The 237,500-nt window shown below is 42.9% G+C and overlaps 11 protein-coding genes and 2 pseudogenes across 14 annotated transcripts in view; 5 read left to right on the top strand and 8 right to left on the bottom strand.

Annotated features, from left to right (window-relative positions):
• Nucleotides 1-2,340, top strand: part of ngfrb (nerve growth factor receptor b) — a 37,715-nt gene extending 35,375 nt beyond the window's left edge. The window contains exon 6 of the mRNA XM_083635501.1: nt 1,578-2,340. Within this exon, the coding sequence (XP_083491627.1) occupies nt 1,578-1,924 (347 nt within the window). The 3' untranslated portion in view covers nt 1,925-2,340. The remainder of the gene's footprint in view (nt 1-1,577) is intronic.
• A 34,866-nt stretch (nt 2,341-37,206) lies between these two features.
• LOC310775700 (alpha-tectorin-like) lies at nt 37,207-79,577 on the bottom strand (the record flags this gene model as incomplete). Its single annotated transcript, XM_083635845.1, has 39 exons — nt 79,537-79,577; nt 78,477-78,877; nt 77,453-78,026; nt 76,772-77,355; nt 76,002-76,563; nt 75,265-75,863; nt 74,925-75,082; nt 74,397-74,797; nt 74,049-74,245; nt 73,491-73,889; nt 70,766-71,049; nt 70,053-70,330; nt 69,804-69,923; nt 69,493-69,677; nt 69,192-69,352; nt 68,355-68,606; nt 67,953-68,112; nt 66,319-66,421; nt 52,299-52,370; nt 52,122-52,145; nt 50,215-50,330; nt 49,420-49,704; nt 49,185-49,280; nt 48,834-48,999; nt 47,004-47,404; nt 45,979-46,552; nt 45,298-45,881; nt 44,516-45,077; nt 43,742-44,340; nt 43,402-43,559; nt 42,874-43,274; nt 42,535-42,731; nt 41,977-42,375; nt 41,584-41,867; nt 40,880-41,157; nt 40,631-40,750; nt 40,190-40,374; nt 39,738-39,898; nt 37,207-37,462 (listed from the first exon to the last, which is right to left on the bottom strand). Exons 1-39 carry the CDS (start codon nt 79,544-79,546, stop codon nt 37,207-37,209), a joined length of 11,346 nt encoding a protein of 3,781 aa, XP_083491971.1. The 5' UTR covers nt 79,547-79,577.
• An 11,331-nt stretch (nt 79,578-90,908) lies between these two features.
• LOC310775699 (neurexophilin-1 pseudogene) lies at nt 90,909-92,397 on the top strand (annotated as a pseudogene). The gene is made up of 2 exons: nt 90,909-90,962; nt 91,660-92,397. The product of its transcript is annotated as a neurexophilin-1 pseudogene (transcript).
• Nucleotides 92,398-96,390: 3,993 nt separating this feature from the next.
• On the bottom strand, nt 96,391-123,645 carry LOC310775355 (speckle-type POZ protein). Its single transcript, XM_083635503.1, has 10 exons — nt 123,566-123,645; nt 106,516-106,714; nt 106,105-106,226; nt 104,038-104,189; nt 101,999-102,126; nt 101,318-101,495; nt 101,088-101,143; nt 100,265-100,387; nt 99,243-99,385; nt 96,391-98,245 (listed from the first exon to the last, which is right to left on the bottom strand). The coding sequence occupies exons 2-10, from the start codon at nt 106,591-106,593 to the stop codon at nt 98,101-98,103; spliced, it is 1,125 nt and encodes a 374-aa protein (XP_083491629.1). The 5' UTR covers nt 106,594-106,714; nt 123,566-123,645; the 3' UTR covers nt 96,391-98,100.
• A 2,372-nt stretch (nt 123,646-126,017) lies between these two features.
• Nucleotides 126,018-127,063, top strand: LOC310775698 (SET domain-containing protein 9 pseudogene; annotated as a pseudogene). The gene is made up of 3 exons: nt 126,018-126,061; nt 126,179-126,297; nt 126,717-127,063. The product of its transcript is annotated as an SET domain-containing protein 9 pseudogene (transcript).
• A 3,849-nt stretch (nt 127,064-130,912) lies between these two features.
• On the bottom strand, nt 130,913-132,969 carry ndufa4b (NDUFA4 mitochondrial complex associated b; the record flags this gene model as incomplete). The annotated part of the gene is made up of 4 exons (XM_083634977.1): nt 130,913-130,969; nt 131,188-131,248; nt 131,381-131,469; nt 132,928-132,969. The coding sequence occupies 4 exons, from the start codon at nt 132,967-132,969 to the stop codon at nt 130,913-130,915; spliced, it is 249 nt and encodes an 82-aa protein (XP_083491103.1).
• A 752-nt stretch (nt 132,970-133,721) lies between these two features.
• On the bottom strand, nt 133,722-146,731 carry LOC310775554 (protein FAM117A-like). 2 transcript variants are annotated; one of them, XM_083635724.1, is made up of 8 exons: nt 146,072-146,731; nt 145,534-145,679; nt 144,465-144,560; nt 143,512-143,628; nt 141,717-141,845; nt 141,331-141,532; nt 138,353-138,524; nt 133,722-136,125 (listed from the first exon to the last, which is right to left on the bottom strand). In XM_083635724.1, exons 1-8 carry the CDS (start codon nt 146,193-146,195, stop codon nt 135,891-135,893), a joined length of 1,221 nt encoding a protein of 406 aa, XP_083491850.1. In that variant the 5' UTR covers nt 146,196-146,731; the 3' UTR covers nt 133,722-135,890. The 2 variants fall into 2 exon arrangements, with proteins under 2 accessions (XP_083491850.1, XP_083491851.1); XM_083635725.1 differs by having other exon boundaries at nt 145,534-145,676.
• Nucleotides 146,732-151,750: 5,019 nt separating this feature from the next.
• On the bottom strand, nt 151,751-163,916 carry rundc3ab (RUN domain containing 3Ab; the record flags this gene model as incomplete). The annotated part of the gene is made up of 11 exons (XM_083634677.1): nt 151,751-151,893; nt 151,998-152,098; nt 152,861-152,980; nt 153,081-153,238; nt 153,330-153,495; nt 154,673-154,753; nt 155,771-155,860; nt 155,980-156,065; nt 157,383-157,510; nt 158,777-158,892; nt 163,810-163,916. 11 exons carry the CDS (start codon nt 163,914-163,916, stop codon nt 151,751-151,753), a joined length of 1,296 nt encoding a protein of 431 aa, XP_083490803.1.
• A 4,957-nt stretch (nt 163,917-168,873) lies between these two features.
• pth3r (parathyroid hormone 3 receptor) lies at nt 168,874-186,175 on the bottom strand (the record flags this gene model as incomplete). The annotated part of the gene is made up of 13 exons (XM_083635844.1): nt 168,874-169,377; nt 169,483-169,524; nt 170,653-170,794; nt 172,132-172,226; nt 172,341-172,407; nt 172,520-172,580; nt 173,666-173,819; nt 174,636-174,789; nt 176,646-176,740; nt 177,615-177,739; nt 179,706-179,816; nt 180,600-180,705; nt 186,113-186,175. The coding sequence occupies 13 exons, from the start codon at nt 186,173-186,175 to the stop codon at nt 168,874-168,876; spliced, it is 1,719 nt and encodes a 572-aa protein (XP_083491970.1).
• A 1,936-nt stretch (nt 186,176-188,111) lies between these two features.
• taco1 (translational activator of mitochondrially encoded cytochrome c oxidase I) lies at nt 188,112-195,551 on the top strand. Its single transcript, XM_083634650.1, has 6 exons — nt 188,112-188,175; nt 188,723-189,002; nt 189,103-189,209; nt 189,861-189,994; nt 191,274-191,436; nt 194,692-195,551. The coding sequence occupies exons 2-6, from the start codon at nt 188,726-188,728 to the stop codon at nt 194,899-194,901; spliced, it is 891 nt and encodes a 296-aa protein (XP_083490776.1). The 5' UTR covers nt 188,112-188,175; nt 188,723-188,725; the 3' UTR covers nt 194,902-195,551.
• A 1,106-nt stretch (nt 195,552-196,657) lies between these two features.
• kcnh6b (potassium voltage-gated channel, subfamily H (eag-related), member 6b) lies at nt 196,658-207,914 on the top strand (the record flags this gene model as incomplete). The annotated part of the gene is made up of 11 exons (XM_083635581.1): nt 196,658-196,801; nt 199,158-199,583; nt 199,922-200,315; nt 200,479-200,678; nt 200,851-201,103; nt 201,226-201,419; nt 202,277-202,385; nt 204,257-204,526; nt 204,926-205,100; nt 206,356-206,554; nt 207,526-207,914. The coding sequence occupies 11 exons, from the start codon at nt 196,658-196,660 to the stop codon at nt 207,808-207,810; spliced, it is 2,649 nt and encodes an 882-aa protein (XP_083491707.1). The 3' UTR covers nt 207,811-207,914.
• Nucleotides 207,915-208,095: 181 nt separating this feature from the next.
• On the bottom strand, nt 208,096-215,678 carry LOC310775444 (DDB1- and CUL4-associated factor 7-like). The gene is made up of 7 exons (XM_083635593.1): nt 215,262-215,678; nt 214,475-214,633; nt 212,944-213,055; nt 212,711-212,829; nt 211,329-211,538; nt 210,317-210,434; nt 208,096-209,466 (listed from the first exon to the last, which is right to left on the bottom strand). The coding sequence occupies exons 1-7, from the start codon at nt 215,397-215,399 to the stop codon at nt 209,294-209,296; spliced, it is 1,029 nt and encodes a 342-aa protein (XP_083491719.1). The 5' UTR covers nt 215,400-215,678; the 3' UTR covers nt 208,096-209,293.
• Nucleotides 215,679-227,547: 11,869 nt separating this feature from the next.
• Nucleotides 227,548-237,500, bottom strand: part of erbb2 (erb-b2 receptor tyrosine kinase 2) — a 33,739-nt gene continuing 23,786 nt past the window's right edge. Inside the window, exons 19-27 of the mRNA XM_083635577.1 lie at nt 236,763-236,861; nt 236,211-236,396; nt 235,716-235,871; nt 235,449-235,524; nt 232,571-232,717; nt 231,553-231,650; nt 231,043-231,249; nt 230,308-230,665; nt 227,548-229,620 (exon numbers count right to left, since the gene is read on the bottom strand). Of these exons, the coding sequence (XP_083491703.1) occupies nt 229,313-229,620; nt 230,308-230,665; nt 231,043-231,249; nt 231,553-231,650; nt 232,571-232,717; nt 235,449-235,524; nt 235,716-235,871; nt 236,211-236,396; nt 236,763-236,861 (1,635 nt within the window). The 3' untranslated portion in view covers nt 227,548-229,312. The remainder of the gene's footprint in view (nt 229,621-230,307; nt 230,666-231,042; nt 231,250-231,552; nt 231,651-232,570; nt 232,718-235,448; nt 235,525-235,715; nt 235,872-236,210; nt 236,397-236,762; nt 236,862-237,500) is intronic.

The raw sequence follows: 237,500 nt of genomic DNA, 5'->3' as shown, positions 1-237,500 counted from the left end.
AACGGAAGCCACTCCCTCAATGCCAAGAAATACAGTGTTGTGCACCAGGTCGGTATATCATCATACCTGTGTAGACTTAAACAGTTATTCAGGCGAGTCATCGTCACGCCACAAGACAATGGAAAGGCTCAGCAGTTGCTCAAAAGTTTAAATAATTAATTAAATAATTTAGATTTCAGAGTTTAGATTTTAAACTGGGTCTAAACCCAGGTCTGAGGCTACCACAAACAGGTGTGATGGATAGCTAACCTGATTTTGTGGTTGCTGTGTGCACATTAGCAGCACCCTGAACAGTCCCACCATGTCGGATGAAAGGAAAGAATTTCCCCCTCGGGAATGAGCCGTCTGGTGGCTTCGTCAACTCCACTTTGCATACGACCTCTCGCGCCTACTGTAGCAAATCAACAAGCACGGCTAACAACTCTGACAGCGCTACAACGCTGTGTTCTCCGCCAGCGCTCGCTCCTGGCGGTTTGGAGGCCTGCCCTGACAAACCAGTTTGGGAGAATTTAGGACTTGCAAAACAAACTGATGAGAGGGGTCCTAGGTCTCGGTCCACGAGAACACACAGGGAGGAACCAGTTCTGTGGAGTCCAGATTGACACAACTAAAACTCTGTCAAGTTCACAAAACTGTAAATGGTGCAGCCCCAAATGATGTATCAAACTTCTTCCCACAGGTCAGAGAGGCCCACAGGCACAACAGCAGGTCTAGTGTAGCAAATCTGACGCTGGTAATGAACAGCAGTCAGATGGGTAAAAGTTATTTTAGATACTCAGGTGCCCAGGATTGAAATAAGGTTCCCAACAGTGTTAAACAGACTACAATGCAGTCACGTGTAAGGCAAAGCTGAAACGCTGGCTTTTAGATAATGTACCTTTGTAAAGACAGTCATGTGGCCAAGGTTGTATGTAGCCCATTTAATGGACCCGTTTTTAGATTGAACAATTGTTGTTGTTGTTGTGAATATTTTCTGTATTGTTTTCTTTTGTACATTTAGATGCCACTAATACTGTACTCCACACACACGCACACCCACAGGCACACACACACCTCCATGACATCTCACTACAACATGGACCACAATGGAAATAAGTCCTGTCACTTTTTGTGTGTTATCCTTGATGTTCTTTTAATCGTGCATGTACTTTGGTGTTGCAACCATGGAATTGTCCTTTTAAATTGAATTTTCAATAAACTATACTAAAAAAAGAAACTATGAGGATGGATTAGTTGTCAAAAAGAACATAAATGCCTCATACAGTATTCAATATACCGGTAGATTGAACTAAAGAGGTAATCTGTGAGATTTTTTTTTGTTTGTTTTGCCATTGGCGTCTTTTTTTCTTCAATTTACTTTTGATTCTGTTGAGTTTCTGTGAGCAGCGCTCTCTTCTTCGTCTATTTGGCCATGGCGCTGCTCATGCTAACCTAATCCTTTAATTGAATGAAGTCAAAAACAAATAGAAATATTCCTAGATTAAATTGAGAAGCTGGCATTTTCTCAAGCTGAATGATTTAGATTTAAAATTATTTAGATGAGATGAACATTTGTTTTAACCCCCCCCCCCCCGCAGTCATCACCATGGATGAAGAGCCATGTCTGCTCCTCCCTCTCCACACCAGAGAGGAGGTGGAGAAGCTGCTGTACCGGGGCTGTGAAGGAGACGACCCGGCCCACATGGAGACGGACAGCGACTGGTGCAACCTGGCGGGCCTGCTGGGGTACGAGGAGGAGCGGATCGCCACCTTTCGGCAGGAGGACCACCCCGTGTGTGCGCTGCTGTCCGACTGGGCGAGGCAGGACTGCGCCAGCATGGACGCGCTGTGCACGGCGCTGCGCAAGATCAACCGAGACGACATCGCCCACAGCCTGGTGCTCAGCCTCGGCACCGCCAGGCCCACCGCCACATCTGTCGTGTGATTTAGGCTTTAACCATGAGGGGCTGCTGCTAGACCCTTCAGTTTAACATTCTTCTTCAATGAACTTACTCCAGATCATTCATGTTAGAAGCGCTCGATTCATTAAGCTATTCCCTCATGAAGCCAGCAGTTCCACTGATGATCAAATACACCGAGTCCAATTGAAACATTTGGGATAATACTAGGACATGTCAGAAATGAGACAACGCCGACTATCAGCTCATCTAATCAGATCAATGCCAAAATACTTATCTCAAGGTTGTAACTATCAGGATGTGATCATAATCATCGGTTTCCATATTTCAAAATTCACGGCATGACCAACTCCACCCCTTCAGGCCTAAAATGGCCGTGTAATCATTCGATTGTGAGCCTGGATATCCACCTGTCTCCAACATACCCCCCCCCCTCACACACACACACACACACACACACACACACACACACACACACACACACACACACACCACTCTCTGATTCAAACAGTATGGACCCTGAAATAGCAATGGAATTAAAAAGAAGAAGATTGGTAGTGTGTTCTAATAACTGAATTTACAGTGGATCCCTGGCTCTTCTATTCCTTGTTTACACATTGTTTCTTTGCTTCACCATTCCTCAAGTCTCAAAACGTACGTTGCTCTTACTTACAGTATATCATTCATAAACCAGTGTTGTATCTCCACATTTTACTTTTCAGATCTATGCTACCAAAGAAAAGTCAACCTCTCAAGACAATACCTGAGGAGAGGCATTACATGCCATATGATTGTAAGACCTTTTTGAATATACGTTGACAATGCCTTGTGATGTGAGCTTACTCTAAACCTGGACCCGGATCTTTACAAACATGACTGCCTGAGCAAGGATGTTTGAACGTTCGCCTTCAGCTGAATTTGAACTTAAATCCAGCTGTTTGCCATTATGTGAAACAATTCCTTGTAGTACATTTAAGACTTTAAGCTCGACGAGTGAGAGGTTCAGTATTTTGCTCAACGACAATGTGACCACTTGGCTATTGATGAACACAAATTAGCTGTTAGCTGTAGCGTTTAGCCTCAAGTCCAGCGGTTCAACATTGTCTGAAATGATTCTTACAAACTTTTCCTTTTTCCCGAAAAGTGCTATATAAGAACTGCTGGCTGGACTTTGCCAGCTAGGTGGGCTGTGGGGCAAGTCACCGACTGAGGCAACATGACTCCAACCTATGTGCTCAGCCCCATCTGCATAACACAGGAGCTCCCACACAGGCCCTTTACACTGACCCAGATAGCAAAGGACGTGGAATTCAAAACTCACCCACTAACAAACAACGTACCTGTACATAGGCAGACATAGGCAGTGCACGCGTGTGTGTGTACACACACACACACACACACACACACACACACACACACACACACACACACACACACACACACACACACACACACACACACACACAGGTATGTAACCATGCATGTATGTACTGTACACAGGTAAACACTCTCTTGTTCATACTATGGAGAAATTTGACTCAAGGAATATCCTGCCATACTGTATATCGAGCACTCTCATGAGGGACCATATACTGTTTAATCTCATGGTTAATAGCCAATGTAAAGGTAGCCGTGTGTCTTTCAGAAATGTTGGTATCTATGTCAAACATCATATGATTTGTGATGTGTGTTATGGATGGTGAAATGCTACCTTAATAGTAAATGAAACAGCATGTAGAAACTAGCAACTCATACTCGACCAGTGCACAAATACCATGTCAAAATGCACACAGACATACAGTTCAAAAGAATGGTTGGGATGCAGAACAAAACTCCAGGGTTTTCTGTCTTTTTTTGCTTGATTTCTCAGGGTATCTTGAGTGACTGTGTGTTACTGCAGAACTTTGCATCGCGCCCTCTTCATTCATTGAAGCGCGTCGTTGTCTCCGAGAGCACGTTTTTATGCTTGCGACTGACAATCCGTCAAACAGGGGAATGAGAGAGGGAAGCAGGTCAGGGAAAACGTAAAGCGTGTCTAGTTTCCTCATTGTTTGTAACAATGACCTGTGAATAAGACCTGTGAATAAATGACCTGTGAATAAAAGGCAAGTCGTTGGAAAGACATAAGTCAAGGGATGAATTCAGACCAAGGGAAAGAGGAAAAGAGTACATCTGAAATTGAAAGGTTTGGCTTACTCATAATGTTAAAGTGATACTTAAAACTCATTTAAGAAGGTTACTCATCATGTTAAAGTGATACTTAAAACTCGTTGAAGCAAATGCATGCATTCCCCTATTATTCATTGCTGAACGTGCTTTGTTACATTGTCTTGTGTTGCACATTTGGGTTAAATTGTCAAAGCATGCTTGTTCGACATTATTATTATGATAGCATTATTACATTGTGCCATCTAAAGAAAAGGACCACATTTCTCCCCTAGCACTCATCATTATCATTCACGTTTTCATTTGATTTATTTTTTTTACCCGTTCTCTCTCTTTTTTTTACAATGTCTGCTTTATGGGAAAACAAATTGAAGGAGCATTTTTTATTATTATGTTGAACTAACTTACAGTGCATCACCAAGTCTATCTGGTGCTGCTGTACATTGTTATTAACCACTAGGCTGCTGTGATTTGTGCAGTAGTGTTACTATGAATGAAGGTATTCTCACGCTACTCTGTAAGGATTGTTATATTTTTATTTCCTCATAACAATTGTAAACGGTATTATTCTTTGTCTCTTTTTTGTCAAGTTAGATTGTAGCACTTAGTGTAAGTATGTAAGTATAATGTATCTATTCTGCATCACAAGTGCCTGGAAATTACTTCAGGTGTCCACTGATGATGTTTATTTGGTTTTATTTGAATTTTTGCTGTTTTTTAAAGTATGTCTTCTGTAGTTATTTTTCTATTATTTGTTAATATTTTGTAATTTTATAGTTGTGATTTTAGTTGGGCTTACTGTACAAAATCTATGTGAATGAGACTGTCTTACAATATAAATGCTGCCCCGGGTTAAAAAGGTTACGAGGGTAAACGGAAGGGGGGGGGTGCCTTGCTGAGGTACTTGGTGCAATTAACAAATTATTCACAATAGTCTCCGGTGTATTGATATATGTGGGCCATTTAGAAGGTGGGACATAGAGGGGACGCTAACTGAAATCACCTTTAAGTCGACTCCTAATTGGGAAGGCTCTCATCTAGGGCTGCAACTAACGATTATTTTCATTATCGATTAATCTGTCGATTATTTTCTTGATTAATCGATTAGTTGTTTGGTATGTTGATCAATGTATCCAAAAGCCCAAGATGACGTCCTCAAATCTCTTGTTTTGTCCACAAGTTACCAAAGATATTCAGTTTAGGAGTAAAGAAACCAGAAAATATTCACATTTAAGAAGCTGGAATGAGAGATTTTTGACTTTTTTTTTTCCCTTAAAGAATTACTCAGAACAATTAATCGATTATCAAAATAGTTGTTGATTAATTTTCTGTCGATCGACTAATCGATGAATCGTTGCAGCTCTACTCTCATCTTTATCCAGTCTTGAACTGAAGGAGATCAACGTCGCAGGGTCAAGACTTGGAAGTGACATCCAAGGGGCTTGAATAAGTAGAACATTGCACCAGCAAGATGTTATATAATCACTAACCTGTGATTGTGAGGGGAAGCTGTTGGGGTTGGACCTGATGAACTACTGTGACTAACTACAAACAGAAACAATCTAAATGTACAAATTTGCATCTCCTGTGGATTTGACACATCAGGCTTCATCTGCATTTTGCTTCTTGATACTAAGATATGTTGGTTTAATGGATACAGTATGGTTCAATATTAGCCATCACCATATAATGACCTAACCCGACGCTGCCAGATGGATGGTTTTGTACACCTGATCTGATCTCAAGATCTCGCAAGAATCCAGTTGGCTTGCAAGGTCAATAAGGACCTTTCCTCAACCAGAACATATTATTATATTATATATATATATATATATTATTATATGTTACCTGGGCCAAAGTGAAACTATCGCTCTCTCCACCTGTTAAGCCCTTTTGTTTATTGTAATGTTGACAAAGCTATGCTCAGATTTAGACAAAACTGTGACTGAAAACAGAGGTTTTTCCTTGGACAGTATTTGCTTTGTGTGATAGAGATGAGCTATTTAGTAAAGCTGACAAGACATTGACTAACTTGTAGAGTAAACTCAATTGAAGGTGACTTAAATGTCCTGACATTGCACTTGAAAGTAACCAAGTACAGTAATAATACGAGGAGAATGGGGGTCTGAGGGAAAGGATGGAAAACATTGTGTATATCATAAGCCCTGGTAATGTAGCTCATAGTGACAAGACTGAACTGTACAGAGCTGAGATACTGAATGTTCCTTGTATTTACTAATACATATACTGTATTATACTTAATGTGAATTTGCAAAATTCCTACATCAGATAAGCAGCAAAATCAATAAGATGAATAAAGCTCTTCAATCCACTTATCCTCTGTATGGTATGTATTGATCACACCCATACTGATGTACAGACAGAGATGCACTTAAAGTGATGTTAAAGTTTAGTACCAAGTGTAGCTTCCTCAAGTTTGATCACCACCGATTCACTATTCACTGCCATTGTACAGTAAAAAGGTGAAGTCAGAGACTTTTATATATATTTATATGTGTTTTAGCACAGAGGTTTTCAAAGTGGGAGGCGGGCCTCCCCAGGGGGGCTCCAAGCAGTTTCAGGGGAGGTGAATCCTATAATAAGAATGAGAAGAGTGTGTGTGTGTGTGTGTGTGTGTGTGTGTGTGTGTGTGTGTGTGTGTGTGTGTTGTGGTGTGTGTGTGTGTGTGTGTGTGTGTGTGTGTGTGTGTGTGTGTGTCTGTGTGTCTGTGTGTCTGTGTGAGTGTGAGTGAGAGTGTGTGTGTGAGTGAGTGAGCAGAATTTTTTCCGGCCACAGCTATGCCGTGTTACGTGGGATCGGGCTGAAACTTGTGGAAGTGAAAACAACAATGACATTAGTTGTCAAAAGATCACATAAACAGCCTAAATGGGTGTGATTTGGTTAAAGAGATAGTTCAGAGATACAGTAGTTTTGGGGGAATTTGACTTTTCCCAGAGTCAGAAACAAATAAATGTCTTCAGACAGACCTTCCTTATGTATTTGGTGTAGTCTGAAGTATGTCAAACAGCAATATCAGCCTATCTTGGCATAATTGTTGTGTCTATGGGATCAAATAACATAATCATGATCCCATAGACATCCAGGAATTGAGCGAGGGGGGCACATTTTTCCAAGCTTTGTCTGGGGGAGGCCCACAGTCTCAGACTTTGAAAACCCCTGTTTTAGCAGAATCTGCTTTGTCAAAGTACTTTGTTCTGTCTATTTTTACAATTATTTGGTCAACATATTTTCCTCATTCCATTGGCATACATGTTTTGCTGTAGTTGAAAGGTTTAATAAACATAATGAAATTGGTTCATTCAGGAGTAGTTCATGTGATTTGGTCATAGTTTATAGAATGTGATTTTGAGACCTCATACAATCTAATCGCCTCTACCAGAGAACAGAGAATCACTGATTTTTAGATCATAGCCAGCAAGCTACACAACTCAAGGAACTGCCAAAGTTCATGGCTTGTTTGAAAACTTGCACACACAGTAAACGATGCACACAAACACTCAACCTAACACACACACACACACACACACACAGACACACACACACACACACACACACACACACACACAGAGACACACACACACACACACACACTCACTCACTCACTCACTCACTCACTCACTCACTCAATCACTCACTCACTCACTCACTCACTCACTGTGTTTTGATCTTGAAACAGCCATGGGGTTCTTACATTATAGCCATTTTGTCCATGAAGAAGGTCTGGGCATTTTCCTGCAAAGCTAATGAAGTCCTTCTGACATGCAACCCAAGCCAAATGAGACAGACTGATGACTGGAGGCTGCACAGGGTGGAGTGGCAGACCGAAGGGGGGCTGTAAGGGGGCAAAGTGATGCACTAGTTGGGTAGTTCCCCCTGGCTGCATGGATTATGGCATTGCATATGGCCAGTAAGGGCAACACAGTACTATCATAACAGAGACAAACGAGCTGTCAACACAACTAGACCTATGCTGCCGAGTGATATGGCTAAGTAATGATGCGTGAAACGACACATGCTAGCAGCTTGGCTCCCACCGGTTCCACATTCATATGGTGCTTTGGGCTGAAGTGAGTTGTAATACAATTAGGTGTGAACGTATTCAGTTGTGGCCTATTATCCCTTATGGTAGGGGTGTCAAACACATGGCCCGGGGGCCCTGAACCAGCTCGCCAGAGGGTCCAATCTGGCCCACAGAATCACTTTACAAAGTGTGAAAATTGCACTGAGAAGTCCTTCAATCCAATTTGATGCACTTGTGAAGGCTAATAGGTACACCATTTCAGTAGCCAGTTAAATATTATTAAGTAGCCTATTACTTTTTTCTCTCTTTTTTTCCCTTCTACATTCCCACTATCATTCTTGATCCGGGCGTTGGCAAAGTGCTTGACCTGCATACTTCCAAGCCTCACCTGTTCTCAGCTTATTCTAATCAGAAGTGGCATCAACCGGCCTCCCAGCTCTGAGTCGGTCCTAAAACCTATCCGGTTCGGAGTTGCCCACGGTTCAAATGGAAAACACATTCTGCACACTAACTGCTCCACTAACCTCCAGTGCGTCGTTAGGGAGGGATGTTTGATGTGTGAAGGGAACCATGTGTACAGGAGTGACATGGGGTGGTGAAAGAGGATAGGGTATAAGGTTCGCTGAGACCATTTGTTTTTTTTTGGCTTGGAGTTGAAGAGACTCTTGTCTTCACTGAGCCACTGTGGTCGTAAACTCGGTTTAAGTGTTTTGTTAACAGCGAGTTCACACCGTCTCCAACACTGAAACAAAACCTACCAAACTGTCCAAATGGATCTGCTATGTTTAGAGATATTCAATGACGATTAAAGTCAACTGTGACCAGGTTTTACGGCACGCTACGCTCAATTTACTGACTCAGCTCCACTCAGTGTGGTCTCAGAATAACATGTTTATTTACTCTACAAATCACCGCTCGGGTAAAGTGAGAGAGTGGAAACAGTGGACTCCCGCGGGAATATCCAGAAATGTGAGGTTATGCCATGAAAAGACCTTTCCATGGGTCCAGTACCAAATAAATCTCTGTCCGTCCTTCAGACCTCAGATGAGTTAACATAATGACCCCAAGGCTGAGGCTCATTCACTCTAAAGGCCTTGTTTCTGCAGGTTGGTGTTTAATTAGTTGCCATGCAGGTAATTCAACCTCCCATTCAGCACTTACAACAGCAGATCTTAGCTGATATACAATTCAAAGCTGTGCAGTTTTTCTGCTGATCCAGGAATAGTATCACAGCATTCTGATTTCTAAATTTATCATTTATGCATCACACTTGTCCAATAACCAGATTTAAAAATGTGTTAGGACATTTCATATACTTTTGAGTTTGCTGTTGACTGCCTATGCACAGTAGCTTTTCAAAGGTAGGCTATGTTGACACATTTTTAAACATTTCAAACCATCAAAATTAAAATTTTACCCCCCCCCCCCTTTATGATAATGTCACTCTATCTACTTTGTCCACTATATAATAACACAACTTTTAGTGTTCCTTTGGCTACAGCATAATAATGTCAAAACAGATACTTCCAAGCTCAAAGCAGGTCAATTTCTTAAGATAGATCAAATAGATACAAGTCTGTTATTTTGCTGTTAAAATTATGATAGATATAATTTATCACATCTAGAATTTGTACAAATTGTGTCAAAATATTTTGTGTGTGTCACTTGGCTCATAAATTCCCAATTTAACAGCCTGTAAAGTTTGACCTAGGGCTGAAACTAATGATTATTTTCATGATCGATTCATCTGTTGATTATTTTCTGGACTAATTGATTAGTCATTTGGTCTATAAAATGGTGGAAAATGTCAACCACTTTTTCCCCAAAGCCCAAGATGACATCCTCAAATGTTCCCTTTTGTCCTGACCAACAGCCCCCAAACCCAAAGATAATCCGGTTACATAGAAGTCTAAAGAAACCAGAAAATATTCACATTTAAGAAGCTGGAACAAGATAAATGTATTATTAAAAAAAAAGTGTAACAATTAATCGATTGTAAAAGTTGGCAATTAATTTTCTGTTGATCGACTAATCGTTGCAGCTATAATTTGACCAATTAGATCTTGTAGAACCACATGTACTGCACACTTCGACTCAAATCCAGTCCCAGACAGTATTGCCTTGACAAGAGAACAGCCTGAATATTTGACTGGATCCTCTAACCTCCGTGCCTCCTGCATGTCATACCATGCAAGTCAGCACAGTGTTCTTTAAAACGGCCATCATTTAGACGAGGTGAACGGTCCAAAGCGTCTTCGTATTTTACGACCATGGGGAAGAACATCTCTCTGTGGATCATCTTGATGTATGACAGCGTGGAGCAGGTCCACAGATCATTCCAGATGAGCGCACACGTGTTCTCTTTGGTCACGGTGGATTGTAATAGGAGATCAAACAGCAGGGGTTGCCTTTGAAAGTAGCAAAATGGTGTTTAAAGGCAAGACAGTAGGATAGTGACTGATCTCCTCTGAAGTCAAAGGCCAGTGTCTGACAAGCTAATTGTATGATGGAGCAGATTTGTGTGTTCTTCAAACACAGGCATGAATTTGTAGGTCAGTTTGAATTTGCAAGTCAGGTTGCATACAGTACATCAGATGATGTAACTAACTACCGTAATTAGGCTTCACTGTGAAAATGCAATGTGCCTATAATACTGCAGATGAGTTCAGATACACCTCATCTCTCATTTCCAACTGCTCATCCACGATAAAAAAAACAAAAAAAAAACACGATTTCAGACGGAACCCCGTCTTTATTGTCACACGAACACTACAACACATGCATGCGGCCACAACACACACTCATGCTGACTGACGGTGGCCGGTGAAATAGTCCTCTGCATTTGATCCATCCAGGCTTGTCCTTTCCTCCAGGGGGCAGGCCAGGAGCAGTGGTCGCTTTTTCTTTCCAGTGCCCGGGGACAATCATTGGACCATCATTGGACCAACTTCAGATGTTGTCGTCACTGGTCGGATGATGATCTTCTGCATGTTTTTAGTGGGGGGTTATGTACGGAGGAACCCCCGGCCCCTGGGGGGTACGGGGAGAGCATGCAAACTCCACACAGAAAGGCCCTTTCGACAAGATAGCCCACCTGGGCAGTAGGCACTGAAGATATGGGGGGGTCACAACTCCAGCGCCCACAGCATCCCAGGCGAGAATCGAACTCAGGACCTTCTAGCTGTGAGGCGACAGCTCTACCGACTGCGCCACCGTACCCCGTCCGGCTACATTCACACACTTAGCATCAGGGAAAACTTAAACTGGACTCTCTTCCCTGAGGGATGTGATAATCGGTGTCTGCAGAGGTAAACGCAGCTGAGACAGTCGACCACATGTCATCTGAGAAAGCATACACTCTCCTATTTACCGGTAACTCGCGGATGGAGTACAGGTCGCTGCTTCTTCAGCCAAGGTTCAAATATACTTTGGAAAATAAAGCTACAATATGGAGTCTCTCTCTCCTGGCCATCCAGTAACAAATATGTCACCTTGTTTTTACCTGTATAGCCTACTACTTTTGGGATATTATTTATTGATCTAAAATGCATTAGTGAGATGCATCATGCATGCATCATCCAAATCTGATCAGTGGTGTCTGAGTTATAAATAAACTATAAATTAGCCCTATGCTTTCAACAAGCATCAGCATGTTTAGACCAATCATGGTTCTCAAAGGTTTTCCATGTCAAGGACCCCTAAACTGACACAAACAGACCCCAATTTGATGTGATTTTTGTCCCAGGATCCCCCGTCTGAGAGCTTTTGGGATGGCCCCTCCATCTCCTGGCCCTATGTTGCAGGAACCTGAGACCGGTTGCACAAAGCACCTTTAAGTTAAGATTTTCCATGAGTCCGAGTTGGTGTCCATAAAATAAAATCGGTTGCACAAAACACCCTTAAATCTTGTGCTTACATTTTCCTTAAAATGTTTAACTTTGAGGAGAAGATTTATGGGTGTTTTGTGCATCCAATTTTATTTTATGGACACCTAAAATCTAAGGTACATCTTAACTTAACTTAAGGTGCTTTGTGCAACCGGCCCCTGGTGTTGGGGCTGTTAGGCTGATTGGGTGCACCTGGCCCTCCCTCCTCACCGATGCACCTTTTGTTCTCTTCATTTGTTTAATATAGTTGGTGTTGTCTACTTATTTTCCATTAGTTTTAGTTAATAGATTATTGTTTTGAACTTTTACTTTGTTTGTGTATGACTCCCCTCATGTGTTACTTCCATGAGCTGGGTTGTACTGTAACATATGAGGGGAGTCAACACCAAAGGAAAAGTTAAATCAAGAATTTATTAACTAAAACTAAGGGAAAATAAAACCTACACAACACAAGTGAACAGAACAAACTGAGGAGGAAGAGGGAGATAGCCAATGGTCTGAAGGTCTTCTTAAGCCCAATTAGTAGCACCGGGCCCAGGTGTACCCAATCAGCCTAATGACCCCAACACAGCTCCTGACAGGGCCAGGAGAGTGGGAGGGTGGTCACACTTTTCAATGTTTTATTACAGAAAGTGTATGAAACCCAGGACCAAAATAGCCATACAGTGTGTTATATGATTGGAATTCTAGTGAAAATAAATTATTACCCTTCTCCTCAAGGACCCCACTTTGAGAACCACTGGTTTAAGCTACGTTGCTGCCTGCAGTAAAAGGAAAAGTTGTGGAATACTAAATCGCTTAAACTCATGTTTACTTGAGGCAGTCAGTGATCCCACAAGGTTTGAATGCAAAATCCAGCTTGTTTGTGAAAGCATTGCCCAAGGAGGAGGAGCCCAGTCAATATCTGAAATAAGTCTGCTGTGTTTACACTTGACTACTCAGAGGGGAGCGCCTAACCCATCGCCTTTACAAGCTGTCCATCGAAACAAAAATGAAGTGATGCGGTTTCCCACTCTGTTCTATTATTCTGCTCTTTCTTCTTCCTCTCTCCCACCTGCCTGTGTTTGCTGCAAGAGAGAGTGAGGCCCGGGCAGCAAAGCACGCAATTAAGTGCAGGGTGATGAAATTATATCTCTGGCCTGGGCAAATGGAAGGATAAAGGGGCGGGGGGGGGGGGGCAAAGTGGGAAGGAGGGAGAGTCCATTCTGTTTCCCTGTGGGGCCGGCCGGGGGAAATTCTATTAGGCCTCATAATAGGGCCATTTTTCACCTCCTTCCACATCGGTCTGTATCCTCCCTCCTCCTGTCCTTCCCTCTCCCTCCCTCTCTCTCTCTCTCTCTCTCCTCTTTAAAGAGGCTACAGTATCACTCGATGCCTGCCGCTCCTCTCACTTACTTCCCCTGGAAAAACCATGTTGTTCCTCTGCAATGTATCGTCCTATGTTTCACTCTCCCTCTGGCTTGGTTGTTCTTGTAGCACTCTCTCATATTGTGTCAAAATGAGTGTGGAAGGCGTGATTCAGTACTGATCATCTCATGTTTGCTTCTAAACAAAGAGAGCAGGAGGAGCAACACAATTCGCCAAATAAAATCGGGCGTCCATACAGGCACAATTGGCCGTGTCTGTGGGTGGGAAGCCGGATTAAGGGTATGTGTCCTAGTGCCTCCTCTGGTCAGTCAGGGCACCTGTTGGGGGGGGGGGGGGGGGGGGGGGGCTTGAATGTATCAGAGGAAGCATGTGCTAGCAGCCGCGCTGGAACTATTATTAAGTAGGGGGTGCTGTAAGGAATACAATCGAAGAAGATTTTACGTTTTTTGGACTTTCATCCATATTTAGAAGAATATTTAATTTTAAATTAACATTAGGATTATACTGTTGTGATGTCATTATTCAGTATCCTATCCTTTTCTCACTCACTTTCATGTAAGCACCTGCTCTCCCTTTAGTCGTTTTACAGTACAACAGACAGCAACACAGGCATAAACACTGAACTTATTATTATTATTATGGAAAACCAGATTATGATGAAAATCAAACACTTTTGAAGAGAGAGCGTATGAAATAAGATTAGAGCTGGGAAGCACAAACTGTTTTTTAATGTATTTTGTTGGTGGTATAAACACAAGACAGCCAAATCCAACAATTTCGAAAATCCCATCTCTTGCCACCAGGGGGTGCTGCAGCAGCCTCAGCACCCACCTTCCCGCTCCCTTGTGTGCTAGTCTACATTACAACTCTCCCCAGATCAGCAGATGGAGCAACAACAACTAGGACACAAGCAGACTGCAATTTGGGCAATTTGGGGTGAAAACGGCAAGGGAAATCCAAATAAAAACGTTGTTTTAATGGCATGACTTTTGGATGAATCAAATGGAAGCAGCGGTGGAGGCATTCCTTATAGGCCACATCTTTGTTGAGCGAAGAGTAATAAAATGTCTGCGGCCTGAAAGCAGGTGATTAAAGCTTAATGAAGGGAGCACGCTCCAGAGAGACGCGGCTCAATGCTAATCGAGCGTTAATGTGCAGGAGAGAGAACGTTTTCCCTCTCTCAGAAAGCCATCAACTGTGCGAGGCGTTCCACACTACGGCTTTGCGGGCAAATTTGTCAGCTGGTTCGGAGGAAATGCCATTAAAACTGTGACGGATTTAACTGCGAGTTCTACGCAAGGGCGGCACATGTTTGCTGTTTCTATTTAGGTGCAGCTAGGGCACCAACACATTCAGCTTATGAAAATAGATAATAATCCAACAGCTTCAGCCAGTAAGAAGCTGGTATCAGTAAACACATCATGTCTTGTCACGTTTACACTGGGATACATGAAAAGTCGCACACAGGAAACCTGTTCTGTGGGAGAAAATCCACGTTTTTGTCATTGCAACAACACGAGCTCATTCACAGAGTCAACTGGAGGCGTTCAAACGGATACTTTGCACATCCGTCTTGCCTTTGACTGTTTTGTTGGAGCATCCTGACAAGTGAGTTACTGGATCAACACAGTTTTCATGTCATAGCAGTGCAAGATCGACAGTAACAGCTGTACCAAGAGACAGCCAAGATACACCCGAGTCTGAGCTGCAGCTGGAGACACACACACACACACACACATACACACACACACACACACACACACACCCACACACACACACACACACACACACACACACTGCTTGACTGACATTGACGCTGATAATCTTAAGCCGACTGTATGTCTCACAAGCTTGTCCAAGCAGAGTGGCTGGCTTTGAAAGCGTGTAACCATTTTAAACTTGAAAGGCTTCATTTTTTTTAAACATTGTTGAAGTTCCGGGGAGGAAAATGTCAATCAAAAATCACGGCCCGAAAAGTGTGACAGGCCATTTTTCACTGTAACACTGCCGCAAAAACAAAAACAAAAAGCTAACGAAAATAACTAAGTACAAAGACAATAAGTACATAGTCAAGGAATTCTCGCCAAAGGGGGTTAATTTGCAGGACAGGACAATTTGCATGTAGGCTATAGAGCAGTGGTGCCCAATTTGGGGCCTGCGGGCCAAGTTTTTTTTTTTTTTTTTTTTTTTTTTTGGAGGCCAGGCCACCAGGCAGTTGCCCGACGTGCCCGATTATGCAGTCTGCGCCTGAATGGAGATGTCGGGACTCTTCTATCTACGATTAACGTTAATTTTGTGCAGCTGGTATTCTCTCTCCCCGACTATCACACGGGTGTGAGGCATTGCTATCTGAGGATTGATTGCTCCTGATTGGTTGGCTGAATCACCTGGTTGGGGGGTGAGCTCTGATATTTGATCCCTCCCCAGTCACTGGCTTTACACCAGCTCAGCAAGATGGACAGATCATCATCACGGCAGTGGCACACTGACAAAAGAAAGTTTAGGACGGAGTGGCAACTGATTTTCAAAGTACGTTGAGGATTTTTCAAGTTGTGAATTAAGTCAAATTTCTCTCTTGATTACAAAGGTGGAAAATACAACTGTTTTTAACTGGGTGTTTACTGATTAAATGTTTAAGCTCCCCACAAATGCAGATGTTTTTTTTAATATATATAACCAATTGCAAATTATTACAATTACCAAACAGATAAAAAGTAGATTATTATATTGAAATGTTATTTTAGATTTAGAATGTAAATTTTCTATAAAACACAATACATTTTAATGTAATTCCACAACGTTTATTTTTGGCCCTCGGCCCTCCACCCAGATTGAGTTTTGGCCCTTCATGGGAAATAATTTGGGCACCCCTGCTATAGAGGCTATAAGGTGCTGTCCATCACCACTGCTTCCAAAGAGCCATATGGACAGCAGAGAAGAATGAAACAACTCATTGAGAATAGTCTTGGGAGTCAGTGTTGAGTTCTAATGATGTCTTCATTTCTGGACCTTCTGGAAACTGGAACTTTGTCCCCTTATTGTACTCTGAGGAAATCTGATTTAGAAATAGCCAAGGACAAGTGCTGATGCTCTGTATCTCATATAATACACAGGCTTGAATTTCAGCCTCAGCCACCCATCTCTGTGGTGAAAGCAGGTATAGAGTGATGGTCATGATGTCACATTGATATGGCCTCTAAATAAAGGAGTGATGTCATGCTGCACTGAGGAGCTGGAGGAGGAAAGGGGGGCGGATTATTGTACTCAAAAAGACAATATGTCTCTCTAGGATAACATGGACCTTTCCCACATCCATCTCTAGACATCCAAGGAAGACAGAGAGCCTGTGGGGTTGGTATTTTCATCCCTGTGTTTTTCAAAGTTGACACCATGCTAAGGAATGGAAAGTTTTTCCAATTACATCCTTTGAATAGAGAGACAATTAGGATAACAGGGCTAAAAACGTCAAAACCTTGATGAAGTCCTTATTTGTGGGGGGGGGGGGGGGGGGGTTGGGCTTTTGGGTCTCGCTGAAGAGGCGGATGGCAGTTGGGAAGAAGCTGTCCCTGTGTCGAGAGGTTCTGGTACCGCCAGAGCTCAGGCTTCTACCAAGGAGGTGAGCCTCAAAGAGTTTATAACCTGGGTGGGAGGGCTCGGCCATGATTTCCCAGACTGCTTCAGTGCCCTGGCGGGGTGCAGGTCCTGAAGGGATGGCACCGGTTTGGGGGTGGGGCCTGGGGGAGGAGTTGGCCTGGTCGAGCATATTATGAGAGGTGTCACAGGGGATGGGGTCATAAAGCGGCAGAAGAACTCATTCAAGCGGCTGGCTAGATGAAGGTCATCTACTGGTGGTCCCCGAACCCCATGTTATACAGTACCACTGGTACTGAGTAACCTTGATCTGCACTTCAATACATTGTCATGTGGGTCCCTGCTTTTGATGCAGTTGGACCTGGGGTGTCCTTGGGGAGTCGCTGAACTTGCTGTACTTAAACGGCAGTTTCGGTGGCTCCTTGGGGACATCCCGGGACACTTGGGGACATCCCGGGACACTTTGTTGAATGTTGATGTTTTAAATACTGCTGAATGTTATTGCAGGTTCTGGGTGACACCCTTGCAAGCCACCCCCCCCCCATTATTTTTTATCTGTCTTGCAGTGTTGCTGTTTTTTGTCTAATATGGGTCTTTTATATATAAAACTGAAAATGGAGAATAACATTTAAATATAAATATCTCGCAACAATAATGCAACTACTGCATGGGTTCAAATTTCATAACCTGCTTTATTGTCAAACTCTCCTCTCTCCTGTGTTGTCTGTCAATATTCCCAATCTACTAGCTACTGTAACTGTAGAAGGCCTGAAACCAACCCAACATAGTGAGGAATCCAACCATTGTACGTATTTCTTTCCATTGTATTCTGGTATGTTCCATGGCTGGTGATGACAGACAGGGGCCCGATCGGTCAACATCAGTTCTAGTGCTGTCTTGAGGCGATATGTGTTGTGGCTTGTCTGTTCATGATGTATGCAAACTGCAGTGGGGATCTTGCCAATGGCGAGGAGGACCGTCTGTAAGTATTTGTAAGAATGCTTAAGCCAAGAGGTTGGGCACCCAAAACACCTCAATGAAGCTTGATAAGCTTGGCTAAGCGTGCACACACAGAGGCTCTCACACACACACCTAGTTCTTTGAATGGCTTAAAGAGAACGGTTTCATCATACATAAATACGGTGTAGTCTTTGAACGCCCCCGTGTATCCCAAGGGATATTTGGGCAGCCACTCTGCGTTTAAAAGGCTTTTCTCTCAATTTAATTCAGGGGGGCTCAGATTGCCCATGGCTCTGCCACTCAGCCCATAGCAGAGCTTTGTAGCCAAAATGCTGGTGGGGCCCATCTGGAGCACCTGTGGAAGGAAGGGCCATACAGCCTTCAGACTCACTCTGAAATATCCCTCGAGGAAGAAGACTGCCCTCAAGACTGTAGATACCTGTAGATCACAGACAACGTTATGGAAAAAAGAAAAAAGAAAAAAAGCATTTTCCAGGTAAACAATTGAACTGAGTCTGTGAACCTCGGGTTCAACTTACACATCAACGGCTAATATGGTCACATGGGCAAACTTCTGTAGTCTGCCTAGAGGCCATGAGCGTACACAGTAATATACTGTAGATAATCACTCCTATTCTGGCTGACTCAGGATTTACTTAGGGTAACAAATGTGGCAAAATATTCATATTCCAATCAAGCAATATATCGTGTGTATATATATATATATATTATATATATATAATATATATATATATACACACACACACACACACACACACACACACACACACACACACACACACACACACACACACACACACACACACATATATTTGTATTTATTTTTGAAAATTCTCTCTCTCTATATATATATATATATATATATATATATATATATATAATTTTCAAAAAGTACATAAACTGCACTGATGCAGACCACAAAAGAGAGAAAGAAAGAAAGAAAGAAAGAAAGAAAGAAAGAAAGAAAGAAAGAAAGAAAGAAAGAAAGAAAGAAAGAAAGAAAGAAATGTGATAAGATAGATAGATGCCTGAGTTCCCTGGATACTATCTCAGCTATCAGCTCCTCCTGATTACCGGTATTATGAATACTGTATCTACTGTACATACCTTGAAAGATAGAATTCTTTGATTATGCAGATAATAATTAGGACACTTGCATGTATGTAAACACCCTCAATGACTTGTTAGGGATACCATCCTATCTAAATCCTATCTTATGTAGCCATGCGAATGGAGGATTAAAGCAACAGAAACACCAGATACACTTGTTTACCCTGAGGGTATTTCTGCTGTTCAGTGCAGGGCATGACCTCCTGGCTGAATTTAACCAAGAGGGTCATCATGTCTGTCTGGCACACAAAAAAGGCAGGTACTCTGGCATTCTCCCTCGCTCCTCTCAATCCCATTCTCCTCTTCCCATCCCAGATTTCTACAGAGGCAGCAGCCAGTGTCAGGTTTAGCTACAGTATCAGCTGTCAGGGATTGGAGTCAGATCAAAGTGGGACGGTGAAAAGAGTGAGATCCACACCCCGACTCCTGACCGTACAAAGAAGCGAAGGAGCAAACCCCCCTCCCCTGGGAGTTGTAATGGGAGCGGCCGATTACCCCCGTGGACTGGAGCCATATGGGCCAGCCCAAGGGAGCCACAGTCAGTGGAGGCGAGGCTAGCATGTGGCCTTGGCTTGCTCAGCATGAGGAGAGGTGACAGGAGTGATACTATGGGTGTCAGAGACCACGTGGTATGTGACCTGCAGATTAGGAAGAGCCTTTTTTTATGTCATCTATCCCAGAAACCAGGACATGGGAAATACAAGCACTTGGTTTTACAGTGGCTTTTTTATGGAATTTTATTGATTAAAAAAAACATAACAAAGGAAGAAAAATAGAAAAAACCACAAACATCTACAAAAAAAACTATACATACACATACAAGCAGATTCTCTCAAAACATAATCCCCCTCCCCACAGGACCCACCCACCCACAAACCCACCAAGATATTAGCTCACAGAACTATACTATGCCCTTCAGCAAAAAGAGACAAACACAACCTAGCTATCATGGCGATCTCCATGGCCCCCACTACCCCAAGCATTTGGTTTTACAGTGGCTTGTGCTTTGCATTCTGAAAGGCTCTGATTCAACATTTAGTGGATATTCATGACAATATAAGCTTAATAATATGAGGCATTTGGTGGACACTTTTATCCAAAGTGCCTACAGTACCAAGAGAGTAATTGCTAAGTGTTGCTAATGTATGCTTTGGCAATGTAAGATGCACCTTATCATGCCAATAAAGCCCTTTTGAATTGAATTGAATTGAATGCATTATGAATAAGCTATGTATGGATTCACTGCGAACAGTTCCTCTAGTGATGTACTTTACTTCCCCCAATGAGCTGCAGGACTATATGAGTATAAGTAATGGAGACGTAGGATACAGTGTGTCAACGAGCTGCAGGATGATATGAGTATAAGTAATGGAAACGTAGGATACAGTGTGTCAACGAGCTGCAGGACTATGAGTATAAGTAATGGAGACGTAGGATACAGTGTGTCAATGAGCTGCAGGACTATGAGTATAAGTAATGGAGACATAGGATACAGTGTGTCAACAAGCTGCAGGACTATGAGTATAAGTAATGGAGACGTAGGATACAGTGTGTCAACAAGCTGCAGGACTATGAGTATAAGTAATGGAGATGTAGGATACAGTGTGTCAACGAGCTGCAGGACTATATGAGTATAAGTAATGGAGACGTAGGATACAGTGTGTCAATGAGCTGCAGGACTATATGAGTAAAAGTAATGGAGACGTAGAATACAGTGTGTCAACAAGCTGCAGGACTATATGAGTAAAAGCAATGGAGACGTAGGATACAGTGTGTCAACGAGCTGCAGGACTATATGAGTAAAAGCAATGGAGACGTAGGATACAGTGTGTCAACGAGCTGCAGGACTATGAGTAAAAGTAATGGAGACGTAGGATACAGTGTGTCAATGAGCTGCAGGACTATATGAGTAAAAGCAATGGAGACGTAGGATACAGTGTGTCAATGAGCTGCAGGACTATGAGTATAAGTAATGGAGACTTAGGATACAGTGTGTCAACAAGCTGCAGGACTATATGAGTAAAAGTAATGGAGACTAAATGCTAAGTAGCTACAGTGTGTCAACCAGCTGCAGGACTATATGAGTAAAAGTAATGGAGATGTAGGATACAATGTGTCAACGAGCTGCAGGACTATATGAGTATAAGTAGTAATGGAGACGTAGGATACAGTGTGTCAACAAGCTGCAGGACTATATGAGTATACTAATGGAGACGTAAGATACAGTGTGTCAATGAGCTGCAGGACTACATGAGTATACTGTAAGTAGTAATGGAGACGTAGGATACAGTGTGTCAACAAGCTGCAGGACTATGAGTATAAGTAATGGAGATGTAGGATACGGTGTGTCAACGAGCTGCAGGACTACATGAGTATAAGTAGTAATGGAGACGTAGGATACAGTGTGTCAACAAGCTGCAGGACTATATCAGTATAAGTAATGGAGACGTAAGATACAGTGTGTCAACGAGCTGCAGGACTATGAGTAAAAGTAATGGAGACGCAGTGGTGTATAAAGTACTCAAAATCCATACTTGAGTAAAAGTATAAATACTTTACCAGAAAATGACTTGGGTAAAAGTCAAAGTCAACCATTAAAATATTACTTGAGTAAGGGGGGTACGGTGGTGCAGTGGTAAGCACTGTCGCCTCACAGCTCGTAGGTCCTGGGTTCGATTCCCACCTGGGACGCTGTGAACGCTGAAGGAATGCGTGCCCGTCCGCATGTCCTCGAGTGCCCACCGCCCGGGTGGGGTCGTCAAAAGGGCCTTTCTGTGTGGAGTTTGCATGTTCTCCCCGTGCCTCCCGGGGGTTTCCTTCATATAGGAACCCCCTTCACCAAAAACATAGGACAAGCAAAATCCTGGTTGCTGATGTGGCGCCTGCTCGGAGGGAGGGGAACTCGTTGGAATAGCGTGATCCTCCCACGTGCTATGTCCTACCGGTGAAGCTTCCCCTGTCAGGTGAAAAGAAGCAGCTGGCTAACTGCCCATGTCTCGGAGGAAGCATGGAGCCAGTTTTCGGGCTCTCCCCAGATCGGCAGAGGGTGGAGCAGCAACCAGGATAAATAAATTCAAATTAGCACTAATGGGGGATAAAATGGGGGGGGGGGGATATAAAAAAAAAAAAAAAAAACTTGAGTAAAAGTCTTAGCTAATATTTGCTGTACTTAAAGGGGGACTTACCCCCCAGATATGTAACAAAACGGTGATTTGAAAAACCTATGGGAAAAACCAAGAAATTACGTATCCTCTTGTCTATACTATACTCTTTGGCTGTGCTCAGCTCAGGATTTTTTTCCGGAAATCGACGCCATTACAGTTTGCCCACCGCCTCGAAAATAATTTATATGAGAGCTGCAATATCTTTATAAATATCAACAACTAGCCAACGCTGGTGGCCTGTATGGAAACAGCGTTGCTCAAAATGGTTGAAAGTTATATAAATTTGGCCATTCAGTGGCAAACTAGAAATGTAATTATTTTTCTCCCATGTATGTGTGTGTGGCTTGTCGAACTTACGTTAGGAGAGACTAGTGACGCGAGGCTGGTTACCGCAGCACACCGCACAATAGGACAAACCCCCCGCTCTGGGGTAACACAATGCGAGATTTCTCCACGTCATTCCCTCGTCCAACTTGCCATATACCGCGCCATGAAATCCGTTTTTAATTTTCGTTTGGGGGCTTTTCGTGATTCTTGTTAAAAGTTACTGCACCTCTGATTTTTCCTCTCGGGCGCAGCGCAGGGCAGAGCTGCTGCAGAGCTCCCTCCTCCTCCTCCTCGGCTCAATCCATTCAGTCTGTCCAAACTTAATACCGATCTAATCTCAGATTGAGATGCAGGGAAATATATTATAGTAGCCGATGTGTTTAGAGCAGCTTTGTCACGTTGTCACGTCATAGTATATAGCGTTATATTTTACATGTGTGCTAAACTGCGATGAGATTTGTTTGCGGAAATGACGGCGGGGATGAAAGGCTCAGGGGAGGCTCACTTTGGTGCGGGGGCTCGGAGCTGAAGCTGCAAACACACAATAACCCCTCCCTCCCTCCAATAGGCTTGAGTTGTGAGGAGCCGGGAAAGGGTACAGGGGGAGTAGGGGAGTAACTATCTTGAAATCCCATAGTCTTTGGGGACAACGTGACGTCAGGTTGTACCAAATCTCCCATTCATTTGAGGGCAAAAAAAAGCAGTGTTCCACCCAGAGGGCACTTATGCCAGTTATGCTGCTGAAAAATTATACAAATGGTAGAATGGCAACAGTTTGGTCTCAAATGTGGAAATTTTGACCAGAATTCTTCACACACCACCCCCAAAGTCATATATATTAGTTAAAAGCTGAAAAAAGTGTTTTGGGGGTAAGTTACACTTTAAGTATCAAAAGTATTTTTTTAATATTAAATGTACTTAAAAGTATTGAAAGTAAAAGTACAAGTAAATCCTGTTTATAAGAAAGCAAGTGGTCCGGATTTTCAGAATTTTTAGCATTGTGAGTTTGCTTACATATTTACCTTCATTTGAACTGACTGCAGCTTTTGGCACAAGTGCATGTTAGGCTATCATGGCGATGAGATATCTCCATGTCAATGGGAAATATAGAATAATCATCATCATCATCATCATCATCATCATCATAATCACTATATCATGGACATCTCCTCTATATAGCTATATGCCTGGATATTGTCACGGCCAGATAAACAGTTAATCAATACAATCACTCTATAGAAATTGAAACTGATGTTACCTTTCTGAAACAGACAGTATTATTGGGCTGTCAAAACAGCGACTGTTACACCAGATAGTAACGGAAATACCATGATTTACTTTCAGAATAAAATGCTTCTCACCTTTGGAGAAACAAATAAAGCATTTAGGATTTTATTTTGAAATCCTTAAGCGGAAGACCTATACTTTTACGTTCTGGCTATGTGGACGCTTGACCAATTTGAAGCTTACCCCAAGAGATGCTTGGTTTCTTGTTTTATGCTGGCATGTTCCGTCATTTTGGTTCCATGGACACAATGTAAAGACAATTTAAAGTAATTAACCGTCGGATTTCAGCCTGTGGGAACTTGTAACATGGATGAAGACTTGGGAAGCACTGACGGTAAGCGATTGGCAAACGCAGCTTGCAACACAGAAGCACTGATTCGCTAGCCAGGCTACTGATTCGCCACAACACCATCTGTTTGTTTATTTTATAGTAACAGTAACGAAGATGCTTTTGGGAAATGTATCGGAGTAAAAGTATAGATTTTATTACAAAAATGTAGTGGAGTAAAAGTAAAAGTTGAAAGAAAAATAAATACTCAAGTAAAGTACAGATACTCAAAAAAGATACTTAAGTACAGTAACGAAGTATTTGTACTTCGTTACTTTACACCACTGTGGAGACGTATAGGATAGGGGAGAGTGGGGTGAGTTGTGCCAGCCCTTGTATCTAGAAAACCATAGAAGAAATTGGTCATGTGACCACACATTTTTGAAGAGGCATCCATTTTACTCACTCTGCAAAGAAGGGAGGCAGATGGCACAAGAGCTAAGCACATTAAGTTCAAAAAACTGTTTTTTGCCTCTCAAAGTAAATCCTTTATGATCAAGGTTTATTGATTGTTGTGTCTGAACAATTATAGACAAGCTTGAAAACATTTCACACATGTATTAGTGTTTTAGTAAGCTACAATATGAGGCTATACTGTTAGCATGATGTTAGCTCCAAACCAGCTATATGATACAAGTTTGTTAAAATGGTGGGGATGGGGTGATTTGTGTCAAAAGGCCTGGGTTAAGTTGTGCCAGTGCAGTTGCAGTTGATTTAGTGAAATTTTATTTAATTTTGTTCTTAAATGTTTAAATAGACCTTGTTGAAGAATATTGCAGTATTGGCATGTGTAGCCTGGCTCTGTGATAGTTGATTTTGTTGATTTTGAACATAATTTTTATTTCTGAAAATGTTAAATATGTAGGTCAACTGCTGCTACCGTTTAGCCTTGTTTAACCCTGTTATAGTACACTGGACTTTAGTGTTATCTTTATTTTGTCTTGCTTTGATATAGCATTACAGGATATGAGATGAAAATGTTCTGTTTTACTTAAGTAATCAATGGCACAATTTACCCCAACGTATTCTCTCCAAAGGCACAACTTACCCCGCACCGGGGGCAAGTTGTGCCAAGAGACCACTTTTTGAAGAATAGCCATATTTTTTTAACAGTTTATTTAAGATCCAAAGGGAGTGTTCCCAGTGGTGCACAACATCCTGAAATATATTTACATATTGTAGTTGGAGGCATTACTGTCATGCCCTCACTTTAAAGACACCTCAAGTAAAAAGTGGCACAACTCACCCCACTCTCCCCTACAGTGTGTCAATGAGCTGCAGGACTATATATGAGTATAATTAGTAATGGAGATGTAGGATACAGTGTGTCAACAAGCTGCAGGACTATATGAGTATACTGTAAGTAATGGAGACGTAAGATACAGTGTGTTAACGAGCTGCAGGACTATATGAGTATAAGTAATGGAGACTAAATGCTAAGTAGCATACAGTGTGTCAACGAGTTGCAGGACTATATGAGTAAAAGTAATGGAGACGTAGGATACAGTGTGTCAACGAGCTGCAGGACTATATGAGTATAAGTAATGGAGACTAAATGCTAAGTAGCATACAGTGTGTCAACGAGCTGCAGGACTATGAGTATAAGTAATGGAGATGTAGGATACAGTGTGTCAACAAGCTGCAGGACTATGAGTATAAGTAATGGAGACTAATGCTAAGTAGCTACAGTGTGTCAAGGATGCCAAATAGCCTTTGTATTCTTGAATTGCTATGCTTGCCATCACACTGTCTCTCCTGCGATTGGACCAATTTCTTCTTCACTCAACAGACCCACATTCACCCCTCACTTGCCAATCTGGGACTGCTCTTGTCTGCTCCGACACCCCCCCCCCCCCCCTCCCAGAAACCAAGAGCAAAATGAGTTAGGACCGATCCGCTGCCCAATTTATCTCAAATCCTCGACGATGCAGATCTCATTTCAGCCTCTTAGTACCGCAAACAGGAAGAAGCCAGTCGATAAACAGCTCATGGTCACTGTTGGAGGGAGCTAAGAAGGGAAGGGGGGTGGGGGTGGGGGGTATGGTGACACAGTGGATAAGGAAAGCAGTGAGGTTGTCATTATCCCTCCTCTAGTCCATCAGTCAGCCCATCAACCTCTGGCCTTCTAATTCCTGAGATAAACCTAATTGGGCTCTGTAGGCAAATTAGCTAAAAGCATCGAATTGAAAATGCCCTGAAAACTGTCTGTAATCTGGTCTGCCAAGGGACTCTACAATTAGACTATAGTTCATAAGTCTTTATATTTTCTCATTACACATGTAGACATTTTTGTGTACTGTAAGCAGTGTTGGGCAGGTTACTCAGGAAGTGTAATTAGGTACATATTACTGATTACTCCTTTAAAAAGTGATACAATTACTTTACTTATTAGTTTGCATCAAAAGTAATTTGTTACGTTACTATATTACTTTCGCTACACCCCCTTCCATAAAAGTGACATACAACCTGTTTAGCCAGCTCCTTTTAGAACTGAATCCACTTTACGGGAACAATAATTAACCTTACAGGAGGAGTCAACAATTAGCCAAACTGCAAAAAAACAATTTTTTGCCTACCTATAGGACAAAAACCTAATCATGTTCTGACAACGGAGTAGTCTCGTATAGCCAGATCTATCTATCTCCACACACTGCCAGCGCTGAGAAAGTACTGTAATGCAGTAACTTGAAGTTACTTGGATTAGTAACTGTAATATAAGTACTTTTTGGAAAATGTGATCCCTTACATTACTAGTTACTGGGGAAAGTTATACAATTACAGTAACTAAGTTACTGCCCAACACTGATTGTAAGTGTATGCAAAGTCATAATTCATAACAATAGCCTACTACATTATTGCATTAAAAGGGGAATCCTACAGAAATCTGCATAATATACGGTTTAAGTTGCACTGGTCTACAGTAGTCCAAGCAACATGTCAGGAACATAAAGCCAGAAACAATAGAACTGAGGACTGAATCTTCAATATAAAGATGTCACGTCTGGAGCCGCCCCATGGAGAATGATCTGGGAAAAGGGGTGTTTTCAAAGGGTCATGGTCAATATTATGTTCAGAACTGATCAATATTACAGTAGAGAAAAAACTCATTTGGGTTAGGGGGGGGGGGGGGGGGGGATCACAAAACCACAAATGTGTTTTTGTCCCAAACTAGACAAATCTGTTGCATGTTGAATAATGGTTTTAAGACTGTATTCATGACTTGGCTGAAGGACTAAGGACAGAGATATAAGCCTAAGGACCGGTGAATGTTGTCATGGACTGACCAACAGAACCAGATGGCAAGAGGAAGCCCTCTGGTAAACTTCTGATCTAATATTCCAAACGGCCTGATGGAGAAAGCATGACTACAGACAACATAAGTCACAAATAGCTATCATGCCTAGGAAAGATGACCTGATAAGCAACAAGATTAGACCTTCCAACCCCCCCCCCCCCCCCCCACACACACACACACACACTTTGAATGGGACATAAAATGACAAAGAAATTGCACCAGGACAATAACATTCTGGTGAGACGTCATGTCAGCGTTAAGTCGATGTCATTTCAGGACAGTGTGTGCAGTGTGCCACAGTAGCCTACATCCACGAAGAACACATCATGGAGTGCATGGGACATAATAGTCCACTTTACAAAGCTCTGTTTTTCACACAGTTTGCCGAGACAATTTCAAGACTTCTAGGATTGTGGCTGCAGTCCCCCTGACTGTCCAACCTTCTCAGGAGTATAGAATTCGCCAGGGAAATCCAATGAGTGAAGACAGTAACAGTAGATGGCCGGATATGTCTTTATCAAGAGAGGTCTTATAAAAACACAAGGCCTTGTGAACAAAGAGGAAAGACGTTCTATTCAGACGAGAGGGAATGGAGAAGTGTGTTAATCCACACTAAGCGCTAAGCGTAATTGGGCCCCATTGTCAAAACATAATTCACTTACCGTAATAAAGTTTTCTTTCAGAACAGAAATGGAATTCTCTTCAACACAACTAGTGGGGAGGCAGGTCTTTACAAAGGCTGTAGGCCGGTTTAACTGAACATCTGGATTCAAATCACTACTGATGTGGTTACACTTGATCAATCTTACCTCATACTCTGATGGTAACGAGTGTTTCTGACAGGGTGGTTTTTATTGTAAGCAGGATTTAGAAGTAATGTGTTAAGTGTTTTCCTGTTATGAGCAGTGTAATAATAAATAATAGTAATAATAATTCCCTTTTTACCTGGAGGTATATGAATTGTATTTGGCAACAGGGATTGAATATCTGCAACCGAACCTAATTAAGACTCATCTATGTGTATTTCTGTGTGTGTGAAAGAGAAGTAGGGAGAGAGAGAGAGAGAGAGAGAGTGAGAGAGAAAGAGAGTGAGAGAGAGAGAGAGAGAGAGGGAGAGTGGTGGGAGAAAGAACGAAAGAAAGAACGAACGAACGAAAGAAATAAAGAAAGAAAGAACGAACGAACATAATTTACTGTAATAACGGGTGGAACAAATTGAGTTGAGAATTGAAAAAAACCTTTTTCATATAAATGTTCCCATGGTAACAGATAGCAGAAGCTGGATATCTCCAAAAAATTGTAAAGTAGCAACGTTTGTGGACCAACGTTGCTATGTTACAATTTCGGCTCCGAAATTGTAAAATGGTAACGTACGTTTCTACAGGGGTGGGCGTGGTTTGGGCGTGGTTTACGGAGATTTTCTGTTTCTAACCCCTCCCCCTACCCTAACCCTAAGATCTCAGAACGTTACCACTTTACAATTTTCGAGCCGAAATTGTAACATGGCAACGTTGCTCCAAAACGTTGCTATTTTACAATTTTCTGTGAGACTGTGTTGCAACCCTGCAATTTCACAAAATAGGCTCAAGTTCAAATGCAATGATGTTGTGAGCTGTGCAGTGGTCAGTGTTGACATGCAGAGTGGTATGTGGGGAGTAGGAGAGGTCAAAGGGGTCAGATGGGACCATACTGACCCCTCCAACAAAGCACACTGGAGACCAGTGAGGGAATCCAGCAAAGCCAAACATCTTGTAAAAGTCAACACGCCTGCACTCTTATTTCCCAATCCCTGCACGCCATATCCTCATCATCTTTCGCTCTATTCTTCCTCATCCCTCCTTCATTACCTCCCTTCTGAGGCCGCACATAAACACAAATCAGAGTTGGAGAGTGAAATGTAGCGTACAGTCGACACTCCCCACCAGGAAATCCCACCTGGATCACATACTGTAGGATTGGAGATTTACCGTAAGAACAACAACAAATGGGAACTCTGAATAGAGTGATTTGAAACAACAGTAGTCTCAAATCTTATGCAGCACTTGAAGCCACTTATGCTATTGGATATTGGATAATGAAGCGTGGTAAATACTCAAAATGTTATGTATGGCACTCTTTGATGACAGCTGTTGAAATTTGAAGATGCAGTATGCTCTCGATATATCCTTGTATTGTGTTGGGAATACAGGCTCAAACTAAATGGTTTGTCAACAACTTAATTGAAGAACAAGCCACATGTTTCGGCTATTTTTGTCGCTGTTATATCATAAACACTCTCACATTTTACTGCAAATCTGGTGCATTTGTGCCAGTAATGCATCTCCCTTTACAGTTGTAAGGAAATCCCTGAAAAGTTTACAATTTCGTTTGTCCAGAAGTCAATAATGCATCTTATGTGTAGGCAGTTTCCACAGGAGCTCTCAGCATCAGGAAGAGCATCGTTAAATACTTGTGTGGCAGCGGTTTATATAGAAAGGTAGGCTATGTTTAGCCGCATGTGGATGTTGTTAGCTTTGAAAGATGTGGGTGGGGTCAGAGAGGAGGGGCGATATCTGTGTGGCCTCAGGAACTGCATTTAGTTAATTGAATTAGATACAGGAGAGATAGAGAGAAAGAAAGAGGGTGGATGGAAGGAGCTGAAGAGAAGATGTGAGAGTGATCGGCGCATTTTGACTGGACACATGATGCCTTTCATTTTGAGACAGACTCTTTTGATTATAAAATCTGCCAGCATCATCATCATCATCATTATGCACAGAACAAGGACCATTCTCCTCCCTTTGCCCTGTCAGATGTGCTTACGGGGGCGTTAACATGTGTAGGCCAACGCCTGTGAACACAAAATCCAATGAAAATGCAGAAACACAATGTATTTTGATGAACATCCTGATTCCTGAACTCCATATTTTGGTATTTCTTCAAACTATGTGTATATGTCTTGTATAAAAGTGACTATGAATGACTAAGTGAAGCCTTTCCCTTACAGAAAAAACACGAGGTTCACATGTGTCCACATGTTTCACCACATGTGGTGAACATGTGGACACATGTTAAATTTCACATGTGAAAACATGTGAAACACATGTGAAACCCATGGGAAGCATGTGGTTTTGGAACATTTTCACATGTGGAAAACATGTTATCACATGTTATAATTAAGAAATATCACACGAGAGGGAGTGCTGTTGTTGGCTAATATCGTCACTGCTATGATTCGGTCGTAGGAAGATAATCACAGCAGTGCCGATATTAGACAACAACAGCCACAACCTCGAATGTGATATTGCTTTTATACAACAGTTCTATTAAACAAAGTTGACATCCCAAAACCACACGCTTCCCATGGGCAAAGCACATGTTTCACATGTGTTCCACATGTTTTCAAATGTGAAATTTAACATGATCACATGCGATCACATGTGACTTTGCACATGTGAAGTTCATGTGGTTTTTCTGTAATGGTTGTGTATCCCTTTTTGTTGTAAATTGCATGTGCCACCGCATCTGGGATTTGGCTATGCGATGCTGAACTCCAGTGCCATGCACTCCAAATGACCAGTAACTGATTGCCATGTCACTTTAAATTAAGCTGATGTGACGCTGAAAAGGTCAGACATTATCAGCTGGCTGAGAGGTTTTCTCTCAGCAAAGGATGTCTGCCAAATAATACATATCAACGCTGGTGTGTGAACTATATCGTTTCTGCAGTGCATTGATTTCATGTGGAGTCTGCATTTCTGTGTCATGTTCACACGTTGACATTGTAAACCAGCAAACGCTACACAAGCCAAGGGTTAACCTTCCAATGGTGCATTGTTAAGCCAGCTACATGAGAAAGACAGACTTATCAAACAGTCACTGTTCCCTCCCACAGACAGAGTAAGTTGGGCTTGGGCTGCCATCATGGACATATGGATTTGGATCCAGTAGCAGCAGATTAACAAAGCACGAAACCCGCTGAATACAAAAGTAAATGAGATTTTATGTTGTTCTTTAACCAACAGACGTGCAACATGATCTGTAAATGAATCCCCTAATATCGTCCTGAATGTGTCCACAATGGACTGGACAGCCAGCGGATTGGGCCACACAGCGTTGGACATTTTTGTCCCTCTCTGAAGTCTTTGTACCCGAAACACCAATGACAAATTACATGTTGTGGGTGTGTGAAGCGTTGTTATGTCTGGGGTCTCACTCTGCACCGTTTGGGACACATTCAGCGACAATGATGAATTTCCACCTCCGACAAGAGGACAGAGGAGATATGGGTCTTGTCTGTCTCATCCCTGGCCCCAACAAAGGAGGTGCAGCACAAAAGGGAGAAACCTGACCTCTGTATCACTGACAGGCCCTTTCATGTCAAACTGCATTAATGTATGTGGCCTGTATGTGCTGTGATATTGTGGAGTTTTGCTTCCTTATGTCTATCTACGTAATTATAGCCAGTCTGAATTGTTACATGATTGTCATTTAGCATTATTAATTAATACACAGGACAAGATGTTACTATCCCTTGTGCTAAAATCCGGGGGGAAACACATTTAGAAGCCCAATCCAGAATAAAGCTATTTATTTATCAAGAATTTGTACATTGAAACATACAATTATACAATCATCACATGTAATGAGCCAGGGAGTCATCAGGAAATCTAGGTTAACATGAAAGAGAAAAGACAGGTCCAGGCTACAGTTTGATTGCAAACAAGTAATCAGATTCATACTTCATACATCAAATCACTTCATGTCTCACCTTCAGTGCCGGCACGGGCCAATCAGGCGCCCCATCCACACGTTTCATCAACTATTTCACGTTGGAGGGGCATCAATAATACGATGCCCATTTTGTATTGCACTACAATGACCAACAGCATCACTCTCTTTCTCTCTAACACACACACACACGCACGCACGCACGCACGCACGCACGCACGCGCGCGCGCGCACACACACACACACACACACACACACACACACACACACAAATGACCATGCAAAATAGAAAAATAAGATCATCTACTATAATGTATTTTGTTGCCAAATTGCCATTATGCTGTCAGTCTGTCACCGTTACGCAATGCCAGATGCCAAAAATGGTGTCCTCTCACCAGTACGCAGTGCCAAATGCACAATGTGCATTGTCACACATTGACAATTTCTAAATGATGCATCCTACTGTACATACAACAACCAAGAAAAACCGCACACTAAGTAAAGCACAGCCCACTGAGAGCAGCAAAAAGTGGCACACGACGCACCATTGTAGGCCTACCTGACGCACACACACACATTGCCCTTGATTGGTTAATACATTATGCTACATTCAAAACAATGGAGTAAATCCTCCCTGTGTCTCATGTCACTTAAATCCACTCATTTAGTGCAATAGTTGTTAACTGAAAGGCACTTAAAGTTATTCAAAGCTACTCGTCTTGAGCAGGTTGGCAGATAGACTCAACCTGTTGCTGTAACTCAGTAAAACAAGGCGAGTGCAATGTTCCTAAAGCATATGAGGTTTATTTCTTTTTTTAGATCACGATAAATGTATTTATGATGATGGACTTATTTGCTGGGCACAATTATGGCACCCTCCTCGGGATGTCGCCTATATGTTGCCTATAGGAAGCGTGATACTGCTTATGTAACAGACATTTAGAGATTCCTGGGTAATAATCACTGCAAATGACATAAGGATAAGGTTGATGAACATTATGCACAGCAATGGAGTAAAGGTGAGTTGACGACACAGTGTGCATTATGTTGTGCTGCCCCCTGCTGTTGTAAAGCAGAAAAACGTCCAATGTTCCTACATTAATATACAAACAGAACTTAAGGACAAGGTTTCACAGAGAGAAATACAGTTCAGGTGAATTTTCAACAGAGGGTAAAAACAACAATTAATTTTGTCAGCTATTTTTTTTTAACTTAGTAGTAGTTTTATTCCTGTGTCAGATATTGTTAGTTTTTATTACGTAGTCAACCTCATCCTGTTTTTATTTAGTCAAGTTTTAGTTGGCTCAAAGTCTGAGTATTTTAGTCTCATCTTAGTCAAAGAAAACCATAGCTATTGTTTCTTTAGAATTTTCAAACTCATTGGAAAGATCTATTAATCTGTTATTATGGAATGGCAATGGCATTAAGGTTTGAACGTGCAATACAGACACAGATTTAACTGTTTATCTTCTTCTTCTTCTCTTCTGATTGGATCTCTTCTCAATTCATCCCTCCCTAATATTTTAGTCTAGTTTTTATTTGTTGACGAAAACGTCAATAGATTTCCTCATAGTTTTTGTCATCACAAGTTCGTTTTCATTAAAGTCTAGTTTCCATGAGTGAAAATAGGTAGTCAATGAACATTTTTCATCATAGTTTTCATTGAGGAAATTAAGACTATTCAGTTCTACATTCAGTGATTTAGCAACATGCCCACTTATTAAGGTGCACAGACTGTGCTTTTGCATCTCTGCGTGGATGCGTGTGCTTCCTGGCTCTCCCTAGGTCAGAGTTGTGGCAGCCAGTAAACTGACCAGCAGGGGCAGCAGGGAGGCAAAGTGACACGCAGCTGCATTGGTCTGTCTCACAGGGTATCGAACCGGCATGTGTATGTCTGTAAGACAACAACTCAAGTCAAACTCCTGAGGCAAACAGAAGAAATATGGCATGTTTATATTCAACTGTGTACAGTGCTGCGGTCAATTCACTCTATATTCACTCAACTCAGAAAGTGGATTTATTACTATTCAATTATTGCTATTATTTTCTTTATATTTGATCGATAATACAGTGTCTTGCATGTTAAAATTTGTGAAAGAATTGCAGTTTTCATTTACATGATGACACATTAATTGAGTTGAAAAGTTAATTGATCCCTGTCTGTACGTCATCTGCAAGAACACAGAAGTTATGAGAGGTGACTAAAGATAAGAGCTGTACCTTGTCCATTCTGCATCATGATCAGCGGTCCAACGGAGATAGCTGCACTGTCATGGTAGGACACAGCCCTTTTAACTCTCCCGTGGTAACCGGGGTAGCAGTGCTGCAGGAAAACAACATTATGGGCATTCAGCTGATGCTCTTATCCACAGTGACTTACAGGAAGAGATCAGTCAGGGGCTCAAGAGCGTGACAGTGGAGTTGTTGATTGGCTGTTGCAGCGATCCAGCCTGTTGCTTTCGGAGTATGAGCAATATCTTCAATCACTAGTCACCAGAGATGGGAAAAGTACACACTTTTTTTTACTTAAGTAGAAGTACAGTTACTTGTGTAAAAAAGGAGGACCTCGCCGGACTACCCTTCTTGACCAGGGCGGATCGAGGAGAGGTCTTGTCAATCTGAAGTGGCACACCTCCTGCTTTGGCATCAGGATCGGACTGGGACTAAAAAACGGCCCTAGGCTTTCCTACCCAGACCAGCACACCTCAACCAGCCCGCGGCATGGATACTCCGCAATCCCCGCCCCATCGATGCACAAACACAAGAGCAAGTCAACATTCGGAGGGAGAAACATTCGGCGGCGACCAAAGGTCTCCACTGAAAAATGAAAGATTTTTGTTAATTATAATGTGCTGTTATGGTTATTAGCTTAGTCACTCACTTCTACTAGCTTCTACACTATTTCCACAGGAGTAATCCTGTGGGGATGGTGCATTCCCAAAGTGGGTCGCTGGGGTTCACTGTCTCAAATATATATATATTTCTTTCGGCCTGGTCAAGCGGCCCACCGGGATTTGTCCCGGTGCTCCCGATGGCGATGGCCAGGCTGAGAGGGTACATCGCCCTTCTTTACCCACCCCATTGTGTTCACAAATGGTGTCGAGATAATTGACTTCTAGGTCATCTTGCAGGGGCAAGATATCCCATTTGCGAGGTCCTCCTCATCTTTTATAAAACCAGAGTTATAGCCATAACCTTGAGTTTTGAAGCTCATAAAGGTAGAGTGACAAGCAGCTCAACTTTGTTATGCTTTGAGTCTCTCCCCTTCCCTCTGTCTCTCTCTATGATCATAAGATTGTTCAACCACGTTATTATTAGTATTACTGTAATTTGTTATTGTTGTGTCAGCTAGATTTAGCTAGACATATTCTCTGTGAAGCCCTCTGAGACATGCTTGTGAATGGGGATCCTAAATAACCAATAAACAATGTCTTACTTTGCAAAGACACTGAAATAAAGACAACTACATTAATATGTTTGGGGCATTCTTAATTCTTCTCTGGACAGAAGTAACTATGTACACTCAGGTTTCATAGTACGTACATCTCATCTCATCTTACATACACAAAAACACATCCTGCATAAACACCACAAACACACACACACACACACACACACACACACACACACACACACACACACACACACACACACACACACACAATGGTACGTACAGCAGTGCAGTTGTTGTGTCTGCGGAGACACAGGTGGACCTGGCAGTGCAGGTAGAGGGTGGTGAAGTTGGTGAAGGTGAACATCCTGAAGGAGAAACGGGAAACTGTGGAGACGCCATTCTGAACCAGTTCCACTGTACCATCAGCTTGGTTAGGACACCTGCAGGACAGTGAGGGAGGTGGCAGTTACAAAGATAGGTTAGCAGGTGGACTATCAAATGAAGTAAGAAGGTTAACTGATACAAGAGGAGATGAGCGTTAATTGCTAGGTGTGATGATCAGATCAATCAGAGCGTTTATAAGCTCTCATTGTTTAGTTAAACTGTCAATCATGCTGTGAGTTTACAGTTGCTCAGTCTTAAGGTGTTATGTTACCGTCACGTCATTCGGGAGGAGTCATTGCATAGCTGTCACTCTAACCATGTGTTGAATGCAATGTGAGTAATGTATTGGGCTACCAAATAGGTGGGCCGGCCTAATCGCCATTAAAGACAATGTTTTCACCAGCTCGCGAGAGTGCACAGAGCATAGTGAGAGCCATTTTGAGAGTGCCATTTTCAGCTGCGGGGAAAGGCAGTGTGGCCTCAGACACCCTTAACCAGAAATTGCATATTTTTGGAAGGAGTTTGGATACTAGTCTCCAGGGAAAAGGACTCTGCTGGTGAAAGCAGGAAGTTGCGACAGGTGGGCTTGTTGTGTCAAGAAATGTTGTTAAAGCTTAAAGCCAGGAAAGAGTGTGTGAACGCCGGGCTAACGACAACCCACTGATTGTTTGTTTATTAGTGTGTATCGCTTGTTCATCATGCTCCAGTCTTCATGGGGCTTTGGATGCTGAACGGAGATTCAGCAGTAACCCGGTGCGAGCTGTTCACCGCAAGCACAGAGCGTGCCGAGCGAGGACTGCACAGGGAGAGGACGGAGGTTAACCTCGCGTCACCAGGCTCTTCTCGGTAGACGGAGGTACCAGGAAGAGGGCCCACACACCCACACCGCAGTGACGGCATACAGACACAGCATCAAACATGTGAGGCTTGCCCTGTATAGATACAGTAAATGCTAACTTTAACTCATTCATTCACTCAAAATGTTCATGGCTGGATTAGCTGGTATGTTAAAGGAGCTGTAAGAGACTATAGATATCTTTCTATAGAAATCCTAGAAAAAACAAGATTGAAACAAGGGAGCAGAATAATTATGATAATAGGCTAAAAATACACCAAGCTAAACTCCACCGTGACACTAGTGAATATCCATATCAGAGTCCCTTGTAGAGGCAACAATACATCAGATCAACTATATATTTGGCCTTTTGCAGAGGAATCAGTAAATCAAATACAGGGAATCATTGTGCTTGAAATTGAAATTGCAAAAAACTCTTTTACTCTGTAATGATGAGATCCCAGCGGACGGGGTAGCTGGCTAAGTTGACAGGTGTGGCCCAACAGGATTCCACAACGGTGGAGATCTGCCGTCTGTCAACTCCCTCTGTCCGCACCTCCACATAGATCCTCTGGTCCACTTCCATTTGGATGTTCCTGGAATTGGCGAATGGGAAGCGGAAGCCGGAGTCCTGGTAGGGGATCATTCTCATCTGATAGACACCCCGGCCCGTTGGAAGCTTCTTGCTCACAATGCTACAGTACAGAAAAACATTAAACATTCAAATATCAACCATTATTTGCGAAGTGCCTTCTTCTTATTACATGTATGTTTTTGTATTTTGTCACCGAGCAGAATAGACATTGAGGAAGCCTTCTGTAGTTAAGAAAGGACAGCAGTCCTCTCTGAAAAGCATGCTTTAGGTGCTGTTGACACACTTTTTGGACTTGAGCTCCTAAAAATGTTGGTGAGTGACATTACCTAAATGCAACACAGACAGATTTTTACAATAATAAGCCATAGAGCACCACAGGAATGAGTCCAGAAGTAGCGCTTGGGTTCATCAGGGGAAAAGTGAATGGGGTTTTAGAATGGGGATTTCACTTAAAATTTGCATAAAATAAGGTCTGTGGTTAACAAAAGTTTATGGGAGTGCGAATTTGGGTTCAGCACGATAATCTGTGAATAACTTTTAAGACTTTTGGAACATAAATGTGTGTTTTTTTACATGATTTTTAGAAAACGCTTCAACAGTGATTAACGTTTGTGAAGATTATCCTGCTGAACCCAAATTTGCGCTCCCATAAACTTTTGTTAACCATAGACCTTATTTGCTGCATTTACATGTAAGTGAAATCCCCATTCTAAAACCCCATAGACCTTTCCCCCGACAAACCAACATGGCGGCGATTTCTGGTTAAGCCTACAAAAATACGTCTGCGGTACTCTATTGTGGTTGTATCTGTCCTTGCAAATATAGCTTCAGAGCTGATGATGCCACTCCCCCCCCACCCACGCTGACCATCACAGCGGACCAGGTGAAGAATCAGCTGAGGAGACTAAACACGAGAAAAGCAGCTGGCCCGGATGGCGTCAGCCCCATGGTGCTCAACGCCTGTGCCCCCCAGCTGTGTGATGTGCTACAGCTGATCTTCAACAAGAGCCTGAGTCTCCAAAAGGTCCCCGTGATGTGGAAAATGTCCTGTATCGTTCCTGTACCGAAAAAGCCAAGACCCAGTGGCTCCAACGACTACAGGCCGGTAGCTTTGACGTCCCATATCATGAAGACCCTGGAGAAACTCGTCCTGGAGCAGCTTAGGCCTATGGTCAAACCATCCCTTGACCCCCTCCAGTTCGCCTACCAGCCCCGGCTGGGAGTGGAGGACGCGGTCATCTACCTGACCAACCGCGCCTACGCCCACCTTGACAACCCTGCCAGCACTGTGAGAGTCATGTTCTTCGACTTCTCCAGTGCGTTCAACACCATCAGGCCGGCTCTACTGGGTGAGAAGCTGACGGCGATGCGAGTGGATGCCCCCCTGGTGGCCTGGATTGTGGACTACCTGTCTGGCAGACCACAGTATGTGCGCCTGCAGAACTGTGTGTCAGACAGAGGGGTCAGCAATACGGGTGCACCACAGGGGACGGTCTTCTCTCCCTTCTTCTTCACCATCTACACCACAGACTTCACCTACCAGACAGAGTCTTGCCACCTTCAGAAGTTCTCTGACGACTCTGCGATAGTGGGATGTATCAAAGATGGCGATGACGATGAGTATCGGGATGTGGCGGCCAATTTTGTCACATGGTGTGAGCAGAACCACCTGCAGCTCAACGTGTCAAAGACAAAGGAGCTGGTGGTGGACCTGAGGAGGGTCAAGGCTCCGGTGACCCCTGTTTCTATCCACGGGGTCAGTGTGGACATAGTGGAGGATTACAAGTACCTTGGAGTGTACATTGACAATAAACTAGACTGGGCTAAGAACTCTGATGCACTCTACAAGAAGGGGCAAAGCCGTCTCTACTTTCTGAGACGGCTGAGGTCCTTCAACGTCTGCCGGACCATGCTGAGGATGTTCTATGAGTCGGTAGTAGCTAGTGCCTTCCTCTATGCTATTGTGTGCTGGGGCAGCAGGCTGAAGGCAGCGGATGCCAACAGACTTAACAAATTGATCCGTAAGGCTAGGGACATTGTGGGGCTGGATCTGGGCTCTCTGACTACGGTGTCAGAGAAGAGAACGTTATCCAGGCTACGCTCCATCATGAGCAATGACGTACTCCACTATTTTGCTCCTATTGCATTTAATACTGGTTACTGTTTATACTGTTTATTCCATGCTATGTTGTGTTCTTTCTTCTTCTTCTTCTTCTTCTGCTTATTACTATCGCATTACTACTGTGTATTTTATTTTATGCTATCTGTGTTATGTGAACGAGCAACTGTAACTTGTCGCAATTTCCACCCGGGGATCATTAAAGTCTTTCTGATTCTGATTCTGATTCTGATTCTGAAACCACACTTTGATTCACCTCTCCACCGGGTTGATGCCCACATCCATAGACAGCGCCTGGTTCAGCAGATACTCGCAGCTGAAGCGTAGGTGGATGTTTCTCTGGCGGCTGATGAGCCCATCATGGGGGTCCACATCGCCCTGCACGGTGTTCTCATAAATGAAGTGGGTCCCGTTGCTCTTTGAGAAGAGAGGACAAAGTATAGGTAGGATATAAGCAGTCTATTATGGAACAATACGTACAGTAAATAGGTAAAACTCTGAGTATAAATGTTGTCGTATAAAATACCCAGACTGCACCTACATCACTACATCACCTTTTTGAGCCGCAAACCCCAAAAAACTTAAGAGAAAAATATTTCTTTCTTTCTTTCCGCCCCTTTTTTTGGGACCCCCTAAAATAACCTTGCGACCCCCTGGGGGGTCCCGACCCCCAGATTGAGAACCACTGCTCTAAACTATGGACCATACCCTGAGAACTGTCCCACACAGCTGGTCATCATTATCAAAGTTGAACACCAGTCGTCCGTCGTTGATAGTCCCGTTGCAGGTGTTGTCCCGCAGGTGGAGGGCGCTGGGATGGAAGCCGGCTTCAAACAGCTGGCAGCGGGACAGAGACATGCTGGCTGAACTACTGACACAGGAGGTGGATGAATCTGTGGGGGGAGATAGAAACAACAACAACAACAAAATTATATAACAATTAACTGAAAAAAGGACTGTGTAGGAAAGTTTAAACTTTCTGTCCCTAGAACAATACCATCACATTAATGCAATGAACAGCCTTCCTCTTTGCTCACACTCAAAATGTATACTAGTTAAAGTGATTATTATTATTTTATTATTATTTAAATGTATTAGTTAAATGTGGTAATTTAGTTAAAGCAGTGGTTCAGTAGGAGCTGTCCGCACCGTAGCTCTCATTGTTGGGCCGGTGGTGTGTCTCGTCACAGAAACAGCCGTGAACACCGTCCCTCTCCCCGCACCACTCATAATCTGTGCAGTCCAGCTGATCACAGGGGTCCGACTCCGCTGGAGACACAGTGAGGAGAGGGAGTGATTAAACGAGAATACAAGGAGAAATACCTAAACCCAGCAACTTTCTCATGACAATCACATTTTTATGATTTCTTATCTATTCATTAGTCCAGCCAGACATACCACAACGCAAAGTAGAGCGCCATGGGGGGATCTCCAGGCCCAAAATGGAGCAGGTTCTCTCATAGGCTGAGACAGCGGAGCACAACATCCCATTGGCGGGAGTGTAGAGGCAGAGATCGTAGATACAGGAAGTGAAGAACGGCTGGGGGTCAGAGTGCAGGTGGCAGGCGCTGAACGGCCCAGTAGTGTTGGTGATGACACTGCAGAGATCAGAGTATTCCTCTCTGAAGCGACAGTCGTCCACTCCGCCGCCGCTACGATCGTCTGTGGACCCACATCTGGAGAAGACGTGATATGAGGCTTACATTTAACATATCAACACACTGTAAGTGACATATTGCTGTTGTCATGTGAAAACTCATAATTTCACATTTTCACTTCACATTCATTATAATGATCATTTCTGTGGATTTAGAAACATGTACAACACTTGTGATGATGAAACCCTAACAAAAGTCATGGGGGAGTCTTGGGGGGGGGGGGGAAAGGAAGAAAAGCAAGATCGTTAAGCAGAAAAACTGTTTTGTTATGTAGGATACTGAAAATTTTGAAGATAAAGGTTTTTCAACTAACAGCGACAGAGATGCCATCTTGCGTAGAATATTGTGTATAATAATGTGTGTATATGGTGCCTTAAGTGTGGGTTAAAATCCAACATTGCCATCAAGTAGTCATGAAGCTGACAGTTAGCCACAGCAGCTCACCTGGGTCGGCTTGTGGATGACTTCCAGCCGTCCCCGAAGTCATTGTCATTTCGTGCCACGGTGCCATTGGGCAAGACTTTATCATCTGCAGGGTCCCCGTTGAAGTTACCACACATACCGCTGAGTGTGCCTCGATGGTCCTGACCCACTCTGACCAGCAAAGTGCTCGAGCCGTCAAACTGGACTACGATATCCCTGGTGTTTACCACTATGTACCTCCCTTGCCTTGCCACCTCAGCTAATGTTCCTGCAGTGGTGGGAAGAGAAACTGCGGTGCCGTTTACCTGGAAGGATGAAAGAGAGATAACTATAGTTATTGTTAGCTATACCCAGTGTAGACGTGACAGACAAGGAAACTTGTCCTTCTAAAAAGTAATTAAGAGTTACTTTTACCTTCACTCTCTTGTTGGGTCCAAGCCTGACAATGACGCTCTCTGCTTGATTCGCAAGGTATACATCCACTGCCGACACAAATGACACACGGTAGTTGTCGCCACGGTGATTGTTAGTGGCTACAACTCGAAACTGGGTTTGATCGGTGCTGCGGCCCACCCTCTCAGTGATGATGTAAGAGCACGTGCCCTGGAAGTGAGCCTGTGCACCATCAAAGGTGAAGTAGTGTGGGTCGCCCCACACAGTGCAGGTAGACCATGCGTCAAAGCAGCCCTGCTGGCCATTTCTGATCGTGCACCGCTGCGTGGAGGTGCAAGAAGTAGAAGAGCAGCGCAGGTCATTGGGGGCATAGCATTCACATCGATCTGAGCAATCTTGTGTCCAGAACGCTTCACCAGCCTGTAGCATCCGAGGAGAGAACAGAGAAGCACACCACTCTCTGTAATATTATTTGTAGAGTATTATCACAACAGAGAGAGAAGGTGCTCTTCAAGATGAATTGTTCTTAATGAAACTTCACATACTGCAACGATAAAATACGTAGCACTTTTGACTCACATCATAGTAGAATCCATCGTATTGGCACCCACAGCTTTCCACAGGGACACACCTTCCTCCACTCCTTAGGAAGCCCTCATCACAGAAACAACCCTCGGAGCACACCTGCTCACAGCTGGCATCGATGCTGCTGGCACAGGTGTGTCCACAGTCTGTGCCACACAGCTCGTAGTGGCTGTTCGCTGGACAGTCAAGCCCTTCAGTACAATAGGGTAAGAAAATTAGGTACGAAATTCTGACTCTCAGTGGATCACTTGTATCCATTACTTAAGCCTAGACAGTTCATATTCGTTTCTATTTCGTTTCAAGTGAAACTTTAGTTGACACCAGTTGACTCACTGCATGTGGTGAGCTGTCTCCATGGGTAGATCCGAGCATTAGCAGACTGACAGGCGCTGACATATGCCTGGATGGCCCTGCACAGAAGATCTTGCCCTCTGTTTCCAGAGACACACACATCAAACACGCAGTCGGAGAAGTACGGCGCCGGGTCCACCTGCTCATGGCAGAAGCTGAGGGGGCCCTCAGCTGCCTGAATCACCTGACATCGGGCCCTGGCGGGTGACTCATCGGCGCAGCGCGGGCAGGAGGAGCCACACCCATCGCTGCAGGTGTAGTTGCCTGCCACCTTCCAAGCTGTCCCGAACTGAGTGGGAGAGCTGACCATTCCTCCAGAGGGGGTGATGAAGTCATCATTTGGATTTCCATTGAAGTTCCCGCAAAGACCACATGTTTCTCCACTGTATTAATGGTAATGATGAAATAAAATCATTGTCTTGAGAAGAAAATCATTAAATGTACTATATGGAATGAATTTGAAATGATTGGTCTTTCAAGTGTCATGCAAAGCATTTAAATAGCAGGCACCTGTAATTTGAAGGTACAGAGATAGACACTGTGCTCCATCCATCGTAGCTGACACTCAGGCCGAAATCAGCATTGACAAATGTGCGGTGTCCACTTGCATAGATGGACACACGGCCTCCATTCAAGAGGATAGGTAAGTTTTTTGTTACACCATCCACCTAAAAGAGACATTACAAGAACCATAATTTATTTTGTATTTTTTCAATATTTAAGTAGCAGATTCATTTTATTAGTCATGAGAACTACAAACACTGCATACATGTTTGGCATTTAGACTCAATCGGAGTCTCACTTATGATCATCAGCATTTCAGCCATATATGTTGTAACTAACGACTCACTTGCACGGCACCGCGTCTCTCCCTGGACATATGCACTCGGTAGCCCCACACATCAACAAACACTTCAGCTGTGATAGAAACAGGAGAGTCTCTCCATGCCTCATTCTTGGCCTCCACTTGGAACTGATGTAGCGCATCAGTGGCATTACACAGGGTGGCCAGAACGTAGCGGCAGGTTCCCTGGAAGTCAAAGGCCTTGCCATCAAAGGATAGGTAGTGGGGGTCTCCGGAGGCAGAGCAGGTGCCACGGGGGCTGGGATGGCAGCCAAACTCACCCTCCACCACCCGGCAGGACTCCTGGGATGAACAGCTGCTGGGGGTGCAGCGGACTGCTCCGGTGATGCCGTTACAGCTACAGAAGCTCTGGCACTCCTCGCCGTCCCAGAACTGCTCGCCGCCTTGCCGATAGCGGCCTTCATGGTGACAACCGCAGCCGATGGGGGGCACACACTGGTTGCCATTGAGGACGAAACCATCATCACACTGGCACCCCTCCTGGCATGCAGTGACACAGGAGAAGGGGAAGGACAGGCTGGGGCAGGAGGAAGGGCAGGATGTTCCACATTGTTCATAGTGGCTGCTGGTGGGGCAGCTTTGCTCTGGAGAAAGAGAAAACAGTTTTTTATTATTTTATTATTATATTTTCTGACCCCGCCCCCCATTTTCTCCCCAGGATGTAGCACGTCTGAGGATAGAGAAAACATTGTTGTAAAAAGTAATATAATTAATCGATACCAAAGTCTCCCCTCACCAGAAGGGGGGAGACGTGCTTACCACAGTCAGTTGCATTTCTCCAGTCTCCTAAAGCAACGCCTCTCTGTTGGCACATCAGTGCATAATCTCGTAGGACCTCGCACAGCGCCATCGCTGGATCTCTGGAGCCCCTCAGGATCTGCACACACTCCTCCACCTGGTCCCACGGGTCCACCGTGTCCCCACATAGGGCAAACGGTCCATTCACCAATGCCATTTTGCCGCAGTACTGACTAGAATTGTAATTTGTTGTGTTGCGCTCATCCACCCTGGTTTCTCTCTCCACACAGTGTGCCGTGAGGGAGCCATCTCGCCAACTGTCTCCAAACACCTGAGAGCTGTTGACCAGGATGCCGTTGGGTGTGCGGAAGTCATCATATTGGTGACCATTGTAGTTACCACAGAGTCCGCCAAGTGAACCATTGTAGATGCCAGGTGCAGTGACACGCACAAAGTGAGGCCAGACTGTTTGAACAGTCACACCGAAGGAGGTGTGAATGATGATACTGTGAATGCTGCTGTGGAAGATGCGGATTCGGTTGGATGCTGAGCTGAACGGTAGTCTGATGAGCTGACCATCGACCTAGAGAATTGCAATTAAAATGGTCAGTGTAGGAAGTCATAGGTACTATTGTGTAAGCCGGGAATTCAAGATAGCTAATAATATTCATATACATTCACAGATTTTCCTCTTCAGTAATCATTTTGTCACATTTGTCATTGTCAGTTGTCACACTTTTCAAATGGTGGATACCGGTATCTAATTTAGAATCCAACACTTCAAATAAAATCTAGTCACTTACATGTACTCTGCTGCTACCTCCCATCTCAATGGACACCTGTGTTCCCTCTGCCTCAAACTTCAGCAACCGGGTAAAACCCTGCTGGCCTCTGGGTGCCTTTTCTGCCGTCACCATGAAGTGGGGGTGTTGGGACATTCCCATGACTCTGGCCAGGGTCAGTCGACACGCTCCAGGATACTGGTATGTCAGTCCATCAAACGTGCGATATGACCTTGGGCCCCTTATCCAGCATGTTGCATAGCTGCTCGGTCGGCACCCTCTTTCTCCATCCTCCACCCTGCAAGACTCTAGTGGATCACAACCGTGGGCACGGCAGGTCATGGAGCCATGGCTGCAGCTACAGCGCCTCCCACAGTCCCCGTCTAGTATCACTGTTTGCCCAGAGCGGTAGTAGCGGTCTTCAAAAGTGCAGCCACACTGGGCAAGAGGGACACAGACCCCGGCACTGAGGACAAAGCCTGCGTTGCAGATGCAGCTCTCCTGAGCAGGAATAGGGCAGTTTTGGGTAGAATTGCGATTGACACAGGTAGCAGGACATCCTGTGCCTTCAGACTCAAAGTGGCTGTTGGCCGGGCAGGAGATTTCTGAGCAAAGACAATAAAAATTACATATATATTATGGACATTTTACCCAAAGGATTAAATGAGAAAATATTGTATGACTGACATACTTAAGACTTACCACAGAACCCTTCTCTCCTCCAGCTGGGCAACTGTATACCATGCTGCTGACACTGACTGGCATACACATTTAGGGCCTGGCACAGAATAGGCTGGTACCCTCCTCCTACACAGAGATCATACACACAACTGTCCACATAGCTCTGGGGGGGAATCTGTTGGTGGCAGGCAGCAAAAGTTGAGTTGCTCTGGAGGATACCACAGTGAGCAGTGTTGCTGTAAAGAGCTGTCTGAGCTGTAGTGCAGGCAGCACAGCCCAGACCCCCACATCGGGTCCCACAACCGGGCTCATCGTCCCCAGGTGCCTGCCAGCTATTGGCAAAAACAACATCAGAGCTCACAACCTGGCCTTGGCGGGTCCGGAAATCATCTTCACGATGATTGTTGAAATTTCCACACAGGCCACATGTGGCATTCTGGTAATTGTGGGGCAAGCTGATCCTCACATAATGGTTGGCGTCGTAGGACACCACCAAGCCAAAGTCGGTGCTGATGATGACAGAGAAACCTGACTGGTAGACCTGGACGTTGCCATTACTGAGGGAGAATGGAGTGGCAGCAAAGCTTCCATTAACCTGCAAGCACACCAATTATCATTAACTCTACTGAATAATTATCATGAACTCTACTGAATAATTATCATTAACTCTACTGAATAATTATCATTAACTCTTATGAATAATTATCATTAACTCTACTGAATAATTATCATTAACTCTAGTCTATAAAAAATACTTATCAGTAACTCTAGTCTATAATTATCATTAACTCTAGTCTATAAAAAATACTTCTCAAATCTAGTCTATAATTATCATTAACTCTATCTACCGTAGTCTATAAAAAATACTTATTAACTCTAGTCTATAATTATCATTAACTCTAGTCTATAAAAAACACTTATCATTAACTCTAGTCTATAAAAAAATACTTATCATTAACTCTAGTCTATAAAAAATACTTATAATTAACTCTAGGCTATAAAAAAGTAGTAGTAAGAGTATAAAGTGTAAAATAAAAATCACTAACCTTTGCCTCAGCACGGTGTCCTTTGACCAGCTCTATCAGTTCGTTATACACATACACTTTGACCAGGCGAGTCCAAGCCACTCGGGTGCTGCCCCGGTGCTCGTTCTTGCCCTCCACTCGGTAGTAGGGCAGCCCGCGGCCACACTGCTGGGACAGGACGTAAGTGCAGGTGCCCTGGAAGTGAAATACACTTCCATCGAAGGTGTAGTAGTGTGGATCACCAGATATGGTGCAGGTGCGTCTCTGTACCGTCTGGCAGGAGAACTGAAAAGCACTACGACGGCAGATTTGGGAGAAGGAACAGGGTTGGCTGTAACAGTGCAGGCCTGCTGAGGTGCAGGTGCACTTCTGTGAGCAGCTGTTGTCCCTCCAGAATGAGTCGCCCAGCTGCACAGGAGAACCTTGAAAAGAATGATACGGCAGGTCAAAGGTCAAAACACACCATTACTGTTTATACCACTTAGTATTGTGAGGGAAATGTACTTTGCCACTGATGATGTCATCAGTGATGGTACTTAAAGTGGGCTCTGTCTGCGATTTTGGTCCGCGATCTCGAGCAATTGTGATGTCACTGATGATGTCACAATGCTGGTACTCGAGCAATTGTGATGTCATCAGTAAGTGATGTAATCAGTGATGCAAAGTTGAGCAATTGTGCGCTGTGCATGCCAATAGAGCAGGCGAGGCCATGCAGCAGCCGAGCTGCAGGTGAGGCCGTGCAGCGGCCGAGCTGCGTATGGGAGCTGCAGGGCCAGCTTGGCGAGCTGCAGGGCGGGCAAGGCCACGCAGCGGCCGAGCTAAGGAATCGAGCACGATGCCTAGTATTAATTATACTAACTGTGCTTTAGAATACAGCCCCCATACCCTGTAGTCGCCATGTAACCTAACAATTAAGTGCTGCTGCAGAATCATTCCATCTTCCCTGAAATGCCCAGATTTTTGCTCAGTTTTATGGTCATACTGTACCCTGAAATAACAGAATAGGTACCCAGTAGTTAAAAAAATAACTACAGTATAAATTATCTTTAAGTTCTTCCCAAACTACCAGATTATTGCTCATGCTCAGTAGGTCAAAGGTCATACATCCCCTGTAATAATAGGACAGGTAGTTAAAAAGTATTAGTAGTTACAGTGTAAATTCTTTGTAAGTTCCCGAATTGTTACCCCATCATTCCATAACTTCACATCTTGTCCCCATGTATTGGTACATACTGTACTGTTACACCATTAGTACAAGAACAAAGGTTTACACCATAACTCCGGAGTAATTACACTGTATGACGTTGCGGGCTGTAATCTAAAGCGTACTGAATTATTGGTCAATGTGACATATAGTAAGACATTGATAAACTGAACGCCTGATTGAACGTTTGTTGAATTGAAATGGCTTTAAAGAAATTAAAAAAAACTAGCAGAAATGCTACATTTTTCAACGGGGAAGGAGTGTTTGCGCTTGAGACCAGAGCCAACGACAAATTGTGCTTCAGCCAAACCGTATGATTGAGTAAAAATATAGCATACACATTTCAGGTAGTTTGCATTTGTGTGTGTAGGAAGAGGGGAGGGAGTTGGAGATGATTGGGGGGGGGGGGGTGGAATCGTGTCAATCATTTACACCTATGATTCACAGTATTATCATCAATCCCATCAGCTATGCACATGGTAGGTGTGTCCAAAGCATTGAATATGGTTCCCATCATGCACATCAATAGAAAGCAGCATATCCAGGTGACATTATCACAGATATGTATTACTGAAAAGCAAAATATACGATCTTGCATAAGGCAAACAATGCCAAAAGTGGTCCCCCACTTCGTCATGTGTTCTTACCATTGAAGGTGCAGCCTCTCGACCCAGAGTCCACCTGGAAGGCCCAGCGCCCGGGTACATTGACATTGCTGCTCAGGCGGAAATTTGAGTTGCTGCCTGATGCGCTGCTATCGAATGATCCAGGGATGGAGAAATGGTGGATGGAGTTGATTGTGTCATAGCCAGCCTGGAAATACACACAGTCATATAAACGCAATGGATTGATGATGTGAAATTTGTCTGTGATTTTATGCTGATGATATATTCACTGCCTAAAAAAACGCAACACGTTTTCAAGGGCTACACACTACACTGTGTTCATGTGTAGTGAGTGATGGCAACTAAAAGCAGAATAATTGTAATTGCTCTAACCTGAACATTGTGAGAGGTTGAGGCTATTGACCCATAGTTCATCAGCACAAATGAATACCGGCCACCAGAGATCAACACAGCTTGGGCAGTTGTTTCCTGGAAAAATGTGGTTAAATCAGATTTATTTACCGGTATTTCTCCACTGAATCTGTCACTAATGTCTGTACTCAGATCATTTGTCTGGTTTTAATTATGGCTATTAGTTAAGGATGGCTGTTGGATTAAGCTGACTTACTGTTCCTGAAGTGGGATAGTAAGCCACTTCATACCACGTCGCAACCATGACCCAGTTGGCAGCGAAATTCAGGTTTGGGAAGTAGTGATTGATGTCTCGTGTGGCCTGTTGCAGGACACTGCTGCCACTGCCGGTGTACTGGTTATACAAAACTTGACCATTATTTCTGTTGTCCAAGTCTGTCCAGAAGGGAGCGATGAGATCTCTGGAGCCATGTGCTGGGAACCGGTAAGGTGAGTACCTGCTCCATGCAGCATCAAAGGTCAAGTGTCCATTGTGATTGACCTGAAAACAAACGAGTAGATAAAACAGATCTTACTATCAAAGATTTACTAGTTATTGACAACAGTCTTTTACAGTGAGTTATCAGCTATTGCCAGATATTGGTTGCAATACTTTACAGGTATTGTCAGATTAGCACCCCCTGGGCACTAAAGCTTTTAAATAAATAAAACTTTGGGGGGCCCCTTCATGTTAAATATTTAAAAATATTTACTACAGTTAGCTGTAGTAAACATACGCACGTATGTTAAAGTAAATATAGGGTTAGGGTTAGGGTTATATATATAGGCTGCTGCTATTAAATTTGTAGTTAACAAAACCAGTTGTTGACAATTCTATCCTGCTGTTAAACACACAAGAATTCTTGACAGCCCACACAAAATATCAATGTTGTATTTTACACACGCACGCACACGCAAACACACACACACACACACACACACACACACACACACACACACACACACACACACACACACACACACACAAACAAACAAACAAAAAATTACACACGTAAATCTGATTATAGGTATGTCCAAAATAGGAAAAAGGCCGCTGCAGGGTTATGCGAGGAGAACTTCCATCATCTTGTCGACTGCTTTGTTGTCCAGATACCTGGTAGAGGGGACCTGTGAAGAACAAAAGTTCAGGTCATAACATACTGTACATAATCACACAAATACAAGTGTGTTAGTCCTAGTCCAGTTAGCCTTGGGCATTGTGCCAGTATCCTGCAAACCTGGTAAAGGTTGACTTTTCCGAATGAGAGAAAAACTGAAAAACTTGCATTGATTGATTGATTTTCAGAGGTCCACTTGCTTCTACATGGCAATACCAGTTAACAGTTACAAAAAAGATTAAAAACTTGAATGTATTTTCGTACACAAACAACATTGAAATAACAGATGCAACCTCCCGACACTGATGATAAATGTCAAGTTAAAATGATGACAAATTGTGCTTCAGGATGTTTGATTGACATCTTCCTCATAGCAAGAAACCACAGAGCCGTAGGAACTGAAAGCGTAACTTAAAAACTCCAAAGGTAACTTGCATAACGTTAAAATATTCCACAGTGTCTTGGCTTTGTATATAGAACATACTTTTACTATCTTCATATTATGCCAGCTCCAAAATAAAACATTCTCTGTAAATTATACTGTACTGCCCTCAAGGTTTAAAAATTGTGTGAATGCCTAAATTCAACATATTTCCATGTGTGATTATTAATGTATGTCCTAATAAAGATGGCCTTATTGTGAGATAAGGGTGTATCAGAAATACTCATCATATTAGTTATATTATAAGTTATATAGCTATAGCTTATTCCAACTAGTTCCGATAACCGTTGGAGCATGCAATCACTGTGTGTGTGTGTGTGTGTGTGTGTGTGCGTGTGTGTGTGTGTGTCTGTGTGTATGTGTGTGTCACTCAGTCACTCTCTCTCTCTCACACACACACACACACACACACACACACACACACACACACACACAGTGATTGCATGCTCCAGGTATCAGAGCTAGTGTGTTAGACAATAGCAGCTGGAAGGTATTGACTTTGGCATGATTGAAATTACCCAGTTACAGTGAGAAGAGAAGGCTTTTACAGTATCAAACAATGCTGACAAGCTGTTGGCAGAACCGATGAGGACGTCTGGGCACTGTTACCAAAGCCCTGAGCCTCAGCTGAATGCCTCAAATGGTTGTGGTTATATACAGTAGTATACAGTACCATTAACACAGATAGATGAAGGGTAGGGATGGCAGGGAAATATTGATTTGTCCTACATTGGTTACATTTTTTTCTCTGTTTTCAGTCATCTTTTTTTTAAGTCTAAGTCAAGGAGCAATATTATTGTGTTTGTCTGTAGATTGAAACAGGAAACACGGTGAATACTTTATTTGACTCTTCGTACTCTCTTTGTACAATAGGATTAACTTCGAAATACATTATTTTGAAGCAAGATTCCAATAATAATAATAATAATAGCAATACATTAATAAGGTAAAACAGATCAAATACATCAATTAATAATGGCTTGGCAGCCTCTTTACTGGCACCTGCAGCTAACAGTTTATATTATCTCATGTCAACTGAGAGAATACATCATTATACAGGAATGATATTAGGAATAGGTTCATTCAAATAATGGTGGCTATGGCTACTGTATTTGGCATGATTGTATGATTGGCATAGTCATAGAGTAGACAATATAACTTCAATAGGAAGAATGCACACCCAGTGAGCTGTAGACACAAGGCTTTTGCAAAAGAAAAAAAAGAAGAAAAAGAAATAAACACAATAAATGAAGAAAATTCTAATTGCACCCTCCTGTGTGTGTGACTTGAATTTTCTTCAGAATGATTAGAGTATGGCCAAATAATTTTTTTTTGTAGATGTCTCAGGCTGCAACTTACCCGCATGCTGAGAAGTCACAATTTCTGTAAATTAAATAAACAAACAAACAGATAAAAATACATACAGTATAACTGGATACAACTCTTCAGATTTGGCTCATACAATAGAAATGAATCATACCTGTAGCTCACATTTCCAAAACAATCAATAAACAGGATCATTTGTAATATACTTACTTATCATCCCCAGGAGCAGTAAGGACAATGTGATTTGATGAGTCGCCATTCTCCCAGGCTCACAATTCAAATCTGCTGACCAAACACAATCCATTGTATTGCTCAAATTACTGGTATATTTCAGTTCTCATGAATAAATATTAAATCTAGTAGATAATAACTATTGATACTGTAATCAATGAAATAGGCTACTATAATGTGGCATAATTATTTGAAAATAACGTTTCACCTCAAAAATACAATAATCACCTGTTCACTTCACTTGCACACTGTCTGTCTCCAGCTTATACCTGTGAGGCTGCGGCACTAGGACAGATTTATACTGTAAAAGCTGGCACAAGCCCACAAAACTGTTGTTTGACCAGTTACAGATATTCATTTAGGTTTCCCGTCAATGGACAAAATCAACTTTCTTTTTCGTAACCAGGGCACGCACCTTCAACATTCCGTTGTGCATCGGGAATAATGAAAACATGTATTGTGTTTTGCAGAAACAAAAGAGCAGATGGAATGCGTCCTCCTCACTGTAATGTGATACCGTCCTTGTCAAAGCATTAAATCCTTAAGTTGTTAGAATGGTCATTACAAAATGTGATTTTTCAACATTTTGCGGGATCACAAAATTATATTGGTGAGGTTTTTTTATGGATAATTTTATATTCATGTAGCAACTTTCTACTGCTCATCTGTAACAAACAGAAAATAAAGTAAATTTTCGTCAGTAAATTATTCTCCGAAATATTTTCCTCAAAATTCACAATTTGTTCAGTTGTTGCAGTGTCAGTGCAGCTGTGGGGCCTTCAGGGCACACCATGGAGAGAGGCTGCACTTTTTTGCATCAGATTTTTCAACATTCTTTTTTATATGCTGCCTGCTGGGCACATTGTACACTTAACTGTCTGAGCTGCCATCAGATTCAACTGAACACACTGATAATTTAGCTGTCAATGTAGTAAACTAGTAGAGAATGTGCTGTGTTGTCCAGTGTTCAGATTCAGATTCACTAGTATTGCCACAGTAGGTAATCAGATTACATACTGCACGAGGAATTTGACTTGGTGTCAGAATCAATACAGAAAGACAATCGCATAAAAATCAAAGGTACAGACCAATATGTTACAATTTACAATGTTACAATTTCACTTAGCAGACGCTTTTATCCAAAGCGACATACATCTGAACTTTATACAACACAAGCAATGATCTAGTCAGAAGACAACAACATGAGTAAGTGCCATGAGGCCAAGCTTGAGTCCGAATGGACCTAGGTGCCACCAGGCACCTATGTTCAAAGTGATGTCTGAAGTAGTCTGTAGTGTAATCTGTAGTTTCATATCAGTGGGGGGATATTTGGGGGTAGAGCCCTTATTCATATCAGTGGGGGGATATTTGGGGGTAGAGCTAGTCTGTAGTGTAATCTGTAGTTTCATATCAGTGGGGGGATATATATTTGGGGGTAGAGCTCTTATTCAAAGTGATGTCTGAAGTAGTCTGTAGTGTAATCTGTAGTTTCATATCAGTGGGGGGATATTTGGGGGTAGAGCTCTTATTCGTGGGGGATTTTGAGCCTTGTTGATGAGGCCGATGGCAGTTAAGAAGAAGCTGCTCTTGTGACGAGAGGTTTTGGTCTTGATAGACCTCTTGCTGAGATTGTATGTTGTGTACTGTATAATGTTGGTCTGGGAAACAAAATCTGCCTTGTGATAATGTGGTATTTTTATGGTCTCAAGCTTGAATTTATACCTACTGTATGATTGACCTCATTATATCCTTACTTGCTATCCTTTTTTTTCACCAAGGCACTCAGCTCAAGGGTTTGTCAAAGTGTGGAGAAATGCCGAGTCCATCTGTCATGGTGTGACTAATTGCAATCATTGCTATGCAGAATTGTCCCCGCCAAACAAGGAAAAGCCATGTAGGCTTTACAAGAACTTGTTAAGATCTTATAAAGGCTGCATGTAGTAATTATAATGACAACTTCCTTCTCACCAGTGTGGGTGTGGATCCTCCTGCCCATGCTGCACTGAGCGAGGAGCTCACATTACATGTTTGTGTACTGTATTTTGTAAAGCCAATTACAAGTGACTTCTATTTTTTGCAAGTAGGCCTACTGTACTTTGCTACATTTTAAATCACATCATTAAGTAGGCCTACTGTACTTTGCTACATTTTAAATCACATCATTAAGTAGGCCTACTGTACTTTGCTACATTTTAAATCACATCATTAAGTAGGCCTACTGTACTTTGCTACATTTTAAATCACATCATTAAGTAGGCCTACTGTACTTTGCTACATTTTAAATCACATCATTAAGTAGGCCTACTGTACTTTGCTACATTTTAAATCACATCATTAAGTAGGCCTACAGTACTTTGCTACATTTTAAATCACATCATTAAGTAGGCCTACAGTACTTTGCTACATTTTAAATCACATCATTAAGTAGGCCTACTGTACTTTGCTACATTTTAAATCACATCATTAAGTAGGCCTACTGTACTTTGCTACATTTTAAATCACATCATTAAGTAGGCCTACAGTACTTTGCTACATTTTAAATCACATCATTAAGTAGGCCTACTGTACTTTGCTACATTTTAAATCACATCATTAAGTAGGCCTACTGTACTTTGCTACATTTTAAATCACATCATTAAGTAGGCCTACAGTACTTTGCTACATTTTAAATCACATCATTAAGTAGGCCTACAGTACTTCGCTACATTTTAAATCACATCATTAAGTAGGCCTACTGTACTTTGCTACATTTTAAATCACATCATTAAGTAGGCCTACTGTACTTTGCTACATTTTAAATCACATCATTAAGTAGGCCTACTGTACTTTGCTACATTTTAAATCACATCATTAAGTAGGCCTACTGTAATTTGCTACATTTTAAATCACATCATTAAGTAGGCCTACAGTACTTTGCTACATTTTAAATGACATCATTAAGTAGGCCTACAGTACTTTGCTACATTTTAAATCACATCATTAAGTAGGCCTACAGTACTTTGCTACATTTTAAATCACATCATTAAGTAGGCCTACAGTACTTTGCTACATTTTAAATCACATCATTAAGTAGGCCTACTGTACTTTGCTACATTTTAAATCACATCATTAAGTAGGCCTACAGTACTTTGCTACATTTTAAATCACATCATTAAGTAGGCCTACAGTACTTTGCTACATTTTAAATCACATCATTAAGTAGGCCTACTGTACTTTGCTACATTTTAAATCACATCATTAAGTAGGCCTACTGTACTTTGCTACATTTTAAATCACATCATTAAGTAGGCCTACAGTACTTTGCTACATTTTAAATCACATCATTAAGTAGGCCTACAGTACTTCGCTACATTTTAAATCACATCATTAAGTAGGCCTACTGTACTTTGCTACATTTTAAATCACATCATTAAGTAGGCCTACAGTACTTCGCTACATTTTAAATCACATCATTAAGTAGGCCTACTGTACTTTGCTACATTTTAAATCACATCATTAAGTAGGCCTACAGTACTTCGCTACATTTTAAATCACATCATTAAGTAGGCCTACTGTACTTTCCTACATTTTAAATCACATCATTAAGTAGGCCTACTGTACTTTGCTACATTTTAAATCACATCATTAAGTAGGCCTACTGTACTTTGCTACATTTTAAATCACATCATTAAGTAGGCCTACTGTAATTTGCTACATTTTAAATCACATCATTAAGTAGGCCTACAGTACTTTGCTACATTTTAAATCACATCATTAAGTAGGCCTACAGTACTTTGCTACATTTTAAATCACATCATTAAGTAGGCCTACAGTACTTTGCTACATTTTAAATCACATCATTAAGTAGGCCTACAGTACTTTGCTACATTTTAAATCACATCATTAAGTAGGCCTACTGTACTTTGCTACATTTTAAATCACATCATTAAGTAGGCCTACAGTACTTTGCTACATTTTAAATCACATCATTAAGTAGGCCTACAGTACTTTGCTACATTTTAAATCACATCATTAAGTAGGCCTACTGTACTTTGCTACATTTTAAATCACATCATTAAGTAGGCCTACTGTACTTTGCTACATTTTAAATCACATCATTAAGTAGGCCTACAGTACTTTGCTACATTTTAAATCACATCATTAAGTAGGCCTACAGTACTTCGCTACATTTTAAATCACATCATTAAGTAGGCCTACTGTACTTTGCTACATTTTAAATCACATCATTAAGTAGGCCTACTGTACTTTGCTACATTTTAAATCACATCATTAAGTAGGCCTACTGTACTTTGCTACATTTTAAATCACATCATTAAGTAGGCCTACTGTAATTTGCTACATTTTAAATCACATCATTAAGTAGGCCTACAGTACTTTGCTACATTTTAAATCACATCATTAAGTAGGCCTACAGTACTTTGCTACATTTTAAATCACATCATTAAGTAGGCCTACAGTACAACTTTTGTGGCTCTCCGTAAAGCATCAGAAACTTGACAAGAGTAAAGAAAAATGTAAATACATTGCAAAGCCATTAATAGTGAATGGTCAGTCGCAGTTTGCCGTAAAACTGAAATGTTTAGTTTTGTATGAAACCACTCAATCAACTACGGTACATCTCTCGTCTCGCACAATATACATCACACCAACACCAACATGGCCTTGTGGGAGAAATGCCCCACTGTAAAATGATGCATATAAAGACATAATAGAGTTATTCACATATCATATCATATATCATAATTATATATATAATTAATATAATTATAATATATCATATCATATAATGTAATTTTGTCCAGCGATGTTCATATTTTACATTTCCGTGCATTCTAATTTAGAAATGTGCAAATTTGCGACTGGGCTGAATCAACAATCTGAGTTGTGTATAAACAATTGTGTCTAAAACGTAAAATAGGTTACTTGTAACCCAGAGGTTCCCAAAGTGGGACAAGAACTGTGTCATTGTTTTAAATGGTAGACATGTCGTGCTAAGAAATCGGACAAATAACTGATGGTTGGCATGACAGATCGTGATGGCCTGGTGGAATTCCCGGACAGTCACGCAAGACTGATCTCTTCAATCTGCTTTGTGCAAAGCACGAACTCCATTCAACCAAGTAATCATTTCAGGTCAGGTGGTTGTTTATCCTGTTGTAATGCTACAACTATTCATTACACAGTGAACGTATGCAGATATGCGCCTTAAATGGATATAGTTCTGATTGGAACCCTAGCCCTATTTTCTGATGATGTCGATTGGTAGATTCCTTTCTCAGCACACTCCATGCTGTTCCTCATACTAGCTCCAGATAGTTAGCCACAAACCAATACAAGGTCAATGGGGTCACGTTCCTGTCTGTGCAAGCTGACTGAGGCTCACTGGACATTTCAGATAAAGAATACTTTACTAACAACTAAATGCTACATGAATTTATCAGGAACTGTAGCATTAATAAGTGTTTATAAAACTATATAAACCTAGACAGTTGGAGTTTGCCGCTGTGTACAAGATGATCACTTCAACACGATTATGAGTTGCTATGAGCAAACACTGTTGTTGTTTACTGTACAAGCACACCTAACAACCTTCCTGGAGATGGTCGGTGGGGTGCGGATAAAGCTCCACCCATACTGTGGCACTTCAGTGCTCACAATGGCACATTGGCAAACATCGAGGGGTGTGACTGGGAGGATTGGCATCTAAACCACAGCAATGTGTTATTGTTGGACTTCTTTGCTAGGCAGATGTATGTGTATATATATATATATATATATATATATATATACGGTATATAGATATGTGTATGTGTGTGTGTGTGTGTGTGTGTGTGTGTGTGTGTGTAGGATGATATGGTTTTACCCTTTTAATAAACATGTCTGAATTTGTTCATAGCTCATTGACACCCAGCAGCACCCAGAGCAGCCTGCTTTGGCAGCCTACCTGTAGGCTTACTTATAGCAGACAGCAAGGTGCAGATGGACGACTTGCTGCCCTGCGTCAGTAGTCCATCTGCGCTCTGCTAATCTCCGTCCTTATCGCAAACCTGGCCTGAGCAATCTGAAAGGAAAACTGGGCCAGACAGAGACAGAGAGAAAGGATGCTGAAGAAAAATAAAAGGATCTTCCAACAGAAAAGGAGGGACCCCTCAACTCCCAACTCCCCACAAATAATGAAATTAAGTGAAGTGAATTCTAAATCATTGAAATGATTGATAGGTCTTAACAAAGTATGTAATATTTGTTAGTTGATATAGGAGGATGACATTATGTGACTAAGGAAGATGAATATTTATGTGGCACGTCTCCAGGTGTTTCTCAGCCTGCCCCGTTTCCTCTTTCCTTGTCGATTGTAGTCCAGGGCTCGTCTTGTGATGTTATTTGTGTCCTTCCTAAGGGTGTGACCCACCTATCCATTTACACTTTCTTATTTTGATTGTGGTAGCTATGTCTTCCTGGTTGGTATTCCTCCACAGTTCCTTGTTTGTGATTTCAACGGGCCGCCATAGCTTAGTTTAGGATGTAGTGCAGGCATTTGTTGACAAAAACCTGTATCTTTGTGGTGAGTGCCTTGGTGGTTTTCCATGTCTTGGATCCACAGAGCAGGATATCTATCTATCTATCTATCTATCTATCTATCTATCTATCTATCTATCTATCTATCTATCTATCTATCTATTCTGTGTGCACAAAGTAGAGATGTTTGGTTCATTTTCTTTCTGGAGAGATCCTTTATTGATTTGTTTAGGAAGAGGGTTTACTCTGAACAGATTTGAGAACTGAATTGAAGTGAGCAAACTGAATTTCTAATTTTTGTTGTTTATTGTTATTGAGGGGGGGGGGGGGGGGGGGGGAGTACAATCCACTACAGAATAAAATTACATTATCAATGTTTGTTTATTAACTGGCCCCTGGCCTCGTGTCATTTTGCAATATTAATCAAAGCAAGTTGACTATCCCTGCTCTATGTCCTTATCTGCTCCTCCATCCCTGCTGATGTTGCTCCCTAGGTAGGTGAAATGCTTTCAATATTAACGTCTTGAAAAACATGGGGGCATGGTCTGTCCTACATGTATGTCGGAATCTGTAGTTTTAAATTGACAATCGCATAGCCTACAAATTATATTCTTACAATATTTGTATTGTTACAAGTAGATCTAGTAATAGTAGTAGTTTATTGTTTATTTATTACGGATCCCCATTAGTCTGACTATTCAGACTATTCTTCCTGGGGTCCCTGCAACATACAGAAAATACAAAACAATATAATGCAGTATTACCCTGCACAAAAGTAGTAGTAGTAGTAGTAGTAGTAGTAGTAGTCCCTCACAGTAGTAATAGTGGTGGTGGTGGTATAAGTGGCAGTAGTATTGATATTTAGCCTTTTTAAGGATTGCAATCATTGGGAGCAATAATTTAAACACTGTAGATTATCTGTACATTAATTGTTTAATTTTGTGGAGTCTTTCCTGTATTTTACATGTAATCTAGTTAAAAGAATCCACATGCAGTACTTGACGTACTAATTATAGATGAAATGTTTCAATTGGCTGACTTTGTGCCCAAATAGTCTCTGATTAAGTCAAGGAATTCTGTAAATGTGAATTGATTGACATTGTTTCCTTGTCTCACTCACAACACCCTTCAGTGGAAATCTTCTGGAATGTCACTGAGCCAGTCAGGGATTATTTCCGTGCACACCACGTTTGTTGCAAAGCAGATATAATAACATTTCCTCATGTTTGTAATAAAAAGCCAGCCAAGTCTATTGTGTAGCCTATTGTTTGGATTTTGTTTGGGCACAACTAACCCCAGCTGGTTATTTGTCTTATCTACACATTCAAATTCTAGTGAGAAATGACCAATATATGACAAATATATAAATTAAGACCTAACTTTTCCAAATTATCATTTGAGAATGTAACACATGCATCATTAAAACATTCTCATCTCCTTATCAATCAACTGTAGCTGTTTATCCATATCAACTTATTTCTTCTTACCTCTTGACTAACTGTAATATACTAAAAGAGTCTTTTAAATGTATTAACCATTCGATTGCTATTTCACTTTCTCCACTTATAATGATGCAGCATCCGGCTTCTCGTTTCTTGCTCAGGTTTGATGGTCGTACTCACCCCAATTTTCTTTTCTACATATTATTAACCTTCTGAGGCTGCTGCAGACTCGCAAGAACAAGATCACGATAACATGAAAAATCCCTCTTACCATGCTGCCAGATGCATTTGACTCCAGTCCACCAGTGGTGCGGACCAATCAGCATCCGGGAAGGAGGAGGCAGTCCTAAGTGGTTGAAGTTAGCCTGTGATTAGCCTGTGAACGACAGATGGTTCATCCAATCACCTGCCAAGTATTTTTTGAAAGTGCCTGCCCCTTTTTCCAAGTTTCCAAGATCGACTTCCCAGATGGTTTGTTTCACAGAACCATCTGTTTAACCATCTGTTTAACCATCTGGTTAAACAGATATACTGTATTGGACTTCAGAAACAAAACCTTGACATTTGGCTTGAAACTTAAAGACATCTTCCTCGTGACACTTTTTTTTTGGCTCAGTGTCAGTGAAAACACTGATACTACTGATACTACTATACAGTACTACTAGTGTTACTCATCCAATTTGTCAAGATGAATTCTCCTTTTGCACATAGATCCTCGAGGTCTCTGCACAACATCACATCATGCTCCATGTCAACAGATGGCTTTCCATGAAGGCCACTCAACAGTCACATCTTTTGCCCCGGAAGTGAGTTTCCCATAAATTTTCTCCATAGACATTTTAAAGGAGTTTTAAAGGAGAATTCCTGTTTTTTACACCCCAGACCTTATTTTCAGCTTAAAATATGATGTTTTACTCACCCAAATAACTTTGGTTTCATTCTGATCCCCCTAGAAGATATTCAGATGCGAGTAGGGTCCTGGAACTGGCCAAAATGGGCGTAAATGGGGCATACGTCACACTGTAAATAACGTATTTTCTGTCACGTCGCGGTTCATTATGGTTGTTATATAATTATGAGAACATGAAACGCACCACCACCCCCCCCCCACTCTCCCAAACACAACACACACTAGCATATCCTCAAAAATAAACCTCTACAATCACACACACACATACACAATAATGCATATGTATTAAAGCACGTAATGAACATGTTTACATTGAATTATATTGTCTTCATAGGTATTACCAGAAAATTTGATGTGGATGATTGACATCTGTTTGTACAGAGGAGAAGGTTGTGATATTGTTGATCTGTGTGCAAAGGAAGGATTCACCTTGACAAAGTGAGTAAGTAAGTAGAACTGCCTGTCATCGCTGACACTTGACCAAAGAGATTAAGATGTGGATTTAGAGACTCAAGTGACACGAGGAGTGTGTTTACGATGTTGTTTCTGCAGTCAGTGCAATAACTACTCACATTTCTTTCCGCATTTGTCTTCATTCCAAAACTTATTGCGCAAGAAATTCCAGAGGCCCTTCAAGGCCCATGGTGGTGCAGTGGTAGCACTGTTGCCTCACAGCAAAAAGGTCCTGGGTTCGATTCCTGTCTGGGACGCTGTCGTGCTGAGGGTTTATCCCACCCCATGTCTTTGGTGTCTGGTGCCCAGATGGGATATCTGGTGAAATGGACCTTTCGGAGTTTGCGTGTCCTCACCGTGCTCACCTGGGGTTTCCTCCATATATGAACCCCCCCACTAAAATATGCAATGAGATCGCCACCTGACCTGACCAGTGACGACAGCAACAAAGTTGGTCCCCGTCGCTGCCCCCTGACTGCCCCTAGGAGGAAGGACATGCCATATCTGGGTTAAGCAAGCAGAGAGTTTCCCTATATAACAAGAAATTCCTGAGCATTACTGACACCGGTGGCCGTTGGGATAACTGCAGTCAGCAGCCTGCTATGTTAGCTAGATAGCAATTTGTCCACGTTAGCACGTTAACAATCAACACAACGCCGTTACATATACATACTGTATATAAATATATTTTTGGAATGAAACTTTTCAAGCGTTAGCAGCAGCGTACCAGATGGTGATGGAGGAGGTGAGGATGCACTCACCGATGGAGGTTTAGAATTGCCCCATCGTTGCCTTTGGCACTTTCTTCAGCTGCCGCAGGAAGCACATCCTCTGTTGTGCCTTCTGGGTGAGAGCTCTGATGTTCAGCTCCCATTTCAGGTCCCAGCTGATGATGGAACCCAGGAAGCGGAACGACACCACAGTGTTAACTGGGGAGTCACCCAGGGTGATGGGGAAGGGTGGGGCTGCATTGCTCCTGTAATCCACAACCATCTCCACTGACTTTTGAGCGTTGAGCTCCAGGTTGTTTTGACTGCACCAAGTCACCAGTAGGCCTAATAGCTATAGTAATACTAATATCTGAATGAGCTGTTCAGTATGAAAGACAAGACAGACAAAGACAGGGGCAGGTAGCACTGGTAACATGCTGGATGTGTGAAATGTAATTATCAGGGTAAATCATTAAAATCTAAGTAACGCTAAAGTAACCCAAATGTACTTTTACTTGAATACTTTTTCATGGACTAATAATTTACTTGTATTCGATTCATTTTCACTACAATACTTATACTTGAATAGGATTTGTCAGTGCTCTTTTCACCCTATGCAAATTACATGTTGTGGGTGTGTGAAGCGTTGTTATGTCTGGGGTCTCACTCCGTTTGGGACACATTCAGCGACAATGATGAATTTCCACCTCCGACAAGAGGACAGAGGAGATATGGGTCTTGTCTGTCTCATCCCTGGCCCCAATAAAGAGCTGCAGCACAAAAGGGAGAAACCTGACCTCTGTATCACTGACAGGCCCTTTCATGTCAAACTGCATTGGCTGGGTTTCCCAAAAGCTTCTTTGCGCTAAGAAGCTAATTTAACCCTTCTTAAGGCCCCCTTAAGAAGCAAACGCGTTTCCCAATTGCTTCTTTACGAAGGCATGCGTTTCCCAAAAGCTTCTTAGCGCTAAGAAGCTTCTTTGACCCTTCTTAAGGCTCCCGTAAGAAGCCAACGAAGCCAACGTGTTTCCCGATTGCTTCTTAGCCTAAAATTATCTTCCAATTATCTTCCGTTAAGAAGGCTGCGTTTCCCAAAAGCTTCTTAGCGCTAAGATGATCTTTCGTTAAGAAGGTTTTGTAAGAAGGGTCTGGGGCATTCTGAACACCTTCTTAATGACGAAACACTGGCAGATCCAGCCCCGTCAGGCAAAAGGAGATACTTGTGTCCACTGTTCCTCTTGTGTTTTCCCCTTTTTCCTTTCTTTCATGTACCCTTTAGTGTTTAAAATTAGGGAACACTTGAAAATCTCCCCTGTATGTATGGTTACTTGTGTTTTAAATGTTTTACCATAGGCTATATTCCTCTAATCAGAATGGATTCCTTTTATAATGTTGTGGATTTATATAGCACCTTTCACAGAACCCAAGGTCGCTTAAATTCTGTAGTGTTTCTCTGTTTTGTTGTATGCTGTGTATATAAAGCAATTTGAACTGCAGTCCATGTCTGAAATAAATAATGTTTAATAAAGTTTAACATGACCATGATTAGGTTATTCTACAACAGTGTTTCTCAACCACTGAGTCGTGGCCCACTGCTGGGCTCAGAGTGTCATCTAGTGAGCCGCTCCAGTTAAGATGCTTCTTAAGAGCCTTCTATTTTTTTTATTTTTCTCTTCTGTTAAGAAGGCGTTTGGGAAAACCTTCTTTGGAGCCTTCTTAACTCCTTAAGAAGCTTCTTAACTCTTAAGAAGCTTCTTTGTTGGGAAACTCAGCCATTAACGGTTTGGATTGTGGTTGTTGTTACATGTATGTGTCCTGTATGTGCTGTGATATTGTGGAGTTTTGCTTCCTTATGTATATCTACGTAATAAATATTTACAAATAGCCAGTCCAATTTTTTTGAGTAATTGCCATTTAGCAAGCTATTTATTTATCTAGAATTTGTACATTGAAAGATACAATTAATCATCGTATATAATCAGCCAGGAAATCTTTCATCAGGCAATCTAGGTTAACATAAAAAGACAGGTCCCGGCTACAGTTTGATTGAAAGCAATTAATAAGATTCATACTTCATACATCAAATCACTTAATTTATCATGTTCAGAGAGATTCACTGCAAATGACCTGAGGATAAGGTTGTAGGCCAACCCAGAAGTCATGCACTTCCTGGTTCCCTCGTCCCAAATTTTTGTTGGGGGATTTGGGTTAAATGCCTGAAATATGGTCTGTGGTTAATGAAAGGTTATGAAACTGTGTACTTTCTGTTGAGCAAGATAATCTTCACAAATAAGGGCCACTCTTGATTTTTGAACCTTTTTCTGAAAATCCAGATTTTTAAAAATCACAAAAAAGAAGAAGTGGTCCTCATTTATGACGTTTATCTTGCTGAACACAAAGTTCAGAGTTTCATAAACTCTTGTTAACCACAGGCCTTATTTCAGGCATTTAACCCCAATGCCCATACAAAAATCCCATTGACTTTGAGACAAGGGAACCGGAAGTGCGAACATCCGGGTCTTAGGCAGGTCTTAGGACTCATTCCTGCAGTACTCTATAGCAGTGGTTCTCAAACCCCTAAATTGACACAAATTAGACTACGGACCACCATTTGATAAGATTTTGTCCCAGGGTCCCCCTAGCCTACATTCTGCCATTGTGTTATGGATGGAATTATAGTGAAAATAAATTATTCCCCTTTTTGCTGGGGATCCCCCGGAACCCCCTCAAGGACCCCCATAGACCTGAACCAAAGAACTTTTAATGGAAAGAAATGGCAGCTCCATATTGCCCCATTGCAACATCAGCGCCCAGCAGCCTCCGCCATTTTTGATTTTTGGAAACGTGACAGCGCCAAAAGAACCTCGCAGTGGTCAGCTGCGGCAGCGCTGGCCCCTATAATCAGCCTCTCTAAACAGTAACTCAACGGGAGAACACTAAACTTCGGGGATTCACATCTTTTCCAGGCGTACTGCAAATCTTGATTGAAGTGGTGTAGTGCAGGGATGTAAAACAACAACCATATAGAGGCTATGCACACACACTGGAACACGCCCCCTCAATCGGGAATGAGTGTCAAAATGAGTGTCAAGTTCCTCCCTGAGCAGCAGGTGTCAGTTATCTGGATACAGCGTTCATGTAGTAACTACTAAATATTTTCAATGTATCTCTCTATGGCCGGCCGAGTTGTAATATATTGTCATGTCATGGTGTCTTTGGGTTATTTATAAACAAAATAAATTCTGCTTTTTTTCTATCGATTTTTTTGTACTGCTATTTTACTTCGAAGTCACCGGCGAGTGGCTTGTGTTTTCCCCCTAAAAGGGATGAGGCCTTGACGTTCTGCGAAGTACGCGGATGTGCTCGTCTGGTCTATATCCCACTTTGAGAACCATTGATCTATAGAGTAAAGGTGATTTGAAGACAAGTGTGCATTATGTTGTGCTGCCCCCTGCTGTTGTAAAGCAGAAATACTTAAAAAAAAATCCTTCATTAGGAAGTAGTACAAACAGAACTAAGACAAGGTTTCAACAAGGGAAAGACAGTGGTTCGACATGCCATGTATGCATCTACGGTATTCATTTATCTGTGTGCTTCCTGGATCTTCCTAGGTCAGAGTTGTGGCAGCCAGTAAACTGACCAGCAGGGGCAGCAGGGAGACAAAGTGGCCTGCAGCACCGCTCTGTCTCACTGGGTGTCGAATCAGCATGTCTATGTCTGTGTAAGAAAACAACTCAAGTCAAACTCCACTAGCAAGCAGACGAAATAAGCACTGCTGTGGTCACAAGTGGATTTCTTACTATAAAATTATTGCAATTAAAACATTCTTATATCAATAATACAGTATATTGCACTTTTTATTTACATGATGACACATTAATTGAGTTGAAAAGTTAATTGATCCCTGTCTGTACGTCATCTGCAAGAACACAGAAGTTATGAGAGGTGCCTAAAGATAAGAGCTGTACCTTGTCCATTCTGCATCATGATCAGCGGTCCAACGGAGATAGCTGCACTGTCATGGTAGGACACGGCCCTTTTAACTCTCCCGTGGTAACCGGGGTAGCAGTGCTGCAGGAAAACAACATTATGGGCATTATGCTCTTATCCACAGTGACTTACAGGAAGAGATCAGTCAGGGGCTCAAGAGCGTGACAGTGGAGTTGTTGATTGGCTGTTGCAGCGATCCAGCCTGTTGCTTTCTGAGTATGAGCAATATCTTCAATCACTAGTCACCAGTGTGTTATGGTAAACTTCAGGAGACGATGTGCCATGGGCACACTTTTTTTTTGGTGTGACCAAACTTATTGGCGAAATTCGGCACTGCACTGTCGGGTCCCCAGCAGCGCACCCGCCAATTTTTACATTTTCAATCGGACGAACAGTTCTCGAGATAAACCATTTTTTTCTGTTGCCAGCATGGATGCTTCCCTGGGCGTAGACGCACTAGAGCTGCTTTACGCTTTCCCCCCGCTGGCCTTAATTCCCCCCACTCTAGCCAGAGTGAGGGATCACGGGCAGACGCTCATTCCGATAACCCCGTTGTGGCCAGCAATGCACTGGCTAGCAGAGATTTATCGGATGCTGCGCACCCCACCCAGGTGCCTCCTGTGGGCTTTTGGCCCGCGAGTGGCTAAATCTCTCTGCGGTGGGCTTCCCACCTAGGGTGATTGCCACTATTCAGAACCAATGAGCTCCTTCCAGGAGCAGGAGGTAGAGCAGGTCGTCCACTAATCAGAAGGTTGGTGGTTCGATCCCCGGCTCCTCCAATCCGCATGTCGAAGTATCCTTGGGCAAGACACTGAACCCCAAATTGCTCCCGATGGCTGTGCCAGCACCCTGCGTGGCAGTTTGCCGCCTTCGGTGTGGGCCTTCTTCAGGGGAGTGTCTATTCAAGACATTTGTGTTACGGCGAGTTGGACCTCACCTCTCTCACATTTGTTCTGTTCTATAGACTGGATGTCTCAGCTTTGTGCTTGGTACCAGCGGCTTTGGGGTCACAGTAAGGAACTTCTCTATGGTTGGTGCGATAAGCTTGTCTGGCACTACCGGAGCTTCCATATCCCATAGTGAGTCACCTCAGGAATATTATGAAGACAGAACTTGAATGAATAATATGAGTGAGGTGACTCACCAGACAACCCTTCTTGCCAGGCGGAGGAGAGGAATGGCTTATCAAGATGGTCTTTCCCTCTGTACCCTCGCCTATATAAGGGGGCACTGCCCGTTAGTGAGACGGAGGGATTTGACTTCTCCAACCAATCAAAGATTGCCGTAGTGATATAGGGCTTCTGTAGGGGCATGCTGGATGCGCTCCCATGAGTCAACTCAGTCACATTATTCAGTGCGAGCAAAACTTAATCGAAAACTGAACTTCGGTGCAAGGCCAACGTAAACTTAGTAGAAAATAAGGAGAAAGGGCTGATAAAGGTGACTTGCTGAAACACGTGCGTTGTTTGTACTCTGACCCAGATAAACGACTAAAAGGTGCTGGCCTTTCTTCCTTTTTCATCTCATCTTACACACACAACATCCTGCAACATCATGTATACACACACACACACACACACACACACACACACACACACACAATGGTACGTACAGCGGTGCAGTTGTTGTGTCTGCGGAGACACAGGTGGACCTGGCAGTGCAGGTAGAGGGTGGTGAAGTTGGTGAAGGTGAACATCCTGAAGGAGAAACGGGAAACTGTGGAGACGCCATTTTGAACCAGTTCCACTGTACCATCAGCTTGGTTAGGACACCTACAGGACAGTGAGGGAGGTGGCAGTTAATAAGATAGGTTAGCAGGTGGACTACGAAGTGAAGTAAGAAGGTTAAATTATATCAGAGGAGACAAGTGTTTAGCTACAAATTGCTAGGTAATATTCATATTAATTCAAAGTCCCTTGTAGAGGCAACAATACATCAGATCAAATATATATTTGGTCTTTTGCAGAGGAATAATTGTGCTAACAGATAACCAAATTGCAAAAAACTCTTTTACTCTGTAATGATGAGATCCCAGCGGACGGGGTAGCTGGCTAAGTTGACAGGTGTGGCCCAACAGGATTCCACAACGGTGGAGATCTGCCGTCTGTCAACTCCCTCTGTCCGCACCTCCACATAGATCCTCTGGTCCACTTCCATTTGGATGTTCCTGGAATTGGCGAATGGGAAGCGGAAGCCGGAGTCCTGGTAGGGGATCATTCTCATCCGATAGACACCCCGGCCCGTTGGAAGCTTCTTGCTCACAATGCTACAGTACAGAAAAACATTAAACAGTGTGATTAGATCATCACAGGGCAGAATAGATATTGAAGGATCCTACATAAGGACTGCAGTTTCAGCACTTTTTGTCTTGAGCCCGGAATGTCAGTGCCTATTGAAAGGGGGCCATCATTATACTGTCTGATCTTTTAACTAGGCATCTCACATGCTATGCGCGCTCAATTCCTGCACAGCCCAACTTAGCATCACTGATGACATCACTGATGATGTCATAGACATTGTGACATTGTCAGTGATGTCACAATTGCCCGGGTATAACCAAAAACCACAATATCAGTGCCTATGACATCATCAGTGCCTATGACATCATCAGTGATGTCATAAGATGATTTTGCTTTTATGACATCACTATGACATCATCAGTGGGACAAAAATCGAAACAAACAGAGCACAGACAGAGATTGCCCACTTGCCCCTCTTATAGATAGATATGGCATTATGGTCATATCTATCCTTATACAAATACACCACACTTTGATTTAGCCTCCACTCGAATACTCAGGAAATCAATCAAATGAAATCAGCAGGGCAAACAGGATACTGTGTCTGTCACCTCTCCACCGGGTTGATGCCCACGTCCATAGACAGCGCCTGGTTCAGCAGATACTCGCAGCTGAAGCGTAGGTGGATGTTTCTCTGGCGGCTGATGAGCCCATCATGGGGGTCCACATCGCCCTGCACGGTGTTCTCATAAATGAAGTGTGTCCCGTTGCTCTTTGAGAAGAGAGGACAAAGTATAGGTAGGATATAAGTCGTCTATAGAAGAATAAGTAAATAGGTAAAACTGTAAGTTGTCCGTTTTATGTCTACAATACTCAGACTGCACCTACACCATTCTAAACTATGGACCATACCCTGAGAACTGTCCCACACAGCTGGTCATCATTATCAAAGTTGAACACCAGTCGTCCGTCGTCGATAGTCCCGTTGCAGGTGTCGTCCCGCAGGTGGAGGGCGCTGGGATGGAAGCCGCCTTCAAACAGCTGGCAGCGGGACAGAGACATGCTGGCTGAACTACTGACACAGGAGGTGGATGAATCTGTGGGGGGAGACGGAAACAATGTATACTAGTTAAAGTGATTATTATTATTTTATCATTATTTAAATGTATTAGTTAAATGTGGTAATTTCGTTAAAGCAGTGGTTCAGTAGGAGCTGTCCGCACCGTAGCTCTCATTGTTGGGCCGGTGGTGTGTCTCGTCACAGAAACAGCCGTGAACACCGTCCCTCTCCCCGCACCACTCATAATCTGTGCAGTCCAGCTCATCACAGGGGTCCGACTCCGCTGGAGAGACAATGAGGAGAGGGAGTGACTAAACGAGAATACAAGGAGAAATACCTAAACCCAGCAACTTTCTCATGACAATAACATTTTTATGATTTCTTATCTATTCATTAGTCCAGCCAGACATACCACAACGCAAAGTAGAGCGCCATGGGCGGATCTCCAGGCCCAAAATGGAGCAGGTTCTCTCATAGGCTGAGACAGCGGAGCACAACATCCCATTGGCGGGAGTGTAGAGGCAGAGATCGTAGATACAGGAAGTGAAGAATGGCTGGGGGTCAGAGTGCAGGTGGCAGGCGCTGAACGGCCCAGTAGTGTTGGTGATGACACTGCAGAGATCAGAGTATTCCTCTCTGAAGCGACAGTCGTCCACTCCGCCGCCGCTACGATCGTCTGTGGACCCACATCTGGAGAAGACGTGATATGAGGCTTACATTTAACATATCAACACACTGTAAGTGACATATTGCTGTTGTCATGTGAAAACTCATAATTTCACATTTTCACTTCACATTCATTATAATGATCATTTCTGTGGATTTAGAAACATCTACAACACTTGTGATGATGAAACCCAATCAAAAGTCATGGGGGAGTCTTGGGGGGGGGGGGAGAAAAGGAAGAAAAGCAAGATCGTTAAGCTGAAAAACTGTTTTGTTATGTAGGATACTGAAAAGTTGCCATTTTGAAGATAAAGGTTTTGCAACTGACAGCGACAGAGATGCCATCTTGCGTAGAATATTGTGTATAATAATGTGTCTATATGGTGCCTTAAGTGTGGGTTAAAATCCAACATTGCCATCAAGTAGTCATGAAGCTGACAGTTAGCCACAGCAGCTCACCTGGGTTGGCTTGTGGATGACTTCCAGCCGTCCCCGAAGTCATTGTCATTTCGTGCCACGGTGCCATTGGGCAAGACTTTATCATCTGCAGGGTCCCCGTTGAAGTTACCACACATACCGCTGAGTGCGCCTCGATGGTCCTGACCCACTCTGACCAGCAAAGTGCTCGAGCCGTCAAACTGGACTACGATATCCCTGGTGTTTACCACTATGTACCTCCCTTGCCTTGCCACCTCAGCTAATGTTCCTGCAGTGGTGGGAAGAGAAACTGCGGTGCCGTTGACCTGGAAGGATGAAAGAGAGGTCAAGGTCAAGGTCAAGGTTAACTTTATTATCCCATAGGGAAATTCAGGTGGTCAAAGGTGCAAACATAGAAACATATAGGAACATAAGAAACCTTAAATCACATGAAGGTGCAAAATAAAACATGTAAGAGCATAAAAACATTAGATCACGTGAGACCTAACACACACACACACACACACACACACACACACACACACACACACACACACTAGAGGTCGACCGATTAATCGGCCGGCCGATTAATTGGGGCCGATTATTGGCATTTTTAATTAATCGGCATCGGCCTGCAAAAAAAAAAAAAAAAAATTTTTTTTTTTTTTTTTTTTTGGCAGGCCAGGCCAGGCCAGGCCACCGGGCATTTGCCCGACGTGCCCGATTATGCAGTCCGCCACTAAATGTGAGTCTTCTCATGCACCCATGAGCCTACTGTAACGTTACGTTTCCTCAGTCACCACCATCTTCTGCAAACACACTTCTCCCATCAAATGACAGCAAATCTAAACAGTTACATTATTATTATTATTATTATTGTTAATGTATAGAACAGTGCATGAATGAGTTCTCTGACATACTGCTCTCTCGCTATAGCCTACCAGTCACTACTGAAATCTATACCGCATAACCCAATGTATTTTTCTATTTAATAAAAAGAATAATCAAAAACATGTTACTGTACTGGCTCAGATAACATCTTATATTAGATGTAGGACTACAGTATAATGTTATATTCGATTTTCAATGTGCATGAATGGATAATGGAAATCTAGGCTACTAGATTTCTTTAAAAAAAAATACCAACAGAAGAATATTGCACATTTTTTGGGGGCGCTACCCACACGTTTAGCTGTGTGTTTCTCATTCCACGAATGCACAATCCTTACAAGTTGTACCCCGTTGTAAAGGTGACTAATCAGGCTTTCCAACTATATAAAATACAATACCAATTGGTATTATTAAAGGGGAGAAATAATCGAGCAAAATAACGTTTCCAAACTTTTTTTGAGGAGTTTATTTTAATCGTATTTTATCGAATGAAAAAATAAATAATAATCAGCATTATATATCGGCCATCGGCCGCCCTGCTCTCTAAAGATCGGCATCGGCATCGGCCATTGAAAAAGCAATATCGGTCGACCTCTAACACACACACACACACACAAGATAAAACATGATAGGCTACAGTGCATACAAGTAGTTAGCATCGCCCTAACACATTAACACATTCAGTGCCACAGCGCTTCAGTAAAATTGTCTGGAGCCTGTGCCAGATTCACTTCCATTCAGTTGAAAACAGCTATAGAATTTTTTCTATTATGGCTATATTAACGGGGCTGGACTTTAATGAAAGATTGAACACTCCTGCTTCTTCCAAAGAAGAAATTTTGTTTCTAGACAGTTCCATTATGAAATTACAGCCTCTCAAAAAAGTGCACTTTCAATGGTTTTCTGTCGTTTTTTTTTACTTTCCAAGTTATAGGCCCTTTTATGAATACCTTTTGCACTCTAATTTCGACCACATTCACTGACTCTGGCTGGTGTTTTCTGATGTGGTGGCGTGTGGTGTGGTTTCTGTGAAGCCTGTGTGTCACACACACCTCTCCCCCCCCCCCCCCCTCCCTCCCCCCTCTCCCCTCTCCACCTCTGAGCTGCGGGCTCCTCCCACACGCACAGTTTGTTTTCTCGTTTTTGCCCCGGACAGATCCCAGCGCGCATCATTTCCTTGATGGGCAAACGCGACTGAACGAAAAGGCATGGCCGTTCGGCTTCGGATGCTGCCTTTCTAGGAAATCGTGTGGAGATAGATAGAAGCATAAGAGCTCAGTTGTGAGCGCGGATGCAGCCGAGCCCACTCTCCGCTGTAGGCAGAGCAATATATACGGCGCTGGCAGAAAGCATGCATCGGTTTCCACTTTCTCCGCTGTCTCCTGTACAAAGTAAAGGATCTGAGGTGGGTGGAGCAGCTCCTGTGACGATGTTTAAGGTGGCGCCGTGTGATCCCTTGAAGGGATTCATGCTCACTGGCTAGGTACGACCTTAAACAGCAGAATTATGGAATAATATGAATTATGATTTTAGGACGTCCACAGACGTCCTTGGCACTCCTCGTTACTTTTTTTTAGGACGTCCACAGACGTCCTTGGCACTGAATGTGTTAAAAGGAGAAAAAAACAATAAACAGGCTATTGGGTTTTGCATTTACTTTCCGTGCTGTCTTGTTCATTTAGCACTCTGATTGCAGATGGAATAAAGGACTTGCTGAACCGGGGGTTGTAATTTTCCTTTGCAGCATCCTTCCTTTGCCCCGGTGGCTGAGTTGGAACTCAGAGAGATAACTATAGTTATTGTTAGCTATTCCCAGTGTAGACGTGACAGACAAGGAAACTTGTCCTTCTAAAAAGTAATTAAGAGTTACTTTTACCTTCACTCTCTTGTTGGGTCCAAGCCTGACAATGACGCTCTCTGCTTGATTCGCGAGGTATACATCCACTGCCGACACAAATGACACACGGTAGTTGTCGCCACGGTGATTGTTAGTGGCTACAACTAGAAACTGGGTTTGATTGGTGCTGCGGCCCACCCTCTCAGTGATGATGTAAGAGCACGTGCCCTGGAAGTGAGCCTGTGCCCCATCAAAGGTGAAGTAGTGTGGGTCGCCCCACACAGTGCAGGTAGACCATGCGTCAAAGCAGCCCTGCTGGCCATTTCTGATCGTGCACCGCTGCGTGGAGGTGCAAGAAGTAGAAGAGCAGCGCAGGTCATTGGGGGCATAGCATTCACATCGATCTGAGCAATCTTGTGTCCAGAACGCTTCACCAGCCTGTAGCATCCGAGGAGAGAACAGAGAAGCACACCACTCTCTGTAATATTATTTGTAGAGTATTATTACAACAGAGAGAGAAGGTGCTCTTCAAGATGAATTGTTCTTAATGAAACTTTACATACTGCAACAATAAAATACGTAGCACTTTTGACTCACATCATAGTAGAACCCATCGTATTGGCACCCACAGCTTTCCACAGGGACACACCTTCCTCCACTCCTTAGGAAGCCCTCATCACAGAAACAACCCTCGGAGCACACCTGCTCACAGCTGGCATCGATGCTGCTGGCACAGGTGTGTCCACAGTCTGTACCACACAGCTCGTAGTGGCTGTTCGCTGGACAGTCAAGCCCTTCAGTACAATAGGGTAAGAAAATTAGGTACGAAATTCTGACTCTCAGTGGTTATACGTAATCACTTGTATCCATTACTTAAGCCTAGACAGTTCATATTCGTTTCTATTTTGTTTCAAGTGAAACATTAGTTGACACCAGTTGACTCACTGCATGTGGTGAGCTGTCTCCATGGGTAGATCCGAGCATTAGCAGACTGACAGGCGCTGACATATGCCTGGATGGCCCTGCACAGAAGATCTTGCCCTCTGTTTCCAGAGACACACACATCAAACACGCAGTCGGAGAAGTACGGCGCCGGGTCCACCTGCTCATGGCAGAAGCTGAGGGGGCCCTCAGCTGCCTGAATCACCTGACATCGGGCCCTTGCGGGTGACTCATCGGCGCAGCGCGGGCAGGAGGAGCCACACCCATCGCTGCAGGTGTAGTTGCCTGCCACCTTCCAAGCTGTCCCGAACTGAGTGGGAGAGCTGACCATTCCTCCAGAGGGGGTGATGAAGTCATCATTTGGATTTCCATTGAAGTTCCCGCAAAGACCACATGTTTCTCCACTGTATTAAGGATAATGATGAAATAAAATCAATGTCTTGAGAAGAAAATCATTAAATGTACTACATGTATATGGAATGAAATGATTGGTCTTTCAAGTGTCATGCAAAGCATTTAAATAGCAGGCACCTGTAATTTGAAGGTACAGAGATAGACACTGTGCTCCATCCATCGTAGCTGACACTCAGGCCGAAATCAGCATTGACAAATGTGCGGTGTCCACTTGCATAGATGGACACACGGCCTCCATTCAAGAGGATAGGTAAGTTTTTTGTTACACCATCCACCTAAAAGAGACATTACAAGAACCATAATTTATTTTGTATTTTTTCAATATTTAAGTAGCAGATTCATTTTATTAGTCATGAGAACTACAAACACTGCATACATGTTTGGCATTTAGACTCAATCGGAGTCTCACTTATGATCATCAGCATTTCAGCCATATATGTTGTAACTAATGACTCACTTGCACGGCACCGCGTCTCTCCCTGGACATATGCACTCGGTAGCCCCACACATCAACAAACACTTCAGCTGTGATAGAAACAGGAGAGTCTCTCCATGCCTCATTCTTGGCCTCCACTTGGAACTGATGTAGCGCATCAGTGGCATTACACAGGGTGGCCAGAACGTAGCGGCAGGTTCCCTGGAAGTCAAAGGCCTTGCCATCAAAGGATAGGTAGTGGGGGTCTCCGGAGGCAGAGCAGGTGCCACGGGGGCTGGGATGGCAGCCAAACTCACCCTCCACCACCCGGCAGGACTCCTGGGATGAACAGCTGCTGGGGGTGCAGCGGACTGCTCCGGTGATGCCGTTACAGCTACAGAAGCTCTGGCACTCCTCGCCGTCCCAGAACTGCTCGCCGCCTTGCCGATAGCGGCCTTCATGGTGACAACCGCAGCCGATGGGGGGCACACACTGGTTGCCATTGAGGACGAAACCATCATCACACTGGCACCCCTCCTGGCATGCAGTGACACAGGAGAAGGGGAAGGACAGGCTGGGGCAGGAGGAAGGGCAGGATGTTCCACATTGTTCATAGTGGCTGCTGGTGGGGCAGTTTTGCTCTGGAGAAAGAGAAAAGTTTTTTTATTATTATATTTTTATATTTTCTGACACGCTACTACTACGCTTTCTACTATAGAAAGTAATAAAATTAATCAATACCAAAGTCTCCCCTCACCAGAAGGGGGAAACGTGCTTACCACAGTCAGTTGCATTTCTCCAGTCTCCTAAAGCAACGCCTCTCTGTTGGCACATCAGTGCATAATCTCGTAGGACCTCGCACAGCGCCACCGCTGGATCTCTGGAGCCCCTCAGGATCTGCACACACTCCTCCACCTGGTCCCATGGGTCCACCGTGTCCCCACATAGGGCAAACGGTCCATTCACCAATGCCATTTTGCCGCAGTACTGACTAGAATTGTAATTTGTTGTGTTGCGCTCATCCACCCTGGTTTCTCTCTCCACACAATGTGCCGCAAGGGAGCCATCTCGCCAACTGTCTCCAAACACCTGAGAGCTGTTGACCAGGATGCCGTTGGGTGTGCGGAAGTCATCATATTGGTGACCATTGTAGTTACCACAGAGTCCGCCAAGTGAACCATTGTAGATGCCAGGTGCAGTGACACGCACAAAGTGAGGCCAGACTGTTTGAACAGTCACACCGAAGGAGGTGTGAATGATGATACTGTGAATGCTGCTGTGGAAGATGCGGATTCGGTTGGATGCTGAGCTGAACGGTAGTCCGATGAGCTGACCATCGACCTAGAGAGTTGCAATTAAAATGGTCAGTGTAGGAAGTCATAGGTACTATTGTGTAAGGAGGGAATTCAAGATAGCTAATAGTATTCATATACATTCACAGATTTTCCTCTTCAGTAATCATTTTGTCACATTTGTCGTTGTCAGTTGTCACACTTTTCTAATTTAGAATCCAACACTTCAAATAAAATCTACTAATCTAGTCACTTACATGTACTCTGCTGCTACCTCCCATCTCAATGGACACCTGTGTTCCCTCTGCCTCAAACCTCAGCAACCGGGTAAAACCCTGCTGGCCTCTGGGTGCCTTTTCTGCCGTCACCATGAAGTGGGGGTGTTGGGACATTCCCATGACTCTGGCCAGGGTCAGTCGACACGCTCCAGGATACTGGTATGTCAGTCCATCAAACGTGCGATATGACCTTGGGCCCCTTATCCAGCATGTTGCATAGCTGGTCGGTCGGCACCCTCTTTCTCCATCCTCCACCCTGCAAGATTCTAGTGGATCACAACCGTGGGCACGGCAGGTCATGGAGCCATGGCTGCAACTACAGCGCCTCCCACAGTCCCGGTCTAGTATCACTGTTTGCCCAGAGCGGTAGTAGCGGTCTTCAAAGGTGCAGCCACACTGGGCAAGAGGGACACAGACCCCGGCACTGAGGACAAAGCCTGCGTTGCAGATGCAGCTCTCCTGAGCAGGAATAGGGCAGTTTTGGGTAGAATTGCGATTGACACAGGTAGCAGGACATCCTGTGCCTTCAGACTCAAAGTGGCTGTTGGCCGGGCAGGAGATTTCTGAGCAAAGACAATAAAAATTACATATATATTATGGACATTTTACCCAAAGGATTAAATGAGAAAATATTGTATGACTGACATACTTAAGACTTACCACAGAACCCTTCTCTCCTCCAGCTGGGCAACTGTATACCATGCTGCTGACACTGACTGGCATACACATTTAGGGCCTGGCACAGAATAGGCTGGTACCCTCCTCCTACACAGAGATCATACACACAACTGTCCACATAGCTCTGGGGGGGAATCTGTTGGTGGCAGGCAGCAAAAGTTGAGTTGCTCTGGAGGATACCACAGTGAGCAGTGTTGCTGTAAAGAGCTGTCTGAGCTGTAGTGCAGGCAGCACAGCCCAGACCCCCACATCGGGTCCCACAATCGGGCTCATCGTCCCCAGGTGCCTGCCAGCTATTGGCAAAAACAACATCAGAGCTCACAACCTGGCCTTGGCGGGTCAGGAAATCATCTTCACGATGATTGTTGAAATTTCCACACAGGCCACATGTGGCATTCTGGTAATTGTGGGGCAAGCTGATCCTCACATAATGGCTGGCGTCGTAGGACACCACCAAGCCAAAGTCGGTGCTGATGATGACAGAGAAACCTGACTGGTAGACCTGGACGCTGCCATTATTGAGGGAGAATGGAGTGGCAGCAAAGCTTCCATTAACCTGCAAGCACACCAATTATCATTAACTCTACTGAATAATTATAATTAACTCTCCTGAATAATTATCATTAACTCTACTGAATAATTATCATTAACTCTACTGAATAATTATCAACTCTCCTGAATAATTATCATTAACTCTAGTCTATAAAAAATACTTATCATTAACTCTAGTCTATAAAAAATACTTATCATTAACTCTAGTCTATAAAAAATACTTATCATTAACTCTAGTCTATAATTATAATTAACTCTAGTCTATAAAAATACTTATCATTAACTCTAGTCTATAAAAAATACTTATCATTAACTCTAGTCTATAAAAAATACTTATCATTAACTCTAGTCTATAATTATAATTAACTCTAGTCTATAAAAATACTTATCATTAGCTCTAGTCTATAAAAAAAGTAGTAGTAAGAGTATAAAGTGTAAAATAAAAATCACTAACCTTTGCCTCAGCACGGTGTCCTTTGACCAGCTCTATCAGTTCGTTGTACACATACACTTTGACCAGGCGAGTCCAAGCCACTCGGGTGCTGCCCCGGTGCTCGTTCTTGCCCTCCACTCGGTAGTAGGGCAGCCCGCGGCCACACTGCTGGGACAGCACGTAAGTGCAGGTGCCCTGGAAGTGAAATACACTTCCATCGAAGGTGTAGTAGTGTGGATCACCAGAGATGGTGCAGGTGCGTCTCTGTACCGTCTGGCAGGAGAACTGAAAAGCACTACGACGGCAGATTTGGGAGAAGGAACAGGGTTGGCTGTAACAGCGCAGGCCTGCTGAGGTGCAGGTGCACTTCTGTGAGCAGCTGTTGTCCCTCCAGAATGAGTCGCCCAGCTGCACAGGAGAACCTTGAAAAGAACGATACGGCAGGTCAAAGGTCAAAACACACCATTACTGTTTATACCACTTAGTATTGTGAGGAAAATGTACTTTGCCAGGTCAGCACTAATAACAGTATGCATGCATCAGTACAATAGTGGACAACATGGAACACATTCAGTTATCACCGTAACAGAATGGCAACGCATGTACAATGTAGTCAGCAGGAGGCAGCCCATGAAACAACATTAATTAGTGTAGTTCAACTTTGAGGGGGACACACTGGAATCAAACTCTGAGCAGCAGATCACACTGATGTGTGAGGATCATTCTATTCCAACAAGTTCCCCTCCCTCCGAACAGGCGCCCTGAACGACCAGAGGAGGCACCACTTCAGCGACCAGGATATTGCATGTTTTTGGAGAGGGGTTCCTATATGAAGGAAACCCCCAGGGGGAACGGGGAGAACATGCAAACTCCACACAGAAAGGCCCTTTTGATGACCCCACCCGGGCCGTGGGCATTCGAGGACATGCAGACGGGCACGCACTCCTTCAGCACTCACAGGTGGGAATCGAACCCAGGACCTTCTAAATGTGAGGCGACAGCTACCACTACCACTACTACTACAGCTACCACTGCGCCACCGTGCCCCCCTCATTATGTGTTCATCATGTGTTCTTCTTACCATTGAACATGCAGCCTCTCGACCCAGAGTCCACCTGGAAGGCCCAGCGCCCGGGTACATTGACATTGCTGCTCAGGCGGAAAGTTGAGTTGCTGCCTGATGCGCTGCTATCGAATGATCCAGGGATGGAGAAATGGTCCGTGGAGTTGATTGTGTCATAGCCAGCCTGGAAATACACACGCATTATTTGTCTGGGTCACTTTATGCTGATGAAATATACTCACTGGCTAAAGAAACACAACACGTTTTCAATGGCTGTATAACAGGGTGAATGTAGCATAACATATAATTAAATTGTTTACTTTATTCGTGAACAATAAGTATCCTCACTGCAGTTCCAGTACTAAAACTAATCCTTAGTGCTTTGTGTCACAAACTGTCACAGACTTTCATTGGTTATTGTTCACAAATTGTTTGCAGGAATATTGAACACTTGACTTCACATAATATCATTTCACTAGCATCATATTTTATAGATTTGCATACATATTATGTAGGCAAATCTATAAAATATCACACTAGTGAAATATATGAATTTAACAATGTTGCATCTCTTTCAGCAATGAGTATACTACAGTCTGTATTGTGCATGGCATTGCTATTATGTGTTCATGTGTAGTAATAATCAATAGCAACTAAATTAGTCTAGATCAGCACATAAGTGATCAATATTTTGAATTGGTCTAACCTGAACATAGTGAGAGGTTGAAGCTATTGGGCCATAGTTCATCAGCACAAATGAATACCGGCCACCAGAGATCAACACAGCTTGAGCGGTTGTTTCCTGGAAAAAATGTGGTTAATTTAATAAAAATAAAACCATAACATTATATAAGGCTAAATTAATGTGAAATCAATGTTGGTCCCCAGTGGACTACTTTAGCAAGTTTTGTCTTTAAGCTTTTTGCGTGTCTTATTATCTGCTCTGGCTTTTCCAAATGTTTGTATATGTGTATGTGTATAAATGTTTGTATATGTGTATGTGTATAAATGTTTCTATATGTATATGTGTATGTGTATAAATGTTTGTATATGTGTATGTGTATAAATGTTTGTGTGTATGTGTATATCTATATATATATATATATATATATATATATATATATATCTATATATATGTGAAGAACCCTTCAGATGTATGTTGCTACACATTGTTGGCAATGAGGTCAAAAATGCATTTTGCAGCTATTGTGCAATTTTGAGTGATTTGGTTACTTTCATCTCTGTACAACAAAAGGGAAAGTATTTATTTTTATGGTTTTGTTGTGGAATGTTTTTCTCATGTTTTTCCTCTTAGACACGTAACAGATTAAAATACTTGATCTGACAGAGCTATATCTCAGTCATTCAAAAAGTGATATATAGGGGACAGTTTATAATTCCAGCGACAGCACCTAAGCCCTCCAAAAAGCCAAAAGCCCTGTACTCAGATTGTTCATTCTAAGGCTGGTTTTAATTATGGCTATTAGTTAATGATGGCTGTTGGATTAAGCTGACTTACTGTTCCTGAAGTGGGATAGTAAGCCACTTCATACCACGTCGCAACCATGACCCAGTTGGCAGCGAAATTCAGGTTTGGGAAGTAATGATTGATGTCTCGTGTGGCCTGTTGCAGGACACTGCTGCCACTGCCGGTGTACTGGTTATACAAAACTTGACCATTATTGCTGTTGTCCAAGTCTGTCCAGAAGGGAGCGATGAGATCTCTGGAGCCATGTGCTGGGAACCGGTAAGGTACGTACCTGCTCCATCCAGCATCAAAGGTCAAGTGTCCATTGTGGTTGACCTGAAAACAAACGAGTAGATAAAACAGATCTTACTACTGTATCAAAGATTGACAACAGACTTTTACAGTCAGATGTTGCTGGTTATTGGCTGCAATATTTTACAGTCAGTCAGATATGCTGATGTCAGATGTACTACAGTGACAATCAACATTCCTTATGTGAAAGTAAAATAATAACGTCCATTTTAGTAATACTGAAGCAAAAACTATAATTTTTACATTTGTAGGTACCAAAATGTTGTGAGTTCTGTCCTCGTTTATACAATTTCACAACACAATCCTAGTATTGGAAGTTATTTGCCAGCCAGTGGTTGAAAATGTCATACCACGGTTAAAAACACAAGAATGCTTGACAGTACACACAAATTATGAATGTTGTATTTGCAAATAATAATAATAATAATAATAATAATAATAATAATAATAATAATAATAATAATAATAATAATAATAATAATAATAATAATAATAATACACACGTAAATCTGATTATAGGTGTGTCCAAAATAGACAAAAGGCTGCTGCAGGGTTATGAGAGGAGAACTTCCATCATCTACTCCAATGCTTAGTTGTCCAGATACTGGGTAGAGGGGATCTAGGAAGAACAAAAGTGTAGGTCACAACATACATAATCACCCAACAAGTATGTTAGCCCAGTTAGGCTTTGGCAATGTGACAGTATCCTGCAAACCATGGACTCGGAGTAGAGCCGCTGCTCCTTTGCATAGAAAGGAGCCAGTTGAGGTGGTTCGGGCATCTGGTAAAAGGATGCCACCTGGTCGCCTCACTAGGGAGGTGTTCCAGGCCCGTCCAGCTGGGAGGAGACCATGGGGAAGACCGAGGGCTAGGTGGAGAGATTTTATCTCCACGCTGGCCTGGGAACGCCTCGGGAGCCCCCAGTCAAAGCTGGCTAATGTGGCCAGAGAAAGCGAAGTTTGGGGTCCCCTGCTGGAACTGCTACCTCCAGCAGCAGTTGAAGATGGATGGATGGATTTTCAGGATGCAAGAAAAAACTTCCATTGATTAATTGCTTCTCAGTGATTATCTTGCTCCCATATGGTAATGTCAGTTAACAGTTACAAAAAAACACACAAAAGAAAAACACACCCACGTGAGGTGAAGTAAAATGTAAATCCAGGTTACAGTGCCTGGCTGGCTCACTGTGCCCAGCCCCATGAGCCGTGGCTGGGACATGTCAATACCTACCTACCTGTATATTCCTGGAATGTGAGTTATGACGAGCCAATTACATGGCCTTTGCATCTATATTAACCAAAGATATTTAATTTTTTCGGGTCATTTTGCATGATTATTTGTGCAGATATTAACATTTCTGGTGGACTGAGAATTGCTTGTGCCTGATTTGACTTCTATGCTGTTTGATGTCCACCTGGTGTGGTGGTGGTGCATCGGGCACGTGAGGTGACTTCATGCTTGTACCCGCCCTCTCTCCATATGCATAGGCTACGCCTGAGAATCCTCTCATGCTACAAACTGACATCTCGTGCTAAAGCGGATGGGCACACATATCACTTAAGAAGCGGCTGCACCACTTAAAAACTGGGAATACATTTTCCATATACATACAACATTGAAATAACAGATGCAACTTCCTTAACTCTGTGTGTGTGTGTGTGTGTGTGTGTGTGTGTGTGTGTGTGTGTGTGTGTGTGTGTGTGTGTATGTATATTAGTAGGCCTACTCCCTCAGGACGCAGCCACATTACGAAGACGCGAATGGACAGCCACAGTGCGTGCATGTACAAAGTACAGATCTGTGTGTATGGGCACTGGAAATACTGGAAACTTTAGTTAGAAGTTATGTTATGTTATCTATCTTAGTTAAATTGTAAGTGGGTGGCGGTGTGTCTGTGGTGGCGGTGTGGTTCAGTCACGATTTTGATATCAGTGATGATGTCATCAGTGATGTCACTTGAGCAATTGTGATGTCATCAGTGATGTCATCAGTGATGTCACTTGAGCAATTGTGATGTCATCAGTGATGTCATCAGTGCAGATGTCATCAGTGATGTCACTTGAGCAATTGAGATGTCAGTGAAGTCATCAGTGATGTCACTCGAGCAATTGCTGTGATGTCATCAGCGATGTCACTCGAGCAATTGCTGTGATGTCATCAGTGATGTCACTTGAGCAACTGTGATGTACTGTATGTGGTATGAGCCGATGGCGCACAGTTGCACGATGGTGCCTACTAGGTGGGTCGGCGGTGTCTGTCAGTCACGATTTTGGGAGCCGGGTGGGCGGGCGATTTCCATAACTGCAGCCATGGCACATCATCTCCAGAGTCCCCACCCTAGGAATCTAGCGTGCGTAGCGCCCCCCTAGTTGCATCACGCAAATAAGGAGATCTGCCCGGATTATTTACATCTGCCCGGATTGCCTGTGTGAAAAAGGTACAGGTACCAATCCTGAACCTTTGACCTAATGTGGATTACATATCTGGACTCCATTGTTATGTGATGAAAATTGTTGTGTAAATATGGGATTTAGTACTTTTTCTACTTTATTCTATATATATTGTTAGTGTTGTTGATGCCCTTATGTATTTTAATTGCTACTTTACTGACAGTCTTAAAAGACCCATAGACCTACAATTGAGGCCAATTGAGGTCTTGTAAGTGAAGGAGGAGCTGGCTGTGAGCCACAAGGTGAAGGCTTTTGCCACTGATATGATGTCTGTAATGATTGATCACTGTGAAGCCAGATTCCTGTATATGTTTTCTATTTCCTCCTGTCAGCATATACTTGAAAAAGGTCTTGTACCGAAACGTTGTGTATTACATTTTCCATTTTTGAGCAAGTGAAGACAGTGTGCGGGTGTCCATTATTTTTCTAAGTGATTCTACTCCACCTACGCACCTGCCACAAGACTTCTCAGGTGTGCAAGAGACTTTGGTTAATAAGGAAATTAAGAAAATTGATATTGGATACTTGTCTCTTTTTTCCTCCAAAAGAAAAGTATTTGACTTGAATTTTCTTCATAATGATTAGAGTATGGCCCATAAATAAAAACCTCGCTTCAATAGGCTGCAACTTACCAACATGCTGAGAAGTCGCAATGCCTGTAAATTAAATAAACAATCAGATTGAGCAACATAGATGAGATATATATATATATATACACACACAAATACATTATAACTGGATCCAATATACTTTTTTAAATCAATTTTTTCTTCGGAATTTTCTCCAATTTCCCCCCAAATTATACTTGGTCGATTCCCGTGCTCCATACCCCACCGGCTTCCCACCCACAGACACGGCCAATTGTGTCTGTAGGAACGTCTGACCAAGCTGGAAGTACCGCTGGCGGGAATTGAACCCGGGTCCCGCGGTGGTAGGTAAGTGCTTTTACCTCTACCCAGACGCCCCAATTTGTAATACTTACTTATCAGCCCCAGGAGCAGTAAGGACAATGGGATCTGAAATTGACTCGCCATTCTCTCAGGCTCTCAATTCAAATCTGCTGAAGAAAAACACACAATTGCTCAAATTACTGAATTATATTTTAATTTGCATTAATAAGTATTCAATCTAGTAGGTAATAACATGCATAATTAATGAAATACTATCATAATGCGGCATAATTATTTGAAAATAACGTTTCACCTCAAAAATAAAAGTAATCACCTGTTCAATGGACGCTGTCCCTCTCCAGCTCAAACCTGTGAGGCTACAGCGGACTGTGCTTTATACTGTAAAAGCTGGCACAAGCCCACAAAACTGCATTGCCACAGAAGTATCCATTTACAGTAGGTTTCCCATCAACGGATCAAATCAAGTTGCTTCCTCGTAAACAATAAACCGAACATTGTACTTGTAATGTATTGTGTTCCGCAGAAATAAAAGAGCGGATGGAATATGTCCTCACCGTAATGTGATACCTTGAGAAAGCCTTAAGTTGTTGGGATGCTCATTACAAAACACTAGGCATCGATTCCTAGGCTGCCAGCTGCCCTGCAGCTTGCATACGCAGCTCGACCGATGTGCGGGCTCACTTGCTCCCTCGCCCACCCTGCAGCTTGCCCGCAGCACGGGCTCACCCGCTCTTATGACATACATCACTGATGACCACTGCGCGTCGCGGCTTCGCCTGCTCTATGACATCACTGATGACATCATCACGGATGACATCACTGATGACAATTAGGGCAATCACCTAATAAGAAAATCCGGCTCCGTCAATTGATGCTCGTCCTACTTAGGGGCCCTTTACGCGAGGACAGTTTCTGAAAGAAACGACACAATAGCGTTTCCTTCACACCTTTTCCATACTCCCATTATTTACATCACCTCAGATGACATCATCAGTCACTGATGACATCATCACTGATGGCATCATCACTGATGACATCATCACTGAACTATAGCCTCAGCCTTAGGCTGGGCAATCAGACTTAGAGCAATTCATCTGCCCTAATTAAAAAGCCCAGGTCCGTTTACACCCCCTGTAAGTTTCAGCCCGATCGCACATAAAACGGCATAGCTGTGGCCGGCACAAAAATGTAAACAGAGAACAGACATTGCCCACATTGCCAAATTTATATATAGATTATTTGTCAACATTTTGCGGGATCACAAAATTATTTTTGGTGGATATCATGCAGACTTTTACATACTGCATTAGAAAGGGTATTTCTAATAATCTGTGTGACAAACAGAAAATAAAGTAAATCATCACCAGTAAATGATTCTCCAAAATATTTACATCAAAATTAATGATGAATGTTTAACAATCAATTCATTCAGTTCTTTTTTTTTTTCTTTCTTTTTTCCTGATTCCCCTTCCCCCCCCCATTTTCTCCCCAATTGTACTTGGCCAATTTCCCCCTGCTGCCCTGGTCGCTGCTCCACCCCCTCTGCCGATCTGGGGAGAGCCGTAGACTAGCACCATGCTTCCTCCGACACATGCGCAGTTGCCAACCGCTTCTTTTTACCAGACAGTGGGGAGCTTCACCGGCAGGATGTAGTATGGGAGAATATTGAAAGGGAGAGAGAGAAAAAAAGCATTTCAGTAGCCTACAATACTTTATTTATTTGTTCATTATACAATTCTTAAAATGCCCTTTTCTATTTTGCATGGTAGGGTTGGAGCACGAGTTAAGAGGCTGCATCCTCCAAATAGCAGGAATACACTGCACTACAGCGTTTAACCATCATACATAAATCTTCCCTAGCCCCGCCCCTTCACTAAACTCACTAAACGTCCGTGAGTAAGTGTCCTGACTTTGCCATCTTTTAACCCCTGCTGGCCCAGCGCCGTGGGGAAAACATGGGGGCATCCAACCCCGCACCTATTCTACATCTATGTCGGAATCTGTAGTTTTAAATTCAAAATGGCAAGGAATCTTTACATATAGCCTACAAATCACAATTTTTTTTATTATTATTACAAGTAGACAAAGTGGTCAATGAAACAAAAAAGGCAAAAAACATGTCTTTACAATAGACATACAAATTAATCTACACGAGGTTTTACGAGAGTATTAGTAGCTACCTGTAATACTAGTTTAAAAAAATCCACATACAATAGCTGATGTACTATTATAGCATAAGTCTTTCAATTTGCTGACTTTGTGCACAAATAGCCTATGATTAAGTAAAGGAAATGTTCTATTAGGCGAATAGATTGACAGTCCTCATGAATTGTTTCCTCTTCTCACTCCCTCCAGTGGAAATGTTCTGGAATGCGACTGAACCAGTCGGAGATGATCTCCATGTACTCAAAGTTTGTTGCAAAGCAGATATAATAACATTTCCTCATGTTTGCAATACGATGCCAGCCAAGTCTATTGTGTAGCCTATTGTTACATTTGGAGGCTCATTATTTGTATTATCAACACATATGAATTCTGGTGAGAAATGACCAATATAAATTATATATAAATGAAGACTTTTCCATATGAGAATGTAACATGTGCTCTGGATTCTCTAAACATTCTAGTTTTGTTATCAATCAAATGTAACCATTTATTCTGAGCAACCCCTTCCTTCTTACCAACTGTACGATAATGAAAAGTCTTTCAAATGTATGAACCATTGATGTTTAACTTTCTCCACTCAGGTTTGAGGTCGTGTTGAGACTTTTCCCCACAATTCTTTATGTCAGGATGGTCAGGATCATCAGCACTTACTGAACTACAGTACATATGGCAGGGCTAATGTGACCTTTCAAAAAGTCATGGACTAGGCCCAGTAGGGTTCAAATGAACACAGTAATATACATTTGAAAACTGCTGGTTGTTCGAGTGTTAAAGTGAGATTATAACTTTTCCTGTGAGCTCACCTTGCAATGGCCCCAGAAACAGCAAACCTCCGACTGCGGCTGCTCCTGGAATGTGTAAATTCAAAGATGTTTAGAGGCGAGATGTGTCCTGTTTTAATCTCATCTGCACAAATTTAACACTGACACTGTCAGAGCAGGTGATACTATTAATTTAACACGGACATTGTCAGAGCAGGTGATAATATAAATTTAACACGGACACTGTCAGAGCAGGTGATAATATAAATTTAACACAGACACTGTCAGAGCAGGTGATACTATTAATTTAACACTGACACTGTCAGAGCAGGTGATAATATAAATGTAACACTGACACGGTCAGAGCAGGTGATAATATTAATTTAACACTGACACTGTCAGAGCAGGTGATAATATAAATTTAACACTGACACTGTCAGAGCAGGTGATAATATTAATTTAACACTGACACTGTCAGAGCAGGTGATAATATACATTTAACACTGACACTGTCAGAGCAGGTGATAATATTAATTTAACACTGACACTGTCAGAGCAGGTGATAATATAAATTTAACACTGACACTGTCAGAGCAGGTGATAATATAAATTTAACACGGACACTGTCAGAGCAGGTGATAATATTAATTTAACACTGACACTGTCAGAGCAGGTGATAATATTAATTTAACACGGACACTGTCAGAGCAGGTGATAATATAAATTTAACACGGACACTGTCAGAGCAGGTGATAATATTAATTTAACACTGACACTGTCAGAGCAGGTGATAATATAAATTTAACACTGGTGTCAGAGCAGGTGATAATATTAATTTAACACTGACACTGTCAGAGCAGGTGATAATATACATTTAACACTGACACTGTCAGAGCAGGTGATAATATTAATTTAACACTGACACTGTCAGAGCAGATGATAATATAAATTTAACACTGGTGTCAGAGCAGGTGATAATATAAATTTAACACTGACACTGTCAGAGCAGGTGATAATATAAATTTAACACTGACACTGTCAGAGCAGGTGATAATATAAATTTAACACTGACACTGTCAGAGCAGGTGATGATATAAATGTAACACTGACACTGTCAGAGCAGGTGATAATATTAATTTGACACTGTCAGAGCAGGTGATAATATAAATTTAACACTGACACTGTCAGAGCAGATGATAATATAAATTTAACACTGGTGTCAGAGCAGGTGATAATATTAATTTAACACTGACACTGTCAGAGCAGGTGATAATATAAATTTAACACTGACACTGTCAGAGCAGGTGATAATATAAATTTAACACTGACACTGTCAGAGCAGGTGATAATATAAATTTAACACTGACACTGTCAGAGCAGGTGATGATATAAATGTAACACTGACACTGTCAGAGCAGGTGATAATATTAATTTGACACTGTCAGAGCAGGTGAATTTAACACGGACACTTTGTTGCCCTGATATTCTTGCTCAACCTGCACTAAAATATCTGGTCACAGGATGGCAGTATAACTTTATCTTGGCAGTATAACTTTATCTTGGCAGTATAACTTTATCTTGGCTGAGCTTGACTCCTACACACTGAAAGAAACAAATCTGCTCTTAACAAAGTGTCAATTGAACTTTTTTGTCAATTACCACCCAATTATCATGCAAAAGGTGTGTCAAGGGCAGAGCAAGGACAAGCAGAGCTAGGCAGGGGTTATGGTGCAATGTCTACACCGTGTGTGTGTGTGTGTGTGTGTGTGTGTGTGTGTGTGTGTGTGTGTGTGTGTGTGTGTGTGTGTGTGTGTGTGTGTGTGTGTGTGTGTGTGTGTGTGTGTGAGAGAGAGTGAGAGTGTGTGAGAGAGAGTGTGTGTGTGCATTTTTGTTGCAAAGCAGATATAATAACATTTCCTCATGTTTGCAATACGATGCCAGCCAAGTCTATTGTGTAGCCTATTGTTACATTTGGAGGCTCATTATTTGTATTATCAACACATATGAATTCTGGTGAGAAATGACCAATATAAATTATATATAAATGAAGACTTTTCCATATGAGAATGTAACATGTGCTCTGGATTCTCTAAACATTCTAGCTTTGTTATCAATCAAATGTATCCATTTATTCTGAGCAACCCCTTCCTTCTTACCAACTGTACGATAATGAAAAGTCTTTCAAATGTATGAACCATTGATGTTTAACTTTCTCCACTCAGGTTTGAGGTCGTGTTGAGACTTTTCCCCCCAATTCTTTATGTCAGGATGGTCAGGATCATCAGCACTTACTGAACTACAGTACATATGGCAGGGCTAAATGTGACCTTTCAAAAAGTCATGGACTAGGCCCAGTAGGGTTCAAATGAACACAGTAATATACATTTGAAAACTGCTGGTTGTTCGAGTGTTAAAGTGAGATTATAACTTTTCCTGTGGGCTCACCTTGCAATGGCCCCAGAAACAGCAAACCTCCGACTGCGGCTGCTCCTGGAATGTGTAAATTCAAAGATGTTTAGAGGCGAGATGTGTCCTGTTTTAATCTCATCTGCACAAATTTAACACTGACACTGTCAGAGCAGGTGATACTATTAATTTAACACGGACACTGTCAGAGCAGGTGGGTGATACTATTAATTTAACACGGACACTGACAGAGCAGGTGATAATATAAATTTAACACTGACACTGTCAGAGCAGGTGATAATATTAATTTAACACTGACACTGTCAGAGCAGGTGAATTTAACACGGACACTTTGTTGCCCTGATATTCTTGCTCAACCTGCACTAACATATCTGGCCACAGGATGGCAGTATAACTTTATCTTGGCTGAGCTTGACCCTACACACTGAAAGAAACAAATCTGCTCTTAACAAAGTGTCAATTGAACTTTTTTGTCAATTACCACCCAATTATCATGCAAAAGGTCTGTCAAGGGCAGAGCAAGGACAAGCAGAGCTAGGCAGGGGTTATGGTGCAATGTCTACACCGTGTGTGTGTGAGAGAGAGAGAGAGAGAGAGAGAGAGAGAGAGAGAGAGAGAGAGAGAGAGAGAGAGAGAGAGAGAGAGAGACTGGGTGTTTAAAATCTGGAGCTCTGCGAAAGCTTCACAGTCTGTGGTGAGCAGCACACTAAAGCTTTTCTACTGATATACAAGCATCTGGAGTGTTTTTCTCAGCGCACTGCTTGACGAGGATGCTTCTTCTCAACATGGATTTGAAAACTGCAGAGTACAATTAACATGAACTTATAAAAGTGACTTTGCCTGCATGGACTAATAGGCGAGAGTGGATGGATCTTTTGGGAGGAATTTCTGCACGATGGATGCCAGACACAGCTTTGTTTGGATACTTGTGAAAGGAACCATTTGTTTGGTAAGTAAACTAACTAGAAGTATCAAATGTGCCTCAGATGCTCACATCAGAGATATGCACGTCAAATCAGTGTTTCCCCTACGATGGAGTTGTAGCAGGCAGCAGACAGGAGCGCGCTTACACACAAATATTTCGCTTGCAAAGCGTAACCTGCCTAGTCCTGTCCTTTTATTTGGCAATAGCGATCTAGTATTCCTATAATATTCCTATAGTGATCCTATAATATTGCTATAGTACCGTACTCTTACAATGTCCCCCCTGTCCCCTGTGCTTCCTACACCTGTGTGTTGTGCTGACATTATCAGATAAGGTTTCTTGTTTATATGCTTTATTCACAAGAGTGTGAATGACCTGGATATGTAGCATAAAATAAGGTTAGTTTCTAAAGTGAAAAAAATACAGTGTAATTAGGTGGCGGCGGCCATATTGCGGTAATTGTGCACACATACTATATAGGGGAAACACTGCAAGTGCAATATGAACAACAAGATTTAGAAAAGTGATAATGCCACTTTCTTTGTTATTGATGAGAAGTTTTTGGAAGCGACTTGATATGAAACAAATGTCTTTTACAGCAACATCATCCATATCTAAAGAGAATGCTTGGCCCTTTCTTCTCCAATTGATTGATTTATTCATGTACTTCCTTTTCTATCCCTCAATTTCCCATTTCTTTCCTCTCATTTCCTGTCTACAGTTGGTGCTTGGGCAAGACACGCCCAACAGCAACTTCACCTTTGGCAAGGCAGCATCGACTGAACTCAACGGAGATCAAGGACCTTCAACACTGAACGATCAGACACTCCAGACCAGGAGTCTGACTCAGCTTCCCCTCCAGTCCTCCCTCCCTCTGTCAAAGCAGGGATTTTGGGAAATGTTTGGAGTAAACTCCCAATTAGACTCTGACCCATCTTTAAAGATAAAGCTCCGACCCATCATGAAAGTTCACGGAACGTCCAAGTTTTCCAAGATGTTCGGCTGGGGGGACTTTTATTCAAACATCAAGACAGTCAAATTGAATTTGCTGATAATGGGCAAGATTGTGGATCACGGGAACGGCTCCCTCGGAGTCTACTTCCGCCACAACTCCACAGGTGTGGGCAACGTGTCGGTCAGCCTCGTCCCACCAATGAAAGAGGTGGAGTTCGACCTGGAACGGCAAAGCGTGGTCCACCCCAAAGAGTCAAAGACATTTAACTGTCGAGTGGACTATGAGAAAGTTGAGCGCAACAAGAAGGTGATGCTGTGTAACTACGACCCGTCAAAGACCTGCGCTCAGGAGCAGACCCAGAGCCACGTCACCTGGATGTGCTCCAAGCCCTTCCAGGTCATCTGCATCTACGTCTCTTTCTACAGCACAGACTACAGGCTGGTCCAGAAAGTCTGTCCGGACTACAGCTACCACAATCAAGGACCCTACCTGCCCTCAGGTTAACCACAGCTCAATCTGCCTCTGGGACAGATGGCTGACATTCCGGGGGTTTCCGCTGTATAGTGGATGTCCGCCGCGGTTTTTGTTTACTGTCCAATTGACGCGAGAATGAAGTTGGAGCTGATTGATTGTAGGTCCAGATGACTTTTCGGTTGATAATAATAATAATAAATAGCTGCATATGAGATGTCGGCGGAATGTAAACAATGACGGAAGGGGCGGGACGTTCGCTCTACAGCGGAAACCCCGGAATGTCGGCCGTCTGTCCTGTCTTAGTCGTCACACTGATAGACTCTGTGTTCCCAGATTGACCATAGCGCAACTTTACGACACAGGAGGATTATGTTTTAGGGCAAACAAAAAGAAAAATACAGGTGGAGCAACTATGAGAAAGTCACAAGGTTTCAAAGGATTTGAAAGCACTGATTATCTCAGAGAGAAAGGTTTTTCAAGTCTGACAACTATCCAATATTTTTTACAGTGTAATGTCTTGCGTGTTGTAGAGTACAGAAAAGCTTGTATTGGCATGATTTTATGCATAGTTCCAATAATCATTTCCCTAATCCATGACTGAAACTATATGAATACGGTACATTTGTAGGTTTGTTAAGGCCTACTATATATTGTCATCTTTTAATGGATTCTCTATATAACACTGCAGATATCCAACTACAGACAATAGTCAAAGGCCTGAGAACATACTGTAATTCATTTCACCATCCAGTGGTTCCCAAACTGGTGTACATGTACCCCTAGGGGTATGTGGAGGTACTACAGAGGGTACTTGAGAGAGAGAGGTGAAAATGGACAAATTTAAGAATCATGAAAATAAACGAAACGTTAAAATAAGTCTACTCAGGCACTAATTGCAACTCTTTCCCTCAATTTCTTATTTTGTAATGTTATATTCTTCAAAAGGTGGGTTATGATTCATTCATTGCATCATATGCAAAATGTTGTAGTCCGGTAAAGGGGGTACTTGGATTCAGAAATTAGGGGGTACTGTACTGAAGCCAGAAAAGTTTGAGAACCACTGCATGCCATTCTACCTTGTACTGAGTCAAGATTTAGGGATTCAAATTCAATTTAGCAGCATAGCATTAACAGTGTGATATAGTTATTATAATAAAGCTTCCTATCTATATTCTGTAAAACACTTTAGATTCAGTTTAGAAGGCGAAAGAGCGGGTGGGGGGGGGGGGGGGGGGTACAGAATGCTTTCAGGTTGCATTAGAATTCATAATAGAGTTCATCACAAAGTTGTGCTTTGTTCCAATGCCTACAATGGATTTTAGATGCATTTGTTTTCTGATGTCCTCGGGGCTGGGGTGGGTGCCATGGGGCTGGGGTGGGTACCATGTACTTGTGATGTTGTGTGTTTCAGTTTGCCTTGTACACTTCTTTGTCACATGTCCTCTCTCCTATATTTCCTCATCACTCTTCACTGTATGCTGCCTGATAAAGCAGAAATGCTATTTAAAAAAAGAAAATAAAACCCCATTAAAAGTTGAAGTACTCCTTCTTGTGCTCGTTTGCCCTCCTGAGAATGTGTAGTAGTAACAACAGCTCAGAGTGACCATGTATCAGCAGAGACCATCAAATCCCACAAAGAATTGAATGGGCCTCATTCACGAACTATAGTCTATGGTCAGACTTCCTTAGAGCACAGCTATGTTGCCACGGACATTTCGGCATTCATCTTTTTTCGCTTCATCTTCTTACCTTCACCTTGGCCTTTGGTATGATCAAAATACTTGGAAGCATGCATGAAGGCAGATTTTTTTTTTAATGCAAACCAAGAAGTTTCAGCCCCGATACTAACAACAAAAATGTTTGCTAATCAGATTAAAGTCAGAGGGTCAGACTTTGATCTGTCACTCTGACAACAAGCAGTGTGAAGATGTAGAAAGACTATCAGTGTTTGTAAATTCTGCCTTTCTTCTTGTTTGAATTCTTGTTAAGGCAGGGATCTACCTTGTAGGACTCATCAGTAGTAGTCTTCTTCTTCTCGATGATCCAGCTCATGAGCTTATCAGAGTCACTGAAGAACTGCTGCAGGTGGAAGGAGTCCTCCTAGGCGCCATGGTCAGACTGAGCGTGCTCATGCAGGGTGTCGGTGACGGTTGAGCGGCTGTAGGGATTCAAAAGAAAACAGAACACATAACATTTTAAGTTTACTTGGAAAGAAATGTATGAAAATCTCATGTTCTATGAAAGACGCACTAGAAGCTCTCCTCTTTCCAGCGCCATGTGGCCTATCAGAGCTGTGTAAAATAATATGGCATTTCCTTTACTTGTTCAGGTGTATGCATGAGATGTGGAGGTGTTACTGTGTGCGTGTGTGTGTGTGTGAGTTAGCTGTTTGCTCATGTCAACATGTTCAGTGTTGCTGTAAATTCATGCACTGCTCATACTGCTGCCTGTGAACCTCCCACAGCACCAGCAGAGCTCAAGTAAAAATAGGGAACATTAAACAAAAAAATCAGCAATGCAAAAAACTGTATATCCCCAAAATTCCTTAATCCTCAAAGGCCCCATAAACCCGTTTCACAGCAACCATTTTGAGGTGGTAAAGCAGGTATAACAACCAATACCATAAATGATAGTTACACTCCATTTGTAAGTGTTCCAGTGCCAGGGCCCTCATTAATGTGATTGGCTACACCTGCGTTAATGGTTCTTCAGTTAGAACCGCTTTTTTTTTTACAGTAGACTATCAAATTCCCATATTCTGCAGTAGAACACATTTCCATCACTTGCTGGCCTGCATCGGAGCATCAAAGCAAATATCTGCAAACATCTTTCTGTATTTATAATAAATCATAATACGTAACACTGCATAAATCTGTAACACCAACCTGAAACAACTAAATGCAGTTACTGTTGGCCACAGACAGCTATGGTCTTGGGTCTTCATCAGGTTGCTGCTGGAGACGCAGGGAGAGATGGTGAGTGACCCATTCCACTGAGGTTCAGTTAACCTGGTGCCGCCGCTATTTTACCTGTAGCTGATAGAGCTAGGTCATGTCCTGACCTGATGTTAGCACAGAGAAATTAAATAACATGCATGTACTCACTCCGCCACAGGTGTCAGGTGTGCTGGAAGGTTGAGTTCTTATGCCATTTTTTCTATCATGGAAGTAGGGCTACATCGTTAGTTACTTCCAGACAGGTAACTTACAGCAAGTTGATTCCTCAACGCTTCATACAGGCTGGGAAGCAAAACACTAATGAGGGTTTTCAAATTCCAAACATGGAAGTTTGAACCCCTCATTGTTTTGCTTGCACCTGTGTTTACCCTGCCTTTTTTTACACAAAATGGCCCCCGTGAGAAGGGTCTATTGTTACAAACCAGCAGGTACCAAATACAATAGCTCTTCCCAATCATCTAAAAGCTGGTCTATAGGACTGCCAAACCAGACATCAAAAGTTGTGTTTTGTTCTATTCTGTGACCTTTTATAAGCCTTCAGAGCAGTGTAGGAATTTAACCAGGAGCAAGGGCAAAAATGCCCCCAAGAAATATCAGAATGCCCCTAAAAACCATGATGCACGGGCAACAATTGTTCCCAATATTTTGATAATTTTATTTTCATTCAATTCATAATTGAATTCAGTTAATTTCCATCTCTAACACACACTCAGCACCTGCAAGCTGGTTGCCACTAGACAACGATAAAGAACACTCACACACAAACAGCGCTGTTGTTCACACTACGCTTTAGCAACTTTTTGCACCAATTACTATTTTTTAAAGTGCCCCCAATTTTGTAGATGCCCCCAGCTTTTAGACAGTGGGGGCAAAAGTTGCAGCCAAAATATATTTTTTTATTTCCTACACTGCTTCAGAGACACACTACATTAGGTTAAATGCAATGAATTGTGAAAGACCATGACAAACAGATCAAGCATTGTTTTTTCTCTTGAAGAAAGAATTTCATCTTTCTTATGTGCAGGTGCCATCTCAACACACTTTCACGAGGAATCTCTGTTGTAGATTTATGGGACAGTTCAAACAACATAAACCCAATATAAATACATAAAGCATACAAATATAATAACCACACAATTAAGTTTGCATTGCATTCAATACAAAATAGTTGTGGTTTATTCCTTTGGGAACAAAAAATGGCAACAACTAAGTGTCACTTCTCTTAACCAGCAATATCTACAGGAAAGAAACTGCAATGGCTCCTTCTATCAATGACCATTTTCCATGATAAGTTCAAATGCATCTGATGTAGTTTGCCTCGGTGTGCATTTTTTTTCACATTCTCTGTTCCGAACATTAAAACGTGTTCATTCAATCTCATTTCCTTCAGTCAGTCTTAAAGCCTGCAAAGAAAACATCGGTCCACTTTTCAATTTCACGGTTGAAAATGTTTTGTTTACACAGCTTCAAAAACATTGGTGTCTGTACAATTCCTATGAAAAAATAAAACAAAATAAGGATAGTTCTTTTGGGGGGGGGGGGGCAAATAAGAAATATGTCAAAAAAGAACATCAACATTATGCCTAATTGAATCATAATGTCCCTTTGTAACCACTGCCTGACATTGTATTCTTCATTTGTTGTCTCCTGGTTGGTTTCTCCATGGACACCTTGGGATTTCATTTCAAAACAGATACACACACACACAAAATACAATTCCCAGAAGAATGACATTCTATTGTGTGTTGCTCTTTTCTGTCCCCTCTCTACACTGTCTTTTTCCTATTTGTTAAAAAATACAAAGACGATGATGAAGCAAAGTATTAAATGGGAGTACATGTTTTGTTTTGTCACTTTCAGGTAAATCATCTTAAAGGGAACTTGTTCTTGGTGGTCCAAGTGGGTCTTTTGTCCATGAAGCTTGCTTCAGTATGTGCTTGCCTACAGTATTTCCGCTTCACTGCTGGTAGGGGTTGACAAGGGGTGACCTCCGACCTGTGACATTAGTGCAATGTTTCCCAACTTTCTTTGGGAAAACTATTTTCGACGTTTTTGTCCCATCTCTACTTTCTTTCTTTTTTCTAGCCCTTGTTTGTCGTTCTCTGGGGCTTCTAGTTTGTAACTAATAGGCCCACTTCTTTCTTTTGTCCCGCGTAGGCCCGTTTGTCCTTGGGGACTGCTCAGACTGTTCTGCCCTCAACAATAGGAACAGAGTGAAGGGAAGCCTTATGCTAAGCTAGCCTTATGCTAAGCTCGACAGTTAAGGACTTGGCTTTATTTAGCCACTCGGCTCTCATCCTCTAAGCCTCCCAATTTCCAAACGAGTGGCTCCAGTTGGGATGATGTGTCCAGTTCTTCCTCTCACACGGATTTCTACATCCCAGGCATGAACTAGCAGGACGTCTAAGGATTTAGGTCATGTCTTCACACACAGGAAGGCGCACAACGTCAGACCTCACTCAGCCAGAGCCGAGGAGAAAAGAGAGGGGGGGTGTCATGGTTTTTGTAAACGACAAACATCCACTTCGCGGGCCCATCTGTCCCCTCTCCTCCGTCTCCGTCCTTTCCTCCTCCTCCATTTTCTCTCCCATCTTTAGAAGAGACTAATTACAGCAGGTTTTGGATGGGACAGAGAGGAAGGGGGAGAACGGGGCGGGGGGGGGGAGGCTGTAGGTAGTTAAGTAAGTAACAGCTTGGGGGAGAGGTTGTCCCTGCATGTGCGAGGGGGGATAAATCTGTGTGTGTGTAAAGTGTGGAGATGCTTGCTGCGTGGCCATTAGGACTGTTTGAGGCGCTTGCGCGGGGGTCCCAGGAAGGGGCACTGGGCAGAGGCCAGGGAGCGGTACGCTTCGGCCACCAGGTGAGGATGGGACGCTACCATGGACTTCCATCCTGCCGTCTCCATTACCTCTGCAGCGTGGCTGGAGAGAGAGAGAGATGAGAGATGAGAAGGAGAGAGAAGTGAGAAAGTACAAATACGGTAGACTAGCAAAAAATGTGTCATATAAAAAAATGTGTTATATAAAAAAACAACATGCAGCAATAATGTATATTTGAGGGAGGCAAATCAAATAAACTCAAATAGTTAATAAATGATGTGTGGGCACTGGGCAGGGACACAGAGACACATGGTGAGAATAATTATCACCCACTCATCCATGTTAACACATGCGGTGACACCAGACCCTGCAAAGAGTCAGGCCGTCCTGATCCCTCTGAACGCCTTGACAGGATTTAATCATATCAGACAGGCCACTCTGCGAACAAGATGTCGGATTAAATGATGGAGTGCGATGGAGAGATGGCAAGAGACGGGGCAGAATGAGAGGCCAGAGTAAGGAAGCCAAGATAAAGAAGAATGGGGGAAAAGAAAGAAAAGCATCTAAGCAAAATGACAGGTGACCATAGATCCACTATCAGTGAGAGATGGTGAGCAAGGGACAAAGAGAGAAACGGCGCCAACGAAGAGCGAGTGAGAAAAAAAATCACTGCCATGTTGGTTCGTCAGGGGAAAAGTCTATTGGGTTTTAGAATGGGGATTTCACTTAAATGCATAAAATAAGTTCTGTGGTTAACAAAAGTTTATGGGAGCGCGGATTTGGGTTCGGAAGGACAATCTTCACGAACGTTAATCACCGTTATGCCTTTTGAAGAGTTTTCTAAAAATCACTTAAAAAAACACATTTACGTTCCAAAAGTCATAAAGGTTATTCACGTTTGTGAAGATTATCCTGCTAAACCCAAATTCACGCTCCCATAAACTTTTGTTCACCACAGATCATATTTTATGCATTTAAGTGAAATCCCCATTCTAAAACCACATTCACTTTTCGCCTGATGAACCCAAGCGCTACTTCCGGACTCATTCCTGTGACGCTCCATTCCTCTCTCTCTCTCTCTCTGTGTGTGTGAACTCACTAGTTGATGAAGTCGACGGCCTGCGTTTTGAGCTGGTCGGCGCTGTGCAGGTCGGCCAGGATGAGGATCTCAGCAGCATTCTCCACAGACAGACTGGTGCACAGGGCGTCCTCACACATAACCTTCAGTCTCTCCAGAGCATACTGAACCACAAGGGCGAAAGAGCGATATACTTCAGCAACCACTTTAAGCATTGTCGTTAAAATCCACATTTGAGAACTATATCATATGGGTAAACGTATATATTCTTGAACGGGAACACCACTGAATTTCAGCATTCACGTGATATTACCATGGTAAATGGTAAATGGCCTGCATTTATATAGCGCTTTTATCCAAAGCGCTTTACAATCAGTAGATAGTCTACATTCACCCATTCATACACCGATGGCGGCAGGCTGCCACGCAGGGTGCCTACACACCATCGGGAGCAAGGAGGGTTAAGTGTCTTGCCCATGGACACAGCGACAGCAGCTGGGAGGGAGCGGGGATCGAACCGCCAGCCCTTGCGTCATTGGCCGACCCGCTCTACCTCCTGAGCTAAAGCCGCCCACCATGTTCAGATCCTATTTGCAAATATTCACTATTGTCTCTCAAAGTTCAAAATGACAGTAAAATGTCAGCCTGGCTCCCATACTGTGATGTCACACTGATCTCACTGGTCCTCCATTACAACGAATGGGAGACTGATTGTGTGGACTTTGAGAAAGAAATCTTCCTCTCAAGTTTAGCATCCAAATGATCTTCATTTGATAGCAGAGCTATGAATTCTGAGCTTGTTTGTGTATTCACATGACAGGACATACTGCCTAGTGCTACAAATACAGCAGGCCACCCTCCAAAAACTGTGGGAAGAGGGTTGTGAGTGCCACTGTTCTTAGTTTTTGACAGCGAAAAATGAGCTATAATCAATTGATTTTGACTTTATATTAATTTCTCCATTTCATGGTGTTGTAACTGGCTGCCTGGCAGCATAGGTCAAAAAATATTGGTGGCGTAGCGCTTTTGTCATGTTATATTACTTTGTCAGCTGCTGCCAGCAAGTCGTCAGCCATCTTGTCCAGGTTGGGCGCTTTGTCTGTGTAAATGAAGCACATCATCTCTTTGAAGACCTCCGGCTCCACGTCGTTGATCTCCACGCGGTTCTGAGCGGGACAGACAGTTCAAAGCATTTCACCATGACAGACATTTTTTGCATCAATTCAAAAGTGGCAGCTATTTGTATTGATGATATGTTACAGATGGATATGTTTATTCACAGTGAATAAACAAAAGCAAAAGCAAACATGTTCCACTGTTTCTAATGCAAATCATGTGGGGTTATCAGCCACCACTAATAAGTAATTATTTAACTTGCCCACTACACAACCCCCTTTATTCTCCCTTTTGTTTTGCACAAACTAATGTTCCACTTTAAAACACACTTGAATCGCAGAGTGAACCGTTTCTCTCTTTCAAAAAGTTTGCACAGAAGAAAAGGGGGGGGGGGGGGGGGATCTAAAATGGCCATGGTCTTAAAAAACATTTAGGTAGCATCTCCTGCCATTTCATTTCTTATAGTCACAAGTGCACAGATGAAAAAAGCAATTCTCTGTTTCTGCAGCTTTGTCAGTGAAGGATGAATCCTGGCCTCCATGTGAGGCAGGGCCGTTTCATTCCAGGTGGGCCATCATTCAGTTTCAGCCAATAGTTTGGTGCTGGAGCCATTTGACAGCACACAATCCTTCACGCTCCTTTAAGACCCTCGAAAGAACAGTGAATCTTTGAGCAGCTGAACCAGTGAGGAGCAAAACACGTTGATTTCTAAGAGCATCAAAGAAAAAAGGATGGGAACCTTGGGCTCACCTTTTTGCTCTCTTCCATCTCGTGCTCAAACATGGCGCTGAATACGGGCGAACGAGCTGAAAGGAACAATACGGAAAGAGATTTGTGAGAGGCGAAAATGCCCTCGTGTGACAAATGGCGAGATGAAGTGAGAAACAGGAGGAGGGCGCCAAGCGTATAAATCATGAGGAACAAAGAGGGTAGTAACACAGAGAAGACGCAGGCCGGGTGTGTCTGCGTCTTGTCTGTACCTGCCAGGATGGCTTTGTGGGCCTGGAACTCCTGGCCAGCCACACACAGGGAGCAGTCGGTGAAGCGCGAGTTCTCCCACAGGCCACCCAGCTCGTCTGCTAGCCGGCAGTCCGGCACCTTCACCATGTTCATAGTGTTCTGGCCGGATATGTTGACTGAGTCCTGCACCACACTCACCTGGGCAAGAGAAAGGACATGTTGTACTGCAAAATGGTAGTATGTATTTTTATTTTTTTATTTAGTTATGTGTATATATATATATATATGTATTTATTTATGGGGTTTTTTTTGGGGGGGGAGACAATGATGGTCAGCTTTCAATACCTCTAAAATACAGTACCTACTATCCAAAGAAAAGAAAAAAAACGAATGTTTTATAAAACTGGGCATCGCTTTTTTCAAATGGTCTATAATTTTGAAGAAAGAAATATTTAACTAATTTCTATGGTGATGACAGTGGTTATCACAGTGCTCACCCAATTCCAAGAGGCCAGATGCACTTGTATTTCTTTAGCTTAGTGCTTATATTATATATATAATATATAAGCCATAAGGAATCATAATGATGAGAAAGGTTGGAAGCTGAACTTATCGATATAAAGCTTATGAAATGAAATGAAAAACAAAAAGACGTAAAGACAAAAAGGGCTTGGGCCTAAGCAGCAGTAGGCAGACTTTACCTCACAGAAGAGCGTGAGCTTGTCGTCAGGTAGAAGACCGTTGGCCTCGTCTAAGAGAAAGTCTCGGCGGATGAACTTCTTGAAACCCCAGTCCTTCCCCTGGACAAACCGATATGCTCTCTGGCTTTCTGCATACCAACAAGGACACGCACAAGTGTGAGCAACATGCCCCTAGGCAAGCCCAAGTAAAGGACATACCCCGTCCCCTAGGCAAGCCCAAGTAAATGACATACCCCGTCCCCTAGGCAAGCCCAAGTAAATGACATACCCCGTCCCCTAGGCCAGAGGTTCTCAAATGTTTTTCAGCCAAGGACCCCTTACAAGATAGAAAATATACCGGGGACCCCCTCATTCTGTTTTGTGATTTTGAGCTAAGCTTAATTGTTTCCACGGTAACGTGCTTGACTTTTAATTTGATAGGTTTGTTATTAGAATGTAATCCATGAACCATTTTGGATTTAAAGCATAAACTATTTTCGTTGAACTATGAAGATTTTGCAAAAAAAAAAAAAAAATTTTTTTATTACATTACATTACGTCATTTAGCAGACACTTTTGTTTTGTCAAAAGCGACTTACAATATCACAATTTGTCAACAGTACAGAAAACCACTATGCAACACAATCAATGACAGCCAAGATATTTTGAAAGACTAGCACCATGTAGGAAGTAGTTTGAGAAGGAATAAGTAACATGTAGCATTTTATTTTTTAATTTAAAAAAAAAAATTTTTTTTTTTTTTTTTTTACTTGCAAACTTTTCGCGGACCCCCTGGCAAAGTGCCACGGACCCCTGGGGGTCCGCGGACCCCCATTTGAGAACCACTGCCCTAGGCAAGCCCAAGTAAAGGACATACCCCGTGCCCTAGGCAAGCCCAAGTAAAGGACATACCCCGTCCCCTAGGCAAGCCCAAGTAAAGGACATACCCCGTCCCCTAGGCAAGCCCAAGTGAAGGACATACCCCGTCCCCTAGGCAAGCCCAAGTAAAGGACATACCCCGTCCCCTAGGCAAGCCCAAGTAAAGGACATACCCCGTCCCCTAGGCAAGCCCAAGTAAAGGACATACCCCGTCCCCTAGGCAAGCCCAAGTAAAGGACATACCCCGTCCCCTAGGCAAGCCCAAGTAAAGGACATACCCCGTCCCCTAGGCAAGCCCAAGTAAAGGACATACCCTGTCCCCTAGGCAAGCCCAAGTAAAGGACATACCCCGTCCCCTAGGCAAGCCCAAGTAAAGGACATACCCCGTCCCCTAGGCAAGCCCAAGTAAAGGACATACCCCGTCCCCTAGGGAAGCCCAATTAAAAGGACATACCCCTAGGCAAGTCCAAGTAAAAGACATACCCCGTCCCCTAGGCAAGCCCAAGTAAAGGACATACCCCGTCCCCTAGGCAAGCCCAAGTAAAGGACATACCCCGTCCCCTAGGCAAGCCCAATTAAAAGGACATACCCCTAGGCAAGCCCAAGTAAAAGACATACCCCGTCCCCTAGGCAAGCCCAAGTAAAGGACATACCCCGTCCCCTAGGCAAGCCCAAGTAAAGGACATACCCCATCCCCTAGGCAAGCCCAATTAAAAGGACATACCCCTAGGCAAGCCCAAGTAAAGGACATACCCCGTCCCCTAGGCAAGCCCAAGTAAAGGACATACCCCGTCCCCTAGGCAAGCCCAATTAAAAGGACATACCCCGTCCCCTAGGCAAGCCCAATTAAAAGGACATACCCCTAGGCAAGCCCAAGTAAAGGACATACCCCGTCCCCTAGGCAAGCCCAAGTAAAGGACATACCCCGTCCCCTAGGCAAGCCCAATTAAAAGGACATACCCCTAGGCAAGCCCAAGTAAAAGAGCATTGCAATGTAAGCAGTGAACTCATCAAAGGGATTTTGCAAAAGATTTCCAATCATTTCATCTTGAAAAACCAAATATCTCTCATTCAAATCTTCAATGACACTGATTCTTACTGTACCTCTGTAGCCAGGAGCTTGGCAAACATTAGCCACTTTGACACAACAACAAAAAGCTAGTGGTAGCCCGCTGACTCACCCATGGCTTTGGTCTCCTCTCCCTTGGCATTGAGGATAGAGAACTTGAACTTGGCGCGCACCTCAGCCTTGGGGCAGCTGACCAGCAGCAGGTACAGAGACAGGTAGTCTTTGCTCTCCTCATCCAGACCCTTGGGATTCACACGCAAACACCTGAGGTTGAGGGTGGGAGTGGGGGGGGGGGGAGGGAGTGGGGGGGGGGCAGCAGTTAGTTGGCAAAGTATATTTACTAATGAATAAAGATGCCAATCACTCTTAGACCAATTTCATATGACGTGAATCAATTCAAAACAAGGAAGACAATTGCATTCATTTTCTATTTGATGGTGCCTTATTTGGACTCTGGTTGGGATTGATAATACACACACACACACACACACACACACACACACACACACACACACACACACACACACACACACACACACACACACACACACACACACACAGTCACACACACCTGTATAAAATAAGTGAGATTTCTGACCAGTTAAGACATTTATTGTGTCAGATAATGCACTTTAATATTTGAAGCCTGAAAACATAAATGAACTTCTCAATGTTCCCTACATTTTACATTCTTTCAGCAATCACAGCTACAAATATAAAAAACATTCCATTCCACTGGGGTTACTATTCATTTGTTAATATTTTAAGAAAAAAAACAATACTTTTGACAACCCTACATTCCACGAAGACAAAAAAAAGAGACAAGGAAAAGTGCTAATTAGATATTATAATGTAAAGCTGCATCCAAATAGAATAAATGTGAAAGTGACAGTATAAATTAAACTGGGAAAGTGACTGTAAATTAACAGAAGACAAATGACAGAGAGAAAATACATAATATGGTTTGTTTGTGGTTGACACTGCCATAATATAAATGTGCCTCTCACTAACTGTGTGTGCAAAATAAGTGTGAAACCTCAAATGAGTTTAAAAGCCTGAATACTTCTAAGTCACCGTTTTGAGCTATCAAGTAATTCTGACAGTTATCCACACACACTCACAGCGGGGCCTAGTTGTGACACCGGTAGAAAGATAGATTCAAAAGAAGGGAACCAGCAGAAAGAAATCAACATCTATATTAGACCGTTGAATCGGGTTTCATCAGTCAAAAAATGGCATGGTCTCCCCAATAATACAGTAATCAACGTTTCCCCTGCAATTGTACAGGCTTGGTGGCCGCCAGTCCGGCTCAAATAAATACGGGCGGCCATCAAATTCAAATGCCTCGTCTCGAATATTTACCTATTCTATTGACCTCTCTCAGCCAGCTGTCTGGTAGGTTCCACATCCCGCGACAGTCTCACATCAGTTGAGAGTTCAGCTCCAGTGGATCAAGCCGCCAATGCCATGACAGTCCATGGCATGGTAAACACCGTAGGATGGCTGGATATTTATCTGATTCAGAGAATATGGGCGATGCATTTGAATTCGATGGCCTTCCATATTTATTTTAGCCGCACTAACGTCATACCAATTAGGGATGGGCGCGAGTACTCGGGTACTCGAGCACTCGTTCATAACGTCAGTACTCGAGTAACGTTTATGCTGTTCGGGTACTCGTTCATAATAGAAGGAGAGTACTCGAGTATTTAAATTGCTTAAAATGCCCATCCCTAATACCAATGTGACGGACAGCAAACAGAGCCAGGCTATAACACGCTGGCTGCAGCAAGGTAAATACTGTTCATTTTCTCATTATCTCTATGATATAATAAGGATATGAGCCGGTGGTGTGGCAGAAAATAAGCTATTTACAGGCTGTAAATACATGCTTTGCAGGTGCCCCTATGGCCTCTGTCGCAGGCCGCTCTAGCTTTATAGTGAATGGTTTTCAAAAAGTTATTTTCAGGGTGAGTTATAAAGCATAAATAAGAGCTAGAAATATGGTTGTCAAAAACTGAATTCTTTAAGTTCAGTAATAAGAATGTTGCAACAGTCATTCTTAAAATGTTTTTGTGGGATTCTCGACATTTATAAACACCCCACTTGTTGTACAGTAAGATTGCAAATACCACATACTGGAATATGCAGAGACAAAGCAGCTCTCTTGCCCACCCACCATTTTAGCTTGTCATTGGCCCCAGAGGAGAAGGTGGAGCTCTTGATGACTTCGCCCATCTCCTCACGACAGAAGCTGAAGTTGTTGATGGTCCACATGTAGGAGAACTTCACCACTTTGATCTGGTGGGTGAACACAAGTGGAAAAGAATATTTCATAAAAAGTAGGACTACCTGATTTATTCTTGATTCCAGACAAAATCAAGGTTTGGAAATGTCTGGTGTGCCGACACTACAAACCGCTTTGGCAGGTAACCAACTACTAGTTTGGATATACTATTCTACAAAAAACAATATATCTTACTTGCTGGGAAAACAGTGTATACCAGCCACTGTCATGTGAATGTAAGTTAGTTTCCTAGCCTGGGGACAACAAGTCATGATTACAAGTTCACACGTGTGGTCACTTTACCTGCGTGTAGCACCAGCTCTCGGCCACAGGCCCGCTGGACATTTCCGCCGGGGGAGGGGGACTCGGAACTCTTGACATAGCCAGCGTGACAGCAGGTGTGGGGGGCAATAGGCGAGGAGGATGCGTCACTTCCACACGTCAATGTTCACTCCCGGCGTCCACCTGCATCAGCAAACGCCAGATGGACGCAGTTTGCCCCCTAGAAACATAGACAATGTGAGCATGGCTAAGTGACCAGACTAGATATTTGAATTGTGTCTCCTTGAAGTTCCTTGAGAATAACACCAGTTTAGCCTAGCTCATTTTGCGCACTAACAGATGGGTAAGCAATGATACACCCTCATAGAGAACTAGGCTACTCTTAAAACAAAACACAGCTGATTGTGATTCAAGACACAGCCGCTGTATCTCTCATTAATCTAGTTAAGACTCAATATCATTTAATTCATCTTGCCTAACAGCGAGTGTGACAGAGTGGTACCCACGCTGCTAGTGTGACAGAGTGGTACTCACGCTGCCTGCTAGTGCAGCCTGCTGGGTTTGGGGGCGGGGCAGGAGATCGATGGCCTGTTCTAGGATCAATAGCTGCTGCAATGGCAATTAAGTCTGAGAATGAATTGTAAATAGTGGAGAGCAGTCCAATTAAGTCTGAGAATGAACTGTAAATAAACTAAGTGGAGAGCAGTCCAATTAAGTCTGAGAATGAACTGTAAATAAACTAAGTGGAGAGCAGTCCAATTAAGTCTGAGAATGAACTGTAAATAAACAAGGTGGAGAGCTGTCCCGTAGGACTGAACTGTAAATAAACAAGGTGGAGAGCTGTCCCGTAGGACTGAACTGTAAATAAACAAACAAGGTGGAGAGCTGTCCTGTAGGACTGAATTGTAAATAAACAATGTGGAGAGCTGTCCCGTAGGACTGAACTGTAAATAAACAAGGTGGAGAGCTGTCCTGTAGGACTGGAGTGTGAAGGTGAAGAGTTGTCCTGTAGGACTGGAGTGTAAATAAACAAGGTGAAGAGCTGTCCTGTAGGACTGGAGTGTAAATAAACAAGGTGAAGAGTTGTCCTGTAGGACTGGAGTGTAAATAAACAAGGTGGAGAGCTGTCCTGTAGGACTGAACTCTAAATAAACAAGGTGGAGAGCTGTCCTGTAGGACTGGAGTGTAAATAAACAAGGTGAAGAGTTGTCCTGTAGGACTGGAGTGTAAATAAACAAGGTGGAGAGCTGTCCCGTAGGACTGAACTGTAATTAAACAAGGTGGAGAGCGGTCCCGTAGGACTGAAGTGTAAATAAACAAGGTGGAGAGTTGTCCTGTAGGACTGGAGTGTAGATAAACAAGGTGGAGAGTTGTCCTGTAGGAATGGACTGGAGTGTAAATAAACAAGGTGGAGAGCTGTCCCGTAGGACTGGAGTGTAAATAAACAAGGTGGAGAGCTGTCCTGTAGGACTGGAGTGTAAATAAACAAGGTGGAGAGCTGTCCCGTAGGACTGGAGTGTAAATAAACAAGGTGGAGAGCTGTCCTGTAGGACTGGAGTGTAAATAAACAAGGTGGAGAGCTGTCCCGTAGGACTGGAGTGTAAATAAACAAGGTGGAGAGCTGTCCTGTAGGACTGGAGTGTAAATAAACAAGGTGGAGAGCTGTCCCGTAGGACTGGAGTGTAAATAAACAAGGGGGAGAGCTGTCCTGTAGGACTGGAGTGTAAATAAACAAGGTGGAGAGCTGTCCCGTAGGACTGGAGTGTAAATAAACAAGGTGGAGAGTTGTCCCGTAGGGCTGGAGTGTAAATAAACAAGGTGGAGAACTGTCCCCGACTGAACTGTAAGTAAACAAGGTGGAGAGCTGTCCCGTAGGGCTGGAGTGTAAATAAACAAGGTGGAGAGCTGTCCTGTAGGTCTGAACTCTAAATAAACAAGGTGGAGAGCTGTCCTGTAGGACTGGAGTGTAAATAAACAAGGTGGAGAGCTGTCCTGTAGGACTGGCGTGTAAATAAACAAGGTGGAGAGCTGTCCCGTAGGACTGGAGTGTAAATAAACAAGGTGGAGAGCTGTCCCGTAGGACTGGAGTGTAAATAAACAAGGTGGAGAGCTGTCCTGTAGGACTGGAGTGTAAATAAACAAGGTGGAGAGCTGTCCCGTAGGGCTGGAGTGTAAATAAACAAGGTGGAGAGCTGTCCCGTAGGACTGGAGTGTAAATAAACAAGGTGGAGAGCTGTCCTGTAGGACTGGAGTGTAAATAAACAAGGTGGAGAGCTGTCCCGTAGGACTGGAGTGTAAATAAACAAGGTGGAGAGCTGTCCTGTAGGACTGTGGTGGAGTTTGGAGCCAATGACCAATTCTGAGGCTCTTGAAACAATGTCAAGTCACATACAGGTCTGCCATGTACAGACTTGTGAAAGGCACGTGCTGCAAGCGCACACACACTCTTCATGGTGCGGAAATCGGGATGTTGTACTTAAAAAGTTGTACTTTTTTGTGGTGTGTGTGCGTGTGCGTGTGTGTGTGTGTGTGTGTGTGTGTGTGTGTGTGCGTGTGTGTGAAAAGTCTAATGTTGAGATCCAATCTGGGGGAAGGAGGAGGGGGGGGGTGGCTAGAAACTAAAGCCTAGATGAGTCTCCAAGACAAAGTTCAAATCTTGTCCAACAAAGTCTCTGCAGCCTAGTGGAGGAAAAGTAGGCCTAACTATCAAACTCATGTTATGTACGCCCCCCCCCCCCCTCCTTCTACCCCCATACACTCAAATATAATACTAGTCTGTCTCCTTCTACCCCCATAAACTCAAATGTAATACTAGTCTGTCTCCTTCTACCGCCATAAACTCAAATATAATACTAGTCTGTCTCCTTCTACCCCCATAAACTCAAATATAATACTAGTCTGTCTCCTTCTACCCCATAAACTCAAATATAATACTAGTCTGTCTCCTTCTACCCCCATACACTCAAATATAATACTAGTCTGTCTCCTTCTACCCTCCATACACTCAAATATAATACTAGTCTGTCTCCTTCTACCCCCATACACTCAAATATAATAGTCTGTCTCCTACCCCCATACACTCAAATATAATACTAGTCTGTCTCCTTCTACCCCCATACACTCAAATATAATACTAGTCTGTCTCCTTCTACCCTCCATACACTCAAATATAATAGTAGTCTGTCTCCTTCTACCCCCATAAACTCAAATATAATACTAGTCTGTCTCCTTCTACCCCCATACACTCAAATATAATAGTAGTCTCCTTCTACCCCCCATACACTCAAATATAATACTAGTCTGTCTCCTTCTACCCCCATACACTCAAATATAATACTAGTCTGTCTCCTTCTACCCCCATACACTCAAATATAATAGTAGGGCCTAAAAAAAATATAAGTTTGGTTCCTGTTGGTTGTCAGTTGAGGTGAGGGTCGGTAGGGAATTTATTTTATTTTATTTTTTTATTTTATTTTCAGTGGCAGCAAGGGATAGATAGGAAATATATAGATATATTTTTTTTCCTTAAAATTACAGCAGCGATGGATACTTTTTTAATAACATAGCCTACATGTACTGTACCACTGTGCTCTACACACGTTTTTATATGAACAAAATATTTAAGTCAATATGAATGCTTCAATGTTATTAAAACGTGCTGATTTTAAATGTTCTTTTTTCTACTCCTAAAAACCAGTTCTGGACCATTGGCATTGAAGACATCTCAAACAATATTTCATCTCATACCTTTAATGGCATTATTAGACTGCAAAAACCAGACATACACACTTCTATTCCCCCCCCCCCCCCCCCTCCCTCCCTGCCTCTTCCAACTCACGGCTTCCTCATAGCTACACACACACGCACACAAACACACACGTCACACACACACACATGCACGCATACGCACAGATGCACGCACACGCGCACACACACGCTCTGGTTTGTGCTCTCTGGAAGAGAAAAGCCCACTCCCCGGGTCCGCCGGCTCTCCAGAATGTCATTTTTTAGCTCCTCTTTTTTCGTCTGTGCAACCTTCGGCGGGGGCAAATGAGTACGTTGCTGTGCACGAAACAGTATCTCGAAGGCGGACGGAGCGGTACTTTGAGCTGTCGAGGGCTGAGGTTCTGCCGTGCACTTCAGTGCTAAATACCTGAATTGAAACGTAGCCATGAAGCCACTGACGAGCGAACCAAGCTGCTGAGTGGGGGTCGACACCACATCGCTGGAGATATCCGTCCATTTGTCAGCTCTGTCCACTTTGCCGGCTGCTGATACGAATATACAAGCGCACTGTTTAACTTCCTGAAGCACGTTTTCAAACGATTTTAACCCCAATCTCACAATTCTGGTTGGCACGCTGCTGCATGGGCAGAGAAGCGACACAAAGCACATGTCCGTCATGCTCCCTCCATGCCATTTTCGTTTTAAAGTATCCGTAGCGAAAAGCACCTTTGCGCAGTGGCAAACCCCGCCCCTTAGCGCCACCGTCAAATCAACAAGCTCATAAAATAAATTGGGTCGCACGTAAATTGACAGGGTCGGTCGGCAACCGGAACCAAACTTAATTTTTTTTTAGGCCTAGTCTGTCTCCTTCTACCCCCATAAACTCAAATATAATACTAGTCTGTCTCCTTCTACCCCCATAAACTCAAATATAATACTAGTCTGTCTCCTTCTACCCCCATACACTCAAATATAATACTAGTCTCCTTCTACCCCCCATACACTCAAATATAATACTAGTCTGTCTCCTTCTACCCTCCATACACTCAAATATAATACTAGTCTGTCTCCTTCTACCCCCATAAACTCAAATATAATACTAGTCTGTCTCCTTCTACCCCCATACACTCAAATATAATACTAGTCTGTCTCCTTCTACCCCCATACACTCAAATATAATACTAGTCCGTCTCCCTCTACCCCCATACACTCAAATATAATACTAGTCTGTCTCCTTCTACCCCCATACACTCAAATATAATAGTAGTCTCCTTCTACCCCCCATACACTCAAATATAATACTAGTCTGTCTCCTTCTACCCCCATACACTCAAATATAATACTAGTCTGTCTCCTTCTACCCCCATACACTCAAATATAATAGTAGGGCCTAAAAAAAATATAAGTTTGGTTCCTGTTGGTTGTCAGTTGAGGTGAGGGTCGGTAGGGAATTTATTTTATTTTATTTTTTTATTTTATTTTCAGTGGCAGCAAGGGATAGATAGGAAATATATAGATATATTTTTTTTCCTTAAAATTACAGCAGCGATGGATACTTTTTTAATAACATAGCCTACATGTACTGTACCACTGTGCTCTACACACGTTTTTATATGAACAAAATATTTAAGTCAATATGAATGCTTCAATGTTATTAAAACGTGCTGATTTTAAATGTTCTTTTTTCTACTCCTAAAAACCAGTTCTGGACCATTGGCATTGAAGACATCTCAAACAATATTTCATCTCATACCTTTAATGGCATTATTAGACTGCAAAAACCAGACATACACACTTCTATTCCCCCCCCCCCCCCCCTCCCTCCCTGCCTCTTCCAACTCACGGCTTCCTCATAGCTACACACACACGCACACAAACACACACGTCACACACACACACATGCACGCATACGCACAGATGCACGCACACGCGCACACACACGCTCTGGTTTGTGCTCTCTGGAAGAGAAAAGCCCACTCCCCGGGTCCGCCGGCTCTCCAGAATGTCATTTTTTAGCTCCTCTTTTTTCGTCTGTGCAACCTTCGGCGGGGGCAAATGAGTACGTTGCTGTGCACGAAACAGTATCTCGAAGGCGGACGGAGCGGTACTTTGAGCTGTCGAGGGCTGAGGTTCTGCCGTGCACTTCAGTGCTAAATACCTGAATTGAAACGTAGCCATGAAGCCACTGACGAGCGAACCAAGCTGCTGAGTGGGGGTCGACACCACATCGCTGGAGATATCCGTCCATTTGTCAGCTCTGTCCACTTTGCCGGCTGCTGATACGAATATACAAGCGCACTGTTTAACTTCCTGAAGCACGTTTTCAAACGATTTTAACCCCAATCTCACAATTCTGGTTGGCACGCTGCTGCATGGGCAGAGAAGCGACACAAAGCACATGTCCGTCATGCTCCCTCCATGCCATTTTCGTTTTAAAGTATCCGTAGCGAAAAGCACCTTTGCGCAGTGGCAAACCCCGCCCCTTAGCGCCACCGTCAAATCAACAAGCTCATAAAATAAATTGGGTCGCACGTAAATTGACAGGGTCGGTCGGCAACCGGAACCAAACTTAATTTTTTTTTAGGCCTAGTCTGTCTCCTTCTACCCCCATAAACTCAAATATAATACTAGTCTGTCTCCTTCTACCCCCATAAACTCAAATATAATACTAGTCTGTCTCCTTCTACCCCCATACACTCAAATATAATACTAGTCTCCTTCTACCCCCCATACACTCAAATATAATACTAGTCTGTCTCCTTCTACCCTCCATACACTCAAATATAATACTAGTCTGTCTCCTTCTACCCCCATAAACTCAAATATAATACTAGTCTGTCTCCTTCTACCCCCATACACTCAAATATAATACTAGTCTGTCTCCTTCTACCCCCATACACTCAAATATAATACTAGTCCGTCTCCCTCTACCCCCATACACTCAAATATAATACTAGTCTCCTTCTACCCTCAAATATAATACTAGTCTGTCTCCGTCTACCCCCATACACTCAAAAATAATACTAGTCTCCTTCTACCCCCTATACACTCAAATATAATACTAGTCTCCTTCTACCCCCCATACACTCAAATATAATACTAGTCTCCTTCTACCCCCCATACACTCAAATATAATACTGGTCTGTCTCCTTCTAACCCCCATACACTCAAATATATAGGGCTGGGTATTGGCAAGGATCTGACGATACGATACGTATCACGATACTTGGGTCAGGATACGATTGTATCACGATATATTGCGATGCAATACATATTGCGATATATTGCGATATTCTACAGAATTTACTCAAAATTAAATAATAGAGCTAAAGATACAACACACTGTGTACCCCCCAGGTAGTGTAATAATATGTACATCACTTTATACTGATAAGTTAGTGGACAAATTATGTCAAAACTGAGTGTTGAGTGTCTCCTTCTACCCCGCATACACTAAAATCTAATACTAGTCTGTCTCCTACCACCATAAACTCAAATATAATACTAGCCTGTCTCCTTCTACCCCCATAAACTCAAATGTAATACTAGTCTGTCTCCTTCTACCACCATAAACTCAAATATAATACTAGTCTGTCTCCTTCTAACCCCATAAACTCAAATGTAATACTAGTCTGTCTCCTTCTACCGCCATAAACTCAAATATAATACTAGTCTGTCTCCTTCTACCCCCATAAACTCAAATATAATACTAGTCTGTCTCCTTCTACCCCATAAACTCAAATATAATACTAGTCTGTCTCCTTCTACCCCCATACACTCAAATATAATACTAGTCTGTCTCCTTCTACCCCCATACACTCAAATATAATACTAGTCTGTCTCCTTCTACCCCCATAAACTCAAATATAATACTAGTCTGTCTCCTTCTACCCCACATAAACTCAAATATAATACTAGTCTGTCTCCTTCTACCCCCATACACTCAAATATAATACTAGTCTGTCTCCTTCTACCCCACATACACTCAATCTGTGGGCAATATTTTCCACCATTCAATATCTTTCCCCATTTCGACAATCTTTCCCCCATCGCTACACGTATCTTTCTCACACACGTGTGTGTGCGCACAAAGAGCCTTTATTTCTTCATCCATGAATTCAATTTAGGTCAAAAGGCAGGGCGATAAATTGTGATGGCGGTAAGATGAGCTTTCTGCTACTGGTGATTGTATTGCAGGCCAGGGGGTGGAGATACACTGACAGTAATGCTGCCCACAGACAAATTTTAAAAGACTGAAAACAGACAGCGTGTCACACCAAACAAACAGTTTTGTGAATTTGAATTGAAATACTGTCCAGACTGAATCTTCAAATCGTCTCAGCATCCATTTTATTACGTACTGCTCCCCGATTCCGTAAATGGCTTGCTCCTCCGGCTCCGGACAATCAGACCCCATTTTACACATGGTATTAAAATGCAATCTGTATTCGGATAACTTATCCGGATACAGATCACATTACCAGGTGTAAATGGGGTTTGTCTGAGTCACATAAAGCATAAGGATTAAGCAATAAGCATGCATAAATATTAACCAATGAAGCATGCATGCAGGGTCAGGAGGAGGCTCAGACAGGTACTGATCCATACTAGAATTGACAAGACACATCATTTGAGTGTCTTAGTGATTAGGGCTGGGTTAAAAAAAAAATCGATATATCGATATTGAATCGATATTCACGTGAAGGAACAAGTATTGATACATAAATCCCAGTATCGATCTTTTAAAATGCATTAAAAAAAAAATTTTTTTTTATAAACATAGGCTATAATATTATAGGCTGTGTGTGGTAATTAAAACATAGTTTCAAGTTGACGTTTATTTATGTTTGTAGTTTAAACAAAAAAAAATACTGTAGGCTACATGTGCATTGTGCATGCACCATGAGCCAGATGTACAGACCTCAAATCTGTTTGCACTATAATGTTTGTGAACTGGAAATGTTCATGAGGATTTATACTTTATGAAACATTGTTTACAACATGCTGCTGTTCAATGACTGTTGTATAGTGGAAATCTAAATTTGTTTGGCTTCTCACAGAAGACTGTAAAGAAAGAGACAGAAGACTGTAAAGAAAGATAAGATGTTGAATGACTATGTTGGTGATGTTTAAATAAAAAAGAATTACATGATGTAACTGCCTGCTTTATGGTCAATTCTTAATGTAAATATTAATATTTTTTAATAATGCACCAGGTTAGAGGGTTCCTTGTACAATTTACAGCATTAGTTCTTTGAGAATCTCTTCCATTATCAAAGCAAAACTGGTATTGTAACTAAAATATCGATATCGTATCGTATCGGAAATCGTATCGACTTGGGACCTTGTGTATCGGAATCGTATCGTATCGGGAAGTCAGTGGGGATACCCAGCCCTATTAGTGATGGTGTTGGTGGCAGACACGCTGGTTCCAGCATTTCAGTAATGGCTGCTCTCCTCAGTAAACTAGACCAGGGGTTCTCGTTTGGGGCCAGGGACCCCTTAGAGGAAAGAAAGGTTTCCAGGACCAGGACCCCCTCATAATCAGAACACTGATTAAGTATGTGTTGCCGTTGCGTACTACCATTTGTGTACTCTTACATGGCATGATCAAAAAAAACTATTCAACCTAAATACTTCAGACTAGGCATGAAATGATAACCGGTTTTAATGATAACCGTGATAAAATTCCTGACGATAACCGTACAGTTTCAGATTTTCATTATATCATTAAAACTGTGGTACCGTGATTACAGTGATTTGAACAACATGGTAAATACTGTCCATCATCAACCAAAGTTGGCAACCGTGACGTCTACCAGATGCAGACGCGCAGCCTTGGAGAAATGATTTCAGTGAGTGTATCAGTCCTTTTGGGGTCTGAGTTTTCAATCTAAATCTTGGTCAAATGATTTCTGTGAGTGTAATCAGTACTTTTTGAAAATGTTCTGCACATTTTAACAATACCGTGATAATACTGATAACCGTGATCATTTTGATCACTACTGGTACGATTATAGTCGTACTATATCACGATACTATAATCATGATATGTAATTTTCATATAATTTCATCTCACCTTCAGACCCATTTCATAGTGATAATAAACAGAAACACATTTCACTTGGAATAATTTTAACACCACTTTTAAACAAGAGGGCCATTTTATACAAATTGCATTTTGGGCTCAACTTGACAGCATTATAGCCTGATGACGTCATCTCTTCTTCTACAGAAAGATATACCGGTACCTTCGTTTCACCACTAGATGAAGGTCCGTGGTAAGTCTACATTGGGTGGGTGTAGTGTCCTCTAGAGAGAGAGTGGCGTCAGCGGAGGACCAAAATGCGAGACTCATTAGCCAATGAACAGCCAGGAATGGGTCTCGCGCTACTTTTGCATGCTAAAATAAAGCTGATAATGTACAATTTGATTAATTTCAAGGGATGAAAAACCCTTTCAAAGTACAACACTGTCTATTCTCCTGCAACTCGACAGTGCTGCTTTTTTTACTCAAGAGTTCCACTTTCTACTTCCTGGAAAAAAACTGGTCCATTGGAGTGAATGGAGATGTCGGAACTCTTCTATTATACGGCTCTGGGTGGGTGGTTACAACATTATGGCTATAATCAAAATCTCATGGCAGAATATGAACGGGTCTTCCAGAACCGTGACATCACGGAACCATCACGTGACTGTTGAGCTCTATATGTTGCACAATATGCACGGCGCCGCCACTAAAATAAATTCATAATGGAGGACCCTTGTGTAAACATTCTCATATTAGTTTCAGTTTGAGTTGAATAAAGCAATATTTTTCAAAATGCTTGTTTGTTTTTTCAATGGGCCATAGATTGTTTAATTAAAAGGGGGTGGTAGTCCAAGGGGTAAGCTAATACCGTGAAATACCAGTATACAACCATGCTATTGGTAGATACTAGGGATGTCACAATATATCGTCCCACAATATATCGCGATATCAAAACGTGACAATATGCATCGTTGAGATGAAATCTCATATCGCGAGAAAAAGAAGCTGAACATGTTGGCACTGATCTGCATCTGATTGCATGCTCGCTCTCCTTTTCATTGTTTTGTGTGAACAGACGAGGGATGTTACAGACACGGAGGATGAAATGGGTGGTGTAAGAGTTTTTTTTCTTTGTAATGTACAGGACAGTGAAAATGAATTTCCCTTCCGGGACAAATAAATTAAGTCTTAAGTCTTAAGTCTTAAATTACTGAAATTAGCGTGGAGGATGCCCCCTCAACTTACAAATCGATCGCAAAAAAATATTGTTAAAATATCGTATCGTATCGTTATCGTGAACCCAATATCGTGTATCGTATCGTGAACTGAGTGTATCGTGACACCCCTAGTAGATACCATATCGTACTGTGAAATTTCATATTGGATCCCGAATGCACAGTCCCCACATCAAACCAATAGAGCACCTTTGGGACGAGGTGGGACAGGATGTGCATAGCATTAATGTGCCGCTGAAAAATCTGTCCGAATTGTGCCACACTATTGTGTCAGCAGCTGAGCATGGATGATCCTGTCCCGTTTCAAGTGCAGATATTGATCTTAATCTGGCCTCATTTGACTATGAGAGAAAGATCTTGTGCAGTGGAAGTTATTCGCCACTTCACTTAAATTAAGGGAGTCTGGCAAACGCACAAAGCGATCAATATCAGGAGCTTGGTTGGGCCTAGTTCCAAAGGCTGTCTTCAGCTAATCCAATGAATGAAGAGCCAGCCGGTCGTCTGGATTCTTTAACAGTGGCAAGGCAACTGGCAAGATGGAGTGAGGTGATGAGGAAAAGGGAAGGGAGCCACAGGGGGAGAAAATGAAAAGTAAAGTGAAAGAGAAGCCAAATGGAAAAACAGATGGAGAATGAAAGATGAGCCTCTAGTCTGTGGAACAATTGAAAGAGATCGCAGCATAATTGCAACAAAGGGAGGAGAGATGGAGACGAAAGAAAATCAAAAAGAGTTATGAGCGAGAAGAAATCAAGATCAGATTCAAGGACAGGTGGTCAATAAGAGCAGAGGAGCTGAAGACATAGCAGCCATTAGTCCAAGGGGTAACACTATACAATTACTGCTTAGAAATGGTTGTTGGTTTTCTTTTTCAAAATTCACACACACAGGGATGGTGAAAATGATTTTTTTCCCCTGACCGACAGCAACCGACGCTCATTAACCAAAATAACAACATTTAGATTAAAATGTACTATTTATAGCCTAATGCATTCCCCTGGCTGGCGAAGTTGGCGCAATACTTATTCGCGTTTCCCCGTGCGGTGCAGAGCGTGTGTTTCTGCCTGTCTGCCTGCATGTGGAGGAGGAGCGGCAGGCGAGATGTCTCCCCTCGTCCGTAAAGTCCGTAGTCTGAAATAAACTAGCTGTCATGCCATTGTTTCCATGGGATAATCTTCATGAAACGTGAATCACTTTTATGACTTTTGAAACGTAAATGTGTTTTTTTAACGCTATTTTCAGAAAACGCTTCAAAAGTCATACAAGTGACTCACGTTTGTGAAGATTATCCTGCTGAACACAAATTACCACTCCCATAAACTTTTGTTAACCACAGACCTTATTTTATGCATTTAAGTGAAATCCCCATTCTAAAACCCCATTCACTTTTCCCCTGAAGATCCAACATGTCCGAGACTTCAGCCTTCCGCTGATATGTGATATGATAGCAGGAATCTTGACTGGAATTAAATGTTGTATGGGGTGGACGTAGACTAACTCCTGATTTGCCCATAAGGGCTTTTCACACTACACTTAGCCGGGGTTAAGTCAGTCTCTTAGCCTGGGGCTAGAGACCTGTTAGCCTGGGGCTAAGAGAGATGTTAGCCCAGGGCTAAGAAAGCTTTCACACTTGCACAATCCTGGCCCTGCACTCCAAAGTGGACTAAACCCTGACTTCAGCCCCGGCTAGCTGGCCCTGCTCTGGAGCAGGGTTAGCCGTGACTTTCCATCTAAACACAGGGCTAAAAGTTGCCAGTGTGAAACGGGGCTAAGTTAGCCTGGGGCTATCTAGCCCTACTCTTACCCCAGGGCTTAGATAGCAACGGGCTAAGAGCATGTAGTGTGAAAAGCCCTAAACTGAGCACTAAATTGACTCATTTGAGCCTAGCTTTCAGGGGCGTGACTGAGCAAGACAACACAATTAAAGCTGGAAACAACGAAGCCAGAAAAAGAGGAGTAGGCAAATATAATCTGAACTGTATGTAAAAAAAGAAAAATAAATCCTCAACATACATTATTAATTACACCTCTAAAACTAACCCACAGGCCTATCTCTATAATATGTCAGATAGTAGTTAATTATTTTTGGCAAGCACAATAAATTGGGGCTAAATTGCCATAAAAAAAAAGAAAAAATCAATCTTTGTTCTAAATTAAAGAGTGGAAGTACGGAGGCATTTCAGGGTGGCAATTTCCAGGGGGAATGAAAAAATTGCAACCCTTGTCGAAGTGTCAGTGAACACAATGTCTATCTCCAAGGCCTTGGTCTTTGAGGACTGCAGTAAGCCACGGACAAACCTTAAAACTATAATTGGTACAGGGACCGGGGATCGATTGCATGGCGTGCATTGGGCCTCTATGGGAGCGTTTTCATATTCTGCCCTTGCTCGTGGTGCTCCTCCTTTCCTGAAAGCTCAATCTCAGAGAGGTATGAACTATTGATTTTGGTACAGCGATCAGCTTGCCTCCCTCTCTCATCCCTGACTCTGAGCAGACCCACAATTCCATTGGAGGGGATTTGGCAGGGCAAACAAGCATTAGCACCCAGCCTTGACCTCTTGCCTGCAGTCCTACAGGATAGGGAGGATAAGAAAGGGAGGAGGTACTTCAATGCATATCTAATGTCTCCAGTCACCTTCTGCTTGATACCATTACCAACAGCCAGCTGCACTGAGATGTTACACTTGACATTTTGACCTCCAAGGAGTGACACTTCTGCTGGCTGAAACATACCGTCATTAAACTACCTTCAAAAAGGAGTTTTAGGCCGAAGTGAGGAGCAGTGAAACTTTACTGACTTACAATAACCTTTCAATTTTAATTTTTGATTATTTGCAGAATGTGTAGCTGTGTTTTTCTTTCTTCTTGAACAAAGACAGAAGCCCTCTCCAGAAAGACCATGGCAAAGGTCTCAACAAATGGAGTGGGATGGTGGACGCATTATGCTTATTGTTAACAGAGTTATGTAGGGATCCGTAGGGATGTACAGATATGAAAATTTTGGCCGATACCTAACGATAACCGATATTAACATTGCTGTTATGGCCAATAAACGATATTTACCATTGTCGATTAGCCTTTTAAACCAGCCGGTCACGTGAACTCACATTTAATTTCGTTCTTCGTTCCCGTCTGGCCTGAAGCCTTCACAATACTCTTTGCAGTGGGCGGAAGTTGGGCGGGTGTACTTGCCTTGACAGACAACTCCTTCAGCCAATCAGCGTTGGATCCAGTCAAACCCAAATCCACTCTGGAGAACGGCAAAAACATATTTTCCGCCAGAAACTCTGCTGTTGCATACTCCTGTACTTGTTTAATTGTTGTTATTGAGTCTATTTCTGCAATAACTGCACTTTAAGGCTTAAACTAGACGAACATTGACATTACTCCTCGAGGCGGACAGGCAAGGAGGTGGCCATTACTGTTTTGCTAGCGACGTTATGATTGGCCGGTTACGATGTCAACTACGAGGCGGGTTGCTGATTGGCTCGTCCGCTTTGCCGTTTCTGCAGACAGCCCTCCCAGAGTTGCAGAACCAAATGAAATGTGAGTTCACTTGACCGGCTGGTTTACCAGGCTAATTGTCGATATGATCTGTATAAAAACACATTTCTATCATAATCGAATGTGAGGGGGGGACTGACAGAATGACTTATACTAGCCGTCCACTCAGACGATGCCCCATTTTGCAGGAACAGCGCACCCTCAACTGTATTCGTGTGGATAATTTAAAAACACAGGTCGTTTGATATGTAGGCTACTTCAATAATAATCAGTTTCCAATATCCACAAACGCTAATTAAATACAGCCCTTAAAAACTTTCCAGAAACTCCACAACACAGCCAGTAGGTTCCATACTGACTACGACCAGAAAAACAACTGCTACCACCAACTTTTGTACCAGCTGTTTCATCCTTGTTGTTGTGGTTGTCATAAACTGTCAGCTGCCTATATACGGTGTTAAGTTGAACTGCTCACAACTCTAGAAATTTCCAACAGCCTGCAGTGAGATCTGATGAAACTTATCTTTGCAAGATAAGTTGGAAACAGCTGCTATCATAATATAGCATGAAAATGGAATCATATCATGATGTCCTAAATGATAGGCCTATATACCAATCAAACCACAAAACACAGACACAATCTGTCTGTTGTCCATTCGTTCAATATTCCAAAGTCCCAAAAGAGCAGTGAGGTTTGTTTTCTATTCATCTCGGGTATAATGTGCATTAAGCTTCTTTGAGTATAATGAAAAAGCGCTATACAAATTAAATGTCTTACAGCAGGGTCAGGTGTGTTTGATCTCACTATCAGCTTGCATGCAGTGAGCAAACAACATTGCAGTCACACAGATCTGGTGGCACAGTGATCAAATCCAGCGCACCTGGGAAGCAAAACATGTCATGAAATACTCAAGCTCCCAAGGTTTCTGTCGGCACTGGGACACTTCTCCTCTCCTAAATCCGGCACAGGCTGTGGAAAGACTACTTTTAAATGGTTGTTTCACGCAGGAATATCATTTTAACCCCCCCGCCTAAACTACTGGCTTCCGTAGGGAGATTATTATATCTTCGGATCTGCGATTGGACGTCGGAGACGGGAAGGAGAGCGTTTTGAACGCTCAACCCCCCCAAATTCAAATTCAAATTCACTAGTGTGACTAGTTCAGAGTGCATCGCAGAGGAAAGGAGAACAGCGGAACATATGGGGCTTTGTTTTAGCCAGTCATACAAATGTCTGTCCACAAACACAGTTAGAACTCGGCTGGAAAGTGAACTGCTATACTGTGAATTACCAAAATGATTCCATAAGAAAAGCCTAAACAATTTGAATTCCAGCTAATTGACTCAAGTAAATCAATTTAATCTTTCACATTTGTTGGATTTTAATGAACTCATAATGAATGCAAAAAAGATTTTAACATTCAAATAGTATGTCATATAACTCATATGACAAAGATGGAAATTTAAAAATCCTTAAACATGTCCAAGCTCAATTGTATTGTAATGGAGCATCATGTGATGGGTGAGCAGAACAGCTGGCAAAAAAGATGCTATTTAGAAATTGACATACAGATTCGAGTTCCCTGAGCAAGAAGACAAATCTCTTGTGCATTACATCTGAAACTGCACGGTGATGCAAGCAAGCAGTGCAGTGCTCAACAGCATATAAAAACAGCAACATAAACAAACTGTAGACAGACATGTGGCTACATGAGAGATAGGCTACACAGCACCTACTGCCAGACAGAAGTAATGGCCCTCTGCTGTGCAAGTAAACGTGCAACTGCGCCAGCCCAATACTGAGCGGATATGACAATGTCCACTTCCTTTGGCAGCCCGTGTTCCACCAAGGATTTCAAACTACTTGTTGTGATGTGGTCTACGCCTGATAAACTTATTTAGGAGAGTGTGGTTAAACCTTACGTTACACAGGAACATGTGATACAATGCATTAATCTAGTAATAACCTGAGCACTCCATGCAAACTCTTGTAAAACTAACGCAAACAACCATTTTTAGTGTAATATTTAGTATGATGAAGGCCCAACATAATGTTAACGTAAAGCTCACACCTATCTGCGGCTTACTGTTTGTACTGACACGTTTAAAACTTTAGTCTACTACTCACCATGTTAACTAACGTTAAGTTACTACGCTAACATTACTTAGCAGTTGGCGATATTGGGAACACAGACCTTACAGCTAATGCTAGTCGGTGTCGGTGACAGCGGCATCCATTTAGTTAGGGCCAGCTGAAAAGGTAACTCTTTCCCAACAACGATAGCGTTCGGTTAGTTGCCAAGGCCATCTCACGTTGGATTGCACTCGCCATTTGGCATGGTATAGCGTTAACCCAATTGCTAGACACCAGGGTTATGTTACATAAATGCCCCATAATAACTGGCGTTAGCAGCTAGCTAGCTAACGTTAGAGCTTTTCGTGAGGTGAGGCAAACAAAAAGGTCAGGGAACTGCATCAACAATTGCGACTTCATACACGATATAGCAACGATTATCGTATGAGTTTAACCCTTGATCCATACATCACATTGTTCTGTTATATTGATCGCCAAACTCACCTGTGTTCAATTATAATGTTAACGCTAGTTGTCCGAGATCTTCTGTTGTTGGTTGTGTTATTACTTAGCTCGAAGCAGGCTAGCTGGCTGGAGAACAGGCAAATCTCGAAAGCGTTGTCTTGTCAACAGCGCCCCCTTTTGTATCGGCGTGATACACACATTAAACCAAAACTCAATCGGTGTCTCATAACAGCAAATGATGAGTAAATAAATAACCAACTGTGTTATGTCTGTATGTCGTTAATATGGACGAACACATTTATCTTAATAGAATCAGCAGAGTGGGTGAGCTATTGCTGTTTTAATTACAGTGTGTCAAGATCAAAGCACATTGAGAAAGAGTGATTCGGGGGTTGTATTTAATTAAACTGTAGATTGAATTAATCTCTTCATTCATCAGTTCACCTTTAATGCCACTCCACTAGCTACTTGTTCAACCTCTAATGTTCACAACCTAATGTTACTTTTACTGATTGTATCTCCCACGTGGCCTCTAGCAGAGCAATGTGTTTTCATTAATATATAGCCTACAGTAGGCCTACTTCTAATAACGGTATTTGGACCGGGAAGTCACTCAGATCCTTCTCTGTACGGTTAGGACTTACTGTCGATGGTTAGGACTGCATGTATTGTGCAATTTCTGAGTAGAATGTTCTTGTACAGTACATTTTGAAGCTCTAGCCATGTTTTCAAGAGTTACATTATCTCACTATGAAAATTTGCACTGAATTGTCTGCTGACTTGACAATCTACTTTGTCTATGCTGGATGATAATAAGGCAAGAAGGTGAAATCCATATGCTTATAGGCAAGTGGTAGCAGTTAATCTTTAAAAACATTTGATTTATTATTGCATCTGTACATCCAATATTAAAAGTAAAAACAGTCAGGTAAAATGAATTGTATTTTTGTATACTGTACAGTGAACAATAAACTATTTTAAGATTAAATAAATCTTGCTCTCATCTACCTCTGTCCGTATGCTCTTTCCCCATAATACTCATTGTTATTCATGTAAATGTAGCCTACAGTAATACATGTACAGTCTTCTTATGCTGGAAAACAATTGGCTATGGCAGGGGTGTCAAACTAGTATGACATAGGGTGGGGTAGAGTCCACAGGTTTTCATTTCAACCAAAGTCTACATACATAGTTCCTCCTTTCTGGTTTGATCAGATGCTGTAAAATCACATGTAGTACAGTAATAATGTGGGTCAACCTCTCACTAATTGCAACATAACCAAACTCAACGGATTTTGTGTCCCAACTATGTTCCCAGGTAGGCTACTCTTGGAGTCTTGAGGAATCCTAGAGAAAGTTTTCAAAATTACTTAAATATGATCCAAAACAGACACTACAGGGGAATATGGGTAACATTACATCACTATGAAACGTCTCCAGTTGATTAGACAATTATTAAAATTGTCTGAAATTGTATGTTTAATTGTGGAAATTAGGCATAAATATGTGGTAATTTGCATACATTTCCAGAACAGAAATCTGAACAGGATAAAACCATGTAGGTTCAAAATTCTTGTTTCATTTTGTTGACATATTAGAGTCAAAGGTTGTAACTAGGGGGTTTGTTCATATATCATTCATAGCCTGATTTATATAGCCTAACATTATTTAAAAGAAAAAGTGACGAAATTGATTTTTGACAGTACCCAGATAGCAATGACACGTTGGCAATAGGTTGGCAATGGTTGGCAGCTGAAAACGTAGTTGGGCCAGAGTTGGGCCAACGTTGGCACGAGGTTGGCAAAGGTTGGCTCGATAAGCTGTATAAATGGTTGGGCATACATGGTTGGGCCGAGGCCAAGGGTGGCACGAGTTTGACAAAAGTTGACTCTGATGTTGTATAAATGCTTGGGCATACACGGTCGGGCCAACAGTGGCACTAGGGCGGACACATACATCCAATTAATTATTATAAAGTATCACATTACATCAGATATGTAAAATAATGTATTTTCTAGATTAGGGGACAATTTGCTTTGCAAAAGGACATATAGCCTATATACATATATATATATATATATATATATATATATATAGGCTATATATATATAAGCTATATAATATATATTGACTTGCAAATATCCAATAGCTTATGGATTTTTTCTTTGTTTGTCTTTCATCATAAGATAAGGAATTCAGATCAAATGTATCTACAACATGTATCTACAACATGCCAATTGGTTATGAGCAGTTGTGTCAATTGTGCTAAAACCTTGAGAAAACGAATATTTACAATTACCAATGAAAAAATAAAAGTTAGTATGTCATTATTACCTTAGCCCTTGGGGCGGTCTTAGCTCAAAGGGTAGAGCGGGCGGGTCACCTGCCAATCATCCTGGGAGAAAGAAGTCGGTGGCTCGATCCGCGGACCACGAAGCAACCCCCCATCCCAAGCGGAGGGAGCGCAGGCAGAGAGAGGAGCCCCCCCACCATGGGACAACCAAACCGAGACTCTAAAACGTTTGATTTTGGGAGGTAATAATACATAAATAAAATGTGCTTTTATTTTAATAGAACTAACCGGGCGTGACTACGGTGTAATACTGCTAGCTGTATGTAGGCTACTCTCTCCTATCAAACATCGCACTGGAGGTTCAGAACCACCCCCAAAAGACTTCAGAACAAATGGAAGTCCTACCGACACAGATTTGTGCCGTGGCTTGTACTGAACCTCGGTAAAAATGAGAGGACTCTCAGGCAAGTGACAGACTGTGAAGCACCATAACACCAAACATCACTTTATTAGGCTATTTGATGCCCATCTTTAAATATAAAGTCACATTTGTGCCATAAATGTTAACATACATTATGTAAAATCTATTTCTGTATCATCATATAAGCACCATGGTTAAAAACATAATCATAGCCATTGAAGTTGCAATGAAGCTATATATATTCACCATGCTAAGTTAAATTGTAATGAACAAATAGCTCAGTGGGTAAGGCACCTGTGCTTCCATGTCGGAGGTATCAGGCTCGAATCTTGGCTGATGATTTTTTTCAATCTCACATAAATAGTTAAATTTGGACATAACACATACGGTTTAAAGAAGTTTCAGAAAGTAATATTAACATAAAAAATAATTAAATTGCGTGCAGTGGACTGTTTACAGTACTATGTAAGTGTAAGCCAACCTGTTTCCAACGTTGTGGGAACTTGATGCCACCTGCCATAATGACGTGCCATTTGCAGGAACGGGAGTGTTTGTCACCAGGGGCTTTGTAGCTAAAGGAACTACAGTTGCCATGTATCCAGGCACGGTCTATCGGGTGTATGAGCCCAATTTCTTCCAGTCCATCAGAAACCCGTTTGTGTTTCGGTGCATTGACTGTGTCTTGATTGACGGCAATGATAAAGGCATCTCCAAAATAGTCTACAAGTCGTGCAGTGGAAGGGACCGCCTGGGTCCTTTCATGCTTAGAGACATCGCAGCAGGGGAGGAACTCTTCTCCAACTACTACACCATTGTGCACTAATTTGTTTTAGGTCAACTGCTGGAAAACACTACTACTATTATATTATTTGGTTTCAGAAACTAGGCTACTGGTGACATCTAATGGATATCTTTGGCCAAGCAGGCAACAGTAGCCTACAATTTATATAGCTTTTATGTGATTTGGCACTTCTCACAAACCAAGGTTCAAACAGTAAACACAGCCACCTAGACCTTCATTTCGCAAATCTGCCCACATGGATGGGATTCAAACCACTTATGTAGCCTACCAGTGGTGAATGATGGAACCACACAACAACAATAATAACAACAATAACTCCTCCTCCACCACAATGTCCCAAACTCTCATGCCTTCTGTTTTCTACAGAAACAGAGACTCTTTAAGAGGTACTGAGGATATCACTGAGGAAATCCAAGAACATAATCTTGGCGCATTGCAGGGGCACAAAACAAAATTATTGCACACGCCATTCTAGCGTTGCCTCAACATTGACAGGGGCAATTGCATCCCTTGTTTTTTTCTTCTTCTTTTGTAAGACTGAAGCCAACTTCATCAACTTAATGCACGATTGGTTTTTCTCCCACATTCCACAATCCTCTACAGAAAACAGTTTGGTCAGTGTCTACAAGAAAACAGTTTGAAAACAAGTCAAAAAGGGCCTTTCTGTGTGGACTGGAGTTTGCATGTTCTCCCTGTGCTCCCCTGTGGTTTCCACCAGATAGGAACCCAGATAGGGGAAAAAAAAGTTTGGTCGTTCTCAAGAGAAAAGAGTTTGGTCAGTCATTATGGTGCTGCAGCATTAAAACATCTGCTTTTATAGAAACCTAAACTTGCTGACAAGCTGTCAAATTGAGAAAAACTGTCAGGAGGAGGAACATTAACTACAGACTACAGAGGAAATTAACAACAGGCTCTTCTAAGTGTCAACACTCAACAGTAACATTCTTTCACTGCTCATCAGTCATCAGTCAGCCTTATTCTTAACAGGGTCCTAAATGACAGCCCTATATCGTCTGCCAGGCTTCCTCATAACTGTGTGACAATAACTATAACATAGTGGGTTGAGAATGCATAGCTTTGTAAGAGGGAAAATCAAATAGCATCCATCTGCATCACCACTTAACTGTCTCCAAAGAATGACAATCTAGATTGAAGAACAGAACATGTATTTACTTTATTCAAAGACTACTCTCATTATTTAAGAAGTTTGCACATCTTCCTTGTTGCAAGTTGTCAAAGAAAGTACCACAATGAATGAAGTAAGAAAGTTGAGGCATACGGTGTAATCTAAATAGTAATGACAAAAAGATGTTGCTGCTACCAACAGATTTTCATCAAGCTGTGATGAAACTGTATGATACTAGTGTGCTTCTCTTTCAGTAGGTGAATGTTTGTTTGAAATGATTTTGTCCAGAATTCCATGACTCTCTGTATTGTGGAGAAATGATAGTGAAATATGATCAAAATAGTCATTCGTGTTAAATTCGTCGGTTTGCTGGGGACCCCCTGGAGGACCCCACATTGAGAACCACACAGATCCACCATCTCTCTCATAAGTCACATTCTACTAACTAGAGCTTGACCGATATATCTGTCCACCGATATTATCGGCCGATAACCGATATTGCCAATATATATATTTTTAAGTTACAGACAGCATGTTCGTTATATTTGATCCTTTTTCTTAACTCAAGTTATATATATTTGTTCTACAGGTATTTGTGTTTTTGTATTTCTAGTTATTTATCATTATTAAATTCCCAGTGATGTTTACCGTTTCATTGCATTGATGTCAATTTGGACAATTAAGTTGATTGATAAGCTGTAAAATATCCTGCCTACATTACATATCTCAAGTCGTGTCAAGTCATATCTTTGTCAAGTGTATTTGAGGGATCATTGCAAAAGAAATTGTGTAATATAATGTGCATATACATGTATAATATAAGAATATCGGCCGATATATCGATATCGGAAATAATTTTACTCCCTAACATCAGTATTGGCATCGGCCTCAAAAATCCAGTATTGGTCGGGCTCTACATTCTACAGTTGGATGTTAACGAGGAATTTAATCATGTGAACTAGAAATGTAGGCTACCAACAATATAGCCTACTCCTGGTTTCAACTTCTTCCTAAAGACCTGCAATTGAATTTGCTATAGGCTATAGGTCTGCCTTTACTCCCATATCTCCTGCCACTGTTTCGTGTAGTCTTAGACTGAATTTCAATCATGGAAGACCAAATAAGGCATTGATAGAGCACCCCATGCTGTCATACCCCTCAGCCCAAATGACGTCACCATCTCCGACGTCACCTTCTCTATGACGTCACCTTTGCAGTGTGACGTCAGTTGCCCAAATGACGTCAGTTATGACATCATAAATGCCTCTCCTGGTACTATATAAAGCCCCCATCATCACCACAGCTTAAATCACACTTGTGCAGTCATCACTCACCTTGGGTCAGCATCACACATTCATCCAGCATCTCCAGAGCAAAAAGCTTCATCCCACCACCTCCCCAGATCACCACCAATGTCATGACTCCTGTTGGGAACAAATCCCCTTAGGGGGGATGTTCTATCTCATACAGCACTGACGCCCCTCTCTCATAAGCAAGAGGAGCGTCACATCATGGAGTCATACGCCATACTCAAACTGTCTATTCTGATTCAATGAAGTTTGTTAAAATTGTATTACGAGTCTCTCATGATTGAAATAAAGTAACCTGATGGCAGGTGATAGCAATTTCTAAATCACTTAATGTTTTATTTGATCAAGTTCATTAAACCAGTGGTTCTCAACCTTTTTACATCAAGTACCACCTCAGAAATTACCACCATAAGAAAATATGAGAGGGAGGGAGCCCCGCGTACCACCAGTGGTACCCATACCACATGTTGAGAACTACTGTGTTAACCCTTTAAATACTCCCAACCCCTATGTGAGCTCATGGCAATGAAACATCAATACAGTTGACTTATTTGAAGCAATGTAGTATGGAATATTTCAAATAATCTTCCCTGCATCTTTATGAAAAATATTTTACACTCGTCAAAGCTGCTGCACCAGAATCTGCACAGATCACCCGTTTCAGTAGTTGTACTTTACTGAATTGCCATCATTTCTACAGTACAGTAACCCTAGTTTTTTTTACTCACCCTAACATTTAATACAGGTACACCGGATTCACAACAAAGCCAACATGTGTTTGTGTCTTGCGATCCCCCAGTATGTTATGTATTATAATTAGTTTCCAAAATACTGTAAGAGAATATTTTAATATCTTGCTATGCACTTTTATCTTGTACTTTCAGAAAGTGCTCATATAAACTTGATATTCACACATCAGACTGTTTATTCCGCATGTGAGGACTGAACACGGAAAGACTATGCCCCTGATGAATGGAATAGGCTCCAGGACACTCTAAAATGTTAGAAATTGGTCTCTTAAGACTGCTCCTAGAGGGTATACCTTGCACGGGAAGTGCTCTTGTTTTACTTGATGTGCTTTTATCATCTGTTTTGACTGTTTGTCTGTATCTTGGCTGTTTGTAATTTTGTAACTTTTATAAAATGTTTTGCTGTAACAGGGCACCCTTGAAAATGAGAGCCTGCTCTCAATAAAAACATATTGCACCTACTAATCCCAAAGCTAAACCTGCCATCTTATAGTATCTATAGGGCATAGGCCATAAGGTTTTGTGGACGTGAGGTGGATGCAAACTCAAACAGTGCAGCAAAAAAAAAAATACAAGTAACAGTGAGAGGCATCATTGAAATAGTTTTAAATGGCAATGTTCATTAAATCATTTACAACACAGTGAAGGCAAAAAGTGCACAGGTATGGTAGGAGAGACACCCCGGCTAGAAATCAGGCCTGTCCTTCTTCATCTTGGAGTAGTCCATGTTGACTGTGAAGAGCTGGAAGATTCACACACACAGTCAATATGAGAGGGGAATAAGAACTTTGAGGCAAGATAACGTAGAAAAGATATAGTTTAGCTCTTTTAAGATAAACTAAACGCTGGTAAACGCTGATGTGGACATATATTTTCTTATTTATAATTATCAAGAATATCAAAACAATTGGAAATGAATGATCAACAAGCATTATGCAACGTGTGCAGAGATGTTCTTACTTTGTACTGGTGATCGGGTGCCAGTTTGTTCCAGGGCTCAGGGTTGTTGGTGCGATCCCATCTGTGGACAAGAACAGAAGAGATGAGCATTTGCCAGTGCCACCCACAACCCCTCCATGACAGACAGAGACTAGTTAGTTAGATCAGTCACTTGTCTATCTTTTGATACTTTGTCACATGGCATGCTACTTACGACACGTCAGGGTTTTTGAGGGCCAGCCGGGCCAAGTACACCGCGCTCATGGTTATCCCGCCACCAATGAAGAAGAAGAGGGGAATCAGCTGCAGGGCGAGAAACAAGACAACTGAACCATTGGGTAGAGGGATAGCAACGGTCAGATTATTTGTAGGCCTACAGTTTGTTCAAACTAACCAGTGACAAAATCACCAGGATGTGAAAATGACAGTCTCATAACATTAATGTTATAGCCTGTAGAGTAAATATCATATAACAATCATGGGTTAAAGGTAGCCTATGTCTTACACTCCTGGCTCGAAGTGGCTGGTTCCGTTAAAAGACAAGTACTTATGCAAGCCAATCAAAGTGAGAATGGTGCTTGACTTAGGAGTAGTCTATATGACTTTTCAATGTAGGCCTATACATTATAGGCTCTATGCCTCAGTCTTGAGATATATTTCCATAATAGCCTATGATGGGCAGTTAGCTTATTTGTTAAAATAGTATGCCAAGAGTAACATGCTTCATCTAAAAAGAGACCATACTGACATCCAGGGTGGTCTTAGAGGTTTGATCATGTTCATCCACCACAGCCACCGCCTGGTCTGTTCATAGGGACGCTGCCATAGCAAGCTTGTTCACCCCGTCGCCCTTGATAAGCAGTGCCCATGTCTATAGCATGACGTGGCCTTGAGTTACGCAGTATAGAGGCATACTATCACTGATACGTGCTGGAGTGACCTACAGTCATGGCTGGCTGTATTTTCCACTTATAGGCATGCACATGTGGTGCTTGTCCGCCCCGCCCACCCCCCCCCCCTTCTTGGTCACATTATCTCGCCCTTCATTTCAGCCACTAAAAAGACAATTGCAATATCGATTCCTTTATCACAGTCCTTACCTTAATTAAATCAGGTGACACACTAGCCAATAACTTTGAATGCTGTTCATCACGAAAAAGGGACAAAATCGAATAGGCTAATACAGTTTAAGGGTCAGAGCAATGTCAGAGCAAACCATAGTCTATTATTAAATATTATTCATATTAGGAGTCAAATTATGCAAGTGCGATAACGTCACTATACCGACTGAGCACTAAAACACAGTAAAGTCCATTATAGGAAGACTGTAGTCTGTCGTGTAGCCTATTTCTCGGGGCAGATGGATGCGCAAGCCTGTGCCAATTTCATCCGACACCTGTTCATCTGTGGCGGACTGAGCTAATGTTACTAACATTAGGGGACTATTTGAAATGTTTGCAGTCTACATTTGCATAATAAATATCGATGGCAAAATGAGATAGTCTACCCTCTAAATAGCAATTCCAGTGTAATTTATAGCCTATGTGAAGGCTGTCATTCACAACTGTCGATTCGACTAGTTGAGTAAATATCGGTCGTCCTTAACTAGAGCGCCTGCAATTATAACGCTACACGATATTAATTAATCAATTAAAGGACACTGACTTTTGCAAATGCGCGCTCCCACAGTGCCTGTAAAGGCACGTGTAAGGTCACAGGGTTGTTCACAGATCATCAAAGAGTAATGGTGTTCAAACTTACGGCTGGGTGGCTTTTCAGCTGCTTGGCGATGGTCGCTAGCATGGCAGATAATCCTCTCTCTGATAATCTGTTAAAAGTGAAAATCTGCGGACCACCGGGGGATTTTATGTTCCTGCACACCAAACACTACTCCTCTGTCTGCCAATCCCACAATGCAACGAGTCACGACAGCAGCTATGCCAATGCCTATAGTAGCCTATAGCACATACATTTCAAGCCATATGTCCTCCTCTATCAACTCCTTAAGTAAACTGACCAACACAAACACACACAGAAACATGAAATTGACATTTGACTAAAAGAGAAGATTGGAAAAACATTATTTCCAAATCTTGAATATATTAATTTTGAAATAAAATGTGGATGAAGTCAAGGGGTCTGAATACTTCTGCCTTTATATCGATAAATTCCTAATCGGTACATGTGAGTAGGGACGCAACAATGCACATTTTGTACACCATGCTTATCTGCTATAAACCTGTTTTGACCCCCCGCCCCCTCAAGTTCTATACTGGTTGAAATCAGTTTATGGATTACTACTTTACTCCTGCTATGACCCAATTTACCAAAATCAAATCAAAGCAATCCTCTGAATTACTAGCCTGGGTAAACCCAGCCTCCACGTGACCTCTATCTACAGTATGTGCTATCAGTCACAAGATAGCACATAGAGGTCACGTGGAGGCTGGGTTTACCCAGGCTACTGAATTACTAATACACCCTACTGTAAACATCTAGCAAGGCACAGCCTGAAGAGTTATGGAATCAAATACAACCAGAGACAGCATATTCTCAATAATATATTTATGTGGTCAAAACACAGAACCTGAGGATAACAGCTTTTTCCCAGCATCCGCACAGATTCAGAAAACAGACTCAAACCGAGGCTTGTTTGGAATAAGACAATGTTTTGATCTATAATCTCACCAAGGTACTAAAACTAGGGAGTGGGTTAGTCACACACAGTCTCTCACTCACACGGCTGTAGGAAATACAAAAACAAGACATTCTCCACATAAAATTCTCTCCTGAAGTGCATAAATATCCACCCGATACTATTTTCTTAGTACACCTGCCTCAACTCTACTGACAGAGCACAAAACTAAAAGTAACATCAGAACAGATTTTTTTTTTAGCTTATGTTGCAGATAATTGAAAAGATGTAGAAAATACACAGAACTACTCCTAAATTTACAATGAAGTACAAAAGTCAATATAAAAATAAGAAATGCGACTCAAAAGTAGCAGTTCAATTTGTGCAAACACGTCTACTAGAAATAAAACTATTTGAACATCATTTAGTCAGCTTGGTGGAGGAAAAAAGGAGACCTTCTGAGAAATACTAAACATTAAGGATGACAATTCTACACCACTAACTGGATAGGTAGGTAGTCAAGTCGGTCGTGAAACCTCAAATCTATAGACATTACAAACAAGCACACGTCTAATCTAACAATATTGAGTTTGCCCATTAACATTATGTACATAATCACCTTTTTTTGGCAAGTAAATAAGGAATACGTCACAACAAAGATATCAAATACTGTACAACCTTTACACAGGAATGCAGGAGCTGCAAGCTTAAGGTATTCTTGTTACCCAAGTCCAACAACTTTAAGATTCCCTTAAGTTTTCAAGAACCCAAAATTAGATTCATTGAGCATAACTTTCCACTCAGTAAAGACAAAAAGAAAGAAAGAAAAAACAAAAACGTACCAACTGATTTGTCATGCTTACTTCAACACCACAGAGGGCTCAAGGTTAGGCAAGGTAAACCCCATTGCATTTTTTGCGTTTCAAGAAATGTTAGAATTTGCTTTGTAGCCACTTAAAAATTCTGGAAACTATTTCAGTTGTTAAATATCTTTGAATAATAAAACAAGCACATTTGTCCAAGAGGGGTTTTGCCTCTTATTGGGGATAACAACACTCCCGACCCTCTGTACAGAAATGACAGGTCTGGACCGCGCTCTCCAGAGTTACTAAACCACACACACGGGTGAAGTGAGTCTGCCATGGTGTCTTTGAAAACACAAATATCTAAACAAAAACAGCTGTGCAGCAAGTGAGGGGGTCACTCATCCACAAATGAGCATCCCTGATAAATCATATAGCATACCGTAATTACACTCTGGTACAACAACAGTACAGTAGTCCTGTCATCACTCACACACACACACACACACACACACACACACACACACCTCTTCCACCATCATGTTTGGCCAACAATACTTCTTTGGATTAGAAAATAACAAAACATCTTTCATTGGGAAATGTTACGATGCCTGGAAAACCCAAACAAGTAGATTATAAAGCATGTCTTTTGGATTGCATATGAAGAGGACATTACGTCCGCTTCCAATACTACCTTCCCCTTTCTTTCTTTTTTACTTACTCACATAAGGTTTTTATCCATCTAAATGGAAGCAAAAATCATATCGTCATTTCCTAAAATAAAAGCAAGCTCAACAAGGAAATCCATCCAAGACCACTATAGAGCTTTTTAACTCCAACTGTAGGCAAGGCTATGGTCTGACTGCTGCTGCTGTACGTTTCAAATAAGGATATCAAACTAAATTATTAACAGTTCCAGAAACAGCAACAGCCAAAAAAAAAGAAACATGAACTGGAATGAGCATGTCTCCAAGGGGGAGAAAATGAATGAAAATGATTTAAATTTGAAAATGCCAACAGCGTATAAGCTGCGTGCCTGGTGTTATACTGGCACAGAATATAGGCTGCATGTCTGGTGTTATACTGACCCACTTTTTAAAGAAATATTAACCAATTGGGCTGTGACTAGTGACTTGTTTGGTTCGACAATTATTCCTCATTTTTTCGTATTGCTTTGTTCGAAATTTTTAATGCCTTTGATCAATCATATCAGGAGTAATGGAGCCATCTCCATGATGCATATTGTTTCCAAAGAAAAGGAGTCTGCCGCGCTCCCCCCAGAGCCTTCATATGGCAGAGGCGGCAGGAGAATCTGGAGGAGGCCGCAGGCTGCCGGAGGGGGCTGTGCCCACACCGCTCACTGGGGAGACAGCCAGGCTGCGGAACAACAGGTCCATGGAGGGCAGCAGGGGCTTGAGGAGGCTGACGGGGCAGAAGGCAGAGCCCCCATGGGGGGTAAAGTTTACCTTGTTGGGGTCTGGGCAGGAGGAGATCAAGGCTGGCTTGGTGTGGGGTGGAGCACTAAACCGAGAGGAGAGAGACACGAGGGAGGTTGTTAGAAATATAATGACTGAATTAGCCATTCCTTATTCTACCGCAGACTTCATGGTTACCGTAAATTCCGGACTATAAGCCGCGGCTTTTTTCCCGTTTTTTGGCCCCTGCGGCTTATATAACGGTGCGTCTTATCTATGGATTTTTTCAGAAAAAAAAAAAAAAATACAAATAAAATCTCTCTTTTTTAGCACTCTTTCTAACTATAAATCCACTTCTGTTTTAATTTCCTCTCTTGCCCTCTTTTCACCACACCGCGGACACTGTGTGCACTGTAAAAATAAACAACGGTGGTGTTGTGTTATGTTGTTTTGTTGAAATGTTACGGTAATACGGTAAATGGGAGCTTCCTCAAACAGCCATCTCTTTCCCGACAATCCCCTCTGTGCGTGACCACTTACATATGGTAATTACGGTAAGCAAACGGCCACTCGGCCATCAACTCCCTCCCCCGACTACCAGGAGAAAATCACAAACTTCGGCGAATTCACACAAAGGAAGATCAAGGAATATTCCATCGAACCGGAGCAGATCATAAATATGGATGAAGTGCCTTTGACGTTCGACCTGCCACTCACTCGGACTGTTAACAAGAAGCGCCCTGGAGGATTCTTTCACCAAAAAAAAGCTTTGCTCGTTCTCGACAGCATGAGAACGAGCAGTAGAAGCAACACTCTCACTTACCATGGGGAAGGTAGCAGAAATTCACACGACGCAGCTTTCAAGTTGAAAGCAGTCAATCTCGCATTAAAAGAGGGAAACAGAGCAGCCGCGCGTAACCTGGGCATCGATGAGTCAATGGTGAGGCGTTGGACGGTGCAGCAGGAGGAACTGTCTCAGCACGGAATATTATAGGAGTGTGAAAACATCCACAATCACCAACGGGTTCCAAAACGCTGGACTGCTGCGGGATGAAGAGGATGACGCCGCCACAGCTGGCGCTGAGGGCCGTCAGAGGCTTCAGAGGCTGTTCGATGCCGACAGTGATGAAGAGGAGTTCGTTGGTTTTGAGTGACAATGAAGGAGAGAGGAGAGTGGTTGACGAAGCCACCCTGAACCTGTTCGTTTCCGACACTGAAGATGAGGACTTTGGTGGTTTCAGTACGCAGGAAGAAGAGGAAGACGAGGATTAGTGACTTGACTTCTCTGGTTACAGGTTTGCTGCACATATAGCCTATTGTTGTGTGATTTTGTCTGGGGATTAGTGACCTGACTTTTGTTTTGTTTTGTTGAAATGTTAATAAATGGGAGCTTCCCCAAACAGCCATCGCTTTCCCGACATTCCTCTCTGTGCACGAACCCTTTCATATGGTAATTAAACATCAAAACACCCGCGGCTTATAGACCGGTGCGGCTTATAGAAGAAAAAAATAGTCAATTTTGGTCCCGCGGCTTATAGACCGGTGCGTCTTATAGTCCGGAATTTACGGTACTAATGTTTGTGGGGTTGAAGCGTCTCTCCACCAAGGTAGGTTACAGAATCGCAAGATCAAAAATGTAACAATGGTTTCATATCAAATGTGTTGGGCAAATTAATGAACCCTCATATGACATTCAATGAATGAAGTGAAACAGGAGGTGGGGCTCACAAGACTGAAACGGCAGTGAAATAGCATGGTGGAAAGTACGGGTGGAGGTCGGGGTGGTGAATGGGCCTATACACTTGCCTCCACTCCAACAAACCATGTTTCATTCGTGGGCTTCTGCCATGAGCAAAGTTCTCATTTTAAGCGGAAGATTTTCTCATTTATATACGACCAAAACATCACCCTAACTTTAACCAAAGAGTATTAGTTGCCTAACCTTAACCCAAAGTTGTTTCAGCACAGTTACATGTCATAATAATGTTGCTGGCCATGCGTAGTAGGTCTAGTATGAATCGAGGGTGTGTAACTTTTCATTGTATGAATATATTGGAAAAACAAACAGTACTAAATATCCACCACCAGAGGGCATCCATAGTACATTGGCTTACTCTGAATTTAAAAAGTATGTCCATTTTACTTCACTTTAGACCGCTCTCCTTATACCATGATGCTTCATTCCATATTTCCCCATGGAGAGCTGACTGGGCTACTTAGCAGTTACTAAATAGGCGTGCGTGTTGGAGAGCATAGATGAGGGTAAAGTCTGTTTTGTGGTGTGCATCAGTAAACCTGCAAGAAAGTAAAAAATAATAATTAGAAAAACCTACCTGGTTTCCTCCCACACACGGACCTTTTCACAGCCCTCGGGGGGCTCTCTCTGGAAGCAGCAACTTTTGTTGGGCCGTGGGGAAGAGGAGAGCAGCAGAGGGAGGGAGAGGTCAGCCTCACTATGGGAGGAGAATGGAGACAGCAGGCAGATCTCCGCACTCTCTATCAAACCTGAGAATGGAAAATATGAGAATGGGGGGGGGGGAACATTTAGCCCACATAACCAATGTTTCCACCTGCGTTTTCTTAAGATGAACAAAAGACATTAGCGATGCATTTACATTTGAGGTTTTTATTTTGTGTAAATTTTAAGCTTATGAGATTTGAAGAAATGTGCAGATACTATTTACTGAAACAGGAAATCAGCATAAAAGGGGGGAAAAACATCACTAAGTACTAATTTTTTTAGAGGCCAGGGATAGACGCTAATACTTTTAGGCACTGGCCCCACCAGCCACCAAGCCCCTAAATGTCTGCTGGCCAAAATGTAAACTTGTCTAAAAACAATACAGAAAAGGCAATTTAACGCAACTTAACACAGCTTCCTTAACTCATTCACCGCCAATGACGTCTTTGACGTGTTATCAGCAATGGCCTTCCCCGCCAAGGACGTGTTTGACGTGTTTTTGTTTTTATTGGTGCAGCGCCTGCAGCAAACACTTGCCCAGCCTGTCACACAGACACAGGTCCCTGCCTTCAAAGGGTAGCCGACAGCACGCGATCAAACACATACCGCAGCTGTTGTTTTGAAATCTAGCAAGAGGAAAAGCAGAGAACGGGTAACGCTTCCTTGTGCAGACAGGAGAAACGCAATTGAAACGCCCTCGGCACGAGCTGGAGTCGCCTTCCTCTGTGCCAGCCAGGAGAAAACGGGAGAAAGTAATCAAGAGATGTGTTTGATCATCGGAGGAATGAGGAAATGATCGATCAGTTTGCGAGGGCGGTGAGGACGTGTTGAATAGCCGAGGGGAAAACGGGAACGATCAAATAGCAGAGTTGATAGGGAGACGGGTGTACCAGAACAAATCAAAAATAAACAGCTAGGCAGCAGCGGGCAGAAGGCACTCACAGCAGCCCGCTGTCCTTCTCAAGAGCTCTTCAGTTATGAAATCGCTGGGCTGCGTGCCCTCCAGTGTTGCTCCTGGCCAATCCCAGCGCCACAGGGCGTGGTTATTGCTTATCCTATGTTGGGTTAGAAATCTAAAAGGGGGATCGTGTGTGTGTGTGTGTGTGTGTGTGTGTGTGTGTGTGTGTGTGTGTGTGTGTGTGTGTGTGTGTGTCTGTCTGTCTGTCTGTCTGTCTGTCTGTCTGTCTGTCTGTCTGTCGGTGTGTCTGTCTGTCTGTCTGTCTGTCTGTCTGTCTGCACACTCACACCGAGTAAACTGTATTGTTGAAAGCACTTCATGTGTGTATATATATATATATATATATATTTTTTTTTGTCATTTGTGTCCTAACGAATAATATTTACATGTCTGATGTCAATACAGTTCAAAATAAAAGAATTGAGAGTGAGTTATGCCTGAGATTGTGCCCTTTTACAAAAATGCTTTTTTCTCCCTTTTCTCTTCCCAGACAGGCTTTTTTGATGAACATGGGGTGTATAAAAAGGGTTATAAGTAGAGTACAGAACATGCTAAAAGCTAACTTTCTTTTTGGGGGTGAAAGTAGAGACTTAGATCTTCATTTCGAGGTATTGGACATCACTGTAGTCCTAGTACAGAATTTACTGTGGGTCTTGAAAGATGACCAAACATTATGGAAATACTTGGCCTGTGCCAAAAATGCCAGTCAGATATTGGCAGTGAATGAGTTAACAGTCACACTTCAACCATTAACAGAATGAAAACACAATTATTTACTGTAATAAGAGGGGTCACTGGTCTTGTGCCGAATATGCCGAATTGCATGAAATCCGGCACTGCACTCCAATCAGGTCCCCCTAAGCGCACTCCACAAGTTTGAAGTCGATCGGACAAACGGTTCTTGAAGATAAACTGCTTTTTGTGTTTGCTATGGTGGTGCTATTTTTTGCCAATTATTTTCTTCTTCTGACAGTTTCGCTAGCACATGCTTTCTCCGATACATGTGCAGCAGAGTTTCACCAGCAGGACGTAGCATATTCCCCCCAGTTCCCCTCCCCCGAACAGGCATCTGACCAACCAGAGGAGGCACTATTGCAGCGACCAGGACTCATACCCCACTGGCTTCCCACCCGCAGACAGAGAGAGAGTAAAGTACCGAAAAAAGGTACCATCGGGTACCGGTACCGAATTCCAGGTACAGATACCAATGTGAACGTAGTCTCGCTGGCCAGCCTTGCCTCCCTTCCGTGAGAGAAGTCTGGCTGCACAGAAACAGGCTGCTGGCATAAGCCCTCCCCTGCTCTACAGCTGCTCTCCCATTGGAAGCGGCGATTTCAGACGCTACCGGATTTCCGCTCAACGCTGTGATTGGCTCCGACGATGTCAATCAAGAGTGGCTTCTGCTCCCTCCTCTCTGTGTTCCGCTGTAAATAGTCCCCAGCCGCCGCAGTGAAAACAACAACGCTAACTAGCTGGCAAGCTAACGGCAGAAACTTACACGGTAGCTCGTTGCTACATGCTGAAAATGGCACGTTGGATTAATGGAAACTATTTTCCAAGGGCACTGCCGCTAAGCGCCGCCCATCGCAATTCCATAATGGTGACCAGCGCCGCCAGACTCCTCTCACGGAAAGGAGGGCAGGCTGGCCAGCGAGACTAATGTGAACGGTACCCAACGCAAACTGAATATAAATATGGATCTAGTGAGAGGTACTTCCTCTAGATTTGATTTAACTTTTGTCATGAAGAAACCAGGTTTGTATGTCTCCCTGGACATAAAGCCAAAAGTAAAAACACTGAATAGATGCAAGGCTTTGTCTAAAGTCCACCCCCCCCTCCCCCATCAACTCGTTAAATAAAGAGGCTGTGTTGAGTGATTCTGGAAAACTGACCTTGGTCCAAGTCCACAGGTAGGTCTTCAGACTCAGGGCGGGAGGTGGCGAGGCAGGTGGGAGAGGAGCAGGGCGAGCAGGAGGGGGACGAGGCTGAGGAGCAGGTGGGAGACAGGGGAGTGGTGGAGGGGGCGCTCTGGGAGCCGCTGCTGCAGCTCTGTGGAGGGACTGGAGCCCTGTGGCCATCTGGAACCTCAAGGAGCTGACAAGAGAGGAAACTGTTCACCCAGTGCAGACAATCATAAAGATACTACTATTTAAAAGTGACACTTTGGTTAAAAAAATGTATTATAGACGCCTGTAAAAGGAGTGCAAAAAGTTCATACCCACATGTTTTAAAAGCCAAGTCCTTAAAAACAATTTGTGCTGTGTTGAGTGACAGTTACCCTGTGCTGGTGGTACAGCGGCTGGCAGATGAACATGCCCTCCAGCTCCTGGTTGAGACCCTCCAAGCTGCAGCGCAGACGAGGGGCCAGTCGGGACAGGGGGGTGAGGCGGATGGAAACTGGCTGGGTCTGAGGACACATTAACAGGTTCAATGAATCATAGGCTGCCTTAAAGTTTCAACAAATAATTAGACATAAACCACATTCTGATGCCTTCCAATGTAGGTGTGAAATATTAAAGCAAAAGCAACTATTAAAGCCTGCACCAGAGATGGATGGCACTGTCATTCAGGAAGTTGCTAAACCATCTATCTATATATCTATAAAAGGGAGCTGGGGCTCTGTTTGTTTGTTTCTCTGTCTGTCCCACTGATGACATCAGTGATGTCATAAATTCATTCTCGCTCTCTCTCTCACACACACACACAGTCCCAGTGATGATGTCATCAGTGATGTCATAAATTGTGACATCACGATTCATCAGTGATGCACACATACATACGACACACACACACACACACACGAGACAGACTGGCACACACAGGCACAGGCACACACATGCACACACAAACACACACAAATCTCATTGTGTAAATATTTTGTGAAAGCACCAATAGTAATCCCTACAATATTGTCACAATATCGAGAGGTATTTGATCCAATTTTTTTTTTTGAATTTGTCCATATCACCCAGCCCTACTTTCAATTATCCATGTCTATTTACATCTATTTTCAAAAACTTTCAAGGGGCCTTGACTCTCCCCACCCCTCAAATGTACAAACTTTCAAGGATTTCAAGGAGCCGTGGGAACCCGAACAGTTTGTTATGATAGCACCCTTGGGTCTGGGAACAGCTTCAAGCCAGTGAAGGGTGGGTGCTAAACAGCTGTGGCCAGAAGCAGAAGTGCGACTTTGATCTAAAAATGGGAAGTGACATGATGTTCGCCTTCCTGTTGCCTCAGGGCCTCATTTGATTTGCTTCCTGTGATGGGCTGACTGCACTATTTGGTTATTGTTGATTGCAGTGAATTTACCATTTCACCTGTTGTTCATCTCTGCTGTTCAGCTGTCATGAAGTGGGCCAATAGTAGTGGTACAGTGATATCTCAGACATATTTGGTTGCATTTTGCATGATCATGGTGTTAAAATGCAGCATCACACGGCATAACAAGACAAGTGTCTAGGAGATTACTTGTATTGCCTTCCACAAATTTAATATCTACTCAAAAAGCTGTTATGTATAGAGCCACTGCATTATGGAACAAGCTGTCTGATAGTATGAGACACACCCAGTCTTTAAGTCTGTTCAAAAAACATCTTAAAAAGAGTCTATTGATTGAACATTGGTTCATGTGAATCTGGTGTCTGTGTTCGTTTTTTTTTTTTTATGTTTATCTGTAAACTGTTTTAATCAAAAGCAACCATAGTTGGGTTGTGGTTCTATTTTAAGAAAGCTTACATAGCATTACTAATACATTCTTTTCATGATTTAAGTTGTACAAACTGTATTTGAATAATTGTATCGATCAAATGTATGTCATTTTTTTTTTACTTTTATGTTGTGGACCCCAGGAAGAATAGCTGCTTCCATGTGTGGCAGCTAATGGGGATCTAAATAAACAATAAACAAACAATAAGGTTCAGTGCCTTGCATTAGTAAGAAACATTCAGCTGCAACTCATCAAGTTATTAGTCACAACACAGAAACAATCCATACGCATGCATGTATCAAAGTAATGGGTTAGATTGAAGGATTAGAGTGTATGCAGCACGTGGCGAGGAGAGGGCAGGTACCTGTGTAGTTCCTGGGCTATAGCTCCCTTGAGGATAGCTACGCTGGCTGTCTCTGTCGTGGCCCACTGAGGCACCAGGTTTGCTGCGCTGCTGCAGCTGCTGCTTCAGCTTGGCTATCTGTGATGAGCAGAGGTTCCCGTCAGTCAGCACAGGATGTGTGTGTCACGCTCAAACTGCAATGCGTCACTAACTTCACAATTTTTATTTTTTATTTTAAGTTGTGATGAATCGCAATGTGATGAAAGACGTGTATAACTGGGTTCGCGTACAGCTTTTTAAGAGTAAAATGCAAGTGCTTTTCAAGGACTTTCAGAGCGCTGAGAGCAGATGGTCGCCCTCATGACGCGGAGCTGAACGGAGAAAAAAACGCTCCTTTTGATTTCGGAGGCCATGCCAGTGAATCTCGCGCCGGTCCACGCCGCTGTCCACTCAGCGTCTTGCGTGAGATGCCAGGAGACAATAAATATGACGGGGTCAATTATTTTCAGGTATTAAAAGTTGTGTTTACATGAGTGACTGTGTAGTTGAAACACCAGATAATATGATAAAAACCAAACACTTTTCAAGGAGCATTATTCAAATTCAAGCATATTTCTAACTTGGAAAACATGGTTAAAATCAAGCATTTTCCAAACTTTCAAGACTTTGTACAAACCCTGGTATAAATAGACACAAGATAAAAGAACAGATGTGGTGTGGAATGAGGTTCTAGTGAAAGCTGTCAAAAAGGGATGTTTCTTCTGGGATGAGATCATTTTGGTCTGCTGCAATCTGTTGCTCAATGTTAAAAAAAAAAAAAAAAAGTACCGTACTCGACAGAGACAGATAGGCCTTCGTCAAGCCCTTGCCCTCCCTTTGATACCACACAAAAACCCTGGTCAGTTGAATCCAGTCCTGGTCAACCTGGTAGCTACAAACACACATGTTGAGCAATGTTGACAATGGTGATTCACCTCTCGTAGATGCTCGGCGCTGCCCCATGAGGCAGAACGTTTGTGTCCACTACCACTTCTCCTGCTGTGGCTCTCGTCTGCCCAGGAGTCTGGCGTCTGGAGAGGGAAAACAGCACAAAATGCTCAGCGGCCGCCGGCCATCAGCACTATATGAATTCAAATTGAGATCACATGTGGCTGACTAATAATCAGTGTACATTTGTGAAGCCTAACCCTGAAGCTGCATTATGACCATGCTGCAATTTAAGACTGGGGGCTCGATGAGGAACTAGGGACTAGGCCACAGATTACATCACACCGTCTGCACACATATTGGATATGCGAATAGTTGCACTCTGTGCTGAAAGGCTGCTCTGCAGCCACATCACAGTGTACACACACCCACAGACTGCTTCATTGCACTTGTAAAAAGAATGAAAGAGCAGGAGAGAAACAGAAAAACAGAGAGGGGGAGGATGTGGGCAACCAGAGAGCAGTGGCGACTGCCTGCACAGAGCAGAGAGGATGGGTGCAGCCAAAAAGGCCTCGTCAGCTGACTTCAGGGCCGGTTCGCATTGCTGTGGTTCACACTGTGTAACAGCTACCCACACACACCAGACACCCCCTCCCTCCCTCTCTCCAGCTCCCCTCAGGTTCTTTCTCTTCGAAACCTGCATACTAATCTGTTCTACCATAAGCCGCCCAAACATAACACTGCCTCACCATAGGCCTTTACCACAACAGCCACTTTGTGTCTAAAAGGCAGGGTAAACACAGGTGCAACCAAAACATTAATGGGGGATTCAAATTTCCAATCCATTTAGGTGTTCCAGTGCTGGGGCCCTCAAATTGGAAACCCCCATTAATGTTTTGGTTGCACCTGTGTTTACCCTGCCTTTTAGACACAAAATGGCTGCTGTGAAAAAGGTCCACTGCACAGACACAACAATTTAAAAATAAGTTAGGTTTAGCTATGCCTACTATGAACATATCAAAGCAATGCATTCCATTCTTTTTTTTCCTTTTTGACAAACAGCCTTGATTAAACTTGGCCAGCCTTAACCCGTAAAGACCAAGGGACATTCCTGACCTGGGTGGACTTGTCCTCCAGAGACAGGCTGTCCTGGCCCTCTGTTTCTTTAGGCCAGTGTCCCTGCAGGTAGGGCCCGATGATGGCGTCCAGAGACACTGTCCGCCTCATGCCAGGGCTCAACTGGTGTGGCTTGGTCTTCCCTGCTGTCAGTAGGAGACAACTTTTCATTTTACATGCGACAACAGATGGGCTTAAAAACGTCAGTTATGGCATCTAGAGTGACAGGCATTTGGTGATGCAGTTTGTCTCCAATGCAAATTTATTGGTTGAATTAAACATGTGCAGTATACTTTCCATATCTTTGCAGAATGATAAAAAGTAAGGGAAAATAAAGAAATGCGTGTTTTATCAAATGACTAGTCTGACTTTGCTGCTGACGTATGACAATGTTTTGCTCCCTTGTCTGGTTTGCAAGATTTTATTTATTCAACATTACCCAATTTGTGAACATCTCTGTCCTTATATAATGCATCCATAAAGTGACATACAGGATTATAAATGATAAATGAGTGCAGCTGTAGCCTAAACCTCGTACCTGACTTGCCATCTCTCCAGTTTGGTCTTGCTTTGCTGGCCAGCTGATAGGGAATGGTTGCCTTGAGAGGCTGCGGACCCAGTGTTGCTCCCCGGGTCTGTCCAACTCCACTTCGGCCCGACATCTTCCCAACAGCAGCCTGGGACAACTTAGCTCTGGACCAGCTGAAAATGGCAAGGGATATCTTACTAGCTTGATAGAAAACTGGGGGCGCTCTTTGGAAAGACTAGTGGTGGTTTGGCTACCAGCTGCAACTCGGAGTGTGGAGTCTTCTTTCACCAGTGATGACTATTGAAAACAGTCAGAAAATCCAGTTTTTAGTCATATATTACCATCTCCAAGTAAATATATCCCTATCAACTCCTATCTAACGGAGCAAGGAAACGTTACTGATAGCTTGCGAGCCCGTTTCGACCCGGTGACCATTCTTCTCTTTCTTTTTCCCCTGGCTTGTGCGAGTTAGCAGCCTAGCAAGCAAAGTTTCTTTGTGAGGATATTGAGATATTTCACCCTGTTGTCGAACAAGGAAGCAGCTCCAGCCTCACAAACTCAATTAACTTCAAAGCCTACGTCTTCTGAGCAAACCTGGAAGCACATTTCATTGTAGTTATTCGCGGAGCGGAGCGAATTTTGGTGGCCCAGAAGAAAGTTGCGAGGTGGTCACAGTTTTTTTTTGCTCCCTGCGCTCTTGATTTACGCAAACTCCAAACACTTCCACCGTCCACGCTGGTGTGGATTTAATTATAATACGGGGAGGGTCCAGTTTTGATTCTCAGTTTGGATTGGTTAGTGGAATCGATCACGTCGATCCCATTGGACAATTCATCATCAATCCGCCCCTAATTCATATGTCATATTAATTTGGACATACGTTTTTGTGATCAGCTTTTGAAATAACTCAATTATCTATCTATCTATCTATCTATCTATCTATCTATCTATCTATCTATCTATCTATCTATCTATCTATCTATCTATCTATCTATCTATCAATTTGGCAATGTGGGCAATGTTTCTCTGTTCTGTTTAAATTTTTTGTCCCACTAATGATGTCATCAGTAATGTCATAAATCACTGATTATGTCATAAGTGATGTCATCAGTGATGTCACTTGAGCAATTGTGCATTGTGACATCACTGATGTCATAAGACTGATGGATGTAAACTTAAGGGGCACACACACACCCGTGCACATGTAAACTTAAGGGCAATAACATTTTGTGAGTAACACACACACAGTCGCAGCAGGCGAGGCCACGCAGCAGCCGGGCTGTGGGCAAGCTGCGTATGCGAGCTGCAGGGCCAGCTCGTGTGCAGGACGGGCGAACCTAGGAATCGAACGCGTAGTGTGCAAGATGCCTAGTGATGAATAATTGCGACTTTCAAGTTTCAACAATGGCAATAGATGGAAGAGCCCCGACACCGCCCAAACCTGTATACACCAACAACTGAGCCCCTAAGCTCCACTAGGCCCATTTCACAGCAAAGGTTTGGTGTAATCAGTAACATTAACGAGGGCCTGCCCCTGGCACTGGAACACCTAAATGGAATGGAACTATCTAATGGTATTGGTTACACCTGCTTTTACTTCCTGCTTACCACCTTAAAACGAGTGCTGTGAAATGGGTCCATAGACCTCAAAACATACTCACAGCAACCGTTTCGAGGTGCAGGAAGTCAAGCAAGTGTAACCAATACCATTAATGATGGTTCCATACCATTGAGGTGTTCCAGTGCCAGGGCCCTCTTAATGTTATATTCAAGATTCAAGATTATTTTATTTGTCCCGAAGGAAATTTGTCTTGGACATACAGGCTGCCACATAATACATAATATTATACATAATTTTACCCCTTTGAGTCTACTTTAATAGCATATCTGTTACCCGTGTATTTGAATACTTTATTGAATACTTTATTTCATTCATTCCTCATCACAATTATTCATGTACTCATTCATATAGGCTCTTTCATCATGCTATCTTGGTGGGTATTGAATCATCCCCGCTGGGTGTGTGTGTGCACTGTTTGGGTGGACTGTCTGTGCAGTCTATCTCCACAGCAGGCTGATTTTGGGTGGACTGTCTGTGCAGTCTATCTCCACAGCAGGCTGATTTTGGGTGGTGCGTGTGCATGTGCGAGACAGTATGCATTGTGGGAGATAAATGTCCTGACGCTGTGTAAAAGGGAGTGCCAGTGATGGGACAGGACAAGTGGGGAGAGATAACGCTGCTGCAGGCTAGAATTAACTTTTAGCCTGCAGCCTAGCCTAGATCCAAGAACAGCACGGCTCATTTCCACCACATATAACAGCACAGTACAGCTCTACTCGATCTGGTCTTACTCGGCTTTACTTGATATAGACTCTGTTTCCATAGCAAATTTACTCGCCTCCGCCCACACCTGGTCGTCATAGCGACCGCATATCTGCCCTCCACCCATAGCCGAAGTAGGCTATAACTATAACGTTAAAATTAAATCCATACAAGGAACTGATTATGAAATACTGGTGCCTCTAAATGACCTACAGTGTACATGGGCAAATGTGACAATCGGCTAGGACAGTGATCCTCACTATTTCTTCGATGAGAGCAGGACAAAGTCAATAGGAGAGCCACTTTTACCGCAAAACACCAAAAGCCACCCCAACCAAGCACATCTGCCTACCATTTTTTTGTTTTATTGTTTTCCACACACACACACACACACACACACACACACACACACACACACACACACACACACACACACACACACACACACATACACACATATATATATATACCAGTTTCCCCTAGAAAATCTTTCAGGCCTGGAGGGATTTCGAAACGTACCCCGACCGCAACGGTGGGGGCCGTCGCTGGCGACGCTGAAGTTTTAGCTAACCTGTTCACATCTATGTTCGCAATGGCATCCCAAGTATCATCATACTATTATGGGATGCGATGTGAACAGTTGTATTATGGGATGTGCGTTTCCCAGGCAACGACACACGTTGACACGTTTTGGAACAGCGCTGCACGCTGGCACAATACTCCTAAAAGCAAAATGCTTATTGTTTTGAGTGATTTGGCACCTTCTATTATTATTGTCAACACCAGTATTGTTGTATTGTAATAATATGCCATAAAGGTTTATTGAAATTTTGGGGAGAGCAGGAAAAAAAAAAAAAAAAAAATGTTTTTTTTTGCAATTTCTTAGAGCCGCCAACTAAAGCTTCGAGAGCCGCCAGCGTCTCGCGAGCCGCGCAATGAGGAACTAGGGGCTAGGAGAATGCATATCACTTTGTTGTTACTCAAACTCACATGCATGCATTGCGCAGGGGACGGGAGAGGGGCTACGGGGAGAACCCCAGCTGCAACTCACCAGGCAAGACCGCGGCTTCGCTAAACCCCCGCCTGCGGCCTAGCGGACTTTTTCTCTCTCAAAACAATTGAAAACCACCGTCATGTTAAAGCTGAGCAAGGAGATCGATTTTATTTCACCAGAGCCGAAGGCAGCAACACAAAATAAATAACCTGGAAATAACAGAAGAGAAGGTAAGCCCCACTAAACTTGGTATCCAGCATTGACAGTAGATGCCTACAGTAAACATGATTCTGCCTGACCAATCAGTCGTCTGCAGTGTTTTCACGTCACCGTATGGTACCGGGTCCACAGCCCTAGACCCTCAACAGAGCAGGGACCAAAAGCAGCACGACTCATAACCCGACACAACCCGGGCTGTCCACGTTTTTGATCGGTGGAATGAGACAAAAAAGCGTGACGAGCTGTGCGGGGCCGTGCTGATACCAGCGGTGAAAAAAAGGGCCTAAGGGTCCCACTCCCACCGTCCCCCTCACCCAGTGGATGTCAAACTGCCCATGAAAGAGCACTTACATGGGATCTCGGCCTACGCTAAGATAAAGCATACACGTGTTGGGCACGCCAAAATGAGTGAATGTGCATTTTCACGAAAGGATAATTAATGCACTGAACCGTGTCCAGCTTGCTCATCTATCTAGTGCAAAATTACCCCCCAACAATTGATGTCACTGGCACAAAACAACACAAAGACAAAAGCCGGATAACTAAACACACCTTTTCCGGACCCATCAGTGTCCATTCATTTACAGCCAGGGAGCTAATTGGACAGTATGTCCATCTGGAATGTGTCTCATTTCCATCGTCCACCAAACAGCCTTCAGCTGCTGTTTGTCTAGCTCTGTGTGTTTGTCGCCGTTAATGAACGGATGATCCTGACCTTTGACCCCACATAGGCTTTGCACTGTGCACCCAGAGACGATGTGATGGTTCACAAAGTTCAGCCACAGAAGACAAAGGGCACAGCTCGTCATGGGGGTCAGAGCTCAGAGGTCATGTGTTGGGTTTCATGAACCTACAGTAAATGCATTCACTTGCATGTATGTCTATTATTTAATAATTTGAGGGAAACCAAGTTAGTTTTCAAACAGTGTCAAGCCCACATGACTTGCAGAAAAAGCACATCATTGGATGACAGAATGCGGGTAATTATTAAAAGACATAAAGATAACAATATGTGCGTGACACAGCAAAATGCAACACATAATAACCAAGGCACTCATGCATTGTACTATTTCAAAAAAGGCAGTTTTATTGCGGTTTTAAATAACACACTCTATTCCAACTCCCAACACTGCACGATATTGCAATGTACATGAAGATAAATTAAATTGGTAAGTATATGAAATAAATGATAGTATAAAAAAACATATCACAGAAAAATGAAGAAGACCCAATGACACACACACACACACACACACACACACACACACACACGTTGCACATTCACTATTTCTCTTTTGCACAAACTATTCAGTCAAGCCAGGGTTGAAGAACAACAAGCCATTGAAAACATTCATTCTGCATAGTCACAATGCACTTTTGCATTTGTATGCAATTAGAGTTGTATGTTTTTTGTATGTTCGCTACTGTGGCTACTTTTATGCCACATCCTATAAAGGATGATTGAATAAGGCCTAAACTTTCACTCATCCTAATATCATAAAGCTGTTTAATCTTCAATAATCTTCATCATAAAACCCTCTGGTGAAATGCATTACGAACATCTCTTTTGCATCGCTTTTAACCAGTCCTTTTATAATTATGTAACATGGCAAAACATTGTTTCTGTATTACTAGGTTATACTCATCCGTCCTGCACTGCCAGTAGTATAGCCTACAGTGGACACAAAGAGCACTGACAGACTGATAAGACACAGACAAATGGACAGACGTGTACATACAGAACAATCCTATAATGAGGTTCCATGTATGGGACAGGTACAGACTCGTGACTGTAATCACACAGGATCGAGGAAGGAGAGGTCGAACTTCAGCTTGTTTGCAGTCCAAGAGGTTTAAGACATTGAAAGACAGTGAAACTGAAGGAGGCCGACCGACGGGCAGTACAGCAGCTATTCCTGTAGCTTTGCTGGACAGTCCCACATATGGAGGCTAATCCTTCACAAAGTCTATGCGGAATGGTGTTTTGTAAGTGGAGAGAGTGCTGGGCTCGGAGCTAAAGTGTAAAGGGACTCGTATAATAGTTTCCACCAAACGGAGCGTTTATCCTCCTACCGAAAGCAGTCTGTTTTTGTTTTCTTGCTGAATTGTCTCAGTGTCTGTTTAGTGGTTGGCAGTGGCCCTTTGGCGCCCCCTAGCTGGGAGAGGGGGCAGGGCTGTTCTCTATGCTGATGTTGACCAGGCACTCGTTGGACTTGAGGCTGGCCAGAGATTTGCAGCTCGGAAGGGAAGCCAAGGATCCACACAGGCCCATCATGGAAGGGGTGTAGTCCTTATCTGGACAGGAGGGATACATAAGGATCAGTGTGTGTGTGTATGTGTGCATGCGCGAGAGAGAGAGAGAGAGAGAGAGAGAGAGAGAGCCTGTCTGACAAGGTCACCTGTGCACCATGCTCCTCCATTCTGCCTCCCTTCGATCTGCTGGGAGTCTGAATCCAAGCTGACCTCCACTGACAGCAGCTCTGTACTGGGGAAGCTCCTCCTACAGGCCAACAAAGGTATTACAACTACGGACAAGTGACAACTCCTTTCTTTTATTTTTGTTTGGTTGGAAGGCAAACAAACAATAATCGATTTGGCTATATTATTTTTGCCATACTACTGTAGACATGAAAAGATGTGTGGCGGCCTGGAGAATCCTTCACATGTCGCTACATTGTTGGTAATGAGTCAAAAAAGGTCAAAAACAAGTTTTGCAGGTATTTTGAGATTTTGAGTGAGTTCTGAGTTGGTTACTTTCATCTCCATAGTACATCATGGTGAATAATTATTTTCATAAAACAAAATGGGAAGTATTTTTTATTTTTGATGGTTTTGGTGGAATGCCACTGTTCCACAACATACAATGTTGTGGAATGTTTAAAGCCATTTTTCTTAGGTTTCACTTTTAGACACATCTTAGATTAAAATACTCATAACTTTTGATCTGAGAGAGCTATCTCAGTCTTTCAAAAAGTTATATATAGGAGAGAGTTATGAAAATGATTTGAAAATGTTATTGAAAATGTCATATTTTCACCATGTGAAGGGTTTTTGCAGGCCAACACACATAAGCATTGGTATACAGTATATAGTCACGTACACATGTATAAATGCTGGTATGTATGTGTGATTGTTATGTATGGTACCTGTATGTAGGACTAGGTATGTACTGCATGTATGTTGAATAAGAAAGAAAGTAACCATAAAACAAAACAACAGTTAAATGAATTCTATTGCATGTAAGCTCAGAAAGCTAGTTGACCTGCGGAACAGCTTGACCTCCTCTTTGTTGTTGTAAGGCTGCAGCATGGTCCATTGGTTGACCAGGGGGATTGAAAGGTTTTTGGCCAGGTGGTTGGAGTCACATGGAATCAAGCTTGTCCTGAAAAACGTACGGATACAGGATGAGGCTACATTTCCATTTCTTTGATGGTCGCCCAAAAACCTTCCATTTACTGTGAATGCCTGTCTATGGGACTCACAGTTGCTCCTGCAGCTCCAGGACGATGGCCTCCAGCTCCCTCTTCTCCTGCTGGCTCTGGCTCCGCAGCTCGTCCAGCCGCGCCATCAGACTCTTGTTCTCCGTCTCCGTGTTCTTCAGCTGGGACTCGCGCAGACGCACAAGCTCCTCCAGGTAACCCTGCCAACGCACGTCAACACACTGGGTTCAAGGAAATACCCGCCCTTGGGTGCTTTTACACCGTTACGTATCGTTGATCTGTGATGTGCACCTTCTGAGCGTAGACGATCTTGAACCTCTGCTCCATCTTGCGACACTTTGTGCTCCAGCTCTCCTCGTCTGTGACCAGCGGGACGTAGGGATGCTCAGGCACGCTGTCATCACTGGTGTTGCTGTCGATACTCTGTCTGTCTTCATCGTCACTCAGGTAGTCATAGCTACAATGGAAGCGGGTAGTTGGCATTTTAAAAAGTTGAATCTACAGCCATCAGATTGGCAATTCCAAATTGGATTTTGAGTCAGATATTTTTGAATATTAATAACACCTTTTATCTAGAAATATGTTTGGAGATAGCAACAGAATCAAGCCACACCCATCCATGCGAGCAATGCAGTAAAATGGAGGATGAAAACTGAAGATGCTTTATGTGCATCTGTAATAGACCCTTTTCATGGGGGCCATTTTGTGTCGAAAAGGCAGTATAAACACAGGTGCAAGCAAAACACTAATGAGGGTTTCCAAATTCCAATCATGGAAGATGGAAACCCTCATTAGTGTTTTGCTTGCACCTGTGTTTACCCTGCCTTTTCGACACAAAATGGCCCCCGTGAGAAGGGTCTATACTGCAGTGCCCCTAAATGTGATTTATTGGAAGACGTGCAAACACCAACGTCCATTCCCATTTAGAGCAGAGCAAGACAGAAATGCTGCCCTTGTCCTGTGTGGCATGAGAATAAACCATTATGGTGAGTGTAATGGCTTGTTTTTTATGATTGATTTGTAAAGTAAATATAGCCGACTGTCCATCTTAAAAGAATGGCTTTACCGATTATCAACCCACTTTGTATCATTATAATCTCTGTAATATAAGCACATGGGCAGTGTTTACCTTCTCTTTTATGTTTTCCTCTGAGAAAAATGCTCCCTTTGTCTCCGCCCCGACAGCTGCAAGTCATTAAGACTCGTTAAGGCTCTATGGATTCTGCATACTTAAAAAATTAAAATTAAAATAAGAGCCACCCTCGGAGCAGATTCCGCGTCTCGAGCAGAACTTTCGCAGACACGTTTTGTGACGCGTTTTACGTCACAAGGCGCATTTTGCCAGAGGAGGAAATGGGAGCTCTCCGTGTGGAAAAGGTAAACACTGCCCATCTGCTTATATTAACGACAGTATAATGATCCAAAGTGGGTTGATAATCGGTAAAGGCCATCCTTTAATTAAAATCCGATCCCAAGAACTGCATAACATGTCAAAAACAAGTCTGTTTTAACCATGTATTGTTCAGTAAAAGTAATGGGTCAAATTGTCACTTGGTATTAACCCAACACTTGAGGTTAGGTGAAGGGAATCTATAGCATCAGTGAAGAGGTGGTTCTGTTGTCAGTGATTATACCTCTGTGTGAATTTCAAGTATGGTGTGTAGTCGATCACCGCAGTAGATTTACCATCCAAGGCCTCTCCTTTCAGACAGAAACTGGGGAAGAGAAACCACAGTGAAATGTGACAAGCAGCTATAGCGCTCCACAGTGACTGCCCCGTTTGTATTTTGTTTTTGCTCCCAGTGAAATGTTTTATGGTCACTCACGATTCAGTAGCTGGCTGGTTGGCTTAGTTCTAGGCTTAAGACTAAGATAAGGATTTTTCAAAACATGGAACGGGAGCTGTGAAAAAGCGGGCCGTCACTGTTGAGCTCTATAGAGACCCATCCGAAATGATAATGATCAGGTTGACATTTTTTGGAAAAAAAATCACGTTTGCTTTCTGTTGAATAATATCTAGGAGAATCCAGGGCATCAAGTCACTAAACCCAAAAGTACACCTACTATAATTTGTTACGCAAATTTCCAAACGCACTTATATTGATTTTCTGGGGACAAGTGAAGCAATCACATGATGACTGAGAATGTATTGCTATTAGTTAACGTGATTATTAGACAAAGATCAAAAAACTATCTTGCATAAACACCACAGCTTAGAAGGAACATTGGTCCTGAATGATCCCCTGGTGTGTGTGTGTGTGTGTGTGTGTGTGTGTGTGTGTGTGTGTGTGTGTGTGTGTGTGTGTGTGTGTGTGTGTGTGTGTGTGTGTGTGTGTGTGTGTGTGTGTGTGTGTGTGTGTGTGTGTGTGTGTGTGTGTGTGTGGGTGTGTGTGCAGACACATGCGTGTGTGCGTGCATGCGTGTGTTTAATTATTTTCCAAATGGATTTCTGGCATTGTTTATCTTGATCCTTCCTCCACATTACGATAAGAACTACAAGTTCATGACTATAAGATCAAATTCAGAGTCTCAAGCTAAGGTGCTGTATGGGGAGTGCCACACCTTGCCAATGCCATAACCCATTTCTTGAGCACTACCCTCTAGAAAATAGTTAATATCTTCTACTGAAATAACAGGAGTAGGCCCTGGCTTGTTTATGTATTTACAACAGAAAAGTCATATTCAGATTGATGAGACTTATTCACTGTAAGAAGGTTACATTTACTCCTTACCTAAAGTCTATGGCTCCGAGACCTATGAGCATCCCGGTTAGGACTGTGGCTTCCTCTCTTAGGATGATGGCTCCTTCCCCATAGAACCTCCTAAGCACAGAGAGAGGAACAGCCATAGTGTAAAATCATGCTTCTGGTACGGTCAGGATTGGGTCATATTAGCGTCACTGAATGGTTGTGCCACAGTAATGTGTGGTGGTCCTTCTGACCTGGTGGTTCTGCTGTCCCTCAGGGCGGTGGCTATATATTCAGAGAGCCTCTTCTCCATCAGGGCGACTCTCACCCAGGCGCGGCCCTGTAGTTGTCATCCACAGTTGAGAGTTATTAAATAATCCCAAATCTGAATGAAATAAAAAATGTCTCCTTCAGGCATCTACATTCTAGTTTTACTATCGGGAATGTGGCAATAGGCTAATCTCCCAAAATGTTGGTGTATTCCTTTGAACAACATTTCACCAACATAGTTTTCCACATATAATTCCCTGCTCACAGTCACAGCTGGCTGGGTCATATTACAGTGATGCTGCATGGGTTTCTGTGTAGTTTAGCCTACTGTATATGTACAAAAATGCGATATGTAAAACTGTATATTATAGGATTCTTAAGGCGCCCTCTAGAAAAGCATTCTACAACCTAAGGCCCGTTTAAAGCCGGGCCGAAAACCTCAGCCGCTGTGTGGTCTCTCCTGCAGCTCGGCTGCTGCGTGGCCTATTGGCATGCACAACGCACAATTCATACCTGCCAACACTCCCGATTTAGGTGGGAGTGTCACGACTTTTAACCCATTCTCCCGCTGTGCTCCCGCTTGGTAATTTCTCCCGCTAATCTCCCGATTTGTAGGATATGTGTCGTGGTACCTGGCAACCCAACCCAGCCAGAGGCAGTGACGAGTGACACACGGTGCGTCACTGCGCTGAGTGCGCTCACTCGAGCAGCTCTTCTTGGTGAGGCACTCTGCCATACTGTATGTACAGTCAAAGGGCTCCGCTCGCTTTGCCACTGGAAATGGATGAAACAGGTCCAAGAAGAAGGGATACACTACCAAATTTCAGTCCACTTGGTGCGAGACCATCCCGTTTCTAACCGCTACCCACATTAGCAAATACCATGCGTTTTACAAGCTATGCCGGGCCGACTTTGGTGGGGAAATGACGTTAGCAAACAAACATGCTAACGTTAAACATGCCAAACACAAACAAGTTGTGGAAGCACAGAGGGGGACTGCTAACATCACGTTGCTCATGAGAGGTGTGTCGGAGGCTGAGCAAGTCAGCAAGGCAAATGGCCATGCTATAGTCGCCAAGAACATTTCTTTTTCATTTTTTGTGATGTAAATTTTAGATCACAAACTTTCACACACAAAACTTTTGATCACATCTTGTATGTTTGTTTAATCATTACTGTGAGCTATGAATTTAAGAGTAATTTAAACGTGATTTACTTTACATCCTTGTAGATTTATTCTATTCATTTGGGGTGTAGGTTTATTCGGGGGGGACGTTGAGGGTAGGCCATTCGGCGATACCCCAGAAAATCTCCCTCTTTTTCACAGCCCAATGTTTGCAGGTATGACAATATATACCTAGCATTAGTATGATTATGCAGGACTTGCCTTGGCCCGCGAGGTGCTGATGTTCTCCATGCTCTCGATGCTGCTGATGCAGCTGTTTGGGACTTTAGCACACGCCAGGCGGATGAAGTCCCAGTAGCTGCGCTGGCCATCGAACCAGCTGCCAGAGCCTAGAGAGGGAATGCAATATGAATTGTTGCCATTATACAATACAGTATATATATATATATATATATATATATATATATATATATATATATATATATATATATATAATGTATATACGTTGAAATCTGGAGGGAGCAACTGAAATAGTTACAGCAACATTAGCAACCCCTCATTGTAATAAAGACACTACAAATATGAATGCAACAAAGTTATGACAGTGGTTTGACTTTTTATGTACATTCAGTGAATATCAGCTGATTGTTTGAATTTAAATGCCATTTAATGTTATTCTGTAATGAGAAATGGATGAATATTGCACACTTATTATTATTATTATTATTATATTATGCCACATGTTTTTCTGATTGGTAATATGGTGGATTTTGTAAACATCCGTTGTTAATAACTCCCCAGTAAACACTGTGGAGTCCTTTTGCTTCCTAGGGTCCATCATCAGCTGGGACCTGAAATGGGAGCTGAACATCAGAGCTCTCACCAAGAAGACACAGCAGAGGATGTATTGCCTGAAGCAGCTGAAGAAATTCAAAGTGCCAAAGGCATAACAATGGGGCACTTCTACACCTCCATCGTTGAGTCCATCCTCACTAGCCTAGGTAAACCCAGCCCCCACGTGACCTGCTCTCTCAGTTCCCAGTCACTAGCATAGTGACTGAGAACAGGTCTGAGAGCAGGTCACGTGGGGGATGGGTTTACCCAGGCTACATCCTCACCTCCTCCATCCCTGTCTGGTATGCTGCTGCTGCTGCCCTCAAGGACATCTGCAGACTGCATCGCATCCACTGTGCTGAAAAGGTGATGGGATGCAGCCTGCCATCTCTTCAGGTAATCATGGAGGACCCCTCCCACCCAGCCCATAAACTTTTTGAGGCACTCCCCCTTGGCAGGGGACTGAGGTCTGTTAGAACCAGAACCTCACCTCACAAGGACAGCTTCATCCCAACTGCCATCTGCCTCTTCAACAAGGCCCGAAAGCCCCCATGAAGAAGGACTTCATACCCCCCGTGCCCCCAGAGCACAGCCGGATTGTTAACAGGCCGGGGTCTCCCCAATGACATGATCCCCCCCCGGCTCCCCCATCATACATCACTTTAAAGGACTGCACACTAAAAAAAATGGTGACACGCTGCATATGTGCACTAATTCAAAGACCTCATAATGTGATTACTTACTGTGGCTATTAAAGTGAATGTGAATCTGCAGTCTATCCCAGACAAACCTGTTTTGTAGTTTCAAAGTAGGTTCATTACCTTTAAAGCGGTGGCTGAGGATGTGTTCAAGGATGGCTGCGAAATTGATGAACTCCTCAGACGAATCATCAATAGGCTCGGCAGTGTACTTCTCTAACAGTGTCTTCACTGAAAACCTAGGGAGGATGTGTGTGTGTGTGTGTGTGTGTGTGTGTGTGAGAGAGAGAGAGAGAGAGAGAGAGAGAGAGAGAGAGAGAGAGAGAGAGAGAGTTTAATTATAATTAAGTATAGATTCACATCAAGGTAATAATAATCGATCACATGGGTAACGCAAATTGTTTCATGTATACGGTTTCAATTCCACAACATAAACATTCTAAATTGCCCCCAGCTTACTTCCTTTTGCAGTGTTTGCTGCTAGCTTAGTACAATAACATAGGACACAGGACATAAGCTAGGTTTCAAATGGTTCTCTAGCAACACAATTGCGTGAAAACCGTCTATAGGAAGAGCAGATACCACAGAGGCTGTTATGTCAATACATCTCTGTTATGATACAACTTGGGGCAGGAGATCATACTGTAGTCATGTCAGTCTGAGACGACTCCCTAATATTTAGAATATGGTCTTTTCCTGCTTATTTTCGGTATTTAGTTTTGCTGTATAGTGAAATGCTTGCAGATGCAGCATGGCAGGTGTAGCGCTAGGACTTTCCACATCTGGGGTAAAGGCTGTTACACACCAAGAGCGACACAAATAAACAGCACGAAATTGACCCACCTGTCAATCACAGCAACAGATATGTACATGTCGGAAGTGAATTTCGAAAGTAAGAATTTAAACTGGAAACAACATAGTGTTTACTAAGCCAACAAGATTTCAACCAACTTTAAGACTTTTAGTGAAAGGAAAGTGAGTAACAAATGAAGACTCTCTCCAGACTCATATATTACGTTGAATCGATGCGCTCCGCATACTACATCAATGAGTTTGTGCCACTCTACAGCCACAGCTGGTATTTGAGGGCGGGTCTAGGGGGGGTTGAAATTGAATGAGCGACAGGTTGTAGCACCAATGAGAGAGTGGTTCGAAAAATGGGCTGCGCCTCCCGTGCCATCGCTGATTGCAAAGTCGTTACTGATTGGCGAATGGTGAATCTGCCACTCGCCAATCACTGGCCAAGATTCCGTGACCAGTTTGGTGAGAGGAGTGTCCCAGACCCAGAGAGAGATCTGCATTCTGCAGCATGCAGTAACGTAGTGTATCAGCGTAAAAACTCACACGGGTCTGGCCGCTGCCATTGAGACTAATGAAGACTATACAATGGATCACCCCAAGTGGATCAGAATCAGAACACAAGTGTATCATATCTGTTTATCCCATTTGTTTCTTTGTGGATGTAGGCCTTTGGTCCACACTCCACACCCAGATTATCCTGTCAGTGATGCTTCCATTTGTGGTTTCTTCTATCTCTCTACACTCGCACCTGACATCATCCTTTTACCGAGAGCAAGTCATTTATGGAGAGCTTTCAGGAAGCTCTAACAGCTTCCTGCACGGCTTGACTTTATGACTCTGGTCTGATGGAATAGATGTAGTCAGCATGCCTGCTCATGCTGCAGTTCACTGTGGTCTACAAAGTACATTTTGACATACATAGAGAAGCATCTTGAGTCAAGTAGCCAGCCCAGTACACACAGTTTACGGCTGAACTACTGTCAGTGGGGGAAGTATTTGGCCTACTTCTATGAAATGGGGTTCTTCAGGTTTCTATCTTACACATAAATGAGCATCGTACACATCTTACATATAAGTGAGCAAACCTGGGGCGTCCCAGTGGCTCACCTGGTAGAGGCGCGTACCACTAAGGCTTAGCCCTTCACACACGGCCGGCCCGGGTTTGAATCCGACCCGTGGTCCTTTGCCGCATGTCATCCCCTCTCTCTCCCCACCGTTCCCATCCTTTGTCCTATCCAATAAAGGCAAAAATTCCCAAAAAATAATCTTAAAAGAAGAAAAAAGAGCAAGCCTACTGTACGTATACAGTATCTCTGTATGTGTTTCCATTTACTCTGACACCATCGGTCTGACAGCATTCATATTTGGCACGGATACCAGCAGGCCTCCCGAGCAGACGGTGACAGGGTTGGATTTTTTTATTTGGTAATTAGGGCTGACTAAATGGCAAAAAAAAGGCTAATTAGTGGCCAAAAAGAGTGAAGACAGGTTCAGCATCATGGAGGGCGCCATTCTTTAGCTGCTGATGGAGCACCTGAGTGGAGTTAGAATCAGCCAGGGAAGTGGACTATAAGAGCCCTATGGGGAGAGAGAGGAGATACTACTTACTGCATGCCGACTCTGTGAGCGAGGCCTGACCAATTAATGATTGTGTGCTCCAACGGGTAGCCTATCGGAAATAGTTACAAATGAAATAAATGTTTGATCCAAAGATGAAGGTGAGACAGAAGAACGGACAGTGAGCCATTGACAAAATGGCTCACTGTTGCACCACCAACATCATGCCTCCTGAAGAATTCCCTATGGGGGATTTTCTATCCTATTCATCACTGACGCCCTCCTCTCATCATCATCTCATCATCGTCATTATATGATGGAGTCATACGCCAAAATGTATTTGTTTGTTGTATCATTAAAGCTTGTTAAACCTTTCTACTACTAGTCTCTCATTATTTAAATGTACGTAATTAACTTATATGTTGTTATGACCCCTATACCTATGCCACTGATTCTCTAATGCAGTGATTCACAGACAACGGTTTTTACATAACCCTGAGGAGTAGGCTTGGGCCGATTTTTGGAAATATCGCGATATTCAGGAAATATCGCTATTTTGAAATTATAATTTCAGAGCCTGTAGCGGGCTCAGTTTTAAAGCCAGAGTGACGTTTTTGGTATCATGACATAAGAAGAGCTAAGGCATTGATTGGTAATGCTAGCCATGTCATGCTAGCTTGTCAGGAAGGTCAAATAACGCTCCAAAGTTAGGCTAAATTTTCGCAAGGGAAAAAACATTTTCAATTTTCAAAGGTGTGTGTGTTGTGTCCCTGTTTTCCAGAAAGTCTTTGATTAGAGTCTAATGAAAGACTTTCACAAAATCAGCTATTATAGATTCTTCAGAAAAAGTCGCTTATGAAAAACAAATGAAGATTCTAGTAATTCATTACTAGTGTAATATATACCTGCATACCTACTGGTTCAATATCAGCTGAGGTGACCTGGGATGATGGGCTGCCATAAGATTTAAACCCAACATACCACATCATCATAGACCCTTGTGCTGTGTGGTAACTAAAATTGGTAGCTTCAGTCCAGGCAACATTATCATTCGGAAGCTGGAGTGAGAGTAGGGGGACAGAATGTAGGGAAACAGTGGATGGATAAATCCAAAAGGAGGCGGTAATGCAACATAAAGGATGCCAACTGCCATAAAACACCACAGAAGAAGAAGAAGAAGACGAACATTCATTCCCTTGAGGTGATTACTCCTAAATACTCTCAGAGGCTACATAAATAATTAAGGAGGTCCATTCACTGCGAGAACACCTGCCAAACCCATTTTGTCCAGCAGGGACACAGAGAGATAGTGTGGGGTGAAAGTGCCCATATGGACCAACTGACCGCTATTGGATGTGATTGGACATGACCTAGTGATGATGGAAAAGAACAGGCACGTACACCGTCTGATATGTGGATTATTTTTAGGATAACATGGGGAGAAATCTTTTCAAATCAAAATGTTCATTGTGCCAAGTAGCTTGAGTCACCGTTTTAGAGGCCAAATACAGTATAAGCTGCCAGTCCTAGATGTTGCTATTCATATGCATCTGAACACGTTTACACCCCCCCACACACACCCACCCGCACCCGCACCCGCACCCGCACCCGCACACGCACACACACACACACACACACACCCACATACACACACACACACACCCACACACACACACACACACACACACACACACACACACACACACACACACACACACACACACACACACACACACACACACACACACACAGTGTCTAAGACAATGCTTATCCTAACACTAGTTTGGTCACAAAGCCAGAGAGGCAAGTGATTTCACTCTCCATTGTTCTGAGGCCAACAATGTCTCCTTCAGCCAGCCTGACTCTGGCCAGATACGGGACAATAATTGGCTGACTATCCTCCAAAGCAAATACAGCACAACCCCCCCGTGTTTTCACCGGACAAACACAGTGGAGCCGGGGCATGACACAGACAGGCTTGTCAGTGTCTGAGCAGAGGTGTGAGCTTGTTCACCTGCCCCATTGCTTTCGTGTGAATGAAGTGTGTGTGTGTGTGTGTGTAATCATCAAAAAGTAACTTGTGTTGTGACAGCTTTTCTGCCAGTTTCCATGACCTACCTTGGAGTTATGCTAGTTATGCTGCCTTAGAATTAGAGAGAGAGAGAGAGAGAGAGAGTGTGTGTGTGTGTGTGTGTGTGTGTGTGTGTGTGTGTGTGTGTGTGTGTGTGTGTGTGTGTGTGTGTGTGTGTGTGTGTGTGTGTGTGTGTGTGTGTGTGTGTGTGTGTTAAGCTCTGTCAAAAGGGCATGTATGGGCAAAGCACTCCCATAGACAGGTGACAGTTTCCAGAAAACAACCCTACAATCCCACACAGTACATTCAAGCCTTGATGTAGAGACTGAGCCTCCCTCTTCGGTCCTGACTCCCCGGGGTGCCAGCTAGTCCTTTGCCCCTGGAAGGTTGTCGTCATCATAGCAACCATGCCATGCCATCATCAGGGAGAAGATACATTTCAATATGACACCGCTCAACTCACAACAGACAGAGAGGCTGGTCCTGATGATGCGCGAGGGGGGGGGGTCCTAATTGATGTGAAGGGCCGGTTTAATGAACACACATAGCCTACTGGCTTCGTGTCCTTAAAGGCCCGTTGTCCTGATGGTTGATACGGTTAATTAAAATTACTTATTATAAGGATGACGTCATCACGGATGCTGGATCCCATGGCCACAACATAAATAAAACCAAAGGATATTGCATTATTGTTGTCTTCGGGAATGAAAGTGACACGCTAGCCTACCTGCAGACCGTGATGAGGTTTTTGCGCTCCACAGCCACGTTCCGAACGCAGGCTTTTTTCGAGACATCTCCCATGGCCATCGCTGCCTGCAAACAGCCCGCTTCCATCCAGGAGAGGACTGTGACGGTCCTGCCTGGAATCAAAGGACCCCTCCCTGTGCTGTCAGCCGACCTTCCTCATTCACTTCTGGATGCTGTAGGAGAGATGCTGCCAGAGCTACACACACATTCTTCCTCCAGCTTCAGATTGTTTTATTGGTGTGTTGGTTACACGGGACACAGGCGGCACCATAGGGCATAATACAGTAAGGCTGCTATGTTATTTCCGATTTCCCCCCTCCTGATGTGCCTTATCTCCTCCTCCGTTTGCTCTTCCGCTTTCCTCACCCTCCACTCCTCTATGCTCCACTCCCCTCCCTCTCCCCGCCCGCCTCCCCCTGACCTCATGATTGCACACACTGACGCACACACCATGCGCACACATCACGCAGGCTGAGCGTGACGAATCAACACCACAACATCATACAGTAAATTACTGTCAGATAGCATGCCCAAATGACTTAACCAGAGTCTATCCAGATTGCTTAAAGTGTGATTGTGGGTCAGAACCACAGTCACACTTTTTGTGAGTTTATATAGCATTTATGTTATAGGGTATTCGGCTATAGTAGCCTATCTATATAGTGAGTGTCTGTGGTAGGCTACTAAACTGTGACTTTAGTGACCTACTGTACTGGGGGGGGGGGGGGGGTATTGCTATAGGAGCCTATAGGATTTTGTGTTGTACCCTATAATTTCTTTGCCAATAATAGATTATAGCCTATTATATTGCATGCATAATGGTATGGATATAGCTTGATATGTTGCTGTGATATTTGTAGGCTATAGTAGCCTATAGCCTATCATTCTAAAAATATTTCATTACTATAAGGGTGGTGATATCATCACCAACATAAACACAATCATCGTCATCATCATGATTGCTCATTTCCTTCTTTTGTCATTTCCGATCAGGATCCTCCTCCCTCCCTCCCTCGTCCTCCTCCTGCTGCCATATACAGTAGCTGTACTGTATGTTATGAGTCCTCCTGAAGCGGCACATATGGCTGCCTGCCACACAGACCCAAACCTCCTCTCCACTAAGCTGACAGCTGTTTGCCACCATACACTGGGGGAGGTTTGTGCTTTTTTTCTGACCAGGGAGGGAACAATCACTCATGCATCTATATCAGCTGCAGTCTGCTCCTGCTTGGATACCATCAGAGCTGTGAGCCTGTGACAGCGCCTCATCTCAAATTAGAAATAGTGTGTGCATTCATTCTGAGGAGTGCATGGGGACAACATGCTACATCTAATTCAGCATTACACACAACTGTGTTTTCTGTTTAGCATGTCACAGAGATAAAAAAAAAAAATAGCCTACTCAAAGATGATTATTCCAAAAATCATGGTGCATTTCATCACAGGCTATTCATATTTTTGTTGTTGTAATCATTGTTGGGCAAGTTACTTTCAAAAATTTGTAATATACTCTCATTTGAAAGTAATGTTACTTTACAATATTACTGTCTGTGTAGAGTAACTTGTTACTTATCAATACTTTTGCCTTACTTTCACCACCAAAATAACCGCAGAATGACACTGCTGTCCCATCCGAAAAATAATTTCAACCATCCTCAAGTCAGTGTAAACCATCTAAGATTCTAAGTGTTATGCTTTTCCTTTTAATGTCATCTATAGTGGATAAAACACACAATTTCATTTGGAAATTATTCTCTTTATTTAAATATGTGCTGGGGGGAAAAAGCATTCGTTTTAATTATTAAGCTGCTTATACCGCATAGGAAGTTAAACAGGGCATATAGGCCTAATTCCCTCTAATATAATTTTTTTTGTCACCAAAAACGAGTTACATTTTACAAGATTACATTTGAACACATCGTGATAACGTTATAATTTACCTTCGCCAAATACAAATTTTTACTAAGTAGATGAATGCATCATAACGCAATGCAACCTGCAAAACAAGGAGCTGACAGCAGCTCAGTTTGAAGTTCTAACGTGCATTTCTTGATAAGGTAACTGGTATAATTTTACTGAAATCCTATATTACTGCGTTACTGCTAAAAGTGATACCTGTATGTTTCTTTTGTAATGCGTTACCCCAACACTGTTTGGCTCTGCATAAATCTTCATTTTGTCACACACACACACACACACACACACACACACACACACATGCACGCACACACACACACACACACACACACACACACACACACACACACACACACACACACACACACACACACACACACATACATTACATACAAGCATACATAGTATGTATGTATGTATGTATGTATGTATGTATGTATGTATGTATGTAGTACATACATACATACAGTACACACATATTTATATATCTGCATCTTTATATATCTCTCTTCATATTCTCCACCTCTCCCCTCAGCTATGAGTTTATGGTCTGAAATTTAAGAACACCACACACTCCACTGACCACTGTTGTAGTTCCCTTTCATTTGACTGTTAATGTGCAAACATCAGTGCAGAGCATGTGCAGAGCCTGCTGGACATCACTTTCAGTTGCAGTGTTTTGGTTTTTACAGCAGGGGGCAGAGCAGCATCTAGTTTCACACCATTATGGTCCCTAGCAAAAATGGTAATAATTTATTTTCACTAGAATTCCAAACATAAGTAACACAACAATGAGATAATGTATGACTATTTTGATCATGGGTTTCATACACTTTCTGTAATAAAACATCTAAAAGTGTGACAACCCTCCCACTCTCCCTGGCCCTGACTTGCAGGAGCCTGGTGTTGGGGTCATTAGGCTGATTGGGTGCACCTGGGTCCGATGCACTCATTGGTTTTAACCTTGTAGTTACTTTCATCTTGCATTGGTATCCTTAACATATTAAAAAATGTCAATGACATGTCAATGTATTAATGTATAGTATTATTAACTTCAGCCCTCACCATAAATACCAAATATTCATAATTATAACCCTTTAAATGTGATTAGACCATTATTTATTTATATATATATAAAACGTATATATATATATATATATATATATATATATATATATCCCATAAGCAAAATCGCATTTATTGATTTATTGGGGGAGGGGGGTATCAGAGCCTGTCTTTTCTATCATTATTATATTCCCTGGGCACTCTTGTTTTGGACATTAGTGTTGACTGCTGCTTATAAGGTTGTGACACATAAAATTAAGCTCATAATGTTACATCCATTGCGCCTGCTGTCAGTTGGTTGCAAATAACCAACAATAGGCTATTATTTACAGAGAGATCTGACCTGTCAATTCACTTCACTTCAAATCACTTTATTTGAACTCGCAGGGCCATTTTCAGACATGAAACCATACATTAAATTATTTTCATAATGAATTATCATCCACTACATAGACAGTATAAACACAGTAACCTTGTCAGAAAATGCCCCCCCCCCACCCAAAATCGAACCCATGGACACCAAAATAGTCCTAAAAAGTTGACAGGAACAGTGTCAAATAGGAGTGTTTGGTGTCAGTGTTGATGTTGTGGATGGGGAGAAGAGACTGGCGTCCTGTGAGTCAGGTTTGTCACTCAGACTCGAGGCCTGCAGACAGCTCAGGTGCTGAAGGGGTTGTGTGACATTCCGGATGCTGTTGCGAGGGCATTTGGGGCAGAGGTTGCGAGGAGAACGGGCGTGGGGTTTGGCCCGATGGGGGCAAAAGGTCTGTACATCACCCCTCTGGGTCCTGTCAGACAAGATACATGGTAAACAGTGCTGTGTGCAGACAACAGCGGACAACTACAAAGGTGCAGAGAGAGTGTCTAACTGTCTAGACATTGATAGCCTGCTAACTGTTAAGGTGAAAATAATCACATTTGGGCTGATAGCTTGGGAGGAGAAAGACTGAATATCATTTCCCCCACCAGCATCTTAGGGAAATGTGAGGCTGAAATGTGGAAGTCAATATTTGCCAGCAGACCTGTATTGACAGGACGAAAGAGAGAGAATGTGCATGTGTGTGTGCGTGCATGCGTTGCCTGCGTGTGTGTGTGTGTGTGTGTGTGTGTGTATGTGTGTGCGCGTGTGTGTGTGTGTGTGTGTGTGTGTGTGTGTGTGTGTGCTCGCGCGCACATGCGTGTGTGTATGTGCGTGTGTGTGTATCTGGGTGGGGGGGGGGGTGAGGAAATGTATTAGGAATCAAATTACTGTGAAAGTGTAAGCAACTGTGTGACTGCAACTGCATGTGTGTGCTGTACATGACAGAAACATACATGTACTGTATGCAGAAACACTACTGGCTGCTATCGTTCAGCACAGGCACAGGCACAGGCGCACACACACACACACACACACACACACGCGTGCGCGCACACACATGCATACACACACACATACATATACACACACACACACACACACACACACACACACACACACACAGTCTTAGTTCAGTGTGGACTGGAGTCAACGCCTCCCTCTTTGATTGGCCAACCCCCTCCAGTCCGTCTGGCCTGGAAAATACAAGACAGAAAAGAAGTGCAGAGGAAGCAGAATCACAGGGGAGTCTCACTTCCCGTCCTACATTTTGGCTATTTTGAGTGAGCTGCAACACATTTCCTCAAACAGGTGAAGCTTTTTTAAGATGATTTGATGACCGATTTTGCTTTCATAATATGAAGCATACATAATAAGTGTAATGCAATTTCAGTGAAACAGAGTATGTCAAAACGTGGATTGCAGACATAAACATTCAGACAATACATCAGATTCAAAGGCAAACCATCACCAATTTGCTATTTTGTGAATGAGAGCATGCGGACTACACTGTAAAGCATAAAGCATTGTGGTCCACGTCATTTTGCATAATACACTGTTTTGCATATCATATTACTCATTGTTAATTTGTCTGTTATGTCCCATCCATAATGCCATCCATAACAAATATTTAAGGTGAAATATAAGTATGATGGGTGAAACAGCTTGCTTCTGGCATCTGATCACATACTGTGTCAAAAATATTCACAAGATGGTCTCCAGCTCTTTGAGAGACAAGGAGCTGTCTGGATCTTCTGCTTGTGGGGTTTGGGTTGGGGACCCCGACCCTCCGTGACTCCTGATCCCTTCATGGCTTCCCTTGTTAGCCCTGGAGTGCCTGGCAAACACTGCCGTCGCAGAGCCCGCTCCGCCCGGCCTCCTCACAGCCAGCTCCTGCTGACGACCGGAGGTCTCATTGTCACTGGGCACATATCCAGGCAGGCTGGTGAGGGGGTGGAGGGAGGTGAGGCGCGGCTGCCTGCCCCCTGGGCCCCCACCAGCGGCGGCGCCTGAGCCCGTCACCCCCCCGCTGAGGGAGAGAGCCCTGGGATTGGCCGCAGAGAGGCTAACGCTGTGGGTGGTGGTGTGTGACATCATGCCGCCATAGTAACAGCTGCCCCCGCCGCCGCTGCTGGTCATCCTGGCTTTCTGTTTGAGGTCCAGGGCCAAGCTCCGCCTCAGCCACGCCTTCTTTAACTCTGCCTGCACCTGAGGACGTGGAACAAGAGAAAAGCAGTTTGACAATTTTAGGCGACTAGGAAAAACTCAATTAATCTGATGTTATTTTTTCAGTTGGAAATGTAGGTGAATTACCTCTCCATTGCAGAAACAGTAAATGAATGCCACAACAAAGCCCTGGAAAAAATAAAACACCCAGAATTAGCGAAAAAGAAGCACAGCCACATCAGCTCCTGACCAGTGCACCCATCATGTCATCTCACATCTGGAAAGGTCGTGCATCCTCTTCCCCTGATAACGGATCATGAGTGGAAGGGGTTGGATCATAAAAGAGATCAAAGACCACTTCCATTTTCACCACTATTCAACCTAGAAACAGACTCTGTAAATAGCAATAAAACACCAACTCACACAGCCTGTCTTTGCATAAGCTCTAGGCACCACAGACTCTGAGTGAGGCTGAGATGGGACACATTGGAATTTGTCTGGAATCCGGACAAATCGTGGATATAGACTCATGAAACCTTCACACTGTGGTGGACTCTAATGCACATGTGTCATTACCTCCGCCAACGAAGGTGGCCAGGAGGTTATTATGTCTGCAAGACATTTCAAAAAGTTAGGGACGGATTTGAACGCCCCATGTAAAGATGCAGAAATTGAATAATGCAAACAACTAATATATGAAACATCATAATCACACATAAAACTCAAAGGCACTCGGTAGAGTCAGAGTAGGCTACATGACCAAAATACATAACCAAACATGGCGAGAAGTCACTCCTTCAGATGAGACCTATTGATGCTGTGTTATCTGTAGCCCCCTTCTTAATTCTCATTGAAGATACAGCAACTCTAAATGATATTGATATCAGACACCATTAATGCCTATCACCACTACACCACTGAATTAAATGCTGGGATGAGTAAAGAAACATCTGTAATCTAAATCATTTTAAATATTATAATATTCTAAATAAAATACTAAAATGAGAGGATTTCTGGGAATATTTTTTTAAGTGAAAGTGAGAAAATCATATTTTAATAATGGCAGGCGAAAATTGTGTTTGTTTGTATTCAAACATAAACGTTGTAATTTTTCACTTTTTCTGATCTCTATCTCAAACGTGGAAAAGCCATCTCAAAGTAATCGCATTACATTACAGAGTTTGGGTAATCTCTTGGAGTAGGTTACTGAATGCAAGGTGACTAGTAACTCAACTGCAACAGATACATTCTTAGAATAACCTCCCCATAGTCATGCATACCACCCAGCTTGTGAATTTGTGCATGTTCCTCTCTGACCTGGGACGAGTTGAAGAACATCTCATAGTGCATCTGCACCTGCCACAGCAGACCGGTCACCTCGGTGTAGGGCAGAGCCATGAACACCATGTAGTGCACTCCAAACAGCGGCATGAGGACCAAGGTGGACTTGAGGAGCTTCCTGCCGATAACGGACAGAACGGGACATACAGTTATCTATGGATTATGTATGAACCAATGTTTGTCAAGTCACTTTGTAGAGTGGTCAAAGTAGATTGAGAGAGGCAGTGTTTAAGTCACTTTGTAGAGTGGTCAAAGTAGATTGAGAGAGGCAGTGTTTAAGTCACTTTGTAGAGTGGTCAAAGTAGATTGAGAGAGGCAGTGTTTAAGTCACTTTGTAGAGTGGTCAAAGTAGATTGAGAGAGGCAGTGTTTAAGTCACTTTGTAGAGTGGTCAAAGTAGATTGAGAGAGGCAGTGTTTAAGTCACTTTGTAGAGTGGTCAAAGTAGATTGAGAGAGGCAGTGTTTACGTCACGTTGTAGAGTGGTCAAAGTAGATTGAGAGAGGCAGTGGTGAAAGTTATAATAGGACATCACTTTATTTGGCTGCATTTGAAAAGCAAGACTTACAGTAATACTGCAGAGCCCTTCCTCACTGGCTAAATGTCAAGAAAAGGATGTTTGTTGGCTGACATTTCAACAAACTGAGGAAGACTCAGTAACATAATATAACTATGTTACTGTGTGTATAACATGTATAACTACTGTGTAACAACTACTGTGTCAACTTAAAAGTCTCATATTCTACACCAGGGATGAGCAACTTTGATGATAGAGGGTTGCAAAAAGAAAATCCTCGCTACCAGAGGGCCAGATTGTGACCGTGCATTTCCACCAGTAGTTACCTACTGTAACCAGGCCCATCAGTCCCAATTATAGCTACTAATTTGATGAAAATGATGAAATATTACAGGTAATCAAAGGTTATTATACCGACATTTATATTTTTGGTCTCAATTGCTAGTACTGGTGGTCCCATTTAGAATAAAACATACGATAAAGCAGGCTATGCTTTGGGGCGTGATTGACAAGACTCCAGTCCAGTGATCGCGCAGGAGAGCAGGAGACCTCTGTTGGAAATCCCTGGTCTTGTGCAAGCTGCTTCTGGCTCAATAAATAAATAAATAAATAAATAAATAAATAAATAAATAAATAAATAAATATGGTGACGGTCGAGTCGAGCGGAACGGGATCGCGCTACTACCTGCGGTGGAAATGGGCCAAAAATGCCAAACTTGAGGCTTAAAAATGGGAGTCCACAAACCAATTGGTGACGTCCAGTGTTTAGTTACTGTAACTGAACTATTCTTTGCAGTAACTAGTAATCTAACAAATTACTTACTTTACAATACGCAGTATACCCCTAGAGTCTGACTCTGCACATAAATGTCAATATTAAAGTCATGGATGTAGGTCGTCATTTTCACAGATTAGATATTTGTCTTGCAGCTTATGTCACCTGTACTGCTGCCGAGGGTCCAGTTTACCAGTGTTGGTTTCCCACAATTTAGAAGCCAGCACTCGTATTATGTTAAGGAAGAGGAAGAAATTCACCTGCAGTGGCAAATATACAAGGACAATGGCAAGAAAGAAGAACATTAAGGTCTCACATATTCTTTTATGACACTTAAATGTGAAATTCTTCTAACACCACTGGCATGTCCTTACAACTATGGCTGCCAGAATGGGAACTTGATAGATCCACTTAAGGTTTCCTGCACTGATGTCCCAACATCTGAGAACAGAGAAGAGAGGAGCAGCTCTTGTGAGAATGTGTACACGTTGCCTAGTGCAAATGCTTACTCACTATCTTTCAAGACATAAATGCAATAGCCTGTATGACTCACTGTGTGTCTGCCAGTGATGCTCGGGCACTGACCCAAATGGACACAAATACGGCCGGTACACCTAAGACAGAAAAAGAGAGAGAGAGAGAAATACTTGATTTTTTTTAATTTTTTTAATAAGTTTGATTTTATGCTTTGGCAACATGTGCATGTTACATTTTCTTTTCTTTCCAAAACAACACATTTAGTGTGTCATAGAATAGATTTTAAAATACTGTTATTAGTCTATAAATCACTTAATGGCCTAGGCCCAAAATACATAGCTGAATTGCTCCCACGCTACGAACCGTCTAGACCTCTTAGGTCAGCAGGGTCCAGCTTATTAACTGTCCCTAGGATCAAATCAAATCATGGGAAGGCCGCATTTACCCACTATGCTTCTGCTAGCTGGAACAAATTGCCTGAAGACCTCAGATCTGCCCCAACTTTACTTACTTTTAAAAATAGACTAAAGACTTTTATGTTTACCATCGCTTTTAACTGCTGACAGCTGTTTCTCAATCACTATTATACAATTGGTTTTAAAACATAGATGATTGCAATTACTGCTAAAAGCTGCAGGTCTGGGGGATGGTTCCGTAATACGGATATACTCACAAGAGGGTGAGGTGATGCGTCAGGAGGGACGCACGTGTAAGGGGAGCTTAAAAGAGGACACCGTACCCAGACCTGAGTTTTATGTGTGTGTAGCCATGTTTCTTATATAGTATGTCAGGGGACTAAATATAGATAAATTGATTTATTCTATTATGCAAACCCAATGAGTCCTCTATAAGTTTTTAGCTCTTTTTGCAACTGCTGCACCTGTTGCTTAATGCACTTTTTATAATCTTTTTTTTAAGTTTTGGTGTGATGCTTTTAAATGTCCATTTTATTCTCTTCTTTTATTCTTTTATTTTCCTGTCAACCATTTTATGTGAAGCACTTTGAATTGCCTCTGTGTATGAAATGTGCTATACAAAAAAACTTGACTTGACTTGACCTTTAGGCAGAATAGGAACAAGTGCTTAGATGTAGGTACACTTTTTAAGTGGCAGAAGGTGGATCTGAATCACCAGATGACATCCTGTCTCAAACTCTGCTGTACACTTTTTTAATTCACAATGACGATGTGACATCACAGGAGCCGGGCCCAGCGGCGCTCACCCCAGCCGATGATGGTGAGCGCCCACAGGTAGTTCTTGTCGGAGAGGAAGGCCATGAAGATGAGGCTGTGCAGGTAAAGCCCCTCCACCAGGATCCAGTAGTGATTGGTAGCCAGGAAGTACAGGAAGAGCGTGACAGCCACTTTACAGCCAGCCTGATTACACAGAGCAGGAGGGAATGCAACCAGTGATGCAGTTGGAAAACAAAAGGTGGATAAAGCATGACACAAAATCAATTATATTTTCTGAAATTTTGATTTATTTGTTTTGCTTTCCCTTCAAAGACCATATCCTCATGTAACCTGCATTGTGTTGACAGCACTGGCATCTTAAGGGGGGCTTGTCCAGGGGGGGAGTGGGATTTGATCCACCGACTTGCAGCTTCCAAAGCGCATGCTCTAACCACTATGCCAAGCGAGCTAAGCTGGTTAACGGGCCTTTCTACTGGGGAGTGAGTTGAACCAACTGGCCCGCTACCACTCGAGACTCACGAGGACTCACAGTCATTGGGTTCCACTCACATGATTTACATCTGCAGTACAGACGAGGATGTGCACCCTAAATGTCACATCATAAAGTCTTGTGTCAGCCCAAACAGCTGGGTAAACTCCATTCTGAAAATAAAGAGGTGGATAAACTGAATTTAGATGGGTTTATCCTCCACTGCATGACTGCATTCAACCAAATCCACTATGCTTGTATATATATTTATTTTCTTTTTGCCAATTCAGTTAATTTTGATCTGTAATTACAGAGCAAAATGAGAGGCTTTTCTTTTCTTATGTAGGCCTATGTAAGAGGAGGAGCTTGTATTGCATCTTCACCACCATAACTGTAGACTCTTTTATGACTGTCCTATCCCTCTATCTAAAGCTCAAACACAGAAGACAGCCATATCCGTACAAAAAGAAAGAAAGAAAGAAAGAAAGAAAGAAAGAAAGAAAGAAAGAAAGAAAGAAAGGCCACTGTACCATATGGGGCCTCTGTCCTATAAGGTCGGGCTCGGCCTTGTTGTCGTCGGATATGGAGTAGAGCACAGCGTCCTTCACAAAGATACTGACCGCCCGACACATGAAGGAGGCGAAGAGGTGAATGTGGATGTAATTGCGTGTGCAGTGGAGACGTCTGCAGGTGTGTGTGTGTGTGTGTGTGTGTGTGTGTGTGTGTGTGTGTGTGTGTGTGTGTGTGTGTGTGTGTGTGTGTGTGTGTGTGCACGTGTGTGTGTGTGTGTGTGTGTGTGTGCGCGCGCGTGTGTGTGTGTGTGAGAGAGAGAGAGAGCGAAAGAGGGATGGAGAAAGAAGTTTAAAAAATGGCATTTAAAAGATAAAGGATGCATCATTATTGTACTATCCAGTGTCTGTGTGTGTGTGTGTGTGTGTGTGTGTGTGTGTGTGTGTGTGTGTGTGTGTATGTGTGTGTGTGCGCGCGCGCGCGTGCGTATGCGTGCGCCTGTGTGTGTGTGTGTGTGTGTGTGTGTGCATGTGCGTGTGCATGCGTGCGCCTGTGTGTGTGTGTGTGTGTGTGTGTGTGTGTGTGTGTGTGTGTGTGTGTGTGTGTGTGTGTGTGTGTGTGTGTGTGTGTGTGTGTGTGTGCATAGTCTATTGGCATAACAAAGATTGATGATAAGGGAACTAGGCCAACACTTTCCAAAACAGATGGATGACCCATACTGACCCATATAATGATGACAGTCTAATGATGACTATTTAGATCCAAGTGATGTTAAAGCATGTTCATCCTCAATCAAGCTTTGACAGCTCATAGAGCACCGCAGGAATGAGTCCGGAAGTAGCGCTTGGGTTCGTCAGAGGAAAAGTGAATGGGGTTTTAGAATGGGGATTTCACTTAAATGCATAAAATAAGGTCTGTGGTTAACAAAGGTTTATGGGAGTGCGAATTTGGGTTCAGCAGGATAATCTTCACAAAGGTGAATCACTTTTATGACTTTTGGAACGTAAATGCGTTTTTGTTTTTACGTGATTTTTAGAAAACGCTTCAAAAGGCATAAAAGTTATTTACGTTCGTGAAGATTATCCTGCTGAACCCAAATTCGTGCTCCCATAAGCTTTTGTTAACCACACACCTTTATTTGATGCATTTAAGTGAAATCCCCATTCTAAAACCCCATAGACTTTCCCCCTGACGAACCAACATGGTGGCGGTTTCTGGTTAAGCCTACAAAAATACGTCATCCCTGCGGTACTCTATTGTTCATTCCAAAAAGCTCCATATGCTGAGGAACCAAAATGCCTTCACATACAAGCTAAACCAGATGCCTTCAGCATTCCCTTTCAGTCAGGGACCAATAGTTTGCACCTTTTGGAAGGGGGAGGTCTATTAATTTTGATAATTCATCTAGGAGACATTGATATGGGATGTGTAGAAAAGGCTCCGTAATGCCCCACCGTCAGGCCTGTTTGTGGGCCAATTGACGCCCACGATCCAAAGGGGCCCACGACCCAATGATGATGTCACGGCCGATGATGTCAGAGTTCACCTTGTGAGGTCATCGGTGATGTCAGATTTTCCCCCGTGAGGTCATCGGTGATGTCAGACGGTCTAGGCTGTTTCCAGACTGTGTGATGTCAGACGTGACTTTGTGAGGTCATCGATGATGTCATACCTCCCGGGACGTTGTGACATCACCAATGATGTCAGACCTCGTATGTGGGAGGTATAAAAGTGAAATTCTATCTGTAAGCTATCTATCTACGTTCTCTCTCTGCACATGATACACGGGTGCTGTTCTCTGTCTCTGCAATCTGTAAGCTATCTATCTGCTAGCTACTCTGTATGTTGCTTCTGCCTGACATTTCTGCCTGATATCTCAAATAAACTGCCTGAAAGACATCTCTGTGGTTCTAAACGATCACGCCTCGCGAGCTCTTACCTAAGATCCAGCAAACTTCACACAAACTTCCTAACAGGATGCTAAAGATGTTTTTTAGTGAATTCATGCTACAAGGTTTGTAGTTTCTTACTTGAAATAGCAGAGGATGGAGACTGCCACCAGTAGTGACGCCAGAGAAATGGAGTAGCCAACTGTGTACATCAGATGGAGTCTCTCAAACACCTTCTGAAACAAAATCAAAACACTTAGAGAACGTGTGTGTGTGTGTGTGTGTGTGTGTGTGTGTGTGTGTGTGTGTGTGTGTGTGTGTGTGTGTGTGTGTGTGTGCGTGCATGTGCGCACATACGTGCGAGTGCGTGCGCTTCTTGCATCCACGAATAGGTGCGTACAACTGAGTCAGTGTTTATTCGAGAAGAAAGATTTTTTAAAGAATTATATGAAGGCCTGGTGAATTCCACAAATGACACAATTTTTTTTTTAGCAAATATCAGTAACTGGACTTATTTCACAAGATAAAAAGAACATATTTCATACAACTCACTGATAGGTTTCAGAACCATTCTGTTATTTTCTTATTTGTGTATCCTATTTCTTTAGCATGGTAATCAAAACATTGGAGGCAAAAGTAATTTTGGGAACAAGTCTGAAGCATAGTGTTACTGTATATAAAGTATTTACCAGCTAGTGTGTGGCTGGTATTGTTTTCACCTTGTGAGTCATTAGCCATGTTTGTAATGGTTCACTCATTCAATCACTATTCCCCATGTGTGTGTATATATATATATATATATATATATATATATGGATATAGATATAGATATATACTGTAGATATAGATGTCTGTTTGTCTGTGGACAGATTTTGTTAATGCTATAGCGTTACAACCGTGCAAGATGCCGTCATGAAACTTTACACGTGTGTAGTTCATATCGCAATGAAGGCTGAGTTCACAAATGGGTGTGGTCCGAGCAAGGGAGCCCGAAGTACACACACACACACACACACACACACACACACACACACACACACACACACACACACACACACACACACACACACACACACACACACACACACACACACACACACACAAACACACCTCCTCTTGGCTCCTGTGGTTGGAGGTCAAGTATGTGGTGCACTCAGTATAGTTGGCCCAGGTGCGGTTGATACTGGGCACCTGCTCCCAGTTTCCTGAGGCATCGCACTGGCGGTAAGCTCGGCCTGGACCACGCGAACGCAGGATGGAGTCACAGATGGGACAAAATTAACACAGCAGTGCACTATAAAGTAGAAGGCCTATTGGCAGCATATTACACTTTGCTTGACAAAGATCCTGTGAAGATCGAAACGTTTCAAATAAAAAACCTTTGATGGAGCCTCAGTGTGCGGACATTGGGCTCTATTCTCCCACAGGCCATCGGCGCTATTACGGGCCTTAACCGCAAAAAAACGTGCCTTGCGCCTGTTTCGGCAAGATAGCAATAGGCTTTAGGCTGCCAAATGCGCTTTAGGCCGAATGGGCGTGGCGCAGTCCCAAAGTGGGCGTGTCGGCGCTAAATACCAGCCTAGTCATATCTTGGGAGCTGGCCTACATTTAGCGCTTTGCGCTTTTCAAAAGCAGGCCTATTCTTTGCCTTCACTGCTTCTTCTCTGTCACCCTTCTCTCTCTCTCTCTCTGAGTTCCCAGCATGCATTGTGTTTCTTCATTTCGCTACTAAATAGCCACCAAATGAGCCAAAATAGATATAAAAGGTAGTTCTAAATTAATGTGTAATGGTAACACAGCCTGCCATTGTCAACATTTCAATATTGGACCAAATAAAACCTCGAAATGAAAACACCACCCTATGTGAAACATATATGTCCTCCTGGGCATATATATACCCCTTGTCGAGTTAACGTGATTTAGAGAAGTAACAGCGGAACGCGCTTCGGAACGCGCTTCTAATGGCATCTGCTATACTGTGATGTCCGTCCAATAACTTGGCCCTATTTCACATTTAGTTTTACAATAAAAACACATTTATGCAATGACTTGACATAATGTAGGGTATATTTATGTGCATCATCCTTCCTGCAGCAGGCGAGAGAAAATGATATCTTTCTGGACAAACTTTCACCAATCTAATAGGCTATATTTTTCTAGCTGATGCATAGAACATTATTTTCACTTTGATCTTGCTATAGTGTAGCGTATTTACATGCTTGCAGTAGGTATTGAAACTGCAGTTAGATTGGTTTGAGAAGCATAATAATATGGAATAATAGCCTATAATGCAGACAGACAGGCTGGATGAAGGGAGGGGGGGGGGGGGCAGAGCGTTTGGCTTTCGTCTGGTTTTGCGGGATCACTGGAATTGGAGCTAAAAAGGCAAGCGTGCGATTCGTTTATTGCACTTATCCAATGAGCATGACGGTGCATAATTTTACGCCTAAAAGGCGTCGTTGTAATGCTTTGGGCTGCATCTAGCGCCAGCACGACGATATCAAGTGCGCCTTTCCACGCCCACTGCTTTGATCTGCGCCTGCCGCTGGGCCTAGAAACTGCGCCGATGCAACGATAGGGGCCTTTATCTTTTTGTTATAGTTACCTTTTGTCCAGCACCTGTAAGTTTTTTGGATGTGTGCATAATTGTCTTTTTCAGCAGACACTTTCACAATGTTATTGAAGGCAATATACGGTCCTCTAGAAAAAGTATTATTTCAGCTGTACTTTGGAATTGAGTAGGCTATGCTGGTCTTGTGAGTCTGAAGACTTTCTATTTATATTCAGCACGGCCTATTCTAGCGTGCATCATGAATGCAGATATTCATTCTTCTAGTTGCACATCAGAAGCAGCATCTCTCTCCTGCATGTCATCTGCATTATTTGACATGATGTAACATACATAAAATGCACTACTACTACACACACATTTACCTCTGGCTTTCTTCCAAGAAAGTTGCCATGGGCGATCTATTTCATATTGCAGCATATCAGGACCAAGCTGTGTTGTGTGACTACTGAATGAGAGTGTCATTTTCTCTATTTCTCTATCAATTGTTCAAATGTTATCTTTATTCTGTATATTCTTGCTACTGTTGTGCCAGCTAGAATTAGCTAGACATATTTTCTGTGAAGCCCTCTGAGACATGCTTGTGAATTAGGGCTATATAAATAAACTTGACTTGACTTGACTTGACCTACCTCTGTGGTTGAAGTCGTAGATGTACTCTGGACACAGAACTGAGACCAGCTGAACGGCTCGGCTCCACGGCCAGCAGATGATCCCGTCCCACTCTGGGAGGCAGTCACCTTCTTCGCAAATGACAGAAAAAAACGTGTGTGTGTGTGTGGGGGGGTGAGATAACCCTAAACCCAAACCCTAACCCTAACTTCCTTAAGTGTGAGCTTAGTGTGTAACATGCATGATGATGACAGGAAATGTGTCTTTCTCCATTCCTGAAACAATTGTGTGTGCAAATTGAATTCACATATCGCTAAATTGCTATTTTTATTTTTATTATTATTTATTATACAATAACTGTGTTTACTTATGTGCTTCTCTTCTGACACACTAGGGCTAGTTCTTATGAGATTCATTCCCCAGTGAAAGGCTGTCATCAGCGTCTATGTCATAATCTAAATGAAAAATGCACTCGCATTGTCCACACCTGAATTAAACACCTCGCACCCGGAGGGATAGTTGTCAGCAGGATATTGGATAGATGCTATATCTGGTCATAAATCTTTGATAACACTATTTCTGATTATACATTAGCACATCCGCATGTACTCAGTGACCTTTCTGTTTCTGTTCTCTCTCTTTTTTTCTTGCTACCACAAAGGGTGGCACAGGGCATTTAAGAACCTTGCGTGATTAACGAACAAAGTTTTGGAATATTTGGAAGGATAAAACGTCTTCACCCCCATCTGCCATGATGATAATAACATACACTAGCTTTGAATCTGACAGAGGCTTTTTTTGTCATTCCTGATTCATATACCGGTATATGTATATATATATATGTATATAATATATATATATATTATATAACCATACGGTCTTTCTAATTAGGCCACCAAAAGGAGTGCACCAACCTTTAATGAGGGCCATTTGTGCCTGTATACTCTTCTCACATTTGGCGCGAGCCCCAATCAGAACATAGATCTGCTCGTCTCGCGTGATGACATCATCGGAGTCTATCTGTAGAGAGACAAAACCCCAATGTCAGATAGCAGACTCCTATAGAACATTTAAGCAATGCAATAGCGTTGCACGTGCAAGCAATAAAACTCACAGTCTGATTGGTCCATATGGCGTAAAATTTAAAGAGTTTCAGTGACTTCCTGCAGCAAGTGAATTAATTTTAGTAGTTAGGAAAATGACCTGATTTTAGTAATTATCACTGATCTAATTTTAAAAATAGAGTGAACAAGGAAGAGTATTCATGGCCCTCCTGGAGGCTATAGGTTTTCTAACCCCTTAATAGCACTAGTATGAGTTGTGCCAAACGTTAATATCTCAAAAACTATACATCACATCGCTTATATTTTGACATTCTGAGTGAGAGCAGAATTAGCTCAAGAGTTTGATGTATAATATATGCATGTCGTGTTAAAGTTGTTTTAAAAATGTAAACAGGGTCAACCGGCTAGAGTCAGATGCTCAAACTCAGGCTCCATGGGGTTCCATTGCCGTTGCCACCCAGTGACGCGGTTTGTTTACCAAAATGCTGCTCGGCTGATCCCTCGTATAGTCATGAGTAGTCTCGCTGGCCAGCCTCCTCTCCCTTCCATCCGAGGAGTCTGGCGCCGCAGGTCTCCATAGTGGGATTGCGATGGGCGGCGCTTAGCGGCAGTGCCCTTGGAAAATAGTTTCAAACAATCCAACTTGCCGCTTTCAGCGTGTAGCAACGAGCTAGCGTGTAGGTTTCTGCCGTTAGCTTGCTAGCTAGTTAGCGTTGTTGTTTTCCCTGAGGCGGCAGGGGACTATTTACAGCAACACACAGGGAAGAGGGAGCGGAAGCCACTCTGATTGACATGGTCGGAGCCAATGACAGAGCTTCTTAAGCGGGGAGCGGACATCCGGCTGCCACTGAAACCGACGCCTCCAATGGGAGAGCAGGGGAGGGTTTATCCCAGTTATGGAGACCTGCGGCGCCAGACTCCTCGGACGGAAGGGAGAGGAGGCTGGCCAGCGAGACTAAGTCATGAGTGACCCTTGCTTGACTTAAGAGAATTGCACAGTTGCCATCAGTAATGCACAATTACAGACAGTAGATTTGATCATGTGTTTGATAGCTGAGATAACCCTACGTGAGAACGTGTTCTTCAAATGTAATTCTTTACACTAAAAAAAATTGAACATTTTGAGGTTTTGTTATTATTGATTTTCTTTGTCTGGCCCACTTGAGACCAAATTGGGTCGCATGTGGCCCGTGAACTAAAATGGGTTTGACAGCCCTGCTTCAATGTGTCCAGTCCAGAGAGATTCAAAGTATCCTAATTGCAGCTAGGCGCTGGGAAGTCTGTCTCCCACTTGGATGATTTGTCTAACCGCAGCTCAGGGTCTCAAACGCTCCCGAGGATCTGAGGTGCTGCCTCCAGGTGTTGTGAAATACTTGTGTGAGGGTGCGGTATGTGATGATCCCCCGCCAACCCCTTTTCCAGCGGTGGGGCTGCCGCTGGCCACATGCGGGGGCCTTGTCCCCAGGACCCCAGCCATGTGGGTGAGAGCTCACCCACACAAGCAGCTTTGTGTTCATGGGTACATTTCACAACCGCACAGCAAAACTAGCAGCGGCTCAGCTAGACCCCTCACATGAAGATGGCTAGCCAGACGGAGAGAAGAAAGAGGGAGCCAGATCAGAGGCCGGAAATTTGTTCACAGAAAAGAAAGCAAGAAAGACCAGAGGATCGAGTTAGATACAACAATGGAGCATAGTTTCTGTGACTACCGTACTTCCCCAATGGGAATTTTATGTGCATATTCACCTTATGTAGCCCCGCCCACTTGACCCATTGTGTCACGACTTCCTGTTCAAAACGCCGGCGGTTTTACCTGCTCAAACTAGTCTGACTCACCAGGTCAAACCTAGTTTGACTCACATATGAGTGAGACTAGGTTTAGGAGTCACAGGAAGTGTAAACACAATCAGAACTTCCGATTCTCTCTTAGTCTCTCAAGCCAGACTGTCTCTTCTACATAAGGTACATACATTTGACAGGGGGTCTCATGGCTCTGGCCACCTTCCCCACAAGCTAAAGAAAACTGCTCACTCTCTGTCACTGAGCGAACCCAAGTCCAACTGGAAAAACCCATGGAGATGGATGTGAGAACTACTGGCACACATTCTTGGCGTAATCCGTTAAAATAAACCGGCCGGTGCATTATTTGAACAGCGTTTCAAATATAGCAGCACTCGAAGGCATCTACAATATGTCTCACAGCTATATCGTTTCCTCGGGTGATTTGTTGTGAGAGCCGGCACTCCCAGGCAAAACCAATACAGCCACCTTGACCGCCGGCTCAGACCGCAAGAGTTTGTTGCTCTATGGTAGTCAGTGGACACATATGGCAGTGTTGACAATGGTGACTAACCTCTGTGTGTGCGTGTGCATGTGTCCACGCTCCCATTAAAACTGTCAGGAGACTAGCCGAGGTTAATAGATTTTCTCATTATGCATATTCAGTTCATTTTGTGTTTGCCCTTTGCCTGTCTTGTTTTCTGCTGTCTGTCTGTGTCCAGTTCCCATACACCCAGCCCCTCTTGCTGCAGCTCCACTGATTGTTTACCTGTTTCCCGCTCTTACCTGTTCCACCTTGTCTCCGCCTCTTATGCATCATCCTCCAGTCAATCATCCTCCAGCCCATCAAAGCACACCTGTCTCCACTTATTGTTTCTCAACCACTGGGCCCACTGGTGGGCCTCAGAGTGCCATCTAGTGGGCCGCAGATGACCTTTCTTTCACATCAAGATATCAGAATGTCTATCATTTATGTGGGGAGGTGGTCCTCAGAATTGTTTTAACAATCATAAGTGGGACTTGAATGACAAAAGGTTGAGCTCCCCTGAGCTAGGTTATGTATATACCATGTGTTGTCAGTCTCTGCCAGTTCATCCCAGTGTTTTCTCCTGTGTGTCGTTCCAGCCTGTTTCTCTATAGCCCATGACTTGTTATGACCTTTTCCCTGCCTATATTGACTCAGGCTCAGCTCTCTGTTTTTGTACTGTTGTCTGGATTGTTTAGATTATTTGGTTCTGGCTTGGATTTGGATCAGTTAAGTATAAAGACCCTTGAACTTTCACCCCTGCCTGGTGTGTTCCACTTTTGGGGTGCGTCCTGCCTAAAGACCTGACAAAAACAGCTGTCACATGTCAATTCCATGACCACAATTTGATTCAAGCTTGATACACTGGCTTTGCACGAGCTAACAAGCTTTTTTGCAAATAAATAAATAAATAAAAATCCTTCACTTGACTCTCAGCAGAATACTCCTTTTCTCAAAAACAAATTCCACCATAACTGTCTCAATCAGTACAATTGCAGCATAGGTCAATCCACTCTGATCAATACGGTATAGTACGAATATACGAATAGTCATTCACTGTCATTGTACCGGAGGGGTTTTGCTGACCGAGAGGGAGTGTTAGAGAAACAATTAGTCGTACGCATCTCCCAGCCTTTGTGTCCTCGTTGGATTTGCGCTCTCTTGCCTCTCCTTTGAGAGAGTGATTTTCAGGCTGGCTGAGCACGGAGTTGTAAGTCTGCCGCAGGTCGACAGCAGGGATCGACCTGGGAAGATGGAGATGAGACACTTAGCAGGGCCTGCAGCAGGGTCACGCGTCAGTGGGTGAAAGGTTAAGGGGTCAGAGGTGATGTGTTTTTCTGAGGTAAACCAGGCCTCAGGCGATGAGGAGAGAGAGGGCTGCTGTTTTGGCAGCACTGCCGCTGCTGAGGCAAGTCAAAACTAGGGGTTTTGTAGGCGATACTTGTGTGAGAGTTGAGATGAGGTCATAGTGAGATTGTATATGTGTACAAGTGAAACCCAACTGTCCCTAATGAAAAAAACACTAGAATAGGCTATTCATATAGGGACTTAATGCGTGCCTTGGAGACACTTGTACAGTAAATTGTTGTTTGTACATTTGTATATTGTTTTTGTGTTTTTGTACCTACATGTTTTGCTATGTGGTTTTTATGTTTGCTGCAGCACAAATCGCCCTTTTGGGACAAATTATAAATTCGAACCTTCTGTGCTGCTACTATTAATAGTGAGTTTATACTAGTGACCTTATCACACCTTCCATTACAGAAAAGTCACAAGTGATTCAAAGCATGTGTATTTTTGGAACACGTTTGTTCATGTGAACAGCTCCCCCCCTCCACACTGTATTTCTGATGTGAAAATTGAAATTCATAGATGATGTTTTTTTTCCCATGTTTTTTTCCATCACATTTCCACTTACTCTCCCTACCCTCCTATTACATATGACAATATTTGTTTTATGTGACAATATTAAAAGGGGAAAATGTCATTTTCAGATAGAAAATGGGAAATTTCACATGTTCACATATGAAAACTAACATGTCCCAAAGCACATGTTTTGAATTCACGTAGATTTTCCAGTGTAGTAGTATCACTGCTGTTTGTAGCGGTATTCACAGAATATCCTATCTAAAATGTATTATAGTTATTACAGATATTTTGCAGCCACTTTGCTTTAATTACTGTGAAGAAAACATTTGTTTGAACCCACAACTCTGTAATGATTAAATTTTCTTAATGCTTCATGTCATACTGCCAGCCAGTTACTTTGTTGAGTTGATGCTCCTCTGGATGTAGGTTCTTTGTTGTTTGAAGTTGGGTTAAATTTGGAACTGAGCTACCAAAGATTCAACGGTGGAGCAGAGTGCAGATAGAATACTTCACCAGCACTGCTACGAAAGTCCTTCAGCATCACCAAACTCCACCACCCATTTTAGGTGAATATTGAAGGTCTATCTGGCATGTTTGCTGAAGCTCAAAATAAATCTGTCCCCATGGTGCGAACTGCGAACCATCAAAGAGAGAGTCACAGACACATGAAATGTTCTATATTTGGCCCAATGTGCAGTGGTATGGAAGTGTTATGTCTGACTCAACGTGAAAACGATATTACAGTATGTGCTGTTAAAAGTTCAGATTTAGCACATTAAAACTGTCATTTCGTATGGTGTAGATTAGAATAAGAATCTAAATCATGCTGAGAATTTAGTTTGTGTGGTGTTCGTATTTGTTTGTGTTAACAGATTACTGCTGGAGATTATAAATCCAATCACCAAAAATGTCATCAGAATATGTCAATTTCCATTGCAGTGCTTTTTAGAACCTGACTTTTCACAAATGGTCAAACGTAATTAAAAAAAAGCTTGTTTGTTCAAAAAGTCCCAGTATGACAAAACTTTTTCGACTGTTGATGATGATGGAAGAATTTATCAAAACATGAAAACAAGCAATGTCTATTTACAAATTTAGTTGATCAACTAAAATGTATTTAAGATAGATTTTTTTTTTAAATCAATCAACCAATCATATACTTTGGATAAGCAGAGTAGGCTACACTTACCAGTGCAGTCACTGTTCCTAGGACATGGAGGAGGAGAAAGGTGCTCATTCCCTGTACAGACATGACTTCTTCTTCTTCTTCTTCTGCTTTGTCTGCGACCCTCCACTTATGTGTTTAATCAGCATACAACTTTCCACACAAACTCTTCAAAATCCTCCTCAGGGTACGATGAAGGAACGCTCTCCCAAAACAAAGTGCTGTGCTCCGGTTCCATCACTGCTCCTCCTGCCTTGTTGCTTGCAGACCAGTCATAAGTGATGATGCTGATGATGATCAGAAAAAGTTAAAACTTCATGTTGTTGATTAAGAATACAAACTTTGAATGACCAATTATTTGATCATTTGTAAAATGCCTTTTAGGATGGTGACTACAGCTTCTCCCGACATCAAGAAATTATCCCCTAAAATCTTCTCTTCTCTCCAGTTCTCTTTTCCCAGTTTTCTTCTCAGAGGCTCAATGTGGACATCACTAACCAGGTTTCTTCAACCATGTAGGAGGACCTGCTGGTGTTGCTTTGTAAGCTGTGCTGTGGTGTGGGAAGGTCTCTGTGGGGAGGAAATGGGATTTGTATTGTTGTCAGTCAGAGACAGGCTGGCCCTGATTGGCTGCACAGCTTCCATCTCTCTTAACTCTTTGTTCTCCTCTGGTGTGCATGGTCATCTGCCGCAGTTTGCTTGTCTGTCTAGGACTGTTGGGAATATTCAAAGTTCCTGAGGAATGGGTTTGGAAAAGCGAAGAAAGAGCAAGGACATATGGAATGGAGGTCTTAGAGTTCACTAAGTCTACCTCAGTTAGTGTTCCCCCTTGGCTGCTCCCAGAAGTCAAGATCGACATGAGTATTCTGGAAAATAAAAGAGAATGGGAAATGAATGAAGTGGGAGTCAAAAGTGTGTATCTGAGAAATAGTTATAATGGCTATCTCAAAATATTCAGATGGTTCTAAGAATAAAGAGTTCTGGGTGGGAATTAGTGTGTTTGTCTCTGAGTTCAAAATTTCTATTTCCAAAGACTATCAGACCAACTATCAGTATTTGGGTTACAGTGGGTAGAGGAGGTCAGGCCTGACAGGGTGGTGGTGCACTCATTCAGTTGCTGCTTTGAAAATTATAGTCAACAAATACGCTCAGAGAAGATTTATTAATTGAACTTTACCATAGTCTATTAAGAATTCATAGAGGTTGTATAGATAGGCAGTTTTGTTTGGTTTCAGCTAGACTCAGCTCTCAGTCTTAATCCGTTTCACTACTGTACTTTGGTGGTTAGGTGGCGCTGTTGGCGCCGCTCACCAAACGTCTGGAAACCGAGAGGTGAAACTTTCAGCCATGGTTCCAGCACACCAGGCAGTGAAAGGGAATGAGTGTGCACTGCAGACAGATGTATAAAGCGGTATAAAGCGGCAGTACAAAAGGAAATATTACCAGTTCCACTTGGAAAAGGAGAAGGGAAAGCAGCAAATTTCTAATTCAGTTCCCATGCTGGGAAGCTTTAGGGCACATTCAGCCGATTATGATGTTCTTTTTTTATTTGATTATTATTATTATTTATTTATCTTTACATTTGAACCAATGAGTAATCTCGACTAACGTTACTGCAGTCACAAACAAATACACAGATTATTAGGAGGAATTATAATATCTGGTGTTACTGTAAGATTTGAGATCCTACCAGATGCTGCTATTTCTAGTGTGGTTCCCAAACTTGTCCAGGAAACCCCAGGCCTTTGAAGTGGTTGTGCGTCTTCAGTCAGAGGTTTCAAATTCACTCTCTTCTCTGTTAGTTATCTTATCTCTCCACTCAGTCACGCAACAGAAATCAGATGGTTGCTGGGACAAAACAAACAACCTTTATCGGATGGGGGTCTGTGGTCACTTTCCCTCATAAACGTCTGGTAAACTGAAAACGTGGGACTGTGGGATCTGTCGCCCTCGTGTGTGCTTCTTCTTCTTCTTCTTCTTTTTAGGTCTGCTTCTGACGTCACCACAAGCAGGAAGTGTCCACCCTGTTTTCACAAGGACGGTGTCGGCGAGCTCGCTGCTGCGTGAGATCTCTGGACTGTCCTACTGTAAGCAAACAAAGCTCAGTCATTGCCATATACACATATCAGTAGCAGCAAATGAATGTCCTTTTAAGGCGTTAAATTGTAAGTTTATTGACAGTTTATTAATTCCTAGTCAGAATAGTCAGTTAGCATGTTTAGCTACTAGAAACAGCCAACTGCAGTAGATTCTCCTTCTGCTTGTTGAGTGCGATTGACCTTTTTCACAACAGCCATTTTGTGTCTAAAAGGCAGGGTAAACACAGGTAGTGCAACCAAAACAATGGGGGGTTCCAACTTCCAATCCATTTAGGTGTTCCAGTGCTGGGTCCCTCATTAATGTTTTGGTTGCATTGTATTTTGCATTGCATTGCATCTGTGTTTACCATGCCTTTTAAATGGCTGCTGTGAAAAAAGGCCCATTGTCAAACACCATAACAAAGTGACTTCATATGAGTTTAATATTATAACGTTATTATCTGCAGAGGCTATTATACCCAGTCTATTGTGAGCTGTGTGACACGTGCAGAGGCAGCAGCAACAGTCATCTCTAACTCTTGGTTTGTATCTCAAGGGCATGGCTGGGGGGGCGGTGCTGCGGGCTCTCTTGACCCAGTGCCCACGAAGACTTGCCCTGGCCTCTCCCTCGGTGGGCGCAGCCTGGAAACGGCCCGCGCACACCGACGTTTCCCCGCCGTGGATCATCTCTCCTGTCAGGACACTACAGCTGTACTCTAGCCTATGTGCTGGCCATAACAAGTGGTCAAAGGTGAAACATGTCAAAGGACCCAAAGATGATGCACGAGGCAGGATGTTCATGAAGTTTGGCTTGATGATAAGGATAGCTGTAAAAGGTCAAGTTCGCACGAAACACAATGAACAGAATGAATGAATGAGAACCTTTGTTGTGGGCTACGTCTCTTTTTATTCATGCAACCTTGATGTTTTCTGCAGAAGGAGGCTCTAACCCAGAATTCAATGCAGCCTTAGCCAATATATTGGACCAGTGCAGAGGCAAGAACATGCCGAAAGCATCAATAGACACTGCAATCAAGAGTGCGGTAGGTTGACTACATACTGGTGTTATCCTGTTTGTAGGATTTAGGTTTAGTTTGTTGGCACATCCATACAAAAGCTAAACAAGCTTTAATAGAGTGGTGAATAAAGAAATACAAACTGTGTGGGTGAGACAAAGAAGTCAAGGACACAAGTGAACCAGGTAGGAGAAACCAAATGACAGCTAAACAAAAACAACATACTGCACAAACAATGCATACAAGTAGTGTGTGTTTGCATTTTGCTTACTCAGGCAGGGTCCCCACGGGGCCTTGAAATACTTGAAAGTTTATGAATTTGAAAAAGAAAAAATGCATTAATTTAAAAGTTCTTCAAAATAGTCCTGGGTCATTGAAAGTAACTAAGTAACTAACCTTGATTTTTGTCTCATGGCTACTGTATGCCATGTTTATCCTTGAACTTGGGGAATTGGGCCTTGAAAGTCCTTGAGAATTCCTTGAATTTGATGTTGAAGAAGGTGTGGGAACTCTGCTGTGTGTGTGTGTGTGTGTGTGTGTGTGTGTGTGTGTGTGTGTGTGTGTGTGTGTGTGTGTGTGTGTGTGTGTGTGTTCAAAGAGCTAGTGTGCTCAAAGAGCTAGTGTGCTGTGTGGTACTGAACATTTATTTTCCATGGGAATCCTCCTCTGCTTCCACAGGAGAAGGCCAAAGCAGGAACCCAGCAGACATATGAAGCTCGGGGTCCAGGTGGATGCATGATGCTCATCGAAGTCCTGACTGACAACAATACCCGCAGCCACCAGGAGGTCAAACACCTGCTCAACAAGAATGGGTCAGGACCTGCACTGCTTATACAGTATAGGAGTCTTATGATGCTTTGTATACCTGAAATAATCAATATTGCATGCAGTTAGGGCTGGGCGATAATTTAATATTATTGTTTAGCGCCGCCTTTCAGTGGAATCCTATCGTGATGATATGAAGATACTTCAATATCGTGACACATTTCTGCCATCTAAATTGATGATGACAAGCACATTTGACTTAAAAACTCATACAATTAAGTATGGTAGTAATATTGTTTGAATATTTATGTTTTGTTTGACGTCACACCTAACATTACCATTCGATTCAATGAGATGTATTTAACATGTTTTTGCATATATAATACATGAACCGTATTGTGATACGGTGATATATATTGATATCGAGAAAGATTCTTATGGTTTTCGTGATATTGATTGCAACCGTATCGCCCAGCCCTACATGCAGTTGCACCATACACCACTAAAAAGACCAGGGCATATAATTATTAGCAGCAGTAACCTGCTTCAAATGCTAGATCAGTGGCGTTTGCTGTATCAGTACATGTCAGATAGTGGCACTGGCACATAACTTGACAGGCACAGAAACACATACTAAATTGACTTTCAAATACTTTCTTGTTACTCTGTGAGCACTCGGGTACAGTGTGTTACCCTGTGGCAAGCGCTCTAAGCTCAGCCTGTCAACACTGCATGCAGAATATTATGAAGGAGAATGATTCCAAACTCTTCATCAGCAGTTACGTTACACTACCAATCAAACTCTTCATCAGCAGTTACGTTACACTACCAATCAAACTCTTCATCAGCAGTTACGTTACACTACCAATCAAACTCTTCATCAGCAGTTACGTTACACTACCAGTCAAAAGTTAGGACACCCCTGATTGAATCCGCTATATTCTTCATGTTCTTAAAGCTATTTTGATCTAAAGACTTATTCTTAAATACTTAAAATTGTTTTCTAGACAAATATAAACAGTGAACTTGATGCCTGCTGTATGAATTTCTTTCCAAAGCCTTTGATCTTCCATCAAGGCAAAAGGCGTCTACTTTAGAGAATCTAAAATATAGGATAGATTTGATTTAACACTTTTTTGCTCGCTGCATAATTCCATTTGTGTTATTTCATAGTTTTGATGTATTATTCTAAATGTGGAAAATAGCAAAAATAAAGAAAAATGCTTGTGTCCAAACCTTTGACTGCTAGCGTACAGTAGATCACAATGGGGGGTTATTTTCTGCTGACTTTGTGTCCCAGAGGTGTAATTCTGTCCTCGTCCACAGAGGGGTGCTGGCAGACGGCGCCCGTCATAACTTCAACAGGAAGGGGGTGGTGGTGGTGCAGGGCCAGCGCGTCACAGCAGAGCGAGCACTGGAGCTGGCCATCGAGGCGGGAGCCGAGGACGTCCAGGCGGCCGAGGACGAGGAGGAGCAGCCCCTCCTGCAGGTCAGACATTTATTTGAGAGGAGCAGAAGCAGATGCAATCTTTGTATCTCAGATTTGAGTGATTTTAGTTGCCCTTTATGGGTTGAGCAAGTTTGGCTACTGAAATGTTTTTGAAACTTTATCAGTGAGTGCTGCCAATTTCTTTTTTTGGCTCAGTTTTTTTTTTTTTTTGTATTTAAAGTTATATAGAAAAAAAATCACAGATGCAGTTGGATAAAGATAGTATCCCTCCCACCAATGTTCTGCTCCAACAGAGCCCCACCCCATTGTACCGTAGCATACAGAATAGGCTTCACAAATGGTTGCAAATATATAAATAAAATAAAAATATATATATAAATAAAAATAAAGCCCATGTGACAAAAATCATATAGAACAACAACAGCAAAGCAAAAACAAACAATAGAGTTAAGTTAAGAAATACTTTTTTTAAAATAAATAAACACTGAGTGACAAAAAGGAGTCAGTTTTGCAAGGCTGCAATATCGGTGGCCTCCATTTTCCCTAAGTACCGGTAGGTTAGAAATGGATGCAATATATCATAGAATTTCTGAGCACACGAGTGCTGCCAATTTCACCTGACTCTTCATGCTCTGTTGGGCCTGCACCCGATGTATTTCACCATTTCTATTGACTTGAGCAATAAAACACTGAAAGGGGAGCCCTGCAGTGTGAGAGCTATTTTTATCCATATGTATGAACCTATTCCCATTAATTATTCCCTTAAGACTGAAATTTGTCATTGTGATAGAACTATAGTCAAATAGTGATGTAGGAGCAATTAATTGTGTCGGTTTAATTTGTAGCCTCTATCACTGCTGCCACCACTGGGTGGCAGTGTAGATAGGTGAGGTTTGAAGTATAGGGTGAAGTTTGTATGGTAGTGATGCGTGGGTCAGGTTTTTTAATACCCGCACCAACCCAACCCGTTATGAGAGCCATATGCATTAATTGCCGAACCCAACCCATCCCAGCGGCCTGCAAACTGACAATTTATTGCAATATGACTCAGGACTGAGCGCCGCAGGACTCTCCAAGGTGCTGAAATGCGTTTGTTCTTCTCCTGGAAAGATCTAGGCAAAATAAACAGACAGATTGTTGTGAACGTGCTCTTTGTGGAACAGCAGCAGAACACGTAACTCCTTTTCACATCTTAGGTGAACTTTACAAAATAGCCGTTAGATCAATATGATATTTGAACATGAACGCTGTCTCTCTTTCTCTCTCACACACACACACATACATACACACACACACACACACACACACACACACAAACAAACAATGCATTCTTCACATCTTACAGTGTTTTCCAACTGCATAAACAACCCCCTAAAATGCATGCATATGTCCCTGCCTGTGTGTGTGTGTGTGTGCGTGTGCGTGCGTGTGCGTGCGTGCGTGCACGTGCTTGTGTGAGAGAGAGAAAGAGAGACAGAGAGGCCATTTACACCTGGCATTAACATGCGTTTTCTGCCATCAGATTGCAATCAGATTGTATTTTATCACTTCAGCCTGATTCCATTTACACCTGGCACTAACATGCGTTTTGGGTGAACAGATTGCAATCCGATTGCTCTCCAGCTCGAACGTCATCACGCGCGCGCTCCCTGAACGTGTGCATGCATGTTTGCATACATGCACAGGGAAATAGAGGTTATTGTTAAGCTCAAATGCACAGTGAACGTCCCCTTCACCTGGACAAAACGATGGCCGATCACGCAGCACTGCATCTATTTCTTTATCTGTTTATTGACAATGACACTGGGTCCGAGACACACACACACATACATACGTTTTCCGTGCATGTCATTGGCTGTAACCACCTGTGTTGCGTTCAGGTAACATCCTAAATTACACTGTTATACAATTGAGAGCATAATTTCTCTTTTATATGAAAGGAAAATGAGGGGGAAAGGGTTCGAACCCTTTCTCCCTCATTTTCCTTTCATTTTCCGCTCCTTTTCCAAAGGAGAAGTGTTGATATAAAAGAGAAATTATGCTCTCAATTGTATAACATTGTAATTTAGGATGTTACCTGAAAGCAACACAGGTGGTTACAGCCGTGGCAAAACCTCCGCAGCAAAACTTTGAAGCAACGCTACGATTGTTGTGCAAAAGCGGAGCGGGGGAGAGATAGATAATTTTTAGCCGGTCCATGGTGACAGGCTGCCTGTGTGTGTGCGCATCTGGCACAGCGGCGAGATGAGGGCACACACCGGTGCGGTGCTGCCGGGGAATTGCGTTCACGTGTGCGTGCCGTCACCGACTTCCGAAGATTATGTATTTCCGTATGGTAGTTGCTGAATGCGTTTTGAGAGGACGCATTGCATTTACACTTGTGTTAAATGTTGTCATAATGCGTCCCTGACCACCTCCGGAGGTGGTTTGGCCGATCAGATTGCAATCCTTCTTCAATGCGTTTTGGGGGTGTTTACACCTGTACTTTCAAGTGATAAAATACAATCGGATTGCAATCTGATGGCAGAAAACGCATGTTAATGCCAGGTGTAAATGGCCTCAGAAGAGAGACAGAGACAGAGTTCATGTCTTTAATGAAGGAGCAGCCAATGTAACTTAAATGTTCTCTATAACAGAAGGGTTACATGTTTTGCTGCTGTTCGCTAGTACTTCGGCTTGTAGGTGGAAAAGGCAATGGGATTTTTGTATGGGGATTTTGGTTAAATGCATGAGATAAGGTCTGTGGTTAACAAAAAGGGTATGAAACAGTGAAGTTTGTGTTCAGCAAGATAATCTTCATTCACAGGGACACTTTTATGACTTTTGAAGCGTTTTCTGAAAATCACGTTAAAGAAAAACACACATTTAACATCTGGATTGGTTTGTTGGGCCCAGATTCTAATTTGCGGGGGGACCACCCATGTCGATGGGGGGAACATCAAACTCTTTACTTCACGCACTCATCAAGACTGGTCCGAGGGATGGGCACTTTGTGATGACGTGATCTACAGGTGGGCAGCAGAGCACAAGGATGGTACTATAGATGCTGTATGTTAGGTTGATGGTCGGATAGCGCCCGAGCGCCAACTTTATTCAGATGAAAACCATCTACGCCGAAAAGAAGATCCCGTTGCCAGAAGAGACTGACGTTGTCAATGAAGTGCACGTTGTGGTGGGCGTCAAGACAAGAGCCAGGTGTTGAGGCCGAGCAGCCTGATACACATGATGATACATCCTGAACATTGAGCTTTCCCACAGTTTAGCTAATGGCTTGATCTGTTTCTCCCTTTTCAGTTTATCTGTGACATGACAGAGCTGAAGAATGTGCGGACGTCACTGGAGGAGCTGGGACTGCAGATCACGTCTGCTGGGTTGGAGTTTGTTCCCCACACCTCCGCAACTCTGGATCACACCCAGCTGGAGGCGGCCTCTACGCTAATAGAAGCTCTCAACGACTATCCGGACGTCATTCGTGTCTGGGACAACATCCAGGCCCAGAGCTGAACACACTCTTGCCATGTAATGTACATAGATTTGGAATGGTTCACCAAGAAGAAAAAAACCAACAGATATATATTTACTTCAACGGGTGCTGATACTACTGCACATTAGTGATTGGCATGTCGAGATATGGAACAGACTGGAACAGTATGTCTGGAAGTATTAGTTTTGATGCTGTCTGTATAGGGAAAGACTTGTAGGAGATGGAGGTCCTTGTTTAGATGTTTTATAGTGATATTTCACCTTGGACAGTTTCACTCTTCATCCTGTCTTCTCTACAGAAGTTCATAAGCAGCCACCCATCAACATTAGCCACCCTGGGGATACACGAGTTGTCTTCAGGCTTTTCCACCAAGTTTTCCATTTCAAGAATTTGCAGACAAAATGACCCCTTGAAAATTCTGATCTACAGAGTGGCACCGAATTAAAGAATATGCCCTGCATCTGCTGCTCTTTGCTTGTAGATGTGCAGAAGCATCATTTGTCAACTAGGTTTCTAAAAAAGATGGGAGGTGTTGATAACATGTGGCTGAGCAGCATTCATGGGCTCCTACAGAGGTATGCATGCTAAAAAAAGAGAATGTTCTATCAAAATGAACTCTAAAGTGGACGAGTTTTCCAGGAAGTGACGTCCCTATGTCAACAACAAGGATCAGGACAAAATAAAGTTTTATTTAATTTTACCACTGGAAATTGTCAGTTTTAACGGCTCTTGTGAAATGTCAGATCTTTCCCATCCATCAAGCTTTAGAAACTTGAGGTATTTGGTGGTGGTGGTGGTGGTGGTGGGAGCTGAAGGTTATGGCTGAAGGACAGTTGGAGTCAGCGTGTCACATCACACGTCATTACCCTCTCATTTTAATGTGGCGTCAACATCACAGTCAATAAGGTCCCACATTAAGAGTATGCATGCAACATATTGAGCGGTTGCCATACCATTAGCCAGTTTGTTTTTGCTGCCGCACCGTAGAGTCCTGTTTGACAGCCTGATGCATGTTCCACACCTAAAGTACCAACCTATACTGCATACAGGAACGCTGAGATGCTCATTTGATGTGAACAGGAAAGTCCAATGTAATGGCACTGAGCCAATTTCCTCTGGTTATCAATGATTTGCCATTGATCTTCCTGTCAGTTCCTCTCAGCTAATAGCATGGCATTGATTGATTTCCAGTGTTCGCAAATGTTGCACGCCAGTCCACTGCCCCATGCCAGTGTAGAGGGTCCAACCTTGAGGTCTGCTTCCATACACTGAAAACAAGTCATTTTGAGCCATGAGAGAGAAGGGTGAATATTTTTGAACACACTTGTCCAGAAAGGAGGAGGATGGAGGTTTTGGACATGGGCGCATAGCAGTCAAGAGGGATCTGACATTCTGAGTTTAAAATCAGGTACGTTGTGTTGATTTACTTGGTTGAAAAAGGTGACCAGCTAGAGAGAGCGTATTTTTCTGTGCTGCAACAATTTTTTTTATTAATTTTTTTGTATTGAGACTTCTAGTAAATCTATAATAGCTGGATGATGTTTTCATACTCTGAGGCCAAACTGAGGAAACATCAAATAAAATACAGTGTCAAAGAAGAGAAAATATAAAACTGCTACGACGACAGATGAAAGGAAGGAAGCTAAAATGAAGCTGAGCCTCCTCCAATGTATTTGTATCACCTGTAAAGACAAAGAGTGCTTAATAGGAGCTCTTGCATGTAAAATGTAAACTCCTGTTTTTGTGTTTCCTTCCCCTGTAGGCCAGCAGAGCTCAATGTCTGACTCGGACCTTATGAAGAGTGGGGGACCAGCCGGCAGGGGCCCCGAATGCCTGTCCCCTCCAACCCCGAGGGTGGAGCTGCTCAGCCCCTCCAAGGTGAAGGACCGCACTCACCACGTCACAGAGAGGGTCACGCAGGTATGGGGGCGGAGTCTCTCACTGTGTGTGTTCCATCGGTTTATTAATGGCGAGACACGTAGCTGAACTGACTGAGCAGCAGGAAGGAGTTGGCAAATCTTTGTGCATCTCATTTGGGAAGGTTTGAGGGTAATGCTGCCCCATTTAATTTGCATTCACACTTATGTCAGTCAAGTTCTGTCTAATGTTTTTGATCTCTACTCTTAAGAAGTCAAAAGGTCCCAGAAACATACAGACAATGATTAACCATCACCTGGTAGCAGTGCAGTTGCCTTGATCACATGGCAGACTGCGGTTAACCCGCTAGTGGGAAATTCTGTAGGCAGAAGTGTTGTGGATGTTGTCCTGCTGGGTGGTGGGGAGAGTGGCAGACCTGCTGCTGTTGCTGCTGCTGCAGGGCTCAGTGTGATGATGTGTGTCAGATAATGAGGCAAGTGCAAGGGAAGAGTGTTCACAAACGACCTGTGACCTTCTGGTGGTCAGTGTTGTCAGTCTATCTATGTAACTGTCTGTCTATGTATTAGGGATGGGACAGTCGGAATGCAATATTGCGATAGAAAAAAGTGACAATCTGTATGATGAGTCGGACAAATTAATTGTGATATTAGCTACAGTTTATTCTGCTGTAGTAATCACAAATGAGACGACTTGTCTCAAGTTCTCTTTCCAAAAAGAGGAGTGGCTCAAAAATAAAGAAAATTCGGCAGTCATACTTTGTTGTCATTGAACTTTTATTTATTACATATTATTGCATCACGGCTGTATCAAATTGGGTACCCCATATTGGATCGTATCGTCCAATTCCATCTCTCTCTCTCTCGGCCACTGGTGAATCGGTCAGCGCAGCAAATGTTCAATTTCAATTGAACAGGCCAACGAGAACATGAGGGCTTTGTCAGCACATGACCTCAGTTATGTGCTCACGATGCGTCATTAGAGCCATTTCAGGAACCAACCAGCTCCTGTATTCAGTCCGCTCTCTGATGCTGTTGATTATAGCAGATTAATACTTGAGACTTTTCCCATACTGTCTGGAAGTTGTAGATGTAGTGGTTAGGACGAATGGTCTCCCAAGCCTTGCCTCCACTGAGAGCCAGTGGTGACAGGATAATCAAGGACTCCTCGGACCTACACGGTCACAGAGCCAGAGCAAGCAGCCTCTGCCATGAACATGGTCAATACAGTCCGTCCTCCAAAAAGGTCTGTTGGTCATTATTAGTGCAGATGTAACCGAGTTGAATCAGTGCGGATTCCTCGTGCGTCCCAAGTGGTAGTGAGTGGATTGGTTAAACTCACTCCGCAGGTATAAAGGCATGTTATCCAGCTCCGCCAAGGGAGCTAGCTCTCTTGGTCTTGCGGTTAACATGCTGGACTCCCAAGCCGAGGGTCGGCGGTTCGAATCCACCCCTGGACAAGCCCTTAACATGGGTTGCTGCAAGTACCACCTACACAATGCCGTTACACAGACAGAAAGTGTTTGGTGTGAAGATTGGTTTGGTTTGGTTTTTCTCCCACTTTGTACTGGTTGTGGTTGTACCACATGTGCTTTGTGTCAAAATTGAGAATAGTTGCAATTTACGGTAATATGTGTGAATTAGGGATGCACGTTATATCGACAGTCATATCGGTATCTGCTGATGTTAGTCATTTTTTAATATACTTTTTATTAGTATCGGTCCGATGGGCAAAAGTAAATATCGGTTATCGGCCATTGATTTATGATCCAACCTTATTCACAGATGTGAGTTAAACTGGACTTTCATTAAGTTATACACTTGCTACAAGTTGTAAAAGTAGCTTAAAACGAACACTGTTAGTTACTTGTGATTTTATGGTGGCCCAGTTACTTGTAGAGGAAACAATGTGGTAAATCTATGATTTATGGGCTTTTCCAAATGTTTTGGAAATAAGGAAGGACATTACTTTTTCAAATTCACAGTGTTTACGTGTGTTTTTCATTATGTCCAAAATTTGATGATCATAGAAGCTTACTTGTTTTTATTCAAATCATATCGACATCAGTGAATATCAGTTATCGGCCATAACAGCAATGTTAATATTGGTTATCGTATCGGCCAACATTTTCATATCGGGTGCATCTCAATGGAAGGATTAAAAAGACTTAAAGACTTAAAAAGACTCAGTATAGAGTCTTAGAGTATAGAGTCTTTTTTCAAACTGTTTCAGGTCAAGGACCCCTAAACTGACACAAATTAGACCACGGGGCCCCATTTGATGAGATGTTGTCCCAGGTTTCCCACATTTGATAAGTTTCTTTGCTTTTAGATGTTTTATTACAGAAAATGTATGAACAAAAATACTTATACTGATATCCTCACCACACCTTTATGCCTAGGTGCTTTCTTTGGAGTCTGATGTGCTGCCTGAGTACAAACTCCAGGTGCCGGAGACGACATGGTGGATTCTCCTTCACTACAGCTCCTTCAAGGCTTTCTGGGACTGGATTATTCTGCTGCTGGTGCTCTACACAGCTGTGTTCACTCCCTACTCAGCTGCTTTCCTCCTGGATGAACACGGGGATGTGCATAAGAGGAGCTGCGGCTACACATGTGACCCTCTAAATGCGGTGGACCTCATGGTGGATGTACTCTTTATTGTGGATATCATCATCAACTTTCGCACCACCTACGTGGACCACAATGATGAGGTGGTGACACATCCGAGCCGGATAGCCAAGCACTATATCAAAGGCTGGTTCCCGATTGATCTGTTGGCTACAATCCCTTTTGACATCTTCGTTTTCAGATCTGGCTCTGATGAGGTAAGAACTTTGCCTCTCTGAAAATGATATTGTTTAGAAATTAAGATATTTTTCTGCTTGATAGGCTATTATTGTTCATCTTAAAAATCCAAATTTCACATCACATCCTCATTCTAAAATCATGTTGGCGACTTGTTGGTGCTAATCTTAAACTTAAACTTCAAAATTTCCTTCTTCTTCTTCTTCTTCTTCTTCTTCTTCTTCTTCTTCTTCTTCTTCTTCTTCTTCTTCTTCTTCTTCTTCTTCTTCTTCTTCAAGTTTTCAAGTATTTTAAACTAAATTGCATGGTCATTCTCCCCTCCCTATCTTTCTCTCTCCGTTATTCATGGACACCAAAGATGGCAACCTTAATCGGCCTGTTGAAAACAGCCCGGCTGCTGCGATTGGTCCGTGTGGCAAGAAAGCTGGACCGCTATTCTGAATATGGGGCTGCTGTCCTCTTCTTGCTTATGTGCACCTTTGTGCTCATCGCCCATTGGCTAGCCTGCATCTGGTACGCTATTGGCTTTGTGGAGAGGCCGTACACAGAGACGGGCTGGCTGGACAACCTGGCTGAACAGGTAGGCAAGCCATACAACGACAGTGACTCCACCTCCGGCCCATCAATCAAAGACAAGTACGTCACGGCTCTGTACTTCACCTTCAGCAGTTTGACCAGTGTGGGCTTCGGTAACGTCTCTCCCAACACCAACTCTGAGAAGATTTTCTCCATCTGCGTCATGGTCATTGGCTGTGAGTTTTCCAAATACTTTCTCCTGTCAATTCCAGATCATGACCCTACTCTGTTTTTTTAGCCTTCAATATTGAAGATGTACGTAATTACTCAGGATTCCGGAAGTGAGATATTCTGGCTTTTATAGTTATCTCTCTCTCCTCACTGCTTTTTCTGTCCTAGCTCTCATGTATGCCAGCATATTTGGGAATGTGTCCGCCATCATCCAGCGACTATATTCCGGTACAACCCGCTACCACACCCAGATGCTGAGGGTCAAAGAGTTCATCCGCTTCCACCAAATCCCAGGGGGTCTTCGTCAAAGGCTGTTGGAGTATTTCCAACATGCATGGTCCTACACAAATGGCATCGATATGAATGCTGTAAGTCAAAAGGGAATATTTGGCTAGTATTGGAGTAGTGTGTCCAAAGAAAGACCTACTTACTCTTGTACCATGTTATCATTTTGCCAAATGTTGTGGTTGGCGACTCCTTTTTTCCATCTAATCACTGATACAGTAGGCTATATTGATGTTTTTGCCTTCTCATATTTAGGTTTTGAAGGGGTTTCCAGAGTGTTTGCAGGCAGACATTTGTTTGCACTTGAACCGATCTCTGCTGCAGAACTGCAACGCCTTCCGTGGGGGCAGTCAAGCCTGTCTGCGCGCCTTGGCCATGAGGTTCAAGACGGTCCACGCTCCGCCAGGAGATACTCTGATCCACAATGGAGACATCCTGGACTCTCTCTTCTTCATCTCCCGTGGCTCCATCCAGATCGTCAGGGATGATGTTGTGGTAGCCATATTAGGTAAAGCTAATATCTAATATACCTAATCTATTGTGCCATGAAAATAAGCTGTTTAAAAAAATACCCCAGCCATACTTGAAAATATCATGTATTCTATTAAGACGCTATTCACATCTTTGCAGAAAAGAACGACATCTTTGGCGAGCCTATCCACTTGTATGACGAACCAGGGAAGTCCAATTCAGACGTACATGCAACCACCTACTGTGACCTGCACCGCATCCTGAGGGATGACGTGCTAGAAGTCCTGGACATCTACCCTACATTTGCAGACAACTTCTGGAGGAACTTGGAGATCACCTTTGACCTTAGAGATGTACGGTGTCAGCATTGGGTTGATTATGATATTCAGCATTTTTGTTCTTCAACTAGCCTTGTTAGCATTGTTCACATTTTTCTTGAAAATGAATAGATAACACTAGTTGTAAGCTAAAGAGCTGCTACAATGTGCGATCATACCATGGACTGTAAGAATATTGATGTAGCTACTCCCGTTTTGAGACCGTCGATGTTTGAATCCTAGTGTGGTCTATCGCCATCTTGGAGTCCTTGCGCAGCTCGCGCGAGACGGCATGAGACGAGGGGTTTCCCAGAGCCGCAACTCCGCCTGCTATTGGTCCGTGATCGGCAAGCTATGCGATCACTGGACAGGCGACTTGTCAATCACGCTCAAAACATAGTCTTTTCCATCTATTTTCTTATCTATTCCTCTATTTTACTCTAAACGGGTGAGTTATATAACAATTCACCACCCGTACAGTTGTCATGAAAGGTGAAATTAGCTATATAGGTCAAAACCGTGTTTTGAACCAGGCGTTATGCTTAATCCTGTTACAAAGTCACATGGGGTGAACGGGGAACAACTCTTTTTTGGATACAGCCTCAAGTGGCCATTCGAGGAACTATCTCTTTCAGTATCACTTCCTCTGTCAAACCCTGAGCTAGCCCACTGGATCATACTCAAACTGTTAAGAAGACCTTTTATGCTGAACTGCAATACCAATACAGAGACTTGTCCTTGAATGGCTCTGGCATTGGCATTGTATCAAGTAGCATAAAAATAACACACTCACCAGTCAAAACGTTTCCCTGTAATCATGGCGGATAGCATATCTGTAATTTGCAATGTTTTTGATGAGTTTGTATTTACCTGTTTATTTCTGTGTTCATCAGGCTGATCAAGTTCCGCCAATAATAACGACTGATGACTCTGGTGACGACTGTGGATGTCGCCACAGGCCAAGACACAGAATCCACTCCCTGGACTGCCGAATCAGGCCAGGTGAGATATCTTTGTAGTCACTAGTGCTTTGGAGCATAGGATAAATAGTGAATAAAGTCTCTGCACAACTAAGTGTATGACAGGTGCGTCGGAGGACAATGCAACCAATAGAATAAAGAAGCTCCTGCACACTGTCTCGCCTTCTTCTCTGGAGAAATATTTATGCCTCCGCCGGCGATAGCCAGGCCAGAGGTATTATGGTTTTGGGTTGTCCGTACGTCTGTCTGTCCGATGTTCGTTAATGCAATATCTCAGGCCTTGACGGAAATTCTTCCAATTTGGCTCAAATGTCAACTTGCACTCAAGGATGAACTGATTAGATTTTGATGGTCAAAGGTCAAGGTCACTGTGTGACCTCACGAATGCAATTTTCAAGCTCGTTAACGTGATATCTCAGGAAGGCCTTGACGGAATTCCTTCAAATTTGCCTCAAATGTCAACTTGGACTCAAGGATCAACTTATTAGATTTTGGTGGTCAAAGTTCAAGGTCACTGTGACCTCAAGACCGCTCGTTTTATGATCGTTAACACGATATCTCAGGAAAGCCTTGACGGAATTTAATCAAATTTGCCTGAAACGTCCACTTGGACTCAAGGATGAACTGATTACATTTTGTTGGTCAAAGTGCTAGGTCACTGTGACCTCAGAAACACCATTTTCAAGCTCGGTAACGCCATATCTCAGTAACGCCTTGACGGAATTTCTTCACATTTGGCTCAAATGTCAAAGTCTGGACAGACATGGATGTTGACTGCTCACTCGTTTGCGCAGGCATATATCCGCGGTGCGGTCGTTCTGGTTTATTGGATGGTATCAGACGTTCCAGTCATCAGACCTTCAACGAGTGTTATGATGAAGTGTTGATGAAGGTCTGATGACATAAACGTCTGATACCATCCAATAAAAAATCTTTCTCCAGAGAAGAAGGTGATACAGTGTGTGGGAGCTTCTTTATTCTAGAGCAGTGGTTCTCAAACTTTTTTGGCTTCAGTACCCCCTTTGATTTCTGAATCAAAGTCCCCCCTTTACCCAACTACAAGATTTTGCTTAGAAAACGGTAAGAGAAAACTATAGCATACATACAATGATGAATGATAACCCACCCTTTGAAGAACATAACATTACAAAACGAGAAAGGGAGTGAAATAATTGCAATTAGTGCCTCCTGAGCAGATTTATTTTAACATTTAACTTATTTTCATGATTTATTCCTAAAAAACAATAATTTCCCCCTTTGGCTGTAGTACCTCCACGTACCCCAGTTTGGGAACCACTGTTCTAGAGGATAGGATGCATACAATGAAACAAAATTATTTTACGGGGTTAGAATGATAACCTCAAATGGAAAAGTGTGACAGTAAAGAAAGAATCAAGAAACATGGGAGAACTATCTCCTTAGATGACAAAAGATCCTCTTAGACCAGAGAGGCTTTCAAGGTGGGAGGTGGGCCTCCTCTGGGGGGCTCCAAACAGTTTCAGGGGAGGCTCAGTGAGTGGGAGTGATTTTTTTAAATCACATAATAGTCTAAATGTGCGCAATTTGATTAAAGATATGGTTCAGAGATACAGTATTTTTGGAGATTTCTTTGTATAGGCATCCAAGAATTTAGTGAAACTAAGCAAGTAACTAAGGGGAGGCACCTTTCCCAAACTTTGTCTGAGGGGGAGGCGCATGGTCTCAGACTTTGAAAACCCCTGCCTTAGACAAAAAATGTATGACATTGATGTAGAGACAATTCCAACTCAATCAGAGAAGCCAGTGAAAAGCTTATGGTATAATGGCTGGTATAGGCTCCAGCCTCTTGTGACCCTGAAGGAATAAGCAGGTAGAGAAAATGAATGAATGAGTGTATTCCTCTCCTGTGAACAGATGGAATGGATCATGAAGATTCGTACCCCCTTCAGTCTTTCTGTCATCGTCACTCAACTCCCCAGTCTCACTGGGACGAGCGCTGCAGTTGTGGATCGCTGTGCTCCCAGTCCAGCGACGACCTGAGTAAGCCTCTTGCCCATGGGGCCAAAGTGGAGCTGTACCCACCGGAAGATGCCAGGCGGGACTACTCCCCCTCTGTGGTGCAACTGCTGCCCCCTAGTGGCACCTCAATGGGGAGGGAACCAGTGTTGGACAGGGGCCACCAAGGTAGAAATGACCATTTTAACTCTGACTTTCCTCTTAAATGTCCCCTTAGTAGCTTAAAAATAATCCATACTTCATTCATAGCATTCAAAGCTTGGTTGCACAACGTGTGTTTGTAATGAGGGTCCTAGCAGTGGTACTGGCAGTTTAGGAGGTCTTAATTTAAGTGTAACCTAGAAAGACTTATATCTGGCTACTATTTTGAAGTTTAATACCACTAAAATCTCAGTATAATTAACCAGGTGTGGAACATGCCATACTTGATCACAGTTGCATCATGGATTGAATCTAATGTGTTCATAGTTTGTGTGTAATATTATTTATCATGCATGCAGTATTATCTTTTAGACATATTTCAATAGAATTTTAAAAAGTAATTTCTTGTCTTTTCATTTTCTTCAGCCCCGTCCCTGAATGTGCCTGAAATGTATCGATACTGGCCAGACCGACAGCCGCAGCAGTTTTCTAGTCGCGCCTGGCGATCCTCTTCTGTCCGCAACCACCCACCACCCTTCACAGAGGAGAGGCCAAGTGAGCTGGAGTCTCGCCTTGAGGTGTTACAGTCGCAACTCAACAGGTGCATTTACAATGTCTTTTTACTCGACTACTTTAAAAATAACTAGAGGCCATTTTGCGATGGGGGGGTCACACCAGCCGCAACGCCCGTGACAAACGAATGTGAGCCAGGGGAGTAAAGTGTGTTTGTTGGGGGGGGGGAACTTGCTTGATTACGTCCATCAACAAACTTGACCTTTATTTGTATGTTAACTACACCTGTAAAGTTTCGTGACTGCATCTTGCACGGTTTTGATGCTATCACATTTGCAAAATCGTGGGGGGCCAATGTGGGAGGGGCCGGCCCACTTGCTGAGATCAGGATCGTCTCCAGAGTCTCCACCCTATGTGTGCGAGATTTCTAGTTTGGCTAATGTGACCAAGTATCTCACATACTTTGTATGTGAGATACCTACAACCTACAGTATATCAATGGCTGGTTTGCTTATATGTCAAGAATCCTTAGTGTCTTAGGAGTGCATGTCCTCTAGTAGTTCTCAAAGTTTTTCACGTCAAGGACTCCTAAACTGACACAAATTAGACCACAGAGCCTCATTTGAGAGGATTTTGTCCCAGGGTCCCCCATCTAAGTTAAGTTAAGTTATCCTTTATTTATTTATCCCCATGGGGAAATTCATCCTCTGCATTTGACCCATCCTCTACTAGGAACCTTCCTAGAACTAGGAACAGTGGGTATGCAGCATCGTGGTCACATCAATAGTCAGAAGACAAAAAAATACAGAAAGACAAAATCACAAAAAAATAAAGTGCAGTCCAATATATATACAAGAAACACACAAATCAGGGGATGGCTTTAAAGTGACATACTGTATGATGGGGATAGGTAGGTTCAATGAATGCAATGAATTCAACAATGCTGATACATTCTTGGTTAGTGTTGCTCACAAAGTTATCACTGCTCTTAAAGTAAAGTAAAGGTAAAGTCCCACTGATTGTCACACAATGTGTGAAATTTGTTCTCCGCATTTGACCCATCCCCTGGGGGAGCGGTGAGCGGCAGCGTGCGCCGCGCTCGGGAATCACATGGTGATTTAACCCCCCAATTCCAACCCTTTGATGCTGAGTGCCAAGCAGGGAGGCAAATGGGTCCCATTTTTATAGTCTTTGGTATGACTCGGCCGGGGATCGAACTCACGACCTCCCAGTCTCAGGGCGGACACTCAGACCACAAGGCCACTGAGCTGGTCAATATGACCAATAACTCCACTTAATAGTCATTCTGAAGAATTCCTCTGTCATCCCCCTCAATTCCCCAGACTGGAGACTCGTATGACAGCCGACATCAATGTTATTCTCCAGCTTCTCCAGAGACAGATGGCTCCTGTCCCTCCTGCCTACAGCACTGTATCATCTAGCGCCCTCTCTAGCGACTCACCTAGCCTGTACGGGACACCGGTGTTACACACCATGTACCCCATCTCCCCCCTGCAGCTGGACAGCCGGGCATCCATCCAGGTACCGAAAACTGCTGAATATTCTGAAAATGCATTTAAGGCCTTTTGTTTATCCTCTCTGTGCCTGCAATTCTATCTGTCTGTAATTCTGTGTCTTATTGTTTTTACTGTTTTCTGGTCTTATTACCGCCGCCAACAGAGTTGGCCAGGAGGTCATGTTTTTGCCCCTGTTTGGCTGTTGGTCTGTTTGTCGGCAGGATACATGTACCTCAAAAAGTTATGAATGGGTTTGCACAAAAGTAGGTCATGGGCCAACATTAGAACTGGTCAACTTTCCCTTTCCATAGATACACTGCGGAGCGCGTCATCATTCAGAAACCACGGCCAAAACGGCCCCCAATCCTGGCGTTCTCCTATGTCACGTGCATGGTCGTGTGTTGCACACAAAGATCATATATACGGAAGTTGAACACTCCAACTCACTTCCTTGACAGCTAGATCCACATTTTTCTTCTTGGCAATTCTCAATGGCTTGGGAGTACAAAAAAACTTTGATTGGCGATTTTTTTTACATTTGTTGTCTGCGCAGCCCACCACACAACAGCTTTTAGCTATGTTTAATTCAAGGAAAATTACGCTGGTGTATGGGAGTGAATGGAGCGCTTTCCCCTGTGATGGGCGTGGCCTATTTCATGCAGTGTCTCTATGCCCACTGGCCAAAAGGGGGAAAATAGGTGTGGCTAATCGCAAAAAGGCACCATTAAACTTTGTAGGAAGGTTGGCGGAGGTATCCACTATCATGCACTCTTATCGAGTGTCCTCTAGTTTGAACTATTTACTCTTATAAAGTGCTTTCATAAAAAAGCTTTACTTCAATTTCTTTACAACATTGTTACTACTATTAACAGTGATTAATTTCTAGACCTATCCAAGGGCTAAACGAAATAGTATGTTGTCCAAAGCCCTGAAGTGTCCCATCCCATCCCTGCAGCATAGTAACTTGTCCAACCATCTATGACTGTCTTTCGGTAGAGCTCTGCCCAGCCTGACCATAAATTCACCAAGAAGCCCCGGGAGTCACTGTCCAGCGGGATCCATGTGACCATGGCGTTGGACCACACCATGTCCACGCCCGTCACCCCCGAGACGGAGACCCACGCGAGGCTGGCACCCCCGCAGGTCAAGCCCTCCCTCATGGAGACGCCTGGACTCTGCAGCAGCCTGCGCTACCCGTCGCTGCCGGGGAACCTGGACATCGCCTCGGGATTGGCTGAGATCCAGAAGCACCTCTCGGACCCTGTGCTGCCTGTCAGCTGATGCCCTGCAGCTAAAGGAGTTTCTCACCGATCCGTTTGGCGTCCGAAGGCAACAGCAAAGCCTCAGAATCCTTCATCTTCTGGGTGGTATTGTTCGACTACTACTTACAGACTGCAGTAAGGAGCTATGTGACTAGTCTAGCTCATTATCTTCCATGGTCCACTTATCTTGGGTACACATTTGCACAGCAAGCAAGCACTATCTCGAAAACAGAGCAAGTAAATTATGGAGGCCTGTAAATATCTCTGTTTCAGGCAAAGTTAACACAGTCAAAGTTAACACAGGGTTATTACAGTGAGTCAGTGACAGTTGCAAATTTGAGGAGTTTAGATCCAAAATGATATCTAATTGAAAAAAGTGACAACTCCCATCACTAAATGATTGATAGAACACAGATGGAAGAAGTTATGGTACTTTAAAGGATAGTAGCTAATTTAGGTCTTTGACAAAATAACACTTTTACAGACTAGATCCTCTATATTATAGACATTTAATGGTGAACTTCAGGCAACGTCTTTTTCCATATTGGATTGCATATATACTAATTTGGAAGAATGCAAATTTCTAACCAAGCATTTCAAATGATGATACAAGTCTTGTACCGTAGACTCCTATGGATATTTTGACGAGTCATCTCATCATACAATAATTGAAAATGTTAAAATATTATCTTGACATGAAATGTCTGTGTAATGGTGTTAAATGTGAGTTTATTCAGTATAAAATTGCTGTTGTTGCTATGAATAAAACTGAAGCTGAAATTAAGCAAGAATCTGTATTGTTATGCATACTAAACTACAAGTAAATTGTACAAATATTAATGTATTACAACAGATGCCTTTTTTTCATATCACAACTGATATTCAGTTAATGAATAAAATACAATATTTGAAAGTTAAACAGCTTAATGCATGAACACTTAAATCCACTTTGGTTTAAATATGGCTAAACTTAACTGCCCAGAGAGAGATGAGAATGTTATGGTTTAAACTACAAATAATGAAATGCACTACACAGCATATAAAAACAACAGAAACATCTAACTAGCCTATGTGTCTATCAAACAACACGCTGAAAGCTTCAAGACTCTCAAACATTGTTTGATGACTGTCTGTACATGAAAACCATTAATGGTCTTTTGGCTACTTGAGGCTCATTCCATTTTTACAGTATCTGGTGTTCCTTTGAATGGCAATTACTAAGTCTTGCTATTGTATCAAGGAGTAAACAGTCAAGTAGTACTCCCCACATCTTGGGGGGGGGGGATCCTTATCCTCACTCAGTTGAAGAGCATTTTAAGTAAACACGCATCACCTGTGAATTATAGAGACATTTGCCAATAGCATGAACTGAATATTGCGCTGTCCTTCGTAAACAAAGAGTTCCCATTGACATAAAGTCATGTCCATTAGAGAAGGATTCTCAGTTGTTCTATGTCCCGCCTCTTGTTCTTTTCGGGCCGTGGGGTCACCCCGAGCTCAGCTCAGACGCGGAGGATTTCCAGGCAGTTGTTGTAGCAGATAGCGATCCAGTCGGGCTGGGTGGAGGCCCACTGCACGTTATTGATCTCTCCCTCCGCTGTGTAGGCCAGAATAGGGTCCTCGATGGCCCGCGGCATCTGCTGGATGTCCCAGATCAGAGCCTGGTGGTCGTCCGCTGTGTGGAAAGAAGAGCAAGAGATTAGCGTCCGGTACTCCGGGGAAGGGAAACGCACAAATAAATCAATTCCTACATTGCATAGGACGAGGTGGATGACTAAGTGGAGCATACTGGAAAATCACTGTTAGTTGAGTGAGAGTCATGGCAGAAAAGAGGCTTTTTATAGGACGTAAATGCATGGATAACACATGCCCTATATCGGCCGTTGCTCAGCGCGTTCTAGCTCTATAGTGAATCATTTTCAAAAATCTCTGTTAAACCAAGCTGAAAATAAGGTCCATTTTGTAAAAAAAAATGAATTCCCCCCCCCAAATCAAAGTCATGACTATATTGACATGTATAAATCCAGTGGATAATTTCCAGTGAGAAATTCAACTTGAAACATTTTTTTAAAGAAGTACAAAGGACTGATAGAGAGCTTCGACACATTTTTGTCAAACTTCTTTCTGCAAAAATGACAGCTGCTGTCACTTATTTCACAGCACTTCCACCGTTTTTGTAGAATGACCCAATATCTTTTTCTCAGCTACAGTGGTAAGTAAAACATTATGTCACAGTGACGTTTTGGATATAAAATGTCACCACTTACACATTTGTGTGACATTTTGTCATAATTAGCGGAGGTCACAGTGACCTTGACCTTTGACCGCCAAATGGTAATCAGTCCAAGTTGGAGGTTTGTGCCAAATGTAATGAAATGCTCCAGGTGTTCCTGAGATATCGTGTTCACGAGAATGGGACTGATGGACGGATAGACAGACAACCCGAAAAAATACTGCGTCCGGCCAAGGCTGTCGCTGGTGCGGAGGCATAAAAAAAACACAAATAAATAGAACCCTCTGCATACCTGCGGTGCAGATGTGGCAGGAGGAGTGCGGTGCCCAGGCGATGCCGTTGACACAGGCCCTGTGGTTGTTGAGCCTGGCCACCGGGGTGCAGGGGACCCGCACATCCAGGATCACCACCTGAGGGGCCGAGCAAACAGGAGAGGAGGGGTCAGGTGCTTACTGAGAGTGCAATATTACAGGACACAGGTTAAGGCTCAATCTGTAAACACATTAGGGCTGGGGTGATTTTCCATATCGGATATCGCGATATTTCCCGAATATCGCAATTTTGAAGATGTAATTTCAGAGGCTGTAGCGGCCTCAGTTTTAAAGCCAGAGTGACATTTCTGGTATGACCTAATGTAATGTAAAAGTATTAAAAGAAGGTGATGCATGTATTTTAAGATTCATGTGACTAAAATCGTCTTACGTTTTTGACTTTGTAATAGCATGTTTGCAACCATGTGATTCTCATGACGTTGCTGGGGGGCAGCTCTCCCAGAGCTACTATGGAGAATGGAGGAAAGCGAGTATGCAAGAGGGTTGGATGCCGCTCCACGCTGCAGGTATCACCAGAAGATTGCAAAACACATAGGATATGATCCATATGCAATGAAGAGAAGCGACAGTTCCAGTAACTTGTCTGATTTTGCTCGTGCTTTGCTTTCCTATGTAGCCTGCTGCCGGTTAGTGCTTTGCTTTCCTATGTAGCCTGCTGCTGGTTAGTGCTTTGCTTTCCTATGTAGCCTGCTGCTGGTTAGTGCTTTGCTTTCCTATGTAGCCTGCTGCCGGTTAGTGCTTTGCTTTCCTATGCAGCCTGCTGCCGGTTAGTGCTTTGCTTTCCTATGCAGCCTGCTGCTGGTTGCCCCCCGTGGTTTGCAAACAAGCCAATAGCCTTGCGCCGGTCGCCATCTTGACGTGACATCACCTGAAAACAACCTATACATTAAGCACACAAAACAATCCGGCATATAGCAGGTGCAAGGCCTTTAGTATTTTACGGCGTGAATCCCCACAGGAAGTGGCGCTCACCTCCATGCCGTCCATAGCCATGGTGGCCAGGTAGTTGGGGTCCTGCTTGTTCCAGCAGAGTCGGAGCAGTGGGTGGTGCTGTGGATCCTCATAGATGATGGTGCTGTGTTCCAGGTGACGGAGGTCAAACATGCGCACTGAGCCGTCCGCCCCTACTGAGGCAAACATGTCCCGGCCCCCGCCCGCTCTGCTGAAGGCGATGTCATACACCTGCAATGGACAAAGATTCCAATCAGCTAGTACTGCAGACCAATGAGGGCACTTCACTGGGGAAATTGTGAAATTTCAAAAGCTACCATAGTCTCTAGGTACTAAATAACTATTTTAGATACATGTGCTTTATGAAATTCCGTTATATAAAGGTTTAAAGACCATGATATTTGTATTCTCAGTACCAAGAAGTTTTACATGAAGATACTCCATACCCACATACCCACACCCATGAAATGTCTAATCCTATAAGAATGCAAAGTCTCTGTGTGTGTGTGTGTGTGTGTGTGTGTGTGTGTGTGTGTGTGTGTGTGTGTGTGTGTGTGTGTGTGTGTGTGTGTGTGTGTGAGAGAGAGGGTGAGTAGAAATTGTGTTCGGCCATAGCTATACCATTTTACGTGTGATCATGCCGAATCTTTCAGGAAGTGTAAAGAGCACCCCTGCAGGTAACCTAACGGAGACAGATTTTTTTTTTTTTTGGTAAATGGGGCTGATTAAGGGCAGAATTTTCGATGGCTGCGCAGATGAATGTCTAAAGTTGCGATGCTGCGTGGACTCCACCAGTCCCGCAGGGATACATCACTGCACCCGTATTCCACTAGTTGTAAATAATTCTATTGGACTTAATTTTAAACAAGCAGGAATTCACAATAGCTGCAAGCCTGCGACCAGATATGCAATGTCAGTCAGAGTGTGACATCATCCACTCCATTGTGATGTCATCCACTCCATTGTGAAATTTCCCCTTTTAGCCAATTGCCATGAACGCAAACACACACCTTCACACACGCACTTGACCTCAATGCCAAATTTCAGCCTCCTAGGGTCAAAACTGTGGCCGTTAAAGCGTGGTGAACTTTTTGTGGACCAACCAACCAACCCGAGTGACTTAAAGAGCTGGACCATTGCTGGTCACAGCTAAAAAGTCATGCTGTGGCAATGTGGCATCCTGGTGACATAATTTCCTGTTTAATTCTACACATCTGTGGGAAAAGTACTTAATGTTTCTTTCTTTCTTTTTTTTATTACATTCTGTGTGATACGTATGTTTGTCAGTGATAACAAATCTGGCAAAATCATAAATGATACAGGGAGAAATAACTTGATAGCCGATGGAAGATGTTTTTTGTATTCAATGTAATGCATGGAGGTCCAGTCCATATAGCAGGTACCTCTTTGTCATGGGCAATGAGCTGTGTCTTCACGTGGCCGGACACCAGGTTGACCCTGCCCAGCACCTGTCCCGTCTCCAGACCCCAGATAGTGCAGGTGGTGTCGATGCTGGAGGTACCTGCACAGATGATCAAGATAGAGATGAAGAAACTCCCTCCCTCTTGCCTGTGTGTGTGTGTGTGTGTGTGTGTGTGTGTGTGTGTGTGTGTGATTTGCCTATAAAACCTCTCACCTAGCAGGTTGGGGTCCACCTCGTTCCAGTCGAAGGATGTGAGCGGCGCGCAGAAGTCAGAGTTCTTGTTGTTGTTGAGGAGGCACTCCAGACGCGTCTCTGAATCACTCACCTTTCAGGAAAAACACACACATGACTTCATACAGACAGACACAGGCAAGATGCACAGGTCGGCAAATCCTATCGTCATTTCCAAGCAAAGTTTAGGGGGGATCAAGTGGGGGGGGGGGGGGGGGGGGGGGGTGAGGGGGCAGTGTCTGCGACTTGTGTCAACTTGGCAAGGCACATATCCCAGCATTCATTTTGGCATAAGCGGAGGCAGAAGGCAGCAGAGAAGATGCCATAACCTCCGGGAGGTTTTTTACAATTTAAAGTTTTATTTCATCACCAAATTAATTTCTGATGACTTCTGATGCCTACAAGCAGGGTAGTAGGTTTCAATAAGTGCCACTTTACAAAAATGTATGGCGAAAAGTGGAGCAACACAAAAAGCTCCAGAGCACAATTGGCTGCATCTCCATCAGCTGAGCTTTTTGTGTAGTACTGCAGGCTGTGCTGGTATTGCGCAATACCCTCAAGAACGCATCGTCTCAAACTGCCAACAGCGCCATGTGTGCTTGTGACCTAGCGAGTTCATTCTTCCAAGAACGACTAGCAAGAACGTTCTCCCCAAGAACACAGTCAAGAACGCATTCTTGGTATTGAGAAAGGGCCTGTTTTGCTTGGACCTGTGTTTACCCTGCTTTTTCGACACAAAGTGGCCCCCGTGAAAAGGGTCTATTAATGTGCTCTTCTGTATGTGATGGGTAACTGACCATTGTTGATGAGTAGCCTAGTCAATTCCTGCGATTCGTGCTCTGCTCTGTTTGTGATTTAATGCTTATATTGTGTGTTATCGGCTTTACTATTTGACCTATCTGTCTTATTTGTGCCTATAAACTAGGCTTAAAGTATAACATTGTTGTGCCCTGCTTTAAGTTAAGTTAAGTTAAGTTATCCTTTATTTATCCCCTTGGGGAAATTCATCCTCTGCATTTGACCCATCCTCTCCTAGGAACCTTCCTAGAACTAGGAGCAGTGGGCAGCCACTGTGCAGCGCCCGGGGACAAACTCCAGTTCTTTTGCCAGTACCTTGGTCAGGGGCACTGACAGGAGTATTAACCCCAACATACATGTCTTTCTTGACAACTTTTAGTTGGCTATAAACAGTATTATACTGCTGTGTGGTGTCTGATATCCGTGTGGGTTGATGTGGTCATTACCTAAATGTATATTGTTAGTGTAGGCTATATATCAGATGTGCTGTCATAAAGCAAGCTGCAGCTGTGAACCATAGACAGTAAACACAAGACGCCCCCTTCAACTTGAAGATACAATCATCTTTTGTCCAGAAACACCACAAATCACAGTTAATTTCTGTTTAACTCTCTGAAATCTAAGGGTCTTCTTTGATGCTTTTACTCGGGTGTAAACCTGCTACAGGATATAAGAAAAAGAAAAATATAAGTGGGCTGAACTGAACTGAACTCACCCTCCAGATCCGCAGGTAGTCTCCACTGGTGGCCAGCAGGTCGGGATACACCCCTTTGGTGTCCGGGATCCACATGATCTTGGTGGTGGGGTAGGGATGGTCGAACGTGTTCCGACACAGAAACTCTGAGCTCTCCTCCTCCAGACCGACTATCTGAACCTGTGGGCAGATGATCATTTATATTGATTGATTGATTGTGATTTTGTGTGTGTGTGTGTGTGTGTGTGTGTGTGTGTGTGTGTGTGTGTGTGTGTGTGTGTGTGTGTGTGTGTGTGTGTGTGTGTGTGTGTGTGTGTGTGTGTGTGTGTGTGTGTGTGTGTGTGTGTGTGTGTGTGTGTGTGTGTGTGTGTGTGTGTGTGTGTGTGTGTGTGTGTGTGTGTGTGTGTGTGTGTGTGTGTGTGTGTGTGTGTGTGTGTGTGTGTGTGTGTGTGTGGGCCAGTACTTCATTTTACATTTTTGTGTTTGAGTTAATGGTTGGTAACCATTCTATAAGTACAGGCATCATGCCATGGTCTCATACTTTGCATTGGCCTCAACAGAGACTACGCATATTATGTCTGATAATATGCAGATAGAATCACTCATAGTCTCTCTAGGTTAATTCTATTCTATGCCATAGTGGTACCTCATTCACAACAATTAACTCCTCTGAAATTAATAATGAAATTGTAGATCACTGTGCATGTTGGCCTACTCACTCACTATGCGTGGTATTGCCATTATTACTTAATAATAATGATAATAATCAGGGGCTGTATGGCTTAGCCTTATTTGAACGAGCATTTACCTTGTTGTTGTACTCTTCCACAAAGCTGCCAAGCGCCAGACGGAAGCGCTTGTCTGGTCGGACGCTCCAGTTCATAGCATAAACTGTCCATGGTGCCTCGTATTTGTAGATTTCTTTGCGTTTACCATGTAGCGACATCTTCAAACTAGTGTGAAAACCTCTCTAACGCTAGATAACAACAATGACCTGCAGGCAAAACAGACCCAGGACGGGTCCCTGCAACAGCGTTAACGTTACTTCACAAATTTAGCCAATAATTACACCTCGACTACTTTGTATCATTTGGACAGAAGTAGACAAATTGTTGAATCCATTCAGTCGGAAGGTTTTCCAAATGGCTAGCAGCGCGTTACACACAATTATTTCAGCAGAATGTGTCTATCTAACATTTGAGACCCGCAGACAGCTGCTACATTATTCATATGGCAGCAATGGCGGCGACCAAAGGACAAAAATAGACGGATAAGCGTCATGGCTGCTAGTATGCAACCGCAGCGCTGGTGCTGCCTTCAGGTGCTATTGGAAATATCGTAATTCAATCCGGGAAAGAGGGAATTCTCATCCAAGTTTATCCGAGTTTCAGAAACGGAGTGTTTGGAAGCCATATACAACAGATGGTAAAGGTGGTGTGTTTTATTTTAATTCTTTGTATACGTTTTAGTTGTCTTACAATAGTTTAACGTTAGTTATCACTTCTCATACAATAACAAGACTAGGCGAAACATGCCAGACATATCATCGGATGTTGCTCTGGATCTCTGATGATGTCACCTCCTGTGGTGAAATCATCAGATGCTTCTAAAAAACAACAAAAACAAAAACAAAAAAACTTCTCGCTATAAATGTCCCTCCGGCTGATCCATTCTAGCATCGACAATTGTCCTCAGGGTTGTCAGTCAGTCAGCTTCAGACAGAGCCAGATTCAGGCCAGGCACTACAGGCAGCCTCTATTGCCTGGCAAAAAGGACGTTTGGCTAATCATCATCAGTAATGTAATGATCCCACAAACCAGTCGAAAATGGGAGCTAGGGCTCTGTTTGTTTGTTTCTCTGTCTGTCTGTCTGTCTGTTCCGTGTCCCAGGTCCCACAGTGATGTCATAAATCCCACTGTGACATCATCAGTGATGTGTGACATCATCAGTGATGTCATAAATCTCACTGTGACATCATCAGTGATCAGTGATGTCACAAAAAAGAAGTGGGAGTCTGGCTTCAGACCCCCATCTTCAGCCATGGACAGCTGTATGTTGCCAGCTCCAGGACACGTGATCCAGCATCCCTGAAGTTTGCCATCAAGGAGGAGCATGGGCGAGGCCTCGCGGCGGCCGAGCTGCATATGCGAGCTGCAGGGCCAGCTGCAGGGCGGGCGAGGCTGCGTAGCGGGCGAGCCTAGGAATCGAGCGCACGCGAGATGCCTAGTAAGTTAAATAAACATAAATTGGGTCATTCCTGGCTATTGGTGACTTTTCCATCCCCAAGAAATAAATCATAACATCTTACTAATATAATTGTTCGGCCAGCGGCGGAGGCGGCCCACACAAACACAACGCACACCCGCTCTATTATAATAGTAGTAAACAAACACAATCCATCAACTGAACATGCAAAGCCACTGACTGATGATGTCATACCCACTGATGATGTCATGCCCCACAATCATCAAGCAAATACCCACTGATTATTGTGACTAACGTTAGAAATCTTGTGTGCTGCGTGCGCTCAATTTGTAGGGTGGAGACTCTGGAGATGATGTGCCATACATTCAGGCAGTCTCCTCATAGACATGGGTCAGCATAGGGGAAGTCTTCCCCTGCTTCCCGCCCAGCCAGCATAGTTAGCATAGTTAGCTGCTAGCCTAGCCCAGGCAGACAGGATCGGGGATTCAACCCCTACAATGAACGCACATCTGAACAGACTTATGCACCTGCTCTTGAATCCTCAGTCCTGTAGTTAGAGTCGCAAGCACTTTCCGCTGGTGAGTCAGCCCATTGCGATATATTATTGGTTTTCCCCCACGTCTAGTCTCGCAGTAGCCAGCCATAGTAACGTTTTGTGGGTGTTGTATGTATGCATGTAAAAACATGCAGAAGATCGTCATCCTGACCAGTGGTGACAATGTTTGAAGATGGTCCCGGGCGCTGGACACAAGAAAGCTGCCCACCAGGTTAAGAAATATAAGATTAGGTCACTCGAGCAATTATGATGTCATCAGCGATGATGTCATCAGTGATGTCACTCAAGCAATTTTGATGTCATCAGTGATGTCACCCGAGTGACATCATCAATGACATCATCGGTGACATCATCAGTGGGAAGCAGGGAAAGTTTTGGCAAATTTTAGAGGGGATCGGCGCAACGATGCACTTTGAATAGTACTTCCTCACCTTTGTAACCTTGCCTGACTATCATTTATTTTTGTTGTTACATCACCAGAAGTATTACTTCATTATGTTCCAACTCATAATTATCTGCAAAGCCACTGTAGAATAACATCTCAACAGTGTGGTTACAAGATATCAGCTGCAAATACAGATACATTATTTAACGTTGTCTTGGCCATTTGCCATGTCATCATTTTACTATGGGTATTTGTTTGCGCTGTGTGTGTTTGCTGTTTTCCATGTTGCAAAGCTGCCACTGACAGCAGGTCATGAGTATGATTGATGTCCATGTACAAACACAAACCCACACGCTCCTATATGTTGAACACACTTTTGTAAAGGCAAGAAGAGAGGGTCCCTAAAGGAAAAGGTATAGCATGTGTCTGTATAGTATATGCAATAGAGTACGAGTGCAGCGAGCACAGCCTCACACAGGCAGACCTGACTCCAAAAGTGAGAGAGAGAGAGAGAGAGAGAGAGGAAGATACTGACACCCCCCCCCCCCCCCCCCAATTGCTGTTTCCCATGAGAAAATGTCTCTTCTATGCTCTTCTTGTGGTGCTTATCAGGCACCAAGTAGCCTACTTCATTTTGGTCTAATTTTTGAATGGGAGACAGGCAAGACAAACTGTTGGAAGCTATTGACATATAACAATAACATGGGTGAAGATGGAACCGATGTAGTAGAGAGCAGGTCACGTGGGGGATGGGTTTACCCAGGCTACCGATGTAGTCTAAGTTCCTACCTGAGAATTGCCTTGGAGATGTAAAGAGTAGAGTTATTCATTATTGAGGTTCACTTCATGGTCACTAGTCTGTTCTATTTCAATGATGTGGCTATCATTTAGTTTTGTTGTTACATGACCAGAACAATAACGTCACTATGTTCCAACTCAACCAATATACATATCTGCAAAGCCATGGTAGAATAATATCTCAGCTGTGGGGTTGCAAGATATTAGTTGCTTGGCCATTTGCATGTACTGTATGTCTTCATTTTTGCAAAGTTGTGCTGTGTGTGTTTGCTGTTTTCCATGCTGTTCATATGTTTTGCAAAGCTGCCACTGACAGCAGGTCATGAGTTTGATTGATGTCCATGTACAAACATAAACCCACACGCTCCTACAGATGTTGAACACACTTTTGTAAAGGCAAGAAGAGAGCATCTCAGTACAAACGTCCCTAAAGGAAAAGGTATAGCATGTGTTTGTATTTCTTTGATTACATTTGGAATACTTAAGAGATAAACTAGACAATAAATTCGATATATATATATATTTTTTTTTATTATAGCATCTTGTAATTGTCTTGTTGGCAGTGTCTCTGCCTTTTGGAATATGTGCTTGTGAATGAATTTTTGCGATGCAATTCTTCTTGGATTTCCAGGTCTGTCAACAGCTCTCTCTGCTCAGCAATGTTGCTTCAGATACATCCTCGCTATGAGAATTTATCCAACAACTCTGCTGAATCTGGCTTTGTCTGGCAAGAATTAGATTTTGAGATGTGCAATGACAGGAAAGAAGGCATCTATGTTTGGGCTTTTTCCTGTTGTCTGTGCTTCATCTGTGGGGTTCCTGCATGCGTTGCCGTCCTCTGGGAGATGTTTCAGACACACAGGAAAGGAACCCCCTTTACACCAAATGACGTCTTCATGCTAAACCTCACTGTCATGGACCTCATCTTCTTGCTCTTCATCCTACCTGGTTTGCCTAATCATTTTTTCTGGCACAAATGGCTGATTGAAGCAATGTGGAATTTTGTTTTGGTCTTCAATTCATGGGGAAGACCTCTCTTGATGACTTGTATCTGTCTGGACTGTTATCTGGCTGTGGTTCATCCAATCTTCTACCGGAAGAGGAAGAGTCTGACTCCCAGGCTCTTGCTGGTGGCTGCTGTTTGGGTCATCACAGTTGCCACTGGGGTTGCATACTTTCTTTTTTATCGCTTATTCCTCAGCGGTTTGCCCACTGTGCCATACATCATATCTGTTCTCATTATTGGGATCTGTGATTTTTACATCCTCCAAACCCTGAAGAGATCTGACCCTGGAAGACAAAGCATCCACCCGCAGAAGCAGAGAGCTATTCAGATCATTATCAACGGCCTGGTGGTGGCAGTCATTTCCTTTCTACCTCCAGCACTGTTGGTTATGATTGGGAGGCCGCTGATCACTGATACCCCCACATACATTTGCTGTGTTGCCTTTCCTATGACTATTACTTCCACTGCAGGCTCTGCAATCATGCCAATTCTCCACCTAAACAATCTTGGGAAATTTAATCGTTTCAAGTTTGGATGCTGCAGGAATTTGTAATGCATTGTAATTAATGTACATGACTTTACTGTATATTAACACACGGTATAGTTATACATTTACTATGTAACAAGCCTAGCCTAACTATGTATATATTATCTACTGTAGATAACAGATTAACAATGTTGTTGGATAGTCATACACATAAAGCTTGTACATCTGAAAATCTTGAAGAAGACTGAGAAGGGGAATGTGGAAGGGCAACGATAACAACCAAAGTCACATAGAGTAATCAATAAATATTTGGTCACAAAAAAAGTGCAACGCCCTATATAATTAGTATTTTATATATTATTTGTTTTGTTACTTGTGCTTGTCTGATTTTTCCTTTGACTGTCCTGTTCTTGTGACGTAATGCAGATTTGTTTAAGCTTTGTGGGTTTGCTGTTTTCCATGTTGAGATGTTTTGTAAAGCTATCACAGCACGAGTTTGATTGATTGATGACCATGCACAAACAAATCCAGAAGCTCTTACACACTTTTGTCAAGGCAAGAAGAGAGAGCATCTCAGTACAAACGTCCCAAAGGAACCCCAGCAGAAGGTAGAGTATAGTGTCTTTATTTCTTTGGTTAATTTGGAAAATTGATAGCCTGGGCTAAAAAAAGACTAGTCTGATCACACACACAAAAACAATGAAAATAATTTAAAAAAATCAAATTGCATGTTTTTGCATCTTGTAATTTTCTTGGTTGTAGTGTCTCTGCCTTTTCGAATGATAGGCCTATGTGCTTGTGAATTCATTTTTGCAGTTCTGATGCAGTTCTTATTTCTTTCTCAGGTCTGTCAACAGCGCGGCTCTCTGCTCAGCAATGTGGCATCAAGTGTGGCAGAATGTATCCAACAACTCTGCTGAATCTGGCTTTGTCTGGCAAGAATTTGATTTTGAGATGTGCAATGACAGGAAAGAAGGCGTCTATGTTTGGGCTTTTTCCTGTTGTCTGTGCTTCATCTTTGGGGTTCCTGCATGCGTTGCCGTCCTCTGGGAGATGTTTCAGACACACAGGAAAGGAACCCCCTTCACACCAAATGACGTCTTCATGCTAAACCTCACTGTCATGGACCTCATCTTCTTGCTCTTCATCCTACCTGGTTTGCCTAATCAGTTAGTCTGGCACAAATGGCTGATTGAAGCAATGTGGAATTTTGTTTTTGCTTTGAATACATGGGGAAGACCTCTCTTGATGGCTTGTATCTGTCTGGACTGTTATCTGGCTGTGGTTCATCCAATCTTCTATCGGGAGAGGAAGAGCCTGACTCCCAGGCTCTTGCTGGTGGCTGGTGTTTGGGTCGTCACAGTTGCCACTGGGGCTGCAGACTTTTTCTTTTATCGCTTATTCCTCAGCGGTTTGCCCACTGTTCCATACATCATATCTGTTCTGATTATTGGGATCTGTGATTTTTACATCCTCCAAACCCTGAAGAGATCTGACCCTGGAAGACAAAGCATCCACCCGCAGAAGCAGAGAGCTATTCAGATCATTATCAACAGCCTGGTGGTGGCAGTCATTTCCTTTCTACCTCCAGTACTGTTATTTATGATTGGGAAGCCACTGATCACTGATACCCCCACGTACATGTGCTGTGTTGCCTTACCTATGACTATTACTTCCACTGCAGGCTCTGCAGTCATGCCAATTCTCCACCTAAACAATCTTGGGAAATTTAATCGTTTCAAGTTTGGATGCTGCAGGAATTTGTAATTCATGGCCCCTTTATTAATTTCTGGATCTGCCTCTTGCCAAATCATGTAGTGTAGAGTGGAAGATAAAAGCCTACTTTTTGTATAAAGCAGTGGTTCTCAAATGGGGGTCCGGGGACCCCCAGGAATTCCAGGGCGTCCCCAGCCAAAAGGGGGGTGATTTATTTTCGCTATAATAGACTACTTGCACAACTCCACTACTTCCTGAAGTGAGTAGGGCATCTTGGTTTCCTGTCCTACACTATTGGATGAACTTATTAATCAGGTGTGCCTGATCACTGTTGTTGTGACTGCAGCAGTCAGTCAGGCACACCTGACATTAATCAGTTCATCCAATAGTGTAGGACAGGAAACCAAGATGCCCTACTCATTTCAAGTTGTGCAAGTACAATGATTATTTTGGTCATGGGTTTTATACACTTTCTGTAATAAAACATCTACCTTCTGTGGAAGCATCAATCTTATTATCAGGGACCGTGGGACAAAAATCTATCAAATGAGGATCCGTGGTCTAATTTTTGTCAGTTTAGGGGTCCTTCATGTGAAAACATTTGAGAACCGCTGGTATAAAGAACTGTTCCTAAATATTCCAAATACCATGCAGACCAACAACATTCTTTAATGTACAAGACACAGTAGTTATACATTTACTATTAGACTAGTCTCGCTGGCCAGACTCCCCTCCCTTCCGTGAGGCTGGCCAGCGAGACTACTATTAGACAAAACATCTTGTGTGCCTTGTGCTCCAAGTCTCCCCTCCCCCTCCTCTCTGTATAAGAGCTATGTGCAAATGTTAAATCTTTACTGTAACTCTCTGTAAATGTTTTCATGTATACACTGAGATGATTGCAGTCTCCCTGTAAATTCTGTTTACAGAGATATGTATGGCTAATACAGTTCTGTGAGACAAATTCCCGACTCCTTATGGCTTATTTTTATTATTTGGTCACCGTTTCATATTGGCTTGAGATATGCGGGTGAAGAATGATGTTATTGATACAAATTCCATTCAACATGAATCCAAAGGTAGCACAAAATGAACTGTTTGTTGTAAATATTGTATTTCAAACACCTCAGACTAATAGCCTTTAATATGACAATATGAAAATCCAATTAATATACTGTATGGGGAGAGAGAGAAGATACAAATGAAAAGGAACTAAATTTAACAGCATTATACCAGCTCACCTTTTCAATAAGCCATCAGTGTAAAACCAAACACTTATTTTCCAGTGTACATCATTTTACTGTAGGTCAGTGGTCACATGAGATGATCTTATTACAAATGTAAATGTGAGAAGCGGGCAGATCATCTTTCATGAGAGCTGTCCTGATGCAGGTGTGTGTGCAGACAGGACTCATTTACATAGCACAGTAGTGACTTTTTTAAGGGGGCTCTTGTATTCCTTTTTTAACTTGTCTTTTAAGGTGGGGTATTTGATGTTTTTGATATCACCAGCACAAATATAATCTTATAATAGTTTTATATTTACTCTGTTTAATTGTCATCAATGCCTATGATAACTGATGAATGGGGGTGAACGGCAAGAAAAAAAAATCCCATTTGAATTGTGCCATGAATTACAGATGGTTTTTCCTCAATTTAAAAGGACTAGGGTGGAGACTCTGGAGATGATGTGCCATGGGCGCAGTTATGGAAATGTTTGTATGAGTACAGGATTACAGCAGCTCCTTTTAACTTGACAACATACACATTCTAAATTGAACCCCAGCTCACTTCCTGTTGCAGTGTTTGCAATAGGACAGTACTGACAAGGCATCTCCGAAAATATCGCAGCAGACAGGATTGACAATTCTGTGAAAACCGTCTATAGACTATGTTGTTTGTTATTCCCTCCTCATCACCTTCAGTAAATACTTTCATGCTGCTGGCTCGTTTTCCCCTAGAGAAGGCTGTGTAGAGCTGGCCATGCGCAAATGCTGGCTAAGGCAGGTAGATGCCAACTTGGTCGTTCTCTTGCCCTTGACCTTTTTTTCCAATATTCTATTTTCAATATTTCAGAACAGTGTATAGACAAGACAAACGAACATGCTCGCACACAGGAAGAAAAAACAAACAACAAAAACACATTATCAACATTCAATATTTCAACATGATTACCAGCTGCATAAGGTGCTTACAGTATGTGTTTGTGAGAGATATCGTGCCTGGTCCTGGGGTCCCACACAAGGGGACCATGAGAAGCCAGCCAGGCGCATCACCCGTCGCCCCTAATCTCCTCGAGAGAGGCTAGAAACGGGTCCCAAATGATTGAAAACATTTCAAGTGAATTGGTCCTCAGGAACCCAAGTCTCTCCATCCGTATAACAGAGGTCCTGTCCATCAACCACAATTGGAAAGAAGGTGAAGAGGAGGACTTCTATTCCTTCAAAAAATTTTTTTTACCAATAGTTGTCCCCTGTGTTAGAGACTGTTGCACAGCTGTAGGGAAGTTCAAAGAGGACTCAGAGCAGCCGAAGATGGTGAGTTCTGCCTCCGGCTGAAGGACTATTTTGTAGGCCTTAGAGTACCAGTCAAATATTTTGGCCCAGAATCCCGTTAGTGAAGGGCAGAACCAGAAGGCATGGGATAGTGTGCCCTCTGACATTCTCAGCAGTGTGCGCCAACCTATGCGTAGAGCACCATCTACAGGTGAAACTGTGTAATAGCATGTAAACAGCCTGCCAGGGTCAAGATCCACATCACCTATATATATCCTGCTTACAAATCCCTCCATGTGTAGCCTACTTTCCCAACAGTACCTATCTGACCTCCTCCAACCCTATACCCCCTCCCGGAATTTGAGGTCTTCAAATAATGGTCTCCTCTCCATCCCCCACACCCGCCTGTGAAACTTTGGGGACAGAGCATGTGTGGCGGGCGGCCCCACGCCGCATCCTTGGACTTTCAAGGACTCAGCCTTTGGCTTATAATACAAATAATAACACAAACTGCCCTCAGACCAGCACTGCTCTTAAAAACATAAAAGTCAATGGAATAATCAGAGATTGCATTTATTTGGAACACTGAAACTAAAACTCGTAAATTAGAATGTTATTGGACCCAGTGGCGTAACGAGTCAATGCTGGGCCCCAATGCAAGGTGGTCAAAGTGGAGACCGCCGTGATATACCTGACATCTGGTGTCGGAACAGCATAACCGATGAAAACCTACTCGGTGGCGACACACTTTCTATACATTTTATATCCTCTCTTAGAATCATTTTCACTAAGACAGACAGGATAGGGTTATTAAGGGTCAACGTACTCAGGACAAGCTGGGATCGCTGTTTCGAGAAGTCCAGACAATGGCTGCTTCTGAAAATGCTACTGGATGTTAGGAAGCAGCGAGACAGGGGAGCGCAGAAGATAAGATTGAAACAGTCAAGGTCACTTCTCACCACAGGAATGGAGTGGGTAGGGAGTCCAAGCTTTGTCTGGCAGGAGGGAGGCACACAGTCTCAGACTTTGAAAACCACTCTATTATGCTATTTATGTCTATCTATTGATGGGCACAAGACCCCTGTACACACACACACACACACACACACAGGTTAACACCTACAGTATTGACAATGGTGATTGGTTGCAGAGAGAGAGAGGGGAGGAGGGTTAAGGGCCTTGCTCAAGGGCACTTGAGCAAGGCTGACCCATCTGTCGATGACTGCAACCGATTCATGGACTTCTTCAAAACGAAGATCGAAGGAATCAGGGACAACATCACCCCCACTCACCCTGCCCCTCCCCCCGCCCCCCCCTATAACGGTCAAACACTGGATTCCTTTGCAGAGGTGACGAGTGATGAGCTATCGGCCACCATTCTCAAAATGAACTCTTCCACCAGCTCCCTGGATCCTATCCCCACTCCACTTTTAAAACTGTGCCTCCCAGCCATCGTTCCCACCATCACCTACATAATAAACAGGTCCCTGGCCACTGGCGAAGTCCCCCCTTCCCTCAAGCTAGCAGCCATCAGACCGGTGCTTAAAAAACACAACCTCGACCCAGAGGTGCTCTCTAACTATAGACCAATTTCCAACCTGCCCTTCCTTGCTAAGGTTCTGGAAAAAGTTGTTGCCGTCCAGCTGCACGACCACCTCCAATCCCATCAGCTCTATGAGACCTTCCAGTCCGGCTTTAGACCATCACACAGCACTGAGACAGCCCTGGTGAGAGTCGTGAATGACCTGCTCATGGCGGCAGACTCCGGCTCCCCCAGCCTGCTGATCCTCCTGGACTTGAGCGCCGCGTTTGATACGGTGGACCACGACATCCTGTCTCAGCGTCTCAGGGAGGTGGGAGTCACAGGCACTGCCCTCGACGTCTTCCTCTCCTTTCTCTCAGGAAGACTGGAGTATGTCGCGCTGCGCAGCTTCATCTCCAGCATCAGGAGTGTCACCTCTGGTGTCCCACAGGGATCAGTCCTGGGTCCCCTGCTCTTCCTGGTGTACATGCTCCCCCTGGGGAAGATACTGAAGAGCCACAACATCAATTTCCACTGCTACGCCGATGACACTCAAATCTATTTTCAAACCTCCCCAGACATCCATCTGACTCAAGCCCGGGCCACTAAATGCCTCAATGACATCCGCCACTGGATGAGCAACAGCTCCCTTCAGCTCAACGGGAGTAAAACTGAAGCCATCCTCATCGGTACACCTCACCAAATAAAACAGGCCGGCATCATCCACATCACCATCGATGGACACTCCATCCCCCTCTCCTCACTGGTCACCAGCCTGGGTGTCAAACTTGACCAAACACTGTCATTTGACGCCCACATCAAATCCATCTGCCAAACCTCATTCTACCATCTCCGGAACATCTCAAAGCTCAGACCCCTCCTACCCCAAGCCGCCGCAGAAAAACTGGTCCACGCATTCGTCTCCTCCCGTATCGATTACTGCAACTCCCTGCTTGCAGGCCTCCCCACCAAATCCACCCAGAGACTGCAATATGTCCAGAACTGTGCCGCCCGGGTTCTTACCAGAACCCGGAAGTCAGAACACATCACCCCTGTCCTCCACTCACTTCACTGGCTCCCCATCAATCAACGCATCACCTTCAAACTCCTCCTCCTGGTCTACAAGGCAGTAAACCACACTGGTCCCACCTACCTTCAAGAACTCCTCCCCCCCAAGCCCCCCTCCCGGTCACTCAGATCCGACACCCTCAACCTACTTGTTGTCCCCCGCACCAAGCTGGCAATGATGGGTGACCGAGCCTTCTCCACCCTGGGGCCACGCCTGTGGAACCAACTCCCAGGAACTGTTCGGGCCTCTAAATCCCTCGCTGTTTTTAAAACGAGCCTTAAAACCCACCTGTTCCGCTCTGCTTTTTATTAGCTCGGAGCTTTTAGCTGTTTTTAGCTTATTTTTATTTTATTTTTTATTTATTTATTTTACTATTTTAGCTACTGTAAAGCACCTTGAGATTTGTTTTACATTTTAAAGTGTGCTATATAAATTAAAGCCATTATTATTATTATTACTTGTGGTTCCAGGTGGTCCCCATGCCAGCAAACTGATGAATTAACTTCAGCATTATTTAATTTACAAAAAGTGAAAAAGCTGTATTGGTGAGAGAATAATGCAATACAGTGATGGCTTTCATGCCAGCATGTCTTCAATTCCCACTCTCACCTCCCCCGGGTTTAGACTTGAAAAAGAAATGTTCCTCATGTACCCAGCAGCATTGTCACATGTTTGAGAACTGAGTCTTTTCATTCTGACAAATGTTACGTGACCTTGAACGTCATCAATGTTCAGTAAAAGTTCAGTTTGTGTGATTTGTGTGTGAACCACAGACCTTATTCCATGCATTTAAGGGGTCACTCAGGAGTGATCATTGACTCACAAACTGATAGGAAAGAATGCAATATGAAACACCCAATAAAATGTTATTAATATTCATCCCTTGTCACAATCACACAAACCACAATAGGTATAAAAATATTCACATGAAAAGGTACAAAAGATGCATTTTATATTGTACATTACAGACGTTTGATTTCAAAAAGCCTTCAGCTCACCCCACCACACTCTTCCTCCCTCGCTCATGGATAGAAACATGCAGAGTTTAGACTAGAGACTGAACTGAACAAAACACCAGCCCAGTGACTTACAAATCCACAAGCAGGTGCAGGTTCAGCATTTTGCTCAAGGACACTTCAACCGTTGACTGTATGACTTCCAACAGGCACATGGCAGGAGGCTGACTGTGTTACCTTTCACATTCACAGGAATTTGAAACGCGCATTGATTATCCAAACCCAGAAGAGCAACATTTTCCCCCTCCTCCTCCAATCACATTCAGCTGCAGTAGTAGTGCATGGCTCACTTTGTCACAAAAACACACAGTCTCACATAAAATAACAAAATGACTGTTTTGTTTTCTCAAAAAGGGAGACACAGATATCTATACTGACACACCCCAAAGTCTTCACTTCTTTGGGGCATATTCACAAACAGCTTGCAATGCTATCTGGCACAGTGAAAGGTCTCGCAAAACACACAAGCTTGGGGTCTGTATGCTAAATCATATAGCCTGCATTGTACATAATTTGAAATACAAATAATCTTCGCTAATTGGCTGTAAATTTGTAAATCCCTGACAAAAATGACTGTAAAAAACATTATATACAAACTTATTCCCATAAAGTCTTGCTTTGAGTGCAGTAAAGACTCCCATCGGTCTGGGAGAAACTGACCAGAATAGCCTACTAAATATCATCTTCAATGCATATCATGGCTCACTTTCTCTAATAGAAAAAGCACTAAGTAGTCAAAATGTTTTTTTTCTTTTCAGCTGGGCGGACAAGCAGGACCTTCTGTGTGTTATAACAAGATAGGACACAAGATGGAATCAAATTAATCTGCAAAAATGCTTCACATAATGGTATAAACAACCACAGAAATGAAACAAGTTAAAAGAAAATTAACATCCAAAAAACAAATCTGCATTCATAAAAGCAGTCCAGTGTTGTATTCTCTGTTTATCAACCCACTGATAAAATAAAAACAATAATAATAATAAAAAAATCCCTCAGTTCAGTACCATGATGGATTTGGACAACTTTCCTTTGCTCATCAAGGTTAGTTATCGCAGAGGCTGTGTATTTTTTCTTTTGCCACTCGGAGGTCACAGATTGTCTGAAAGGAAGACGGGAATATTCATGCCAAGAATATGAATAAATAACACACAATTTGGATTAATGCTACACTATGTTGGGTTATGGTGTGCCACAACTGAGTGATTTGGGGTCTTTTTCTCTGCACCCTCAACTGGTCCAGTTTGGGTGCTTCTGGGTGCACAGGCTGTCCATTCAGGTCCACCTGCATGTGTGCAGACACACATGCATGTTTCCTGGCACTTACTATTCTTTTGCTGTCATCATCAAGACAGACCCAGCTCACTTCTGTCTCACCCGCTCCTCCCCTCATGTAAGCTTCCAGTAATAGCTCTGCTAAATAAATTCTGAAGATGTAATAATAATCTAACAATCTTTCACTAGAGTTGGTGTGAAGCACTTTGTGATCAAATATTTCTTATATCTGTCATAACTGTTTGTATTGTATTGTATTGTATTGTACTGTATCTTGTCTGACTGCCACAGATGGAAAATGAATTTCCAAAAGGACAAATAAATGAAACTAACTATCCAGTCCACGTGTCCGCTAGTCCCAGATACTCTGGATTTTCCGCTGTTGGGGTCATAAAGCCATTCGCCTGACTGGGCGCTGCTCCATCCCTCTCCAATTGGCCATCCCCACCAGCCACTAGGTCCAAGTAGTAGGGGTTGTCGAAGGCCGGCGAGGTGGGGACCAAGTACTCTGGATTCTCCACGCTGTGTCCGGAGCTCAGGCCATTGGGGAGGCGTCGCTCGGGTTTGGCCTTGCGAGGCAGCGTGCTGGGCCGCTCTGGAATCCCAGGCCTGAGGTCCTGGACCTCCTGGTTGACATACTCTGAACCCATGGAGAAAGGAAGACCAACACAGTTTTGGGAAGTAATGAGGACTTTCATTTCATTTCTATATGATGGGAAAATGTTTTACACTGACAGATAAATAGTTTGCCGAAATATAAAAACTGACATGAGAAAATAATCTCAAACTACCCCAAAACTTTGGCTAGACTTTTACAAAAATAGTTGCATTCATCCAATATGCTTCAAACCTAATGGCTTATTTATACTCCATTTTCATACTTAAATAGATGCATCCGTTTCAAACGTTATTATCGTCACTGTGACACTGCCCACATACATCTACCAGTGGGCAGTAGAGAGTCAAATGTATGAGTGTGTATGTGGTTTTGCTCCATTTCATGCATATCCGTACGCTTTCAGATGACGGACAGAAAACGCACGAAATGAAGGCAGAGTACGGACAGAAGACTCTGTCCATCTCCGTCTTTAACGTAGAGTATAATTGGGCCTTAAAAGGGCACTTTAAACTCAGTCGTGTCACATCCACATCACATAAGTGATAAGAGAATAAAGCCAAATCATCAATAAATGCATCCCTGCCCAGAAATGTATCTAAGTATATAAACACTTTAGCCTATTTAAGGGACTTTTATTTAAAGGACTTTACTATAGCGATTGTGTGCTCAAACACACAGGAGGGCAACATGTGAAACTTGCTAACTCACCTGGCAAGGGGTGATTGTGACTATACCCATGACTTGGTCTGGGTAGCGAGTGATGAAGGCGATGAGGATGATGATGATGGATGGGTGGCCTGTGGGTCTCCAGATCACCCTGGCTCCCGTTGGGGTAGGTGGGGTCTTCGCAGTAACGCCCAGGACTGTACGGTGGCAGCGAGGCATCGTCTGGGCCGTCAAGGAAGACGGAGTCAGAGTGGCCCCCGGCAGATGGGCTGCGAGCCAGTGTGGGGTATTGAGGAGTCCAGAGACCATTGGAGGTGCTCGCCCCTAAAGGCAAGGTGGGGTACATTTTCCTCGGGGCTCCAGCGATGGAGACCTCAGCATCCAAGCCCTGGTCTGTACTCTGTGAGAGAGAGAGGAACGAGAGAGGTCAAAGGTCAACAGCAGAATGGACAAGAAGTTGAGTAAAACCATTCAAAGCTTCCTTGGTCTCGACATTTTAAAAATATTTCAATATAAACATCTGAAAAACGATGCTTGGAGATCCATTGTTGGGGGCGATGCTAAGCTCTGAAGTACTTTCATTGATTTTTTTTTCTGTTTATTTTTGATTAATTCTATTTAATAATGCTTGCTGATGTTGTTAACTCATTGAAATGATGCAACATTATGAAAAGCAACAACAACAACAACAACAAAACAAACATGATTTGACCTTTCAAAACAAGAGAGCCAGAGAATAAGAACAAGCCAAGACAGAGAGACGAAAAGCCCACCGACCCGGTACGACTGGTGCCGGGACGACTGGTGCCGGGACGGCCCGTTGGCAGGGACCCCGTCTCCCTGAGTCCTGGTCAAGAGGTTGGCGTGGGGCACCAAATACTCTTCGGCGTCCAGCAGGTCCCTCATATCGGCCCCTTCCTCCTCCAGTAGAATGCGAAAGAACTGGCTGTCCACCGGGTTTGACAGGCTCATCTGTTCATCGTTCTGAGAAGAGGAAAAGAAAAACATGGATGGAAGGGAAGCAATAACGATGATTTCGGTGGGTTGTTGTTGTAGTTAGGGTATTTATATAGCTTAACTTATTAACATTATTGTTGGTGTTGGTACTATTTCCGAATTGCATTTCTGTGCGATCGCAATTTGGTTTGTGCTATGACTTGTGTATAGCTTGAATGACAATAAAGCTGAACTTGAGCTTGCTGGTGGAGTAGGAAAGTTGAAAAAATTAAAAGTTGTACACAAAAACATGTGTACAGCATAAAGGTACTTTACTGACACCACAAATACCTGAATGACGACGTAACGAGGCGGGTCTCGCGCCATAGCCCCAATATCATTCACTAGATCTTTGAACCTCGGCCGGCTGTCTGGGTCAATCATCCAACCTGTCATTCAAACAGAAAGTCAAGATGATCGCCTTCACTGCAAAATATAAGCAAGCAGTAATAAAGCATTTCAGTTGGCTTACAAAACATGAGTTCTTGACTTAACTTGTTTTAGATTAATCTTCAATAACTTGTTTGCCTTTTATGATGTCTGCAGTGCTTGGAGTCACTGTTCCTTGCTCTCCTGTTGTTTTGTTGTTAAATGATTTTACTGGGTTAAATTGATCTTTGAGGCAGAGGCGTTGTCTGTTGCTGGGCCTTACTGCTGCAAAAAATGGTAGCTTAGAGATGGATGGCCCCCCATATTTTGCCTTTGGAACAATGGGTATCGTCTGTTGTGGACCAGGCTGTCGTGGAGATGTCGGTGGCCCGTAAGCATGGAGCTAAAGTAGTTAACATTACGTGCTGGAATTCATATATTGAAGCTGTGCGTGGGGGCCATGGGCATCTCCATGATAGCTAGGTTCCGTCTTTCTCTTTTTGCTACTGTGAGCAAATTTTTGCATGGGTTGATGGTTGGGGGAGGGTCCTGCGGGGTGGGGGGCTATGAGTGAATTTGTTTGTGTATGTATTTTGTATTTTTGTAAAAACAATTCTGGTTGTTTTTGTTGTATGTCAAATTAAAAAATATATTATATATATCACACATTTTTTTTTTTTTGCCTGCATTATGATGTACCAGTATCACACCCAAACATTTTAAACATTTGAAGATTATCGATTCATCTGCTTTGCTGAGATGAAATAAACAGGAACAAGACTATATTGTAAATAAACACCAACATCTGTACAGTTTGGATATTTCTCATTCAATCGGGCAACATAAAAAAGAGGATTTTCTGTCGATCTTGCATTAAACAGACAAAAAAGGAAAGAAGAAAAAACCCCACTGGTGATGCAGTAAAGAATGTGGTACTGACATTTGACCATGATCATGTAGACATCGATGGTACAGATAAGGGGCTGGGGTAGCCGCTCTCCGCCCTCGAGCACATCAGGGATCTCCCTGGCTGGGATCATGTCATAAGGCTTCGCCCCGAACGTCATCAGCTCCCACACGGTCACTCCTGAGAAAGACAGGTACGGTGAGTTGGATGAGTTTCATTCTACAATCACTCAAGACACATAACAAAATGATGGCGGGTATGAAAGTAAATGATATTTAAAATGACTGTAACAGTATCTAAAAGTAATCAATCAACTTGAGCCCACCATTTGTTTTCATCATATTGAGTAGCAAATATTAGATTGCTTTTTTGGAATGAAACCTGTCCACTACAGGCTGTTACACACCAAGAGCGATGCGAATATACACACCGTATATATACGGTGTGTAACTTACACAGTGTAAGGACCTTACAGATAGATGCATGTATTGTTTGTAAATGCTGCTTCTTCTAAGCAGTGTTGGGCAAGTTACTTTCAAAATGTAATATAGTACATATTACTACCGTAAATTCCGGACTATAAGCCGCGGCTTTTTTCCCGTTTTTTGGCCCCTGCGGCTTATATAACGGTGCGTCTTATCTATGGATTTTTTCAGAAAAAAAAAAAAAAAAAAAAATCTCTCTTTTTTAGCACTCTTTCTAACTATAAATCCACTTCTGTTTTAATTTCCTCTCTTGCCCTCTTTTCACCACACCGCGGACACTGTGTGCAAAAATAAACAACGGTGGTGTTGTGTTATGTTGTTTTGTTGAAATGTTACGGTAATACGGTAAATTGGAGCTTCCTCAAACAGCCATCTCTTTCCCGACAATCCCCTCTGTGCGTGACCACTTACATATGGTAATTACGGTAAGCAAACGGCCACAAGCCCATCAACTCCCTCCCCCGACTACCAGGAGAAAATCACAAACTTCGGCGAATTCACACAAAGGAAGATCAAGGAATATTCCATCGAACCGGAGCAGATCATAAATATGGATGAAGTGCCTTTGACGTTCGACCTGCCACTCACTCGGACTGTTAACAAGAAGCGCCCTGGAGGATTCTTTCACCAAAAAAAAGCTTTGCTCGTTCTCGACAGCATGAGAACGAGCAGTAGATGATCATGAGGTGGTTTTTCAGACGTGTCGATATAGCAGTTTATCGCAAAAGTGTAATGGAAACACATTTTTCGCATTTGCACGTCATGTGACCCATATTATCCCTTGGAAAAGGAGCGGAAAATAAGTTTGGTAAGTAAGGTTCGATAGCCGTGTCAAAACCTCCGCAGCAAGTGGAAAACTTTGAAGCAACGCTACCTAGCAGAAAGACGAGTGTTGTGCAAAAGCGTAGCCGGGCAAATTAGATAATGTTTAATGGCAGAAATCGGTCCATGGTGACAGCAGGCTGCCTGTGTGCGCGCATTTGGCACAGCGGCGAGATGAGAGGATGAAAAGCACACACTGGTGCGGTGGTGCTGTCTGAAGTGAATACAGTGACTGTGAGTAGGCTAATACATTGCACACGTTTCAGGTGCAATTATAGAACCAAATCAGCCTTTTCCCCCCTCCATCTCTAAATCGGACCAGTTGTAGGCTATTAGGCTACCTTTTTTCCTCTGCCTGTCGCGCTGACTGCATTCACGCAGCCAGCAACATTTTGCGACTCATTTTCTTTTGAATTGATAATCAGGCTCGTTTATATGCATTGTAACTTCATGTTGGGATTTCCATTGACCATTGGTTGGATTTGAGCATGCAGGGGACGGGATATGGGGCAGATCCCCGTGCGTAATCACTGTGGCAGCTGCTGCAACGGGGAATCACTCAAACGCAACTTCAATGGAAACGCCTACAAGTCGCAATTGTACATTGTCGAAGTTGTAGAAATATCGCAATTCTTTTGCGAAAAACTGTAATGGAAACACAGCTATAGATGAAGAGGAGTTCGTTGGTTTTGAGTGACAATGAAGGAGAGAGGAGAGTGGTTGACGAAGCCACCCTGAACCTGTTCGTTTCCGACACTGAAGATGAGGACTTTGGTGGTTTCAGTACGCAGGAAGAAGAGGAAGACGAGCATTAGTGACTTGACTTCTCTGGTTACAGGTTTGCTGCACATATAGCCTATTGTTGTGTGATTTTGTCTGGGGATTAGTGACCTGACTTTTGTTTTGTTTTGTTGAAATGTTAATAAATGGGAGCTTCCCCAAACAGCCATCGCTTTCCCGACATTCCTCTCTGTGCACGAACCCTTTCATATGGTAATTAAACATCAAAACACCCGCGGCTTATAGACCGGTGCGGCTTATAGAAGAAAAAAATAGTCAATTTTGGTCCCGCGGCTTATACACCGGTGCGTCTTATAGTCCGGAATTTACGGTAGTTACTTTAATTTGAAATTAATAAGTTATGTTACATTACAGTCTGTGTAGAGTAACTAGTTACTTATTACACTACTTTTGCATTATTTTCACCAAAGGTTACTGCTAAAAGTAATATATTACATGTAATATGTTACTTTTGTAATGAGTTAAACCCAACACTGCTTCTAAGGTATGTAGCTTTGTACTAAGGGTAAGTATTTAGTTTCACCTTTAAAAAAAAAAGTACAATCAGTGCTGTGAAGCATGTTGACATTGCAATGACAGTTGACATTGAAAAGTCTTTCGTTTGAAAATTAAATATCCAGTTTTTACAAATTCTGACATCATTCCTACATCATAAAAACCCTGCTTGCGGAAAAAACCCATAAGACTTTAGAGTTTACATTTATTTTATACCATTGTGAAATAAACTTTTGCTTCCACAAATACATATTGTTATGAAATTACATAACAATTACAAACAATATGAAATTAGAGGTGACACTGACCATAGCTCCAGACATCGCTCTGATGGGTGAACTTCCTGTGGAGAATAGACTCCAGAGCCATCCATTTGATCGGCACCTGAAAACGTAATCAAAACTCACCAATACACTAATTGGTAACACCATTTCTAAACATCCTTTTTCACTCATTCTAAACATAACATTAAAATGTCCTGAATTCCAGAGGAAGTCCTGGCTTCTTGTGTCCAGAACTTGTGATCCTCATAGTACAGACCCTCTTAACACTCACAGGCACTAACCCAATCTTACCTTGCCTCCATCTGCATGGTATTCCGTCTCATCAATATCAAGCAAGCGGGCCAGGCCAAAGTCGGTGATCTTGACGTGGTTTGGGTTCTTTACCAGAACATTCCGGGCTGCCAAGTCCCTGTGGACCAGCCGCACCTCCTCGAGATAGCTCATCCCCTATACAAAGACATGACCCACAAATTGACATCACATACAATCTAAAAAATCTAAATGGTTTTAAAAATTAAATACACAAGGTACATGTACTTCGCCAACAGCCATTTTTAAGAGTATTAAAGTATTAGGGTTGATTTTTCCTTAATACATGTCTTGCCTTAGTTAACCTACTTGGCTGATTGGTTGTTTCTTAATGTTTGCTTTGTTCACAGCACTTTGTAACCTTAAAAACTTCTAAATTATTAGTAGAAGTATTAGTATTAGTAGTAGTAGTAATAGCAGTGTTTGCACTTGAGCAAGAGAGTGGGGAAGCTGACATCATATTCCTTGTTTGCGCACCTTGGCTATCTGGACACACCAGTTGAGGAGGAACTGGGAGCCGATGTGGTCCCTGTTTTCTCTGACGTAGTCCAGCAGACAGCCGTATGGCATCAGCTGGGTGACCAGCTGCACCGTGGAGGTCAGACAAATCCCCAGGAGACGACACACGTATGGGCTGGCAACCCCGGCCATCACATAGGCTTCCTGGGAAGCGTGGAGGGAGGGATTGGGTCAGCGATTGAATTCAGTTCATTCAAAACAGTTCAAAAACTGAGGGAAATGGAGGGGGAAGGGGGCAGTGGAAAAAAAACATGGCGCATAAACTGTGAGGGTGAGAGACAAAGAATCCCTGAAAAACATCTCACCCCAAAAGACGAACCATAAATAATTATTTGGCACCGAAACCTAATTCAAAACAATATACTTATATGATTGTATGACTGGATGCATTGAATGATTTGATCTAGGCTGAATGTGTAATAATGTGTTACCGTAATATGAGAAGTGGGAAGTGTTAAGTGTGTGTTTGTGTGGTGGGGGCATGCATCAACATTCAGAATGACAACTCACATCAAGAATATCTTTATTGGCCTTGGGCGAGGTGTTCTCCCGTAAAACCTTAATGGCCACTGGTATTTTGACATTTTCCCCATCAGGAGCCCACACGCCCTGAAATGGAAATCAAGACACAAAATGCAATCTTTGCACATCTTGTAATCATCAGTTTTAAATGATTTTTAGTTGCTTGATCAGGTCCCTGTGTCCCGGACAAAAAGTTGCATTCGAACACACCGCAAACACGACAGCCGACGGGCAACTAGCACGTACGTTCTGTGCCTGCATCCATGACACATTAAATAGAAAGTAGTGTTTGCCTAGCATTTTGCTCACTTACAGTAAAGGGCTTTGTAATATAGCTACTTCTAATCAAGAATATGTCTGATAAAAGTGACAAATGACACTGGCGTATGTCAGCCTTGTCTTTTGAAAGGAAGAGGCGGAGGCAGACAAAAAAGAAGAAACCGCACTAAATGGGTGATATCATGCAGCGAGAGGCTCGGGGGACTTTCCCAGAGTCACGTTGTCGTGAAAATATCCGTGTTGGAATTATCAGGTGAGATGAAGTTGGAAAATGAGCAGAGCGTTTTGCGTGCCCTCTCTTCCTGCTTCGCTACCCCTGACCAGCCAATCAGTGAGTGATTTCTCTCACCAACGACCCAACGCCGATTCAACACGTTGAATCGGCCGTAAAAGCCGCTGACAAGCTGCCGTCAAAGCAGACTATAGAGCCAAGTCAGCCAACGGTGT

The sequence above is a fragment of the Poromitra crassiceps genome (assembly GCF_964638095.1).
Source record: "Poromitra crassiceps genome assembly, chromosome: 4".
In the NCBI taxonomy this organism is placed as follows: Eukaryota; Metazoa; Chordata; class Actinopteri; order Beryciformes; family Melamphaidae; genus Poromitra; species Poromitra crassiceps.
Note: the sequence above shows the minus strand (reverse complement) of the source record. Positions and strands in the feature narration are given on the sequence as shown.

What these genes read in the sequence shown, in the direction of transcription:
- LOC310775355 (XM_083635503.1), bottom strand. Translation starts at nt 106,593, where the DNA reads ATGTCAAGAGTTCCGAGTCCCCCTCCCCCGGCGGAAATGTCCAGCGGG. An exon ending in AGAGCTGGTGCTACACGCAG is followed by an intron (nt 106,227 to 106,515) that starts GTAAAGTGACCA and finishes TTCACCCACCAG; the next exon opens with ATCAAAGTGGTGAAGTTCTC. An exon ending in AGCTCACGCTCTTCTGTGAG is followed by an intron (nt 101,496 to 101,998) that starts GTAAAGTCTGCC and finishes TCTCTTGCCCAG; the next exon opens with GTGAGTGTGGTGCAGGACTC.
- LOC310775554 (XM_083635724.1), bottom strand. Translation starts at nt 146,195, where the DNA reads ATGTCGGGCCGAAGTGGAGTTGGACAGACCCGGGGAGCAACACTGGGT. An exon ending in TGGAGGACAAGTCCACCCAG is followed by an intron (nt 144,561 to 145,533) that starts GTCAGGAATGTC and finishes TTCCCTCTCCAG; the next exon opens with ACGCCAGACTCCTGGGCAGA. An exon ending in CGCTGTACCACCAGCACAGG is followed by an intron (nt 141,533 to 141,716) that starts GTAACTGTCACT and finishes CTCTCTTGTCAG; the next exon opens with CTCCTTGAGGTTCCAGATGG.
- taco1 (XM_083634650.1), top strand. Translation starts at nt 188,726, where the DNA reads ATGGCTGGGGGGGCGGTGCTGCGGGCTCTCTTGACCCAGTGCCCACGA. An exon ending in CACCTGCTCAACAAGAATGG is followed by an intron (nt 189,995 to 191,273) that starts GTCAGGACCTGC and finishes CCTCGTCCACAG; the next exon opens with AGGGGTGCTGGCAGACGGCG. An exon ending in AGGAGCAGCCCCTCCTGCAG is followed by an intron (nt 191,437 to 194,691) that starts GTCAGACATTTA and finishes CTCCCTTTTCAG; the next exon opens with TTTATCTGTGACATGACAGA.
- LOC310775444 (XM_083635593.1), bottom strand. Translation starts at nt 215,399, where the DNA reads ATGTCGCTACATGGTAAACGCAAAGAAATCTACAAATACGAGGCACCA. An exon ending in GGTGGACCCCAACCTGCTAG is followed by an intron (nt 212,830 to 212,943) that starts GTGAGAGGTTTT and finishes TCATCTGTGCAG; the next exon opens with GTACCTCCAGCATCGACACC. An exon ending in TGGCTATGGACGGCATGGAG is followed by an intron (nt 210,435 to 211,328) that starts GTGAGCGCCACT and finishes TCGGCCCCTCAG; the next exon opens with GTGGTGATCCTGGATGTGCG.